General features: G+C 36.6%; 18 protein-coding genes, 3 long non-coding RNA genes, 3 other non-coding genes and 2 pseudogenes across 33 annotated transcripts; 15 read left to right on the plus strand and 11 right to left on the minus strand.

Annotated features, from left to right (window-relative positions):
* Positions 1 to 1,267: 1,267 nt before the first annotated feature.
* On the plus strand, positions 1,268 to 2,480 carry LOC147547853 (mini zinc finger protein 2-like). Its single transcript, XM_086669567.1, has one exon. It carries the CDS (start codon positions 1,397 to 1,399, stop codon positions 1,685 to 1,687), a length of 291 nt encoding a protein of 96 aa, XP_086525693.1. The 5' UTR covers positions 1,268 to 1,396; the 3' UTR covers positions 1,688 to 2,480.
* Positions 2,481 to 22,209: 19,729 nt separating this feature from the next.
* Positions 22,210 to 23,463, minus strand: LOC147547854 (uncharacterized). The gene has a single exon (XM_086667960.1). It carries the CDS (start codon positions 23,461 to 23,463, stop codon positions 22,210 to 22,212), a length of 1,254 nt encoding a protein of 417 aa, XP_086524086.1.
* Positions 23,464 to 31,606: 8,143 nt separating this feature from the next.
* On the plus strand, positions 31,607 to 33,300 carry LOC147547855 (gibberellin-regulated protein 6-like). The gene is made up of 4 exons (XM_086670344.1): positions 31,607 to 32,064; positions 32,301 to 32,339; positions 32,455 to 32,488; positions 32,674 to 33,300. Exons 1-4 carry the CDS (start codon positions 32,002 to 32,004, stop codon positions 32,853 to 32,855), a joined length of 318 nt encoding a protein of 105 aa, XP_086526470.1. The 5' UTR covers positions 31,607 to 32,001; the 3' UTR covers positions 32,856 to 33,300.
* Positions 33,301 to 39,292: 5,992 nt separating this feature from the next.
* On the plus strand, positions 39,293 to 41,642 carry LOC147547856 (uncharacterized). The gene has a single exon (XM_086669080.1). It carries the CDS (start codon positions 39,946 to 39,948, stop codon positions 41,275 to 41,277), a length of 1,332 nt encoding a protein of 443 aa, XP_086525206.1. The 5' UTR covers positions 39,293 to 39,945; the 3' UTR covers positions 41,278 to 41,642.
* Positions 41,643 to 42,554: 912 nt separating this feature from the next.
* Positions 42,555 to 46,412, minus strand: LOC147547857 (uncharacterized). Of its 2 annotated transcripts, XM_086669081.1 has the most exons (8): positions 46,267 to 46,412; positions 45,581 to 45,925; positions 44,270 to 44,341; positions 43,926 to 43,996; positions 43,608 to 43,764; positions 43,389 to 43,472; positions 43,193 to 43,282; positions 42,555 to 42,889 (listed from the first exon to the last, which is right to left on the minus strand). In XM_086669081.1, exons 2-8 carry the CDS (start codon positions 45,860 to 45,862, stop codon positions 42,767 to 42,769), a joined length of 879 nt encoding a protein of 292 aa, XP_086525207.1. In that variant the 5' UTR covers positions 45,863 to 45,925; positions 46,267 to 46,412; the 3' UTR covers positions 42,555 to 42,766. The 2 variants fall into 2 exon arrangements, with proteins under 2 accessions (XP_086525207.1, XP_086525208.1); XM_086669082.1 differs by lacking the exon at positions 46,267 to 46,412 and having other exon boundaries at positions 45,581 to 45,982.
* A 959-nt stretch (positions 46,413 to 47,371) lies between these two features.
* Positions 47,372 to 52,172, minus strand: LOC147547858 (putative apyrase 6). 2 transcript variants are annotated; one of them, XR_015237105.1, is made up of 8 exons: positions 51,421 to 52,162; positions 50,808 to 50,920; positions 50,148 to 50,255; positions 49,460 to 49,514; positions 49,140 to 49,331; positions 48,952 to 49,056; positions 48,644 to 48,840; positions 47,372 to 47,913 (listed from the first exon to the last, which is right to left on the minus strand). XR_015237105.1 is itself a non-coding variant. In XM_086666820.1 (8 exons), the coding sequence occupies exons 1-8, from the start codon at positions 52,061 to 52,063 to the stop codon at positions 47,646 to 47,648; spliced, it is 1,674 nt and encodes a 557-aa protein (XP_086522946.1). In that variant the 5' UTR covers positions 52,064 to 52,172; the 3' UTR covers positions 47,372 to 47,645. The 2 variants fall into 2 exon arrangements, 1 of the variants encoding a protein (XP_086522946.1); XM_086666820.1 differs by having other exon boundaries at positions 48,959 to 49,056; positions 51,421 to 52,172.
* Positions 52,173 to 95,869: 43,697 nt separating this feature from the next.
* On the plus strand, positions 95,870 to 99,706 carry LOC147547859 (amino acid transporter AVT1I-like). The gene is made up of 3 exons (XM_086669455.1): positions 95,870 to 96,567; positions 98,051 to 98,658; positions 99,059 to 99,706. Exons 1-3 carry the CDS (start codon positions 96,333 to 96,335, stop codon positions 99,587 to 99,589), a joined length of 1,374 nt encoding a protein of 457 aa, XP_086525581.1. The 5' UTR covers positions 95,870 to 96,332; the 3' UTR covers positions 99,590 to 99,706.
* On the plus strand, positions 99,706 to 102,417 carry LOC147547860 (pentatricopeptide repeat-containing protein At2g02980, chloroplastic-like). Its single transcript, XM_086669453.1, has one exon. The coding sequence runs from the start codon at positions 100,233 to 100,235 to the stop codon at positions 102,030 to 102,032; it is 1,800 nt and encodes a 599-aa protein (XP_086525579.1). The 5' UTR covers positions 99,706 to 100,232; the 3' UTR covers positions 102,033 to 102,417.
* Positions 102,418 to 102,524: 107 nt separating this feature from the next.
* On the minus strand, positions 102,525 to 111,173 carry LOC147547861 ((R)-mandelonitrile lyase-like). Its single transcript, XM_086669454.1, has 4 exons — positions 110,780 to 111,173; positions 109,815 to 110,462; positions 108,361 to 109,279; positions 102,525 to 102,582 (listed from the first exon to the last, which is right to left on the minus strand). Exons 1-3 carry the CDS (start codon positions 110,871 to 110,873, stop codon positions 108,390 to 108,392), a joined length of 1,632 nt encoding a protein of 543 aa, XP_086525580.1. The 5' UTR covers positions 110,874 to 111,173; the 3' UTR covers positions 102,525 to 102,582; positions 108,361 to 108,389.
* A 6,467-nt stretch (positions 111,174 to 117,640) lies between these two features.
* Positions 117,641 to 118,225, plus strand: LOC147547862 (uncharacterized). Its single transcript, XR_015238847.1, has 3 exons — positions 117,641 to 117,746; positions 117,822 to 117,877; positions 117,991 to 118,225. It is a non-coding gene; the product is annotated as an uncharacterized LOC147547862 (long non-coding RNA).
* Positions 118,226 to 122,031: 3,806 nt separating this feature from the next.
* Positions 122,032 to 125,260, plus strand: LOC147547863 (violaxanthin de-epoxidase, chloroplastic-like). Of its 2 annotated transcripts, none has more exons than XM_086670001.1 (6): positions 122,032 to 122,155; positions 122,842 to 123,168; positions 123,254 to 123,423; positions 123,790 to 123,886; positions 123,969 to 124,360; positions 124,450 to 125,260. In XM_086670001.1, the coding sequence occupies exons 2-6, from the start codon at positions 123,121 to 123,123 to the stop codon at positions 124,949 to 124,951; spliced, it is 1,209 nt and encodes a 402-aa protein (XP_086526127.1). In that variant the 5' UTR covers positions 122,032 to 122,155; positions 122,842 to 123,120; the 3' UTR covers positions 124,952 to 125,260. The 2 variants fall into 2 exon arrangements, with proteins under 2 accessions (XP_086526127.1, XP_086526126.1); XM_086670000.1 differs by having other exon boundaries at positions 122,842 to 123,158.
* Positions 125,261 to 125,955: 695 nt separating this feature from the next.
* On the plus strand, positions 125,956 to 133,568 carry LOC147547864 (KH domain-containing protein At4g18375-like). 5 transcript variants are annotated; one of them, XM_086665155.1, is made up of 10 exons: positions 125,966 to 126,107; positions 127,191 to 127,828; positions 128,536 to 128,922; positions 129,010 to 129,264; positions 129,354 to 129,596; positions 130,101 to 130,165; positions 130,370 to 130,446; positions 130,611 to 130,728; positions 132,031 to 132,985; positions 133,323 to 133,568. In XM_086665155.1, exons 2-7 carry the CDS (start codon positions 127,256 to 127,258, stop codon positions 130,416 to 130,418), a joined length of 1,572 nt encoding a protein of 523 aa, XP_086521281.1. In that variant the 5' UTR covers positions 125,966 to 126,107; positions 127,191 to 127,255; the 3' UTR covers positions 130,419 to 130,446; positions 130,611 to 130,728; positions 132,031 to 132,985; positions 133,323 to 133,568. The 5 variants fall into 5 exon arrangements, with proteins under 5 accessions (XP_086521280.1, XP_086521281.1, XP_086521282.1 ...); XM_086665156.1 differs by having other exon boundaries at positions 125,979 to 126,107; positions 130,101 to 130,146; XM_086665154.1 differs by having other exon boundaries at positions 125,956 to 126,107; positions 132,031 to 133,568.
* Positions 133,569 to 138,698: 5,130 nt separating this feature from the next.
* LOC147547865 (uncharacterized) lies at positions 138,699 to 171,286 on the minus strand. Of its 2 annotated transcripts, XM_086669956.1 has the most exons (11): positions 171,041 to 171,286; positions 170,849 to 170,904; positions 169,898 to 169,965; positions 168,904 to 168,975; positions 150,114 to 150,571; positions 149,931 to 150,020; positions 149,747 to 149,869; positions 149,405 to 149,665; positions 141,204 to 141,233; positions 141,049 to 141,129; positions 138,699 to 138,955 (listed from the first exon to the last, which is right to left on the minus strand). In XM_086669956.1, exons 5-10 carry the CDS (start codon positions 150,564 to 150,566, stop codon positions 141,055 to 141,057), a joined length of 1,032 nt encoding a protein of 343 aa, XP_086526082.1. In that variant the 5' UTR covers positions 150,567 to 150,571; positions 168,904 to 168,975; positions 169,898 to 169,965; positions 170,849 to 170,904; positions 171,041 to 171,286; the 3' UTR covers positions 138,699 to 138,955; positions 141,049 to 141,054. The 2 variants fall into 2 exon arrangements, with proteins under 2 accessions (XP_086526082.1, XP_086526083.1); XM_086669957.1 differs by lacking the exons at positions 169,898 to 169,965; positions 170,849 to 170,904; positions 171,041 to 171,286 and having other exon boundaries at positions 150,114 to 151,496; positions 168,934 to 168,975.
* A 7,302-nt stretch (positions 171,287 to 178,588) lies between these two features.
* On the plus strand, positions 178,589 to 178,677 carry LOC147547866 (small nucleolar RNA R44/J54/Z268 family). The gene has a single exon (XR_015239080.1). It is a non-coding gene; the product is annotated as a small nucleolar RNA R44/J54/Z268 family (small nucleolar RNA).
* Positions 178,678 to 178,792: 115 nt separating this feature from the next.
* LOC147547867 (small nucleolar RNA R44/J54/Z268 family) lies at positions 178,793 to 178,882 on the plus strand. The gene has a single exon (XR_015239081.1). It is a non-coding gene; the product is annotated as a small nucleolar RNA R44/J54/Z268 family (small nucleolar RNA).
* A 76-nt stretch (positions 178,883 to 178,958) lies between these two features.
* On the plus strand, positions 178,959 to 179,029 carry LOC147547868 (small nucleolar RNA Z267). Its single transcript, XR_015239063.1, has one exon. It is a non-coding gene; the product is annotated as a small nucleolar RNA Z267 (small nucleolar RNA).
* Positions 179,030 to 188,623: 9,594 nt separating this feature from the next.
* Positions 188,624 to 189,851, minus strand: LOC147547869 (uncharacterized). Its single transcript, XR_015237749.1, has 2 exons — positions 188,965 to 189,851; positions 188,624 to 188,844 (listed from the first exon to the last, which is right to left on the minus strand). It is a non-coding gene; the product is annotated as an uncharacterized LOC147547869 (long non-coding RNA).
* A 485-nt stretch (positions 189,852 to 190,336) lies between these two features.
* Positions 190,337 to 190,903, plus strand: LOC147547870 (abscisic acid receptor PYL4 pseudogene; annotated as a pseudogene).
* Positions 190,904 to 192,742: 1,839 nt separating this feature from the next.
* On the minus strand, positions 192,743 to 194,695 carry PNSB4 (NDH dependent flow 6). The gene is made up of 6 exons (XM_086670300.1): positions 194,261 to 194,695; positions 194,110 to 194,160; positions 193,833 to 193,989; positions 193,650 to 193,705; positions 193,463 to 193,534; positions 192,743 to 193,043 (listed from the first exon to the last, which is right to left on the minus strand). Exons 1-6 carry the CDS (start codon positions 194,360 to 194,362, stop codon positions 192,912 to 192,914), a joined length of 570 nt encoding a protein of 189 aa, XP_086526426.1. The 5' UTR covers positions 194,363 to 194,695; the 3' UTR covers positions 192,743 to 192,911.
* A 602-nt stretch (positions 194,696 to 195,297) lies between these two features.
* PNSL2 (PsbQ-like 2) lies at positions 195,298 to 197,082 on the minus strand. Its single transcript, XM_086671321.1, has 2 exons — positions 196,492 to 197,082; positions 195,298 to 195,600 (listed from the first exon to the last, which is right to left on the minus strand). Exons 1-2 carry the CDS (start codon positions 196,963 to 196,965, stop codon positions 195,502 to 195,504), a joined length of 573 nt encoding a protein of 190 aa, XP_086527447.1. The 5' UTR covers positions 196,966 to 197,082; the 3' UTR covers positions 195,298 to 195,501.
* A 12,886-nt stretch (positions 197,083 to 209,968) lies between these two features.
* LOC147547873 (ER membrane protein, putative (DUF962)) lies at positions 209,969 to 212,962 on the plus strand. Its single transcript, XM_086670070.1, has 4 exons — positions 209,969 to 210,529; positions 212,396 to 212,458; positions 212,540 to 212,611; positions 212,691 to 212,962. Exons 1-4 carry the CDS (start codon positions 210,164 to 210,166, stop codon positions 212,805 to 212,807), a joined length of 618 nt encoding a protein of 205 aa, XP_086526196.1. The 5' UTR covers positions 209,969 to 210,163; the 3' UTR covers positions 212,808 to 212,962.
* A 4,553-nt stretch (positions 212,963 to 217,515) lies between these two features.
* Positions 217,516 to 219,014, plus strand: LOC147547874 (putative F-box/LRR-repeat protein At3g18150). The gene is made up of 4 exons (XM_086667961.1): positions 217,516 to 217,567; positions 217,655 to 218,028; positions 218,422 to 218,589; positions 218,688 to 219,014. Exons 1-4 carry the CDS (start codon positions 217,516 to 217,518, stop codon positions 219,012 to 219,014), a joined length of 921 nt encoding a protein of 306 aa, XP_086524087.1.
* A 5,095-nt stretch (positions 219,015 to 224,109) lies between these two features.
* LOC147547875 (ABC transporter G family member 6-like) lies at positions 224,110 to 226,757 on the minus strand. The gene has a single exon (XM_086670292.1). The coding sequence runs from the start codon at positions 226,599 to 226,601 to the stop codon at positions 224,361 to 224,363; it is 2,241 nt and encodes a 746-aa protein (XP_086526418.1). The 5' UTR covers positions 226,602 to 226,757; the 3' UTR covers positions 224,110 to 224,360.
* A 1,767-nt stretch (positions 226,758 to 228,524) lies between these two features.
* On the plus strand, positions 228,525 to 230,767 carry LOC147547876 (uncharacterized). Its single transcript, XR_015238987.1, has 2 exons — positions 228,525 to 228,868; positions 230,357 to 230,767. It is a non-coding gene; the product is annotated as an uncharacterized LOC147547876 (long non-coding RNA).
* A 5,661-nt stretch (positions 230,768 to 236,428) lies between these two features.
* LOC147547877 (secreted RxLR effector protein 161 pseudogene) lies at positions 236,429 to 237,190 on the minus strand (annotated as a pseudogene).
* Positions 237,191 to 245,572: 8,382 nt separating this feature from the next.
* RDR1 (RNA-dependent RNA polymerase 1) lies at positions 245,573 to 252,478 on the minus strand. Of its 2 annotated transcripts, none has more exons than XM_086672639.1 (6): positions 252,026 to 252,478; positions 250,752 to 250,818; positions 250,060 to 250,616; positions 247,268 to 249,162; positions 246,806 to 246,956; positions 245,573 to 246,644 (listed from the first exon to the last, which is right to left on the minus strand). In XM_086672639.1, exons 3-6 carry the CDS (start codon positions 250,585 to 250,587, stop codon positions 245,796 to 245,798), a joined length of 3,423 nt encoding a protein of 1,140 aa, XP_086528765.1. In that variant the 5' UTR covers positions 250,588 to 250,616; positions 250,752 to 250,818; positions 252,026 to 252,478; the 3' UTR covers positions 245,573 to 245,795. The 2 variants fall into 2 exon arrangements, with proteins under 2 accessions (XP_086528765.1, XP_086528766.1); XM_086672640.1 differs by having other exon boundaries at positions 250,752 to 250,832; positions 252,026 to 252,384.
* Between the last annotated feature and the right edge of the window lie 353 nt (positions 252,479 to 252,831).

Consider the following 252,831-nt stretch of genomic DNA (forward strand, 5'->3'; position numbering starts at 1 on the left):
TCTCTTTACTAAATAAGGAAGAAGGCAATCGAACAATTAAACCTAATTGACAAAACTGATAAGACACTTATACCAACATTAATTATTATAAGCAACATCTCTAAAATTGATGAGACAGCAATCCATTCGATAGTTTCTACCAATGTTGTAAATATCATTATTAAGAGATGATCCGTCTATAGACTAATAATTTTTTGTGCAGATGTCAATCGAAGTATTGAACTTTTTTAAATCCTATATCATCTTTAAGCTCAACTAAACATTAGACTATTAGAGTGTTACCTATACATACATGAAAAAGTTGTAAAACGTTATGAATACACATATGATATATATGAGGTTGATTAAAGATGACAATGTGTCGTCACATAAGCGTATTGCAAGAGAAAGTGAAGTCATTACTTTGCTCTAGTTTTTGTCGATTACTAATGTGGGTAGAAGTTACAATGCTATAGGATTTGTAATTAGAATATAATTCCTCAAGCATGTCCTACCCTTTCGAAGCCCCATCTCAAGAGATTAGTTCTTTTACTCAAATTATATTCTTGCATGTAAGTAAATGACGAAATGGTGGAAATGTAATGCTACAGAGACTCGACCCTAAGAGGCAGAGAATTCCCGAATTAATAAGTACCCAACGTCGATAGTGATGAAAAAAGGACGGATATTGCACTCCTTAGCTCTGAACATCATCCGTTACATTATTCATAGAAAAATGAGGTACGTAGTCATACACATTCTGATTTTGTTTCTTGTCTATGTAAGGCTCTGGATTGCTTTCTCAACAAATTATTTCTTCGTATTTACTGAATGAAACTATTTTTTCTTTCTAAAAAAAATGTTATCCACGACGATGAACAGTGGTGGCCCTCTCTTCCCACTTATATATGGTCGGGGTACTTGTCGTCGAATTACGTAAGAAAATGGGACGTCATCAATCGAAGCAAATATAGTTTGGCCCTACTTCATTTATATCTATAGCTGTGAGCCTGTGAGTGTTCTTAAGGAAAAAAAATTATTGAAAGTCAAAACTACAAGACCAAAAAACCAAACATGCCAGATACAAACGAGTATACATTTGCATTGTCTAGTAGAAACTTTCAAGACCTAGCTAGTGAACTAATAGACACCCATCACATTATAAGAAATAAATATTTTAGGGCACATCACATATTCGCCTAACTGTTTATCTCAATTTTATCATCTTTTTATTTAGATATTCTCTAATAAGTGGTAACTATAAAAGCTTAATGCTGTATAGCTCTATATAGCTACATGAGTACTAACGAACTTGACCTAACTTTATCTTTTAAAACCTAACTAGGGTTTTCTCTTTCTTTTTTCTTTCCTCTCAGATCAAGGGTTTGTGAAGGGTGAATTAAGGTTTGTGAACATCATGAAGAAGAGACAAGGAAGATCAAAGAGAGAAGATAGAGATGGGGAAAATAATTCAAATACAACTTCTTCATGTACTATAAGGAATGTTAGATATGGAGAATGTCAAAAAAATCATGCAGCTAATATGGGAGGATATGCAGTTGATGGTTGCAGAGAATTCATGGCAGATGGGGAGGAAGGAACCGCCGGCGAATTTCGGTGTGCCGCTTGTGGTTGTCATCGTGATTTTCATAGAAGAGAAGTTGATTATGAGGAGGTCTGTGAACATAATTCATCTTCTTCTAATTAAAGTTATATACTAATACAAAAAGATTACTAATTAAGCACTAATTGCTGAAATTTGACTGCCAATTTTTTTGTGTTTGTGATTGTTGTAAAATTTCCTTGTTTTGATCTTTCTTTCTGTGTGTTATTCTGGCTATTTGGAGATCATTATATATATAGGTTTGATGTGTTATATATTGAAGAAGATAAATTTGTGACTTTTTTAAACAACAAGATTGGAACACTTGTTGGATTTGGAACAAATGTATTCCTTCGAAAGTCTCTTTTCTTCTTTGGGCTATCATCCATAAAGCTGCTCCGGCCATAGACAAGATTATACGAAGAGGCTTCATAGCTCCAAACAGATGCTCTCTGTGTAAGTCCAGTTGTGAATCATCTGATCACTTGTTCCTTAATTGCCCCTTCACTTCTAACATTTGGCAAGCTTTAATCCCCTCTAATCATACAAACAATAGCACACAATCAATCTCTAACCTCTTGATCGAATGGAAATCAAAGAAAGTTACAGTTAGAAAGTCATTCCTCCAGCACCCCTCCGGCAATCATAGGGGTCATATGGTTAGAGCGAAATAATAGAGTTATGGAGATACAAAATGATATAGAAGCTACCCAGGATAATATCATCATTCAAGCAAAGAGCCTAATTCACTCTTAGCCAATCAATCAACTATGAAGCAAGTGGACCCCTTTTAGCCAATACATCAGGAATTATGACGCTTTATCTAGGCTATAAGCCTCATGTAACTGATTTTTCATGTCTTTTGTCTTGGTAATGGATGGATAGTTATCTAGGCTTCTACCATTGCGTGGTTTTATTTTTTCATCAATGATACTATTTTATCTTATCCAAAAAAGAAGATTGTAACACTGGTAGCTAACTGATGTGATTAGATTTGATTGGGAGGATAAGTAGTTGATTAAGGGACATTCTTAATTTGTATACTTTGGAGAAGGTAGGTAGGAAAATAGTTCAAAGCATAGAATGTAGTTTCACCAGGATGACTATAATATAACTGTGACAATGTAAAAAATTGTTTAGAAGTGACTCCACAAAGGAAGGAATATATTCATAAAAATGACTAGGGTTTAAGAGGACCTCTATCTACATGTCTTTTCTTTGCTTAGCATTCTGCCTATTTACTTTCTCAAAAATTCACAGCCTAAGTTATGTTTTTGTGTCCTTTTAGGCGCGTTTGGCACTCAAGAAAGGAATGGTTACAAAAAAATAGTAACTCCCTAATGTGATTCCCAGTAATTAAATGTATTGTTTGGTTGGGTTAGGAATATGATTAGTAGAGATAGATTTTTAAACTAAAAATTCCAAAAGTTAGTGAATCGTGAACCTACACTCCTCTCTAGGTTTGGGATTTGAGAAGGATAACATTGCCAATATAATTTTTGATGTATCTCCATGCACCAAACACCATTATCAGACGTATTTCTTGATAATTGTATTTCAATCCTCTAAACAAAACATAGTTTTACAGTATAGGTGAAACTATATCTACAGGGGAGTTCTACAACTTCTTTGCGAATACATATGTACTATGTTTATTAAGAAGTTACAAAAAGAAAATATTATAGGTCAAAATACAAAAGGTGATGCGCAAATATTAGGTCAAAATACAAAAAGAATTTTTGAGATATTTATTTTCCTACTTCTGATAAAACTAAAACTTTATCCATAAGAGCATCTCGAATTAAATAAGACACACAACACAAACTCTTAGAATATTAGGTGTCCAGTGTCAATCAGGATTTTTCTTTCTAAGTGACAAATAGAGATCTTTTAAAGTTTCTGTGTGTAAGAGTCAATCTTAAATTTAATAAGGGAAAAAGTAGTTATAAAATAAGATTTCTTATTAGTATTTTTAAAGTTAAATAAGGTGACACTTAAATACACTCAAGAGGACCCTCTAATCAATGAATGTCTAACACAATGTCCATTGAAAATAAATTTTAGTAAAAACTCTAAAATTCTATGTGACGCACTATAAGTTCTGAGTTTGAATGTTCCATTGAAGATACTCTAAGACTTTTAGAATTTATTTTATTGCGTTGGAGTTCCTCTGACCATACCGATCACTTCCTCTAAAATATGCTACGAAACTATTATCAATTAAGTTAATCTAGCTAGCTAAATATTTTCTCTTAAAAGAACTTTCTGCCTTCATTTGGAGCTCTATTTTGTGGAAATTCTAAAGTATGTTTTAAGGGTGTGTTTGATATCTCCTATGAGAGAATGGATGAAAGATCCAAAATTGGGCCCAAAATAAGAGCCCAACCCAAACTCGGACAAAATTGTAAAGCAGGTCCAATGCGTCAGACCAAGAGATGAAATATCCGGAAAGTCCTTATTCTTTTCGAAATTTACGAAATTGCCATCAAAAAGTTTTCCAGAAAAACGAAAATTTCTGAAAAACTAGCTGACACACTAGGCTGTCAGACAGTGTACTTTCCACATATTTACAACATTGCCACCGAAAAATTTCCGGAAAACACGAAATTTTTTGAAAAATAGTCTGACGTACTGACATCAAACCTTGTACTTTCTCACAAAATTACAGAATTACCATTACAAAATTACCCACTTGCCATTTTCGTTTTTTTTTTCAGATTTATTTCTTTTTTTATTTTCTCCCACACATATTTCTCTCTCTAATCTCAACAAATTTCTCTCTCCAATCTCAACAAATTTCCTTCTTTTTTCCAGATTTATTTCTTATCTCTTTAAAATTAAATTTTTCTCATTTTTGATAGTTTTCCATTGATTTATTTTCATATATTCTGTGTACTGGGAATTTGGTTATGTACTAGACATTTTTGTACTGAGAAATTTTCTTGTTTTCTGGAAATTGTCTTGTGTACCGGGTATTGTTCTGTGTACTCGGAATTTGGTTATCCACTAGACATTTTTGTACAGGGGAATTTTCTTGTTTTCTGGAAATTGTCTTGTGTACTGGAAATTGTTTTGTTTACTGGAAATTTGGTTATGTACTAGACAATTTTGTAGTGGAAATTTTCTTGTGTACCGAGAATTGTTCTGTGTACTAGTCAACTTTAAACCAATTTCTTTTTTTTGTAACCAAATCTTTCTAAAATGTGAAACAAAATAAGAATGTGAAACAAATCTTTCCAAAATGTGAAACAAAATAAGATAGATGATGAAGATCTTGGATTTACTGGTCAACTTTAAACCAAATATTTCTAAAATGTGAAACAAAATAAGAATGATGAAGAAGATCTTGGATGTATAAATCTGGAAAGATCTGGAAACAAAATAAATTAAAAAATAGATAGAGATGAAGAAATAAATAAATCGATTGAAAGAGATGAAGAAGATAAATAAGAACATAAAACTTAAAGAGAGAAAGAACTGAAAACTTTGATGTTTTTAGAGATTGAAAGTGATGAAGAAATAAATAAATCGATTGAAAGAGATGAAGTAGATATATATGAACATAAAACTTTTAGAGAGAGAAAGAACTGGAAACTTTGATATTTTTAGAGATTGAAAAAGATGGAGAAGATAAAATGTGAAGCAAAATAAGAACGATGAAGAAGATATTTGGATGTATAAATAGGAACAAAGAAGGAATTGAAACAGAATACAATGGGCGGGATCCAAAAAAATGGCCGAAATTTCGTCAAAAATGGCGCCATTTTTGAAATTTCAAAAAATCTGAATGTCTTTCTGTTGTGACGTCATGTACGGGAAACTAATTAATTCGCTGTCTCGCGTCAGAGTGTCAGAAAATGGGAAATATCCCGTCCAAGGGCAAGAAGGGGAGGAAAAAAAATAAAACCAGGAAAAAGTATTGTTTTCTCACATTTGGACCTGCTTCACATTTTTTGCCGAAAATGGATTAGGTTCTCATTTACCCCCCCAAAATTTGGATCTCTCACTCATTTTTTGATCTCCTATTTCCATGGAAATAAAGAATTAGGTATTTCCACCGTTTGATACGTAGTATAATTCCATGGCTTTAATTCCCTAGGGAATCTATTTCCATGAAATAACCCACTTTTAATTCCTTGCTCTACCCTAGGAATTAGTTTCCGTGGAAAGTAAAAAATCAAATAAAAATATTTTAATATATTCGGATTTTTTTTTTTTGTTAAACATATATTCGGATACTTGAAACCTAATATTTATCGCCATATATGTTGTAAATGACATTTTACCCATAAAATTTAGCAAAATAAACTTTTATTTATACATTGGGCAAATGACATTTTTGCCCTTCTTAATGACATGTTTTACAAAGTTAATAAATTGACATTTTGACTTTATATAGCTAAAATTACATTTTTACCGTTTTATAATATCAAATTGACATCTGACCCTTATGGTAAAATGACATTTTTACCCTCGTATAAATTAAAGTGACATTTTTGCCCTTATGTGGTCTGAATGACATTCTTACCTTTATCTTGTAAAAATGGCATGTCTGCACTTTCACATTGAAATGGCACAAAGTTAAATAATTTTACAACATAGGTGCAAAAGTATAATTATGAAAAGATAAGGGTAAAAATGTAATTTAGACAGCATAAGGACGAAAATGTAATTGTAACATAAAAGAAAAAATGACATTTTGACTATATAAGGAGTAACTAGAAACTCTTAATTGAATATTATATTCGTAGAAGTTAGTTGTCAACCAAATAACAGAGTTCGTAATTCCACGAAAAAATAAATGACTATTAAACGAAAGAATTCTTATTTTCACGGAATAAATTCCGTGGAAGACTTTCCATGGAACTCTTTTATTTTCATGGAATTATTTTCCTTGTATCAAACACAACCTAAGTGTAACTCGTATCTTTCCTTCGGAAATATATAAATGTTATTCAAAACCAATTTATTAATGAAGATTTGGTGGAATAAATTCATTTCTTCTGTTCAAAAATTTTAGTTATGCTATCTCCTTCACCTTCTTTTAATGACTATCACTAATCGCTCATTATTCCCTAACTAATGTAGTATAATTCACTAGTGGTGAGTGGGAAGGAATAATTAGTATCACATATATCTTAACCATAGTTAGTTAAGAAGGATTATCAACATTAGTGGACTATTAGTACAATTAAGGTCCCAAATATATTATTATGTGTTCTTTTCTAATAATGAAAGAATCTCATCCTTAAAAAGTAACTACTTTAAGTGGGTTATAGAAATAAATAAGCAAAAACAGATTATACCTTTAGAATATGGTCAAAAGGAAATGATTAGTGGAGCGAAACAAAGATAGGATATTATTTTATAACCTAAAGAAGATTAAAGAGCAAATGAAATCTTTAGTGTAGACATATGGAAAATTAAGAACTAAACTTTTTCTCTAGATTGGCTGTTGTATATTTCCACTGAGCCACTTCAACCGTGGAGCTCCACATGCTCGTCCAAGTTGGAATCTATTTTAAATTTGGGGCCCACTTTAGGAGTTCCACTCCAACGGTAAAACACTATTCGCCCCTGTTATGTCAATCGGGATTTAATGTGATCAATAAGAATAATCCAAGACAAGCAATAGGAATAGTAAAGAACAATCAAGAACAGAACACAGAGATTTACGTGGTTCGGTTGGTGAGACCTACTCCACGGCGACAACGGCGCGATGATTTCCGCTATGATAAGCAAACAAGTTTACACAAGAGATTCGTGAGATTGTGCCTTCTGATATCTCCTTAGGGTTTAGTTTATATAGCCACTAAACCCTAATCCATCCGCCTCACCGACTCTCTACAACCGACTCTCTCTACAGCTGACATTATACACGGATAACTCTAATCACCGACGTAAGTCTAGCTTCTGCATTCCAGCTCTGTCTCGGAGTCCAGCTCTGCCTCACAGCCCTACTTCGCATACCAGCTCTGTCTCAGTAATCAGCTCAGCTAATGGGTCTAAAATTCGGCGCCGAGTTGGCGGGTCGTAAACCGGGTTCGATACCAATCCATATTCGAGTCACTTCTAACAATTCTCCACCTTGACTTGAATATGCTCATCTTGACTTAAATCTGGCACCATCATAGCCCAGCGCCTCTGAGCCATCGTCGCTTCAGCCCTGGTAGGGCTAATATCTGGAAATCTCAATCAAGTTTAAGCAATGCTTAAGCTTAAAAGTTGTAACTGCTTGGTCAGCATATCCGCTGGATTCTCTGTCGCAGAAACCTTCTTCATCGTGATCTTTCCTTGTTCAATCACGTCCTTGATAAAGTGATACCTGACGTCAATGTGTTTAGTTCTCCCGTGATACATTTGATTTTTGGTCAAATGAATAGCACTCTGGTTTTCGCAGTAGACCTTTGTCACCTCCTGCTTCAGGCCCAAATCCCGAACTAAACTACTCATCCATATTGCCTCCTTCACCGCCTCTGTTGCTGCCATGTACTCTGCTTCCGTTGTAGAAAGCGCTACCACCGACTGCAGCACTGCTCTCCAACTAATGGCACTCCCACAGAGTGTGAACGTATAGCCCGTCAGCGACCTCTTTCTATCAAGATCCCCCGAAAAATCCGAATCTACAAATCCAACTAACGAATCAGAAGTGTCAGCCCTTCTTTCGTAAACCAGACCAAGCTTCGCAATTCCTCCCAGATACCGCAGTATCCATTTCACAGCCTGCCAATGACCTCTCCTAGGTTCATGTATCTGCTTACTACACTAACAGCATGTAGCGCCCCAAATCCCAAATCTCAAGCCGCCTTGAAATCGAAGATTTGAGACCTTCAAACTGGATCCACGAGCGACGCCTACCATGAGTGCACAATCAATACCTGAAAAAACGAAATAGCTGGGTTAAAACCCAACTGCAGTAGATTTCCTCAAACCTAAGTCTCGGGTAGGCAAGCTCAATCCCCAATCAAGGAAGTATTTCATTCATATTCATTATTGGCGTTATCTACAATTTAACGTGACAACTAACATAATACCACGAGATTTACCACACGCATGTAGAAATTAGTAATTTATGTTCTTGGTTATTAGGCTTTCAACGTCCTCGTATTCTAATCCAATATTAACTCTCGTGATAATAATCTTTCTCTTTTTCAATAGGTATAAAAAGATCACACTATTCACCAAGATAGACCTTTATAGAACCCTAACTTGACGATTAAGTCAACAAAACATTATGCCAAAGACACAATCATCCAACTCTCGTCGAATGATATGACAAGTTGGTGTCTTCGTTGTATGAGAGTGTGGTCCACAAGGTCATCCATTGTGTTAGCGCCGACCCCATACGCTCCATACCTAGATCACATCCGGTAGAGGGGGCCGAACCAACCACATAAACTCATACAACCCTCCATCAACTCCATCATCACACACATAATAGCATCATACAACAAACATAAGTTGAATAAACCACAAGGTCATCCATTGTGTTAGCGCCGACCCCATACGCTCCATACCTACATCACCTTCGGTAGAGAGGGTCGAACCAACCACATAAACTCATACAACCTTCCATCACATCACACACATAATAACATCATACAACAAACATAAGTCGAATGAGAGTGTGGCCCACAAGGTCATCCATTGTGTTAGCGCCGACCCCATACGCTCCATACCTACATCACCTTCGGTAGAGAGGGTCGAACCAACCACATAAACTCATACAACCTTCCATCACATCACACACATAATAACATCATACAACAAACATAAGTCTAATGAGAGTGTGGCCCACAAGGTCATCCATTGTGTTAGCGCCGACCCCATACGCTCCATTCCTACATCACCTTCGGTAGAGAGGGTCGAACCAACCACATAAACTCATTCAACCCTCCATCACATCCATCGCATCACACACATAATAGCATCATAATAGCATAACACCACAAACATTGGCTCTAATAAAGAATTACAAACAAGTTTTCCAAACCATTCAAGCCAACAACACATGGCAAGTCAAAATGGATGATGCTCATAATAGATCCTCACGTGGATCACAACCTCAAACAAACAAATAACAATAATAGTTAACGAATATAGACTCACCAATATAAGGTATCATATACCTAGGAAATACATTGCTTACAGAATAGAAACCATGTGACTTATCTCAATCAATTAGCTCATTGGAGATTGTATCGACACCTAGTACAAAAACTATTATAACTTCTCACTCGGAACTTCAATTAACTCACCGTTTGAACCACTAGAAAGTAGACAAATAGACATTTCCAACCATATAAGATACACACCGAGATTCATTACCAATCAATACCAGATCTAATTTTAATCTACACCGAAATACAGTAGGGACTGCTGTGACACCTCGTACGAAAACTATTATAACTCCTCTTGGAACTCCAATTAACTAACTGTTCGAACCACTAGAAAGTAGACAAACAGACCTTTCCAACCATATAAGATACACACCGAGATTCATTATCAATCAATACCAGATTTACTTTTAATCTAGACAGAAATACAGTAGGGACTGCTCTGACACCTCGTACGAAAACAATTGTAACTCCTCGCTCGGAACTCCAATTAACTCACCGTTTGAACCATTAGAAAGTAGACAAACAGACCTTTCCAACCATATAAGATAGAAACCTAGATTCGTTACCAATAAATCCAGATCTAATTTTGAAGTTAGATCAAAACATTGTCCTATATAGATATTTTATGGAATTCAAGATAGAACTAATATCTAAATCATTCAATCATCCTTTTTAGAACTTTATGTGATTAACAATACTAAACCTATCATGGAATCAATTGAAAAAGCCTACAAAAGAATTAGGAGATAAGAAATCTACCTCTTTTGCCTTAGATGACATCAAGACCACAATCATGCCCCTTTCTCTCTTTAGAGAACTCCATCTCTACCCCTTTTCTTCTTTATCCATTCTTCATTCACTAAGAGTGGTTTGTTGAGGATTAAGAAGATATACTAACCACAACATAAACAATACATAGATTTCTTCAACTTATTCATCAAAATCTTCTCCAAAGAATACCATTTCTCTTTCTCTCTCTAAGTTTTGTTCTAGATCTACAAAAAGAGCTCTAGACCCCTTTTTATGTAATTAACTCAAGCAACCCTAGTTTTCCTTCTAACCCACTTCTATTTTATGATGCTCAAGCCCACACTAACTTACTCTTCATATTAGGCCCAACCCCAAATTGACCAAGAGTTAGGTTATTTTCACCTAATGTGATATATATAGAAAATAGGGGTGTTACACAGCATGTGAAATATCAGGCCTTGTGCACACCATAGCATACATAATGCTACTTACTGCATTTGCTTAAGGCATCCGAGAGATGTACTCCGTCTCGTCATCAGTTGTTGGTGACAGTTCACCCGAAAGCTTGAAGTGTGCTGTCAATGGAGTACCAACAGGTTTTGCCTCAGTCATACCAAAACGTTCCAACACCTTCTCGATGTACGTTTTCTGAGACAAGAACAATTTTCCAGTAGATTTGTCTCTCCGTATCTCCATACCCAATATCTTTCTTGAGGCACCCAAGTCTTTCATCTCAAACTCACCCTTTAACTGATCCTTTGACATGTGGATTTCCGACATATCCTTGCAAGCTATCAGCATGTCATCCACATACAGGAGTATATACACATAAGAACCTCTGATAGTTTCCTGTGGTACACACAACTATCACATCTGCTTCTGTCATAGCCGTTTTTGACCATAAACGTGTCAAAACGCTTATACCACTGGCTAGGAGACTGTTTCAGTCCATACAAAGACTTTTTCAGCAAACAGACCTGGTCTTCTTTCTCGAGAATTTCAAACCCCTCTGGCTGACGCATATAAATTTTTCTTCCAACTCTCCATGTAAGAACGCAGTCTTAACATCAAGTTGCTCCAATTCCATATCATACAAAGCAACCATAGCAAGTATCACTCTAATAGAGCTATGTTTAACAACAAGAGAAAATACCTGATTGAAGTCTATCCCTTCTCGCTATGTAAACCTCTTAGCTACTAACCGTGTTTTGTATCGTGCATCTTCCACCCCTCGGATTCCTTCCTTCTTCTTGAAAACCCATTTTCTACCAACAATCTTCTGACCCTTAGGCTGCTCGGCTAACTCCCAGACCTGGTTCTTCCGAAGAGACTCAATCTCCTCATTTATGGCAAGAGACCACTGCCGTGATTCATCACTCCCCATAGCTTCTTCGTAGGTGCATGGCTCACCTCCATCTATGCTTTCCCCCACACTAAGTGCAAATGCAACCATATCTGTCATCCCATACCTTTCTGGTGCCCGAATGTTTCTCCTTCCCCTGTTCCTCGCAACACTGTAATGAACCAGCTCTGGTTCATCTTCCTCAGCTTGCTCATCTACCTGAGGTTGAACCTCTTTCGGAGTGTCTATCTCAAACTCCACTTGCTCCTTATGATCTTCTTGCTCCACCTGTTTACCAACACCCTCCTGAACATCTACAGGCGTTACCTTCTGAGTTACCATGGTTAACTCATCAAAAGTAACATCTCTACTTATGAGAAACTTCTTCGATTTTCCATCTAGATTCCACAACCGATAACCCTTAACTCCAGGCTCATACCCAAGAAATACACATTTCTTAGCCCTCTGATCAAGTTTACCTTCTTGAACATGTGCATAAGCCGGACAACCAAAGATCCTCGAGTTCTCATAATTACCAGGATAACCAGACCATACCTCATTATGAGTTTTACATTCAATAGATATACAGGGTGAAATATTTACCAAATACGCTGCCGTGTTCACTGCTTCAGCCCAGAACACCTCCGGCCCCTGCATTCGAAAGCATACAACGAGCTTGTTCCAATAGAGTTTTGTTTATACGTTCCGCCACCCCATTCTTCTGTGGGGTCTTTCTGACCGTATGGTGTCTCATTATCCCTTCGTCTACACAGAACCTATTAAACTCATTTTCGTAAAATTTCATGCCATTGTCAGTCCTCAAGCATTTGATCGATTTTCCAGTCTGCTTCTCGATCAAGGTCTTCCACTGATTGAACTTGACGAATGCCTCATCTTTGCGTTTCAGTACGTAGACCCATACTTTCCTGGAAAAATCATATATCAAGGTCAACATGTATCTACCCCCACTAGGGCTGGGAAAACGGTCCGAGACCCCGGGGTCCGGCCCGTTCGGCCCGGACTGTTAGAGACCGCTGCCCGTAGCCAACCCGAGCCGGGCTAACCCGGCCCGATGAATCGGGCTTATAGGGTCGGGATTCAGACATAACCTCAAATCCGAGTCCCGGCCCGTTATACCCGTCCGATATACCCGCCCGAGTTCCGATGCCCGAAACCCGCCCGATATACCCGCCCGAGTTGTGATGCCCGAGACCCGTCCGATCAAACATATAAAGATTATGTTTTAAACTGATCCAAGGGGTAAAATCTTTTGGCCATCAAAGAGCCTTGCTCCCATATCTTTGATCCAATAGTGAGGGACTTAAGAGATGGAACTTACATAAATTTTGGCCTTGAAGAGGCTTGTATTGTAGAGTGTTTAAGAGGTTATATATAACCATTCCCTTTTCTCCTTCATCTTCACCCCCAACAATGTGGGAGTAAATAGGTTTAACTTGCTTGCAATCCAAGAAGTGTGGTTTGATTCATATAATCACAACCCCATATGAATTCTTCTCTAGATGTTCAATGTGGGACTAAGTCTCCAAAGAGAACAACAAAAATCTCTTAACTTTATTAGTCCCACATCACCTATTTACAGTTAGAACATGTATTTGAGACTCTTATTAAATAGGAAATAAGGTTCACTCAAAACATCAAGTCTATTTTATTTATTAGTCTTACATCACCTATTGAGACTTAAGTGGAAGTGAAGTGAATCTCTTATTTTAAATGAAAGAAGAAAATTATTATGAATAAATGCAATGAAGAATTAATCGGGTCTAATGTCATAAGATAGAATAAAGATAAATTTGTACAACTTTTAAAAAGAAAAAACCCAAACATGACCATTTATACATTTTATTATATGATTATTGAAAGTATCTAATGAGTTAATGATTTTAGCCTTTAAAAGCCTTTTGAGAAAGGCAAATGAAGGAGTTATTTATAACCTTTATTCTTGCATCTCTACCTATAAGACCATCAATGTGGTACTAAAGATTGAAAACTTTAGGATTGAACATCAAAGAGGGAGAACTTGTAACCTCTCCCCTTTGCTTCTTTTATCTCTAACTCAAAGGTGTGGGACTAACATTATGAAGTTTGGTTAAAGTTTGTTGTGTGATGGTGGCCTTCTTGTGACCTTCACTAACTATGGGGCATGGTCAATAGTAATTGACTATATCAAATGGTCTCTATGACCATGTTTTTTTCTCCTAACTTTGATGTGTTTTATTTTTCAACGCAAAAATATTTGGATAGATATTTCGAATGTTTGACACTTCTTATGATATAGATTCTTCCTCTTTGTTCCCTAAGAACTCCCCCAAGCTCTCTTGTACTCTTTCTCTTCGATCCTCCCATTGTTGAGTACTTGAGTTGTTCATCATTTTCATATTTCTTTGTTTGTCGAGTAGTGGTAATAACACAAATTATAAGACTATTTCTTGTTTGTGTTTGTAATGGTTTTTCGTTCAATGGTGAGTGTTTGTGTTGAATTATGAAGAATAAAGAAGAGTTGGGGTCTTCTTATAGAGGTGGGGAGTGGTCCATGTTCACAAAAATGTCACATTAGGGAATGAGCATATAATTCTTTTGTCACATAGATTGTTATATATAGTTAGGCACCCAAATACTTTAGGCATGAGCCTTCTTTTTCACCACTGTCAGACCATATTCACATTTGGGAACTATAGTTCATGGAGATGGTCTAAGTCACTAAGTGGGGAAAAAACTACGACCAAATAATTGGTGAAATTGATCAAGACCAAAATATGAAGAATATGGACCAGAGCACTTTTTCTTGATCATTTTTGAAAACTTCATTAGAACATAGAGATATGGCACCTTGTGATTAAAATGCATCACAAAGATATGGAAAATCCGATGGCACCTTGTGATTAAAATGCATCATAGTAGTACTAATACTAGTTTGGGTATTGATGAGAAGAGTAAGAATATAGATTTGACTTGGTTGGATGAAAAATTGAAAGTGATTGAAGATTTATAGAAAAATAAGAAAGATAAAACTTGGCAAGATGATGATGGTGGTGAGAGTGATTCAAGTCCTAATATGTTGGAACAATGAAATAGAGAGGTGTGGGAATAAATAAATGAAAAGATGAGAGAATATGAGAGGTGTGGGACTAAATAGATGAATGGAGGCAAAAAAAAGTGATCTCAATTCTCGTTTTGTGATGGATCATGTTTTAGTCCCACACCTTTGGGACAAGAGAAAAAGTACTTGGAGAAGAGTTATTTATATTCATCTTCTCAAATATCTCAAGTATCTCTTTCACTTTCCTCACACAAAGTGGTTGGGTATTGAGTAACTGTTTGTTTTTATATAAAATTTTATTTATATAAAATAAATATATATATAAGATAAATTTATTTTTTTGAATATAATAAAATAACCCGAGCCCGTTGGAACCCGCTCGGGCAGCCGGGCTCGGACGGGCTACGGGCACCAATATGGTGTTTTTGGTCCGGCCCGATCCGCCCGACTCCCTACCGCGGGCTCGGCTTATCCGAGCCCGATCCGCCCGAGTCTGGCTCATTGTTGCCCGAGCCCGGCTCATTGTTGCCCGAGCCCGTCCGCGCCCGCCTGATTCCCACCCCTAACCCCCACTATGTGAGCTGACCCGAGAGGGACCCCAAAGACGCACTGTTCACAGAATTCCAGTTTTCCAACCTTCTGCCCACAGAGTTCCTTTGGTATTATGAACTGCTTGCTCAGTATAGCCATCCCCCTTTCACTGATATGCCCTAACCGCATATGCCATAGCTTGGTAGTCTTAACTTCCTTGTCTGATGATGATACCTCTACAGATCCGGTAACTGTGTTACCCTGTAGCACATATAGACCATTCTTTTTCAACTCCTTCATAACTGTAAAACTCCTCGTAGAAATTCGAAGAACACCACCTTCACCAACATATTTGCAACCATTATCATCCAGAGTTCCCAAAGAGATTAGATTCCTCTTCAAATCTGGAACATGTCTTATGTCTGTTATAGTCCTCACAATACCATCGTGCATCTTGATCTGAATAGTACCAATTCCAACCACCTTACAAGGAGCGTTGTTTCCCATTAACACCTTACTGCCATTAAGTGGAAAATCATTCCCTATGAGGACATACATGGAATGTACAACCAGTATCCAAAATCCACCTATCTTCTACGAAGCAGGCATTGATCGCCAGAACCATAACTTCGTCACATTCTTCAATGATTGCCAACACACTACCATCATCTTCTTCGATGACTGCTGCCTCTGTTGGGTTCTTCCTAAGATCAGGACAATTCCTTTTGAAGTGCCCCTCCTTTTTATAGTTAAAGCATCTGTACTTCTTAGGTTTCGATTTAGACCGTGAACGGCCCTTTCCATCGACCACATGCTGCGACCTTCCCCTTACAACCAAACCATCTCCTGAGTTGCTTTCTTCCATTGACCTCCGTCTCAACTCCTTCGAGTTCAATGCTGCTTTAACATCCTCAAAGGTTGTAGTTGTTTTACCAGACATAAAAGAATCAACAAAGCTCTATGATGGTGGCAGGGATGCAAGCGATAGTACTGCCTTATCTTCTTCTTCGAACTTGACATCTATATTTGTCAAATCTAAGAATACTCGGTTGACTTCATCCATATGGTCTTTCAACGATTCCCCTTCTAACATATGTAAACTAAATAATTTCTTCTTTAGATACAAACGATTAGTTAGAGATTTCGTCATATACCTTGTCTCCAGCTTACTCCATAGCCCATCGGTCGTAGTTTCCGTCGCTACTTCCCGCAAGACCTCATTGCTCAAACAGAGTAGAATTTGACCATGAGCTCTCTCCATGAGATCTTTCTTCTCTGCTTCTGAAAGTGATTCAGCGAGTGCAGCCTTCTCATTCAACGTCTTCAGCAGACCCTGTTGAACTGATACTGCTCGCATCTTAATCTTCCAAAGATTAAAATCATTACTTCCATCGAACTTCTCTATCTCGTATTTCGCCATCACCGAAACCTCAAAACCAGTGCTCTCACACCAGTTTGTTGTGTCCATCGAGGTTTAATGTGATCAATACGAGTAATCCAAGACAAGCAATAGGAATAGTAAAGAACAATCAAGAACAGAACACAGAGATTTACGTGGTTCGGTTGGTGAGACCTACTCCACGGCGACAACAGCGCGATGATTTTCACTATGATAAGCAAACAAGTTTACGCAAGAGATTCGTGAGATTGTGCCTTCTGATATCTCCTTAGGGTTTAGTTTATATAGTCACTAAACTCTAATCCCTCCGCCTCACTGACTCTCTCTACAACCGACATTATACACGGATAACACTAATCATCGACATAAGTCTAGCTTCCGCATTCCAGCTCTGTCTCGGAGTTCAGCTCTGCCTCACAGCCCTGCTTCGCATACCAGCTCTGTCTCAGTAATCAGCTCCGTTAATGAGTCCAAAATTCGGCGCCGAGTTGGCGGGTCGTATACCGGGGTCGATATCAATCCATATTCGAGTCACTTCTCACAGCCCCTCCAAACCACTTTAACTCGTTATTTTAACGTTATAATTTAACAAAAACTCATTACAACTCTTAATAATTATATTAAAATTACAAATATATTTAATTACAAAAACATTACATTTACAAAAAGTATATATTACATTAAAAAATATTAAAATATACTTTTTATTAATAAAAATATAAATGTAGAACTTGAAATAAGATGTCAACACTTCGTTGCCCAAGTGGTTTAAAGTGTTGACATAAACTCCAAAATCCTAGAGGTCCACGTTCGATGTCAGAGAATAGGTGGAATTTGTGGTTTATTGAACTTGAGTTATTAAAGGTATAAATAATGTAGTTAGATGAGCTTATGGCAATTTCATTTCGATGGCCTTTAGACCAGTAGTTTAATTGGGTTTTAGGCTCTTTTGTTTTAAGGTATAATTTGGTGGTTATGTACTTATCACATCTTTGATGTAATAAATGTTATTGTAATGACTTTCACAGTCACTTTCCAAAAAAAATTGAAATAAAACATTTTATCTATCTAGAAAATAAAATTTAAGGACTTAAAGTTAATTACATATTAGATTAGGGACTTGAAATAACAAAATAAGAACAAAAGTAATAGACTTGGAATAAGAAAATAATTAAAAGAAAAAGGGGCCAAAAAAAGAGATCCCCCAATTTGGAGGGGCACTGTCTATGGGAGTTGCCTTGCAGCTATATGCCTCCAAAAAATTGTACTTTTTTTTTGAGTTAAACCGGATTTTTTATTCATATGTAGGAATTCAATCCAGTACATTACATGGTTTTGAGACTTTTGACTCCTTTGAGTACAACATGAGATTTACAAAAGTAAATTACAACACAAAACTTATAAAAGTGAAGTGCAACATGAAGGTAAAAGAGTACAACTCTATAATAACAAAATGAAAAGATCTTAAAGATCACAAAATGAGAAGATCCTAAAGATCACAGATGAGAATACCCTAGGGTATCAAATTTTATTATACTAAAATATATGAAGGAACTATGAACCAAGTAGAGGTTGTTGATTGAATCAGATGTTGTCCTCTTGATTTGTTAGTACGCTTCATTGGTGGTACTTCCCAAATTCATTCCCGAGATCTCAAGATAACTGGCCTTTTTCTTGAAAATCTCATTGTTTGCATGGTTGTTTAGTCTCCATCTTACTACTTCATGAAAGCCACAACCCATCTTTATGTCGTATTAGATGAGGAAAAGCAATATGCAGACCTTCGCTTAATCGATTTGAATTCATAAACAATAATGATTGATTTGGAAAAACTGTGAATTATCATTGTTGGAACAGGTGGAAGTTACGTCCAGAAATCACATAGATCATTAAAAATTACACAATAACAATTAGCAAGGTGAAAATGATGATGATTTATCAAGAAGGGAGATTGATCTTCCTCCCATACCAACTTTCTCCCCCTTTTCCCTACATCTCTACTTTTTCTGTACTCCAAAAAAACTGATGGTAGATGTAAATCTACGCAAAGAGAACGAATACGATGAACTTCTATTTGGAGGATAAAAGGGATTCCGGCTAAGGGAGGATCCTTCGCAGGAAAAATGATCTCCTGAGAACTCTCCCCTTATTTTTAAAACTTGTACTTTTTAAAAACGGTTATGCCGCAACCAGTTAATATGTTTTCAAAATTTGTAGTTTTTGGAGGCATAGAACTCCCCTTGGAGAAGCTCTCACAAATTTCTTTATGTTTGTTATGTTAACCTTAGTTAAATATTGTATATCCGTACGTTTTGTTTGGCAGTCCACTTTTCATCACATGATTTTGGATTAGTCTACAAGATTAATTGTGAAATCCCTACTATTTTTTTTCGAGAACAATTGTCTAGGTCACACAAAAGATAATAATTTATATCGATCAAGAAAAATGTTAGAAATACAGAAAATCTACAATGGGAAACAAAAATAATTATCGCTGATGCAGAAACACCAGAAAGATATAGCCACCGAGAAAGAGACTTATTTATAAGATTAAAAAAACTATGGATTCTTAGATTATGGAAGTATGATATTAGTAGAATTATGGTATTATTAGCCTTTGATAAAGATTGAGCATTTGAGCCTAGCAAGATGCCTTTTGGCATTTAAAGTCTCATAATTGATCAAAACTTTTGAACAGGATTTTGTTAAAGCCTTTGAAGATGAGGTTTTGAGAACCACTCATTTAGATTTTACAACAAAATAGATTGGTTAAAGAAAGACAAACTGCTCTGTACATTTTAAGTTGGACCCTGTGATTTTGGGAAAGATAAGATTCTGTATGCCCCAATTGTCTATTTAATACATGTCCCTTTATTGTCAACTTTTCAAGTGAGATCTCCTATGTTGTACGTATGAATATTAGATAAATTGATGATTCTAAAGCTCAGATAATCTATCAAATACAAGTAAAGACTTTTAATTTTACGATAGGGTAAATTTGATGTTGTAATAAACTTCAATACTTTTTTTTTTTTTTTTGAAACCATTGAAACCCTTTTCATTCATAAGTGAATAAATCACTGATTTACATGGCAAATTGTAATTCCTCTCTGTTCAGCGACATGAGAGTTACATAAGTAAATTCTAAGAACTTCGAATGTAAAGTACCTCATGAGGTGAGAGAACTTGGACTAGACTCTGACGAAAAAGATAGAAAAAAGATGAAAGGATCCTAAAGATCACGAATAAAAGGACCCTAAAGGTCAACAAAATATTAAATAATACAAAATAAGAAAATAAACTTCAATACTGTGACACCTTTAATACCGTCGAAAGGTTGAACTTGGGTTGTATAACGATGTTGACCTAGATTGATAGGGCTAGCTTGCAACAACAATAAAAAGGAAATCGATGGGGCTAGAAAATGAATACCTCTTATGTTTTGCTTATGTAAATCAAAAGAACATATAAGGTTGGAGGACGATTTAGCATTTTCAAATCTGATCCATTCTACTGGGAAACTCTATTAAGGTTGACTAGGTCTGAACTATGCAACTATGCAGTCTAGTTTTGTAGAGACTAATCAAAATGACCTCACTTTAACAAAAAAAAAAAAATCAAAATGACCTCAACGACACCCATGTCTGGTATTTATGTATAGACTATTAGACTGTTTTCATTTGCTCCCTAACTTTTCAAAAATTGTCTTACACATGATAGAGTTTTCCGAGGAGAGGGACCTACACAAATACGAGTTCCAGACGAGCTAGGACTCATAGGGCAAAGGTGTTGGTTCGTCTCATTCGTATGACTTCCCCTTTGTATCCTGGGCCATAAACTTGACCAGTTATAGGGATGAGGTGCCAGCGATTTGCTATAGGCATCCGCATGGAAAAGAGAATCTCTCAGCCGCGAAATGGTCTAGCCCGAGCTTGACCTAGATCTGCATGAAGCTCGGCTTTAAAGCTTAGGTGCCTCTAAAGGCGCCCCTCCTTTTTTACTCAGTCTCGCCTTCACTTGTGGCACTTTTCGTGGGTCTTAGACTGAGGCTCAGTGTTGTTCAGGCCTAGTATGGATTAGGCCCATTCCAATGCCCTCGGTTTTTCCTAGTCCGTGGGGTGCGAAAAGAGAAGGCGAAACTGACTAAAAAATGAGGGGCGCATATAGACGCTTCCGTAAAGCTTTTCACATGATACTGCAAGGATGGGAAGCTCCAAAGGCACCCCAATTATTTCTAAAGGAATCTCCCTCCACATGAACCCCAACTTAGCTGTAGAGGACTAGAGGCTACAGCAAGAACAAGGGGTGCATGCCGAACTCCCCTGCAAAGATTTGTTTTCAGACTATTAAAAAGAGGGAAATTTTAAATGCATTCACCAGTTTTGTTATATAGACTCACGTCAAATGTATTTCTTGTTCACCATCAAAGTACATGTGAATGCATATAACAAAATGGATGAGTGCATTTAACAATTCCATTAAAAAGAAGAGGAAATTCTAAAAGCCTCTCCTCTTTTTTTGTCGAAGCTCCATTTCACTTGACATTCACTGGGGTTACACTCTACAAGCAGCTTCTAATTTATCAGCGGTGATAGGGGGACCAACGCTTTTGGCTTGAATCGCCATCCAACGGATTGGATTCACGCTGATTTCATCAAGAGAGAGAAAATGGTGTGAATCCAAGGGTTGGTTGCAAGTCACGCCACTTTCACGCCAAGAATTTCGGTCCCTCTGTCTTTTTCCCTAATTTATAACCACTTTGGTGCAGAGACAACTTCACAAATTCTTTATCAACTCATAGTTGATGATAGTTTCAACAAAAAAAAAATTCATAGTTGATAAATTTTAAGGGAGCCCACCATATTTGCTAAAGGCGCCCGCCCTCTTCCCCCTCATACAATATGCCCAAACTTTAGGCCTTGCTCAACTTGACGAGGACACCTATTAAACTTTGGGGTTTTACCAGAGCAGGCACCATAGTTGCATTTTGAGGAAATTCTTATATACACTCACATCTAAAGTACTTTTTATTCAAGTCGAAGGAGATGTGAGTTTGGCAGGTAGAAATGGCAAGTGTATATGAAATTTCCTTGTATTTCATTTTTTGGACAGTAATATTCGAAACCCGATCTTTCTTGTTGAGAGATATGCCTGTGACTACTCAACCAGTGTATTTGACAACTTCATAATTGTACAATCCTTCAGAAAAGGATAAAACAAATATGAAAATCGAGATGGAATACAAAAATATTGTACTCCATAACTCAAATGATAGGAATCCTCCCCTTAGCGAGATAATGCCTTGATCCAAACGGATCGCCCATCTTCTAACAATGAATAAGGGGTTTCCCTTTTTTTTGGTTATCTTTTTTTTTTTTTGATGAAGTAACATTGCATTAAAACAAAGAGTCTTACAAGCAAACACAACTAAAGTAAATGCGAAATAAAAGACGGTACATTAATCCATTCTTTTTGAATAATATTCTTCCTTCCCCATTTCGCTAGTGCATCCGCCGGAGCGTTTCCTTCCCTGGGGATATAAGTGAATATGATTTCATCAAAGTTGTTCCTGAGTGATTGGATCTGCCGAATTATCTTTGAGGTTTGCCATTGAAGAACATTACTATGACCATTGATGTGTTTTATCAACGCCTGGTTATCACTTTCAATATGTGCATGGGTGATATGAAGATGTACAGCCCATTGTATGCCTATAAGTATTGCCAATCCTTCACCTTCTTCTGCATTCTGGCATCGCACTGACGACGCTGCCGCTTTAATGAATAGTGATTTCTCATCTCTGATGATGCATCCAATTCCTGCTGGGTCTGTAGCCTTGATAAACGAGGCGTCTACATTTAGCTTTAAATATGGTGTCGATGGAGGGCTCCATTTTTGTTTCTTAGTTGTCTTTCTACAATTGTTAATATTCTCCATCTTAATCTTTAGTGGAGTAATAGTCACATTATTGATTCGTTCTATAATTTGTTGCGGATTCTGTTTGTTAGTATTGAAACAATTTTCGCATCTAGCTTTCCAGATGAACCATATTATCTTGGCGTATTGATTAGTAGTAGCCTCATCCAGAGTTTTCCATTGCTTTATCCATTGATTTGTCGAGCTAATGTTGTTAGTTCTCACCCCATAATTGAACCATATTGCTTTAGCATAGGTACAGTGAAGCATAACATGGTCTATTGTTTCATATTCATCACAGTTAGTACATTGGAATTGACCACCAATGAATTTTCCAATTTTCTCTTTTACCGGTAGGCTATTGGTACAGCATTTCCATAGGAATAATTTAACCCTTGGAATAGTGTTTAAATTCCAAATAAATCCCCACTCAATTTGTTCCTGCATGATATTCATATTTTCCGTTCTTAAATGGTAATACATTGATTTAATCGAAAAGTTACCTGATTTGGTTAATGACCATCTGGGAGTATCTTCCTGGTTTCTTTGGAGATTGATGCTTAGGATTGCATTGCATATTTCATCATTAAAGTTTTGTTGTAGCATCTGCATATTCCATGTATTGTCAGTAATAAGTTGGGCCACCCATTGAATGTTGACCCCAGTGTGGTTGATTATGGGTGGTGGATGATTTGGAATCCAAAAGTCGCTCCAAATGTTAACTGTTGTACCTGTATTAACATCCCAAAAGATAAGACCTGCCATATTGTTATAGTGTTTGGTAATAGATTTCCAAGGCCAAGAGTGAGTGGGCTTCGAGGGTTTGGGTCTATGGGTATCCGAGAAATATTTATTTTTGAGCACACGCACCCACATCGCATTTGGATTCTGAATAATGCGCCAAATAATTTTATTAAGAAAGGCCTGGTTATCAAGGTGAGGAAGACGAAGCCCAAGCCCACCTAGCTTCTTAGGTTTACAGATAGTCGACCATTTGCAAGTGTGGAAAGTTTTAGATTTTCCCCACCAGAACGTCCTTTGAATGGACTCAATGCTGTTACTAATTCCTTTCGGAATCGCAAAGCATTGCATCTGGTATCGGGGAACGGCCGCTGCGATTGTTGAAATTACAACCGAGCGACCAGCTTGCGAGAGCAGATTCGATTGCCATTTGGCAAGTTTGTTTTTGATTTGGTTTAGGAGGGGGAGGAAGATCGCTTTTTTGTTATTCCCGATGAAGAGATTGGTGCCAAGATATTTATCACCACTCGAGGATTGGTGAACCTTAAGCTCACGGATAATCATGCGTTTAAATTTCGGGTGAGAGTTCTTGGAAAAGAATATGTTAGATTTCGTATAGTTTATCATCTGGCCTGAGGCCTCACTGAATTCTCTGAGAATCATCTTGAGATTATGAATATTCTCCAGAGAGTTTTGGCCAAAAATGATACAGTCGTCAGCGAAGAGGAGGTGATTAATAATGAGGTTTGAGTTGCCTATCGGGAAGCCAATGAATTTAGATTGACCTTGACGACTGTCCAGCATCCGGCTGAGGCCTTCCATCGCAATAGCGAAGAGGAACGGCGAGAGCGGGTCACCCTGGCGAATATAGGACTTGTTTAACAAAAACTTGGTCCAAATGGGATTGGGCTAGGTAAAAGTAGGGATCTACTTATGATAAATTATTTAGAGGTTGATCTCCGATTATTTAGCGATATTAGGACTATACCTCTAAAATGAAAATATGTATGAAGTTGACCTATTTTTTCGATTTCTCCATCAAAGATCAGTTAAGTGGTTCACGTGTTGACCACATGCGTGGGTTTTGACAAAAATACCTTTCACAAATTATTTACGTTCATATAAAATTAACTTCCAGTTATTTAGCAATATTAGGACTACACTCACAAAATGAAAATATGTATGAGATTGACTCTCATTTTCAAGTTTGCGTCAAATATCGGTTAAGTGGGTCTCGTACCAACCACATGCATGAATTTTGTATATTATAAGTAACAAATGTAAAAGTAACTAGGACAGGACTTTAATGGAATTTAATGATTAAATATCTGGGACCATCTCTAATCTCTCTAATCAACCAGACCTCTTGGACGGGACATATGTTGGGTAAGCCTTTTTTTTATATATTTTCTATCGGTAGTCTCTTAATCTAGCTAGATGGGTCGAACCTGTCTCGCACTTCGGTAGCTTATTTTCTTTATCTTTTTTGATCGGGCTCTCACACTAACTTCAAGTTTATGGACCAATCACGTTCTCTGTAAATTATGCAATTTGATATCTTAGATTTTTATGCTGTCAGATTAGGATGAATTTTTCATTATAAAAACCTATAAAAATATGTGGAAGATGAATTCAAACAATGAGAAAAAAAATATCATCTTAGTTATGTGAATACGCACTTGGAAGTGTTTTTCACTTGAAATTGTATTCAATTAGTTTAGTTGGGACACAAACTACTTAATTGGTATTTGACAATAAAATCGAGAATAAAGGTCAACAGTAAACCTATTTGTTTTTTTGAGGATGTAATCATAATATTGGTAAATAGTTAGGAGTCAATGTCTAAATAACTTAACGGTGGATTTTTTTACTCACACATGTGGTTGATACGCGAACCAATTAATTGATACTAGACGGAAAAATTAAAAATGAGGTCAACCCCAAACATATTTTCATTATTAGGTTAAAAATGAGGTCAGCCCCAAACATATTTTCATTATTAGAGTGTAAGTTTTGATGTCGCTAAATAGTGGAGAGTCAATATCTGAATAACCCACTTACTAAGGATTGGATCTTAAACAAGATTGATGTACTTGTTCATGTGGATATCGTCGAGATAATAATTTCATCAATATGTGAACATATAGATCCAAATTTCCACATCTCTCTCATTTTTACAATTATTGGGAACACCTCATGTTAAACTAACATGGTTTCTTTTGGTTTTTTCTCAAATGGGCTCTCTTTTTCTTCTTTCCTTCTGTTTCAAAACAAACATCATATCTTCTAGATAAGGACTTTCACTCACAGTCCCATATATAGAAATGATAGACTAAATTTATGTGATGAAATTCAACTGAATGACCAAATATCATGGAAGTAATTGATTAAGACAAACTGGAAAAAAATCTATAATAAGTGATTTTGTTTTAGGTCATGAATTCATTGCTTAGATTGTAAACAAAAATCTATTTGAGAGGCAAAGATCAAGCAACAATTTGAGGGCACCCGCGATTTAATCCTGAAATTGGGTGTTTTTGTGTATATTAATACATTCATTATGTAATTTACTTAACATTTTATTGTATTTGAGTGTTTCAACTTTCAATGAAAATTATAAGAACTAGTTGGTTACAAATTAGAGGTCAAACACAGAATTAGTACTAAAAAGAACACGAGGAAGCCACATTTGTTCGCTGGATCTTTATGATAAAACAATAAGAAAAAATTGTGACAAAACTAACTGCAGAAACTTGAGAAGGGGATTCCGAAAACTTGCACAACAATAAAATAGGGTTGTTTGATAAAAAGAAGAAAATTATCCGATTCATCACCTCAGTAAACTTCAAATTACTAGATCCATTTTGGTTTAAGCAACACTATTAAATCACGTATCACTACACTACAATCAGATCTAACAACAATGAAATAATCGATCAAATTCAATTAATTAAATAATATGTTTTATGTAGATTCATCATCTTCTTTTGAAAAAATCGATTTTAGCTCTGTTTACAACTAAAAAGTTTGATTTGTTAGAATATTAAAATGAAAGACGGTGACATAGAGATTTCTTTTACAAAATCAAGGGACCCACCTCATGTTCTATGTCTTTATAAGGTTTAGATAATGGGATTAAGCTATTGAAATGGTCCTACAAGAATGAGAAAAATGGATAAAAAGAGATTATAGTAGTGGTGTTTGAAAGACAATAAAAACCCTAGTTTTTAGTGGGAGAGGGATGATTTCGATTGGTTAATACTCGATCGACAAAAAAAAGATGGGGGAAGGTGGGAGATTAGAGGTATACAGCGCACCCCGCGCACTTTTAATTCTTAGGCGCACTTTAGGGTAACGTGCTTCTCTCAGGCGCTGCACATGCATTGATAATGACTATCCTTTGTTCCCTTTTCACTCCTTTGTTCACTCCCTATGTGACCGAATATTACCATCTCATCTCTCATTTGTTTTCCGTCATTCATCAAATATGAGTTACAAATCTCGAGAAATGTTCAGAATTGGGTTAGTTCTATTTTGGATTTTCAAATATGATCAACTTTAGTACCTAGGTTTTCAATAGAGTACTAGGAGGTTCTATAGGCGTCCCACTTTATCGTTACATATGCCCGTTTTACCCAGAAACCCTCCTAATCTTTCTTTTGTAAGAGGACGTTGAACGCAGTAAACTGGAACGTCTTCTGAACTCCCCTAGACTAGTGTGTCATTCAAGCTAATAATTCTATTAATTAAGTTTAACTGTATTTATGCTCTATTTTTACTCTTCATCTTAAATAGTTTTCCTATTCTTTATAATCTCTAGTCTGATTTTAATTAGATGAAGAAAACCTTCTTTAGTGGGTTAAAATGCAGAGGATTGGTAACTCATGTGTATCTCTTTTAAAATTAGGAAAGAAATGTCGGACAAAGTTCGAAAAGAAAAACGATGTTTGCTTTTAATTAGACAAAACTGTTAGCAAAGAGTACAAAATAACATTTTTGACATTCTATAGGACTAAAATGGGAAGTTATTAGGGGCCAAAATTGAATTTTAAATAAAGCTTTCGCGGTTAAATTAGGAGTAACAGAGGGGGTTTGTTTGGCTTTTTTATTTGTTTTCATTTCCCATGTCAGTAGTCTTTGGTTAAAAGTCTTCCGGTATTTCTTTTCTCTCTCTTGTATCGGGCCCCACCCCTCGTTAACTATAAAAGTCTATAGCTCAACTACCACAACTGCCCCTTTATATTTAAATTACTATTTTACCCTTATTGGTTCCAAATCTGGTTATTTAGAACCGGATCAAGAATTGGGAAATGAATTGAGTGATTCCTGTCTGGAACAATAATGGTGTATTTGAATGTGGTTTTCCAAATACTGGCACCACAAATTTGTTCTCACTATGTTATTTAGCATCACTTATGTTAATATGACCTACATTTCTATGGGTCATCAAGTATGAGGATGAATAGTTCAAACTGATTCTGGTTGTGCTATTTAAAAAAGCCAAACAAAGTGGAAGAGTGATAAAAGAATAGTTCCAACGAATTGTCTTAGTTGTTGGTACTAAAGATAGGGGTGGGAAAAAGATCCGGAAGACCGCTATCCGACCCGTTCGATCGAGATAAAAAGTGTCCATGGACACCCGATGGTCATAACGGTCAGTGTCCGACCGGGCCGAAAGAATTGGTGGACGGTCACGGTCAAAATTTTATGTCGAAGGACCGACCGCTGACCGACCGGTACGAGTGACCGAATAGGTTGATCGACTAAACTGTCCTCATTTTTAGAAGTTGACCGTTGAATTTTATAGACATATAAATATATGATGTTCGTTGGCTATAGTCATATAGTCCTCTGGAAGACCAAACATTAGTGAATGGCTTAATTATATCTTGTCGAATGATGATCAACTGTGTTTTTTCTTTTTTATATTTACTTTTGATTTCTTGGCTAAACATCTTCATTTGTAAGTAATTTTGTTTGTGGTAATAAAAATAAAGTTCTGAATTAAGTAAATTTATTGGAAAGTCCGGACCGAGACCGTCCGGTGTCCGACTGGACCGGTAAAATAAACGGTCTTGGATGGTCAATGGACAAAGAATTCTTGAGAGTGACCGTCCGAGTCCGCCCGAGTAAATAGGTGGTCACCAACAGTTTATGTCCGAATCGACCGGTTCGATGAAGTTAGAGTCCGATACCGACCGGTCCGGACCGATTCCCACCCCTAACTAAAGAGTAGGATTTTTGGTTGTTTTTAGACTAATACGGTATGTTGGGAACTCGGATCATTATGTGCCTCTTCAGAATTACAACGAATGATGTTGGTGTTGTTTTAGTTCTTGCATTAGAAAAATGTTGGTGAGTCAACGACCATTTAACTTTAAATTATTTAGCATTAATAAAGAAGGTCTAAATATTATGTCATTGGTTATGGTAGTACCATTTGTCTATGTAGAACTATTTTCGCATGTCCATTCACTTAATGGACTCATGTGGCGCCCAACAAGTTTTCTTCTTTCTTTCTTTTTTGAATGTTTCAAGTCAATCTTTTAAAACTAATCTTTAGCAGAATTTTAGATTCATAATTGTTACAGACAATAGTTTCTCTCCATTTATTGTTTAAGGTTTAGTTGTTTATTTTTTTCTAAATTCGAATGTGGACTTTACAAAAGAGAACGTATAGACTCTTGATTAATAATTTTTCCTCCCAAAATGATTTTAAGGATTTGTTGTTTGTCTCTCTAAACCATTATACTTTGCAGCAAAAAAAAAGAACTTTTGCGAAACCTGGATAATTCATAGTTGTTAAGATGTGATTTAAATTCTGAATTTTACTTGAACCAATTCCAGATCTCATGTCGATCAAATCATCCGCAGCTCCCAGTACATCTCGCAGTAAAAAAATATATTATTCTGAGGTGTATCGAGATTCGCTTCAGTTCATATTTTGTTGACCAATCCTTCCTCATTCACATCTTTGTTGGAAAATATTTCCTTTTGTAATTCCTTAAATAAGGACTCGGACACATTGACAGAGTTGTATAATGTGACGTCTTTAGAAATTGTGAAACGAAATTGGTGAAGAATTGAGACCGGGATTTATTGTTTATGCTATTTAGCATATCAGTCATGTGATTTTAGAGGTAATGATGAATCTATAAACTTACAAAATCGTAGTAATTTCACTAATTGATAAAGCTAATGACGAAAGTGAACGACAAAATTCATGAAAATGTTTTAGAAAATGCTCCTAGAAATGCGGGACATACATATCCTACATATTGAAAATACATTGTTTATTTTTGCTAACTAAGTGAGAAAGATGAGCGAAGAAGTCGGGGATTCATAATGTTTCTTCTTGTCACTATCAAGCAGCCCTGAAAAATATTCAACAAAAGACATAAACAAATCCAGATGAATCGCTCAAGGAAAAATGACTATCTTGCGGTTTGTTAATGATGGATATTTTATTAAAGAACATGTTTTTGATGTTTTTGCATGTGAAGGTTACCTACGTTCATTCTAACACAAACTATCTCAGATGTCTTTCTTCGTCACAATCTTCATAATGAAATTGTGCGAGGTTAAGGGTATGATAAAGCTAGAGATATGTAGAGAGTTTTACTAATTACGGGCATTGATTCTTGAAGACTGAGCATATGTATTATTATATGCACTGCTTTGTCCACAAACTACAACTAGCATTGGTTGAAGCATCTAAAGAAGTAGGTGATATTTGACAATTTTTCTCAATTGAAATATAATTTTTGATTTGTTTTAATTGCTCTCTAAGGCAAGAGGTATTGAAATCTTAACAACTAAATGAAGTTGCTAGAACGTTAACTAATGGTGAGATTGAGGCAGACATCTAGACTAACAAAACAGGAAATTTGCAATGACCTCAAGCTACTTGGTGGGCTTCTCCTGTTCATGCAGTTAGAAGCTTGGTTGATATGTTTGGTGCAATATGCACCGTTATTGGAGATATTATGGGAATCACACCTTTTGACTTCGTGTTTATCTTACACTTAATGAGTAAGAATATAGAAGTCACAAACAGGGACGGATCTACATGCAGGCCAAAGGGGGCCATGGCCCCCCTTGACTTGTCGTAAATTGTTTTAGAAATGCTGATTGCTCTCTGGTTTTTCGTATAAATAAAGTTCGAGTCATACTCATTACATATATGTAGCGTGGGTGAGATGGTTGAGGTCTGAGTTTCACATGTGAGACACCTAGGTTCGAGCACTGGTAGACTTAGATTTTTCACTTTTTTTTTTTGTTCGGCCCCCCTTGACTACTACTCCTAGTTCCGTCCCTGGTCACAAATATGACAAGTCAAACACTTCTATACGAATGACAAAGTTAGTGTTTTAAAGCTAGTAATAACTAGAAAATCACTTCTTCGAAAATTGAGAGAAGATGGACGAGACTCTTTAATCTTTGGATCTTCAATGGTGGAGTTGAATACATGATTTATATGATTTCTTATTTTTAGTTTGTATTTGGATCATTAGGAGGATGAGTATAAGTCGTTTAAGATTGATATTTTTTTTACAGTTTTGCTGAAAAAATTGATCCAAGATTTTAATAACCAAGAGATAATTGTTTTCAAATGTCAGTTGCTACTGCGAGCTTGATGTTCTTAAGCAATATCCCGACTTTCAGGAGTTGTCTACTATTCCAGAGTTATGCAGGCCTTCTTTATAAATTGCAAACTTCTTATTGAAGCAATCGTTAACTGAACTTTTAATAAATTTTTATAACACACGGTGCACGTATGCATTTCAAGAGTCAAACCATTCCTATGATCACAACGGGACCTTCACAAACATGTTGTTGGTACGGGTAATTTGTGTGAAGCCTCCTCGGTTTATAGTGCACTAACTCTGTTGGGCTACGAGTTGGGTGTTTTCCGATCATTGAACCTGAGTGGTCTAGATAGAGTTCGGACATAATTCGAAGCCCTAGATGGTGTGGATCATGTGTGATTGTTTCGTCTATGATCATTGTTGGTCTAAATACGATATTAATGTAATTTGTAGTCATTCACCTCAAGATAAATTAAATTCTGATCGGTCATTGGGACAAGATTATTTTTGTTTCCAACTGTATTATTTGTACATTAGGAAATATTCTAAAAACCTTTACTCTTTTTTCAAGTCCTCTCAATTCTAGGCAATCAAAGACCACCTTCTTACATCCCCCATTTGCCCCAGTTGGGAAATCATAATGGAGTGTTGAATTTGCTGACATGTTTACAGTTTTAGCACCCAGCTTTTATGATAGGGGCATGGCCATACCAAGTAGATACCATCACCAATCAATAATGTAAAACGGTGAGAAGGGCATTTTAGGTATTTGTAAATAAAACAAGTAGATATTTTATGTGGTTTAATACCCCCCAACATCAACTATTTATAGCCCACCATCCATCCATAGAAACTCAAAATCAAAACACACAACACTATCTACTTACTACTACATTTTCTCTCTCTAACTCCTTCTCCCATTAGATCTTCTTACTTTCTCTCTCTATCTCCAAGTCTTTTTTGTTTTATAGCCATGGCAACAAAGCTTGTCATTTTCATGGTTCTTGCCATCCTTGCTACCATCTCCATGATCCAGGTGAGTTGTTACTCATTTTATTATTTTTCCACCCCACATCATTCTTACCCTCTTTAATACTACTAATCCACTTCTACCATGGATTACTGGACCACCATTTTTCCACCCCATCTTCTTGTACATACCCATGGCTTAAATTACTGAAAAACCCATGATTCTTCCAATTACTTCTGAAAAAAATATAAATTACTAAATCCACCCCACATTAATGATTTTTTCTTTTTTTTTCCTTTTAGGTCTTGGCTGATAACAATGCTGCTTACCATTTGGACTCTGTAAGTTCTACATTTTAATTTATTTTATTTTTCAATTTTCTCCATTTTAAGGGTATTTTTCTTAGTTTATTTTTTTTATTAATATATATTTGTTTGATTTTGGTGAAATTTGCAGAGTCGTTATGGACAAGGAAGCTTAAAACCATATCGTAAGTGTTAATTTATTTTTATTTTCATATTTTATTTTAGGAAAAGAAAAAAAAAGAGAGAGAAAAAGAGGGTTGACTGCTGGTCAAAGAGTAGAATTAATGTTTTTCCTCGAGATTTGTGCTAGAGGTAAAGAGTAACTAAGATCGGTTCCGAAAATTAACTGGTTCTGAAATTGGTGAAACAGAATGCAACCCACAATGTGATAGGAGATGCAAAAATACACAATACAAGAAACCATGCCTATTCTTCTGCAAGAAATGTTGTGCCACGTGTCTGTGCGTGCCCCCAGGTTTTTATGGAAACAAAGGTGTCTGCCCTTGTTACAACAACTGGAAGACTAAGGAAGGTGGTCCTAAATGCCCTTAATTTCATTCCACCACCACTACCCACCGCCGCCGTCGACACCACCACCACCACGGACAACCCAAGACATTGATTCTCCATCTATTAATTTTACTATCCTTAATTAAATACTATTATTAGTACTACTAATTATGTTATTAATTATATGAGTAGTATGTATTTGTTTATGGTGGAGAGAAAAGAGAGAGGAGGAGAGAGAAAGAGAGTTTATCTCTCTAATCTTTGTTGTTTTGAGGGGATTAACGATTATTATTATTATTAATTTGGAGAAATGTAATTGTTGTTGTGGGGTTATTTCCGTCATTCCTTCTGGTCTTTATGTGATGATAATTGTTGTTGTTGTCACATGGGGTTTGGAATGAGAGTGGCATGAAGTTGAGTCCATGTTTGTTTTTACCTTTTTTATTAATAAATTTGCACCATAGTTTTTGGTTGTGTGCATTAATTATATTGTTACTATCCAAACAAGCCCTGGCTTCCGATTTTAATAATCTAGTAAATGCTACTGTCTATTTGTGCTTTGTTGTATCAAAAAAGGGCCAGACAAAATGGGTCGATGACAATTGGAATGTTGATACAATCAGTCCACCAAGGGGTCTGAGTACACTTCGAATGTTGATATAATCCGTGCAGACTCCGGTGGGTCAAGACGAGCCAAACGTAACCTCTTGGAGAGACTCCAGTAAACACCAATGTTTTTTCTGAACAAAATATTCCACCTTGTGAAAATTGGTAAGGAATTAGCTCAAACTCATTGAATCATCATAAATTTATTTGGCAAGGGGAATTTGACCATTCAAAGGTTGTGCCATTGAGGCCCTGTCAGACCGCATAAGCAACCACTTCCCATATGCATAGATACCATCAAATTTTTTGCAGGGATAAGATCTGATTTCACATTTGACCATTGAGACAAAGGCTATATGCTCAAACACAGAAGTTTCTTAGGTCACATCTTGATGACGTTTCAATGCTATGTCATGACTAACGTAGATCGTAATCGATATAAAAAAAAAAGATACCTTGTTAAAGATAAAGTTGGCCCGAGCTAAATTTTATGGGCAACCCTAAATTGAAAGGCCTAAGTAGCTTACTTACTAAGAGACATGCTAAAGTTTGATGGGTTCGGCTTGGTAGTTCTTTGGATGCTTGCAAAATCTGCAATGTGTGGATTGGTCTTAACAAAAAATAAGTAGTGCCTATAAAGAACTTCTCTATAATTTGTGAACACATTCTCTATTTGTTGGCTTTCAGGACTTCCTCAATTGTGGAGTACCAACATCTCTTCTTTCTCATTATTATCCTCAAGTTTGGGTGTGCTTGTGAGAGCCTATGTCAAGAACAAAACCCGACAACATTTACATGTTACTTCGGGTGGGCTTCAGAGAGCCCACCTGAAGAACAAAACTGCAAGCAACGCGATCGTGGCTAGTGAAGGACAATATCGACAGGTCGGGCACAAAAATGATTTATATGGACGAAAAACTCTTTGTTTTAAAGAAAGAATAGTAGAAAAAAAAAATACTCAATATTAATTGGTTTTGGTGAGCTAGATTCATCTTCCTTGCAGTGCTTTTGCCTCTGTGCCACTGGTCAAGACCTACATCATTTTATACAATATAGAGATGAAGCTGGCTCACCAAAAAGGCTATTCATCCTTTTACTATTTACATTTCTCTCTTTCTATCTATAATACCAAATCTACTAAAACATAGAAAACATTGACCAATCCCACCATTAAAAAGAATTACAAAATGATCACTAATCTTATATTTTCTCTCTCAATTATCAAACATAATGAGAGAAAAAAAGCAAAAAAGAAGCCATCTCTTTTGTATGTAAATCTAACTTCCTTGAGTAATTACAATACTCAAACATGTAAACACTTATTGTGAATTGGATTCCACCCTCTTCGAACTCTTCTTTCGCTAGACTGGTTTGGGTCGGAACCCTGTGACATTGGTGTTGGTGCTGATGAGTTCTTCTTGGGTTTTAAATCCTGTGAGACTACATTTACTTCCTCAAGAGCTCGTTGATTCTTCGATACTAAACCGTGTTCTTCTTTCTCTAATCGAAGTACATGATCTATACTTGTCATGGAAGAAACTTTTTGAGGTTGAAATACAAAAACAATAAAACCAATGCAGACAAGAAGGATAAGAACCTTATAAGAATGACAAACCATGATTATTTAAACACTAAAAAACAAGAGAATTTGAAGGTTTGAAAGAATGGAAGTAACCCCTTGTGTTCTTTTGGCCCATTCCTGTTGTGGGTTTATTCTCTTATTGAGATTTGAAGGGTTTTAAAAGCACAAAAGATAAAGCAAAGAAGAAGGACCCATTAACACTTGAGAGAAGTTCTTTTAAGATTCACTTCTCTCAATCATAAGCAAATCAAGGCTGTTTTAGAAGACTCTTGACAGTTTATGAATAAAGAAATTGGAATAAAACCCTTGAGAAGCTAAGTGTCATTTTTTTTTTCTTTATTAAATTCCTTACATCTCTATCATTTTGCCCTGCTTTTGTCTGGTAAAAGGCAAATATTAGGCCAACAATTTTTTTGACTGTTTAATCTGTCATGACTGTTGAATTGCTTCTTTGTGATGTCTACATGTATCTGATATATATCGATGATGTCGGAAAGTGGTTTTCTGGATATCAACCTGGAAGATGATTATCTCAATCTCACCATTGAATTAATTCTTTGTTATGTCATTTTCTAAGAGAAATCTCTTTAACTTTGGCTAACTTTAGAATCCCAAGCTCATTTCTTCTCACCAAATACTAAACAACAGTATTCCTTGGTTTCTTATTCTGTATATGTTTCTTTATGCTTTTGTTGCCCCATTTTTTGGATTTCTAAGCTCCAATCCCACCATTCCAAGCTTATAAACAAGCCACATCTCTCTCTCCCTCCAAAATTCCTAATGTTTTCATTTTCTTGTTGTAAACCACTTTTCCTTTTCTCTATTCTCACACATTATAAAAGCACGTTTAAAAGTGAAACATGACATCTTATCCACAAATATATGAACTTCACCTAGGGTCTTGCCTCAGTAGTAGTGCATCACTCTGAAACCCTAGAGGTCTCAAGATCGAAATTTGATGGTTTAAATAAAAGTAGAGAAAGCCTGGAAGTCTCATGATCGAAACTTGTTGTTTTAAATAAAAGGAGAATGAATTTGCCTAGCATGATCTTTAGCAGAGTTTGCCTTTGCAGATTATGAGTTTTTTTTAGGATGATTTCATGGCAGTTATGAACATATTCTATCTTTATGTTGGACCCAAGATATTTGATATGTTCATAACTGCCATGAAATCATCCTAAAAAAACTCATAATCCGCAAATTTATTATCTTTATGATGGACCCAAAGATATTTGATATATGTTTTTTATTTGTAATCCTGTATTTTTCGAAAAAATAACAACAAATGCTAGAAACTTCATTCGAAAAATGGAAGTAATCTATACAACTACTACTTTTAATTCCAATGGCTCCTTCAATGATAAAAGCCTCTCTACATGGAAGATAGAAAAAGGAAAATGGAAAAGTGAGGTCCTCCCATATCCATTGCCATTGTTAGCTTCAGTATTGAGAGTGGGGACCTTGTCTACATGAATACGGTAGATGTACTTTTAAGAGATTTGTACTTGATGCCAGAGATGAGATACTTCCTTCCATCTCAAGTGATCAAGTCTTCTTGGTTTTGGTTGGTAATTTAGAAAGAGAACATCTATAGCTCTAAAAACTCTCTCTCTCTCTCTCTCTCTCTCTAGGTGATGAAGTGGGGGCCATTTTTCTATCTTTGAACAGTGACTAAAAGCCAAACTAAGTTTGCTTTTATGGATCAAAAACAAGAAACTTACTAAGGTTCTATACTGTAAGTTGTTATTCCTGACCTACTTTTTCAACTATCCCCAGTTCATAGTTTCTTATTAATGCCTCATACAAATTTCCCCTTTTTAATCAAACAACAGATAGATATCTAAAACAGCTTCATTCATTAATGAAATCTGAGCTTTATGTACACAAGATTCAAAGGACAACAACACAATACAACATTAAAAATGTATGTAACAGACACCCTTCCCTTTGAACTAGGACTTGTCGAGAGCAAGCCCCAATCGGAAATTAATATTTTTAACCTTATGAAAATTATTTAAATTTCTGCCATTGAAAGACTTATAAGAGATGTTATTGGGGTGGCTCCTGGTGCGGAGCTGCTGTTCCAGGTGGTGCTATAGTGAATTGCAGACCTCTATGTTGACCTGACTGCCACCATAAAAGTAACCTATGATGCTGCTAGCGCGGCCGCTTCCTGAAATTTTGCCGAAATACCCATTATCAAAACGAAGGAAAACTCCATTCAACTATTCTGCTTTTCTTCTTGGAATCAAAATCTACCAGAAGATGACGCGACAAAATACCAGCTAATTCTATTTTTACTAGGTTCTTCACAGATTTAAGAAAATGCATGACAAAACTAAACCGTGTTCGGATAGTTCAATCTGATGTGATAAATTTTATAGACATCGAAAACTAGCATATAGAGTATTGACTAACCTGTCTTTCTTTTCGTTTTTGAAGGATACTGAAGGCCCATGCCATAACGTAAACAGGGAGAAGAAAACCGGCAGCATGTACCAAAAAAGCTGCCAAGATTGAGAAGTCACGAGTATACTACTGACACCCATATCATGTCAAATAATAATGGATCAGATCATAACTCATAAGAAATAGTATTACATTTTTTCTGCCGGAGAAGCTAACGTAGCTGATTATAAAAACTTCAAAAAACAATATTCACTTCATTGACTTGGATGGTGGCAATTCAGCCTCACATGTCATTTCAGTTGCAAAATCAATTTTTGTTAGATCTCTCATAGATAAAACGTCTGCCATGTATGAAATGAAATTTGTAGAGGAAATAATACAATCTACATATCATGTATGAACTATGAAGTGAATGGTCGCTGTAAGGAATAACTCTACTCTTAGCAAAGGGCAGTGCATCAAGTGAATTTCTTCATGACGCCATTGAGGGTGCTCAGGAAAGAGAAGAGAAAAATCAAGTTAGGCTCACTGACACCCTTCTGCCTACTAGGTACTCTAAAGTATAGTGGTAGTTCACGTTAGAGAAACAAGAATTTTCTTTATTGGAGGTCTAGCACAATAAAATGACCACGAGATATAACGAAAGCAATACACATAAGAAAATAATATTTAAGAGTAGAGTCTTCTGGGAAGTAGACCCAAAAGATGTGGCCAAATAGATCAGAAGAACCCAGGTGAAGGAAGGAATTCTTCCTAGAAGTGGCTACCATCCTACCACCCAAGCATCAGTGTGATAAAACGAAAGCTCGGAAAGTAACTGATGAAAGTAAAAAAGAAAAGGGACATTCCAACCAAAGGCCATTTTTATAATCAGATTCAGGCCAACCAACTAATACATGATGAAGCTTCTAACCAGGCTGACCAACAATTTAATCTCGTTGGCTCACTTTTATTTGAGTTTGCACGTGCAAACAAAAACGTAAGCTGAATGTTCCCTTTAAGTATTCTCTGTCATGTTGAATACTCATGTAAAACACTTATACACTCTTTCTGGACACCAACTTCAACGGGTTTAACGTGACATTCTGTACTTGGATCAAAATCATGATAGGACCATAAGTGACATTCTGTACTTGGTTCATTACAAATAACAAAATAAACTAATTAAGTACACTAACAAATGACCAAATAGCTAAGACAAGGAAACACTGTATTTGACACCTCGTGCCGGCGAGAACACAAATATTCATATCGATGTCCGTCTCTCATATGCAAAACCCTAAAAAGATAAAATCTATAAACCAAAAGAAACAATACAGGAATTTCAATAAGCAAAAAACACGAACCTGGGCAAGAATAAAACCACATAGAGCAAAAGTGGAGAAGGCGTCGGTATAGATTTCATTCTCATCCAAATGTCCGATATTAAGCTGAACTAAAGCATGATCCATTTAGGTTATCAACCTGTTTGTTGTCCAACTGTAAAATCGAAAAGATAAACAACACTTAGCCATTCTAGGGTAAATATAATACATACAAAATGAGATACACAGATAAAGAACAAGTTTTTTATAGTTCTAATTAACCAAAAAAAGGAAGTCTTTTTCTTTCTCTTTACCATTTCCTTGGGATATAAAGATCCATCTTTTGCCCTAATTTAAACTGACTGCTATTGATAACCCTAATTTCATCTAACAGGTTAGAGGGTTTGACTATAAATTAGTCTAGGAAAGGATTAGATGTAAAGATAACCCTAATTTTCATGAAATGGGTTAGGGTTGTTTATCTATTAATCTGAAAAAAGCAATGTACAGAAACGCAAAATAAGAACACTAAATTAGTACCTAACAAGAATCGAGAGGGGAGTGGGTTTACCAAAGAAAAACCGATGAAACTTGCAATTGCGAGAGAGAGAGAAGAAATGCCCTAAAAATGGGAACAAGAATAGTAGAAGCAAAACCTGGAGGTTTATCTCCCGCGGAAACCCTAAAAATGGGAACAATTATAATAGACGAATATACCCCCAAAAGTTGAATGTAAAAATTAGGGCAAAAAATGGGCGTTGCCCGGAGTCCAACTGGTGACTCCAACATTAACTATCTTCTTCCCAAACTACTAATTGACGCGGATAACAACGGTACTATCAAAATTCAATTTTCAAATTCCACCACCTCCCCTCCACAACGGTTACTTTCCCTCCAAATATCCACCACCGCTTCTTCCATTCCAACGGCTAATTTCCACCATTACTGATGACAACGGTAACATTACCATTCGAATTTCAAATTTCCACCACCATCCTGGTTTGTAACGGTTACTTTCCCGCGTGCAACGTCTACTTTCCCGCGTCCAACGGCTACTTTGCCTCTCTAACCCAGATCTTTAATATCTCTCTAGTCTTCTCACTTTTGATTCACAGAAAGAAATTTCTTCAACAAAACTCCAATTTTCTCAGATCTTTTATATTCATACTCCCTCTCTCTCTCTCTAGTCTTCTCACTTCTGATTTGATTGATTGATTCATACTGAAAAATCATGAGTAAGAGAAAGAGGGATTCTTCTACTACTACTACTGGTGATGATGAAGAGAAATCTGCTCGTATGATGAAGAAAAGCATGAAGATTCATAAATCAAGAACAGATTGTTTGAAAAAGAAAACTTATGAATTGTCTGTACTTTGTGGGGTCGATGTTGCCTTTTTAAGTTTTGCTCCTGATGGATCTATAAGTACTTGGCCTGAAAATCAAACTGAAATTGTGCCTCTGATTCAAAGATATAAACATACTGATTTCAATCACCGGAAGAAAACTAGGTCTGGGTTATCTGATTTAAAACCCAATAAGAAAAAGTTAGGGTTTTCAAATAATACTGTGACAGATTTTGGAAAAAGTTTTGATTTTTCTTTAAACCCTGAAACTACAAATGATCAGGTGGATGTTTATGGTGAAGAAGTTTGTGCTTTGCTATCACAATATCAATTCTTGGAATCTAGGGAGAAAGAAGTTGAGACCCTAAGACAGAGATGTTCGATGAATTTGATAAATCAGGGTTTTAGTGGTAGTGATGATCAAGACAGGGATTTAATTTCTTATTTCGTTGATGATGGTGATCAAGGCAATCAAAAAGAGATTATTACTGATAAATTTCAAATGGGTAACTGTGATTTCTTGCACTCTAGCCCTAATACTAATATTGAGGATGTTGATTCTTATTTTGATAATCTTGTTTCAAGCTTGTTTGAAGAAGAAGAAGAAAAAGAAAGTGTTCATAATATTGAGGATGTTGATTCTTATTTTGATAATCTTGTTTCAAGCTTGTTTGAAGAAGAAGAAGAAAACGAAAGTGTTCATAATATTGAGGATGTTGATTCTTATATTGATAATCTTGTTTCAATCTTGTTTGAAGAAGAAGAAGAAAATGTTCATAACATTGAAGATGTTGAATCTTATACTGATAATCTTGTTTCAATCTTGTTTGAAGAAGAAGAAGAAAATGTTCATAACATTGAAGATGTTGAATCTTATTTTGATAATCTTGTTTCAAGCTTGTTTGAAGAAGAAGAAGAAAACGAAAGTGTTCATAATATTGAGGATGTTGATTCTTATATTGATAATCTTGTTTCAATCTTGTTTGAAGAAGAAGAAGAAAATGTTCATAACATTGAAGATGTTGAATCTTATACTGATAATCTTGTTTCAATCTTGTTTGAAGAAGAAGAAGAAAATGTTCATAACATTGAAGATGTTGAATCTTATACTGATAATCTTGTTTCAATCTTGTTTGAAGAAGAAGAAGAAAATGTTCATAACATTGAAGATGTTGAATCTTATTTTGATAATCTTGTTTCAATCTTGTCTGATTCTTGAAATTCTTCTTCTTCTTCTTCTTCTTCTTCTTCTTCTTCTTCTTCTTCTTCTACTACTACTTCTCTAAATTGGGGCAATCAGCAAATTGATTTGAATACTCTTGTTGCATTATTGTTTGAAGAAGATGAATTTTTGATGAAGTTCATGTTGGAGTACATGGAGATGCAGACAAACAAGAAGATTTCATAAGTTCATGCAGGCCTTGTCTACTTTCTCTCTCTCTCTCTCTCTCTCTTTGTAGTTTTCTCTCTCTCTCTCTCTACAATTGTTAATTCTGCTCTATCTTCATATAATACTACTTACTATACAATGTACTCTTTTCTCCCTTGTGAAATGAAACAATAAAGTAGTCATTCCTACTTCCTTAATAAGTTTCTTATCCAAATGGTTTGAGGGGATCTTAGAGTTTTATATTTGACTTGGTTAATGGACTATGACTAGTTTTCTCTGTCTAACTTGGTCAATAGATTAGTGAAAAGAGAAAAGAGAAAAGAGAAAAGAGAAAAGAAAGTGTCACATGTGTAGAAAGATATATGAAAGAAAGAGATTGAGTAGTTTTTGTTGTTTCTCCTTGTGATAAGTTAAATTGTTCGACTTAAATTGACCTAAAGTTAACCTCAACCATCAACTTAGTTAGAGTAATTGTCAAGTCGGTTCCAACTATCTAGGTCAAGTGTATAAAAGACACGGAGCCATATGCTAACATTTTAAAAATAGTTAACGTGAATCGGTCACGTAGACATGACAAGTCAGACAAAATTAAAGATTCTAAAATCTAACTTGAGTCGATTACACCTCGGGTCATATTTTATGTGACTTGGGAAAAAACAAATCTACCTCGGAATAAGAACATGAGAGTTCCAAAAGGAAAAGAAGCAAAGTAGAAATATTTTTCAACCTTATTCGTGTGCGACAAGTCCTTACTATGGAAAAAGGTTGCGTGGATGATTTTACTAAAAAAATCATCTTGTGCTTTTGGAAAGTTCTTTCCCATGCTCTCGTAGCCAAAACCAAATTTGTCAGGTTTAATCGGAACACTCTAGTACTAACCGTACTAACCATTGAGGCGCCACACTTTTTGAGTTTTTTTTTCCAATTCTGTCTTTGAACAAGAAACTTACAAAGGTCTCTGTTTGCTTTTATGGATCAAAAACAAGAACTTACTATGGTCTCTATACTGTAAATTGATATTCCTGGCCTACTTTTTTAACTATCCTCAGTCAATTTTTCTTATTAATGCCTCACACAAATTTCCCCTTTTTAATCAACAAAAGATAGATATCGAAAACAGCTTCATTCATTAATGAAATCTGAACTTTATGTACACATAACTCAAAGGAAAACAACACAATACAACATTAAAATGTATGTAACAGACACCCTTCCCTTCGAACTAGCGCTTATCGAAAGCAAGCCCCAGAAGGAAATTTTAACCTTGTGCAAATGCAAATGATTTAACTTTCTGCCATCAAAGGACTCATAAGAGATGTTATTGGGGCAGCTCCTGGTGCGGAGCTGCTGTTCCAGGTGGTGCTATAGTGAATTGCAGACCTCTATGTTGACCTGACTGCACCATAAAAGCAACCTCTGATGCTGCCAGCGCGGCCGCTTCCTGAGATTTTACCGAAATACCCATTATCAAAACGAAGGAAAACTCCATTCAACAATTCTGCTTTTGTTTTTGGAATCGAAATCTACCAGAAGATGACGCGACAAAATACTAGCTAATTCTATTTTTACTAGGTTCTTCACAGATTTAAGAAAATGCATGACAAAACTAAACCGCATTCGGGTAGTTCAATCTGATTCATGATGGAAACTCCCGCATATATTTCTACAAATAGAGTTCGCGACAGCTATATAATGTGATAAATTTTATAGACATCGAAAACTAGCATGTAGAGTATTGACTAACCTGTCTTTCTTTTCGTTTTTGAAGGATACTGAAGGCCCATGCCATAATGTAACAAGGGAGAAGAAAACCGGCAGCACGTACCAAAAAAAGCTGCCCAGATTGAGAAGTCATTAGTATACTGAAACTGCAGGTAGATCGAAAAAGAACAAAGATTCATAACAAGAGATGAAATTGGGTATCCCACTATCAAACTTACTGAGAAAATGGTTGAAGCATCATCATCTTCACCGTCAGGATTAGTGATCGTCAAAGCATGCCTCAAGAGAAGAAGTGCCATCAGCTAATATGTATGAGATGATTAGAAGAAACCAAAGCAACACATGGATTATCAATGCATTAAGCACCACTTATACCGTTGTTGTTTTTGTCTTTTGCATTTTAATAGTCAAATAAGGGTTTGATCACAAAGACTTACTATCAGAGCGGCTGAGCGGCAAAAAGCAGCCCCACTAGCATTATTAGAAGAGTAATCGTCATATTCGGCTTCTAGAAAATGGCGTTCAGCTGCTGCCATCGCCAAGATCCGAGGGTCATGCAGATCTATAGGAGTACCAGAGATGGTCCAACCTCCACTGCAAGAAAGATAAAATAGTTACTACTGGGCATGCTTATAATTGAAATTTCCCAAACATACATGATCTTGTCATCATGGAGAGCAACCGAGCTCTAATGGAAATCTAACTCGAGTAGAAAGATGCAGTGATAAGCAAGTGTACAAGAAGAGCCAACTTGCCTGATGTCGATGGTGATCTCATCAGGGTGAGGTGGTGGTGGTGGTGGAGCAGTATAACCAGGCTGGTATGGCTGAACATATTAAACAGAGTTACTCCACATCAACTACAAAAAAGGAGAAATAAAAGCTAACGACTGTGGATGCAAGCATGCAATCAGTACCAATCTCACAACTTAAACTGATCGACAAAAAAATGTCGCTAAAGGCTGAAAGCTAATAGATATATATATATATATATATATCACATCCACATCAACAAGAAAACAAGAGAGAAATAAACTCATCGACTAAGTACTTTTTTCTTTTCAAACAAGGACAAGACTAAACATGAGCTCAGGAAATACCTGGTGGCAGATCTCACAAGTTATATCTCCTTTCTCATTGCACCATCGTTGGACACACTTCCTGTGAGCAAACTGATAAAGTATGAATGTTAAAACAGTATTCCATAAAATTATGAAGAGGGAAGGTATCGGATGGATGTTCCTACTTGGTTTTGCCTTGTACTTCATTTCAAATTAAAAATTTAACAACCACTTAAAATGTACTGCTAAAGCACATCAATTGATGTCAGGAAAATGATCTTAGCTTATTCTATGAACAGAAAATTAAATGTACAGATAACAACAATATATTTACCTTTCCCAGCCAAAAGAACATATATGCAAAGAAAACAACACACGCACGAGCTCATTAAATGGACAGTAAACACTTCTACAGGACATTTTATTATGGTAGTGATGACTAAAGGGTATGCATATTTCATCTGAACTGAAATAAGCACCATTTCAATGGTAAGATAAAGAACGAAGATCATGTGTCAATAAAAGATCAAACCCCATCATAACAATGGATTTGGAGCAAGCAGTGATAAAACATTCGCATGAAAAAGTACTAAAATGACAACAGGGAAAGACAGTATCAACTGCCCTGCTCATAAACTCCCCACTGCTTATAATTGTTATTGATCTCTTTTTAACATTTTAAGATTCTCATTTTCAACTTAGAGCATCTCCAATGCAAGACTCGAATTAAAAAAAATTCTAAGTGACAGTGTGACACCTTGGATTTTTTTAGTTTTTTACGAAAAACTATCTTTGATGCAAATCTAAATTTGGGTCTTGATGTGGCACCATTTAATTCTAAGATGTCTCCAGAAGAAACTCAATATCTGAGATTTCTACTTGGATCTCAATTGGCCACTCAATATTACATACAGAACTACCACATCTAAGAAATGACACCTAATTGATTTATAAGATTTTACAGTGTTGCATTGGAGATGTCTTTTGAATTGAAGATCTCAATAGTGACATCTAGGAAAGAGAATCTCAATTGAGAGTTGACACAAGACAATTTTGAGCTTTTTTTAGCTTTGCACTAGAGATGCTCTAATTATGAGTTTTATGAAAGTAATTAAACGTAATAAGAGTTTGTAAAATATTCAAAGCATTAGTTGGTTTGTATCAAGCAGATGCTTGCTAGAAATCCATCGTTTTACATTCGGTTTCAATTTAAGAGCAAGGAGTAAAATGCAGTGTACTCGCATACATATGTAAAGTTCTACCAAACAACCAGACATATATCGGATTAACGGAACATATGCCTTTATTCGCAAGGCAAATAAACGAATTGCATTGAGCAAAAAGAGATACCTTCAAACTGCCGCTGCAAGCGCAAGGATTCTCGAGGATCTTAATATCATCCTCCTCTTGGCAAATGCGGCATTCTGCATTTTGAAGAAGTGGTTCTTCTTCTCCAGATACATCACTTTCTTCCGGTATCCCTTCACCTTCGCTGGTAGAACCAAGTGAAACTTTCATCTGAGCACCAGACCCTTCTACAGATAGTTCTGGAGGCTCAACAACCCCTTGATTCGATTGTAAAGTCGCTGGTGTTATTAGGCGATCGACAAACAATGCCAGATGATCCCCCATTCCTCCACAAACCTCTCTCTCTCTCTACTAAACCGATTCTTCCTTTTTGAACACTATAAGTCCCTACAGATGACAAAATTGACAAAAGGGCAGCGAAATTCAATCAAAAAATCCGTCAATTTCAAAGACTATATACCTCAAAAGCAAGAATCAGTAACAACCCAACAAATGTCTTTGATCAAAACTTTAAATCATATGAATCGGATTAAGTATAATCAAAACTTAAACAAAACCCTCATTTCATTTTCAAACGAATACAATTCTGCAACTTATCTCAGCAAGAACAGTACAGAAATAGTTGAAAAAAAAACCCTAAAAAGCCTTAATCTTGCTGGACTTAAAACTAAATTTGAACCTAGACATAAAAGATAGCAAAATGAAATTGAAAAGAGTGAGAATTTTACCTGAAAATTGCTTGTTGAAATTTTAAGGGTTTGTCCGCGGATTTAGGGTCAAAATAACAAGGGCAAATTTCTTCTCCTATTGCATCCGTTATTTATGCGGTAATAATTAATAATTGAGAACTACGAGATTGACTTTTCTCGTGACTATTATTCAAATCAAACTAAATTAATTTTAATGAGGTAAGCGATTACGGTGGATTTGACCGTTGAAAATTTCACGCTCAGAAAATGAGTTGATTTTTGTTACCCACGTTATAACAGGGGGTTAACGTAATAAAATATCATGCCGAGTGAAGCGAGTGATTAAACGGTGGAAGTGAGTCCAAACGGCCGTTTTCTTGTTTGAATTTATTGGTTTAAAGTCCATTATATAATCCAAGCTTTTTTTTTTTTTTTTTTTTTTTTTTTTTTTAATTTTTAGGAGTTCGGAAGTTTTAGAGGGCCCTCCATTCTTGTTAAATGGACCCTCCTTGTGAATTCTGTGCGAATCCACCGAATTCACAAGAGACCATTCAGTGCGAACCCACCGAATTCACAAGAGCCCAAATTCACTCCAGTAGATTATTTTTGTGAGTTCGGTAGACTCGCACTGAATTTACAGGAGAGGTCCTTTTAACAAGAAAGACGGACCCTATAAAACTACTCTACGAGTTTTACGACAACAATTTCATATAGTTCGTGTGTCTGATGTGTTCAAACACATTGAGCAAATCCACTGTGAATGTGTTTGTCTGAATGTTCAGCCGAAGACGGTTGAGTCACACATGTCTACATTTATAAAGTCCTTCGAGATTATGAGATTTGTACATGTCTCACAAGTTTACCGGAGAATTAAATAAGAATCTCAAGATCGGATTAGACTAATTATGGATATCAGGTAAGTGATAACGGAAGGATAACACATTTGCTAATGCAAAAAAAAAAAAAAAAAGGATAACATATTTGCTTGGTAGAACGGATTGATCGGTTTAGAGTTTATGCAATTGATCTAGCTGAAACAAGAAGCTTCATAATGAACAACAGACATTCTGAAATCTGACTTAAGTCAAGTCAGACTCAAGTGATTTCAGATTTAACTTGGAAGACGACCTAGGAGATTACAATATGAAGAAACTGTGTTATCTCTTAACTTCATAAAATACAACATATAGGTACAACCTAGTGGAAGATCCAGCCTTCCTACACCTCTCTTTCTCTCTCTAACCTTGTTTTTCTCTATTTTTGTGAAACATCTACATAAATGTAAAGAAGATGCTTCTGAAAAACCCATGATTTAACTTCTAGAGAAATACAAGGAGACCCTGAAAGTAGACAAAGATAATGGTTACAAAGTTCTAAATTTACATCCTCTGGTGCTAACCGACCCTCTTCTTGGGTGTCTATCTACCAACACGAGTAACAATATAACGCCCTCTCTCAAGATCATATATCGTCTTCAACTGAGGCTTTCGCCACTTTGTTACTGACCATCCTGTAAATATCAATATAATGGACACCACGACGAAAGATAACAAAGCAAATGAGTCATCAGTGATCATAGTGATCCAACTATGATATCCAAATTCCGTGTCGCTCATGTTGTGCAAGATGAAAGCTCCCAACGCCCAGTCAATCGGGATGTCTCCTACCTGATTTGCATATTTGATCCTGTTCAAACAGTAAGAACATCAATTAATACAACTAACGCCGTCCATAGAAGCAATTCATGGAATATACCAAGGTGGGTCATGAAGTTGCAATATCTTGTTTTCAAATAATAATTGCTTCTTTTCGATGGTGATGGTCACAGAAAGCAGGGTTTATTTTTGTCTGCAAATTTAAATTTTCTTATATTATCGTCAAACCAAAACATTATACTGATCCTGTTGGGGTAAGTTCTACAGTCGTTGTGGGAGGGGGCAGTATTCACTTTATAAGTGTGAGAAAAAGTCTCACTTCTTGCGTTTGCTTTTGCAGTGCGAAAGGCGCAAGATTACTTGGGAGGCAAGGACTGCCCACGACCACACCCATCCCAGATTTACCGAAGTCTTTTAGGTCCCATTGTGGAGGGGACAGATTGTCTTCAAGATCCCAATGCGTGAAGAGAAAGATTGTTGGAGTTAGTCCCACATTGGGTCAGTGGACACTTCATAAGTCTCACCCCTTGAGCTAGCTTTTGGAGTGAGAGAGGCAAGAGACCACTTGGGGGCAAGAAAACACGCGACCATATCCACAAATAGTATCACAGACCAAATTTACCGAAGTCTATCAGGCCCAAGACCATACTCACACCAACGTTTTAAACCTTATGTGTCCCATTACGATAATGGAAAACATAAGCACTATCACTAACAATGATGGGAGGTGTTATGAATTTATAGTCACTAACTAACAATACCTTTCATCCTCCAAAGCAATCCCAAGACTGTCATGCAGGAGGGCAACAATGTATGCTGAAGAGAAGCAATACCGTTGCAAATCTTCGTTGTCCAACGTGGGGTATTTCCTTTTCAGCTCTGACCAATCTTCATTACAAAATTTTTCTCCAGCCAATATCAGATGAGGAAGAAATCTTGTTGATGGTAATTCAAAGAACTGATCGAACAGGAGGTACAAAGTTAAACAGCATCAGATAATCATATTGAAAAAAACAAATCTATAACTGAGTAAAAAGAGGAGTCTCAAGATTAAGAAAGTGAAATATACCGAGCACCTTTGATGTATAGAAGAAATTCTCAGTAGCCAAGAACTTTCCTTGAAGTTTAGGGATGTAAGCAGATCCTATGTTACAATGTTCATAGGAGCATTGATCTACAAAATAGTAGAAGAGTATAAAAATTTCTATTGAAAAGAAGAACTCTAATAAAGATGAAGATATCTGAGAGGCTATGTACCTTTTCCTTTTTGTAACACCATTAATGCTGCTGATCTACACTCAGAAAAGTTACCACTAGCATGAAGATTAGTAAGATATTTGTTCTTGTCATCCAAAGCTCCAGGGGAGAAGTTTGATGATTCCAAACTGTGCAAGTATCCTTTTGGGGTACAAGGGTCAAAAAAGGATGAATCATGAACAGACTTTGCTGCTGCAATAGTTGACGAGGGTCAAATTATCAGTTAAACTGCATTAATCAAGTACATATGGAAAAATTGCTCACAGACAACGTTACCAATCTATTCTAGAGGAGTCTGTATATTATGCATAATCACTTACAAAATTTGAGGTCTCTGGAAACTAGCAAGTCCCTTAAAGTGTCATGTGCGACATTCTGCGAAAGGATTGAACTTCAAATTAGGTATATTGAAGCAAAATGAGACAATAACATAGTAAAATAAAAATATTGAGAAACACAGTTTTACGTTACTTCTTAGACATCCCCCAAATTAATAAATATAGTACTCTAAGTGGTTCACTTACTCAGCTACCGAACTACTTGAAGTGAAACCAAGCCTATGGAAATTTCAACGATGATCTAAATCTCTGAATCAGAGACTTTCTTTCTATACTGGAACAGGTGAAAACTAGAATTGACATGAAGAGGTCTATTTTATGTGCTTTCACGAAAATGGGCATCTTCTAAACTGTTTCAACTTTGTAGACTAGTAAACCACCATGTTACTCCATTGTTGAACGGAAATACAGTGTTGAAAATTGAAACTAAGGCCCCCAACTTGCAAGTTTACAACTAATAACTCTTTGTAACTAAAAAATCTATTGTGGCTTGCTTGGATCAAGGTACTGTTTAGAAGTTTCCTAACAATTTTGAAAGACATGTTGCTCTCCAAGGTTCCAACAGCCTATGACTTTTTTATGATAATTATGGCTCTAGAGAAGGTACACAAGGCAATCAAAATGAAAATATAGTAGTGCAACTGTACGAACTCAATCAACCAAATATTACCTGACCAAAATCAAGCAAGCTGTGGCTATATAGATTGTATGTGAACTTCCCAAACTTTACTTTGCTGCTTAACTCAGCTGTAAGTGCCTCACTTGAAACAAATGTTACCTGAAATGAATATTCAACCCACTTACAACGAGGATTTCATCAATGATAAAAGGTGATAGTGATGGAGTAATGACGGTTGATAGTAATCGGATATTCAGATAGAATTTAATGCAATGACAGTGTTGGTGGTATTAATGTTTACACTAAAAAACCTAAACATGAACAAAATAATAAAGTTAACTTTTTTTTCCTTCAATAGTGAGGAGAACTTTTTTTTAACTTATCCTAACCATTTGTATGAGATTGGAGATTGCAAACTAATTTTGAGGTATAGGGGCAAAACAGCTACACTATCTTAACTAAGTGCACAGAGAATGTGTGATTTTCTTTTGCTTGACGCAGTACAGAAAATTTTAGGAACTACGGATCAATTCCTATGTACATACAAGAAGCCTTATGTCTACATGTTATATGACTAGTGCTTCCCTGTTACAAACAAAATATATCCCTTTGCGCGCAAGAATGTGTTAATTCTATCTTTACTTGAAGTAGCACAAACCTAAACTCGAGATAAAAGAATTAAAGAATTAAAAGAAAAGAACAAGAAAAAACCTGAGCAGATGCCCCACCAAGTTCAATTATGCCAGTTGTATGATCAGGATCACCTCCGAGAGTGCCAAGGGCATAATTTGCCGCGACCCAAGCATATTTCCCTTCATCAGAACCTATAACAACAATGTCGTCTGTATCAGGATTCAGGCAATCCAGCTATAGGTTGTAGCTCAGAAATCTACGTAAATGAAGGTAAGAAACTTGACCTCCTACTATTGTATTCCTTGCTCAAGTCGACAAGTAGTTTTTCACTAAATGTAGATAGGTAAAGGGCCATGTTTGGTGTGAGGGAATAGAGTGCGATTAACAGGAATTACATTCCAAAATAGTGTTTAATACGTGGGACTGAATCAAGAATCGCAGTCCGAGGAGGAGGACGACTATACCTCCAAACAGCATCACCCCAAACGAAGGGGTGGGTTTGCAATTCCTTCCCAATCAAATAATCTACGGACAAAATCGATCTCTACCCAACCTAATCCTGACCAAACCAAACAATAAAGTAAGGTAGTGCGACTACTAGGGTTTTCTATACTTGCTCTAAATTTTAGTGAAGCAAAATTTATTTGACAACAAAATAACATCTCAAATTCGAAGTTAAAAATTTCCTTACCAGTAATGACAGAAGCCCAATCATCTTGAAATTTGAAACCAGACAACCTCAATACTTTCCTACAAGACTCTAAAATTCTCTGAATAACTTCCCCATCAAGTCTCCTCAATCCAGCAGTCGCCATTAACCTAATTTCTGTCTCTTTCCAATAATCCTTTGGAATTTTCTTCTTACTAAAATCCAATAGCTCCATTAAAGTCCTACCCGCACCTTCTGGGTCCATCTCGAACGCTGATAAACCTGGATTAACTCTCATTGACGCCAATTCTTCCTTCCCAAATTGAAAAACTGTTTTCCCACCATTATTAATCGAGAATTCAAATACGTGAATTCGAGTTCCAGTACTTCCACCATCAATAACAATCGAAAATTTCGTCTTTGAAGAAGTTAAATTTCGAGAACCCTTTGCAAAATCTAAGAATAAGTAACCGAAAATCACAAGAGTAATAGAAATTGAAATGAAAATAGCGAGATTTTCTCTGAATTTTTTCCAATTTACAAAAGAGATTCGAGATGAGAGATTTGATTTGGAGGAGGAATTTGACCGAAATTGAAACTTAACTGAATCCATTTTTTGAGGGTTTTGTTGTTGTAGTTGATGATCTGGTGCCACCGGTGAACAAAGGGCACTAGATCTTCGCATTAAGCTTTATGATCTCTATAGAATTAGGGTTTGAAAGCGATCGGAGATGGAGAGGGCTGTGAATTTTTCCCCCTCTCTCTCTTCTCGCCATTCTGATCTGGGTATAATTAAAGATTTCTCGTTATAAGTGACTTTTGGCGGTCCGGTCTATTTTCGATCCGGTTCACTCACCCGGATGAGAATCCGTTCAAATATTATAAAGACGCGCTTCAAAGAATTTCCAAAGTTTATAAAGGCGCCCATTTCTATCATTGCATAGGTTTTCGGTATTCGGCAATATACGATGAGACAATGGCGTAGCTGAGGAATGGTGGATCTATAACCCACAAGTCCGACTATCGGAAATTATTTTTCCGACTCAGAATTTCACTCCTTAAGTTAATCCCCCATCACTTAAACGCGGGAAATCATCTATAAACGAAAGCCTAGAAACTTATGTCATGACCTTACTTATTCAGGCTCTGTTCTATCGCCTATCAGCAAATAAGTGTTTGAACTATGGAGGACTTCAAATTATAATCAAAGATTACTCAAAACTTTAATTATACTGGTCTATCTATTTCCACCATTTATCATGCATGCTCTAATAGATGAAGGTGGTATATTCCGCAATACTGGCATGACTGAGAATTTAGAGATTAAGAAAATTTGAGGCCTTTGGTTCGATCAAGTTAAAGCGTAATTATACCATGACTAATAGTTGTTGTTAGTATTAGCTCAAGATAATGACGATTGAGTTGAGAATATTGACCTTGTCCCCTCGTGTTTGTTGTACAGGAATTTTACCAACCAAGCTACATTTCATTTTCTTAATCATTTTACACTTTCAAATTATTATTTCTAACTCCGACTTTAGGAACTTTAAGAATTTTGAGAATTTTTTGTAGTGTGAGGGGGCCGATACGACCGTATAAGTCGCACCGGCTCTCAATATTTCGTCCAACTTTTGAATAAACATCATACTAAAATAGAAATGGTTCTCTATGTCAAATTTGGGTCTATGGGTTTTAGCCCAAAATAAAGTTCAAAAAGAGTTTAATGTCAAATCTTCCCAGAAAAAGATATTTTATTCCTTTTCCATTAAGGACCCTAATACCCTCTTTTAGATAAACCAATTCCATAAAGGCCCCTGAAAAATTCCCGCTCAATTTTGTAAAAGAAGCCGGACGAAATATTAAGCAACCCAAACCACCGTGATTTTGGGTTTTTAAAAAGGTAAAGAATATATTACTTTCTCTCTCTTACGTTCAGATTTGGAAACTTTTAAAATTCTTTCTCTCTCTTCCGAAGAATAAGAACAACGATTCCCTCGAAATCCTAGAAACCGAACAACCATAACTCTCTATTCAATCGTTCCTTCTTCTTCAACCGTATCACAAAAAGCTTAAGGTAAACAACATAAACAAGTTTCAACCGTTTCAATCTCGAACCATCATCAATCTCAGGTGAAAACTATTTATATTTCATCTTGCATGCTTATTTTTCGTTGTAATGAAGTTTGTTTCAGCATTTTGGTAAAATTTTTGGAAGATTTTAAAGTTATCTCTTGTTTATTTGTGGTTTTGGGGGTTTAGGGTTTAGAGTTTATGTTGGTCTATCGATTATGTGTTATTTGAAAGAAAATTATACGAGTTATGTATGATGAATAATACTTTTCGGGTTTTGTATGTAGGATTTCTGATTTGATTTTACATATAATGTTTGAAACAGTAATAGTTTATAAGAAATGGGTGCCTGTTTCACATTTGCTTCATTTTATTTACTGAAATACATATTAATTTATTAGAAAGCCACTAAAATTTCTTGATGTGCAGGGGATTTAGAATGACACCGAAATAAAAAAGTACAGTTAAATCGACAAAGGATTGTACTCCATAAAAGTAAAGTCCTATGAAGAGGAAAATCAATACTGAAGAGGATGTGCCTAAGAAGAAATCAAAAACAAAATCACCTTCAGTTAATGAGGTAATAGTTGTGTAAATTTTTAGTAATTTGTAATGAACATATACATTAGTATAAAAAAATATAAATAAATGATGTATCAGTATACATTATTTTTAGTAATGTATCAGTATACATTATTTAAACAGAACCAACTGTAGGTGCATTTGTTCAAAGAATACATCTCAGCCACCTCTCTGTAGAAAATATAAAGATGTTTCAACATTAATCATGATTTGCACAATAAAACTGTAGTTTGATATAAATGATGCATAATTATTGTGGTATTATGTTAAATGTACATAACTAACATCTATATAACAAAACAGAACTTGTTTTGTTGACTAGGACAAAATAAATGCACCTAGCTGCTGACTGGACATCCACGTAGATATATCAAATTGCATATGATTATTTGAATTCCCAAACAACTCATCCTTGAATCTCTAATGAATATCAAATTTAATATGATTCTTTGAATACCCAAACAACTCATCTCTTGGGATACTCTAATGAATTATGATTTTCTGAATTCCCAAACTGACTCATCCCTTGAAATTCCTTTTCATTAAGAGCTCTTGATCTCTCTTTAATAGAGAATTTTTATAAATGTGAAGATAACTCTAGATTTTTCTTCAAGAATTCTCCATCTTTCATATCTATCTCTCTTTACTCTAATCTATTGGAAAAAATGAAAATTTCTATATTTTACACAAATTTATTTGTGTAAAAATATTGAAAAATGAACATTTCCAATATTGGAAAAATTTATTTGTGTAAGTAATTGGAAAAATGGACATTTCCTTATGCAAATTTATTTGCAGCTTCCTCCTTTCCTTTCCTTATGCATTGCCTCATGGAGAAAGTCTTAGGGCACTTGTTTGGTTTGGATGAATGGCAATTATAGTGGGTTCATAAGTTTTAAGTGTGTACAATTTACTTGAATATTACTTTTTTATTTGGGTTATTTCCCTAATGGTCCCCTACTTTGTGACTAGCTTCCTGCCTAGCCCCCTACTTTACGAGAAATGCCCATATGGCCCCCTCCCGTTATAACACCGTTACTCTCTCTCTTCCATTTCTTTTCTCTCTCCTCCAACATGTTTTCTCTCTCCTCCAACATGTTTTCTCTCTCTGCCACCTCGTTAAAACCTGCCAACTCATCATCTTCTCCGGGAAGGTCGCCGGCCGGCGACCTTTAAACCTAAAAAAAAAAAAAAAATTTCATCTCTCCTCTCTCTAAACTCCGGCGAAGGGGGTTACCCTTCGCCGGAGGACCTTTAAGGTCTGCCCGAGCAGACCTTGATCTGCTCGAAAAATTTTTTTTTTTTAGAGAGAGAGAGAGGAGAGATGAATTTTTTTTTTTTTCTAGGTTTAAAGGTCGCCGGCCGAAAATTGGTCGGCCGGCGACCTTCCCGGAGAAGATGATGAGTTGGCAGGTTTTAACGAGGTGGTAGAGAGAGAAAACATGTTGGAGGAGAGAGAAAAGAAATGGAAGAGAGAGAGTAACGGTGTTATAACGGGAGGGGGCCATATGGGCATTTCTCGTAAAGTAGGGGGCTAGGCAGGAAGCTGGTCACAAAGTAGGGGGCCATTAGGGAAATAACCCTTTTTATTTTGTAATGTAATGTTAAATTTTGTATATTGTTAAGAACTATTGGAGATTAAAATTTGCAAGCTTTAGTTTGAACTTTCAAAGATTTGGAAGTGAAGCGTCGAACGTATAGTTGTGTGTATCTAATGTCACTTCCGACTTCTTGATCCTACGGAACAAGGATGGCGTTGTCTTTCGGGATGTTTTTCACTTGGTTCTTTGCAAATAAAGAGATGTGCATTCTTGTGGTGGGCCTCGATGCAGTAAGACCATTATGTAATACAAATTCAACTTGGGAGATACTGTGACCACAATTTCTTCTATTTGTATGCATTCTTTTACATACTTTCACTAGCAAATAAAAATAGTTAATTTCTTTAGGGAGTGGATATTATTGCAAGACAAATTTGTTGTTAGTAAGGTTATTAATGCAACCATACATCAATAGCCATTGTGTCTCATTTCTATAGATTGAAATTGAGTACCATGCTTATTGTTGTTTCCTGGTTGTCAGATAACTATTATATTTCTAACTCCATTTTCACCCGTTATTGGGCTAAAAAATATATATAGTGGTGATATTGACCATCCTAATCCGTTAATATCTTGGAATATGTTTTAGTCTACAAGTTACCTAAAATTTATTAGTCCCTTTTGGTTTCCTAAAGAATTATACGAGAACATAAGTTCTTTGTTATCTCTTCCAGAATCTATAATTTAACATTTTGATGAAAGTCTTTCAGAGTTTTAATCTACAAGTTACTTGTAATTGAATAGTCTTCTTTGTTTTTTTTTAATTATACGAGATCATAACCTCTTTGTTATGTCTTCCAGAATCTATAAAGGAACATCTTGATGGAAGTCTTTCATAATTCTATACATGAACATTTGGGTGTACAATTTTAAGTTAGTGTAATCTCCTTATCATAGGTCGTCATAAACTACTTATTGAGACGGTGGGACATAATTACTCCAATACATTTGGAGTAGTTGAATTTGGAGGTGGTTCTACTCAAATTGCTTACGCCATCTCAAAAAGTCTGCTGGAAAAACTCCAAAAGAATGGTTTGGTTCGGTAAGTGGTTTGGTTCGGTATAGTTGTGTGTATCTAATGTTGCTTCCAACTTCTTCATCTAACAAAATCTATAAATGAATATTTTGATGGCTTACGTCATCTCAAAAATAAATATAGTACCGAATCAAACTATGAAAGGTTTGGTAACGATTTGAGAAATCATTAACCAAACCATGGGCGGTTTGGTAACGGGTGATTCCAAAATACTGGATATCGAACCAATGAACGCCCCTTGAAATACATTATGTAAACGCGTAAAATATTTAAAGGAAGTAGTCGTGCCGAAGGCACGGGTTATGCCTAGTATAATTTACATAATAGGTTGGTGGAAGTTCTAAATCCAAGACAGTGAAGGGGAAACAGGGTGGTGGAAGAACTGTTGATATTATGGGCGAGCCAAAAGAATTTCTTGGCGAGGATTGGAAGGGCTTAGCACAACAAAAGAGGGCAGAGGTGACCTACTAGCTTCTGTATAACACAGGAGTTCAGTGGAGAAAGAATTTGCTATAGTTTCCTTTATTTTTCTGATATGGTTACAGTTTTGAAATTGAAATTTATGGACGATGATTTGAATGATTGACATTTCATGTTCAGTATAATATGTGTTTTTTAGTTATAACTGTCAGTTTTGTTATGAAAATTATGATATTTTGTTCAGGATAGGACATAATCATAGATTTGTTAGATTGTTTTCTATAATACATTAAGTGGTTTTGAGTCATAACTGTCAGTTATGCTACAAAAATTATGGTATTTTGTCGAAAAGAGGACATATTAATTTTTAAGATTATATTTGTATCTCTACTACATTATGTATTTTTACAACTAAATTATGTATAATGAATGTAAAAAAAACGTAACATTTATAAGAGAAAAGTTATTTTATTCAACAATAATGTGTTTTCTCGTAGGAAGGAAAAAACATAGTAGATACGGTAAATGAAAAACAAAGTCAAATATTGACCGTCCCAAAAAGGGTAACCCCGCAAGTGCACATGCGTCAGGTAGTAATAACCCGGCAAGACCAGAGTCAATCCGCAGAGACTAGTCAAACCTATTCTAAAACTTAGAAGCCTATTCTAAAACTTAGAAGTAGCACGTTTTCTTTGGAAATTGGTTTGAGTGATAAAATATTAAAATATAAAAATTCTAAAGCAAATAACGGAAATGTAACTCAAAAGGGGGGGAGGACCTAGGGCTTTAGAATCCACCTTAACACATCTTAATGACGACCTAAACACGCATATTTTTTTATCACTCAAGTTTCGGTAACCTATCATACTGAACCCCGAAAAATAATCTAGTTAAAGCCGAATCACTAAAGGTTAAACTCAAAGTTTCGAAATATCGAATTCCCAAGTATTAACTATCAATTTGTAAGCATGACTCATTAAAGATAGTATTCTAAACATGAATCATCAAACTATAAAGCATAGCTAATGAAGTGATCTTCATATATCAAGATCGAAAGTTCAATATTACTATGATTAAAACATTGTAAGATATTAACGCATGAAAACGATATCATCAAAATTATGTTAAAACTTCATCATAAACCCTAGTAAGAGAGTTTTAGCTATCCATGAAACAAGATTAAACTAGAAATACGAATAAGAGAGAAAAATGGAGGAAGAATTAGACTTTTCTCACTAATTTTCCTCTGACAGTCAAACGCTCCCTTGGAAAAAATAATTTTCCAGTAGAATTTTCAACCAAACGAGGTCTTCTTCTCCACTTTATCTCTCTCTACTGTTCTATTTTATTTCAATCCAGAGAATGAAAACTGTGACGATTCCCTCTGTGCAACTCTCTATCTCTCTATTGAATGAAGATTATATTAAAATGAAGAGTTATAAAGCAATCCTCTCCCTCTCTCTACAATTCACTCTCACTCCCTGTTTCTCTTTTTCTAAACAATAATCTTTCTGAAAATTCGGTCTCACTCTCTGTTTCTGGCTCACTTTCTCTCACTCTTTCTCTACAATTTCTCTCTTTTCACTCTTACAAGAAAAGAAGAAGATGAAGATAAGATGATGATTCAAGTTAATAACCCCATGTTTTCTTTTGCTACTTTCTCTGATTTTCTGTTCTAGTGAGCTAGAAAGAAGATTCCCCCCCCCCCCCCCCCCCCCACCCCCAAAAGATGAGATAATCTTCTCTGTTGATGAAGTTCTGTATTTATACACTAATGGCCGGATCTCCAATTGAAACCAATAGAGAGAAGAAAGGAAATAAGAATTCTCCAAATATCTCTTTCTCTTATAGCAATTATCTTCAATCTTCTCACTAAAGTATCTCCCTGTCCAATGTCCTATTTGATTTCTTTATATGTGAGAGAAGAGCAAAATCAGCCGACACCCTCTTTCTTTCAAATTCTATCTTCAGCTCCCTGCTATTAATGTTTGAAGAAAGTAACCAGATTTCTCTCTCTAAATGTTTCCTCCCTCAATGATCAAATCTCCATCTACAAATCAATTGATTCTCCCTCTAATAGTAAAGGAAATCTGTTATGTTTCCTTCACAGAATGCTCATGTCCACATTCAATAAAACCAGCCGAAAGTTCTCTCTAGAAAATATCTAAATAATTTGAGAAGAGAGAGAAAATATCTTTCCCTCTTTCAAAAATCTGGTGTATCCATAAATCACTCTATCGGTTCCCAGCTCACTGTGTTCTTACTATCTTTAAATTTCTTCATTCAATCGAATCCTTCTTTCTATCTCCGCCCACTCTTTCCATCTCTGGTTCGAATCCTCTTTGTTAATCAATTTATGTTTATTTCCAACCTAACTTTCTCTCTCTACTGTTAACAGTCAGACGATAGAGAGAAAAGAAGGGAGGGAAAATATATTTGTTTCCCAAATCTGGGATCCAATCGTGTACTGATTAGCTGGCTGTTGGAGAACGATTCGGTGTTTCGCAGAGTAGTAAAGGAACTAGAACACAGTTTAAGATGCAGCCACATGAATATACAAAAATCGTAGCCGTCAAAATCCGCCAGCTTCGCGTGGGGGTGTACCGAAGTTTGGTTGCTCGTGAGTACCCAATCACGTTTTTAGGAAAATCCCGAGCGACACCCCAACATGCCCGAATGTGTATCACGCGCACAACCGTTCATCTTCTGTTCTGTCAATCCGCCCCTTGTTGTTGAAAACTTTAAGTTGGTCGGCCAATTTTGACTTTAACAGAGACTTTGACCTTGTCTATTTTTCGTATTTATGAAACTACAAAAGAATAATGTAAATAATAGTCAACAATATGTAGCATTTATGAAAAACAACGATGTAAATGTGGTAAAGTATGTATAATGTGTAATACAATACTTCGTGTATTCGATAAAAAAAACTGTCTAGCATGAATTATACGCCTTTTGTAATGTAAAATAATATGCCTTTAATAAAATACACATAATGTTTGGTAAAAAAAATTTATAATTTAAAATATGTTACTATTGTAACGTACGGAACCTTCATCTGGTACAAAAATTTAAATCGAAAAAAATGAAAACAATGGTTCTATCTAAGGGTGGGAATCGGGCGGGTTCGGACGGGCTCGGGCAATACATAGCCGGACTCGGGCGGATCGGGCAAGAGCAAGCCTAGCCCGCGTGGAGTTAGCGGGCGGATCGGGCCGGACATAACTCTCCCTAACAGAGCCCGTAGCCTGTACGAGCCCGGCTGCCCGAGCGGGTTCCAACGGGGTCGGGTAATTTGATGAGTTAAAATCTATTTAAAAAAAACATATTTTTTCATATAAAAACAAATAATTACTTAAATAGCATTTTATATATGATTTTTTTTTTGAACAAAATTAACATTTGTTAAGAAAAGAATAAAAAAAATCACTATATCATCATCCATCTTACATTCTTACATCATGATTACACCTCATCAGATCAGATAAAATTTTCATTAATATTTCTGAAACAGATCACAAATCTGTTTGATCAGACATGTTGATTTCGATATGTCTGATCAAACAGATCTGACTCATAAATGAGTTCAGATTTGTTTCAGAAACTAACAATCAACCACAAAAATGAAAAATGAAAACATAATACATAACTTTTTTTTATTGTTTCTGAAACAGATCTGAAAGTTCTTTATCTATTTCAGAAACTACAAATCATATACAAAATAAAAACAAAATAAAACAGCAGCAACAATTAAATTGTAGAATCAAAATATAATAAAACTCATAGTTGATTTCGAACTTTGAAGGCTTAACCTGTACAGTTATACGAACATGATCGATTTTTGGTTGCTTCATGGATGATTTTTGGTTGCTCCATGGTTGATTTTTGGTCTTAAGGTCTTAAGGATTTAGGGTTAGTTCATGGTTGATTTTAGGTTGTTCTTTGAGTTAGAGAGAAAGAGCCGGAGAGAGAAAGAGAGCCGGAGAGAGAGGAAAATAGAGATGAGAGGGAAACGGAGAGAGAAGGGGGAGAGAGAGTCGAGAGAGAGGTGGTGAAAGATGAGAGGGAGGCGATAAAAGATGAGAGAGTGGCAGCGAGAGAGGCGGTGAAAGATGAGAGGGAGGCGGTGAAAGATGAGAGGGAGGCATGAAAGATGAGACGGAGGCGGTGAAAGATGAGAGTGAGGCAGTGAAAGATGAGAGGGCGGCGATAAAAGATGAGAGGGAGGCAGAGAGAGAGGCGGTGAAAGATGAGAGGGAGGCGGTGAAAGATGAGAGGGAGGCATGAAAGATGAGAGTGAGGCGGTGAAAGATGAGAGTGAGGCAGTGAAAGATGAGAGGGCGGCGGTGAGAGAGGAGGGATAGGATTTAGGTTTAGACTTTAGGATTAGGGTTTCTTCTGTAGGATGTGGACACTTATATAAGAGGTAAAAAAGGCCAGTGGCTTAGATCCAAGTATCCAACGGGCTCGGGCAATATCGGGCTCGGGGTATCGGGCGGGTTTATCGGGCCAGGACTCGGATTTAAGTCCCTGTCCGAGTCCCAGCCCTATAAGCTCGAGCCATCGGGCCGGGTAAGCTCGGCTCGGGTAGCACGCAGGTAGCGGGTCCAAACGGTCCGGGCGGATCGGGCCGGATCCCGGACCATTTTCCCACCCCTCGTTCTATCAATCAAAATCTAAAACATAAAACTAATGAAAAATAACATAATACATGGAGATAATGATAACATAATCGAAGATAATGAAATGTAACCACAGATTTAACCATGATGAATAAACAGGTGATGAATCTTAGAGAGAGAAAATTTATAACAATGGAATAATGAAGATGCTTATAGATGAAACCATTAAGAAGTTCAAACAAAGTAGATGAAACCGATTACAATGAAAATCATGAATATGTTTCAAGATGATGATGAAGAACAAAAAACAGAAAGATAAATCCTGAGATTAACCATTACAAGCAGTTGAAGTTCTTCTCATTAATACGAACTTGATTCTTTGATTGTGGAATTGCAAATAAAAATGGTGGTTTCCGTTGGTGAAATAGATTGGATGAAAATTCCGAACTTCAAAAATGGAGAATGAATAATGGTTTCTGAACTTATGAAGAAAGGTTTCGGTTTTAGAGAGAAAATAAAGGGTTTCTGTTATTGAGAGGAGATTGGAGAGAGAAAGTGGGAGATAAAAAAGGTAATTGAATATTTGGGGATTGATATTCAAAAGAGGATATTGTCTTATATAAGGTCATTATGGTATTATAATTTAATATGAAATCTAGAGATATGTGTTTTCTATAGAGATTGGCCCATTTGGACTAGATTTCCATTTACATTAATATTTTGGTTTAAAATTCCATATTAGGATTAAGGTGGACTAAAAGTGAGTTTAGGTGTAGTTTTTTTGGACCCCAAAGCCAAAATTTACAATTTTTTTATCATAATAACAAAAAAAGCCTATATCCTTTCCTATTAATTAGTAGAAGCTTACTTAAAAAAAAACTTCACTAATAATTTAGGTTTTGTATAATATTGATAACTATTGTTTAACAAAAAACAAAGTGTAAAAAACTCATTCTCACTAATTATGTTAGGTAGAAAACGTGTTTAATTTACCTAAAAATAAAGCCAATGCCTCATTTTCCCTAGACAAATTGAAGACAAGAACTATGTGACAAGATGTCATGATATCATATCAGACAATATGTTTGACATGAAATTGTTGATTCACATTTCTTTCCTCCTTTCTTTTTTTCCTTAAAAATGTAACCACAAATGTCCTAATATTGTAACCCAAACACATTTATCTTAACTAGGTCTCCTTTTTCAACTTTTATTGCTATTATTATTATAATTGATTACTCAAGTGATTATCATTTGAGTTTAATAAAACATGAGCATGCAACTTTTTTTTACAATATTGTAGTATAATACGAATGACTTGTCGCAAATGTAGGTTGTGTGGGGTTGAAATCACATGGTCAGACAATCAAAGGAGTCATACTTGTTTTACAGGCACTGACAACATTCTTATACTTATCCTACAAGGTGAAATGGAACAAATTTGAGCCCAAAGCCACACCCGGGTTGTGGAGGCCAAAGAGACTCTAATGATTGAATTAGTTACTTTAGACGAAGAATAACAATTTACACGAAATAAGGACGTACATATCTTTGCTATGAGGTCGTAGGAGTATGACGCGACTCATAGAGTGGTCGGAGTACGCTCTTTACGGTTATATTAATTGATATTGTTGGTTATGTTAGGCAACAAAGTCGTTTGACTAGGGTCAAGCAGGTTGACCACTTATGAGAGAAAGATAAGGTCACAGTACGTATGAGAGAGAAACAAAGTTAAGTAGTAGTGTAGTTACGTAATAGTATAGAAAAAAGAAAGTCGTCTATAGTACTTGTTAGGAGAGATAAATATACATGTCAAGAGAGAAAGAGTCTACCCGTCAAAAGAGCGAAAGTCTACTTGTCGGGAGAGAGAGAAGGTGTTTGTTGTTGATCTACTCGTACAGAGGCTTGCCCGTTTCTGTTGAAAAAAAGAGTGGTCCATCTGCTAGTAGAAAGGAGATTTACTTGTTCGCCTCAACACTTGTTCGTCTCTATTGAAATTGCTCGTTTGGAGAGAGAATGAATAGCTTGTCAGAAGACGCAAAAGTGGTTGGTCTGGTTGTAGGAGAGATAAAGAATGGCTGACATGAGAGGAAAAACAACAATCGAGATGAATTACCGGAAGGTTGCATTTATGTCGTGGCATTCACTTTTACCAGAATGGCAGTGGATAGGTGTGTAGATGTACGGTGATATTCTGGATCCAGTGTCCACATGTCTTGGACCTTAGAGCATCTCCAATGCAAAACTCAAAAAAAAAAACTCAAATTGTTCTATGTGTCAAGGGGTCAATTGAGTTTCTCTTTTATAGATGTTAATGTTGAGATCCTCAATTCAAAAGACATCTCCTATGCAACACTCTAAAAACTTAAAAACAATTTAGGTGTCATTTCCTAGATGTTAGATTTGCTTTTAGTATTGAGTGGTCAATTGAGATCTTCAAAAGAAAACTCAAATATTGAGTTTCTTTTTTGAATATCTCAACATTAAATGCAGCCACGTTATTTTGAATCCAAATTGAGTATTGCATTGGAGAGAGTTTTTTACAAGAAACTCCACAAATCCTAGGTGGCACTTTGAATTTTTCAATTTAAGTGTTGCATTAGAGACCCTCTTAAAATTATTTTAAATCCGAGGTGACACTCTAAATTTTTCAATTTGAGTGTTGCATTGGAGATGCTCTAAAAATTATTTTAGGTGTGCCCAAAGGTTTGCCAATTTGAGAGCTTGTTAATACCTATGTACACTTGTAGAGTTTTAAAGTCGCTCTCAATTGCTGATTTTGGTCCAACAGACGCAAAATCCAAGGATATACATGGCTCTATTGACTGATAATTACTTTTTTCATTCAGTCCTATTACTTTTATGGGTTTTCCCATTTTTTGGTTGGGTTTGGACAATGTAATTGGCCTCTATATATGTTTTGCTTTTCTCTAAAAAGAATAGCTCAATTTGGTCCATAAGCATGCCACAAATTTTCACCAAAGCAAATGAAATTCATTAATTATTTCCTCATATTATTTTATCATCACTTCTATTAATTTCACATCATGAATATTTCTAGCCACGGTAGAAATGTAATTCATGTCACCAAATAATGATGTCGCGTTTTGTTTTATTTTATTATATCATAATATGAAGACACTAAATAAAATCTTACCTTGCACTCTCTATCTCTCAGTCATGCCCCCCCCAGTGGTCATCTTTGTTAAGCATCACTTCAGATAATATATTATCACTTTCACTTTATGTCACTTTTCCCCCTGTTGGATATACACATACTATATATAAAAAGTAGTATTACTAAAGCGTAAGAGAAGAAAGTGATTGAGATTTTGTATTGAAATCATATACAATTTGATTACGGCAAATAATGTTGGATTTGTTTTGAATTGGTTTGCCATGGGTTTGTCAAGAAGAAGCATCTCTGTTGGTATCTTTAAGTTCTTGTACAAAAGTGATAGATGTTTTGGGAGAGAGGGAAGGTTTCGTCTTTTATATTTGAAGAGACGAATGATGGTTAGACTGAGTGACTCACAAAGTAAAATTTTTTGTTTAGTTTCAGTAGGATACGGCATTTTGGAAATTCGTTGAACATTATTGTTCTGGAGTTGATCTAGGTCTACCAAATTTTAAGATTTCAATGCCTATTGCCCAATTATAATTGTTTAAATAAGAAAATGGATTTAAAATTTTAAAATAAACGTAAGGTCCAAAAAACAAAGTTGAAAGTGATTTCCATAACCAGACCTCAAGACAAATATGAGCATATGGGTGGATAGCAGTCTGTACTTGCTCAAGTAAATTGTTCGTCTGATTAGTTAGGTATACACCGAAGCCAGCTAGCACGTACCTCGCGGACTAGGATGGACCCACTTGGATGAAATACTACCAACATATGTTTTAAGTGAGAAAAAATATTGAATCTTATGGTCACGGACTTCAAAAAAAAAATCTTATGGTCACGTGCCCATAATAATATCCATGAGGGAGATTTTATAGGGCCCCTCATTTTTGTTAAAAGGCCTCCCCTCAGTGATAATTTAGCAAGTAAAATGGTTCATGGGGAGGCCTTTTAACAAAATTGGAGAGGCCTTATAAAATTTCCCTATCCATGATTACCTATTAAAGACCAGACCTACCTAAATAATCTTGACCGAATATGTGCCCAATGTTGGGTTTATACAATGGTTGGGGCCATTTAGGTGATTCCATGATTGGGCCCATTACCATCTAATAATTAATTGAGAGTGAGCCTCACCCACTCACTACTAGTCAAGACTATTTGTCTTCTAGTTAGCACATGGGTGAGCTCCACCTCTAGAAGGAAGATGGCATTCAAAGCTTTCTTTCTCTAGACAATTAATGTCCCACATCTCTCAACTAGTGAAACTAAAGGTTGAAGGATATGGTGCCTAAAGTCTGAAGGAATGGTATCCTTCCGAAGGAGTGTCCTTCGACCAAGGATGCAATGCGTGCAATTTGGCTATTAGGATCTTAATGAGCTTATTCGGAAGATCATTAGTCCGGTCCAATTAGGGGTCGTAATGCTTAGCTAGAAGCCAACTACGATCGTCGAATCAAGAGTTGATTCGCGGCTAACATAGACCGGATCCTACAAGGGTTACACAACAGAATAATGATTTGAACGGAGAGAATTGACTGGATGGATGAAGGCAAATAAGTGGATTGGATCCGTTATTGGTAAGTCCTGAAAGATTCGGAGAAGTCCGAAAGAGATAAACATGTCCGGGCCCAAAAGGGAGGCCCGGAATGGCTTTAGGAAAGCCGGCCATGTGATGGCCGGCCAAGGCAATAGGGCCGGCCATGTGATGGCCGGCTAGGCCCTAAGTGGGCCGGCCAAGGAAGCCCATAAAGGGCTATGTTGGCCGGCCACACTTAAGTGACCCAATGGAGGGTATTTTGGGTGTTGCCTAATAATTAGGTTTATGGAATCCTAGTTTGAGTCTAATACCTCTTCTAGGGATTTCTATATATACCTAATTATACAACCTAAAGAAGGGGGGAGATTGAATTCTCAACAACTGAGAGGGTTAACTGAAAGAGTTTCAGAATATACATCTCAGAGAGAGAGAGAGAAAAGGAGTTTTCTCAAGTATCTAGTCAAGAAGAAGGAGTTCTTCATCTCAACCTTCAAGAAGGTCCTAGCTGACTGAAAGGAGGGAGTTCAAGTCATTATTCGGTGTCTCAAGTAGAGGAGCTACACTTGGAGCTCTTATCTTCCGAATACTGATCGGAATTTAGTTCGTGGGAAAGCGATTAAGAGGTAATCATCTTTCCAATCTAGTTCATTGGTATGTTCATGTATAGATCCTGGAATTAGTGTTAAACATATGATGTTTGAGATTCCGCTACCAACACTAATAGACAATTAGGTGTATGAGATACACTAGGTTATTCCCCATCAGTGGCATCACGAGCCGTTTGCATGAACTATCTTTGACTAGGTGAATTAAATTCATACTTGAACAACTAGATATTAGTGTTTTAATGTTTGAATAGAGATTTAAACATAAGTTTGATGAGATCAAATTAGGGTTTTGGATGAGATTCATAACCTAGAAACACTAGAAACATAGTTTTTTGAAAAGAGTTTTCATAAACAAGTGTTAGGGTTTTAGAATTTTGATAAAAATCATCAAAACCATGAAGATTGGTTGATGAATTGATCAAAAACAGTACCTAACAGCAGCTGGAACAGAAAGAAAGAAAAGAAAAAGAAGTTGGAACGGCAGGATTTTCCAAAAATTTGGAAACCCTACTGGCCGGACCGGCCAGGACGCGTCCAGGACGCGTCCGGGCCGGACCAGCACGTCTCGGACAGACAGTCCGAGACAGATAGGGACACGGACTGGAAATCCCAGTCCGTGAAGGACCGGGAATCCTAGTCCGAGCTGGACTAGGAGTCCGAGACTCTCGGGTCTCGGACATCCCAGAGCGTCTAGGACGCGTCTGGGAATCCCAGTCCAACACGGACTAGGAGTCCGAGACTCTCGGGTCTCGGACGTCCCAACGCGTGGGACGCGTCTGGGACATCCCAGTCCGAGACGGAATAGGATTCCGAGACAGGAGCGTCTCGGATATCCCTGACGCGTCTGGGACGCGCTCGAGGGAACCTATTTAGAGTCTCGGTCTAGGACCGAGACACTGGACGAGCGTCCGGATGCATCCAGGATGCGTCTGGAGCAACCAGAAGCATCTCGGATGCAACTGGAAGCTTCCGGCCGCAACTCGGATGCAACCGGAGCATCCAGAAGCGTCTAGGACGCGTCTGGACGCGTCCAGAAGGCATCCCAGATGGGATGGCCTAGCCGTCTGTGCACAGAAGCGTTTGGGACGCGACTGTGGTGCACGGGTGCATCCCGGACCAAAAATCCGAGATGGCACGTGTGCGGTCCCGAGACCAGACACGTCGGGGACGCGTCTGGGAGTTCCAACAACTCTCGGACTAAGCGTCCGAGAGGCATATTCAGCGACCGGATGGCCTGGACGCGTCTGGGACGCGACCAGGACGCATCCTAGACATCTCACCCGAGATGTCTATGGTCTGTCCTAGGACAGAAGCGTCTAGCTGGGCTAGGACGCGTCTGCCCGAGAGACATAGCACGGCAGGAAGGTGCTGTCTCTAGGACCGGACCTTGACCAGGCTGAGTCAAGAGTTGACCAGAGACCAGTCAAGGGGCTTTGACCAGGGTTGACTTAGATCTTTTTGAGTGAGACTCAAGGGCCTTTTGGGCCATGATCTGAAAGGGAGTTTTTCAGACTTTTCTCCCGGTTCCGAGCATAATTTTTCCGACTTAGACCCGGGTTAGAGGAGTACCCGAACGGAGTTTTTCCTTATTTTGGTTTTGGAAACAATTAAGGAAGAAACGTAATGTTCTAGTTTGAGTATTGAGAATACGAAACTTTAGAAACATTAGACATAGAGATGTCACAAATTCCCACGAATAGCTATGCGATAGCAAAACCTAGAAACGAATCTAGGATACATACTTTATTTATTATGATTGTCATATTTTTGTATGTATGGATATATGTGATTGCGTAGAATAGTATACCTTTAGATAGGATTATCGTTTCTTGTTCTAAGCGCAAGGAGTTGTGCCCGAATAATACTTAGAGTATAGGGTCTTAGAATCTATTGACGAACTGAATGATGAGATCATGGTTCAAGTGGGAGTAGTCAATAGAGGTTCTTGGATATGAATCCAATCGAACCATAGGCGAACAAGAAATAAACTTAAAAGATGGGATCTTTTAAGGGGTAATACTAAGATTTAACAAATCATTACGCAAACCCACATAAACTTTTACGTAATAAATCATGAATGGTTATGCAAGAGTTCACAGTAACGCAACTTGATAAATTACGTAATAAGTCCCAAAAAGAATTTTGAGTAAAGCCTACCCAGATTAAGACACCTGTTGAGCCCTTGTTCATCGATGGTGGGTCATGCCAAAGCAGGGTGCCATCTTTTACCTCGGGACAATACGGGTAGATCTATGAAGAGGTCTACATGTCTAAATGGTTATTCTCAAACGAGTCAGCAAAAGGGTTTTGGATTTCGAGGCTAAAGGACGATTTAATGTTTAAATCGTTAACCAAGAGTCATATGAGATATGATCAGTAAGGAGTTACTCACCCAGGAGGGTGAAGTTAAGGGCAGTGCCAAAGTACGCTTAGCTTCACAGGAATGGGATCTTGGAATTATATTATTCTAAGGGGACAACAAAAGTAAAATAATATAGGCAAATTAGGAGAATTGCCAGGATAACAAGTTTAATCACTTTCGCATTTCTTACATGTAGTTTAATTATGACAACAAAAGACTCAAGCAGCATTCGCTGGCTTCTGGAAAAAGAAAAGTTGAATGGTGACAACTTTATGGTATGGGAAAGGAACTTAGGACTTGTCCTAAGATCCGAACATAAGGCAAACGTGTTAGACACACCTATTCCTGTTCTCAATGAAGATTCGACTGAACAAGAAAGGGAGCAAGAAAGGAACATTCGGAAGAGGTCCGAACCCATAACATGCCTCATGTTGGCAACCATGGAACCTAATCTTCAGGATAAGTTCATAGAGATGGATGCCTACACCATGATTCGACAACTTAGGAATTTGTTCCAAAAGAAGTCAAGAATGGAGAGGTATGAGATTTTAAGGACGATATTGGATATGCGTCTTGAAAAGGGAAAGCCTGTAGGGCCACATGTTTTCAAAATGATTAGTCTTTTTGAAAAACTGAATCGGCTGGGAGTCGATAATGGCCGAGATTTTGCCACTGATATTATTTTGCATTCACTTCATAGTGGGTTTAATCAATTTAGAATGCACTATAATATGAATGGCTGGGACAAATCTCTAGAAGAACTACACGCTATGCTCCAAACAGCCGAAGAGAACATTGTAATAGCTGAACCTAAGAAAGAAGTTCTAATGGTTCATAAAGAAAAGGGATTTAAGAAGGACGGGAAGCAGAAATTCAAAAGGAAGAAAACGGGTAGAGTGAAAGGTAAAGAAGTTGCCATGAACAAGAGTACCCATTCTGATTCCAAGTGTTTCTATTGCGATGGCACGGGCCATTGGAAAAGAAACTGTCCAAAATTCCTGGAAGACAGAAAGAGCGGAGCTGGGAGTTCCGGTCAAGGTAAAAATTGTTAAAAGTTATTCAATTAAATACACATTCCTCAAGGTATGCGATACCTAAGACTCTTATCATTGTGAATGACAGGAGCAAGAGGGAGCTAAGTATTTATTGAAGAGGAGATGAACCTGTCAAAAGCTGAGAAGGCAAGAGTTGCTGGAAAAGCTCAAGAAGGATCATAGACTCGATAGGCAATACTTTAAAGTAGTTTTAGTATTTCTTTTTCTTTTTAGAACATTGACTCTGTAATGAGATTATGGGAGTGAATAAAATATGAGATATTTTATGATGTTCTTAAAAGAGCCTATCTAACTTTTAAGTAAATTTTAACGAACGATCCGACTTAGTCATTCTAAATCTTGTAAGAGTACAAGAGTTCAGTTAATCGTAGAAAACAATGTTGGACATGAAAGTCTGCGATTAGTATGATTAGAATGGACGTAAGACTTGGTTGAGGAGGAGTTTTAGAAACAAATCCAAAATCGAGAAGTGGGTCTGGATGACTAAAGAATATGATGAGATCATGAGTTCGATAGTCATCGGTCTTCCAAAACACAAAGTCTAATACGTATCTGCCAAACCACTAAAAACCTAAAAGCTATAGTGAATAATTGAGTCCATCCGGATATGGATATTATTTTAGAAGGAGTTCTAAAATTATCAATTATTCTAATGTCTAAAGAGTGCTAGACATAAGTTCTTCAAGAAGAAGAACGGGGTTTTCTCGCCAAACATCGGAACACAATGAGATTGTTGCTCTCGATGGTGTCTTCATTAAAAGGAGGGTCCTTCTAAGAAGACAAGTGGGAGGAAAAATCGAATGGGATTCGGTAAAGAGCAACAAGAGGAAGTAAGGAGTTACTTGCCTTAAAACGAAAGAGAGTAAGAGTTACTCGTCTTACGTGACAAGGCATGTCGACTTGAATGGTTCAAGGGACGATCGCCTGGAAACTTCTTAAGGAGTTAAGAAGGTTGCTCAAAAACCCCAATGAGTCTTGAGAAGATTCAAAAGAACTATAGCAGAAACCACTCTGAAATTGGATCGGAAATCCAAAGAGATAAGAGTAAGAATGGTTGAATCTTGTGAGACAAGAAGGTAAGTGGGAGTGAAACAAGAGTTGTTTCAGGTCCTGTATGTGGGAGACATACAAGAAAGGACAAGAAGACGAGGGTGAATTAACCATGGGCATCAAAAGTCTATGGAGATAGACCTGAGATGATAAAGACTCGTTCAAAAGGAGTTTTGGAGAGGTCTGAATAAGAAGTTCTCTTAGAGAGAAATTCTACCCAACTCCCGTGATAAACACAGGAGAGACACTTATGTTAGAAAACATAAGAACGATCATGAGATGATTGTTGTTTACCCGTACATCTAAAAAGCACTTGGAGTACGAAAAGATGTCGTCGCCCATACAAGTCAGAAGATTGAAGAAAGTCATAAAAATAATCTTCCGAAAATAAAGGTAGGAATCTTTTAGGAAGGGCTAACAGATGGGAAAGAGTTTTCCATGCTGGGAGTCGTTGCTTAACTCTACTAGATAAGAAAGTAAAATTAGAACTTGGGAAGTACTAATTTCAGTGGGAGAAAACTGATAATATCATAACAGCTTACGAAGAGTTCGAAAGCAAGATAATTACAGAGCGAAGTGAAAAGGAAACTAAACTGTCACCTTAGAACGATCATGAGATGCTCGGGTCTAGGGAATTAGGATCTAGGAGGAGAATCCTAAAAGGACTTGTAAAATTGAGAACGTGAAGGAGTTCACGCGGGTGCTCAAGTTTTACAAACTCTTGTTATCCGAAATAAACTGGGTTTATTTCGTCATCTAAATTGTGGTTTAGAATTTAGACGACAGTCCAAAAGGATGGAGTGTTCCAGGTAGGTTTATTAGATACGTGATCTAATGAAAGAAACCCTACTAAGTGAACATGGAAGCACATCATCCTACTATCCCTAGTCCAGGTCATTAGTTGGACAATAATGACTTATGAAGACTAGCATGAGTGATTGACAAGATAGCGCTGTTTCTTGGGCTATGGGAATAGGAGTATTCAAAGGTCAACTTCATGGGTGTATAGTTGATACACTGGAAACCCGCCGAATGAGAGTACTTCAAGAGTTGAAGTTATAAGGTGTCATAACTCTCATTTAAGCAAATTGGAGAGATTCCTCAAAACATGAGTACTCACTCAGTTTATGGAAGGAATGTCGAACTTTGGTACCGTCAAACGCCATCCGTAAAAAGTGGTTATAAAAGCGGCATACTGGGGGAGACAGGATAGACATGAAATTGAGTGGGAGTACAAGAATGGATTATGTTTTCCTGAGTAAAATCAGGATAAAGTATCTCCGGGCCACTTGATGAGAAACAACTGAAAAATGCATGGCCGTGCTCAAACGGATTAAGAGTTAATCGTTTGGATTGGAAGTTGTTCTCGGGATCAAGAGAGTCTGATAAATATGACATATCAGATGAGATACGAAAAAACATGGGAATCGAGCATTGCACTTGTTCTAAGTACAAGTGGGAGACTGAAGGATATGGTGCCTAAAGTCTGAAGGAATGGTATCCTTCCGAAGGAGTGTCCTTCGACCAAGGATGCAATGCGTGCAATTTGGCTATTAGGATCTTAATGAGCTTATTCGGAAGATCATTAGTCCGGTCCAATTAGGGGTCGTAATGCTTAGCTAGAAGCCAACTACGATCGTCGAATCAAGAGTTGATTCGCGGCTAACATAGACCGGATCCTACAAGGGTTACACAACAGAATAATGATTTGAACGGAGAGAATTGACTGGATGGATGAAGGCAAATAAGTGGATTGGATCCGTTATTGGTAAGTCCTGAAAGATTCGGAGAAGTCCGAAAGAGATAAACATGTCCGGGCCCAAAAGGGAGGCCCGGAATGGCTTTAGGAAAGCCGGCCATGTGATGGCCGGCCAAAGCAATAGGACCGGCCATGTGATGGCCGGCTAGGCCCTAAGTGGGCCGGCCAAGGAAGCCCATAAAGGGCTATGTTGGCCGGCCACACTTAAGTGACCCAATGGAGGGTATTTTGGGTGTTGCCTAATAATTAGGTTTATGGAATCCTAGTTTGAGTCTAATACCTCTTCTAGGGATTTCTATATATACCTAATTATACAACAAAGACAGGTCAAAAACTAATAAGAAGAAGAAGAAGTCTAGAAAGAGTAAGACTGGAGGAGTCAAGTCCAACTCGAAGATCCAGAAATCGAAAGGTCTCTGCTATGTCTGTGGAAAATCAGGACACAAGGCATACCAGTGCAACCAGAGGAAGGACCAACGCTCAAACGTTGCTGTACTGAATATCGCTGAACCTGAAGAAATCATTGCTGCAGTAGCCGAGACTTGTTTGGTGAAAAGCAAACATGAATCGGTGCTAGACACAGGAGCTTCCAGACATATGTGTGCAAACAGAGAGATGTTTCAGACCTTCGAGGAGATGAACGATGGATCCAGCGTCTACATGGGCAGCTCTGCAAAAGCTGGAATCATGGGCAAAGGAAAGGTTCTTCTGAAACTCACCTCTGGAAAGAATCTGTCTCTGAACGATGTTCTCTACGTGCCCACCCTAAGGAGGAATCTGATCTCGGGATCTCTTCTCAACAAAGCTGGTTTAAAATTAGTTTTTGAGTCTAATAAAATTGTAATTTCTAAAAATGGGGTCTTTGTTGGGAAGGGATATCTGAGTGGGGGCCTTTTTGTAGTGAACGTCGATTCAGAAATTAATAATACTTCTAGTTCTGCTTATATCGTTGAGTCTTCTAATTTATGGCATGGTAGACTAGGACACGTTAATTACGCTTCTATTAAGAAACTTAAAGAGAATGGAATCATCAGTGCAGACGATCTTGATGATCACACTAGATGTCCCATATGTGTAGAAGCTAAACATGCGAAACTGTCCTTTAAGAATGTCACAATTAGAACGACAGAACTTTTAGAACTAGTACACTCAGACTTAGCTGACTTCAGAAACCTAGCTAGCAGAGCAGGAAAGAGATACTACATTACCTTCATAGATGACTACTCAAGGTACACGAAAGTTTACCTCCTGAGGTCTAAGGATGAAGCTGAAGAAGCTTTTCTGAATTATAAGGCTGAAGTAGAAAACCAACTAGACAGAAAAATAAAGAGGTTTAGGTCTGACAGGGGAAGAGAGTATAACTCTAACACCCTTAAATCCTTCTGTGAAAAAAATGGAATCATCCATGAATTTAGTGCTCCTTATACGTCACAACAGAATGGTGTTGCGGAGAGGAAAAATAGGACACTCAAAAACATGATGAATGCCATACTTCTAAGCTCAGGATTACCCGATGAACTGTGGGGGGTGGCGATCTTATCTGCATGCCACATACTCAACAGAGTACCTCACAAAGGGCTAGACAAAACACCTTATGAATTATGGAAAGGTTATGCTGAAGGATATAATGCCTAAGTCTGAAGGAATGGTATCCTTCCGAAGGAGTGTCCTTCGACCAAGGATGCAATGCGTACAATTTGGCGAATAGGATCTTAATGACCTTACTCGGAAGATCATTAGTCCGGTCCAATTAGGGGTCGTAATGCTTAGCTAGAAGCCAACTACGATCGTCGAATCAAGAGTTGATTCGCGGCTAACATAGACCGGATCCTACAAGGGTTACACATCAGAGTAGTGATTTGAACGGAGAGAATTGACTAGATGGATAATGGCAAATAAGTGGATTGGATCCATTATTGGTAAGTCCTGAAAGATTCGGAGAAGTCCGAAGAGATAAACATGTCCGGGACCAAAAGGGAGGCCCGGAAAGGCTTTAGGAAGGCCGGCCATGTGACGGCCGACCTAGGCAATAGGCCCGGCCATGTGATGGCCGGCTAGGCCCTAAGTGGGCCGGCCAAGGAAGCCCATAAAGGGCTATGTTGGCCGGCCACTTTAAGTGACCCAAAGGAGGGTATTTTGGGTGTTGCCTAATAATTAGGTTTATGGAATCCTAGTTTGAGTCTAATACCTCTTCTAGGGATTTCTATATATACCTAATTATACAACCTAAAGAGGGAGGCAATTCTAAGCCAAGTTTTGCTAGCTTCTCTGAGTGTCTGAAAAAGTTTCAGAATATACATCTCATAGAGAGAGAGAGAGAAAAAGAGTTTTCTCAAGTATCTAGTCAAGAAGAAGGAGTTCTTCATCTCAACCTTCAAGAAGGTCCTAGCTGACTAAAAGGACGGAGTTCAAGTCATTACTCGGTGTCTCAAGTAGAGGAGCTACACTTGGAGCTCTTATCTTCCGAATACTGGTCGGGATTTAGTTCGTGGGAAAGCGATTAAGAGGTAACCATCTTTCCAATCTAGTTCATTAGTATGTTCATGTATAGATCCTGGAAACTAGTGTTAAACATAGAGATGTTTGAGATTCCGCTACCAACACTAGACAATTAGGTGTATGAGATACCCTAGTACAATCCCCTTCAGTGGCATCACGAGCCGTTTGCATGAACTATCTTTGACTAGACGAATTAGATTCACACTTAAACAACTAGATACTAGTGTTTATGATGTTTGAATAGAGATTCAAGCATAGTTTGATGAGATCAAATTAGGGTTTTGAATGAGATTCTTGACCCAGAAACACTAAAAACATAGTTTTATGAAAAGAGTTTTCATAAACAAGCTTTAGGGTATTAGAATTTTGATAAAAATCATCAAAACCATGAAGATTGGTTGATGAATTTATCAAAAACAGTACCTAACAGCAGCTAGAACAAAGAAAAACAAAAGAAAATCAGTTGGAACGGTTGGATTTCCAAAGAGTTTGGAAACCCAGCTGGCCGGACCGGACAGGACGCGTCCAGGACGCGTCCGGGCCGGACCAGCACGTCTCGGACAGACAGTCCGAGACAGACAGGGACTGGAAATCCCAGTCCGTGAAGGACCGGGAATCCTAGTCCAAGCCGGACTAGGAGTCCGAGACTCTCGGGTCTCGGACGTCCCAGAGCGTCTAGGACGCGTCTGGGATATCCCAGTCCGACACGGACTAGGAGTCCGAGAATCTCGGGTCTCGGACGTCCCAACGCATGGAAGACGCGTCTGGGATATCCCAGTCCGAGATGGAATAGGATTCCGAGACAGGAGCGTCTCAGACATCCCAGACGCGGCTTGGACGCGCTCGAGGGAACCTATTAAAGTCTCGGTCTAGGACCGAGACACTGGACGGGTGTCCGGACGCATTCAGAATGCGTCTGGAGCAACCAGACGCATCTTAGATGCGACTGGAAGCTTCCAGACGCGACTGGGATGCGACCGGAGCATCCAGAAGCGTCTAGGACGCGTCTGGACGCGTCCAGAAGGCATCCCAGGTTGGATGGCCTTGCCGTCTGTGCACAGAAGCGTTTGGGACGCGACTGTGGAGCACGATTGCATCTCGGACCGAACATCCGAGATGGCACATGTGCTGTCCCAGGTCAAGACACGTAAGGGACGCGTCTGGAAGTTCCAACACCTCTCGGATTGAATACCCGAGAAGGATGAAAGGTGACCGGATGGTCTGGACGCGTCTGGGACGCGACCAGGACGCATCCTAGACATCTCACCCGAGATGTCTATGGTCTGTCCTAGGACAGAAGCGTCTAGCTGGGTTAGGACGCGTCTGCCCGAGAGACTGAGCACGACAGGAAGGTGCTGTCTCATGGTCCGGACCTTGACCAGGTTAAGTCAAGGGTTGACCAGAGACCAGTCAAGGGACTTTGACCAGGGTTGACTTAGGTCTTTTTGAGTGTGACTCAAGGGATTTTAGGCCATGACCTGAGGGGGAGTTTTTCAGACTTTTTCTTCCGGTTCCGAGCATAATTTTTCCGACATAGACCCGGGTTAGAGAAGAGCCCGAACGGAGTTTTTCCTTATATTGATTTAGGAAACAATTAAGGAAGAAACGTAATGTGCTTCTAGTTTAAGTATTGTGAATACGAAACTTTAAAGCCCATTAGACATAGAGATGTCACAAATTCCCACGAATAGCTATACGAGACATAGCAAAACCTAGAAACGAATCTAGGATACATACTTTGTTTATTATGATTGTCATATTATTGTATGAATGGATATATGTGATTGCGTTGAATAGTATACCTTTAGATAAGATTATCTTTTCTTGTTCTAAGCGCAAGGAGTTGTGCCCGAATAATACTTAAGAGTATAGGGTCTTAGAATCTATTGACGAACTGAATGATGAGATCATGGTTCAAGTGGGAGTAGTCAATAGAGGTTCTTGGATATGGATCCAAACGAACCATAGGCGAACCAGAAATAAACTTAAAAGATGAGATCTTTTAAGGGGTAATACTAAGATTTAACAAATCATTACGCAAACCCACATAAACTTTTACGTAATAAATCATGAATGGTTATGCAAGAGTTCACAGTAACGCAACTTGATAAATTACGTAATAAGTTCCAAAAAGAATTTTGAGTAAAGTCTACCCAGATTAAGACACCTGTTGAGCCCTTGTTCATCGATGGTGGGTCATGCCAAAGCAGGGTGCCATCTTTTACCTCGGGACAATACGGGTAGATCTATGAAGAGGTCTACATGTCTTAATGGTTATTCTCAGCGAGTCAGCAAAAGGGTTTTGGATTTCGAGGCTAAAGGACGATTTAATGTTTAAATCGTTAACCAAGAGTCATAGAAGTATGATCAGTAAGGAGTTACTCACCCAGGACGACGAATTAAGGGCAGTGCCAAAGTACGCTTAATTTCGAAGGAATGGGATCTTGGAATTATATTATTCTAAGGGGATGACAAAAGTAGAATAATATAGGCAAATTAAGAAAATTGCCAGGATAACAAGTTTAATCACTTTCGCATTTCTTACAGGTAGTTTAATTATGACAAAGAACATCTTCAACCTCTATACCATACTTGAGAAATTGAACGATACCAACTTCGTTCAATGGGAGAGGAACTCGAGAAAGGTTCTAGGAGAAAGCGCAGAAGTATTGGACATTCCGATCCCCGTGCTTTCAGAAACCTCTTCTGATGAAGAACGTAAGCAAGTAGACGATATTCGAAGGAAGTCAGCGCCAGTAACCGGTTTAATGCTAATGGCCATGGAAAGAACATATATAGATATGTTCATTGACATGGAAGCATACACCATCATTCGACGACTAAGAGAAGTGTTTGGAACACAATGTCGAATGGAAAGATTTAGAATCACAATGGTGACACTGGGAATGCGACTGGAGAAAGGGAAATCCGTTCGTTATCATGTTTTGGAGATGATTGATCACTTCAAAGACATGGAATGGATGGGGTCTCCCATGCCAGTCGACATGGCGGTTGACATCATCCTGAATTCATTAGATGAAAGGTTCCAGGATGTAGTAACGAACTTTGAAGATAAGTTTGGCCGAGTTTCCTTCGAAAGTCTGCTAGCGATTCTGGAAGTTGCTGAAAGTATGTTCAACACCCCTGAAACTCTAGAAGAAATTCTAGGTGTTCAGGAGATTGTAAATACGGGAACGGAAGACGTTAGGAGAAGGAAGCCATCTGGCAAGAGAATGGGCAAGAAAGCACCGAAACCCAGAACTATCCTTCCTAACAAGAGATGTCTTGTGTGCGGTAGTACATCTCATATTCGATTAAGAGATTGCCCGCGATTTTTGGAAGAATTAAACGACGGAACTGGGAGTTCTGGTCAAGGTAAAAATTATTAAAAGTTATTCAATTAAATACAAATTCCTCAAGTATGTGATACCTAAAAGACTCTTATCATTATGAATGACAGAAGCAAGGGGGAGCTGAGTATTTATTGAAGAGGAGATGAACCTGTCAAAAGCTAAGAAGGCAAGAGTTGCTGGAAAAGCTCAAGAAGGATCATAGACTCGATAGGCAATACTTTAAAGCAGTTTTAGTATTTCTTTTTCTTTTCAGAACATTGACTCTGTAATGAGATTATGGGAGTGAATAAAATATGAGATATTTTATGATGTTCTTAAAAGAGCCTATTTAACTTTTAAGTAATTTTACCAAATGATCCGACTTAGTCATTCTAATCTTGTAAGAGTACAAGAGTTCAGTTAATCGTAGAAAACAATGTTAGACATAAAAGTCTACGATTAATGTCATTAGAATGGACGTAAGACTTGATTTTGGAGAAGTTTTGGAAACAAATCCTAAATCGAGAAGTGGGCCTGGGTGACAAATGAATATGATGAGATCATAAGTTCAATAGTCATCGCTCTTCCGAAAACACAAAAGTCTAATACGTATCTGCCAACCCACTAAAAACCTAGAAAAGCTGTAGTGAATAATTAAGTCCATATGGATATGGATATTATTTTAGAAGGAGTTCTAAAATTTGTCAATTATTCTAATGTCTAAAGCATGTTAGACATAAGTTCTTCAAGAAGAAGAACGGGGTTTTCTCACAAATCGTCGAAACACAATGAGATTGTTGCTCTCGATGGTGTCTTTATTAAAAGGAAGGTCCTTCAAAGAAGACAAGTGGGAGGAAAAATCTAATAGGATTCGATAAAGAGCAACAAAAGGAAGTCAGGAGTTACTTGCCTTAAAACAAAAGGGAGTAAGAGTTACTCGGCTTACGTGAAGAGGGATGTCGCCTTGAACGGTTCAAGGGACAATCGCCTAGAAACTTCTTAAGGAGTTAAGAAGGTTGCTAAAAAACCCCAATGAGTCTTGAGAAGATTCAAAAGAACTATAGCAGAAACCACTCTGAAATTGGATTGGAAATCCAAAGAGATAAGAGTAAGAATGGTTAAATCTTGTGTGACAAGAAGGTAAGTGGGAGTGAAACAAGCGAGTTTCATGTCCTGTATGTAGGAGACATACACGAGAGGACAGAAGACGAGGGTAAATTAACCACGGGCATCAAAGTCTATGGAGATAGACCAAAGGATGATAAAGACTCGTTCAAAAGTAGTTTTGAAGAAGTCTAAATAAGAAGATCTCTTGGAGAGAAATTCTACCCAGCTCCCGTGATAAACATGGGAGAGACACTTATGTTTGAAAACATAAGAACGATCATGAGATGATTGTTGTTTACCCGAACATCTGAGAAGTACTTGAAGTACGAAAAGATGTCGTCACCCATACAAGTCAGAAGATTGAAGAAAGTCATAAAAGTAATCTTCCGAAAATAAAGATAGGAATCTTTTAGGAAGGGCTAACAGGTGGAAAAGAGTTTTTCATGCTGGGAGTCGTTACTAACTCTACTAGATAAGAAAGTAAAATTAGAACTTGGGAAGTACTAATTTCAGTGGGAGAAACTGATATTATCATAAAAGCTTACGAAGAGTTCGAAAGCAAGATAATAACAAAGCGAAGTGAAAAGGAAACTAAACTGTCACCTTAGAACGATCATGAGATGCTCGAATCTAAGAAATTAGGATCAAGGAAGGAGAATCCTAAGATGACTTGTAAAATTGAGAACGTGAAGGAGTTCACGCGGGTGCTCAAATTTTACAGACTCTTGTTATCCGAAATAAACTGGGTTTATTTCGTCATCTAAATTGTGGTTTAGAATTTAGACGACAGTCCAAAAGGATGGAGTGTTCCAGGTAGGTTTATTAGATACGTGATCTAATAAAAGAAACCCTACTAAGTGAACATGGAAGCACACCATCTTACTATCCCTAGTCCAGGTCATTAATTGGACAATAATGACTTAAGAAGACTAGCATGAGTGATTGACAAGATAGCGCTGTTTCTTGGGCTATGGGAATAGGAGTATTCAAAGGTCAACTTCATGGGCGTATAGTTGATACACTGAAACCCGCCAAATGAGAGTACTTCAAGAGTTGAAGTTATAAGATGTCATAACTCTCATTTAAGCAAATTGGAGAGATTCCTCAAAACATGAGTACTCACTCAGTTTATAGAAGGAATGTCGAACTTTGGTACCGTCAAACGCCATCCGTAAAAAGTGGTTATAAAAGCGGGATACTGAGGGAGACAGGATAGACATGAAATTGAGTGGGAGTACAAGAATGGATTATGTTTTCTTGAGTAAAATCAGGATAAAGTATCTTTGGACCACTTGATGAGAAACAACTGAAAAATGCATAGTCGTGCTCAAACGGATTAAGAGTTAATCGTTTGTATTGGAAGTTGTTCTCGGGATCAAGAGAGTCTGATGAATATGACATATCAGATGAGATACGAAAAAACATGCGAATCGAGCATTGCACTTGTTCTAAGTACAAGTGGGAGACAGAAGGATATAATGCCTAAGTCTGAAGGAATGGTATCCTTCCAAAGGAGTGTCCTTCGACCAAGGATGCAATGCGTACAATTTGGCGAATAGGATCTTAATGACCTTACTCGGAAGATCATTAGTCCGGTCCAATTAGGGGTCGTAATGCTTAGCTAGAAGCCAACTACGATCGTCGAATCAAGAGTTGATTCGCGGCTAACATAGACCGGATCCTACAAGGGTTACACATCAGAGTAGTGATTTGAACGGAGAGAATTGACTAGATGGATAATGGCAAATAAGTGGATTGGATCCATTATTGGTAAGTCCTGAAAGATTCAGAGAAGTCCGAAGAGATAAACATGTCCGGGCCCAAAAGGGAGGCCCGAAAAGGCTTTAGGAAGGCCGGCCATGTGACGGCCGACCTAGGCAATAGGCCCGGCCATGTGATGGCCGGCTAGGCCCTAAGTGGGCCGGCCAAGGAAGCCCATAAAGGGCTATGTTAGCCGGCCACTTTAAGTGACCCAAAGGAGGGTATTTTGGGTGTTGCCTAATAATTAGGTTTATGGAATCCTAGTTTGAGTCTAATACCTCTTCTAGGGATTTCTATATATACCTAATTATACAACCTAAAGAGGGAGGCAATTCTAAGCCAAGTTTTGCTAGCTTCTCTGAGTGTCTGAAAGAGTTTCAGAATATACATCTCAGAGAGAGAGAGAGAGAGAGAGAGAGAGAAAAAAAGAGTTTTCTCAAGTATCTAGTCAAGAAGAAGGAGTTCTTCATCTCAAACTTCAAGAAGGTCCTAGCTGACTGAAAGGAGGGAGTTCAAGTCATTACTCGTTGTCTCAAGTAGAGGAGCTACACTTGGAGCTCTTATCTTCCGAATACTGGTCGGGATTTAGTTCGTGGGAAAGCGATTAAGAGGTAATCATCTTTCCAATCTAGTTCATTAGTATGTTCATGTATAGATCCTGGAAACTAGTGTTAAACATAGAGATGTTTGAGATTCCGCTACCAACACTAGACAATTAGGTGTATGAGATACCCTAGTACAATCCCCTTCATATGCACCTAATCTGAAATTTCTAAGAGTGTGGGGGTGTCTGGCCAAAGTGGGTATACCTGACTTTAGGAAAGTCAGTGTCGGACCAAAGACTCTTGATTCTGTATTTATTGGTTATGCTCAAAACAGTGCAGCATATAGATTCATGTTATTGGAAGATGAAACCATAACAGAATCTAGAGATGCTGAATTCTTTGAACATGAGTTTCCTTTGAAACTACCTGTTGAAAATATTTCCATGAATGATTCGTCGCTTACTAACTTACCCACACATGAAGAAGTGCCTAACACTATGCTTCCATCTAGCTCTTCCACTGATGATGTAGAAGATGGAACAAAACTTAGAAAAAGTAAGAGATGTAGGATAGAGAAAACTTTTGGTCCCGATTTCATTACTGGTTTTCTGTCTGAAGGTGTAGACTGGCTTAACGATCAATTTGTATCTAGTTTCTTAATTGAGACTGATCCAAAGACTTATCATGAAGCCATAACTTCAGTAGATGCAAGCTTATGGAAAGAGGCCATAAAAAGTGAGTTAGACTCTATCCTAGTCAATCATACGTGGGAGCTGGTTGACTTACCTAAAGGGTGTAAACCCATTAGCAGTAAGTGGATCTTTAAGAAAAAGATTAGGCCAGATGGGAGCATAGATAAGTATAAAGCCAGACTGGTGATCAGAGGCTTTACACAGAGAGAGGGACTTGACTACTTTGACACCTACTCCCCAGTGACTAAAATCACCACAATTAGGTCTCTTATCGCGTTGGCTGCCATGCATGACCTGGTAATACATCAAATGGATGTTAAAACGGCCTTCCTGAATGGAGATCTAGATGAGGAGATTTATATGTCTCAACCAGAGGGATTTGTAATCTCTGGTCAGGAGAGCAAGGTATGTAGACTGAAGAAGTCTCTCTATGGTCTAAAACAGGCACCCAAGAAATGGTATGAGAAATTCGATGATACCATGTTGAGCAATGACTTCACTGTGAATAACTCAGACTCATGTGTATATTCTAAACAGTGTACGTCTGGATATGTCATCATATGTCTGTATGTTGATGACATGCTCATCTTTGGTGCCAATGAAGATGATGTGAATGAGGTAAAAACCTTTCTGTCATCTAAGTTTGAGATGAAGGACTTAGGAGAGGCAGATGTCATACTAGGGGTCAAAATCAAGAGAACCCGAGATGGCATCTCTCTAAGTCAACCTCATTATGTTGAACAGATACTGAGAAAGTTCAACTCCTATGATGTGAATCCTGTGAGAACCCCCTATAACCCTAGCACAACTCTGGTGAAGAATGGAGGACCAGGTGTCTCACAATCTGAGTATGCTAAGATCATAGGAAGTGTAATGTTTCTGATGAATCACACCAGACCTGACATTACGTTCGCAGTAAATAGACTCAGTAGATACACACATAACCCTAGTGAGGAACACTGGAGAGCACTTCATCGCCTGCTTAAGTATTTAAGAGGCACAATTGATCTAGGCCTGCATTATGGAAAGTTTCCAGCAGTGCTGGAAGGCTACTGTGATGCTAACTGGGTCACTGACAATGACGAAGTCAGTTCAACCAGTGGTTATGTTTTTGTGTTAGGTGGAGGTGTTGTATCATGGAAGTCTTCCAAACAGACATGCATAGCACGTTCCACTATGGAGTCTGAGTTTATCGCTCTTGAACTGGCAAGTCAGGAAGCAGAGTGGTTGAGGAGTCTCTTGGGAGACATACCACAATGGGGAAGGGAAACTACACCAATTTCCCTTCATTGTGACTCACAGGCTGCCATTGCAGTTGCAAAGAACAATGTGTTCAATGGCAAGAAGAGACACATCAGGATAAGGCATGCTGCAGTTAAGCATATGCTGAAAAATGGTGTAATAGCCTTGGATTATGTGAGGTCAGAACAGAATCTGGCAGACCCACTTACTAAAGGCTTAACGAGGAGACTAGTTCTCGAGACGTCTAAGGGAATGGGGTTGAAGCCTCTGTGCTGATTTTCCATTCTTGTGACGTGGAGCGGAGTCAGCTAGAATAAAACTAGTAGAGCTCCATTGAGGGGTCAGAGTTTGACCTAAGGATGAGCCTAAGGCTCTTAATGTATTCATATCCCTTTGTGGTGGTTCTAATGAGACGGACTTGATGAATACACCGATAGCTAATATATCCATTACCGTAATGGTGGTCCTTTTGAGACGGACTATATGGTGTTTAGCTGCTGATGATGATGAGGATGAACTTCCCAAAGTTCTTAATGATTTCAGACCCGAGTAAGGGGTCAGAGCCTACGATGAGGTAGACTCACCGAGATCACCTACGTGAGCCCGAGGGTGTAAGGCCGCCCTCTATGGAAGACAGACAGCAGTCTTCTTAAAACCTCACCAGTCCCAAGGTATGTTCAGAGCCTACTTAATGAACATGAGCGAATCGCGGGGAACGCAGAACTCACCGGGTATCGTATGTGTTGTGGGGGTCTCAGCCAAAAATCTCCAAGTTCAAGAGTAATTTAACTTAGTTGCTTTATTTTTGGTTGTTGCCTCACTCCACTATGTGTCAATTCAAATAGAAAGATATTGAACACTTAAGTACATGTCCCACTTCCAGCTTAGCAGTCAGAAGTCTTTGATAGCCATCTTATGGGGGATTGTTGGGTTTATACAATGGTTGGGCCCATTTGGGTGATTCCATGATTGGGCCCATTACCATCTAATAATTAATTGAGAGTGAGCCTCACCCACTCACTACTAGTCAAGACTATTTGTCTTCTAGTTAGCACATGGGTGAGCTCCACCTCTAGAAGGAAGATGGCATTCAAAGCTTTCTTTCTCTAGACAATTAATGTCCCACATCTCTCAACTAGTGAAACTAAAGGTGTCTTATAATAAGTTGCTTGACAACTCATTGTAAAGCACATGGTGGTGTAGAGAAGGCTCCCACACGCGCGCGCACACATGTGAGGCATTTGGGCTTTTAACCAATTTGGACTCTTTGGCTATTTGGGCTATTTAGGCAATTTGGGCAATTTGGGCTAATTGGGCTAATTGGGCTAATTGGGATAATTGGGCTTATGGGCTTATGGGCTTATGGGCCTTTGGGTCGTGGCCCGTGAGCCCGTGAGCCTGCATGCCCGTGTGCCCGGGTGCTCGGGTGCTTGGGAGCTTGGGAGCTTATAGTGAAAAGATCTTTTGCCACGAAGAGTAGTTTTACTCAAACTCGGATTTTGACTAAGTCGGCGGGATTAACCTAATCAGTATTTGAGTATATCTCTAACTGATTTCGTAGGGTTAATCAGTTTCCGAGTTTATCTCCCACTTCCTTAACTTCTCTACCACGTTTCCTAGGCGGTTAGGGTTTTCTCAGAGGCTATATATACCGGCCGAAATCAAGAGAGACAACTCAACTCATTATCGGCTATCTTCCTCTTTCTGATTGTTCAAGTTTTCGAGTTCTGTTATCTCCATTACTGTCTCTGTTAGTGCAGACAGAGGAAGTAAGCTGTGGTCAATCCTTGGGGAGTGATCGGAATCAAGTAATTAGCACCCAGGTTACTCCGAAATCACTTTCAAGGCAGTGGCCTCCATACCACGACACAGTGAATAAGTTCTTTTCTACCCGACAGTTCCATTGATCTACCCCATATTTCCAACACCCAAGACACGGGTTAAAATCACCTAATTTCCTAAATGTCCTTAGTTTATGGGGTCGTCGATCTATTTTCTTTGGATCTCTCTCGTTTCAAAACTCTGAAGTACAAAACAACAACTACCCAAGTCACCAAGTGAAACACGAATTGAACAATTTCAGATGGAATATAAATAGAGTTAATTCCTATATGGCCCTCTACTTTGTGACCAGCTTCAAATATGGCCCCCAAATTTCTGTAAATTCAAATATGGCCCCCTATTTTCACACAAATGCCATAACTACCCCTCCTATTAATGTATTTTCAAAATAAAAAACCTAAATTCCACCTCACTTCCCTCTCCACCACTCATCTCTCTCCACGTTACCTCTCTCTCCAACTCACCTTTCTCTTCTCCGACGAAGGTCGCCGGCCGGAAAATTTTCCGGTCGGCGAGCTTCAAACTTAAAAAAAAATCACTCATCTCTCTCTCTCTAAAAATTCCAGCGAAGGGGTTTCGCCGGAATTTTTAGAGAGAGAGAGAGAGATGAGTGAAAAAAAAAAATTTAAGTTCGAAGATCGCCGGCCGGAAAGTTTTTCTGCCGACAACCTTCATCGGAGAAGAGAGTGCTGACTTGGAGAGAGAGAGGTGACGTGGAGAGAGATGAGTGGTGGAGAGGGAAGTGAGGTGGAATTTAGGTTTTTGTTTTTAATTTTATTTTGAAAACATATTAATGGAAAGGGTAGTTATGACATTTCCATGAAAATAGGGGGCCATATTTGAATTTACAGAATTTTAGGGGTCATAAAGGAAGTTGGTCACAAAGTAAGGGGCCATATAGGAATTAACTCATATAAATAAGATGATAATTGAAGAGAAAAATATGAAGAAGATTATAAAGGAAAAAGATAGAAAGAGGCATGGAATTGAAATAAGGGAGCAAAATAATAAAAGCGATAAAAAACCAAATTTAGGGGGGATTGGGGTGCGGGGTTGTGATACCTAGACCTGATCATAAACTTAGAGGTCATTTAAGGAACAACTCCAACATGACTTTATACATGTGAGGTTTATCATCTATGGAGTATAAATAATTTTTAGTAACAAAAAATTGGTGTGAAGATTTAATTTTAAATTTTTTGAAGTTTGTTAGTCAAGTCCAAGTTTGTGTCTCTCGAAAAAAAATCAGTCATCGTAGAACGGTCAACCTAAATGAAAATGTATATGGAATGAGAGACTATAAGGACGAGCCATAAGAACGGTTGAGGATCTGATGTAGATTGTTGTGAAAGCGTTAAAGTAATGGAATCCACCATTAAAACAATGAAAAAATAACTAAATAAACTGAAAAATAACGAATAAAATGATAAACTTGATTAACAATAAACTCAATTGATAATATTCCCCGATCTAAATAATAATAGATTAGACTCCTTTTATAGAGTTTTATGACTTCTAGATAAACATAAACTAGGAAAGAGATAACTAAACTCTTAGCTTCCTATTCTCACGAACTAGGAAAGAACAAAATACCTAAACTTTGGAAATAACTAAACACCTAAATTAGACTTACTAAAATAAAGAAACTCCTCTTTAAACATGGACTTGGAAGAGTGGCTCAGTAACCTTGGGCGTGAGGCCCATCTACCGTGGATGGTCTCCATCATACTCTCCGTCCTAGAACGAACTTGCCCTCAAGTGAGACTCAACAATGCGATCCTTAATTCCCACTTCGAGCAAACGGTGCATTGGGTTCAAATGACACCCAACTAAATCACTAGCTTCAATCCCATATTGCAAAGAATCTTGTAAAAGCAATTGTAGGAAAGAGACTTCCAACAAATTGCGGCATCTCCCGCGTCTTTTATTTTGACGAAGAAGACCACAAACACCACATAATACTCTATGAAAAAATCAATCTTCAATTTCTGCATCTAATTCCATCATTTCTTTCAAAAATAACTTTAAATATCATCCCACATTCATCGTCGTGAAGCTTATAAACCAAAACTTCATCATAAATTGTCAAGTTTTGAGCTATCTTAGCCGATAAATCACACAAAATCAGTATTGTACTGGAAGTATTTTGGGTAGCAAAAACTAGTGTCCTATTGACTTCTTCCTTGAATGGAAACAATTGAGTAGGTGAAAACCCTTTAAGAGACATTATATCGAATATGCGATGGGCGTCTTCCAATTGGTTCCATGAATAAAACCAAAAACTTGTAATTAGTTCATGATTATGAGAAGAAATCCTTGTGATTCGAAACGAAGATTTTTTCTCCCAGAATTGCATATAAATCAAATATTTCATCCGGACATGGTTTCCGCAAATGATGCAGCGGAATCGAAAAGAATTAGATCTTCGTCTAAAACTTATAGAACCCAGAAAAAGCCTTAGATCTTCGTCTAAAGACTATAGAACCGAAACTACTAAGATATAAACTAAAATTACTGAACTTTATTGAATTATCTGAATGCATTAAACAACTATTGAATCCCCTTTACATAGCATTAGGGGTTTCCTAAACCTAAACAGACTCTACTTAACAATTTCTACTAAATAAAATACTAGTTTCATAACCCTAATCAAATACTGTTGATGTCAAAAAATGGGACATTTTATGCATCATCAAATACTAATAACAATTCTAAATAAATAAAATACTGGAATCTAAAACCCAGAAGATTTCCTAAAAATTCAAAACTACTAAAAATAATAAATCTCTACTAAAAAGTAAAAACAAATAGGAAACTAATAAAATAACTTGATTTAATAATATCCAAAATTTTGGAAGATCATCTGAAAAACTCCCTGCACCAGTCTCCTCCACTTATCAAAGAAACTCGTCTCGAGTTTACTAATTGATTTGAAGGTTATCTGGAATGGTACACCCTTGAGATAACTTCTTCGCGAATTGTGCATGGGGATCACCAAACTTTCAGATTGGACTGAAGACTTTATTAGGCCACAAAAAAATTTCTGACTATAATTGTAGTGTGACTCAATCTCCCTTTTCACCCCAGAAATAAACTTATACATATCCTGAGTATAGTGATTGAAAATTACGAACTTTGATGAAGACTTTCCAATAAAACTACTAATCAATCCATGTGAAACAATTTGTGATTCGCAAAATTCTGAGAACGGGTCTTCGTATGAATAAAATTCAAATTGACTAAAGTCTAACTTGCGAAGTTTCTTATCTTCTTTTGAATCAACTTTCTTTGACTCAATTTTCTCAACCACTTCAAATTCCCGAACCTTCTCAATTTCCTGAACGACTTCTTTTAACTCAATTTTCTTAACAATTATCTTTGACTCAACTTCTTGAACAACTTCTTTTATCTCAATTTCTTGAACCAATCCTTCAGAAACAATTTCCTCATTGTGTAAATTGATATCAGGAGACTTATCCTTGAACACAATAACGTCGGATTTTGCTTCATTAATAATATTGTTTGAATCGTCTATGGTGACAATTCGTGGTGGTTCAACACTCTCTAAGGGAGTTGTTTTTACCTTCTTTATAGTTAAGCGAGATTGTTCTTCCCTTCGAAATCCAAATTTCCCATATTTCTGTTCTTGAGCTTCAATTTTTAGGGCTAAGTTGTACGCAGCTTGAATAGTCCATACTGTAACTATCCCCACCTTTTCTCGCAGACTAAATTTTAATCCGCTTAGAAATCGATTTGCTACAACATCTTCATATTCTGTAATGTTTTCCTTATTGTTTCTTTGAGCCAATCTTGAAAACTCCTCATAGTACTCACTCACTGAGCGCAATCCTTGTCTACAATTCTGGTATATCTTGAACAAGTGTTGTTGATAATTAGGTTGTAAGAACCACTCCATCAAGTTCTCTTTCATAGGCAACCAACTTTGGATTGAAGCCTTTCCTTGTCTCATCCTTAGAAGTTGTAGTTGATCCCACCAATAATTTTAACTATCTGATCATTGAGAATAGTAGTCGACATATTGATTTGTCGTTCGACCTTATCTAGCCAATGTAAGAACTCTTCTATAGTTAAATACCCATCGAAAATTGGTATCTCTTTGTTGATCTTGTACTCATTTATACTCTTTACGTGGGTGCACTTGAACTGAAAAACTGTTACCATGATAATATTTCTCCATCTGATTTTGATTGATAACGAAATATGAAAAATAATAATAACTGTATAATTTTTTTTAAACCAACTTTAGATGCATCTTTTGGCAAGTCCATCGATGTGTTCTAAAGTGATCTTCGTGTAGATGATATCGAACCAGGCAAATCCTTGCTCTTGATGCCAACTGACGCAGCGGAAAATTCCGGAAAGAATTACATATTCGTCTGAAACTTATAGAACCCAGAAAAAGCCTTAGATCTTTGTCTAAAGACTATAGAACCGAAACTAATAAGATATAAACTAAAATTACTGAACTTTATTGAATTATCTGAATGCATTAAACAACTATTGAATCCCCTTTATATAGCATTAGGGGTTTCCTAAACCTAAATAGACTCTGATTAACAATTTCCACTAAATAAAATACTAGTTTCCTAAACCTAATCAATACTAATAACAATTATAAATAAATAAAATACTGGAATCTAAAACCCAGAAGATTTCCTAAAAATATAAAACTACTAAAAATAATAAATCTCTACTAAAAACAAATAGGAAACTAATAAAATAAGAGTTAATTCCTATATGGCCCCCTACTTTGTGACCAACTTCCTTTATGGCCCATTTTTTTCGTAAATTCAAATATGGCCCCCTATTTTCAAGTAAATGTCATTACTACCCTTCTTAATTCTAAATTTAAAACATTAAAAAAAGTTATTTCCACCGCACCCCTCTCTCTCTCTCCACCTCATCTCTCCCTACACCTCACCCCTCTCTCTCTAATTCACCTCTCTCTCTCTCCAACTCACTTCTCTCTCTCCAACTCACCTCTTTCTTCTCCGGCAAGGTCTCTCTCTCCTCTCTCTCTAAATTTTTTTTTTGAAAAATCTCTCCACTCTCTCTCTCCCTCTAAAAACTCCGGCGAAGGGAAACCCCCTTCGCCGGAGTTTTTAGAGAGAGAGAGTGGAGAGATTTTTCAAAAAAAAAAAATTTTAGAGAAAGAGAGAGAGGGGAGAGATGAGGTGGAGAGAGAGGGGTGAGGTGGAAATAACTTTTTTTTAATGTTTTAAATTTAGAATTAAGAAGGGTAGTAATGACATTTACTTGAAAATAGGGGGTCATATTTGAATTTACGAAAAAAAAAGGGCCATAAAGGAAACTGGTCACAAAGTAGGGGGCCATATAGGAATTAACTTATAAAATAACTTGATTTAATAATATCAAGAATTTCGGAAGATCATCTGAAACTCTCCCTGCATCATCAAAGCAGGACTAGCGTTTGTGTCCAATGAAGGAAAAGTACTTCCTTTTTCTTCCTCCGCCATTGAAAGAATTTTGTTCCTTTTGTCAAGAACTTTTCCTTCAATATCATCGATCATAGTGGTCGAAGTAACTTTGGAGAACTGTCCTCTCGAGTTAATCTTTGTTTCATCATATGAAAAATATTCATCCAAAAGAAAAAAAAACATACCTGAAGATACTTTTCAATGTAATCCAATCATCATAAATTTTTTCACTTGATCAACGAGTCTCCATTAAAACTTCCTTAAAATAAATGTCGATGCATCTTATACAAACAACCAGTCGGTTGCTGGACTAAGTCTTATAGTCCACAACTCAGAATCGAAGTTTATAGCAGCTCACACATTTACTTCTAGATGTAGATCTAGTGAAGAAAGCGAAATGGTAGCTATCCTTAATGCCCTCTTATGGGCTGAATCTCAAAATTTTCAGAATATCATTATCGAAAGTGACAATATAAATGTGATAAAAACATCTCAGACAAAACTCATGAAATACAGTGGCTAACTAAAATACATATACAGAAAATAAATGAAATGAAACACGGGTTTGAAACAGTTCTTTTCCAATACACCAACAGGAAATTCAACACTCAAGCCGACAAGTTAGCAAATGGGCAAGAAAAAAGAATATTTCCAAGACCTGGCAGAATGTTCCTTACTTTCTTGTTAAAATGTACTGTAATAAGTTTTTAATCCCTTGTAATGACTCTTAATTTTAATATATACTCAATTCAACAAAAAAAAAACAAGTCTCCATTGCATTGCAAAAATTTATATGAAATTGACCCTCGAAGAATAAAATTTTAGAAACTTTATGAATTTTTCTTTCATCTTATCGATCAATATAGAATTGAGATGCATCTCGTATAGGAAACGTGGACAAATTTTTCAACAATCAAGATGAGGATGCATCCATTAAAAATAATTCATTTTAGTTCCGAGTCTTCAAGCTCTGAATACGAGCTGATGTAGATTGTTGCGGAAACGTTAAAGTAATGAAATCCACCACTAAAACAATGTTAAAATAACTAATGGTGTGTTTGGATGACAGAATCATGAATCCGCGGATTCATGAATCCAAGTAATATATTTTGGTTTGTTTGGCAACCAATAAGAACCCAATGATTTATTTTTATTCGAGTCTTTTTAAATACGTCTTTAAAAAAATATTGAAGAAACCTTATTCTCGAAACTCGTTTTTTCAAATATTGTATCATTCAAGAACTCTCCGTTTTCTTAATAATTTTTTTTCGAGAACCATTTTTCCAAATTTTTTCGTAAACCTTAATAATTTTTTTTTTCCAAAAATAGTTTTCTCTGAAAGTCGTTTTTACCTCGAAAACCCTTTTTCCCGATTTTTTTTTCGGTAACCGAGATTTCATGAACTTTCTTTTTGGTTTGTTTGGCAACTAATAAGAATCCTATGATTTATTATTATTTGAGTACTTTTAAATACGTCTTTAAAAAAAAAATTGAAAAAACCTTATTCTCGAAACTCGTTTTTTCAAATATCGTTTCATTCGAGAACCCTCCGTTTTCTTCATAATTTTTCTTTTGAGAACCATTTTTCTAAAAAAAATTTCAAAAATAGTTTTCCCCGAAAGTCGTTTTTACCTCGAAAACCCTTTTTCCCGAAATGATTTTTTTTGGTAACCGAGATTTCATGAACTTTCTTTTTCACGATAATCATTTTTTTTCCATGAAAAACCGAATTTTTTTCCAAAAACCGTTTTTTTCCTTGAAAATTTTTTTTTCGGGAAAAACGGTCTTCATGAAGTAAAAAAGTTCTCAAAAAATTTCAGTTATCTAAACAGCGGTTTTCGAGAAAAAAAAAACGATTTTTCGGTAAAAAACCGGGTTTGGAGAAACAAAAATTCAAGGAAAAATATATGTTTCGGGAAAAAATAAAATAAAATTAAGGAAAAAATTTATTTGAAGAAGAATCGATTTTCGGAAAATCAGTTGCCCCAAAAATAGGATTTGGGAAAAAACACTTTTCGGAAAAAAGGTACGATTTTTTAAGGAAAAAAGTATTTTTTGGAAAATAAACTTAAAAAAAAAAAATTTAAAAATTATTTTGTAGAAGAAATTTTTTTTATTTTAAGTTTGAAATCTAGGTTTATTAATCCAAAATCCTAGCAAATCCTAGGAGGTAGGGTGAGATTTTAGTCCAATACAAATTTTTGAATTAGGAACCCTTAGGATTTAAGAGTCTTAGGATTCTTGGTAGCCAAATAAACCAAGGATTCTTGAATCCTACCAAATCTCACTTTTAATACGAATTCTACTTAGGAATCTTGCAACCTAACACACCATAAATAAATTGATAAAATACCAAATAAAACGATAAACTTGATTAATAATAAACTCAATTGATAATATTCTCAAACCTAAATAACAAAGATTAGACTCCTTTTATAGAGTTTTATGACTTCTAGATAAACATAAACTAGGAAAAAGAACTTCTAAATAACTAAACTCTTAGTTTCCTATTCTCACGAACTAAGAAAAAAAAATACCTAAACTCTGGAAATAAATAAACACTTAAATTAGACTTCTAAAATAAAGAAACTCCTCTTTAAACGTGAACTTGGACGAGCGACCCATTAACCTTGGGCATGAGGGGCACCTAGCCGTGAATGGTCTCAATCAGGGTCCTTGCAACGAATGATTTCTTCCAGTTGTTTGTTCCTTGGTCAAAACGTCGTGCACCGTCTCATTAAACAACAAAAGTTTTCTGTAGGATATATTTGGTTGCACCGAAACTACTCTACTTTTTGGAAAAAGATAAGTAATATTTGTTTGGTTAAGAAATTAACATTTGTATTTTGTTTGGTTAAAAACTCAATATTTGTGTATGTTTAGTTTAAAATCCATATTTTTTTGCAAGTTGTTGCAACCCTCTTGCAAGTTGTGTGCATACCTCTTGTAAATTACGATAATACCTAGAAAGTTGAATACTACATTAAATTGAGTGTTCATTTTTACCAAAATAAAAAATTTATAGGAAGTTTTGACAAAATTTCTCATTTATTATTACTATTGATATTCCCATATAAATGAACTAATTTCAAATTTCATTATATATTTGTAGAAACACCTGTATAGAAAAAGGTCATACTATTGAAAAATAGTAAAATGCCAATTTATCACACTAAGCCAACAACTGGTAGCCCAGTTGGTAAGTGCATATATTTCGCAATGCGGAGGTTCCAGGTTCGATCTCATGGAAGTGCAAATTCAGGAATATTGAACTTGAGTATAAATAAAATAGTTTATGTGGCCTTTAGGCCATTTAAATCGTTGGGCTTTAAGACATTTAATTTCGCCAGACTTTAGACTAGTAGTAATTCGATAGTTATGGTGCTTATCACATCGTATCGATATATCAGTATGCCTTTGTGACTATCGTAGTCAATATTATTAAAAAACATACCACTCTAGGAATCATTGATCTATTACCATATGTTATATTTATATACATGTATAGCTACATTATATAATTGGATAAAATGTTAAGTCATATAAATTTTCTACCCTCTCAACAAAAAAAAAAATTCTACTTTTAACATGTTAAAATTTATCTATTTATCATTGTGATAGAATTCATAATTTAGAAGAGAAAAAAACATTATTTCTTCACATATGCCCTTGGAACACATATTAGCAGGGGCGTGGCCACATAGGGGCACGTGCCCCCACATCCCCTGTGGAATTTCTCTTTATGATACGCAGCAAACCAATGGATATATTGTTGATGGACCCTCCTAGAATCAAATCTTGTCTCTAGCCAAGTTGGTAGAAGAGAAGAACTTACTAGCTGTGCAACACTAGGTCATGGGTTCTAAACCTTAAAAGCTACAACTTTTTTCTTTTGTAACTAAGGTTAACTTAAATTGATAAGATCATGGGTTCCAAACCTGAAGCCTCAACTTTTTTTCTTTTGTAATTCTGGAGTTAAAATGATACAATAAGGTGTTTTAGTTCTTACTCTATTATTGTGGATATAAAAAAAGTCAGATAACATTTACTACTCGTTTATAAATAATTATTTTACTTAATTATGTTAAGACGTACAACAAAAATATTTTGCGTTAATACCTATTTCAATGTTTCTTCCGTACCAATTCTTTTGTTTAAATATCTTTGTGTCGGTCGTCTTTCTTTCAAATTTAATTTGCACTTCAGCTACTTTGATTAGTTATAAATAAAAGTGTTTTTTTTTTTGCTCTAGGTATTTCATATTTATAAATCACAGATCCAACATTATATTCAAGTATGAATTTGTGCCCCCACTGGTATAAATTTCTGGCTTCGCCACTGCATATTAGTATATATAGTGTGTGTGGGTGGAGGGGTTGAGAGCAGACAAAGAAGACTGCAAAAAGAATAATAGCTAGGAAGAGAAGGTGGTTTAGACAAGTAGAGAGAAGATTGGATCATCAAGTGGAGATGTAAAACCCAAAGAAATGACAAAAAATCAAAACTGTATTGCAGTAATATGATGATAACTACAAATCATTTCTAGCCCTGTCTCTTTCTTTATACAAATATATATACTTTACTAGAATTTTTATCATCACAAACCTCATCTTCTTCTTCTTCTTCTTCTTCTTCTTCTTCTTGGCAAAATGGGAGTAATCCAGCCGAATAATACTATCTCATCATCATCTTCTTCATCATCATTAGCAATTCCATTATTGTTAGGTCAATCACAAGAAGAAGATTATAATAAGCAGAAAGAACATGAAGAAATTTCAGTAATGGGGAACTGCTGCTATAAAAACAACAACCCAAACAACAAGGAAATAGCAGGAACTTCTACCTTCTTCAAAACCTGTTTCAATGGTATCAATGCTTTATCAGGTTCTCCCCTTTCCTTTCCTTTCCTTTATTTCTTTTACCTTCTAATCTTCTCTTTTAATTGATTTTTTTTTTAGTTTTTCTAAAAAAAATCCTCAACATTCATTCATGTCATTTTAGATTAAAAATGATTCAGAAAAGAAAAAAAAAAATTTTAATCTGACGTGAACGGCTGAATTTAACCATTGTTTCTCTCTTTGTCTGGTTGAGGGAAATTCGACCCAAAATCATATTTTGGTTTCGACCTACTCTTTGTCAGGCAAATTATAACAGTTGATTTGGAGATATATTGTTTTAGATTATTCCAAAATTATGACGAGAAAATCAAAGAAAAAATAAACCTATATGATGAATATTCCTAGTTTTTTGTAATTATCTGACTATCTGAATAAGGTCCAAGAGAGCTTCAGAGCCGGACCATATTCACATGTTGACCCATTCTACTCATTTATCAGTAAAGATGCCTGACTTGTTTACTTGGGGATAGGTAACCCTAATAAAGTTGGGTCAATACACTCAGGGGCCAGGGCTGCCAATTAATGAGGGTTTAGGGTCTCTAAACATAAGATACTTAATTACTATCCCTCTTTTTAAGCTCACCTGGAGTGAAGATATATAGATTCTTTTTAGACTTGCATTAACAGAGGTCATCCCATTCGAGAGGCAAAATTTCAACAGAAAAAGAATCCTAGGCTCAAAAGAGAGAGATGATAATAATGTTAGAAAGGCAAATTCGGAAGAAAGAATGTGGCTTAATGAGTTCGCTTGTAGTAGTAGATTGTTTAGGATATCAAATATTCTAGTGATAAGCCTTCAGAGGACGAAATGCATTCTAGTAATAAAATAGAAGGCCATTCAAGAATTTGTCGATAGACTTGAGGAAAAAGAATTTGGTTAGGGACACCCAAATTTGGATAGTTTTATCGGGAGATGCTAGAGTGCCTAGTAAAATGCTCAAAAGGGTGACATAATGACGTGGAATTTACTAAAAGACAAGGTTTTTTCAAAGTTTGACTAAGGTGAGGACCGCTTTTGTTTCTAAATGAGGAAATTTGGGCATTTTACTGGTCACCCTTACTGGGCACTCTATCATTTCCCAGTTTTAAAAGCGCTCCCGCAAAGTGTTGTCATGGCGAAAATGTAGGCCAACCCTTTCTCAAATCAACAATGCTACTTGACCTGACAATGCATGACCTGAAATGGTCGAAAAAGACAAATTTCAAATGACATCAACAAATTTGCCTTCTTGGACTATCCCGGTCATTTATTTTCGAGCCAAATAGCATTTTTCCTTCTCAGATTTGAGACAGAGGACAATGACAATCTAAAACAAGATTTGGTCTCTGCTTTGCTTTTCTGTTTTGAAGCGACACACATGTTACTACACACCTAAATTGGGCTTCACCATATTTTTTTTTCCATTAGGAGTACGCAAAAAGAATTTAGGCTAGAAACTCATTAATCAAACTCTACTTTGGTTTCACAGGAATTGGAATTCTCTCAGTACCATATGCACTAGCCTCGGGAGGGTGGTTAAGTTTGCTACTTCTTTTCGTTGTTGCATCTGCAACTTTCTACACTGGTTTATTAATGCGACGATGTATGGACGTAAATTCATTGATAAGAACATACCCGGACATAGGCGAATATGCATTCGGCCCAAAAGGAAGAATGATAGTATCCATTTTCATGTACTTAGAACTCTATGTAGTCGCCACTGGTTTTTTGATACTAGAAGGAGATAACTTGAGCAATCTTTTCCCAAATACCGACTTCGAATTTGGCATTGTTAGGATTCATGGTCAACAAGGGTTCATTACAATAGTAGCTCTCGTAATTCTACTTACAATGTTCTTAACTGATTTAAGCAAAGTTTCGTACATATCGGCGAGTGGAGTATTAGCTTCTGTTATTATTATTTGTTCTGTGTTTTGGGTTGGAACTGTGAACGGAACAGGATTTCATGAGAAAGGAAGGCTTTTGAACTTGAATGGAATCCCAACTTGTGTTAGTTTATATGCTTTTTGTTATTGTGCTCATCCAGTGTTTCCTACTCTTTATACTTCAATGAAGGATAAGAGCCAATTCTCAAAGGTATAATCAAGAAACTTTTTCATTTTAAGTCTAGAATCATCGCCATGGATCCATTATCTCAAGCTAGTCCCCTTAAACAACAAGATTAGATACCTCAGTTTGAGATGGTGAGCAATGCCTACAACTTCACGTCTCAAAACATAGACCGGATGTTTCTCTGTTCACCATGTCTTGAAAAATAATAGGTTGGGTCAGAACCATAATCTTGGTGAACAGTCCGTGTTAGAAGCGTGCAATTATAGGTGTTGTTCACGCATTTAGTTATGAATCCCTAATCTTGGATTCAAGGCGACTAGCTTGAGATTCTGGATTCAGGGCGTTACAAAAACTCAACATTATTTGTTTAAATGTCACTGAAACGGCGAGAGAACAATTACTAACTTTTCTTTTTCGGGTGCAGGTATTACTAGTCTGCTTTGTTATATGTACTATTAGCTACTCAGCTATGGCAGTTTTGGGGTACTTAATGTATGGAGAAAATGTGAAATCTCAAGTGACATTGAACTTGCCAACACAAGAAGTGAGTTCAAAGATTGCAATTTACACAACTCTGGTTACTCCCATTGCAAAATATGCATTAATGGTGACACCAATTGTGACTGCACTTGAAAATTCTACTAAATCTTGTTACCGAAATAGTAGGGTTTTAAGTATTTTGATTAGGACAATGCTTCTGATTAGCTCGGTTATCGTCGCTTTAGCTATTCCATTTTTCGGGTATTTGATGTCTCTTGTTGGAGCATTTTTAAGTGCCACAGCTTCGATTATATTGCCTTCGTTATGTTACGTAAAGATTACAGGAGCTTATCGAAGATGGGGATGCGAGTTAGTGATTATAATTGGTATTGTGTTAATGGGAATTTCAGTTGCAATTATAGGCACTTTAAGATCTTTGGAACAAATTGTAGGTGAGTTTCATGGAAAAGTTTGAACTTACCTTTGATTACTTTTTAATATTTAGTTCACTTTTGAGCAACTCTATTGAGAAAGATTTGAAGTTAAAGTGTCATTTTAATGTTATCCTTGTTGCCCAATGGCCCCATTCAAATTTTGTTTTTCATGTGTTTGATTACAACAAAGAAGAGTTAAAATTTCACTAGTGGGAAATGAGGACATGATTTTCTCCATTACAACCAAATACAGTCTTAGAGGCTATATCTAGGACAAAACATTCTCTACCCATACTTATCTCATAAATGATGTGTCCCTCTCTGGCTCTTAAGAATGAATATAATTTTTTCTATGTTTTCTTACTAAGTTCGGTACATAAATCTAAATTAACTCAGATCAGATTTCAAAATATTTATTTTCTGCCCGACTAGTCTGAATAGCTAGTTGGGTTGGTTTAAGATCCATTTGAGTTAGTCTGAGTATTCCGAACAAATTAACTACCTTCTTAAATTACCTGGGGACTGGGTGCCCTAAAATCTACTCAAATGCCAATGAGGACAAAACAATTGGCTAGTGGCTAGGGCTGACAATTTTTTCCCTAATGGAGGGAAAATATCTTCTTATCTTACCCTTCAAACAAACACGCACAAACCAGAACCTCTCAGAGCTTGAAACAACCAATAATGGCAACCTCAACTCCTTCAATTATTCCTCTCTCTTCTTCAAAATCGAAATCAAACAGCCAAAAAGAAACAAACCCATCTCCCCTTTCTCTCTTACGCAAATGTAAATCCCTCAGAGAATTCAAACAAATTCAAGCCATTACTATAAAATCCAACCTTCAAAATGACATCTCTGTCATGACCAAGCTCATCAACTTCTGTACACTTAATCCTTCTTCTAGAATGGATCATGCACAGAACTTGTTCGACCAAATTTCTGAACCAGATATTGTTCTTTTCAATACAATGGTTCGTGGGTATGCTCTAACAAATACTCCTATCCGAGCCATGACCCTTTTCTCTCGAATTCTCAAGTTGGGCCTTTACCCTGATGATTACACTTTCCCATCTCTTCTCAAAGCTTGTGCTAATTCTAAAGCTCTGAAAGAAGGTAAACAAGTTCATAATCTTGTTATCAAACTTGGGTTGCATCACAATATCTATGTTCAACCAACTCTTATAAATATGTACACTGAATGTGGTGATATTTCTGCTTCTCGAAAAGTTTTCGATAAAATTGTTAGCCCTTGTATTGTTACTTGTAATGCTATGCTTACTGGTTATAGTAAGGGTAGTCAGCCGAATGAGGCTTTGGCATTGTTTAGAGAATTGCAAGCTAGTAATCTTAGTCCTACTGATGTTACAATGCTTAGTGTTTTATCATCTTGTGCTTTGTTGGGTGCATTAGAATTAGGGAAATGGATTCATGAATACATTAAGAAAAATGGGTTTGATGAATATGTGAAAGTTAATACAGCTTTAATAGACATGTATGCTAAATGTGGAAGCTTGGAAGACGCAGTTTCTGTTTTCGAGAGTATGAGATTTAAGGACACGCAGGCTTGGTCGGCAATGATCATTGCTTATGCAATTCATGGACATGGTTATAAGGCTATATCTATGTTTGAGGATATGAAAAGGGCAAGAGTTAGACCGGATGAAATTACATTTCTTGGTGTTTTATATGCTTGTAGTCATACGGGAATGGTGGTTAAAGGTTGTCAATATTTTGAGAGTATGAGTCAGCGATATGGAATTGTTCCTGGGATAAAGCATTATGGGTGTGTGGTTGATTTGCTAGGTCGAGCTGGGCGTATAAATGAAGCTTATAAGTTCATCGAAGAATTGCCATTAAAGCCCACACCTATTCTTTGGCGAACCTTGCTTTCTGGTTGTAGTAGCCATAATAATGTGGAAATGGGAAAGAAAGTCTTCGAGAGAATCATTGAGTTGGATAATTCACATGGTGGAGATTACGTGATTTTATCAAATATGTTGGCAAGAGCAGGGGAATGGGAAGATGTAAATTCTATAAGAAAATTGATGAAAGAAAGAGGGGTAGTTAAGGTACCCGGATGTAGCTCGGTTGAGGTAGACAATGTGGTGCATGAATTTTTTTCTGGGGACGGAACCCATTCTGAATCTCGAGCATTGCACAGAGTGCTTGATGAGTTAGTTCAGAAATTAAAATCAATTGGGTATGTCCCAGATACCTCTTTAGTTTTTCATGCAGATATGGGAGAGGACGAGAGAGAAACTACACTTAGATATCATAGTGAGAAGTTGGCTATTGCATTTGGACTTATAAATACTCGTCCTGGTACAACAATCCGGGTTGTGAAGAACCTCCGAGTTTGCGGCGATTGTCACTCTGCAGCGAAATTTATTTCTACAATATCTAACAGACAAATTATTCTTAGAGACATTCAACGTTTTCATCATTTCAAGGATGGAGTATGCTCCTGCGGGGATTACTGGTAAAAAGTATAGAATTTTTTATTAATGTATATGTATATGAGTTAGATCTTATGGACAAGTTCTCCAGTTTAAATGTCAAAAAGTTGGTCAATCGTTTCAAGTTCTTGCGTTTCAGTAATGATCTGGGCGAAGTTTCTAAGATCTGAAAAGGCTATTGATTCTGTTAAAAAGACGTGTACATGACTTGAAAAACAGTTCAAACTTCAAAGCACTCCATGTATAATGGAGGTAAGAGAAATACTAGCTCCATTGATTTCGATATAGTAGCAAGTTGAAATAAGATTTGTTCAGAATGCTTTCCTTCAAATGTAGGTATGTTCCTGTTATTTTAACGTCCTTATCTCTCTGTATATTACATTCTTATACGAGGAATGATACAACTTTGACATAGTTTCTTGGCGGATTAAAAACTAGTGCATTAACATATATATATATATATATATATATATATATATATATATATATATATATATATATATAATACATCACTTCAACATAGAAGCTAAATATCTCGGTTGCTACTATTTCTAAAATATTAATAATATCAGAGACACTGATACGTAGTGTTGGCAAGTTGAACCATTGCCTTGGTTCAACCATTGCCTTGGTTGAATTAAAATTAAAAGAGACACATCCCTAGGATCATGTCTTTCCATATAGATGTCTCTCCATATAGTCACAATCATCTCTATATATACATAATCAGATTTCATTTTACATATAGAAAAATCAATTAGTTTTTGAGTTTAGAGTTTGCATTAGAAGTCAAAGAAGTTAAGAGAGTTCTCTACGTATTTGGTTCGAAGTTTCTTGAAGAACGAAGTGCTGCGCTTCAAGAAGGTAAGACTGTTTTATCCTGGGAGACGATTCGTATATACAACCCGGCTTAGCACCATTGCGGGACGAATAACGTCTTAAGGAGAGAGTATCCAATACTCGACTCGGTCATAAAACTTATACTTTATATTGTTATTAATTTCGTAACATAACTTGTCGAACGGAATCATTATCGAATTGTGTATTCGAGAAGGACAATTAAACTAATTAGTCCAACAATCTTAAGACGTTATTCGGTGTGTCAGATTTCGCTCGTCAAGTAGTTTATTTAATCCAAGTTCTTGTTTTCTTTTAGTTAGTGTTCAATAACAGAGTCAGACCTTATTAATTATCTCTCTTTGTGGTACTCGGTTAAAACGAGAGCAAACCTTTATAAACGCTCTGTCCACTTTTGCCTTTGCATTGGAATTAATTGTGCACCTTCTTTGCATGAGAATTAATGTGTCTGGGTTAGTTTATTTATTTATCAGTCAGTAGAAATTTGTTGGCCATTGGAAGATTTGGGATATTTTAGAGAATAGAGTGGCCAGTTTTAATATAGATATCTCTGAGTTGTGACGGTCTGGTTAATTCGGTTCTCTTATGACAATTTTTATCAAGTGAGATTTGCCTGGTCATGATCAAATTGTTCCTTAGGTAAATAAGGTTTAATTTTGTTATTCTATTTGTCTTTGTTGGAACTAATATATATGTTTGATTCTCATAAGACTGGGATAACACAAAGCATGATTAACTGACCTTCTGGAAACTTGAATAAGGTTTTAAATCTTCTTAATCTTGTGGCTATAATCTATTCTGGATTGTTAGATTAAGTTATATTCCTATATTAAATTATATAGGATAGATTGAATGGAAACAATATCTTGCTTATGTTAAACTCATAATCTATCCTGGAACATAAAACATCTTGTTGTTTTTCGAATCATTTAAGTATTGTTCTTGGTATACGTATTACATTAATTTGGTTTCTGCTAATGTTTGTGACTGCCTTCGAGTTTTCTATTAATTATCATCAAAACGGTATACAATCAAGAAAGGTATACAGTTTATTACCATATGCTTATTAGTCTTTGAATTGTGTATTCAAGAAGACAAATGGCAAGCAATATTGGAAACAACATTTCTGTCCCTCCAACTCACGGAGAAAAACTTGAGAAGTTTCGTGGAGGAAAAGAAAAATATCAAGGGAACTCTAAGAAGTTCAAAGGGACTTGTTATACGTGTAACAAGAAAGGGCATCATGTTAAAAATTGTCGCTCCAAAACTTGGAAGAAAGTTTTCAAGAAGAAAAAGACAAAAGACAAAGTGAGTGATAACTTGTCTGATGATATTAAGGTGATCGATTTATGTGCCGTTATTTCTGAAGCAAACTTGGTAAATAATCCAAGAGAATGGTGGGTAGACACTGGTGCTACTCGTCATATTTGTTCAGATAAAGGAGTATTCTCATCTTATAAAAAGGTGGAAAATGCTGAACCTTTACTAATGGGAAATTCAGCAACTTCAAAGATTGAAGGGAACGGGACAGTCATTCTGAAATTCACATCTGGCAAGGAAGTAACTCTGAAAAATGTGCTTCATGTACCCGACATCCGACAGAACTTAGTTTCTGGTTCTTTATTAAGTAAGAATGGCTTTAAGCTTGTATTTGAATCTGATAATTTTATTCTTACTAAGAATGGGATGTACGTGGGAAAGGGATATTTAAGTGAAGGTCTATTCAAGATGAATGTAATGACTGTTATTCCTAAGATCAATAAAATTAATAATTCTGCTTATATTATTGATTCTTGTATTAAGTGGCATGAGAGGTTAGGACATGTTAATAATGATTCTTTAAGAAGATTAATTAACATGGACCTTATACCTAAATTTGATTTAAATACCAATCATAAATGTGAAGTTTGTGTCGAATCAAAAATGACTAAGTCGTCTTTCCATTCAGTTGAAAGAGACACAGAACCGTTAGAACTAATACATAGTGATATATGTGACTTAAAAACGGTTCAGACAAGAGGTGGGAAAAAATACTTCATCACATTTATAGATGATAGTACCAGATATTGTCATGTTTACTTATTAAGAAGTAAAGATGAAGCCGTAGAAAAATTTAAAATATATAAAAGTGAAGTTGAGAATCAACTCGATAAAAAGATTAAAACTTTACGAAGTGATAGAGGTGGTGAATATGAATCGCCATTTGCTGATATTTGTGCTGAAAGTGGTATTATCCATCAAACAACGGCTCCTTATTCGCCTCAGCAAAATGGAGTCGCTGAAAGAAAAAATCGAACTTTAAAAGAAATGATGAACGCATTACTTATAAGTTCAGGATTACCCCAAAATTTGTGGGGGGAAGCTTTGCTTTCAGCAAACTATATTTTGAACAAATTGCCTCATAAGAAAAAGGATAAAACTCCTTATGAGTTATGGAAAGGAAAAAAGCCTTCTTATAAATACCTCAAAGTGTGGGGGTGTTTAGCAAAAGTGGCGATTCCTACACCAAAGAAGGTCAAAATTGGACCAAAAACTATCGATTGTATTTTCATAGGATATGCACATAATAGTAGTGCATACAGATTTCTCATACATAAATCTGAAATTCAAGACTTGCATGTTAATACGGTAATCGAGTCAAGAAATGCTACATTTTTTGAGGACATATTTCCATGTAAATTAGACGATGAGAAAAGTTCTCAAAAGAGGAAATTTGAGAATATTAGTAACAATGAAAATACAAATCAAAATGATAAAGAGAATATGGTTCAAGAACCACAAGCAGGAGAAAATAAAGAGGAACTCCGAAGAGGCAAGAGACAAAAAATTGCCAAAACATACGGTCCGGATTTCCTCACATATTTGTTAGAACAAGAACCGCAAACATACAAAGAAGCAATGTCTTCTCCTGAATCTCAATTTTGGAAAGAGGCCGTAAATAACGAAATTGAGTCTATCCTTCAGAACCATACATGGGAGTTAGTAGATCTTCCACCGGGGTGTAAACCATTGGGTTATAAATGGATTTTCAAGAGGAAATTAAAAACGGATGGTTCTATAGACAAGTACAAAGCGAGACTTGTCGCAAAAGGATTTAAACAAAAGGAAGGATTAGACTATTTTGATACATATTCTCCTGTTACGAGAATAACATCAATTCGGGTATTAATTGCTATAGCATCTCTATATAATTTAGAGATACATCAAATGGATGTTAAAACTGCTTTCTTGAATGGTGAATTAGAAGAAGAGATCTATATGGAACAACCGGAAGGGTTTATAGTACCCGGTCAAGAAAAGAAAGTTTGTAAATTAGTGAGGTCACTGTATGGGCTGAAACAAGCACCAAAACAGTGGCATGAGAAATTCGACAAAGCCATGTTGTCAAATGGTTTTAGTATTAACGAGTGTGATAAATGTGTCTACACTAAATCTACTACCAACGGAGTTATAATTCTATGCTTGTATGTAGACGACATGTTAATAATGGGTAGCAATTTAGATATGATCAAATCTACGAAGAAAATGCTATCAAAAGTATTTGATATGAAAGATTTAGGTCAAGCAGACTTAATTCTTGGAATCAAGATATGTCGAACTTCTAATGGAATAGTTTTATCTCAATCACATTATATTGAGAAAATTTTAGAGAAATTCAACAAAAATGATAATCAAGTTGTAAAAACTCCAGTAGACCTTAGTCTACATCTAACTAAGAATACGGGTCATAGTACTAACCAATTAGAATATTCTCGGATAATTGGTAGTTTGATGTATCTAATGAATTGTACACGACCTGATATTGCATACTCAGTAAGTAAATTGAGTAGGTTTACGAGCAATCCAAATACAAGTCATTGGAGTGCTCTGATAAGAGTTCTTAGATATTTAAGATATACTAAGGAGTATGGGTTACATTTTACCAAATACCCTGCAGTTCTTGAAGGGTATACTGATGCAAATTGGATTTCAGATACAAACGATTCTAAATCCACAAGCGGTTATGTTTTTACTATAGGTGGTGCATCAGTTTCTTGGAAGTCCTCAAAACAAACTTGCATAGCAAGATCAACCATGGAGTCAGAGTTTATTGCTTTAGACAAAGCTGGAGAAGAAGCTGAATGGCTTCGTAATTTTCTAGAGGATATTCCAATTTGGCCAAAACCGGTGTCTGCTATTAAAATACATTGCGATAGTAAATCGGCAATTGGCAAGGCACATAATAAAATGTATAACGGAAAATCTCGACACATACGTCGAAGACACAATACCGTTAAACATTTGCTCTCTAGTGGAATTATAACAATTGACTATATAAAATCAAAGGATAACCTAGCGGATCCGTTTACAAAGGGGTTATCGAAAGAGCAAATGTACAAACTATCAAGGGGAATGGGCTTAAAGCCTAAAGTAAATGAGTAGATCGCAATAGAAACCCAACCTAGTTGACTGGAGATCCCAAGATCTAGGTTCAAAAGGGACAACATAAATGTGAAATACTCGCCAGTAACACTGAAAGAGTCATTCTCTTACCCATTCCTAAGTATCAGTGTTGCCTGTCAGGTGATAGGATAAGCGATGCTTTTAATGATGCCTATATTCTTGTGTAAACAAGTGGGGTACGTCAGGGTACTCTTCATAGGACATCACCTATGTGAGTGTAGAACTGATGCCGGTTCTATGAGAATGTCTTAAGGCGGAATTCTCTAAAACACTCATGAATCCAGGAGCTGTCCAGGGCCGAAAAGGACACAACCAAAGAATCAAATATGTACGGAAGAAGTTGTGTGTTGGCTATTGTATCGACTTACTGCGAAAATTGAATAGTTCAAGACATCATGTTCACTAATCAATTAGTAAGTCCGGTAGTCATACACTAAGGAAGGTTCAAAGCCAAAAGCCACCTCTCCTGATGCAACAACTTCCATATGAACTCTCTTAGTTTGTATGCATTGTCAGTTTGCATAGTCTTCGTATAGAATAAATTTTAATTCATGTGGGGGATTGTTGGCAAGTTGAACCATTGCCTTGGTTCAACCATTGTCTTGGTTGAATTAAAATTAAAAGAGACACATCCCTAGGATCATGTCTTTCCATATAGATGTCTCTCCATATAGTCACAATCATCTCTATATATACATAATCAGATTTCATTTTACATATAGAAAAATCAATTAGTTTTTGAGTTTAGAGTTTGCATTAGAAGTCAAAGAAGTTAAGAGAGTTCTCTACGTATTTGGTTCGAAGTTTCTTGAAGAACGAAGTGCTGCGCTTCAAGAAGGTAAGACTGTTTTATCCTGGGAGACGATTCGTATATACAACCCGGCTTAGCACCATTGCGGGACGAATAACGTCTTAAGGAGAGAGTATCCAATACTCGACTCGGTCATAAAACTTATACTTTATATTGTTATTAATTTCGTAACATAACTTGTCGAACGGAATCATTATCGAATTGTGTATTCGAGAAGGACAATTAAACTAATTAGTCCAACACGTAGGCCCAACCGCCTTAGCGCCCGTCAGCTACATCCGATATTGATCATTATATTCTGGCAAACAATTTATTATGTCTTCATCTCTCTCTTTGAGTATCTTCGTTCCTTGATACCTTCCTAGCATCAAGAGAGTTGCCATTGGATTAGTACCTGGACAATCTGGCAAGGTAGACCCATCAACAACTCTCAATCCTTTTACTCCATACACTTTATAATCTTCATCAACAACTGACCTAATTTTGCATCCTCCATGATAATGATAATACGTTCTCACATTCTTCTTGCAGAATTCTTCCATCTCTTCTGAACTAGATTTCTTCATATATTCACTATGCTGAAGCTTTAGGAATGATTTGATTGAATCCGAGAAAGCAACTTTTTCGAGCAAATGACCCATCTTTACACACTGATCCAGATCTCTTTTCTCAACTAAATAGTTGAATCTCACTGAAGGATTTTGCCTTGGATCTGTGTTCTTTAGCTCTAGCTTCCCTTTGGATATTGGATATATAGATTTAGCTCTAAACAATATTTGGTTTTCGTTCTGTTTTACATATCGATTAAGAGACTGAATTATGGTTTGAAAATCTTCTGTTATTCCAACTATTTGAGGTATGTCTGGTTCTAAACTTTCTGGTGAATCCATCATGATAGAAAGGCTAGGGTTATCTTTAACATCTGTACCCACATTTTTCGCATCGACGAGAGTTGAAATGTTGAATTGTTTTAGGTGTTCCTTGGGACCAATTCCACTTAACATAAGGATTTGAGGACTACTCAATGTACCTGCTGACAATATAACATCACCCATCGATTTTGAATGCTTGGGTTTGTTGAGATAAGCTTCATATGTTGTTTCATCACTTCCATCACTCTTGATGAATCTTATGCCATGAGCCCTAGGAGTACCTCCATCACCTGCATGATTTTATATGTTCATTTAATGAGAGATACTTTTCTACTTTCAAGACAAATGGGTATAGAAATAAAAAGGTTTCTTAACATGAGAAACCTAGTAACAAGATAAAGAAGATGAAGATTCAGAGTAAGCTGTTTTTTCTTTGTTGAATTCAAATATGAAGTTACTCTAGATCTATACTAGCTCGAGTCAGATTTCAAAATGTTTGTTTTGGGATTTCTGACCATGCGTCTGACTTAACTAACTTGTCTAACCGACTATTAGGCCCAAGTCAGACTTAAGGGAGTCAGATTCAGATAAGTCAAACTCAGATGACTCAAATCCATGTTTAAGACTCAGATGGGCCAGATTCATATACACACTCTCAAATTTCAGTATGCTTGTTTTTTGCCTGAGTCGTCTAAATGACTGATTTGAATTGATTTTGGGTCAATTTGAGTCTGACGATTTAGATAAAAACGAGTCAGATTAAGACGAGACAAAAAAACAAACACCACCTCAGTACTCTGGTAAAACAAGTAGCATAGTTATTACCATTAGCATGGAAAATGACATTCTTGACAGTAGCATTCAAAAGAACAGTAATTCTCTCTAAATTTCCAGCACTTAACAAATCAGCAGAAGTATGTCTCTTCCCATCATCATTAAATATACTACCACTAATTTTTGTTCCTGAAATATGTTCCAAACTAAACCCATTGAAGCTCAGATTTCCAGTTTCAACAAAACTTTCTTTCGCAACAGATTGCCATAAACTTAACTCCTCTGGTTTAAATATCAATTTAGATTCAACCCATTTATAAGAATCCTTCACTAAACTCTTATCCCACCCGATTTTCTCGACGAAATCATCACTAGCTCTGCTATAAAATCCACTATTGATAGCTGTTGATCCACCTAAAACTCTTCCTCTGTGATTTTCAATTCCTTCTTCTGAAACAAAACTCTGAGCAATTGATGTGAATTCATTAGTTTGCATCATAGCTAGTCCATTGTTGTTACTCTTTGTTATAATTGGATTATTGTATGGTGATCCACCTCTTTCTATTAAGAGAACTGAGAATTTTTCTGACAGGGTAGCGACTAATGGACAACCACTTGCTCCTCCTCCGACAACAATGTAGTCGAAATACTTCCCTGAGATTTCTTCTATTTCTCCTGTCATATAGGGTAGTTTGGGCTCTGCAATTTCAGCATCAAAAGATCAACAAAGTTAGTTTTTGAGTGCTAGGTAGTGTTTTCTTTTTTCAAGCCAGGTCAGAAATCTGACTCTATGTCTGAATTAACTCAGAGTCTGATTTCAAAACTGTTTATTTTTTTTCTGACTCGTCTAAATGGGTGATTTTGGATGTATTTGATTCAGACGATTCAAATTTAGATGAGTCAGATTCAAACAATGAAAAAAAACAAACACCACCCGTAGTTTGATCTTGAGTGGACTGATTTCCGAAAAAATTGGAGACTAGGAAGATGATGAGAATTGAAGTTGTAATACTTACTTTGGGACATGGAAGGAGAAATAGATAAAGTGAAGTCCAGAAGCAAGAAGAAAATTGCTGTAAAGATGCCATTAAAGATAATTTGAAGCTTCATTCTTGTTGTTGATTGTGGTTTGATTTGAATTATGAAGTGGAGAGGTTGAAGCTATGAATCTTGAAAGTTCAGAGTTAAGATTATTTGGGGGGGGGGGGAAGTTATGTGCTTTTAGTGAAGACCACACAGTTTTGATTATAAAGAGAGGGAGTTCCTATCCTCATAGGGATGACAACATACCCCCGTCACCAAAATTTTGATGGAGATTGAGATATTTTGGAATAACTCAAGACTCCTTAGCTCAATAGTTGTGCAACTCTCTGATAAAATTGTCATCCAAAAAAAATGTCAAATAAATTCACTTGTTAGATGGTGTGGATCTGTTCCACTCATTCCTAGCAACCTCTTAAGCAGAAGACTTTACTAATGTTGGATTTTTAGGTGCCTTCCAAAGGCACCTCATATTTTCTGTTATTGGGCCGCCTCTTTCTTAGTTTGAAGGTCGTCAGAAAAAGTGGCTGGTCTGCGAACTTTATCGAAGAAGATCATGAGGTGGCGAGAGAGTGAGATGAAATAAAAGAGAGAGGTGATGAAATGGGGGAGACATGGAGAGATGAGGTGAATTTATTTTTAAGTTTTTTGAGAATTAATTCACTTTTTGCCCCTAAAGGTACTTCTTGAAAGAGTTGATTTCTTTTTTTTTTGGGATTTAAAATAAACTGTCGGATCGGATACTTATGAAGGTCAAAAAGGTGAGTTGTTACAAATTGGGGGCTCAAAGAATTAACCCCAAGAAAAAAACCAAAATAAAACACATAGATTAAAGATCATCACTTGGAAAATCCCATGGTGATGATGACAACGACGACAGTGATGACATAGGCACAAGGTGTCAATATATACTTAGATTTTTTTGTCAGACAAACATAACATCTATTCAATAAGATTTAGGTAGTTACACTGATGTTACGATGAGAAGAGTTGCAGTTGGGAAAACATTCAGAGATACTAGTATTGTTTTTCCTAGAGTTTGCAACAAGGTGATTAGCTTTACTGTTAAATTTTCTATTTACATGCACAAAAGATAACGTCCAAAAGATAGAGATAATTTCTTGATTGCTTTCAAGACGTGTTTGGCGGTCCAGTGGACCAAGTGCTTCCTGTGATTCAAAAAGTTACTGATGTTCACATTGTCACCTTCCAAGATGACCTTCTGGACTCCATGATTCCTTGCCCAAACTGTTAAAAAAAAAAAACAACTTTGCTTTCACCTTCATCTACTGTCCTGCTGGAGGAGATGACTGATTTTCTTGCAAGTTCTGTACCTGTGGAATCATGAACCACTATAGCGAAGTAGTAGCCAGAGAGGATTTAACAAAAAAAACATTGAAATTGATCTTCATTAACCCTGTGGGAGGAGGACCCCATGATGTAGCTCCGACAGTGTGGGGAAGTTGATAGGTCTTGAGAGACATAGTCTGGGTATGTAGATAGCTAGATATGGTTAAGTTTAGATTGTTTAAGCTGAGATGTTTTTCCTGGAATATTTTCTCACACCTGTGCTTCCATAAGTGCCAAAGGGCACGTGGGAGTGCTCATACAATCAGAACCTTCGTCTAGATGATATAAGTGATGAAACCATTCTTTGAAATTTACTGTTTGTATTTTGTGAAGTTGTGTGGGGAAGAAGTGCTACACCACAGCTTTAGTGATTTTACGGTTTTGGAAGAAATGAATAGTGGTCTCTTCAGCTTCATTACATAAAGGACAGATTGGAGATATGCCATCTAGATAGCCAGAGAGGAATTTGTTTAGGGGTAAGATCTCTCGGGCAAGTTTTTAAAGGAACAATTGTATTCTAAGGTGAATTCTCAGTTTCCATAGATGTTTCCACATAGTATAATTGGTGGGATTGTTGGTAGTGGAGCTATAAATTAGGTGCTTGTATAAAGAAGAAACTGGGAATTCACCAGATTGAGAGTTGCCATTTCTGAGAGTCCTCGTGAGAGGTTAAAGGGATAGTTTGTATTTTTGTTGGATATCTGTGGGAAAGAGGAGTGATAAGAGCTATTGGTTCCAGGAGTGGCCAGGAGAAATGAGTTGGGAGACCTGATTGTATCCTTGTGTATTTGGGGGCAGATTAGTTGGTTTTACACCTGGAATCCATGAGTGAGTCCAAATATCAACAGAGGTTCCCGTGCCAATGTCCCAAAATATGAAGTTATCCACTAAGTTTTGGTTTTTTGTGATGGACTTCCACAGCCAAGAGGAGTTGAATGGACATCTGAGATGTCTCTCAACAGGGGAGGAGTACTTAGCTTCCATGAACTTTACCCAGGGAGTGTTTGGTTGGGTTCTAATAACCCAAATGAGGTTACTTCTCAGGGCAGTGTTGTCATGGTTGATGTTTCTAAAGCCAAGGCCACCAAGAGTTTCTGGTTTGCTGATTGAATTCCTATTCTTGAAGTATAATTTGCTACTGTTAGGTTTGGTTCCCCACCAGAAATCTCTCTGAAGAGAAGTAATGGTCTTTTTAATTTTCTTTGGGATATAAAAAATTGCCATCTGGTATCTAGGGGCAGCTGATAAAGATGATTTGATCAATTCACTTTTACCAGCCTGAGAGAGAAGGTTTCTTTTCCAAGTACTGAGCTTCTGAATGAGTCTGTCCAATATAGGTTGGAATGGAGCAATTTTGGATCTTCCAATGAAAATGTAGGTACCTAAGTAAGGTTCTCTGTCGTTGATGCTTCTTACTCTTAAGATTTTGGGAACTAGTTTACAGTGTTTGTGGTGGGCATTTGAGTTGAAGAAAATCACACTTTTCTGGAAATTTATCAATTGTCTAGAGGTAGCTCCAAAAACTTTGAGGACATCTAACAAATGGTGAACAGATGGAAGGTCCCTTTTGATGAATATACTTGGATCCAAAACATGAAAACATGTATTTTGTTGTTTGACCTTCACAAGCTACAAGGTTCAAACCCAACTATCTACACCAATGTCCAAGACACATCAAAGTACCGATCTCCATCAAAAGTAATTCATGAAGATCCATTAGTGTTGGAGTTTGAATGTGAACCAATAATGAAAATCAAGTCTTCATATATGAAAATATAATTTGTACCGGTTTAAATTCAAATTTTGACGAATTAGACAATTAGAGATATCTCAAAAGTATTTTATTTTTATTTAACTACCATAAAATTATCTTGGAAATCCAAATTAAATTTTGTATTAGAAAGAGTTTTTAGGTAAAAATTAAGGGTGAGAAAAAAACCGAACCAATCATCCGATCCAAACCAAGTCGAACCGGACTGACCGGTTTTTGGGCCGAACCGATCACTGTTCGACTCGGTTCGGTCTGAAAACCGAGCAACTTAAATCGGTTTGGTTTCGCTTCGGCTTCGATTTCTAGAAACCGCCCAAGCCGAACCGACCGAACCCTAAAGTATTTATCATACTAAAATATTAGGGAGATTTTGACATTGACCCCCACTTTTATATTAATATCAGGAATACACCCCTATTTTTTTTGAAACTTTTGATTTACACCCACGTGGACGAAAAACGTTAACTTCTAGTTAAATATCAGTTTAGGACAAATATGCCCTTATGTATAATTTTGACATTGACCCCCCACTTTTATATCGATATTAGGACTACACCCCTGTTTTTTGATTACTTTTGATTTATACCCGTAAGTGGATGGAAAACATTAGTTTCTAGTTTAATTCAGTTGTGCGAATCACACATGTGAATCAGGACAAAAATACTTTTATTTACATTAAATTTCCTTCTCAATACCTTCTTCTTTTTTATTATATTAATCAACTTCATTAACCACAGACAACCGTTCTCTTTCATTGACTCCCAACATCCCTACACAACCACCAGCACAATCTTTATCTTCACAAGCCACCATCACAACCATCATCACCCTTAAGAGATTTAGTCAGTGATCAAAGCTGTATGCCTTCTTTGGTGGATTAGAGCTAATTGAGGTACAGGTTAGCTAATACAAGAAATCAAATTTAAGGGTTGATTAAGAAGATGATGATGATAGTGGTGGTGGTGGCAATAGTCGAAGATCGCCATGATTTCAAGACAAGTTCATTCTGGTCCATGTGTTTTTAAAGAGGTGACTCCATTTTGGGATGTACAAGTTGTTCATACTTTGGTCTGTGTTTTTGAATTGTGACTCCATTTTTGGATGTATAAGTTGTTGATACCTCTTTTCACAAAATTTCGCAAAATCGTTGTCTGGGTAGTGCTGGTAATGATGGACTTGGAGATGATGAAGATTGTAAGATTCATTATCAAGAAAATTAGTTCAAGCAGTTTGTGAAGATTAAGATTGTGGCGTAGGTCGGAGAAGATGACGATGATAGTGGATGATGATGATAGTGGTGGCAGTCGATGAAGGGAATAGTTATCTGTAGTTGATCAAGTTGATTAATGGAAGAAAAAAGAAGACGGTATTGAGATGGAAATTAAAATGTAAATAAGCACATAGTGTCCTGATTCACATGTGTGATTCCCACGACTGACATTTAAAAATTAACATTTTTCGTCCACGTAGGGGTGTAAATCAAAAGTTTTAAAAAATGGGGGATGTAGTCCTAATATCGATATAAAAGTGGAGGTCAATGTCAAAATCATACATAAGGGTATTTTTGTCCTGATTCACATGTGTGATTCACACAATTGACATTTAACTAGAAATTAACGTTTTCCGTCCATGTGGGGGTGTAAATCAAAAGTTCAAAAAGAAAACGGGGGTGTAGTCTTAATATGGATATAAAAGTGGGGGTCAATGTCAAAATCTCCCAAAATATTATATATATATATATATATATATATATATAAGTAGACAGTAAAAATACTAAAGTTTAATAAGTTCAGAATTGTCTTTATTATCTTAAGTTAATAATAATTTAATAAAATTTAAAACTATTAAACTGAAAAAGAAAAGAAATTAAAAGAACCCTAATCAAGAATAAAATATTTATTTTTTATGCAATGAAATGAAATGAACTTTTGCTTGGTTAAACCGATCAACCGAGCTCAACTAAGTTGAACCAAACCGGGTCAAACCATGTCGGTCGGCCGAATAATTGGCTCGGCTTCGGCCTAATCTTTATCTTCTCTATTATCTTCACCACCAAAACTTCCGACCACCACCATTCCGGAAACCATTGCCACCTCTTCTCTCTCATCTCTCACTCACTCACTCACTCACTCACTGTTAGCCTCTTTCTCCTTCTCTGTCTCTCACTTTTTTTTTTCTCTCTATCTCTCACTGTTTATCCTATTTCTCTATTCTTGTCTCTCTTTTTCTTGCTTCATCTCTCTCTATCTCTCATTGTTTCTCTCTCTCGATCTCTTTCTCTCTTACTGATTTTATCTCACTCGACATTTCTCTCTCACAGTGTTTCGCCGAAGGGAAGTGTCCTCCTCTAGGGTTCTGTGGTTGGTCGACCAACCACGAAACTGTTGAGGAGCCCCCTTGAGGTCTGGTTCTGGCGAAGGGAACATTTCTCTTCACACGGAGTTGTGTCTGTGTGAGAGGGTGAGATTGAGAGAGAAACATTGAGAGACTGAGGGAGAAACAATGACAGATTGGGAGAGAGTAATAGAACGAGAAAGAGAAAAACAGTGAGAGAGAAACAGTGAGCAATCAAGAGAGAGATAGTAAGAGAGTGAGAGACAATGGAGGAGAGAGTAGCAAGAGAGAGAGGAATAGAGAGAATATGAAGATTAAGTGGCAAAGTTTGATCAAGCAAATGTTTGAGCTAACAACAATATATCCCCTAAGTCTTTATGCTAGGGGTGGCAACGGGTACCCATTTACTCGCAACCAAACCGGAACCATAACTATTTATGCCAGTTCTGGATCCTTATTTTGATATCCGATAAGAATTTAATACCCGACGGGTATTACCCGATTGGAACTGATAAGATTTCAATACTTATTGGGTATATCCGACGGGTACCCGATACCCGACTTTAATACGTAAATAGTTGATCTTTTCACAAATTTTAAGGTCCTAATTTCTTATTCTATGATAAATATTTTCTAATCGTGTCGTTGAGTTTCTCACTTAACATAACATTCTTAATTGGTAATCAAATTATATTCAATAACAAATTTTATTGCAACTTATAATATACAATAATGAGATTTGTTATAAAATTTTAATAACTCATTCGTGTATCTTTTATTAAATAGGTTTTACAAAAATATCTGAGTTTTTGAATGAAGTATAACCTTCTTAATTAGTGTTAAAAGTGATTAAATTAGAAGTCATAAAAAAGAACCGATAAATATCCGATACCCGACAGATACCCGAAATTTTTATAGGTTCCGGTTCTGGATCCTTAAATTATGAAACCGGATCCAGAACTGCTAGGATCCGGAACTGTAATTTTTAATAGGTTCCGGTTCTGGGTAGTGAGATACCCGAACTGGAACCGACCCGTTGACACCCCCTACTTTATGCTCGTTGTAACAAAAAAAAAGAAAAAAATCTTTATGCCCAGAATTTTTCTTTATGTCTCGACCAAGCAGCTGGCAAAATCAAATGTGACACTTGCTATATAAATCTGACAAATAAGATCAAACCCTTCCTACACCATCAAGATTTGGAGTTGAAAAGGAAATTCAGTTGCTATATAAATCTGACAGATCCTATTAAAAAAAAATATAAATCTCACAAAATATATTTTATATAACATCACATTTCAATAAAGGAAAATATCTCTATACTCCAATTTGAATACTGTTAATGCTATAAATTCAAGATCATGGGAAGAATCACAAATCCAATAACAACCCATTTCTTAGTAACCAAAGACGAAAAATGAGTCGATTTTACATTTTCAAAATTCTTTTTATTTCAGCTCTTATCCTGTTTCTCTCTTTCTCTCAAGGTAGTTCCCTTTTTCATATCCACTATAATTTTCTATAGTTTTTAACCTCAGCTTCTGAACTATTTCTTTTTTCAGGATATGGGAGAGAATTAAAATTTTCAAGAAATGAAGTTTCTGTTGATGTAGTAAAGGTGATTTACCTGTTTATGTTTCTCTTGCAATTATTTATGAAAGATAATGAAAACATGATTGAGTCGTCCGCTTTCGTAATGCTTTTTTTTTTTACTTTGGTTTTGTCTTGAAGGGTTCGGAAAATGCTAGAGAGATGACGGACTACGAAGATCCAGGGGCAAACGGTAGACATACCCCTCCCCCTGGAAAAGTTCAAGTATAAATTGATTCAAGGGTTCTTTTCTTGATGTTAATATTTATGAAGTAATAGACAATAAGAAATAAGTAGAAGAGGTGCCCCTTCAACAAAAAAAAAAAAGTAGAAGAGGTGCCACTTATTTGTTTGATGAAATAAAAGTTTCTGTAGATGAAAGTGCATTTTCAGTGACCCTTCAAGACAAAACCAAGAAGTGTCGCAGTAAGTGATACAAAAGCGTAGTTAAACTAATAAAGTGTGGTTTAAGCCTATCAAAAAACTTTTGGTTAAAGTAATCCAATGGCGTTGCTTAAATTCACCAACCGATCGCTAAAATTGACACATAAAACCTCATAACGAGTAACCTCAAAGGGTCCGGCTAAAAGTCCTAGCCAAATTGCTATTCGCACCTGGGAGAAGAGAATGACCTTAGCCAATCCCAAATCCATCGGTCTATTAATTAAGGGTTTTTGTGAGCTTATCCCTCATCACTAATTGGTAATTGAGTTTAACCCCCTCAATAATGAGCAATTGAGTTTACCTCCTTAGATTTACTATTTTTGACAAAAACACAAAAGTTATGTTTGGCGTACGTGAAATAAATATGACTACCAAGAACAGTTATCCTTCAATATGATTCCTCGTAGTTATTCCACCTTACCTCACCAAGAGACGCTCAAAGTTCCACCACCAACAACAACAACCTCAACATAGTTAAAAATCTCTCATTTTCTTCTTCTTTATCAAAATCATCTTCAACCCAGATGATGAGTTTTCCGTTGTCATTGCCGAGAAGTTTGTCTCGGAGATTGAGAAGAAGTTTCGGGATGAAGAATGTCAATAAAGTAGAGAGAGAAATTAAAGTTGCTGTTAGAGTTAAAGATATAATGAGATGGATGGGAACGACTTCTTGATTTAGTTGAAGATAATCTTAATAATACTAAATCATTATATTGTTCTTCAGTTTCTAAAATTCATCAAACTAGTAGTAAACCTAGTACCATTAGTTGGTCAGATTCAGATTTCACTACTGAATCTTTAAATTCTTCAACCGGCAGTAGTAAACTAGTAATAGTAGTTCCGAATCATCATCATCTGCTGGTGAAATTGATGAAGTTAATGCTTGTTCTAACAAAGATTTACTAGTTGAAGAAAACAATAAGATAGATACTGTTCATCAAATCAAGATATTGAAGAAGTTTCTAATTCTATGGAGAACGTATGGTTTCATATTGACCTAATTTTTTAGGATTTTTTTTGTCTGTTGATGTTAGTTGATTTTGATTCGATTCTTTTGTTCATCTTGGAGATTTGATTGTGGTGGTGAATGTGATAGAGAAGATGAAAATTATGGGCAATGTTTCATCAAGTGGATTTTTTGATTATAATAAAATATGCCTCTGAAAATATACAAAAAAACATAGATTTCATAGAGAATTTATTCTCTGGAGATTATTCTTTATGCCTCAAAGTCCCGGTCTTCCAAAACTTAGAGTTTTGTATCACAATTTTTTTTTATAAAACTATGAGAATGTCTGGTAGGGTTCTACCAAGTTGGGTTTCTATAACCATTAGGCACACTAGTATTTCCAGGATCATCGTGCATAAGCTAATAATCAACTAAGAGTTAGAGATTTCCTTAATTACTAGTTTTCTCTCAAACCTTTCCTATCAGCAATTGAGAAAACCAAGAGCTTCAATTGTAGCTCCTCTACTTGGGACACTGAGTGGTCTACTTAATCTCCCACATTGTATGTTAGTTAGAACAACAACGATAGTTTGATAACAAGAAGAACTCCTTCTTCTTTAATTGATTAGTTGATAGCTTTTGGGATTTAACTCTCTTTCTCTTCTATACTTGATGTGGCAGAGTAAGAAAGCTCTTAGAGAATTTCCACATCTTATTCAATACCCTTGGGGTCTTTATATAAAGTTCTAAGTTAGAGTCCAACCCTAATTAGATTTCCAGAAGACCCTTATGAATAAGATTAAGGAAATAGTGGAAAATAGAAGTTGTATCTATTTTCCCTTTATTTCCTTGTTTTGGCTGCCCCCTTCTAGGGTTCCCAACCTGATCTGGCCGAGCCCTTAAGGGCAGCCACATCCATAAGGTCGGCCACTCTCATGGGCTCGAATCATCTCTTTTGAGTCCCGACCTAAAATCCCTTCTTTTGGGTTTTTTCGTACTATCTTTGCCTAAACTTCTTTAGGCCTATGGACATATCTCTATGGGTATTATCCATGTATATATGTCCACTCCCACTAGTCATATGATCTGATTAAATAACCACTCTTATGTGTAACCCGATATAGGATCTGGTCGAAGTTAGCCGCGAATTACTTCGTAATTCGACGATCATAGTTGGTTTCTAGCTAACCATTACGATCTCTAAATCAACCGGACTTGATGATCTTCTTCATCAATTGTTTTATCCGACAAATTACTCGCATTGCATTCTTGGTCAAAGGACATCTCCTTTAAGGACATCTCCTTTAAGGACATCTCCTTGACAAAGGTATGTCCTTCAAGTTGTTCACAATGTAAATGACCGCTGGATGGTGGAGCAACTAGGTAAATAGTTGAGGGTTCAATAAAGGTAAATAGATGAGGGGCTAAAGTGAAAATTGTAATTTTGGTTCAAAAAAGGGAGATTTTGACACAGACCCCTAGTATTATATCATTATTTAGACTATACCCCCATTTTTGGAAACTTTTGATTTTACAACCCCACGTGAACGGAAATTGTCAACTCGGAACTAACTAAGTTAGAAGGGAAGTCGTTGATTTGATTAGAAATGTGGGTTCTAAGCTTTGGATTTTGATATTTATGAGTATTTGATTCTTAATTGGTTCATTTATTTGCTTAAGTGGGTATTTTGTTTAGTGTTAATTCACATGATCTGCATCTTTCTATGTCTGCTTCAATGATGTTTGTGTAATTCACATAACCCTCTTTCCCATCCATCTCTCTCTACCTCTCTTAGTATCTCTTTCTCTTGTCTTTACAAAGGATTTCAGCTTCATGAAGATGACGGTGGCTGTGAGAATAGTCTCACAAGGGAAAATGGGTACCTAACAATCAAAAATATAAGGTCTAGGTCCTCTCCACTCATTGCCAAACGGTTTTGAGTTGGATGACCACAAACTTAACATGGTAGCAGAGCTAAGCCCACAAGTGATAGGCTTAAAAGTCACACCTGCTCCACGTCGCCCAAAGAAATACATGTGTTAGGCTCAAAGAACTCCACACGTGAGGGAGCGTGTGAGAATAGTCCCACATGGGAGAATGGGTATCTAGCAACCAAGAATATAAGGTCTAGGTCCTCTCCACTCATTGACAATTGTTTTGAGTTGGATGACCACAAACTTAACAGTGACGATGGTCGGTGAAAGTGGAATTGGCCCATTAGTGTTATCTTCAACCATCTATGTCTAAAAGAATTACTCTTCAAATTTCCAGATTCCTTTGCTTTCGATTTTGATTACGGACCTTTACTCTCTCAAAGTTCTACTCCTCTTATCTTAAAGGTTCCATTCCTCATAAGGAAATTTTCCTTCCAGACAATAAAATCTAGGGATTTTGTTCAAAAAGCAGAAGTCATCTTCGTTACAGATGAAGCCCTTATTATGTAGTGATGGTGTTCGGTGAAGATGAAGATGTCAGTAGTGGTCGGAGAAGATGAAGATGATGGTGGTGGTGGGTCGGTGAAAGTGGTCTGGCCACAATAGTGGTCGATGAAGATGGTTGTGGTGATGGAGGTGATTAGGGATGATTAAAAAAAAGACGGGTTTCAGTCGAATTGAAATTTAATGGGGTATTTTTATCTGTATTCACATGTACAATTCGCACACTTGAAACTTAACTCCGACTCATGTAGGGGTGTAGATCAAAAGTTAAAAGAATGGAGGTGTAGTCCTAATATTTGATATAAGAGTTGGGGCTATGTCAAAATCTCCCTTCAAAAAACTCAAGCCAGCTGAGCTATTTGACCCAACCATTTTGTACATTGCTCTCTTATCTTCATTGGAGCTGAATAAAGCAGTTTACTTCTCTCTTTCTCTCTCTTCTTGACTGTTAGGCTTTTCTTGAAGCTCTGAAAGGTATGACAACCCTATCTTCTCCTTGTATTTGTTGTGCAAGTAGACATCTTCTAGTTTAAAAATTGAACATAGATTTGATAGAAATGTAATGTTTCTTTAGTTATTGTCGATGAGTTTCTGTTAATTTTGGATATCTGTTGACGCCATTATTAAAAGTCTTCCCCTTCTCTTTGTCTTCATCTAGTAAGACTGTGAACCCTTTCTCATAGTTTCAAGAACAATATTATAATATGAAAACTCTTTGTGTACATGAACTAGAATTCACCAAGGGTTGCTAGAGCCCACTGGGTGGGATTCTCCTTGAGGAAAGGATTTCTCTACTTTGCAAATTTCAATGCCTAGGCGATGTGGGATAATACTAATACCTCACCTCAAAGTCGAGCGAGCCTGGACTCACTCGGCACTACCCTCCACGTAGGGCTAAGATTATCAAGTCCTGGCCCATCCTGAGACACTAGTTGTGATACCATGGTTGGACCTGTTGGGCCTAACTCTCCTTGAAAACCAGATTTCAAGAGGATTGTCCAAGACTTATCTACTTTGTCAATTTTGATGCCCAGGCAATGTGGGATAATTATTGTAGGGCTTATAGAGATTTCTTTATTTTGATATTCTAGAGACGGTTCAAAGAAACCCTCATTTCGATGATATTTATTATATTTTTACACTTCGTAATAATTTTTCAGGTGATATGTGGAAGTTAACGAGTTATAATATGGTTTCTTCGGCAAGTTTGACTTCGTTATCCTACGATAATAACATCATTTCATATACTGACACGCTAACTAAGAGAAACGAAAGGTTTCTCCGAAAAGCTACCGGTAAGAAGCGAGGTTTATTGACGATGAAATTATTATTCAACGGTGGAGAATCTAGAATCTACAAATTGACAAGAAGATTTAACAAAACTTATTCAGAACTGAAGTCTACAAATTCTCATCTCGGATTAAGTGGAAAAGATAGTGATGCTTCAGAGAGTTGCTACAATGTTAACTCTTCTGAGGTTTGTGAAGGCAATGTTTCTTTTTTTCTCTCAACTCAAATTGCATAGTTGTTTGAAATTAAAATCATGTTTTCAGTTTGGTTTTGCTTACACAGGTGGAGGAAGTCGATTATGTGAATATAATGATGTTGCATTTAACGAGACGGTGGAAGCAAATGCAAATCATGATGGTAGCTGGTGCACTTGCGTGCATATTGTCTGTTGTTCCATCTGCTGATGCTGTTGATGCACTTAAAACATGTACTTGTTTATTGAAGGAGTGCAGGTATTTCTTCAAAACCATTAGATTAGTTGAAGAGTCGAAAGGTTGTTTCGGAAACCATGTCACATTGCAGCACTAATACTATCGGCTCTAATAGAGATGTGTTGACCAATTTCACGTGTCATCTACTCATGTGTATGCTTCAATCACAAAAAAGAATTCTTCTATCTCCTCCCTTCTTTACATTTAGTAGCTGAAAAACGTAACCTATATTTATGAAAATATTTTCTGTGGGACGAGTTTTTTGGGGGGCCAATCTTGCCATTGTATATGGAAATGTTGTGTAGATCGTGGTTATTGTGTTGAAAGCAAAAGTTGCTTCATTTCACGCTTTCATGGAACCGTCTTCTTATTATAATTTTTCTTCAGGGTTGAATTAGCGAAGTGTATCGCTAACCCATCTTGTGCAGCCAATGTTGCATGTTTGCAGACCTGCAACAACCGTCCAGACGAAACCGAATGCCAGGTTACTTATAGGCTTTTAATCTGTATAAGATTTTTCATATATCAATCAATCTTTTGATCCTCATCAACTGTTCTATTTGCAGATTAAATGTGGAGATCTTTTTGAGAACAGTGTTGTAGATGAATTCAATGAATGCGCCGTTTCACGCAAGAAATGTGTTCCAAGAAAGTCAGATGTTGGCGAGTTTCCAGTACCAGATTCTTCAGCACTTGTAAAAAGCTTCAACATTGGAGATTTCACTGGGAAATGGTATATTTCAAGTGGCTTAAACCCCACTTTCGATACTTTTGATTGCCAGTTGCACGACTTTCATACAGAGTCCAACAAACTCGTTGGGAATTTATCATGGAGGATAAAAACACCTGATAGTGGTTTTTTCACTCGATCAGCTACTCAGAAGTTTGTGCAAGATCCTCAGCAACCCGGAATTCTTTACAATCATGATAACGAGTTTCTTCATTACCAAGACGATTGGTTTGTTCTTGTTCTTCGTACTCCCTTAAGTTTACACTCATATGCAGCATATTACATGACAAGAACTAATAATATCTGATATTTTGCAGGTACATTTTGTCATCTAAGATAGAAAATAATCCAGACGATTACGTATTTGTATATTATCGTGGTAGAAATGATGCATGGGACGGATATGGAGGTGCTTTCCTTTACACGAGAAGCCCAACTGTACCGGATAGCATAGTTCCGGAGCTAGAAAGAGCGGCAAAGAGTGTAGGACGAGATTTTAACACATTTATTAGAACTGATAATACTTGTGGGCCTGAACCTCCTTTAGCTGAAAGAATAGAGAAAACCGTGGAAGCAGGAGAGAGGACGATTATAAAAGAAGTAGAAGAGATAGAAAGCGAAGTCGAGAAAGTGGAAAGGACCGAAATTACATTGTTCCAACGTTTACTTGAAGGATTAAAGGAGCTTCAACGAGATGAAGAAAACTTTGTAAAAGAGCTAAGTAAGGAAGAGATGGAAATCTTAGGCGATTTGAAGATGGAAGCACAAGAGGTAGAAAAACTCTTTGGACAGGCTTTGCCCTTAAGGAAGTTAAGGTAGATGATGAAACATTGATTTTTGTTCTCATTCCGGATTTGATATCTTATAAGCAGAAGACGACTAGTCGAAAGAGTTCACATTTTGCATTTCTCCAATCTTGTTATTGCAATATGTGCTTGTGAAGTAGGAAATCAATTTAATACATTATACATATGTAAGGAAGTTCGAAATTTTATATCTTTTTTCCTTTTCTTTGATTATAATTCTTTGTGAAATAGGGGACAGAATGAAAAATCTTCAAATGTGAAATTATATGAGGAATGTACTTAAACTATAAACTTTAATATGTTATAAATTGTTTTAATTTTATTTGTTTATTAATTTAGTTACGACCGTAAACTTACGAGGAATGTACTTCCACTATATATTGTGCATGCATTCCCGAGTTAGTCCTTGAAATGTTTTTTACGCTGCACTTAACATATCTGATTCCAATCAATACTTTTATTTGTTTCCGTAAATATGGTCCTAGTTATGTAATTGTATTCGATTAATGCTTGAAATAATGAAAAGTACGTGTGAGGCTAGATATTGGGATTGTGGGATGACATTTCACGTCATATACCTTTAAAAGCAACCACACGTTAATAAGGAATTCTGTATATTTTTCTTCCAATTTCATTCCATTATGCAAACTACTGCGGTTCATTATTTTTAGAAAAATTTAATTAGGTTCATTCTCATGTGTGAACTAAACACTTAACACATAACGAAACGTGGTTGAGTTTTGCACGCAAGATATACCTTTTTAAACACAAAAAACTGGTTGTTTACGAATCAGTAGACTTCCTTATCAACTCATAACTCTCAGTAGTAAGTCGTAACTGACTAGTTAGATGGAGGAATATGTATCCTTAACTGTATAACCAAACGTCAAGAAACAACCTTCTCGATTCCTTGTTAGTGCTATGTGTTCCGTCACATGTTAACGTCAGTTCGTGGGCTTTTACTTATTTACGACTTACGATAAGGACTATTATGTAAGTTAGAGAACTCCAAACCCTAGAACCAAATAACGTGCTTACTTACAATATACATTGTCTTATTACATTCTTATATCTTTTTTCGTAATAGCGGACTAGGCGGATACTTCTCTCTCTAGACTTCTCTTCTCTCTCTCTACTGGTTTGGTTGGCTGTTCTCGGATCGCTGAAAGGTATGCCGATTCAGTGTTCTACTTGTATTTAATCTGCAAATCGGCATGATCTTGTTTGAAAATTGAACATTGATTGAATTATGGTTGCTTCGACGTTAAGATTGTCTGATCATTTTCATTTCGCCGTTTTTTCTTTATCATTCTTAGGATTTGAAGGTTGATCTATCTTCAATTTGAGATTTAATTGAATTAGAATGTTTCTTTTGTTATTATAGATCAGTTTCTGTTGATTTGAATATCTTTTTGACGCCATTTTTTAAGAGTTTTCGCGTTATCTTTACTTTCATTGAGTAAGACAGTGAACCGATTCTCATAGTTTCAAAAAAAAATTATATTAGAATCGGATAATTCTGTATGTAGAAGTAGAGAATTTACCCAGGGTTTGGAGGGGTTTCTTTATATTAGCATCTCTTGCTAGGAGGATTCCACAGGAATCCTTTTATATATAATTACTGCTTTTCAAATATCATGGGATTATATGCTTTATTGATTGCTGATTGTTTCTGTAGTCTTAACTCTTTAAGTTCTGTCAAGTTTTATGTTCATTGTAGACAGATAGTAAAACTCGCCACCCCTTGTCGAAACCCTATTTTTAGGGCTGGTACAGTGGTATGGAACTGCTACTTAGACAAGATGGAGTTCCAAAATTTGTGTTGTAGATTTTGGCTGTTTTGTAATCTTAGACTGCTTTTGACGCTTAATTTCGTGGAGTTCCTTTTTTAAGTACCGTTTGATATGTTTCTGTTCTTAGGGGTTTGCTTATGATATCATTAGAAGGAATGATTTTAAATGCTACTCGTACTTGGTCATTTGAAGGCGAATATTAGTCAATTTTAGTTGTTTTTATCGAGTCAGTCTTATAGATAGAGTAGCGAGTTAAAGTTTAATACTTATTGATTACTGGTATAAGAATGCTCATGTTTTTGTGTTAAACCCCTAGATTTACAGATTAAATGTCAGTAGATTGTATAATTAACGTTTATCACCTGCATGTCTCTCTCCTCTCGCGACATGTATACCTACTAGATTTTTAGAAGATTGTGTTTTTTGTAGCTTTAACGTTATTTTTCTATAACTGTGCAGGTATTGCATTTGACACATTAAGCAGATAGTTAAGTGAGACTTAAATACTCATCAGGGTTAAGGCTATGGGTAGTCCAAGCAATAGCATTGCTAAGCGTCCTTACGCTAACGATTACCCCGATAGTGGAGGAAGTAAGAAGAGAACCCCTAGTAGTGGCAGAGAGCAGTATGGTCCAGGCTCTTACGACACTGTTTATCGTTATCTATGTCCTGGAAGAAGGGTTGGAAGTGTAATAGGTAGGGGAGGTGAAAGCATTAAGCAATTGAGGGCGGATACTCGATCAAGGATCATAATTGGTGACTCAGAACCAGGTTGTGAAGAGCGGGTTATCACTATTTTTAGTTCAAGTCGCGTACGCAGTGAATTTGAAGATAATGTTAATTATGTTTGCTCCGCGCAAGATGCACTTTTCAGGGTACACAATCGAATTATTGCTGAGTCACAGGACAATGAAGATTCTGAGGAGGCTCGACAAATCGTTGTTCGTCTACTTGTACCATCTGATCAGGTTGGTTGTATTATTGGAAAGGGTGGTCGAACCATACAAGGAATAAGAATTGAGACTGGTTCTCAAATTCGAATTGTGAAGAATGAAACTCTCCCTCTCTGTGCTATGATTTCTGATGAGCTTGTCCAGGTAATGTTTTTTTTCCTGAATATATTTACCTTATATCGGGTTTTATTCATGTTTTCAAATTATCATGTTTTCATGACTCTATTTTCTATTTCTTGTATGTAATTATTGACAAGCAACAGAGAGTAGATATAATCCTCACTATCATGTGAAAGTTATATTTGCCTGTTCGAATTTCGAACCTGCCTCACTGTTTCAATTTGTGTTACTTGGTATGCCTCCGATTTTGAGAATAGTTTAATGATGTTTTAGATTTCTTAAAAGAGAAGTTTGTAGCATCTCATATCCTCGTATATATGGAAAACGGTATTCTCTTACATCTCTTTTATCTTGTACAATCTGCCTTTGGGCCCTTCCCTAAGTAAGTATTAATTAATACTCCCTCCACAAAGAAGTTGGTATGCACTCTCCATTATTGTTAAAAGAAAAAAGAGTAGGCCGTTACATGGCAACATGTACTTTTGTGAGTAACTGATCTGTAAGGATTCAAGTATATGCACGATCTCTTTAGTTTCTGCATATCTGTATCTCCTAAGCATAATTTCTGCTTGTTCTCACTGAGTTGCGTGGACTCAGAACTTAATTGTCATCGCACTCGATGCCTGCTAATTATTGTGTTTTCTATTGTCTAACCTATGAGGAAGCTGTGTATAATAATTAACTTGGTGCCATCAGCCAATCATAACCTAATCAAGTTTCTTTTACACCAGATAACTGGGGAAGTCTCAGTTGTTAAGAGGGCTCTTTTCCAAGTTTCTTGTCTACTTCATGACAATCCATGTCGATCCCAGCCTTTGCTCACATCTTCGACTCCAAACATGTATCAACATGCTGATCCCTATATGAATCCACTTATGGGGACCTATGGGGGATTTGAAGGTAACATAGAAGGTGACTGGTCACTAAATTGTTTGGATGATGTCTCTTCAAGAATATTCACTCTTCGCATTATTTGTCTCCCCAAAAATGTTGGAAGTGTGATTGGAAAGGGTGGTTGTATCATCAAGCAAATCAGACAGGAATCTGGGGCACTTATCAAAATTGATAACTCAACTGCTGAAGGAGATGATTGCCTAATAACAATCTCCTCAAGAGAGGTACTATCTTAAATCTTTTTTGTCTCTATAATCTGTACAAGTACTCCAATGTAGATTAATTGATAAGTCTCATATCTGCTTCTCTAGTACTGGGAAGAACAATTTTCCCGGACTATCGATGCTGCCGTGCTATTGCATCCAAGATGTAGCGAGAAAAGTGACAAAGAATCTGGTAAATTTTATTCTACCCGTCTACTTGTGCCGAAATCTTCCATCGGATGTCTCATTGGTAATGGTGGGGCTATTATCACTGAATTGAGGAGATCAACGAAAGCAAATATCCGCATATTGTCGAAGGAAAAACTTCCGAGAAATGCATCTGGAGGCGATGAGATGGTTCAGGTGACTGGATATTCATTAGCATCTCTTTTATATTCCTAATTTGGCGTAGACTAAAAGTACTTTATCTATTTTATGATTTTGCCTTCCAGATCAGTGGTGCACCTGAACGAGTTCTGGATGCTCTTATGGAAGTAACTACAAGGTTGAGAAGTAATATCTTTGGCAAGGATTGTCCATTAACATGGTCGCCTGTTCCACCTACTGTTCCACATATTCCCTTGTCAAGGGACAGTAGATCTCATGGACATCGATACTCTTCTTATTCTGGCGGATATGGCGGCTCAAGTGATTTGTCCCCTAGTTATAATTATGGAAGTTATCGTGGTTCAGAGGTAAGTACCGTGGAATACCCACATACATTTTTCTTTTTTTTTTTTGAAAATGGACTACCATCTATGGTAGTCATTAGATGACGTTGATACATCATGAAGATGTGATAAGCACGATAACCGCCTAAGTTAAACTACTAATGAAAGTGGCCTAAAGCCCAATAACATACTAAAGAGCCTAAAGCCCAACAAATTTATTATTTATACCTTTTTAATAACCCAAATTCAATAACCACGGATTCCACCTCCTCTGGAGTCGAACCTGGGACCTCCAGGGTTTTGGAGTTTATGTCAACACTATCAACCACTTGGGCAACCAAGTGTTGACAATACCCATATACATTGTAACCTCGCTGTTCTCAGTTTTTGTCATCCTATCAAATCGGTCCATTCTTTATCCTTTTTGGCATCCACCAATGTCAAGTTGGTCCCTAAGACTTCCCTGATGGTCTTTTCTGATTCCATCTTACTGATATGTTTCGAATATTTTCCTTTTTTTAATCTCAGGGAGGAGTTGGTGGTGCCCAAAGAGCCTATGGTGGCTACTTTTCAGGTTGTTCTGGTAGTGCAGGGTGAGGTTTATTGTTATTTTAATTTTTTTCCTACGAGTATGCTTTATATCTTAATCTTTTATGCTTAGTTCAAAAATCTTGTCACTCTTTTGGCAATATAATTACTGTTACAGTTCCTGTTTCTGTTTCTACGTCGATATCATGCCAATCTTTCTACATTTCTACATCTGCCTCTGGACCCTGATTTTTAGCTTTTGTCGCCAGGTTATCTGGTCAAACCCCTGTATCCTTCAATGGAAAACATCGTCGTTAATAGGGTTCCTGCTGATTAGGGCTTCCAGGTAGTAGATCATTGTCCCTAAATTTGCCGTTGACTACCAAGTTGCTTTCGTATTACCAGCTGCATTTTATTTATCGCAATTTCCTATTTTTCCCTAGCCGAACCCTCATTTAGATTCTGATATTCATATTTTACCTTTATTGCCTCCCATTCCCACGAAAACAGTTGAGAACTTGAGAGCTATGAAGCCTGAAGTCAATCTACAGCCTCCTTTGATGATGTCTCCAGCCTAGAGCCGAGGACCAGATGAACAGGGTTTGAGAAACTTGTGCCCACCTTGAAGGTTTGTTTAGGAGGACAATCGTGACATGACGATGTTTTTTACTATTCAATTTTTTTCGTGGACTTCGATACCATATCTTACCGTGTTCCAGTGACCTTTTTAACCAGAACATATGACATGGAGATCTTCATCCAGCTTGTTTTATCTTTGAACTTTTGAGATCATCTTTGTTTTGTTTTGGCAGCTTTATTAGAAACTTGACTATTTGGTTTAAGACTATATTGAACTCTTTGTTTGCGTTACTTGAATTGGCTTTGTTAGTAGATGAATAACTTCTGGTTTAATGGTCTAGAGTTGGATGATGTGAAATCATCGCCAAAATATGATGCTTAATGTGGCGTCCTGTTTGGATATTTGGTATCTAAAAACTTGACTATGACTTAATCAGACTAAGTTGGGTGGAGTCAGATTAGACTGACGTTGTTAAGTAATAGATTTATTGTTTAACTAGTTAAGATTTTAAGTTAATAGAGATGAAATGACTGAGAGTGGGTGAATCTATTGTATATGCATCATAGGAAGTATTTACTGTCTAGAAAAATAGCCAAAACTTACCGGACCCTGCAATAGAGAACAAATTAGGTATACCCATAGCGTATCGATACCCGTACCACGTATCAGACCGATTGGGTACCACGTATCATATATGTGCCACCCAATTCAGTTCAAGGGTTATCATGGCTTCGCCATTTTGTATTTAGAGCCCTACCTCTTTCATTTTTCGGCTTCTTGATTGGGCGTTATAAAATTTTGGTATTGAACTTTTGGTCATCAAAATAATGTATTATGTACAATGATATTCAATAGCCGTATTTGATATGAGAATATACAACATAACCGTATACATCTATATAATGTGGCACACGCCTTCCATCAACCCACTCATTTACATTATGTCGCTTCCTTATGCTTTATGTACCTGTCAACCACCTGACTCGGAAAAATTACTCTATTCTCGTGAAAGTGCTGAAACAAAAAAGTTAAGTGGGGCTAGGATGATTTTACACGCCTCTTCCTTTTATGGATTTTTCTCGTAATGGACTTCCCATGTTGATGTTTTTACGTGTATACAACAACACAACATATAGTGTTTTTCATGTCTATAAAATTACATCAAGTTTACTTGCATGGGCCGGTTTCGGCTTGTTTTTTTTAGCGTAGTGAGAAGAACGACCTTATTAATTTTTCGTCCTATTTGGGTTTGATTTTATTCTCTTTATTTGGTAATTACATATGGAAACTGAATTATAAATTGCAAAGTTGTTTAAGGGCATGTATATTTTGGACTATGTCTATGTTCAGGATTCTCTTGGGGTGTTAAGAGTTCGATAGCAGAGAAGCATAGCGAATGATCGATCAGCTTTAGATAACCTAAAAGGTAGCTCAAGTCATGTTCATAACTCCGACCGTTAACTTAATCGTGTAGGAGATATCTTCCGATGAGGTAACGTACAATACAATTCAAGGTTTGTTAGGATTTATTTCCTGGGTCCTTTTGTTATCCGTCGATTTCATATCATCAAACAGGTAAATTCCGCACAATTATCATCCCGTCTCCTTTTGTGGTAACACTTTTCATTCAGCAATACTTTCCTAATTGGTTCCGCAATTCTTTCCTAATTGGTTCCGTTATGCTTTCCTAATTGGTTCTGCATTCTTTCCTAATTGGTTCGGCATTCTTTCCTAATTGGTTCCGCATTCTTTCCTAATTGGTTCCGCATTCTTTCCTAATTGGTTCCGCATTCTTTCCTAATTGGTTCAGTTATGCTTTCCTAATTGGTTGCTATGCAGGCAGGGCAATACTTTCCTAATTGGTTCTTATGCAGGCACCGATCCTCACTGGTTGTGAGGTGATTCTAATGGTTATGATTTCCGTCATAGTTTTTTGCAGGAGCTTCAATATATCTTACTAGCCTGCTGGTTTTGTTCTTGAACTTGTTTATCGGAAGATGTAGCAGATTCAGATTCCTTGTGGAAGATGTGTTTTGGTCGTCCCGCTTTAGTACTGACAGAAAAGAAGTAATGTGAAATCGTTTTATCATTGTATTTTGGGAAATGGTCACCTAGCTGTGATACTGAGGAAAAGTTGGTGATAACAGTTATGTTGTTGTTTGGTATTGCTTTGTTGAGTGTTCAGTGTTTCAGACTGATATGAGGCACTTTTAGAATGTACCTTAGGGGAACTTAATTAAACACAGGATGACTCAGTATGCAGAGATGACTGGTCTGGTTCAAACTTCAAACAATATACGAAATGGTAATGTAGTCATAACTCATTAGAGCAACTCCAAGAGAGAGATCAAAATGGGCTTCCAACAAGGGACTCCCAACTCGAATGCAATTTTCTTTTTTTGCATGTGTGATTGCAACTACTAACTAAATACGAATAACTTCACTAATTTTTTGATGATTTGGCTTGTTATCTCTTGCCATTACAAATAATTCATATTGTTTTCCATCTAATTCTCTTGTGCTTTTACTTATTTAAGTCTAATCCTTGTCATTTTTTCGATGTTTTAAGTTTGACTGTTGTATAAATAGTGTTTTCTGAAGCAGTAACTTTTCTCCTGGTTGTCTTCTTTCTTCTCCTACAGGTGTGGCAAATCAGAGGATGAAGAACTCTGTCCAGTTTGGCCTATCTCTCTCAAGTCCTTGTTTGTTTTTAACTTGAGTAGTCTTTGTTTAATTGTTATTTTTTAAGCCCAAGTAGTCTTCGTGGAATACTTGTAAATCGTGTTACATCGTCAGGATTACAAGATCTTTCTTTGTTGCAGATTGTGATACTTTTGATATCTATGTTTGGTGCTCTCTCAAATATTATAACAAAGACCGAATTTAAATGCGTTGTTGTCATTGACTTGGATTAAAAGGGCCTATCTTTTTATCCTTGTAGGCACGAAATAAAGTTTGGAAATTTACTTGAATGACAATGTTAAAAGTACCCTTATTTTTAGTGTTGGAATTGTCTTTTGTTTAACCAATAATTTGCAAAAAAAACTATGTCTTTGAATCTTAACGAGTTCAGAGAGGCAAAGGGGAAGTGGGAACCGCGAGCTGAATCAAAGGGTAAGGGTTTTCGTCGATCTTTTTCTATAAATTTATTTTAGATTTAGTTGTTTGAACTATGTATTGGTTGTTTGAAGTTGATTTTGATGGTTTTCGGGAAAGAATTTTAAAGAGAGAAAGTACGAATTTCTCACTGTTCAACTTTGCCAGGATTTACATATAGTAAGACTACCTAAACTGCCCATTTGAACAGCCCAAGAGAGAAACCCTTGTTTCTTTCTCCTCTCACGTGTGTCGTCATGTGGAGAGAGAAACAAGGGTTTCTTTCTTGGGCGGTTCAAATGGGGGGTTTGAGTAGAGTTTTTCATTTACATATAGTTTTCTTCATAATTAGACTCGTAGACAATAATGGAAGGAGAATCTACTAATTTTTCGAAGTATAATCTTACTTCGTAGTTACTTATCTTGCTAAGGTTTATGTTGAGTTTGCAAAGCTTTTGCAACTGGTTTGCACTGCTTTGCAATCTTGTTTGCCTTGCAAAGCTTTGTAATGACTTTGCAGATCTTTGCGATATGGTTTGCAGAGCTTTGCGATTTGGTTTGTAGAACTCTGCAATCCCGTTTGAATCCTATTTGTGCTACTTTGCAATCTAGTTTGCCTTGCAATGGTTTTGCAAAGCTTTGCACACACTTTGCAATTTGTTTTGCAGAGCTTTGCACACTAGTTTGCCTTGCAAAGCTTTACAATCTCGTTTCCACTGCTTTGCAATCTGGTTTGCAGAGCTTTGTAAACTGGTCTATACTACTTTGCAATTTGATTTGCACTACTTAGCAATCTGGTTTGCACTACTTTACAATGACGTTGCAATCTGGTTTACTTTGCTTTGCAATAAGGTCAGTTTTGTCTTTTTTCCTATATTAGATAATTTACAAAAATGTCACAGGGAGTTGAAGCCGATAAAAAGTTGATAAATATTTTTTAACCAAAGGCCAAATTTTTTAGGAGTTTTGGCCAAATTTCCTTTAAACCATTCACTTGTTGTATTTAAGTGCAAAATCATATACAAAAAGTTAATTATGATTCCCTTAAAAATTAAAGACACAAATACCTTGTTAAATTATTTAATAATAACTCAGTCGTAGGGGCGGATCCATGGGGGTGTGAGGGGGCCGCACCCCCCTCGATCCTCCCGAAAAGAAAATGTAGTAGTAGTAATAATTTTTTTTTTATATGTAGGTATATGTAGACATTTATATAATGATGTGTGCGGATGACATGAAGAAGGCTTAGGCGTAATGGTCAAAACACGGGTTTCAAATCAACTTGATCTCAACGTCATTATATCGAACCCCACCTTAAGCATTTAATTTTTTTGTTTTTTGAAATGCATGTGCCTTTAAGTGTATATTTAAATGAGCGTGTCAAGTTAACAAAACTAGAGAGTGGCTTGATGGTAGAAACGGATTGTCCTCTGGACAGGGTACCTAAATGGCACGGGTTCGAACCCAGATGATCTCGTGATGGTCCCTTCTCTATTTTGATTGATGAAGCACGAGATATTTCTATAAAGGATCAAATGGCTATTGTGATTCATTATGTGAACATGGAAGGGCATATTATTGAGAGATTTTTAAGGTTGAGCATGTGACAGATACTTGTGTTAAAAGTTTGAAAATGGCATTAGATTCATTTTTAGGGGTTGAGCATGTGACAAACCTGTATCACTATCAAGTGGAGATTTTCAATACCGTTATTGATATGCAACTTCAAGAATTAAATGCTCGTTTCACTGAGAAGAATATCGAGTTGCTCCGTTGTATGGCATGTTTGAGTCCATCTAGAGATTTTGCCCTTTTTGACAAAAGTAAGTTGATGCGTCTTGCTGAATTTTATCCGTCAAGACTATGCTACTAAGTTCTCAGCTTGACAATTACATTTACGATATGAGGCAAAATGATGATTTCTCAAATTTAGATGGAATTAGAGCTCTTGCTAAACATTGGTGGAAACTAAGAGGGATAAAACATATCATTTAGTTTATTTGCTTATCACTTTAGCACTAACTTTGCCGGTTGCAACTGTCTTTGTTGAAAAAGCTTTTTCAGCTATGAAGCTAGTTAAAACACGCTTAAGAGACATAATGAGTGATGTGTGGCTAAATGATAGTTTAGTAGTCCTTATTGAAAAAGAAATTTTTAGTGAAATTGATAATGAGTCGATTATGCGAACAAGTCAAAGTATGAACTCCCGCAGAGGTCAATTGTGTTTGTAATCGTTGACATATCAATATAATTAATAATTTTTGGGCTTATGGTCCAAAAATCTACCCTTAAACACACTTTAATCCTCTCTAATCCTAAAATGGGTTTATAAACCAAAATATTAACATAAATGAAAATCTAGTCATTTTGTATCCATCTCTAGAGAAAACACAAATCCCTAGAATTCATATTAAATCATAATACCTAAACTAACCTTCAATATAAACAAAAACTTCTTTTCCTTCAAAATCCTCAAATATCTGTTTTTCATTTTTATCTCCCACTTTCTCTCTCCAATCAGGATCCTATTAATAGAAACCACTACCTTCATTCTTATCCAAAAACAGAAACCAATACTTTTCTCTCTCTAAAACCGAATCCTCTATTCATCCTCCATTTTTTATTCTCAAAAATATGCTTCATCTTCATTAGACCAGCTGAAATCTTCATTGTTTTTTTCGATTTCCATCATCAAAGGACTCAGTTCGTACCATTGTTAAGATTAACAGTTGCTTCCGAGGTTAATGACAAGCTTAATCTTTCTTTTAATGTTTTTCATAATCATCTTTGAAGATATTTATGATTTTCATTATTATCGGTTTCATTCCTGTATCATCTTTTCAAATATTCATCATATTCATGATTTTCTCTCTCTAAGATCTTCATAACCGAGTTACGATATTAATGTTAAATCCTTGTTTACTAATTCATTATCTTCGATTATGTTATGTTTGTCTTCATGTATTAATTTATTTTTCATTGGATTTAAGTTTCAGATGTTGATTTTTAATACATTTCTTGATATCAGATCCCGGTAACCGTACCATTTCTGAACTAGAGAAGATTCTATACGTTTTTTTTGTAACAGAATGTAAACGATAGATTAGTCAAGGATTTTGTTAAGAAAATTTCTGAACCATTTCTGAACTAGAGAAGATTTCTGAACCAATTTGTCTCCAAGACGCGTCCAGATGCTTCCATCGCAGCTGGTGGTCGCGTCCTAGACGCGACCTGGACACGCGTCCTAGACGCATCCAGTGGCAATCTGGTTGCAGCTGCTGGACGCGTCTCAGCAGCTGGTCTGGACGCGTCTCAGCAGCTGGTCTGGACGCGTCTCAGCAGCTGGTCTGGACGCCTCTCTTGGACCCTAGTTTCCCAAAAAAAAAATTATTTTGTGTTTTGCAAATCTCTATTTGCTATTTTCCAAATTTTAAACTCTTTCTAAATTTTGAAATCCCTTTTAAAATTTCCAAACTTTGTTTTTGGGAGTTTCTTAAAACTCAAAAACAATACTTTTTTGAATACTTCTAAAATTCCAAATTTTTGTTTTTTGGGAGTTTCCTAAAACTCAAAAACAATTCTTTTGATCAACCAATTTTGGATCAAAATTCTAGGTTTTTGAAATTTTTTCAAGAACAATTTTGAAAACCAATTCAAAATCAATGAAATTCAATGTTGTGAAACACTTTCAATCATCAATTTTGATTTCTTAATTTGATAAACTAGTTGAATCATATTCATTGTAATCAAATTATGAGTTTGAAGTACTTTTAAAATACTTTTATAAACTCAATCTATCAAACTATCAAGCATATCAAATATCAATTAGTTCGATTCTTAGCAAAAACAAGTTAATTGCAAGAGGCTCTGACGCCACTGTAGGGAATTATACCCTTATACTAGTGTTTATAGCGGATAGCGACATCTAATGTCTAACACTAGTATCCCCAAGATCATCATGCAAAACTAGTAATTAACTAATAGGAAGATAGTAGATTACCTTAATCGTTATTTCCCTCGAGTTAGTTGAATAGATTAAAGAAGACCAAGAGGTTTAAACGTATTTCCTCTACTTGGGACACCGAACGGTGTATTTAATCTCCCTCCCTGAAAGCTCGCTAGCACTCCAATGGTGGTTTGATAATAAGAAGACCTTCTTCTTGCTTGACTAGAAGATAGCTTGGGAATTAGCTCACTTTCTCCTCTCTACTTGATGTGGTAGAGTAAGAAAGCTTAGAGAGAAATTACGCACCTTATTCTCTACCCTAAGAGTGTTTATATAGAACCCTAATGAGAATACACACCTCCTCAAAGGTTTCCTAAAACACCCTTTAGAATAAGATTTAGGGAAATAGTCACTACAAAAAAAAAGGCCATTAGGGACGGCCAAAAACCGTCCCAAACATAGAAAAACCGTCCCTAATAGAGTATTGGGGACGGATTTCATCTGTCTCCAAAAGCGGCGTCCCAAATACTATTTGGGACAGATATGGGGACGGATAGCATCTGTCCCAAAGTTATTTTTGGGACTGTTTGTATCTGTCCCTATATCAACGATTATTAGGGACGACATATTTCTGTCCCTAAAAATTTGGCGGGAATTTCCTCTCGTTAGCATTTGGGACAATTAATATCTGTCCCTAAAAATTTGGCGGGAATTTTATCTCGCTAGCATTTGGGACAATTAATATCTGTCCCTAAAGTTTGGCAGAAATTTCTCTCATTAGCATTTGGGACAACTAATATCTGTCCCCAAAGTTCGGCGGGAATTTCTTCTTTGTTAGCATTTGGGACAAATAATAATCGTCCCTATAAGATCGGAGGTGATTTTCTACTACCTATACCTGATACAGTTAATATTGGTCCCTACAAATTGGGTTAAGAGTTCTGCACACAATTGTTAGCATACAGAGAAGAGAAAATTTTCCTCAAAAAAATTTAAGAATCACATATTCACATTAACAAGTTTTAATAAGTCCCCCGAAAAAACACACAAGCCTAGACGAAAAAAAAGGTCAAACTAAAATAAGATAATAGACTAATAACCCTTCCAAATGTTAAACTTATATTAAAAATAAACTACTCTAACTTCATCCTCACATCTTGTTTCTCATGTTGTAGTGGAAAACTTAAAACCACCATTAGCATATCATCATCTGAGCAGAGCTCCATCCTATCCCTGTGTCATGGTGACAAAAAACAGAAGACAACGAAAACAATCAGTTTATTACCTTTTTCGAATTTAGGACACGACAAATATACAAACATGTAAAACTTCTATAAAATTGTTAAAGAGCAAACATTCACACACAAAATCTTCTTAAAAGCGGTAGCTTCATAATAAGTTCGTGTTTACTATTCTAGTAATCTAACGAGCATACTCTCACGGGATTGCGTTACATTTAGAAGAGAATACATAATAACATCTCATATAGTCCAGGTCACTGTATTACTGCATTAGCTCTAGAAACAATGGTTAATTTTAGTAAAAAAAACACCAATCATACTGCGACGAAGTAGCAGCTGCAACCCCTTGGCTGTTGCGACGCAGCAGCAGCTGTAGCCAATTGGCATGCTGCGACGCAGCAGCAGCTGTAGCCCCTTGGCATGCTACGACGCAGCAGCAGTTGCTGCCGCCCCCTTGGGTTGCTGCGATGCGCGAAGTAACATCCTCTTGTCTGTTGCATAAGATTAAAATTGTTGTGATTATAAAGTTGTTATAAAGTGGAACATGAAATTGTGACATGAATAACATTATCAGTCAAAGTCACTAGAACAAGTTATGTGCGCAATGTCATTGTCTAACCAGATATAGAATGGAACCCCACGCTTAAATCACATGGTGAGGTTATGTTTCATGCCTCATATGTTTTGGTCTCTCAACACAATCATATATTTATGATTATAATGATAGATATCAAACATAACGACATATACAAAATAAAAGTTTTGTTTCAGTCGTACAAGTAGACCCTGTTTTTTGGAAATGGTTCGATCATATGCCAATTGTAGTTACACACATGACTGCTTGTTTTGAAATAGTTACTAGTGTCTCAATATATTCTGCTAACAAGAAAAATAATATCTCTATTAAAAGATAACTATGCAATAGCAAGAGTTAAGCTAAAGAAAAACCAAAACCTTCATAGCCGCATAAATCTCATTGTAGGTATTAGGTCCTTCATTTCATTATGTTTCTTTACTTTGGAACAAACCACTGTTATGTGCATAAATGTCAACCTAAGTGGTATTCTAATGTATTAACATGGTTGTGTACAATTTCACACAAGATGGGCGTACGAATCTCAATTATACACATTGAAGTGACTGGAATATCGATATAGTATAAAAAGTACTGAAAATGAGTATCCATATAGTAGAGGTTACTGCATATTAACCAAGTTATAGATCTGAGTTTGAAACAGGCTCTGGTCTCCAACAAACAATGGATAATTGATGTGTCTAATTTGTACTCTTCCTGTGTTTAAGTTTGTTTTGAGAAGCTGACTTCTTCGACTATATTTACTGCTATAGTTTAAGAATTTCAGTGGTTCTTTACACTTTCATGACCCTGAATATGTTAGAATTGCTAAATTAAGTAAACTCTGTTATTTTAGGCAATTGATGCCGCAGGGATTAAGGGAGGCTAGCCGGAAAGAATTGGGCAACCTGAATGTGAGGTATCCATTATTTTCCTTTTACAAGGGACTCGTAAATGTACAACCATAGATAGTTCATGTCGATTGCTATTTAATAAAGGAAATATCATAATCTGCCTTAGATTCTGTATTTGCTTTTTGGAGTAACCTATCCTTTTACAATGCCTTGATGTGCTTTGTGATATACTTGGAGCTATTTAATTTTAGTTTTCCTTTTCTTTGTTGGTCAATTTTTATTGTTGGGTCCAAGTGATTTCCAGCTTCGTAATCAAAGAGATAACATCATAGTTTTATAAAATATTTTAGGCTATCCACTCCGACCGGTTTGTCATTGAGTTTCAATCCGGCATTAACTATTCAACAGTACTACATATAACAAAGATGACAAAGTTTTAATATACGACTGTAACACTCCCGCATTACTAGGTCACCGATTCGCTAAAAGCATGACATTCAGGCAATTTCCGTATTCACTTTTTTCCCTATCTTTTAAAGCATTTATTTGAATAATTCAAGGCTTGTATAATAATAATACATCAAGATTACCATATGTTAGTAAGGTAGTGTGACTATTTGTGTGATAGATATTATACTACTAAGGAGAGAAGGTTACCTCATGCTAATCAGAATGTGAGGATGACCTTGGGTCGTTACGAGAACTTTCAAAAGAGAAGCTAGGCGTAGAGACGTGTAGCTGTAAAATGATTACATAGGTCATTAATTGAAATAATAACTACATACTGAATCATAATTCTATTAAGAATTTACCTCCCCATCGCGAAGCCGTCTAAAATAAGCCTGAAAGAGTTGAAGGAGATGTCCTTCGACCAAGATGGCAATGCGAGCAATATGTCGACTAGGAAAATTGATGAAGAAGATCATCAAGTCCGATTGATTTAGGGGTCGTAGCGTTTAGCTAGAAACCAACTACGATCGTCGAATTACGAAGTAATTCGCAGCTAACTTCGATCGGATCCTACATCGGGTTACACATAAGAATGGGTATTTAATCGGATGATATGACTAGTGGGAGTGTCATATAACATTGGGAATGTCCCATAAACATATCTCACAGGCCTAAATAGAAGTTGGGCAAAAGATAGCAAAAAGGCCCGAAATAAGGGTTTTGGGTCTAGGCCGATTCGGGCACTTTTAGGGCTCGGATTGGGCTGATTTTTGGAGGGACGTTTCCTTATGTTATGAAAATTAAATCTGCCAATTTTGGCTGGGTTTGGACGTCATCTCCTTAGGGAATTGAGAAAATATCAACTAGTTGCTATTTTCGACTATTTCCCTAAATCTTATTCTAAAGGGTGTTTTAGGAAACCTAAAAGGAGGTGGATTCTTATTAGGGTTCTATATAAACACTCTTAGGGCAGAGAATAAGGGGTGGAATTTCTCTCTAAGCTTTCTTACTCTACCACATCAAGTAGAGAGGAGAAAGTGAGTTAATTCCCAAATTATCTTCTAGTCAAGCAAGAAGAAGGTCTTCTTATTATCAAACCACCATTGGAGTGCTAGCGAGCTTTCAAGGAGGGAGATTAAATACACTATTCGGTGTCCCAAGTAGAGGAGCTACGTTTGAAGCTCTTGGTCTTCTTTAATCAATTCAACTAGTTCGAGGGAAAAGCGATTAAGGTAATCTACTATCTTCATTAGTTTAATTACTAGTTTTGCATGATGATCTTGGGGATACTAGTGTTAGACATTAGATGTCGTTATCCGCTATAAACACTAGTATAAGGGTTTAATTCCCTACAGTGGCGTCAGAGCCTCTTGCAATTAACTAGTTTTTGCTAAGAATCGAACTAATTCATATTTGATATACTTGATAGTTTGAAAATTGAGTTTATAAAACTATTTTAAAAGTATTTTAAACTCATAATTTGATATTATTAAATGGGATTCAATAAAATTTTCAAATTGAGAATCAAATTGATGATTGAAAGTGTTTTAAAAACTCAATTTGATTGAATTTCGAACTAATCCATGCTTGATTAAGTTGATAGTTATGTTTAAAAGAGTTTTAAGCATAAGAATTTGATTGATTTTGATTGATTTTGAATGGGATTCAAGAATTTTTCAAATAGATTTCAAAATTTGTTCTTGAAAAGTTTCAAAAACCTAGATTTTGATCCAAAATTGGTTTGATTAAGAGTTGTTTTTAAGTTTTGGAAACTTTTGAAAAACAAAAATTTGGAATTTTAGAAGTGTTTAAAAAGGAGTTGTTTTGAGTTTAGGAAACTCCCAAAACAAATTTGGAAAATTTTAAAAGTTTCTAAAAGTTTTAAAAGAATTTTAGAAGTGTTCTAAAAGGAATTTCAAAATTTTAGAAAAGTTTTAAAATTGGAAAATAGCAACTTAGAGTTGCGAAATTTTTTTTTGGAAACTATGGTTTTGAAAAACCTTAGTGTCCGGCCAGGAAGCTTCCTGACCGGACCGGAAGCTCCTGGAGGCGTCCAGAGCAGCTGCAACCAGAAGCTCTTGGACGCGTCTTCTGGACGCGTCTAGAGCAGCTACTGGGGACGCGTCTAAGATGCGATCAGCAGCTGCAAGGGAGCTTCCTGGACGCGTCTGAGACGCGTCCAGAGCTCTCAACCAGACGCGTCTTGGAGATGCGTCTGGGAGGTTCTGGGTGTGTCTCGGACTAGGTCCGAGACACCTAGTGCTGGTCCGGTCCAGCACCAGACACGTCTAGGACGCGTCTGGTACATGGACTAGCGTCCTGGCTCCGGCCAGGACGAGACCAGGCCTTGATAGGCCTCGGCCAGGACATGCCGGCCCTATGGGCCGTGCTATGTCCGGACCTTGTCCGAGCCCTTTTGTGGGCTTGGGCCGGGACTTGTCAAGGACTTGTCCCGGGCTTTTTCGAGGCTTTTCGGACCACGAAAAGGGACCATCATTCGAGTGGGAGTTTTTGCCAAAATTTCTTCCGATTCCAACCAAATAATTCCAAAATCAATCCGGGCCATCCAGAAGGCCAAAACGGATTTCTCTTTAAATTGATTTATGAAATCATTAAGAATCGAACCAATATTTTTTCGAAATTGACCCGGGCTTTCAGAATCCGAAACGGAGTTTTTTCTTAAAGATGATTTTAGAAATCATAAAAGATAAAACCGGAACGCACAATTAGTTGAATTCTTCGAATTTAGACTTAAGGTTCGTAATGTGACATGTGATGTCAACAAAAGTATCTCCTAAGATAATCATGCATATATAATTCTTAGCCTTGATATATTATATGATTGCATGTGATGTGAATGCGGGAAACTAGTATGGCCATAGATTTATTTCTTTATTCTTGTTTTAAGCACGGATGGGTGCATGCTTTGTAATTAATTTTAATTTCAAGTTTATACGATCTGCGAATCGTTAGAGTCTTGTAATTAGAGTTTAGGGTCTATGAGTCCATTGAAGAAACTCGAGGATGAAATCCAAAGGCGAGTGGGAGAAATCAATGAAGGTTCAAAAATGGCGATCTAAGACGAACCAAAAGGCGAAACAAGAAGAAAACCAAAGGAGATTAGATCTTCTAGGTTAGGGGCCATACTAGGATCCATGTTTGCTTGATTTACATTCTCGCGCGCATTTACTTACTTATTTACGCTTTATGTCGTGGATGTTAGTTAGGCTAAATAGTTCACTATAACAAACGTCAGACTAGCGTAAAAGTCCCCAAAACGTAATCTTGAGTAATCGCCTATCTAGATTAAGACACTCGTTGCGCCCTTGTTCGAGGAAGGTGGGTCGGCCTTCGCAGAGTACCTCCTCTACCTTGGGACAATGCGGGTAGGTCTATAGAAGAGGCCTACACGTCTAAATGGTTCTACTCAACGAGATCAGCAAGAGAGTCTTGGATACTGGAGGCAAAAGGATAGATTAGTCATTCATTAATGAAATCTATCAACCAAGAGTCATAAGGTATGATCAGTGAAGTAGTTCACTCACCCGGAACGACGGAGTCAAAGGGTAGGGCCTTCGTTCGCTTTACTCCGAAGAACTGAGATCTTGGAATCACTTATTCAATCGGGGACGATTTTTATTGAATAATGTGGGAAAACTAATGTTTTTCAAAAACGATAACGAGTTTTAAAACTTTTGCCATTTCTTTATGTAGTTTTAAAGATGACACTAGGAAACGATTTCAACTTTAAATCACACCTAAGGGAGGTGTTGATCCACTTCCTAGAATGGAAGAATGAATCCGAGAATAGTTCTCAGATTCAAAAGGAAAGTTTACTAGAATACCCAATCCCAATGTTGACTCATACCGAAGAAGGTCAAAAGCTATTTGCAAGCAATCTTATAACATTCTCTTTGGAAGAGTAATGGATGCTAGCATAACCATTAAGACAAACTGAGGAAGAATTTCCCACAGAAGTCATAAATGGAGAGGTACCAGACCTCCAAGGCAATCTGAAAGTCATCCTAACGGAAGACAACAGAATACATCTATCACCCAATTCAATATCGATTGAACAAAGATAGATAAAACCTTGAATGAGTCACTCAGGTTGTTACGAACAAACTGAGCAGAACATACGGGAATATCCAATCTAAGAAAGGTTCTTGAGATTTGGTACAAAAATCTAAGAAAGAGCTCTTAAGATTCAAAAGGGCAAAGGGTCAGTCAAGTGAGACAAACATTTGATCGAAGAAAAGGCAAACAGTTACCGAGTACATGATCAAGAGTATTTCTCATTACTGTGAATGTTTCCAAACAATGGCTAGACCATTCAAGAGGAAACTACCCCTAGCACCTGGAGGACATAAGGAATGGAATTACGAATTCCGATTCCAACATCCTTGTTAACAAAGTTAAAAACAAGTATTGTAAAATTTCTTCATCAGGTAATTTATACCGGATGTACGGCTCGGTAAAGCTCAAGGAAATCACATACTTGACTAAAAGAAGTAAAGATCCAAGAGGGAGCAGAAGCAGTAATGCTAAGGATGCTGAAAGGGATCAAAGTCTTCTTTTAGACACTGATCTAGCTTAGAACTTAATAGTGATTATTTTGTTCTTCTAGAAACGTCTGATGTTTTAAACCAATGGTAAAATTAACTGAAGGTTAACATTGATAATGGCTAAAATCAAGAGATTCAAACTCATTAAACTTCAGCATTGTCAATTAGGTCTTAAGGACTAAATTGACAAAGTCACCCTTTTCAAAAGGCATAGAGACTAGTAATCTATTAGGACTCATACAGTGTTATGCAGACCTATAAGTTTACTTGCAGAAGCTAACGAGAGCTATTCCAATATGTACGCTGATAACTTCATGAAGTATGGAAACGTACAAATCATAAAGTATAAGTCAGAATGTTTGAAAGGTTCAAACAAAGTACAAACCGAAGTAAAGAATCACTTTGACAAGAGAGTTTAAGCCGTCCGATTAGATTAGAGTGGTGAAAAATTGAGTCAAACATTTGATAACCATCAAAGGAGTTGAGAAGCCGATTCCCAACTCGCTCCATGGAACACATCTATGGGATGGTGGATTCAGTGGGAGTAATCGAACATTGCTATGCATGATTCGATCAAAGATGGGTTTAAGTCAGTCTTCCGAATATTTTGGGATATAGTCTAGACACGATTGTTTTCACACTTAACCTATTCCTCCTAAAGCTAAAACTTGTAAAAATGTTACAAAACTAGCTAATATCTAACGCAATTTCTTTTAGAAGAAATTTGGGCTTCTTCCACAACCAATCAAGAGAACAAAGTTTTTGTTGCTCATGATAGTATTCTTCTAATAATTAGCACACCTAGTGGTCTGGGAGAAAAGTACTAATTATTACAAGAATAAGTGGGAGAAAAGTACAAGTCGATTTAATTCGATCATGAGAAAAATCATGGAGGGTCATGAAGAACAATCATGAAACTTGTACAAGACAATTAAGTTCGACCAAGAGCAACAAACTGCGGTTCCTCGGAAAAGGAAAGGTTAAAGATATGATCTTGTAAACCCACCGCACAAAAGCGAATGTCATTCGCAGGAGAACTCTCAAAGCGAGTGAAAGTGTCTCTAAAGGAATATCTCAAAGTAGTTGAGAAAATTCCAAATTGTTGTTCAAAAGCCCTGAAAGGTCAAAATAAAATCTTAAAGACTTAGAAAATAAAGGTTATTTCTGAAGAGATAAAAGACCTGCGCAGAAACGGAAACTGACTCTAGATTTTGGCTAGAAGCCAAAATCATCGTGGAATCCATATCTCGTCAAGACATGAAGCTTGATAATTTAAGTCAACAGAAGACCTAAATTGGTTTTCCAAAGTAGAAAACTGAGAAGGATGGAAACATTCATGTTTCTCGAAACTAGACAAGAAGAATAAGATTCTTCCAATCAAGTTGTGTCCATAGGCATGCTTCAGAAATCTATCGAAGGATTAAAAGCACGCAAGAGTTAGAATCTTCGATTCAAAAAGGCAATCAAAGAAGTTTGATTCCTGAGGAATGAAGAAAATCTTGAATCACGAGTTTCAAGAAGGTAAGTGAGAGAAACAAACCTTCCGGGTCCGTATGCTGAGTACATACAGAAGATTGAGTACGACATAAGATGTTGTGTAACAGTGAACACACTGACTCAATAAAAGGACCACACACAAGGATGAAATGCCATTTTGGGCATCTGAAGATCTATAAGCATAGATCAAAAGGACGATAGGATTAGAGAAACTCAGTACGCTGAGATGCTTGAGATCCGAAACAGAAAATCTAAGACTCGGAAAGTCTAAATGAATTTCGACCCAAAACTCATGACTAAGAGCGTTGCTGAATCGGAGTTTGAAAAAACACCGATGTAGCAAACAAGCATGAGAGGGAGATTTATATTCGAATACATAAAGTCAATCATATTGGATATGATTAGCATTTGAATATCCAAATTCGGATTTGAAAACCGAAACACTACTTAGAAACATCCTAGAAGGCTAAAGGATGAAGTAGTACAAAAGTTGAACATGTCATCGTAGCAAACTTCCAGACATGGAAGGAAAGTAGGCTAAAAGTGTTTTAAGCCGGGAACTGTTGCAAATACTACATAAAGAATTAAAAGCCTTAACTCTAGTAAAAGTTACTAGAAATTATCAAGGTTAGCAAAGTTTAAACGGATTACATCCGTAGGCAAACTAAACTGTCACCTAAGACAAAGTATGAGAGTCATACACGAGTCTAAGGCATGAGGTGTAATTTTAAACCTCGACAAGTAAAACTGAGTGGGTAAAAAGAGTTTTACGGAAGAGGCTCGGATTTACAACTCTCGTTATCAGAAATAATAGAATTATTTCACCAGTCGTCTAAATTTGGTTTAGTGTTTAAACGACAGTCCATTGATGATAAAACATTCCGAATAGGTTTGTCAGATACGTGATCTGATGAATGAAACCCTATTAAGTGAACTTGGAATATTTATTATCAAATCCCTGGTCCAGGTCATTGCATGGACAACAATGACTCACGAAGACTAGCACGGGAGTCGATGGGATAACGCAGTTTCATGGGCTATAGGAATAGTATATTCTATTCGACTACGTGGGTGTGTAAAAGGTTTATACACTGGATAACCCTCAAATGAGAAGTACATCACTCGTGATGAACGTCAATACTTCTCATAAAGACAATTGGAGAGATTCCTCAAAACATGAGTGCTCCACTCATCTTATGAAAGGAATGTCCGACTTTGGTTCCGTCAAACGCCGCGCCGTAAAAGGAGGTTATAAAGACGGATACTGGGAAGGACAGGATAGACATGAACTTAAGTGGGAGTGCAAGAATGGATTGTGTCAACCTAATCACATTAGGTACAAAGTGTCTCAAGGCCACTTGATGAGTAGCAACTGAAAATGCGTGACCACGCTCAAACGGATTAGGAGTTAATCGTTTGTATTTTACAGTGGTACTCGGATATCAAGAAAGTCTGAATGACGTGACGTATCAGATGGGATACTAAATTGACACGGGAATCGAGGCATTGCACTTGTTCTAAGTCCAAGTGGGAGTCTGAAGGAGTTGAAGGAGATGTCCTTCGACCAAGATGGCAATGCGAGCAATATGTCGGCTAGGACAATTGATGAAGAAGATCATAAAGTCCGATTGATTTAGGGGTCGTAGCGTTTAGCTAGAAACCAACTACGATCGTCGAATTACGAAGTAATTCGCAGCTAACTTCGATCGGATCCTACATCGGGTTACACATAAGAATGGGTATTTAATCGGATGATATGACTAGTGGGAGTGTCATATAACATTGGGAATGTCCCATAAACATATCTCACAGGCCTAAATAGAAGTTGGGCAAAAGATAGCAAAAAGGCCCGAAATAAGGGTTTTGGGTCTAGGCCGATTCGGGCACTTTTAGGACTCGGATTGGGCTGATTTTTGGAGGGACGTTTCCTTATGTTATGAACATTAAATATACCAATTTTGGCTGGGTTTGGACGTCATCTCCTTAGGGAATTGAGAAAATATCAACTAGTTGCTATTTTCGACTATTTCCCTAAATCTTATTCTAAAGGGTGTTTTAGGAAACCTAAAAGGAGGTGGATTCTTATTAGGGTTCTATATAAACACTCTTAGGGCAGAGAATAAGGGGTGGAATTTCTCTCTAAGCTTTCTTACTCTACCACATCAAGTAGAGAGGAGAAAGTTAGTTAATTCCCAAATTATCTTCTAGTCAAGCAAGAAGAAGGTCTTCTTATTATCAAACCACCATTGGAGTGCTAGCGAGCTTTCAAGGAGGGAGATTAAATACACTATTCGGTGTCCCAAGTAGAGGAGCTACGTTTGAAGCTCTTGGTCTTCTTTAATCAATTCAACTAGTTCGAGGGAAAAGCGATTAAGGTAATCTACTATCTTCATTAGTTTAATTACTAGTTTTGCATGATGATCTTGGGGATACTAGTGTTAGACATTAGATGTCGTTATCCGCTATAAACACTAGTATAAGGGTTTAATTCCCTTCAAAGCCCTCATCTCGTCTAATTCCGCTTTTGTGCTATTATGTTCTTTTTTCATTTCTTTCTTCAAGTTTGAAGTCTCTTCATTGGTCTTACGAGATTCAACCTTGGATGATTCTCCCCAAACAGTTTTTGGGGTGCCTTTTCCATAACACCGAATAAAACCTCGACGCTCAGGTCCCATAACCTTAGCAAATATGCTATTTGATCCGTTTTCATATACAGGCAATCCTTCTGGAGTTGCTCTGGTCACTAAGTCTCTCATTTTTTCCTTCAAATATTGAAATTACTCTAAGGGTTATAGATTAGTTCAAATATAACAACCGGAAATATAAGTTAATTTTATCATTACCATATTTTCCCTTGCTTCTTCTGTGATTGGTGTACCTTCCTTCTTTGTGTAAGTTTTCATAAACACTTCCACTTGAGATGCTGGAGTGTTTGTTGGTGCCTCTCTTTGCGGATCTTCCTCTATCTATAAAATTCATCATGTTAATATGAAAATATATTAGAGAAGAATAAATAGTGATTCTCACCTCAATGGCGTGTTTTGCGAAGTTCTTTGATCCACCAGTATGACATGTTTTTAGTTTCTTCCTGTTCTCTTTATTTTTTTCTGCCTTAGCCTGTCATAAAAACAATAACGAAAACAATTCACTATCAACATTAACAATAGTAACAAAAATAATAAATCATTACAATTGTATCTCAAAACTTACTGCAACTTTTTCATCTGCCCAACGTTTTATCGCTTCCCTCCATGATTCCAAGGGAATTTCCTCCGGACAGTTCCTAAATCGTTCTCCGAATGTGGAGAATGGAGTAAAATATTTCCGCTTCATTTCATATTTTTCATCCCTCCAAGCTCCATCTAGCCTATCTTTCACCCATTCAATTCCATTGTCTGGAATGATAAAGTGCTTTTTGATGTTGTGGATTGCTTCTTCCTTGTTTTCTTTAGGCATCACTTTCCAACTAATCACATGAATGGGTAAAATATTGAAATCCCTACCAATTTTTCCAACGAACGATGATAATTTCTTTGAGTTTTCCTTAACCGGTTTCCCACGATACCAAGTAATTGGTAGTGGATCAGTTATTTTCCCCACCCAATCGAATTTTGTTGCGCCTCTTCCTTTCCTGTAAGTAGTTTGCTCTTCATGCTCTGCCATCTACACTGGAAAGGATAAAAATAAAAATTAGAAAGAAATAAAGTTACATATCCAATAAGAATCAACACAACATTATAACATAAAATATAACTATTATCAATCAATCAGTAACTTCAAGATAAGGAAAGAATCAAATATTAAGTATCACAAAATTAATTATTATTCCACGAATTAATAACAAAATAAACACGAAGTGCATTCAAGAATCAAAGTCATCATGATCATTTATATCTTCTTCATCTAAATCTTCGTTTTCATCTTCGTCTTTTTCCTGTTCAAGTTCGCCTCCAATGTCATATTCATTTTGTCGATTTACTAGAGGAGGAACACCCTCAATTGTTTCCCCCACCACATCCTCCCTAACCAAGTTCACATTTTTCTCCCACGAAACATCAACTCTATTTTGATTACCGAAGGGATCATAGTCAGAAGCTAGTAAGTCCTCATCTTCACCCATATCAAAGGTATCTCTAGGCTTATTCTTCACCACCACATGCCAATCCGACTCTACTGAATCGTTCACGTAAAAAACTTGTTGTACTTGAGAGGCCAACACATATGGTTCATCTTTTTGGGATGATAATGTATGAGTGAAATTGACCAGCGTGAATCCATGTTTGTCGACCTTTAACCCTCTACCTGTTACATCTACCCACTCACACTTGAAAAGAATGTACATACATCCGTGAGGATACGACACCTCTATTATATCGATCAAACGCCCATAATAAGTTATATCTGATTCGATGGGTTGCTGGTCCTTTGAACTTGCACTACTATAAACACTTGCAGTAACTGCAACGCCGCTGTTCTGTGTCTTGGAACCATACTCCCTCTGGACGGTTTTGAAATGAAGCCCACCAACTGTGTAACCAGTGTATCTTTTTGCTGAAATAAAAGGACCTTTAGCAAGTCCATCATGACCTTCTACTACGGGCAGATTTGCGTCCAAATAATCTTGTATATACTCTTTAAACCAAGCTGCAAATTCTTTTTTATGCTTCTTTTGGAGTTCATGTTCCTTCAATTTTGGATGTTTCATTCTAAGAAAATTGTTGTGTTCACTGCAAGAAAAGTGATGTTAATATTAAATAACTACAATATTTGCAACATTGAAAGTAAATTGCCCATGTTTAGTTTAAACCAACTTACTTTAATGCTGTAGAGATATTATCATCATTGAACAAGACATATTCATGTACTCGATCTCTTTCTTCTTGGCTAAGAATAAATCCTTCGACACTTCCAATATGACAGTCATCTACGTACCTAGATGGTCTGGTTAGTCGTGTCTCAACATCCTCTAAGTACCTTGTTACAAATGTCAAACATTCTTCTATCATGTATCCTTCTGCAATGGACCCTTCAGGTTGAGCCTTATTACGCACATACTTCTTTAGTGTACTTAAGAATCTACATTTATAACAAGAAACTTTTTTATAACATAACTATTGACATTATTTAAAGTATAAAAAGAATAAAATATTTAGTCTAAAATAAAATACCTTTCCATCGGATACATCCAACGACAATTAACTGGGCCACCTAATTTTGCCTCGGACGCCAAATGGATCGGTAGGTGCATCATAATGTCAAAAAATGTAGGAGGAAATATCCTCTCTAGTTTGCAAATAATGAGACTAATGCGTTCCTCCAATCTTGTAAAATCTTTTGGTTTACCTACCTTTGTGCATAACTCGCGAAAGAAGGCACTTAACTCTATAATGACCGAAGAAACTTTATCCGGCAAGATATTTCGAACAGCTAAAGGTAAGAATTGTTGCATAATTAGATGACAATCATGACTTTTTAAACCAATTATTTTGCCTTCCTTACTTTTATGCATCCCGAAAAGTTTGAACAGAACCCGTCTGGCACTTTCAAACTTTTCAATACCTTGCAAAATGTTTGTTTTTCACTTTTAGTCATTGTATAAAAAGCAGGGGGTATATACCATTTTTTCTTATCCTCAAGCCATTTTGCGTGAAGCTCAGGTTTGATCCCCAGTTGTTCCAAGTCATGTATCACTTTCAAATTATCTTGATAACGTTTCTTTTGGCCCAAAATAGTGCCTAAAATGCTATCACATATATTTTTCTCTATATGCATGACATCTAGGTTGTGTCTAAGAAGAATAAATGGAAAATACGGCAACTCATAAGTATGGGCAACTTCTTCCAATTATCTGGAAACCCAGATACTACTCGAGCTTTTTTTCTTTTAGGTCCATTACCTTCCTCATCTAAATTACTTTCAGAAGGAATTTTTCCAAATTGGTGTGGAATTCCTCTTAGTAGTTCTACTATTTCTATTCCTGTCAAAGGTACCGGGGATTTTCTCATTTCGGTATTTCCATCAAAATCATTCTTCAGTCGCCGAAAGTTATGATCCATAGGCAAAAATCTACGATGGCCCATGTAACATATTTTACCCCCATTTTTTAGATATTTACTGCTTGTATCTTTACCACATGTTATGCATGCTAAGTACCCTTTTGTACTCCAACCAGAAAGCATTGCCAAGCCTGGATAATCACTAATTGTGCAGACCACTGCTGCACGCATTTTAAACATTTCCTTCCTTGCTGCGTCATAAGTATCAACCCCATCTTCCCACAACTCTATCAGTTCATCAATGAGAGGTCTCATGAAAACATCAATATCATTTCCAGGACTCCTAGGACCAGGTATTAGCAAAGACAAAATCATATGAGGTTGCTTCATGCACAACCATGGTGGTAAATTATAGGGCATTAATACCACCGGAAATGGAACCACCAAAAACTTGATGGACCTAAAAAGTTACCTAAATAGGTTTCCACCCGCAAGTATACGGGTGTCAAGTAATAGTTCCGGTAAGACCGGTTCGTTCCTCAGAGACTAAGTTAAACTAAATTCTAACCTTAAAACTATTGAGATTTAAAATTGGTTTGATGGTGATAAAATAAAAATATAACATAAAACTCAAGAAAAATAAATAAACAAAGAAATAAGTCGGTATTCAGAAAAATGGAACCTGGGGTTTTCGAATCCGCCTTCCTAACAATTCTAAGGACAAATTAATTTTGGTCTAATTGGATAGTTCTTTATATAACTCAGGTTTTCAGTCCATGAACGGTCTAAAAACCCGGAAGATATTATCGTTAAAATAGTAAAAACTGTAATAAATTTATCGTTAGAATAATTATTATAACTTCATCTAAAACCCTAGATATAAAAGACTTAGCTACTCATGCTAAAAACGATAAATATTTAAAGTAATAGAAGAAAAAGAAGAAAGAAACTTACTTTTCTGCGCTTTTCCCACCAAACAGACCCTTAAGGAATTGATTTCCTTCTGTTTTTCCCGGAAATCTGCCAAACGCACCCTCTGGGAAAACGATTTTCTCGTCTTCCCGGAAACGGATTCCTTCTGGGAAAATTATTTTCTCATCTTCTCCAACTCTCTTTCTTTCTGTTTCTCTCTCTAATCTTTACTATCACTTGCTGTAATCTCTCTCTTCTTATGTATTCTATCTCTCTCTCACCAAGAAAACAGAAAACAATAAAAGATTAAGGAAAACAGATTGGATTAAAATAAACTGATTCTTTCTCTCTCTACAATCTCTTTCTCTTTCTCTGTTATCTCTCTCTCTCTCACTAAGAAAAAGAAACAGGAAGGTTCTATTTCTCTGAATATCTCTCTCTCTTTCTCACTAAGAACAGAGTTAAACAAAGAAAAAAACGAAAATCAAAAGTTAAGGTAGCTCTCGGTTCTCTCTCTCTCTCTATTGTTCTTCTTTACTTCCCAACCGTGGTGATCCTTCTCACTCTCTCTCTGATTTCTCTTTGTAGTTGAGCTCGAGAGGAGGATGATCCCCCAGCCGAGAGATATCTCTACCTCCTGTTCAACCTCTCTTTTTATAGAAGACTTCCCTCTTTTGATTCTGAAAATATATTCATCTCTATCTTTCTCTCTCTAATCTTCTAAACCAGCCGATTTTCTTCATCAACCCCGATCTTTCTCTCTCCTGGATCAAAACAAATTAACTCCTTCAATCCCTCTCTCTCGGTTTCTAGTTTAACCAACAGAATCCTCTTCACTCTCTCTCTCTCTCGGGTCTCTCTGTTTTATCGGAGAGAAAAATCTCTCTTGGGTTTAATGTTTATCAGTAGAGATAAGAGAGAGAGAGAGAGAATATAATTCAAAAACAGTTGCCGTTAATTTCCATGAGGGGTTGATGGCGTATGCTGCGGGACATCAAAGGATGATGAGATGCATTCCCAGATGATGCCACGTGCACGGGTAGAACCGAGGCCGTTTGATCAAATAAATTCGCTCGGGGGCACAGCAATATCTTGCTATCGGTTGTACTGAATCTTGAACGCCCAAAGCTTCCTGAAATACCAACACATTTGACCGAAAAGAGCCCACTCCGAATCCCAGTCGCCAAATCTGTCTCCCTAACGCTTAGATGAGCGCCAAGTGTCACTAAATCATCCATGTTGACTTGGTCTTAATCCAAACTTTGACTAGCTATAAGTCTCTCATCCGAACTCCGATTTGACTTCCGTTTTTGCCTACGGGCTCGTCTTGGACTCTACTTTCCATCCGAACACTAATATTGACCAAGAAGTCAGAATCAACAAATGACCAAAATGCCCCTAGTCTGTATTCTTTCCAATTTTATCCGTTTTGCATGCATAACTCTGTAAAAAGGTACCTGAACATAAAAGAGAGTAATTCGTGAGAGTAACTGCTCTAGAGAGACTAACTCGTCTAAATTAAGAGACTCAGATGGGACATTTCCATGTCTCATCAAACATCCCCAAACTTAGATTTTGCTAGTCCTCGAGCAAAACAGAAAAATAAAACTAAACCCATTTCACCACTTTCGTAGGGACCCACGATTGCACTTAGCACGTGCAACAAGCCGTTAAACCTCTAGGTTACCCAAGAGGACGAGTTTTGTCTCGTGAGGGTTTGCAGTGAATATACCCACAAAATTCAAAGATCAAAGATGCAAAAGGGTCTAAATATGATGTGGACTAAAAATGTTCATCCGGTAGGTTTTCGAAAGTTAATAGACATGAAATCTAAGTCGACCAAACCATACAAATGCTAAAAATCCCTTCACTAGTAATCAAGACTCGAAGTGCACGTGACCAGCCAATATGAGTATCATTTCGGTTCTGAAAAGACAAGACCTCGATTACCATCTCGATACATTTCGCCTAGACTACTGCCTCACGGTCATACACTCAAAAATCAAAGTCACTCAAGAATGGTTCACTCTATGTGTTGGTATGAATATGAAGGAAAACTCAACACGCGAAAAAGATGGACAATAATTTTGTGGACGACTGATCTCAAAGAAGGAAACAACCACTAATATGGAATGGGGAAGCTAACCAACTCTTCTCACCTGATCTACTATCTAACAATGCTTCCTAGAGGTCGATAGACACTAATGATGATGTGACTAGAACTCCTGAGAACTCGACGTCTTCAAATCTTCAAGAACTACTTCAAGGGATAAACACTTTTTTTTTTCTTCCATTTTCCATTTTTTCATTTTTTTTTTTTTTTTTTTTTTTTTTTTTTTTTGCAACTGACTCTGGTAATAAAACTCAAGATACATAACATACTTTCTTCACATTATTCTTTCCTTGGGTAAAATTCTATTCACTTTGCTTCATGCCTTATTCTCAGGGTTCTAAATGATGAAGTTCCTATCTTCCTATAGTTGACACTGTTTTCAAGTTTCTCAGACTACAAGAAAAGGTTTGCATTCCTGATGACATCCCTAGTGGTTGTAAAATTTGAACTCAAGAGATCAACTGAGTTCTAATGAATACTGCGAGGTTGAGTAGCTCTTCATTCTACTCAGAATTAGCTCAGAAGAGATCACTCAAAACAAAAAGAAAGGCTCAGAATCTCACATGGGTTAAGTCTCCACTAATGATCGATTAAGTTCTCTTAGAAAAGTCTACTCTTCACCTATCTAATACTCACATGGCTAGTGCACAGACAACTTCAAGACTCAAAATTCGTGGAAAAACCCTTAGCAAAAGCATAGTACAACCAAGACTCTATAACTATTAACAAGCAAAAACAACTAGACTCGCGTTTTTAATCTATAAAAATTTTGAACCCTTTTGAATTTTTGAAATAAGGACTAAAAATTCAATCCCCATCCCCAAACTTAAACCGAACATTGTCCTCAATGTTCTGAAGACTATGCAAAAATAACAGGGTGAAGGGAGAAATATTACCCGATTCAGCGTCCTCTGCATGGGTTGCCTCCCAGAAAGCGCTAAGTTTAACGTCTTCAGCCAGACGAAACAGATGACTCGAACGAATAGAAAGAATTAACCTACTGGATTACAGATATGTGACTAACTGTAAACCAATAATCGAAACATCAGCGGGTCCACCCAAAACACAAAGTTTTCAGTGAACGATAGTCTCACATTTTTGTAACTTGGTGATAGTGTAAGTGAGACTATCAAGAAAGAAGGGCAATCCCCAAACTTAGATGACAATAAGGTCGTTAAGTTTGGCACCGCACTAGAGAGAGTACAGACCGGATAGAGTGGGTCTTCATATGGATGATCGACAGAGGGAGTGAGAGTTTCAAAATCTACACATGGTTTTGAGGGACAAAATACAAAGCAATCTAGAGGACTATCAATGACACCCGGACTTAAACTAGGGTTCTCTAAAACAGGTACTTCGGGTTCCTTCAATGGAGAAACCCTACTATCAGACTCACAATCCCTAGAAGTCGAGTTAGATAGTCCTTCTATAATTTCTTTTATCATGTTATCATCTGTGTCCCTAAAGAATTCTAAATCTTCGCCTAAATCAGGCGAGTCAATCCTCTCATTTAGCAAATTGGTCAACCATGATTCATCATCCTCAGTTGAGTCAAACGACTTCAAATCATCTTCAACTCTAGTGAACTCTTCATTATGGTCTGAAGGGATTTCAAGTTCGATATAATGAGAGGATATCTCAATATCGGGCTCCATCGTTTTTGAGATTTTAGTCTCAATAACGATGTTGTCGGGAGAACTATACTCCTCTAAAATTGTATCCTCGTCATCATAGTACACAGGATATTGTGGACCGTACTCTACATTCTCATGGTGATCTTCTTCTATAATACTAGTTGTTACTTCTTTTAGAGTTCTATAGGTATTGTCATTCTTTTCTTCTAAAGTCTGACAAAACTCGAAAGTACTCTTTTGAAGATCACTAATAGTTTCGGCCAACGAAGATGATCCTAAAGATGGAGAGTCAATAGTTTCACCGTTATCCCACTGAGGTTGAGACACGTGTGGAGCAGAAAATTCTCCATTAATCCTCCTTAGCGCACTCATAGACTCTTCATGAACCTTCTTTAACATACTCATTTCTTCGGCCAACGAAGATGATCCTAAAGATGGAGAGTCAACCTTTTCACCGTTATCCCACTGAGGTTGAGACACGTGTGGAGCATAAGACTCTCCATTAATCCTCCTTAGCGCACTCATTGACTCTTCATGAACCTTCTTTAACATACTCATTTCTTCGGCCAACGAAGGTGATGCTGGAGATGAAGGATCAATAGTTTCACCGTTATCCCATTGAGGTTGAGATACGTGTGAAGCATAAAATTCTTCGTTATAATGCATGTAAGAGTCATTAGTTTCAATGTTTTCCCATTGAGGTTGGGACACATTTGGAGCATAAGACTCTCTACTATAATGCATGTAAGATGATCTGTCAGGATATCTATAATATGGTTCATAACCTTCTTGAGGTTGATAATAATCCCTAGGACCATCATTATGCACATTGTATCTAGGATGACTAACACTATTCTGACCATTTGCTAAATACCACCATGGTAGATTTGAAGAACTCTCGTCCCTTCTGCCATTATGTTGGGACCACGATCTATCCATTTCTCATCAATTTTTTTTTTTTTTTTTTTTTTTTTGTTAAATCGAAAACCGGGGAAGCCCTACGAAGATCTTATAGGAAAGCAAACACAATCAGGCTGACTCCACCAAGCAACCTAAACAAAATCTAGACAATAGACAGGTTTGTCAGATTCACCCTACAAATCTAGACAGCTCCTACTTCTCCACAACACTTGAACTTTGACTGTTTATAAAGGTTACTCGACCAGAGTAGTCGGTAGACAATTCTCCAGGAAGACAACCAACGATGAACGTTGTGATAGCCGTCTTCCTTCGGCAAACGTTTCCTCTTCTCGAGGCGGCCTTTTTGACAAGAATTGTTTACAAACTTTCCTCTGAGAATGCCTAGATAAAAGTCAATTTCCCGAGTTGTTTTTGAAGGGTCTTATGAGCTCGATACCTTAGGGGCTGATGTCTAAATAATATTTTAGCTTTTAAGTGAAGTTTGGGTTCGTGAATGTTGTTACCTATGTGGGCAAGAAAACGGTGATGAAATCCGTTTCTTATCTTGTAACTGGGTTAGTGCCCTTACTAGAATGATTACACTAAACAGTCCGATCAAAGCAATTAGGCACACGAATTCACACCAAAAACCCACTGACAGGAGATTCGTGGGTGTTCAAGAAATTTACCTCCCGTTCAAGACGGGCGATGACCTTTGTAGATGACCCGCGAGTGTTCCGAGACTTCTTTTTGGTTTTTTTTTTTCGGTTACAATTTAGCCCTTTAAATTAGGGTCAAAACTTAAAAAAAATAAAAAAAAATAAAACTAGAAAGTCTAAAAGGTCTCTCTCTCACCAAAATAAAATAAAATAAAATAAAATAAAAAATAACAAAAAATGTAAATTCTTCTTTTTTGAGCTCCTCTCCTTGTTGCGCCTTCTCCTTTGCTCCTTAGTGTTTTTCTACACCAAAAACGGAAAAGCAAGTAAAAGTGTCCAAAAATATAAACTTACTAAAAAAATAGAAATAAAATTAGATTAAATTTAAACTAAGTCCCCGGCAGCGGCGCCAAAAACTTGATGGACCTAAAAAGTTACCTAAATAGGTTTCCACCCGCAAGTATACGGGTGTCAAGTAATAGTTCCGGTAAGACCGGTTCGTTCCTCAGAGACTAAGTTAAACTAAATTCTAACCTTAAAACTATTGAGATTTAAAATTGGTTTGATGGTGATAAAATAAAAATATAACATAAAACTCAAGAAAAATAAATAAACAAAGAAATAAGTCGGTATTCAGAAAAATGGAACCTGGGGTTTTCGAATCCGCCTTCCTAACAATTCTAAGGACAAATTAATTTTGGTCTAATTGGATAGTTCTTTATATAACTCAGGTTTTCAGTCCATGAACGGTCTAAAAACCCGGAAGATATTATCGTTAAAATAGTAAAAACTGTAATAAATTTATCGTTAGAATAATTATTATAACTTCATCTAAAACCCTAGATATAAAAGACTTAGCTACTCATGCTAAAAACGATAAATATTTAAAGTAATAGAAGAAAAAGAAGAAAGAAACTTACTTTTCTGCGCTTTTCCCACCAAACAGACCCTTAAGGAATTGATTTCCTTCTGTTTTTCCCGGAAATCTGCCAAACGCACCCTCTGGGAAAACGATTTTCTCGTCTTCCCGGAAACGGATTCCTTCTGGGAAAATTATTTTCTCATCTTCTCCAACTCTCTTTCTTTCTGTTTCTCTCTCTAATCTTTACTATCACTTGCTGTAATCTCTCTCTTCTTATGTATTCTATCTCTCTCTCACCAAGAAAACAGAAAACAATAAAAGATTAAGGAAAACAGATTGGATTAAAATAAACTGATTCTTTCTCTCTCTACAATCTCTTTCTCTTTCTCTGTTATCTCTCTCTCTCTCACTAAGAAAAAGAAACAGGAAGGTTCTATTTCTCTGAATATCTCTCTCTCTTTCTCACTAAGAACAGAGTTAAACAAAGAAAAAAACGAAAATCAAAAGTTAAGGTAGCTCTCGGTTCTCTCTCTCTCTCTATTGTTCTTCTTTACTTCCCAACCGTGGTGATCCTTCTCACTCTCTCTCTGATTTCTCTTTGTAGTTGAGCTCGAGAGGAGGATGATCCCCCAGCCGAGAGATATCTCTACCTCCTGTTCAACCTCTCTTTTTATAGAAGACTTCCCTCTTTTGATTCTGAAAATATATTCATCTCTATCTTTCTCTCTCTAATCTTCTAAACCAGCCGATTTTCTTCATCAACCCCGATCTTTCTCTCTCCTGGATCAAAACAAATTAACTCCTTCAATCCCTCTCTCTCGGTTTCTAGTTTAACCAACAGAATCCTCTTCACTCTCTCTCTCTCTCGGGTCTCTCTGTTTTATCGGAGAGAAAAATCTCTCTTGGGTTTAATGTTTATCAGTAGAGATAAGAGAGAGAGAGAGAGAATATAATTCAAAAACAGTTGCCGTTAATTTCCATGAGGGGTTGATGGCGTATGCTGCGGGACATCAAAGGATGATGAGATGCATTCCCAGATGATGCCACGTGCACGGGTAGAACCGAGGCCGTTTGATCAAATAAATTCGCTCGGGGGCACAGCAATATCTTGCTATCGGTTGTACTGAATCTTGAACGCCCAAAGCTTCCTGAAATACCAACACATTTGACCGAAAAGAGCCCACTCCGAATCCTAGTCGCCAAATCTGTCTCCCTAACGCTTAGATGAGCGCCAAGTGTCACTAAATCATCCATGTTGACTTGGTCTTAATCCAAACTTTGACTAGCTATAAGTCTCTCATCCGAACTCCGATTTGACTTCCGTTTTTGCCTACGGGCTCGTCTTGGACTCTACTTTCCATCCGAACACTAATATTGACCAAGAAGTCAGAATCAACAAATGACCAAAATGCCCCTAGTCTGTATTCTTTCCAATTTTATCCGTTTTGCATGCATAACTCTGTAAAAAGGTACCTGAACATAAAAGAGAGTAATTCGTGAGAGTAACTGCTCTAGAGAGACTAACTCGTCTAAATTAAGAGACTCAGATGGGACATTTCCATGTCTCATCAAACATCCCCAAACTTAGATTTTGCTAGTCCTCGAGCAAAACAGAAAAATAAAACTAAACCCATTTCACCACTTTCGTAGGGACCCACGATTGCACTTAGCACGTGCAACAAGCCGTTAAACCTCTAGGTTACCCAAGAGGACGAGTTTTGTCTCGTGAGGGTTTGCAGTGAATATACCCACAAAATTCAAAGATCAAAGATGCAAAAGGGTCTAAATATGATGTGGACTAAAAATGTTCATCCGGTAGGTTTTCGAAAGTTAATAGACATGAAATCTAAGTCGACCAAACCATACAAATGCTAAAAATCCCTTCACTAGTAATCAAGACTCGAAGTGCACGTGACCAGCCAATATGAGTATCATTTCGGTTCTGAAAAGACAAGACCTCGATTACCATCTCGATACATTTCGCCTAGACTACTGCCTCACGGTCATACACTCAAAAATCAAAGTCACTCAAGAATGGTTCACTCTATGTGTTGGTATGAATATGAAGGAAAACTCAACACGCGAAAAAGATGGACAATAATTTTGTGGACGACTGATCTCAAAGAAGGAAACAACCACTAATATGGAATGGGGAAGCTAACCAACTCTTCTCACCTGATCTACTATCTAACAATGCTTCCTAGAGGTCGATAGACACTAATGATGATGTGACTAGAACTCCTGAGAACTCGACGTCTTCAAATCTTCAAGAACTACTTCAAGGGATAAACACTTTTTTTTTTCTTCCATTTTTCATTTTTTCATTTTTTTTTTTTTTTTTTTTTTTTTTTTTTTTTTTGCAACTGACTCTGGTAATAAAACTCAAGATACATAACATACTTTCTTCACATTATTCTTTCCTTGGGTAAAATTCTATTCACTTTGCTTCATGCCTTATTCTCAGGGTTCTAAATGATGAAGTTCCTATCTTCCTATAGTTGACACTGTTTTCAAGTTTCTCAGACTACAAGAAAAGGTTTGCATTCCTGATGACATCCCTAGTGGTTGTAAAATTTGAACTCAAGAGATCAACTGAGTTCTAATGAATACTGCGAGGTTGAGTAGCTCTTCATTCTACTCAGAATTAGCTCAGAAGAGATCACTCAAAACAAAAAGAAAGGCTCAGAATCTCACATGGGTTAAGTCTCCACTAATGATCGATTAAGTTCTCTTAGAAAAGTCTACTCTTCACCTATCTAATACTCACATGGCTAGTGCACAGACAACAACAAGACTCAAAATTCGTGGAAAAACCCTTAGCAAAAGCATAGTACAACCAAGACTCTATAACTATTAACAAGCAAAAACAACTAGACTCGCGTTTTTAATCTATAAAAATTTTGAACCCTTTTGAATTTTTGAAATAAGGACTAAAAATTCAATCCCCATCCCCAAACTTAAACCGAACATTGTCCTCAATGTTCTGAAGACTATGCAAAAATAACAGGGTGAAGGGAGAAATATTACCCGATTCAGCGTCCTCTGCATGGGTTGCCTCCCAGAAAGCGCTAAGTTTAACGTCTTCAGCCAGACGAAACAGATGACTCGAACGAATAGAAAGAATTAACCTACTGGATTACAGATATGTGACTAACTGTAAACCAATAATCGAAACATCAGCGGGTCCACCCAAAACACAAAGTTTTCAGTGAACGATAGTCTCACATTTTTGTAACTTGGTGATAGTGTAAGTGAGACTATCAAGAAAGAAGGGCAATCCCCAAACTTAGATGACAATAAGGTCGTTAAGTTTGGCACCGCACTAGAGAGAGTACAGACCGGATAGAGTGGGTCTTCATATGGATGATCGACAGAGGGAGTGAGAGTTTCAAAATCTACACATGGTTTTGAGGGACAAAATACAAAGCAATCTAGAGGACTATCAATGACACCCGGACTTAAACTAGGGTTCTCTAAAACAGGTACTTCGGGTTCCTTCAATGGAGAAACCCTACTATCAGACTCACAATCCCTAGAAGTCGAGTTAGATAGTCCTTCTATAATTTCTTTTATCATGTTATCATCTGTGTCCCTAAAGAATTCTAAATCTTCGCCTAAATCAGGCGAGTCAATCCTCTCATTTAGCAAATTGGTCAACCATGATTCATCATCCTCAGTTGAGTCAAACGACTTCAAATCATCTTCAACTCTAGTGAACTCTTCATTATGGTCTGAAGGGATTTCAAGTTCGATATAATGAGAGGATATCTCAATATCGGGCTCCATCGTTTTTGAGATTTTAGTCTCAATAACGATGTTGTCGGGAGAACTATACTCCTCTAAAATTGTATCCTCGTCATCATAGTACACAGGATATTGTGGACCGTACTCTACATTCTCATGGTGATCTTCTTCTATAATACTAGTTGTTACTTCTTTTAGAGTTCTATAGGTATTGTCATTCTTTTCTTCTAAAGTCTGACAAAACTCGAAAGTACTCTTTTGAAGATCACTAACAGTTTCGGCCAACGAAGATGATCCTAAAGATGGAGAGTCAATAGTTTCACCGTTATCCCACTGAGGTTGAGACACGTGTGGAGCAGAAAATTCTCCATTAATCCTCCTTAGCGCACTCATAGACTCTTCATGAACCTTCTTTAACATACTCATTTCTTCGGCCAACGAAGATGATCCTAAAGATGGAGAGTCAACCTTTTCACCGTTATCCCACTGAGGTTGAGACACGTGTGGAGCATAAGACTCTCCATTAATCCTCCTTAGCGCACTCATTGACTCTTCATGAACCTTCTTTAACATACTCATTTCTTCGGCCAACGAAGGTGATGCTGGAGATGAAGGATCAATAGTTTCACCGTTATCCCATTGAGGTTGAGATACGTGTGAAGCATAAAATTCTTCGTTATAATGCATGTAAGAGTCATTAGTTTCAATGTTTTCCCATTGAGGTTGGGACACATTTGGAGCATAAGACTCTCTACTATAATGCATGTAAGATGATCTGTCAGGATATCTATAATATGGTTCATAACCTTCTTGAGGTTGATAATAATCCCTAGGACCATCATTATGCACATTGTATCTAGGATGACTAACACTATTCTGACCATTTGCTAAATACCACCATGGTAGATTTGAAGAACTCTCGTCCCTTCTGCCATTATGTTGGGACCACGATCTATCCATTTCTCATCAATTTTTTTTTTTTTTTTTTTTTTTTTGTTAAATCGAAAACCGGGGAAGCCCTACGAAGATCTTATAGGAAAGCAAACACAATCAGGCTGACTCCACCAAGCAACCTAAACAAAATCTAGACAATAGACAGGTTTGTCAGATTCACCCTACAAATCTAGACAGCTCCTACTTCTCCACAACACTTGAACTTTGACTGTTTATAAAGGTTACTCGACCAGAGTAGTCGGTAGACAATTCTCCAGGAAGACAACCAACGATGAACGTTGTGATAGCCGTCTTCCTTCGGCAAACGTTTCCTCTTCTCGAGGCGGCCTTTTTGACAAGAATTGTTTACAAACTTTCCTCTGAGAATGCCTAGATAAAAGTCAATTTCCCGAGTTGTTTTTGAAGGGTCTTATGAGCTCGATACCTTAGGGGCTGATGTCTAAATAATATTTTAGCTTTTAAGTGAAGTTTGGGTTCGTGAATGTTGTTACCTATGTGGGCAAGAAAACGGTGATGAAATCCGTTTCTTATCTTGTAACTGGGTTAGTGCCCTTACTAGAATGATTACACTAAACAGTCCGATCAAAGCAATTAGGCACACGAATTCACACCAAAAACCCACTGACAGGAGATTCGTGGGTGTTCAAGAAATTTACCTCCCGTTCAAGACGGGCGATGACCTTTGTAGATGACCCGCGAGTGTTCCGAGACTTCTTTTTGGTTTTTTTTTTTCGGTTACAATTTAGCCCTTTAAATTAGGGTCAAAACTTAAAAAAAATAAAAAAAAATAAAACTAGAAAGTCTAAAAGGTCTCTCTCTCACCAAAATAAAATAAAATAAAATAAAATAAAAAATAACAAAAAATGTAAATTCTTCTTTTTTGAGCTCCTCTCCTTGTTGCGCCTTCTCCTTTGCTCCTTAGTGTTTTTCTACACCAAAAACGGAAAAGCAAGTAAAAGTGTCCAAAAATATAAACTTACTAAAAAAATAGAAATAAAATTAGATTAAATTTAAACTAAGTCCCCGGCAGCGGCGCCAAAAACTTGATGGACCTAAAAAGTTACCTAAATAGGTTTCCACCCGCAAGTATACGGGTGTCAAGTAATAGTTCCGGTAAGACCGGTTCGTTCCTCAGAGACTAAGTTAAACTAAATTCTAACCTTAAAACTATTGAGATTTAAAATTGGTTTGATGGTGATAAAATAAAAATATAACATAAAACTCAAGAAAAATAAATAAACAAAGAAATAAGTCGGTATTCAGAAAAATGGAACCTGGGGTTTTCGAATCCGCCTTCCTAACAATTCTAAGGACAAATTAATTTTGGTCTAATTGGATAGTTCTTTATATAACTCAGGTTTTCAGTCCATGAACGGTCTAAAAACCCGGAAGATATTATCGTTAAAATAGTAAAAACTGTAATAAATTTATCGTTAGAATAATTATTATAACTTCATCTAAAACCCTAGATATAAAAGACTTAGCTACTCATGCTAAAAACGATAAATATTTAAAGTAATAGAAGAAAAAGAAGAAAGAAACTTACTTTTCTGCGCTTTTCCCACCAAACAGACCCTTAAGGAATTGATTTCCTTCTGTTTTTCCCGGAAATCTGCCAAACGCACCCTCTGGGAAAACGATTTTCTCGTCTTCCCGGAAACGGATTCCTTCTGGGAAAATTATTTTCTCATCTTCTCCAACTCTCTTTCTTTCTGTTTCTCTCTCTAATCTTTACTATCACTTGCTGTAATCTCTCTCTTCTTATGTATTCTATCTCTCTCTCACCAAGAAAACAGAAAACAATAAAAGATTAAGGAAAACAGATTGGATTAAAATAAACTGATTCTTTCTCTCTCTACAATCTCTTTCTCTTTCTCTGTTATCTCTCTCTCTCTCACTAAGAAAAAGAAACAGGAAGGTTCTATTTCTCTGAATATCTCTCTCTCTTTCTCACTAAGAACAGAGTTAAACAAAGAAAAAAACGAAAATCAAAAGTTAAGGTAGCTCTCGGTTCTCTCTCTCTCTCTATTGTTCTTCTTTACTTCCCAACCGTGGTGATCCTTCTCACTCTCTCTCTGATTTCTCTTTGTAGTTGAGCTCGAGAGGAGGATGATCCCCCAGCCGAGAGATATCTCTACCTCCTGTTCAACCTCTCTTTTTATAGAAGACTTCCCTCTTTTGATTCTGAAAATATATTCATCTCTATCTTTCTCTCTCTAATCTTCTAAACCAGCCGATTTTCTTCATCAACCCCGATCTTTCTCTCTCCTGGATCAAAACAAATTAACTCCTTCAATCCCTCTCTCTCGGTTTCTAGTTTAACCAACAGAATCCTCTTCACTCTCTCTCTCTCTCGGGTCTCTCTGTTTTATCGGAGAGAAAAATCTCTCTTGGGTTTAATGTTTATCAGTAGAGATAAGAGAGAGAGAGAGAGAATATAATTCAAAAACAGTTGCCGTTAATTTCCATGAGGGGTTGATGGCGTATGCTGCGGGACATCAAAGGATGATGAGATGCATTCCCAGATGATGCCACGTGCACGGGTAGAACCGAGGCCGTTTGATCAAATAAATTCGCTCGGGGGCACAGCAATATCTTGCTATCGGTTGTACTGAATCTTGAACGCCCAAAGCTTCCTGAAATACCAACACATTTGACCGAAAAGAGCCCACTCCGAATCCCAGTCGCCAAATCTGTCTCCCTAACGCTTAGATGAGCGCCAAGTGTCACTAAATCATCCATGTTGACTTGGTCTTAATCCAAACTTTGACTAGCTATAAGTCTCTCATCCGAACTCCGATTTGACTTCCGTTTTTGCCTACGGGCTCGTCTTGGACTCTACTTTCCATCCGAACACTAATATTGACCAAGAAGTCAGAATCAACAAATGACCAAAATGCCCCTAGTCTGTATTCTTTCCAATTTTATCCGTTTTGCATGCATAACTCTGTAAAAAGGTACCTGAACATAAAAGAGAGTAATTCGTGAGAGTAACTGCTCTAGAGAGACTAACTCGTCTAAATTAAGAGACTCAGATGGGACATTTCCATGTCTCATCAATGTGCTATGTACAGAACTCATATTTCCAAACGGATTGAATCCGTCTGTTGCTAATGCTAGTCTAACGTTCCTGGGATCAGCAGCGAAACTCGGATATACTTGGTCAAAGTGTTTCCATGCTTCCCCATCTGCCGGATGTCTGAGCACCCCATCTTTTGTGCGGCCTTCCTCATGCCATCTCATGTCTACTGCAACTTTAGATGTCATATACAAGCGTTTCAACCTAGGTTTTAACGGAAAGTGACGCAGAATCTTTGCAGGTGTTTTTTTATGTGTAATACCGCTCTCCTTTACATATCGAGAAGCATTACACACAGTGCAATTTTCTAGATCTGAATTTTCCTTCCAAAATAACATACAATCATCTGGGCATGCATCAATCTTCTTATAATCTAAAGCCATATCCGTAACAAGTTTTTTGGCTTGACTGAAAGTCTCTGGCAATGTACACCCTTCGGGAAATGCCTTCTTTAGCAATACAAGTATGTCTGTGAAAATTTTATTGCTAATTCCTCCAAGACATTTGAGTTGCCATAACCTAAAAAGAAATGACAACTTTGTGTAGTTTTTACAACCCGGATACAACTCAGTTTTAGTTTCCGCTAACAAACTATAAAACTGGGCGGCATCACCATCAATATGTATATTATCGGTTTCTTCTGCATCACCATCTATATCATTGCCCACATTTTGAAACCCAAATGCATCGTGCAACATACCTTCTATGTCGTCACCTCCCTCCCCATTGTTCTCATTATTATGAGTCAACACTTCGGCTTATAAAGTAGGTGTCTGATCAGAGTTCTCACCGTGAAAATCCCACACCTTATAATTGCTCATAATTCCACGACAAATTAGATGCTCGTAAAGTAAATTTCTATCGACGTAATCTACATTAGCACAATCTATGCATGGACATTTTACAACTCTTCCATGTGTAAAGGCATGTTCGATGAATGCCTTTACACCATCACGATATTCATTACTCGTCCTACGTTTTTGCATCCAACTCTTATTCATTTCTGAAAAAATTAACGGTTGAACACAACCACTGCTTTATCAAACAAAGAGAAATAGCGGTGCACAAAGATGAAGAAGAAATCCCTATACATAAACAATTATATTATTTCAGAAAATACGTTAAAGAGGATGATGTGAATTTTTACCTAATTAATTCCAAAAAACACGATTAAAACTCCTACGGCGAAACTTTACAGCTTTGAGATCCGCAACAAGTACTGCATTTGAAATCATAATATTTAAATAATTTTTAATCAAAAAAAATGAAGCTGGTGAAGAAAAAATCAGTGTGAAGAAAGAAGAATCCTATATTGTAATCAAGTGTAACAAATAAACTTGAATCATTGTCTCATGCACTGTGATTCGTCTCAATGGTTGATCAAAGTCTCAAACTGATTTTAGTCCATTGAAGCCATACTACATACATGGAAAGTTGGTTTTTGATTATGAAGTTCTAAACTTCATTAAACGACACATTGAAAAAACTCAAAACTGAAGAACAAATAACATATATCAGATTTCAGAAGAACAAATAAAATTTCAATTCAATCACTAACCAAATTACAAAAAAGTGCATGAAATACTTCTCTTTAAACTCTTCTACTTCATTACCATGTACTAACACCCTGCTAATATAGATGAACCCAAATAAGAAAAAATCAACAACAAAAATTTAGACATAGATGAACCCTACTGAACTTAATCAAGTTTCATTCATAAATAAACAACTGATGTTCGGTATGTAGTGATGGTTAAATCAGAGTTATAACCATGAATTTTTATCGATTTCTTAGTTTGAAGTTAACAAAACAACATGAATATAACAAAAACCAGGAAGATAACAAATCTATTATATTAAAATAATAGTAAAACCAAGAACTTTCTATCGATTTCTTGATCAATTCAGTTTTAACATCTATTGATAGCAGTACAACATGAAGATAACAAATATACTTTGATTTCACCTAACTATAAACTTTTGATTTCTAATTTTGAAGAAGAAGAAGAAGAAGAAGAAGTAACCTGGAAAAATCAAATTGAATAAAATTTATGCAAAATTGAATCAGGAATTATATCATAACTAGTTAGTTGCTTACTTTGAAGAAGAAGAAGAAAACGAATATGAAAAAGAAAGGCAACCTGATCGTGGTTTTTCAAGAGTCGTGGAACTATCTGACCTGGTTATACACTGGAACTGAATTCCTTTTCTGCAAAAACGAATTAGGGCTTCATGTTAAACCAAAATATTAACTGATTTATTTGAAGAAGAAGAAGAAAAACAAGAGGATGAACATTATTCTAACATTGAAGTCTCGAACTGATTATGGGTCTATTGAGTCAAACATACACAGACTAGTTGGTTTTCGATTATGAAGTTCTAAACTTCATTAAGCAACATATTGAAAAAGCTCAAAACTGAATTGGAAATAACATATATCAGATTTCATAAAAATAAATAAATTTCAATTCAATCATCAACCAAATTACAAAGAAGAGCATACAATGATTCTCTTTAAACTCATCTACTTCATTACCCTGTACTAATACCCTACTGATATAGATGAACCCAAATAAGAAGAAATCAACAACAACAAAAATTTAGTTATAGAAGAACCTTACTGAACTTGATCAAGTTTGATTCATTATTAAACGATTGATGTCTGGTATGTAGTGATGGTTAAATCAGAGCTACAACCACAAATTTTTATCGATTTCTTAGTTTGAAGTTAACAAAACTACATGAAGATGATAAAAACCAAGAAGATAACAAAAAAATAGTAAAACCAGGAATTTTCTGTTGATTTCTTGATAAATTCAGTCTTAACATCTATTGATAGCAGTAGAACATGAAGATAACAAAAATCCTTTGATTTCACCCACCCATAAACTCTTGATTTCTAATATCGAACAATATGAAGAAGAACAACTAACATAGAACAGTCAAATTGAATGAAATTGATGGAAAATTGAATAAAACTGATGCAAAATCGAATTAAAATTGATGCAAAATTGAATCAGGAATTATTTCATAAATAGTTCAGAAGAAGAAGACAATATGAAGAAGAAGACAATATGAAGAAGAACAAGAACCTGGTCGTGGCAAGAGTTTGGAACAACCTGAGTTTGTTTATAACAACTTGGGTTTTCTGCAATAACAAATTGGATCAGGTATATGCATTGGCAGAACTGAAATTGCTTTCTACAATAACAAATTAGGGTTTCATCTTACTCCAAAATCTTTATTTGATTTCTTTGTGGAAGAAAAAGAGAATGAACACATACCGGAGGTGCAAACCCTAGAAGTAGAATGGAACCCGCGCCCAAGAGAGAAAGATTGAAGAATCGAACAAAGGAAGAACACACCTAACGTGTAGAAGAAGGAGGAGAAATTTCGTTCTCTTCGTTGAGAAGTGGTTCCTCTTCTCTGCAAGTTTTTTTGTTGAACCCTCTTCTCTGTACGTGCTAAAGAAAAGAAGAAAGAGAGAGAGAGAGAGAAAACAAAAGGAAAGAAAAGAAAAAGAATAAAAATCGAATTTTTTTAGGAAAAAAAACGAGGGAAATTGTTTTGCGTCATTTTTTTTATTTGCCCAAAATTTTGCGCCATATTTCTAGTTGTGTCTAATAATTTGTCCCTATTGTAATTTTATCGGGGACAAATAGTAAAAAATCTGTCCCTATCTTTAATATATTAGGGACAGACGTAAAAATGTTTGTCCCTATTGGCCCTTTTTTTTGTAGTGAGTCGAAAATAGCAATTAATGATATTTTCTCAATTCCCTAAGGAGGAAGTGTCCAAACACCACTAAATTTTGCGTGCATACTACTGGATATATCAGCAACTCACCCTCGAAATCTCAGCCCAATCCGAGTCCCAGAAGTACCCGAACCGACCTAGGCCCAAAACCTTTATTTCGGGCCTTTTTGCTATCTTTTGTCCAAATTCTATTTGGGCCTGTGAGATATGTTTATGGGACATTCCCAATGTTATATCACACTCCCACTACTCATATAATCATATTAAATACCCATTCTTATGTGTAACCCGATGTAGGATTCGATCGAAGTTAGCCGCGAATTACTTCGTAATTCGACGATCGTAGTTGGTTTCTAGCTAAACACTACGACCCCTAAACCAATCGGACTCGATGATCTTCTTCATCAATTTTCCTAGCCGACATATTTCTTGTGCCATCTTGGTCGAAGGACATCTCCTTCAACTCCTTCATCTTGGTTGATTAGTTTCACACTTGAGTGTCAAACTTAATCCTTTGCCTCGAAATCCAAAACCCTTTTGCTGACTCGTTGAGTAAACCCAGTTTAGACGCGTAGACCTCTTCATAGATCTACCCGTATTATCCCGAGGTAAAAGTTGGCACTCTGCGGAGCCAGACCCACCATCGATGAACAGAGGATCAACAGGTGTCTTATTTCTGGGTAGGCTTATACTCAAAATTGTTTTGGGGATTATTACGCATTTTATCAGGTTTGCGTTACTGTGAACTCTATCATAACCATTCGTGATTTTATACGTAAGTTTTTATGTGAATTCTCGTAAGATTTTCTGTAAAATCTTAATAGACCCTTCCTAAAAGATCTCATCTTTTAGTTTAGGGTTATTTCCCAAATGACCCCCAACTTTGTGACCAGCTTCCTGCCTAGCCCCCTAGATTAGCAAAAATACCCATATGGCCCCCTTTTTCAGATTCCGTTATAACACCGTCAACCAGTCATATTTTCTCTCTCCTCCATCTCATCTGTTCTCTTTGCCACTTCATCTTCTCGCCACCTCATCATCTTCTCCGGCGAATGTCCTCGGCCGACCAATTTTCCGACCGACGACCTTCAAACATAAAAAAAATTTAAATTAAATATTTTTTTCTCTCTCCTCTCTCTCTCTAAAAAAATTTCTTTTTTTTTTCTTTCCTCTCTCTCTCTCTAGAACAAATTTAGAGAGAGGTTTCACGAACAGATCTGGTTTGTTCTCCTCTCTCTAGATCTGTTCTAGAGAGAGAGAGGAAAGAAAAAAAAAATTTAGAGAAAGAAATTTTTTTAAATTTTTTCTATGTTTGAAGGTCGCCGACCGGCGACCTTCGCCGGAGAAGATGAGGTGGCGAGAAGATGAAGTGGCAGAGAGAACAAATGAGATGGAGGAGAGAGAAAATATGACTAGTTGACGGTGTTATAACGGAATCTGAAAAGAGGGTCATATGGGTATTTTTGCTAATCTAGGGGCTAGGCAGGAAGCTGGTCTTTGGGGTCCATATGGGAAATAACCCTTTAGTTTATTCTTGTTCGCCTAACGGTTCTTTGGGTTTTCATCCTTGAACCACCATTGATTACTACCACTCGAATCATGATCTCATCATTCGATTCATCAATAGCTTTTCTAGACCCTATACTCTAAGTATTATTCGGGCACATACTCGTTTGTGCTTAGAAACAAGAATCGTTTACTTAACTAAAGACAGTACTACACTACGCATTCACATATACATACAAATTATATGACAATCATAAATAAAGTATGTGGCCTAGATTCGTTTTTAGGTTTTGCTATGTTCCGTATAGCTAATCGTGGGATATTGTGACATATCTATGTCTAATGCGCTTCTAAGTTAATTTTCGTAAAATTCTGACTTATGACCCACTTAGTTTCTTCCTTCGTGATTTCTAAAATCAAACTCGAAAAAACTCCGTTTTGGACTCTCGGATAGTCCGGATCATGTTGGAAACAATGTGTTTTGGGATCGAAAGAAAAGACAAGAAAAAACTCCCTCTCGAGTCAAGGCCCAATGGGTCCAAGTCAAGCTCGGAAAGACTCAAGTGAAACTTAGTCAAAAAGTCCTTTGACTAGTCTCAGTCAAGCTAGTCAAAAGTCTGGACTTATAGGGATTGGTCCTAGACCATGTCGGTTGGCTCGGGCTAGTCGCGTCCTAGACGCGGTCTAGCTCGGCATGGCCCTAGACCATGCTCGGGCTAGTCGCGTCCTAGATGCGTCTGGATGCACGTCCCTGGTCTCGGTCCTAGACCGAGACCAACTGGGAATCCCAGACACGTCTAAGACGCGTCTGGGACGTCTGAGATGCGAACCTCTCGGACTGTCCTAGTCCAACTCGGACTGGGACTTCCCAGACGCGTCTGGGATGTCCGAGATGCGAACATCTCGGACTTCCAGTCTTTCCGGATTAGGAATCCCGGTCTTAGACGGACCGGGACTTCCTGTCCCGAGACCTGCTGGACCGTCCGGACGCGTCCTGGCCGGTACGACTAGAGATTTTTTTGGAGATTTCCAAAAATCTCTCTTCCAACCTTCTTCTTCCTTCTTTTTCCTGGTTTTAATGGTGTTTAGGTGCTGTTTTTGCACTATTCACCACCCAAAATCCATGATTTTGAAATCCATAATTTTGAAATCCGTCTTTCAAAATTTTTAGTCCGTTAGTTCCGTTTTCGAAAACCCTTTCCAAAAACATATAATTTTGACTATTTTATACATTGAAACTCTTTCAAGTACATGTTTGAAAGTGTTTTAAAACTTTTCAAACTAATCAAAATTTTGTCTGAATCTTTACTCAAACAATTCTATCTATCAATCTAAAGTTCGAATCTCATTCGTTCTAGCCAAAGATAGTTTCATGCAAACGGCTCGTGATGCCACTGTTGGGAATTATACGTATCTAATACATAACCTAATCATGTTACTAGTGTTGGTAGCGGAATCTCAATCATCTTATGATTAACACTAGGTTGTCCAGGATCTATACATGAACTAGAATGAAGAAGAATACCTGGATTCGCTTTCCCACAAACTAAATTTCGACCAGTATTCGGAAGATAAAGAGCTTCAAGTGGAGCTCCTCTACTTGAGACACCGAATTGTATAACTCGAACTCCCTTCTTTTGAGTCAGCTAGGACCTTCTTGAAGGTTGAGGTGAAAACTGCTTCACCTAGACTTGATAGAAAGAATGAGAACTTTTTCTCTAATATCTTCTTCTCTCTAAGATGTGTGAGAGAGGTGATCTTCTTCTGAAAAAATTCCACCCCTTTTCTGAACTCATTATGGGGCTTTATATAGGCATTACCTTAGTAGAGTCATACTCAATCCTAAAAGTCCCTTTAGAAAAGATAAGCACAAGTTAGTGTTTAAACTAACCGGGACTATTTAATATGGGGAAAACCCTAATTAGGGTTTCCCCATGGTATGGCCGTCCAGAGCAGCCCTTAATGGGCTTGCTCTGTCCGGCCCACCCCTTTATTTAGGCCGGTCAGGGATCTCCCCTTAAGGGAATCCCTGGTTACCCTTAAAAGTAGGTTTTTACCTTTTCAAACTTCTCTTTTGAGCCTGATTCTTTCTATCTTTTAGACTGGATCATAGCCATCTATTTACAAGTTTCCATCAGTCTATTCTCACTCTTTAAGTTACCAATTCTTATGTGTAACTCGTTGTAGGATCCGGTCTATGTTAGCCGCGGATAACCGAAGTGACCCGACAATCGTAAGCGGCTTCTAGCTAAGCATTACGACTCCTAATTAAACCGGATTGATTGAGCTTCTAATAAAGTCATCATTATCCTATGAGTCAGATCATTCGCATAGCCATCTTGGTCGAAGGACATTCCTTCAGAAGGATATACCTTCAGACTCTAAGGACATATATCCTTCAGTTACATTCTCCACTACTCTCTCATACTCCATTATTCTTCATTAATATCTTTAATTCTTTATTTTTTCTAGCCTCCTGTCTTTCTCTCCCCCGTATATTATTCTACATTAACCCCTCTCATGAAATGTGAATTGAATACCCTCTTCATCACCCCTCTCCTTTGGCCTTTGGATCCTACCATTTTCATCATTAATTATCCCCTCAAATTGAATACTAAAAGCAGATGCGTCTGTTTTTTTCCTTCTACCTTTCTATATCCCTCTCAATCATTACTTGACAATATAAACCTCTTCTCATCCTATGTTTTGTAATTAAATGCATCTTCTATCTTCCTACCAATTTCTCTCCTAATCATTTTTCATATACATTTGTTTCTTTTCTTCTCTTTAAAAACCAAATCATCTTCAAAATCCTCAAACTAAACATGGACAAAACCAAGGTGGAGATTGGAGGTAAGAACTTACAAATCTTTATACTAAATATTTGACGTGGAACAACTTAGTTTGATGTTTAGGTGTTTGCAGAAACGCCTAAAAGAAAAAAATGTGTGTTTTTTCAAATTGCAAGGGAAAGAACAAATTTTTTATTTCAGGAGTTTGTCGTCTTGTAAGTCTTCATCTCATTTTTCTTCTGAATTTAAGAGTTTTAGTTTTAATTCTATAGGATTCTGTTATCGATGGTGGTTCTACAAGAATATAGTTGTAGACAACAATAGGTCGTCGCAGACATCTGAATAATCACATATTGTGTACAAAATGTTTAAAGTAATTTGCATTTTATTTGGAATTTCATATTTGTAATTTCTTCGGTTAATTGATGTAATGTGTTGTTTAGGTTTTAGGCAAATTATCATAATGGATTCTTTCAAAGTTTGAGATAATGTTATACATGTGAATGCATTGTGTCAAAATTGGAAGGTTATTTTACATACTTCACCTCCCATTGTCATGGGGTTCATTTGATGATCTTATAATGTTTAGTGGTCTATTAAGTTGTTATTATTTCATAAAAAAAGGAGTTATTGTTCAGTATATTTATTCTCAAACCGTCTCGAAACTAATAACTTTGATCTTTTTTATGTTATCATCTTTAGTCGGGAATGAAGCCATTTAATCATAATTCTTAAGTAGACAATGAATAATAAACTGAGGTATCTTTCTTTTGACTATTTCTTTTATGTTTATTGTTATTCTTACGCGTAATTTTGTACGGTTAAATTATCTCATATAAGCATCAATTGAGATTTCAGCTACTTGCTTCAAATAAAACGAAATTTACATTCCGTATAAATATTCTACTACCTACCTTTTTTTCCAACTACATTTAGTTTTCATAGTCTATTTCTGTTAGTGGTAGAGATATTCATACTGCCAAAACGTTTTTTTAATGTACTTTTTCCATTACTTCGGTATATATGCAATTTTTTCTGTTCTTTTCCTAATTCCATTACCTCTCTACATCTAACTATATCGTCTTTCAAATAGAAAAAAGTTAAAAGATTACATTTTTTTTAATGTATTTTTTTTTGTATATTATTTATGTTGTCTTTGCCCCAGCACATGACAAAAGAGAACGAGGGGAAGTGGTTAAGAAAATAAAAGGAATACTTGCTACATTTGTTACTATGATGACTGTTGAAATTTTGTCTCTTGCTGCTACAAGAAATTCAAATGGGCTTTTTTGATGATCGAGTTTTTGGGTGCTCCGATAACCAACTCCCAGTTCTTGGATATTAAAAATATTATAAGAGAACAATGAAACTAAATTATAGTATTTGTTCTTCTTATTGTTTTATTTTGACTTGATGTAAGGCTTTACCAAAACAAGAAAATATTTTTGTGATTGCACCATGATTGATGTATTTCATTTGATTTTTCTAGAATTTTTATTTTTTCTTAATGATAAAATAAATTGTTACACTATTCTTGGTTATCATGTTACTAAATTCTTGTAATGGATACTTCATTTTTTGTATAGTTATATTCACGCAAAATTGTTTTTTCTTTGATTTCTTGAATAATTTCACCGAACTTGACCAAGGATAACTTGGATTTGATGTTCTCCGTACTGGAGGCACGGGTTATGCCTAGTTTAGGACAAAATCAAATTAATTTCATAAATTTCAGAACACTTATAACATATTAGGACAATTTCTCCCCAAATTCATCACGTTAGACATCTAGGCCACAATTTAGGCCAAAATCATATCAATTTCATAAATTCCAAGACACTTATAACATATAATTAGGGCAATTTCTCCCAAACTCATCACATTAGACATCTAGGACACAATTTAAGACAAAATCAGATTAATTTCATAAATTTCATAATAGTTAGAAGGTGATTTTGTGCCAAAACCAACCTTCAGACCTTCCCAAATTCGAGCTTCGGTATGTAGAGTGCGGGAGAGCTAAAATTAGACAGCAAAGAAAAAGAGGTACAAGAAATAGAAAGATGTCTAATCTTCGAACCTTACTCATTGTATAAAACGAAGCCCTGGTTGGTGACGATTTCTGGCCCAACCTTCCCAAAGAACACTTCTCATTGGTGTTTGAAATGAAGAACCCTAGCTTTTGGTCGAGATGTGTTCTGACCAAAAGCTAATTGGTTATCGGTTTTTGTAAATGGCATTATCTTAAAACGACCAAAGTTGGGTTGACTAAATCAGAATTCGTTTCAGAAAACATCCGTACCCCCTAACACTTCAGCAGCTATGCCCAGTTGGAGCCCCAGCTCACCCGACCATATTTGGCCAGGAATCCGGCGTAGCATCAGTTTTGTTATATTGTTGACTTATAAAGTCCTTCGCCAGGGTCAATTTATGTAACGGTCATCACAATAGTCCTTAAGTAGTTATTCAACGGTCAAGATCTCAAAGACTTAAGTGATCGTGAATTAGCCGTCCGATATAGCGCGGCGTGGGGTGTTCCTCCATTTGGTCGCCCTAATTTCACGAAACTCTCTATATAAACCGTGACAAACACCTTAAACCCTAAATCTCATTCTTTCTTCTTCTAATCATCCCAACTTCTTTCTGATTTTTTCCAAATCTAAGGTTTAGCTTCCTACTTGTTTTCTCTCAGTTTCTTTCTTCTTTGTTCTTAAATCATAAAAAAACCCTTATCATTGATTCAATGGATGATTTTTGAAAACCCTAAATTGAATTTCGTTTGCAAGTGATGATAAAAAGACAGGGACATCAGCAATCCTTATTGGAAAATGTTGACTCAAGTCTATTGGGAATCTCTCTGATGCACCAAAATTCAATAGTGAATCAAATTCTGATTTTTTACATATTTTTTGCTTACTTTTTTCTGCGTCTGTCAACTAAATTAGGGTTTTTTTGTTTTAAATGTAAGAAAACAAGAAAGTCTGAGCAAATGATGATAAAAAGACAGGGACATCAGTAATCCATTAATGGAGAATGTTGACTCAAGTCTATTGGGAATCTCTTTGATGCTTATTACTTATTTGATTTCTTTTAATTTTGAATGAATATGAATTGTTCTCATATTCATATTGCTTGATTGATTGATTAATGGGTGTCTGTGATGGTTTTAAATATACTATGAGTTTTCACTATGAACACAACTTAACTCTGAGGCACATAAATCAACCATTTTTTTTTTCTGATTTGATCTGTTTTTATAATGGGTAAAAGCCCTAAATTTTGAAATTTTCAATTTCATCCAAGTTGTGATTTGGGTATTTTAATTAGTAATGAGAAGAATCAGAAGATGCCAGTGATGCATAAAATGCACGTATTATCGGATTAATGATGACGATAAAATTTCTTAATTGTCACTACCGCTGAGGCATCCTCTTTTCTATTGATAGTCATGTTAGAGTTAGGTATCGTCATACATGAGATAAGATAATTTTTTTTTTTTTGAGAGAGAGAGAGAGGAGAGATGAAATAAAAAAATAAATTTTTTTTTTTTTTTTAGGTTTGAAGGTCGCCGGCCGGAAAATTGGTCGGCCGGCGACCTTCTCGGAGAAGATGATGAGTTGGCTGGTTTTAACGAGGTGGCAGAGAGAGAAAACATGTTGGAGGAGAGAGAAAAGAAATGGAAGAGAGAGAGTAACGGTGTTATAACGGAAGGGGGCCATATGGGTATTTTTCGTAAAGTAGGGGGCCAGGCGGGAAGCTGGTCACAAAGTAGGGGGCCATTAGGAAAATAACCCTTATAAATTAGATTGCAAAATTTGTCAACTCTTTTAGTAAATTCAAATTGTGTTCGTGGAATTTGCAAATGTATTTTTGGAATGTGAGGACATCCAAAGCTAACAAAAAAATCTTATCATGAACATATAAACTTAAAATGTCCCCAATGAAAATCATTGGAACCTGGTTTCTATGCTCACTAATAATATCAAAATGTAACTGCATCAAATGTAATTGACTTAATAGACCACTAGCTTGCTCGAGTATCATTTATTTCTATAGAGTTATCATTTATTTCTTTACTCCCCCGTTAGGGTTAAGGCCACGTAATATCACAATATGAACTTCCTTTCTTCGTCATTGGGCCAAGTTGGAGTGTTGGACAATGCTAGAGCCACCTGCATGACTTTGTCAAATTATGGTGGCTATGTGAGAATTAACCCCATAATTTTGTTGCATTATATATGATACACTTACGAAACCAATGTGAAATAAACAAATTTATGCAATGAACGGTTAGAATAATATATATAATAGTTAGTGGTTCTTTAGTAATTTGTCGTTTAAGGGTCTTTTTTGTCTTTTATATTTACTATATATTTGTTATCTTGTAAACCTAGTTCAGCTAATGAAATCCCTAGCTTCTATTAGAGTTACATTAGTTGAAATAGGTTTACAAGATAACAAATATATAGTAAAGATAAACGACTAAAAGGTTCTTAAAGAGAAAATTACTAAACACCTAATTGTTATATATATTACTATAACACCATCCCTCAAACTCATGGTGCGGTGTTGAAAAGCATCGAGAGTTTGCTAGATAAGAAACGAAAGCGTGGAACCGACTGTGACTTGGTGAACAAGTCAACAATCTGCATAGTAGATGAGACAAACGACAAACTGTTGGTGTCTTGATTGAAATGATGCCGAGTAAAGTGACAATCAATCTCAATGTGTTTGGTGCGTTCGTGAAAGACTGAATTATAAGCAATATTGATAACATTTGATTGTCACAATACATAAGAGTAGGCTCTAAGATGGAAACAATACATAAGAGTAGGCTCTAAGATGGAAACACACATATATGCAAGTAACTCACGTAACCAAACTATCTCGCTGTCGTAGATGCCATAGCACGGTACTCAGCTTCAGTGGATGATCTAGATACAACAATCCGTTTCTTGCTCCTCCAAGAAATAAGACAATCACCTAAGAATACATAATATAACCTGTAATAAACTTACGATCTGTGTCATCGCTCGCCTAGTCTGCATTTGAATATGCTTGCAAAGTCAAGGAAGAAGTCGATGAAAGGAGACTTTGAGAACAAGTACCTCGAAGATATCTCAAAATACAAAGAACAACTAGCAGCCCAATGAAATGTAGTAGGTGAACCAACAAACTGGCTAACAACATGCACAGAATATGCAATATCTGGACGAGTAATAGTGAGATAACCAAACCGCCAACGATAATGCAATATAATGTAGTATCTGCCAAAGGAGTACCATCCGTAGGAGAGTAACGAGCATTAAGACTCGATTGCAGAGTCGACTGTCCGAGCATCACTGATACATGCACATTTAAGAATATATGTAGTGTATTTGGACTGAGAGAGGAGATATAATTGTGGGGTAGAGGCTACTTCAATCCCTAGAAAATAACGGAGAGTACCTGAGCCCTTCATATCAAATTGACTAGCTAACTGCAACTTCAAAGATGCAATACCATCAACATCATCCCCAGTAATAATCATGTGATCAACACACAACGTCAAAAGGATGCGACCTGAAACACTACATTTGACGAAAATAGCTGAATCATGATTGCTACAAGCAAAGCCAAGAGATTTAACCTCATTTGCCCCCTACTTTGTGAACAACTTCCTTTATTGCCCCCTATTTTTCATAAATTCAAATTTGATTCCCTTTTGTTAACACCGTCAGTTAACTTTAGTGGTTAAGTTTTTTTGTTTCCATAATTGCCCTTGTTGTAAACGAAATTTCATAAAATCAAATTTGACTCGTTTTTGAATACGGGTTGCTTCCCAAAAATTTAAACTTATTTAGAACAAACTAGGGGGCCAAACTGGAATTTGTTATAAAAACATTAAAGACACTTCTCTCACCTCCATTTCATCACCGGTGAAGAAGATGAGGTGGTGAGAGATTGATGACGTGGGACAGAGAGGTGAAATTTTACATTGCCCACTTGCAAAAAATATTTGGTTTCACTTCAACATACTATCTGCTAACATCACATCTGTAACTGACTGGATTTTCTCTTGGCAAGATCCAACACAAAATAGCTCTACACGACAAACGAAATTCACTTTTTTACCATTCTATGGCATATATGGAAAACCCGTTGTGATCATTGTTTTCAACACACAATCAATTATACTTGTACATGGATAAATATGATTATGGCTTTCCCGAAAAACAACAGAATTCAAAAAAAAAACGGCTCCCAATGCATTGGAAAAATGGCAAGCTCCTTTATCTCCTTACTTGAAAATTAATGTAGATGCATCCTTTACCACCATTGACACTAACATTGGTACGAGTTTAATAGTTCACAATGCTGAATCAAAATTCATGGAAGCGAAAGTCATATCGACAAGAGCTCGAAATAGAGAAGAAAGTGAAGCAATTGCTATTCTCAATGACCTCTCTTGGGCAGAAGAAAACAACCACTGGACAATAATAGTAGAAAGTGATAATATCAACCTCATCCAGCATCTGAACAACCCAAGACACAAGATTCAATGGCAATCAATGATCCAAATCAGAAAAATCAAAGAAATCAGGAGTAGACTTGAAAGTGTCAAATTCAGCCATGCAAAAAAGAATCTCAATATCCAAGTATACCAATTAGCCAAATGGACTCGTAAGAAGAATAGATTTAAGTCTTGAAAAAATGTACCTTACTTTTTAGTGAATATTAATTGTAATAGTACTCTGGTTGCTTAATAATGTGTACTGTTCAAAAGAAAGAAAAGCCACACAAGTTGCACCGTATGAATCAATCAAGCTTTTGCTGAACTAATAAAAACCTTGTCACTTGAAATTACCTAGGTGTCCCGACTTTCACTACATGTCTACATCTAAAACCCTTACATTTTTCAGGGTTGACCAATAAAAAATTGGCCATGTGAAATTACTGAAGTGTCCCTACTTTAATGGGGAAAATGCAAAATTTAACCTTCAGTCTCGATTATACTTTGTCCATGTTCGTGGCATTATTTCAATTTGTTAAAAAAATTGTTCACCTCATCTATTTTCCTCTCCTACACATCACCTTCTCACTCACCATCACCAAACCCGCCACCTTTTTTTTCATTTCATGGTCGCCCGTAGAAAGTCATCGACAAGAAGTCGCTGACAGGGAGTTGCCACCGAAAACCTTTTCTGAAGAAAACCTTCTCCAACGACCTTAAAAAATTGTCTTCTTCTCCCACCACCACCAAGACTGCTACCACTCTCTCGTTGCCTCTTTACATTTTTCTCTCCATCTCTCGCTTTTTTTCTTTCTCTTTTTTCCAATATCCCTCTATGCATGAATCGTTTGGGTTGGTTGGATAGTCGAACCAAAGGTTAAATTTTACCAAGAACAAATTTTTGATTTTTATTTGCTTCAAAACCCCCTACAATTATACTTAAAATCCGTTAAAAATTAGTATTGTCTCACAAACTATTAAGTCTACATATACGTTATTAATCCGACATAGTTTATCAATATTCGACAAAGATAAATAACAATTGAATCTCCACCACCCATCATGCCTAATCATTTACTTTTATATATAATATCTAAGAGATAAAAATAAATTATTTGGTTCGGCTTTTTCGGTTATCCGTCAAGTAAATCCATACACCGAACGAAACTCTTCGATTTTGACCTTTTAGTTTCCGAACCAATACGGATAACCAATGGATCGGTCCCAAACCTCTCAAATCCGTTTGGATCAGATTAGTTTGGTCGGTTCAGATACCAAAAGTAGACCCCATTCTCCAAAAAGGTGGCCAACTGAAAGAAGATTCTTGGAACCCACCCATTGATGTTTTTTTTAACGAGAAATCGACTACGATCGACGATAGTCGGCACAAGGGATTGATACATCATGATGATGTGATAAACATGATAACCGCCTAAGTTAAGGGGGAATTTATAATTAGGGAGGTCTAAAGCCCAACAACATGAAAGAGGCCTAAAACCCGACATACTTATTACATTATTTATACCTTTAATAACTCAAGTTCAACGCGCCTAGAAGACCCGCCTATTTAGACCGTCTGTTGGACCGTCATGTCCACATGGCAAGACTCCAACAGACTTTACCCGTGAGTTGTCTTTTTTGAAAGAAAATTTGTGGAGAGAAAAACACTTTCAGTGAGAAGAGACATCTCTCGCTCTCTACTTAATTAATGACACCAATTGACACGAATTGACGGGACAGAGCCATTTGAAGTTCTATGAAACTTGATTTTAATCTCAGCCTTTGATTGATTTGATAACTCTTTACTCACATATTTTTAGGAACCTATCTCTGGTGGAACCAAATGACATTTTTTTTGTTGTAGGAACTATAAAATCTTAATTCCAATTCTCAATTTCCATTCGTTGAAATCCTTAGCCATATTTTTTTTTTTTTTGTTGAAACATTCTCATAGATTAAACCAAACAGTTATTACAGTATTAATTTTGTTTCTATTATATTTCGTCTTTCTTATTTTACTTGTATCCATTCTTCGTCATTTTAAGTTTCAAATGTAATATGACATTTTACTTTTGTACTTTTTAGTTATGTTGTGAACTCCTTCAATGTGTTTGTGGGTATTTGAAGAAGTTAATGTAAGTTATTTTAACAAGGGTTATTTCCCAAATGGCCCCTAACTTTGTGACCAGCTTCCTGCCTGGCTCCTTAGATTAGCAAAAATACCCGTATGATCCTCTTTTTTCGTTATCTTTAGCTGTCCGTTAATCTCGCTCCTCCACCTCATTTCCTCTCTCTACCAAGTCACTTAAAACGCCACATCATCATCTTCTCCGGCAGGGGTCGCCGGCCGGTCAAATTTCCGGTTGGCGACCTTCAAACATAAAAAAAAAATTAATTAATTTTTTTTCTCTCTCCTCTCTCTCTCTAATTTTTTTTCTTTTCCCTCTCTAGAGAGAGAGAGGAAGGATTCGTTCAAGGTCTGGCCGAGACCTTGAACAGTCTCGGCCAGACCTTGAACAGATCTGTTCAAGGTTTGGCCGGGACCTTGAACAGATCTGGTCAAGGTCTGGCCGGGACCTTGAACCGATCCGTTCAAGGTCACTTCAGACCTTGAAATAGATCCTTCCTCTCTCTTTCTTTCTAGATCTAGAGAAGGGAAAGAAAAAAAATTTAGAGAGAGAGGAGAGAGAAAAAAAATTAAAATTAAAATTAAATTTTTTTTATGTTTGAAGTTCGCCGGCCGGCGATCCCTGCCGGAGAAGATGATGATGTGGCGTACACTTGATAACTATGTATCTTTTTACAATATAATAATTCAATTAATCCATTTTGAAAAACTTTGAATTTGTTTGTGGTGTACACTTGTTAAGCCTGTTTCTCCATGGAAAATCTAGTTACACATGGTATCTTGTGAGCATATGACTTAAAATCCGCCTCCGCTTCTTTTTGGACTTTATCTCTTAATGCACGACCATATTGTTCAACAAATTGTTTTAGAGTTGTTTTAGAATGAACATAACCATCGGTAAAAACATTCACACTCTCACTTCGTTGTGTACTTGACATGCATTCCAAAAAACTATTGTTAAGGTAAATTGGAACCCAACGATGTCTATCTACGTATAATTTAGTCAACCATTTATATTGATGTAAAACATACATGTCAAGTATTTTTATCCAACCTTCTTCAAGCTCTCTAAGGTCTTGTGAATCATATATCCAATGGTGTAACATCGAACTTATCTGATCTTTTTGTTTATTGCTACCAAAATTTTGCAGGAAATTTCTTCAAAATATGCCATAGTGTTAAGAAAAACTATCTCAATAGCATTCTGCATTTCCTTACATTGGTCTGTAATTATTCCTTGAGGATGACAATTATCCATGGAATGAGCCATGCTTGAAACAACCAAACAAATGTGTCTGTGTCTTCATTTGAAATGAGACCGCACCTGAGTAAGATTGTATGACCGTGATGATTTACTCTGACAAATGGAGCAAATGGCATTTCGTATTTGTTAGTCAAGTAAGTTGTGTCAAATGCAATCACATCTCCAAATTCTTTATAAGATTTTCTACTCTTTCCATTGGCTAAAAATACATTTTCCAGTCTACCTTCTCCATCATGATCCATACAATTGAAAAAATTTGTTATTTTGTGATTGCATCTTCAAAAAATAACATTGAACTGCAACTACATCGCCTTCACCAAGATGCAATCGCCTAACTTTTGCTAGGTAATTTTGACAATCCTTTTTTGTTGCAGTTAAGTTGTCATAACCATGTGCATCCTCAACAATCGTGTCAAAATTCTTACATGCTCGAGTCCCTGCTCTATCATGCAATTGTAAAGCTCTTTTCACGGATGGCTTGATGTTTCTATTGCATTTATTAAATCTAGATCTGCTAGGACTGAGAGGATGGTTATGGTCAAGAAAGGACGACGTTATTTTTCATTTCCCATTTGATTCTAACGTTATTCTAATCTTGACTAAACAACCTGTCTTCGATGAGGGTTTCGGGTTTAAATAATTAGAGGAATTACTTCCAGGTTATCCTTCTCTAGCACATGAAAAAGTAACTCATCGTAGCAAACCACTACAATCTTTGTTGCTGGTTCTTTTCTTTGCAGGAAACTCCGACAAAATTGCATATTTCTTGAAAAGATTAAACACAAACTCAGGATTGTCGTGTATTGCTCCAATCTGTAGTGATCACCTAGTTCTAATTTACTATATTTTGAACGATCAAAATCCTTTTCAATTTCTACACATTCTTCTTCGGGTGCACAATCATCTTTAGGTTCACTATTATTCTCGGGTTCACTATGATCTTCTTCACCAAAATTCTCAATATCCTCATCGAAATCTACGTTATAGTCTATAGATGTTCTTTCCATATCTTGATGTAAATGTATAGAAAATAAAATATGTTATATAAAATTTCCTTTTAGTGAAAGTTATAGAAAAATATGAAACCAGAGTTCAAACTTTTGGACCTTCAGGCTCTTAGACCTTCAAGATTTTGGACAACAATTATATGATAGAGAAGTAGACTTGAAATAAACGAACCTCTATAATCAAAGAAGATAATGCATCAAAATCAAGTAAGATTGATGAAAGAAACTTGAAAAACTCACTGTTTCATCCATAATGGAACATGAAAATCAGGCTTCCAGCAAACTAGGGTTCTTCACTTCGTTCAATGTGAGCTTCCTGGTATAAAGAGATAAAGTGTGAATTTGTGAAAAGTGATTTTAGTCTCAGCCTTTAAAAATCAAAGGCTGAGATTAAATTCAAGCCTCTTAAGATATCACGTGCATTACGTCAAAAGTTTCGTCGTATCCGTCATTTAAGCTACAGAAAGAGAAGTCATTTATACAAAAACTTAAAAGTTTCCAGTATTTTTTCTTAAAAAATGGTACCAACCCACGTGGAAAGTAGGTTGGAGTTTTGTCCATGTGGACAAAATGGTCCAAGAGACCACCTCCATGAACGGGTTGTTTAGACTTTTCCTTAAGCTTTGTCCCTATTTGTAAGCCTGTCAATGGATATCCGAATATTAGACACCCGATCCGCATCCGCATTCGAATTTTAAAAAAATATCAGAAATTTCGGATTCGGAAACAGATTCGGATATTCCTTATCGGATATCTGCTTATCGGATATCGGATACGGATAAACTCATATTCAATCCGATAAATATCCGCATCTGATAAGGAATATACAAAATTAATAAAATTTTAAATTTATTCATAATAATATGTAAAATGTATGGTTGAGATTTAATATCAAGATCTAATGGTTAAAAATTTAAAGAAAAAAATTCGAAATTTTGTTAAAGTTTCGGATATCGGATATTATCCGATATCCGTTAATATTATTGGATTCGGATTCGGGTTCGGATATTGATTCTTAATATCCGTCGGATAATTACCGGATTCGGATATTCGGATAGCTTATCGGATTCGGATATACATATATCCGATCCGATAAGCTACCATTTACAGGCCTACCTATTTGTGGCGTTATCGTAATTTTTTATAACATTTGTTCACCTCATATATTAACAGTACCTTCTCACTCAACATCATCAAACCCGCCACTTTACTTTTTTTTTTCATTTCATGGTCGCCCGTAGAAGGTCATCGACAAGAAGTTGCGATTGAAAACCTTTTCTGAAGAAAACCTTCTCCAACGACCTTAAAAGAAAATTGTCTTCTTCTCCCACCACTACCAAGACTGCCACCACTCTCTCGCTCTCTGCCTCTTTATATTTTCCCCTCTATCTCTCGCTTTTTTTTCTTTCTCTTTTTCCCTCTATCCCTTTATGCATGAACGATTTGGTTCGGTTGGATAGCCGAACCAAAGATTAAATTTTACCATGAACAAATTTTTGAGTCTTTTTCCTTTAGAAACTCCCTACAATTATACTCAAAACCCGCTAAAAATTAGTATTGTCTCACAAACTATTAAGTCTACATATACGTAATCAGTCCGACATAGTTTATCAACATTCGATGAAGATAAATAACAATTGAATCTCCACCACCCATCATGCCTAATCATATATTTTTATGTATAATATATAATATATAAAAGATAATAATAAATTGTTTGGTTTGGTTTTTCGGTTATCCGTCAAGTAAATCCATACACCGAACCAAACTCTTCAATTTTGACCTTTTAGTGTCCGAACCAATACGGATAACCATTGGATCGATCCCAAACCGTCCAAATCTGTTTGGATCAGATTAGTTTGGTCGGTTCGGACACCAAAAGTACACCCCATTTTCCCAAAAGGTGGCCAACTGAAAAAAATTCTTGGAACCCACCCATGCATGGTTTTTTTTTTTTAATGAGAAATCGACTACAATCTACATTAGTCGTAACAAGGAATTGATACATTATGAAGACGTGATAAACATAAAAGTGGCCTAAAGCCCAACAACGTGAAAGAGGCCTACTTATTACATTATTTATACCTTTAATAACCCACGTTCAATAATCATAGATTCCTGCTCCCGTGGTAATAGTCGAACCTAAGACATCAAGATTTTTGGAGTTTGCGTCTAACACTTTGAACCACTTGGGCAACCAAGTGTTAACGGTATGGATGGGTTAATAACCATAGATTCCTGCTTCCGTGGTAATAGTCGAACCTAAGACATCAAAATTTTTGGAGTTTGTGTCTAACACTTTGGACCACTTGGGCAACCAAGTGTTGACGGTACGGATGGGTTAATAACACCCAAAATTGCAACTCCAACTACACAATTGAATCTCTCTCAAAAAAAAAAAAAAATACACAATTGAATTATTCATTCAACCCAAAATTTCATTAAAAATAAAATAAAATGAGCTGCAGGCAGATGTGTTTTTCCTCACCAAGAGAAATCTCTTCCATCTCCTCCTTCCCCATCTCAATGGGTCTGTCTCTTTCTCTCCTCCCTCTATCTTTGCCTCCCACCATTGATTCTATTTTTTGATTTGCAGTTCTCGTATTATTATTTTTGAGTAACATTATAGACACATACATAAACCCTTTTGTGACAAACCAAAACCGATATTATTAGATACAAAAAACAATCAATAACACAAGCACCAACAAAGCATAGAAAACTGTAGGAGGAAACCCTGAATTTCAAGAACAAGAAACACAGAGGTACAATAGGAAGAAACCTAATTAAACAAGCAATCAGAGGACTCTGTTTATTAAGGTTTACAAAAGAAGTAAATTAAAGAAGAAGAAGAAGAAGAGGAAGGTTAGATAGAGATAAAACCTTCCCTTACAAGTAAACCAAACATGAGAACAAGGAAGCCAACAAGGATGCAATGGGTATCTGAAATGAATGTTTGTGAATATGCTGTTAAGGTTATAATTGCACCTAACAATCCAATCCACAAACCCTTGTCCATTCTTCTTCTTCTTCTTTATAGCCCAAATTCTAGATGGAGCTCCCAAAAGGCAAAGGGTGGTATCTTCCTTAAGATTCAATGAAGAAAGCCAAAGCCTGTTCTCTTCTTATTTAGACCAGATTCCAGTTAATGCTGAAAAGTCAACCACCAAGAGGTAGAGATCCAAATAAAATAGAGTTATTTCTTTTTTGGTCCCCCAATTTGTGATCAGCTTCCATTTTGGCCACTTGTTTTTCGTGAAATCAAAACTGGCCCCTCTTTCTGAAACCGTCGGTTAATTTTAACTTTAAATTTTTTTATTTCCCTAACTAACCTTATTTTTGTCCTCTTCTCTTTCTTCTTCTATTTCTAACTTCTCTTTCTAACTTCTCTTTCTAACTTCTCTTTCTAACTTCTCTTTCTCTGTCTAAATCTTACATAGTTAGATTTAGTCTAAAATCAATAGTTGAAAAGAGATTTCCTCAATTCTCCAACTCAATTATCTCCTCAATCCCAAAACCAGAAATCCACATCAAAAGAAGAAGGAAAAAAAAAGCTATCATCACCAAAATCCTTAATCCTACTCCATATAATCAACGCAACTAACCCTACAACTATTTCCTGCCAACAACCCAAAACCTTACCCAACTCCATCATATCCCATTAATTTCTTCCCCTACACCCATACTTGAATAAGTCTCGGGCCTCCACACTCATTCAATCGTTTTAAATCAGTGTTGCTCTATTGTGATTCAACAAATCGCAACTCGTATCTCCGCCGCATGGTCCGTCGTTCACCGTTTCAACAACCAACAAGCTTAAAAACAAAGTCGTTACATACTTTTCGACGATGGAAATGCCAGAACATTGCGACAAGTTCATGTCGTATCCGGTTTATTGGCTGCTACAAGTACTGAACTGAACGATTTGAAATACTTGATGAAATTCATGTTGTTAGTTTAGTGTAGTAGGGAAATCAATCTTGATAATAATAGATATGTTACCACTCTTCATCAATCATCCAACGGTTTACAAACTGTTGTTGTTGAATCGTAGGTTGATGATATTCCGCCTGGTAATACTAAAGATGATACTTGCGGTTATGTTGACACCATTTTCCGGTGTAATCTTCGACCTTTGGCTCATATTGCTGAGAATTTAACCCGCGGTAACCAGTCATCTACTTCAACTGAAAATGGTTGAAATTGAAATTTATTTCACTACCTCAACCTCTAGAGTCCTAGACTAGCTGAAAATCAAACGACTATTAAATGAGATTTTAAATTTTTGTTTGATAAGATTTAATGTTTAATGCATGTTGATTGAGTTGATCTGCTTTGAAGTTATATGAATTGGCATTTTGCTGTTTGTTGGAGTTTCAGTGACGAAATTGACTCACGTTCTTGAGTATTTACAATTTATCCCCAATTTGTGTCAATCCCTCAAAGAGCTTATCTATATCAATTTATCCAGCTCAATTGCTATTTGATTATTTTTATGTCAGGAGAGCGTATGCCGAGAGAGAGAGAGAGGGTTCCCCGATTTCCCGCGTCAGAATTGAATTCCTGAATACCGCTTTATTTCATAAGGTTGTAACATTTGATTAACCAAAGATTTAGATTTAAGACTAAATCTAAAGTCTCAAAATCTAAATAGTTAGATTTTGGACTAAATCTAACTGTTCAAGATTTACAAAAGGAAAGAAAAGTTAGAGAGAGAAGGAAAAAGAAAAGGGTAATTAAGGAAACAAAAAAATTGAAGTCAAAGTTAACTGACAGTTTCTGAAAAATGGGGTTAATTTTGAATTTTCAAGAAATATGGAGTTAAAATTGAAGTTGATCATAAAATAGGGGCCAAAAAGGAAATTACTCAATAAAATATCTCAATCATGTCTAGAAGGGATGCTTTTGACTTTTAATATGATGAAAATACCTTATTGTCCTTGGTTTTTGTTAGTTCTTGCTTCCTGGTTCCCTACCATTAGCATATGGGAAGTTTTATAAGGCCTCCCCAATTTTGTTAAAAGGCCTCCCCATGAACCATTTTACTTGGTAAATTATCATTGAGGAGGGCCTTTTAACAAAAATGAGGGGGCCCTATAAAATCTCCCTTAGCATATATAGCCGTGATGCTATGCCGAGCATATCTCCCGGCTCGATTTCGGCAGGCTAAAGTGTCGGACATAGATCTAGAGAGAGAAAATTTTAAAGTTTTCTCTAGATTTATGCCAGACACGTCAGTCGACGGCGATTCAGTCCGAATTTTTTTAAATTTTCACTCTCCAAATCTATGCCAGACACGCCAGTCAGTCAGGATTCAGCCGAGCATAGTGTCATTTTCCTTAGCATATGAACTATGGAGGGATATTCAAGATCTTTGTCTACAAATTAGATCAAGTACTTAGCTCATTGTCTAGTGAGTCATCTACTCTATGTTCATAAAAATTTCCCAAATAGACCTTATAAATCTCTCCGTGAGAAAAATGCATTGTAAGAGCCTCTTACAGAGCTATTATCACAGGAGTCGATGAACAACTCTCTCCAAGGTGTTCAGTGTTCGATGGGAAAAAGATGGAGTGGATTGAAGTTGGTACTTCATGAAATAAATTCCAGACACATCATTAATCAACGGAACAAAAATTATAGCAACTGCCAACAACTCTTGGTTGGAGTGGTAAGAAGCATAATCTTCCACCTTAGAGGTTAAGGGTTCGAGGCACATGCTGAACAATTCAAAAAAAATAGTAAAAATATATAGCAACTCTAGTTAGACAACCAAGTTTTTGATAACAAAATCCTCCCCTTACCTACTTCTTTGGATAGTTTGAAATATATGTGTACTCCAGGATGAACAATCACACTTTTAATTGGAGCTCTAATCCTCTTTTTTTTAATTTGTCAGCAGGCGCGAAACTCTTGACCTCTAAAGTGGAAGACTAAACTTCTTATCACTGCAACCAAGGGTTGTTGGGTAGCTCTTTTCCTTCATTAAACTGTAATGATGTAATGCCTTTGTTTCTTTTGAATTATTAACGCAATTTAGTAAAGAAAAGTCTTCTCAGAAGATTACCCACTGGCCACTACAAGGGCTAGAAAGTATAAATTATATAATATACAAAAGGCACATATACGATGAATATGTTATTTCCAACATTAGCTATATTTGCAGATATTAGAGAGAGATGGGTAAGTATTAAATAGTAATAGTACTACTACTTGACAAGTTCTTCTTCCTTCTTGGCAGCTTCTTCCAATTCTCTAAGGCCACCAACCTTCTGCTCAATCTCCTCTATCAGCTCTTCTCTCCACAGTGCTGCTCTTGCTGACTCCTCGATGTCTTCTTGCTGCACATCATTAATGGCTTCTAGTGTTAATACTATTACCACCATCCCACATTGTCGGGGCACTAAAATTTGTTGAAGTATACAAGTATTAGCTAGTTATTTGTTTTGCAAGCCGGTTTTCTAGAAGAGTTATGCTCAATGAGCTATAATACCGCATTAGAGCTAGTTTTCTAGGGATGGCTCATGACTACCTAACTGTAACTCTACGGATGGGGGGTGCTGAGTGACTTTAGGCCTAGCATTGATGAGAGGTATAATCTTATCTCACATCGCCTGAGCACTATGTTGTGTAGTAGATAAGTCTTCGAAAAAAAAATTCTCCCTAGCCAGTTTTCGTGGAAAGTTGGGTCCAATGAGCTCTAACAAATGCAAGATACCGAGGAGTTTTGAGTGATGTGGTAAAGTTATTCGGTTCGTACCTTCTCGTAGACCCAATGTCCTGTGCCATCTCCACCTTCTTTTCTATAGTCTTCTCCATCATAATATGGATCCTAATACAAACCCAAACTCAAAACCACTTATCAATAATGAGAAGATGAAGAGCTAATTAGTACAAAATTTTGCAAATTAAAAAAGCAAATAATGGGTAGATGAATAGCTAATTACTTTCATGGATCCAAAAAAACAGCAACCCCAACAAGTGAACATAATGTACATGGTATCTGCACCACAAATCCAATACAAGTTAAGTGTAAGGATAAGAGAGAGAGAGAGAGAGAGAGAGAGAGAGAGAGAGAGAGAGAGAGAGAGAGAGAGAGAGAGAGAGAGAGAGAGAGAGAGAGCACATACAAACATTCTTCATGGCTTCATCATTTAAATGCCAAACTGATTTGTGGGTTATCATGTCTCTTTGGCCTTCCATGTGTTCAACCAGAACAGCCATGAGAGGCCAATCAGGGAAAGCTTTCACCTTGCATAAAGATCCTCTTTTGCTTCTTTCTTCTCTCTACAACATTAACTCATACCCAAAACCCATAACTTCAATACTCATTCAGTTCTAAATCAATTACAAAAACATGAATATGACTTCTCATAAATTCAACTTGAATTGATCAAATGAACTCACTTGACCAAAGCCATTAGTACTCAACTTACTAGAGCTTGAACAAATCCTATACTGCATAAACCAATAAAGTGAGATTCAATATTGTCAATCGAAATTATAACCGAATTCGAAAAGAAAACAGAGACAATCAAGAGAGAAACCCAAAATTTACCGATTTCGAAAATGGGTATATCTTCAATTTGGTGGTTGTTTGGAGAGAAGAGTTATGAATATGTGAATTGGTCATGGTGAATCCAAGGATAGCTTCAGCCATTTCTAGGAGTTGAGGAGAATATTAATTTGGCTGATGTTTTTGTGTTTGTAGATGAAGTGAAGAGGATAAGCAGACCAATTGTGAATGTGGTCTCTATGCCTTCTAGAGATAGATGTGTACACAATTAAACTTGGGTTTCAGAATGGGTATGACCAAAATTACATATTTCTGCGATTTTATTAAGGTGCTTTCGTTTCCTTGAGCAAAATTAAAGGAAAAATGCTACTCGTTTTCGTTTGCCACACGATTAGACTTGTGTTTGAAATTCATGTACTTGCTCGATCGATTCTTAGCTAGTATAGTCAATCGAACCAGACATAATTTGTACAGTATATAGGTGGGCTAAGCAATGCAAGGCCGAAACCTAAAGATTAATTTCGCAAGTGCTTTTACTAAATGCGCTCCCTTTCCATTTTCACCTCCACAAATGTTGGCTCGAGCGAGGTGTGGTGCCTTATAGAATTTTAGTCTGAAGATTTAAGTTAAAATGAACGATATCAAAGATAACTTTAGAAAAAAGTACGACACAAAAGCTATTTGTTTACTTGGCCATTATCGTGGCTGAGTCTTGACTCGAAAATGTGGTCGGACACGATTTAGAAAGAGAAACACAAACAAATTTCTTTCTAAATTCTACTGGGCCATATAGATTCAATCGGGACATTGGTTGGGCAGAATTTGATTAACCAAAGTTGATTTGTCTGAGTTTGAGTCTCAATTATTTTGATCCACAACACAATAATTACTTCAGGTTGTTCGAGACAATGCCACAATGGCCTCATAATTAAAACTTATTTATTGTTCGACTCAAGTGCAATCAAAGTCAACCCGAACCAATCACTCAAAACGAGTCAATCAGAGGAGTTGCGTAGAAAATAGCTCCAGACCTTCGGTTTCTGATTTTAATTTGAGAAAAAAAACCCAAACAAACACCATTTTAGTGCATTAAAATCTTATATATATATGAAATCAACCTCTGAAATTTAAGGAAAAATATTACATGGTTTAACAACTTTCAATGACTGGATCATCCTTCTCCTGTCAATATATACATAAACAAAAAAACATTCCTACTTTTTGGCATGAGAAGAATTCTGCAAACACAAAATCAATGGGGATGAATGAATCCTTCGATCTCCTTAGGCAAGAAGTGCAACGAGATCGTCCAGTGATTTCAACGTCTTCTCGTAGTAAATGTAGGACTCGTATACTTTCGGTGTCCGAACATAAGAGTCAAACTGGTACAAGTAAAATATCACATAAGAATTACCAAAAATTTATGGATCAAGGGAAACAGATAATAAACAAATTAAGAAGGAACTATTAAATTTATATGTATATTGTCACACTATTTTAACAACAATTTGTGAGTTTATATCATCATTCAATGTCATGACATGTTACAAATGATTAAACTTACCCTTTTCTTTGGTTGTAAATAATAATAAGTCATGTCAATAAAACTACAATATATTTTCATTTCGTATTAACTTTACTGGTTTACTATTGAGTTTGTTCTAAACAAGATTATAAGAACTTTTTTTTTTTTTTAAGAAATTGACTACGATCTACGATAGTGATTACATTGACATTGATACATTAAGTATGTGATTAACAAGAAACTGTCGAATTCAAACTCTTACAAAGAACGAGCTTATAGTCCAACTAAACTATACCTAAAGCCCAACAACATTTTTTATACCTTAATAATCCAAGATTGAAACCACCTCTTCTGGGCATGGAATATGGGACGTCTAGGATTTTGGATTTTATGTCGACACATTGGACCACTTGGGCAACCAATTGTTGACAAAATAATCCTAACAAAAACATTACATGATTAACTCCTATATTTTTCATTACAAGTTAAAATGGGTCGATATAAGAGTTATTGTGGAAAATGAAAAAGAAAAATTAAATATGAAAATAAGAGAAATTTTGTTTATCAATAATAAGAAAAATATATGAGTTAATCAACAATTGATCAATAAATTAAGAAAAAATCCTAATATTCAAATATATTTATTACTTTTCATGTTTTCTTAATTTCTTCGACTCAATTATCGCTAACAAAAAATAAATTAACCTTCAAATTAAACAGTAGATTAATCAATAATTAAGAAACATACCTCAGCCATATTGTCAACCAATTCATTAGCTTTATCAACATAAGATTTCCGACGATTCTCAGGCAACGTATTTAAAGCATTCTTCAAGTCTTGAGAAAGATAAGCCGATTTTAATCGAATATAGAAAATGACATACCTCCATGACATTGTATCTAACATTTCTCTCATACTATGAAGACCTTCAGCTGTCTGTTTTATTCTTGCAACTGCATCTTCGGGTGAAAGCCCCGGTTGAAAAAAACGTTCCAAGATAAATGACCTAGTTCCCCATGCTTCTGCTAAAGCAACTGGTTCTGTTGAATTTTGTAGTCCAGTACCAACTGCCATTATTGAAGTTGTTAAGATTGTTGTTACGATTTTTCGCCTATTTGAATATCGGTTTTCTTCTTTGACTGATTTAACAGTTTGGGTTGGTTTTTTCCGGTGGGAATTTTGGGTGTAACAGAGAACAATTGATTTGGCTAAACTAGCCATTCTGTTTAGAGAAGTTTCTTTTTTGAATAATGGTGGTTTTCTTTTCTGGTTAAGGATATGAACTGTTATTTTATCTGTATTTTTTTGTTGGTGGTTTGGGAGTTCTTCGGGCAGATTTGAGGTAGCTGACCGGGGTGCCCGATAAATTTAACAGAGGTCTATTTTCTTGACACGTGGCTCTTCTTATCTAGTTTTGAAAATGAGAAAGTTTGTGATGGAATGAAAGTGTGACGGAAATTGTTATGGGTACTGGAGATTTTTACTTTTTTTTTTGTTGGAAATACAGAAAAACCACCAACACTACATAACGTCATGAATAAACGAAGAAAGAGAATGCCACGTATTCTGCCTTTGATTCTTCCTCTCCCATTTGGCTAGCGCGTTCGCTTTTATGTTGCAGTCTCTGGGAATGTGGGAGAATCAGATGTTAGTAAACTTGCCCTTCAGATTCAGAATCTCTGCCAAGTGCTTTTTTGTCTGCCATTGAGTAGAGTGACTTTGGTCTTCTAAGTAGGAAATAACGTTAATGTTGTCACTTTCTATATGGACGTGGTTGATCTGAAGGCTTATCGCCCATAAAAGAGCAGCCTTAATGGCAATGCTTTCACATTCTTCCGCTTTTGACCTCTAACTGTGTCTGTGCGCGCTGAAACAAAATTAAAATCCGAGTCATGTATGATGCAACCTATTCCAGCAAGCTCTGATAATTCCGTGAAAGAAGTGTCCGTATTGATCTTGAGGAATGAGGTCCATTTATGTTGTTTTAGTTCTTTGCTTTTATTGGGCAGTTTAAGGGGTTCTGTCGACGAGGCTTTGGTTAACTGAATCGTTTGCATGGGTGATTGTTTGTTGGAGGAGAAGCAAGCTTCACACTTAGCTTTCTAGATAAACCATAAAATTTTGGCATATAAGTTCGTCAGTTCCTCATCTTGATCTTTCCAGAGAAGGATCCATTGTTTAACTGAAGAGTTATTTTCCGTTCTGACCTGGAAGTAAAACCAAATTGCTTTCGCATAGTGACAGTGCAAAAGAGCATGCTCAATAGTCTCAGTAGTTGCACAATTAATACAGGTAAAAACGTTCCCAATAAATTTACCGATTTTGTCCTTGACTGGTAGATTGTTGGTACAACATTTTTATAAGAAGAGTTTGATACGTGGTATAGTGTTTAAATTCCAAATATGTTTCCAATCAATGGTCTCATTGTGATTCTCTAACCTGTTAGTTAAAAGAAAGTTGTACATAGATTTGATGGTATAGTTACCTGATTTGCTGAGCGACCATTTGGTTGTATCCTCCGTATCAACCTGTAAATTGATACTCGTAATAGCTGTGATAATATCAGTAGTAAAACAATTATTAAGGATGCTCATATTCCAAGTATTATTAGAAATTAGTTGACTAACCCAGGTGATAATAATGTCTCTGATATTTATAATTAGAGGGGGGTGGTTGGGGATCCAATTATCAGTCCAAATATTAATATTATTATACCTTTGTTGATATCCCAAATAATAAGACTAGCCACTTGATCGTAGTGCTTGTAGATGGACTTCCACGACCAGGAATGATTGTTCTTTGGAGGATTAGATTTTTGGGTTTTAGGAACGTATTTTGCTTTGAATATGCGAGTATAGAGTTCATGGGGTTTGTGAATCATGCGCCAAACCAGTTTACTAAGAAAAGCTTGGTTGTCCAGATGCGGGGAACGAAAGCCTAGACCGCCCAACCGACGAGGTTTGTAGATGGCGGAATGGTGTGGATGGATTTGATTTTTTCCCCACCAGAAAGACAGTTGAATGGTCTCGATGCGATTGCTTATGCCTTTGGAAATAGCAAAACATTGCATTCGGTATCGGGAAACGACCGCTACAATGGAGGAAAGGACTACAGAGCGACCAGCTTGGTAGAGGAGATTAGTATGCCACTTGGACAACTTACTCTGGATTTGGTTGAGAAGAGGGGAGAACACTTAATTTTAATTTTTATTAATGAAGAGGTGGGTACCAACGTATTTGTCGAGAGAGGAGGATTAAGTGGGCTTTCAAACTGCGAATGAGCATCCGTTTAAACTTCGGATGGGAGTTTTTAGAGAAGAAAATGGTAGACTTAGCATAGTTGATCATCTGACCTGAGGCATTGCTGAAGTCAGTAAGGATTTGTTTAAGATTATGGACATTATCCAGAGTATTGCGACCGAAGATAATACAGTCATCCGCAAAAAGGAGATGTTTGATGCTAATATTGGAATTAGGAATAGGAAAGCCTTCGAACGGGTAAGGGTGTGTGGAACTTTCAAGCAAACGACTGAGACCTTCCATGGCAATGACGAAGAGGAAGGGAGAGAGAGGGTCGCCTTGACGAATGCCGCGGCTAACGTTAAAAGTAGGAGATTTGTACTTAGCAAACATAAAAAGTGGTACTCAACTAAATTCAGACTCTTCAACAATAAAAAAAACTATATTCAGACTCTTACAATCCACACTACTTCTACCCACAACATTTAAACAGACAAAAATAAAGGTTGGGTAAGGCTGGAAATTCAGCCCGTGGGCCCAAACCCGTCCACGGGCACCCGAACACGTCGCTGGCCATGGGCGTCTGAGGCTCGTCTAGGGTGTAACCCGAGCCGTGGGTAAAGGGGTGCCACCGGTGCGGTGGCACAGGGCCCACCTTTACCCAGGGCCCATTATATTAACCGGAGGTCAAACAAAGGAGTGCCTAACTCAGCCAGCTTCATACCATTGGGTAAAAAGAGAAAAAGAGGCTTTAATAAATTCAACTTTTCAAGTATGTAGCTGTACTTTTAAGTGTTGTAGTGTTGTAGGAGATTTGAAGTGACATTTGAAAATATCAAAACTTTGGGAATTACATGCCTTTTAAGTAGACTTTTTAGTTTTCTCTCTCTCTCTAAATCTCTCTCTTCACTCCAAGTTCGTCTCTAGAAATAATTTCTTTTAATTTCAATCATGAAATCTCAGACTTCTTCTATCTTTCACTTTTTCTTTGTTAATTACTTTTTTTTTCTTCTATTATACTACTACTTATTACAATGTATACCAATTATAAATTTGCAAAGTTCAATATGTACTATAAATTTGAAGAAGACACCATCTCTGATATTTGCAACCTTCCGGTAATGTTTTGAATTTATTTTCTTTTTCCTAAATTTTTGTAATTTATCATTTACTTATCTAAAATTATCTCAATTTCAACATATATTATGTTTTATTTGCAAACGAGTCATAATTTATAAATTACGTAGATTTAGTTGATGATTTTACTTCAGAAAACGCAAGGAGAAAAAATTTCAGGTGAAACTTGAGTCATAAAGTCACATAAAAGACAAAATTTGTAGTGTTTTTTTGTTTGTTTTATGTTAATTTTTGTTTTTTGATTCAATATATATTGAGTTTGAACAGATTATCAAGTTAATATCACGTTTTACGATTATTTAATGAAATTTTCTTAGTTTTCATTTATAGCAAAAGGGTCATCTTTGAAATCTGGCACAGGGCCCTCAAAATCTCAGCCACGCCCCTGGGTGTAACCTGCCCGACCCGAAGGAGTGTAGTGGACGGGTTTGGCTGAAAAAGTTTACCCCTGCTCCCGCCCACACCCGAGCCTGCATGCTAGCACCCGGCGAGTGCCTGCTGCAACTACTTAAAAGATTTAAATTACTTTATATGTTCAGTATCCTTATGGTCTTCAGAGGTTTAATCCCTATTCACGAACAGGTGCACATGAGACTTTCAAGTAAGAGTTTGACTTTTCTATTGATTAGTTTGACTACTTATAACCCTATCCCGACGTTTTCCTTAAAAATTTCTCAATTAATGTGAGACTAAAAGTCTTGAGAGGGTTGGAAGTCTCCTTTGAAAAAAGAGAGTTGGAAGTCTCTCCATAATTTGGTTAGTTCCATATCATTTGATTTGGACAAAAGGAGGCTATATTAAGTTTATAAAAAGATTTGGTGACAAGATCCAAGTCTCCGTACCAATAATCCCACGTCGACCCCTTTGAATTGAAAAAAGTCTCTGGAGTTCATAAAAGGGACTCCTTGGCTAAGGTTAACAATAGAAGTGCTCGAGTAGTTTACCCGATGCCCGTCTCACCCTAGTAACTAGATGGCCATGGGCGGGCTTTAAGTAAGGAAAACTTTAAGATTAGTCGAGTGCCCTAATAGCCACTTAGAGAATATGCCCGACCAGCCCGAGGCAGAATTACTTGTGGGCGCCCATACCTGTCCGATTTCCACCCCTAAGTTGGAGATTCCGTGCATCCTAGCAAACTACCATCGTCGACGATCCTTTATAACAAAATTATCTTCTTCGCCGATGAACCTTTGCAACAAAATTCTCTTCTTCTTAGGCAAAATCTTAAAATCTCCCTCAAGAATTGCGTGGTCGACCAACCACGAAATGTTCATGGATCAGTCTCGTGGCTGACCAGCCAAAAAACCCTCGATCTAGAGTTTCAAAACCCTCGAGATAGGATCTGACATTCTCGAGAAAGATTTAACTAGAAACCCATCCCGAGAGATTTAGCCTTTCCCTTTTAGCGATCCCATACGAAAAGGGTTCTGACGAAAGAATGTTTCTCTTTGCCGGAATAGTGAGAGGAAGAGAGGGAGGGAGACATAAAAGGACACACTACCAGTGCCAACGAGTTGTGCTCTAGTTTTTGTCATCTTTATACACGCACTGTTTAATATACAATTAACGAAGATATATATAAAAAAAATTAAATGCCTAGGAGGGACTTGAACCCATGACCTTACCATCGTGATGAATTGTAACCCATATCTTAACCACTAAGCGGGGGTCTTATTCAAGTCATTTGTATACATCAGTATTTTAAATTATACGGTTTATTCCGTTTAGACCCTCCATTTGTGTCAAACTCACCGTTTTAGCCCCGCTAAGTGTCGGGCAGTTCGATTTGGCCCCCAACTTCCTGTTTGGCCTCCAAATTTTTTCTAAACCTCTCAATTCTACCCTCATGACAATTCTGTAATTTGATTCATTTGTTTTTCTCTTTGTCCACCTCGCCTCAAATTTCCACATCACCTTCTCCACATAAGAATGTTTGTCTCAAATCACACCAAAATCACTTCTCCTCTACTACTACTTCTTCTCAAATAACACCAAAATCACTTCTCCTATACTACTACTTCTTCTTTTTGTCTTCTTCTTCTTATTCATCTAATCAAGTACTCAAGTTCGACTAGCAACAATGGAAAGATATTTAAAATAATTATCTTCGGGTTCATCAAATTCAACACCGGAAGTTCCAGACTCGACTCCAACGTTATTTTCCATTCCAACACCGATCCCGACACTGAAACCGACTCCGATATCGGTAAGTCTTCTCGAATTTAATTTATCATCTTTATCAATTGATCTGGGGCTTAGACTACCAATTTCAAGTTATGAATCCAAACATAGAGATGAAATTCGTAGACACTATTTATAACGTGGTCCATTTCAACCAAAGGACCATAATTTTCCTACAGACAATAATGAAAGGAGTTTCATTTCGTCTTGGTTTAATGATCATCAAGAGTGGTTAGAATAGTATTAAAAAAGATGCAAGGAGAGTATAATGGTCTAAAACCTCTTATCTTTGAGCAAAATCCATGTGCTTATTATGTCCACTGTTTTGCTCATCAACTGCAGCTATGATTGGTATCACTAGCGGATAATCATGTGAGTATGAACTTACTTTTCTATTTAGTCGGACAAATAATTAATGTTATTGGAAGATCATGCAAGCGGCAATATATGTTTAACATTATACAAAAGAAAAAAATAACAGAAGCAACCGAACTCGGAGACCTTACAACTGCACAAGGTTTAAATCAAGAAACAAGTCTTAGGCGATCTGGAGCTACCTTGCTCAACACTGATGTTTGATGACTTTTCCCCTGTTTCATTTTCATTTAAGGTTGGTTTTCACATACAAAAAATTGTAAAGTTAAGGATCACTGTTATTTTTTAGGGTTCGTGGATATATAGACCAAAATAATATTCAAAAAAGGTTTATGATCCAATCTTTCCAAAACATGGATATTTAGTCCTTTTACATTATGGACATAATAACCCATTTTTTATGAGACAACTAACGTCCATGTTCCTCCTACAAAAATCACGGGATTTTTAATTTTCCAGGGTGAATTTGGAATGTTTCTAATGTGGGCTTGATTTAGGGGATTTAAAGCAGCTAACGTATAAATCCGAAATTGATTTTTCTCTATCTTCTAACCGTTTTGGAAAGCTAATCTATTTCCAAATCAATTCAAAACAAAAATCGTAACCAAATCAATTTTCTCTCTCTTTACAGATTTGGAAACCAAATCAATTTTCTCTCTCTTACTATGTAAATTTTTTCCGATTCAAATCAATTTTCTCTCACTTAACTTTCAGATTTGAAAATAGTATATTTTCTAAGATCAATTTAACGTGATTTGGGGGTTAATATACAAAAGATATATATCACTTTCTCTCACTTAACTTTCAGATTTGGAAATAATATATTTTTCTGGGAACATTAAAGCAACATATGTTTTCGTTTTTACTCATACATAAATACACATAAAATACAAATTATGTAACAAATAGGTAAATTATGTATTATTTATGACGAGGAAACCATCATTTGTCAAGTATACAACATAACTTATCAAATGTATGTGGGTCTTTTTCAATAAATTACACATAATTTCTTTTACATTACACATAATTTCTTTTACATTACACATCCTTTACATTCTATTACAAAAAAAAAGTACAAAATCTTCTTTGGTTCAAAAATGGTGCTCATCCATGTACTCTCTCTTAGTTTCGTTGACTCACTTTGATTTGATGATTCTCTTTAAAATTTCATCTGGTATATCAAATTTACACACATAAATACACATACATTAAAGAAAAAAAAATCATATATTGTATTATAAACTACATGTACAGTTTCGTAAATTATGTATAATGTTTGTCAAATTTTGACAACATTTGAAGGTTTTGAGTAGTTTGGTAAACTTATCAAGACTACTGTTTTGGGTGAAAGTACACGTAATGGTAAATAAATAATACATAATTTATGTGCACTTATACGTAAATTATATACATAATGGTAAGAACATGAAGATATACGTAAATTATATATACTTTATTGCAAGGTACACGAGATTTGATAGTAAAGCGAAGTATTTCTACTAATGAAATGAGTACTGTTTTGGTGTTAAAGCACGGGTAATGTTCTATAAATTACCCATAATTTACTATAAATTGTGGTAATTTACGATAAAGTACATGTACTGTAAATTCTGTTATGAGTAACCGTACGAAAGAACAAATGTTTCATAAATCCGTACGGATTGAAAACCAGATCTGAAGAAAAAAATAAGAATATCATTAAGCTTAAACTACAAATCTAAAGATATCTGCTATGATGATTGATTGCAATAATGTCAAACTCGAGTTGAAGGATTAAACATCAAGATCAAAAACATAAATGAAATTTTAAGAGAGAGGAAGAAAATAAACATCAAACATTCGATTGATGATTGATAATCTGATCTCACGAAATATCAGAAACAACAGAAGATTAAACATAGATCTAAAGAAATATGATATTATCACTGGATGCAAACATAACATACTAACTTTGAAGGAATCATTGAATAAGGAATAAACATAAAGATCTTAAACAGTTATGAAAATTTTAGGGTTTTAGTTATGAATCATAGAATAAGGAATAAACATAAAGATCTTAAACAGTTATGAAAATTTTAGAGAGAGAAAATAAACGTCATACATTCGAAGTTAATGAATTAGTAAACAGATCTTATAGATATGTATCATAAATCTGATACGTTTTATAATAGAGCGAAATAATTAGGGTTTTAGTTATAAGAAGAAATATTAGATATTAACAATGGTGTTTATAAAGATTTCGAAAGTATTAAACCTGATAAATGATGAATTTGGACAACAATATAATGTAGAAGAAGATTTTTTGGGTTTAATGGAGGTTTGTCAACTGAATCGATTTTAGAGAGATCAAATAAAGAGTTTCCGTTACTGAAAATAATGAAGATATCCTTACTTTGAATAGAAACATGATTGGATAGAAATATGGGAGATAAATATGGAAAAAGATATGCATAGATTTCGAAGGTAAATCAGTTATAAAATATGGAAAGGTTAGATTAGGGATTATAAAATAATATTTATTCTAGAGATTTGTGTTTTCTCTCTAGGTGAGACCAAATGGACTAGATATCCATTTATATTATTTTTTGGTTTTAAAACCCTATATAGGATTAGATAGGATTATATCTACTATTAGGACCCGTTTTTTGGGCTATAAGTCTAAATTTTTTTTTTTTTATTCCCTTTGTTAAAATATTTTTTTTTTGTCAATTTATCTGTGGTTGTTTGATCTAAGTATTTTATTTTTTCTATCGATTATCATCATAATTTGTCTAATTTTTAATTAATTTCTATATTTTTATATTATATGATTTTAAATGAAATTGTAGTTCACTAGTTGACGATGTGTGTCATGCTCAGGTACTTGGACATTTAATCTCTCTAAATTTTTGTTTCCGCCTTTTAATCATAAATAAATATAATTCAATCACTTATAATTGTTTACATTTCTAATGCTTTGCTTGATATACTTTTTACTTTTTACCTGGATTCCAAGAGTCATTACATTCAATATGAATATTGATATATTGTAAATAATACACAACTATAGCATGATTTTCTTTTTTGAAATTCACTAAGATAGTCATTACAATAGCATTGTTACATTGATAAGATGTGATAAGCATGATAACCGTCAAAGTTTAAAATGTTACAAAACATATCACCTAAAGCTCAATTAAACATACTTATTCAAGTTATTTTGTGAAAGAGGCAAAAATATGTATAGGGTGATGATTTCGGGCCATAAATTAAGATGTTCTTTTTTAAGTTTGGGACATGAAAGTAACTCTGATAACTTCACTATCCAAAATAAACGTCTAACTAACTATAACTTTAATTAACTCTAGTAAAAAAACGTTAGATGACCGAAACACTATTTTTTTTTTGAACTTTTATGCCCCAAATACTAATTTCTTAAATTTATATCCCCTAACAATAATTTTGCAATTTTTTTTATTATAAGTCAAAACAAAGATGACAAATCTAGTTACAAAATTAAAATACATTTACATAAATCGGCGAAGGAATCCTTTTCGTATCAAGCGAGTGGAAAAGGATTCAAGCGAAAAATATCATAAATGGTATCGCTTGAAGCTCTAAAACCACAGAGTGTTCTAATACCCTTGATCGTGGTCTAAAACTCTCGAGGGGGATTACCTCACAAACCCTCCACAACTATCGCTCACTCTCTCCCGGTCATTATCTATCTTTCCTCTCACAGTTCCAATGAAGAAGATATTTCCCTTCGTCGAAACCCCTTCCATCTTAGGCGAAGAAAAATCATTTCGCTCGAAACTCTAAAACCATGAGGGTCTGAAACTCTTGAGAAGGGGTTCCCCCGAAATCTCTCCCCTACATCTTAGACGACGGGGATTTCAACAAAAGAGAACCATTCTCTTTGCAAGATTAATGAGCGGATAGAGTGAAAATAGTGGTAGGCATCCAAGATTTTCCCAACAAATACGTGATTATCCAAAACCCCGTCCTAAATTATCTTATTTTGATCTTTAAACAAAATTCCAAGACTAGTGTTAGGGGCATCTGAAGTTAAGAAATTTGTGTATGGGGTGTCAAAAGTTTAGAGAAATTATTATTTAAGACATCACAAATTTTGACTAACAAAAACTTCAGAACCCACGATCAAGGGTTTGAGAACCCTTTAGGTTTTAAAGCTTCAAGCGAAACTATTTATGAGATTTTTTACTTGAAACTTTTTCCACTGATTTGATTCAAAGAGGGGTTCATTCGCCAGTTTAAGTAAATATAATTTATTTTTGTAAATAAATTTTCATTTTTATTTTAAATATTTATGAAAAATAATTACAAAACTATTGTTAGGGGATCTAAATTTAAGAAATTAGTATTTGTGGCATAAAAGTTCAAAATTTTTAGTGTTGATCGCGACTTTGGGGAATAAAGAAAAATCTCTTGGGAATAAAATCTTAAGGATATATTTATTTTTTTGGTCCTAAAATTTACAAAGTTGTCTATTGCCTCCTAATCTTCATCATCACCTCACTTCACCTCTACTCAATCCCACAACTTCGGCCGCTGTCACCGCCGCCACCTTCTTCATCTCAGATTTCGCCCCCCCCCCCCCCACCACAACTCTAGGCAACCAACAATCCCAGCCATTTTCATCTTCATCCTTCACCTATTCTCTCTATTTTTTTCTTCTACCTCTCTTTCTCTCTCTAAATCTATCTTCTCAACTCATTTTCTGAGTCGAAGAAGAAGATAGAGGGAAAACAACCCCTTAATTACGGTTGCAGATGAGGGTGTTCTTGATGATTATATTGAGTATGAAGATGAAGATATTGATAAGATCTAGGGTTTTTCATCTCTTTGTCATTCTATTTCTTCTTTATTTTACTTTAATCGTATTATTGTATTTAGTTGCTTTTATTGTAGAAAAATAAGGTCAAACCTTATATGATAATCATTGTGTATTTTGGTTACATAGTTGAGGATTTACGAGGTTATGATTTTGTTATTGCTAAATATGGTGTTTGAATTAGGATTCTTCAATGGTACCCTCTTTGCTTTATGTTGCTTTTATAAGAATATAATGAAAACAACCATTGTTGATTGAAATACTGATATTTAATTTAGAGTAAATTGCTTATGCCAGGAGTTAATTTTAGGGTTTGGCTTTTTTCATGCTCTTGAAGATCCCAAACTTGGACTTTTGATGAAGAGATGATAAGTGAATAAATGCATAAGGGTTCTTATAGAGATATTACCAAGGCACTAGGTAGAAAAATCTGAGATGAAGGTGGCGATGGTGACAATGGCCAAAATGTTTAGTTGCCGGAAGTTTGGGATTGAGGTGAGGGGAGGTGAAGATGAAGATTAGGGGGCAAGAAGCGACTTAGTAAATTTTAGGGCCAAAAATAAATATTCTCCTACAACTTTATTCTCTGGAGATTTTTCTTTATTCCCCAAAGCCGCGGCCTTAGTGTTTGGGATATCTAACGGTTTTTTCACTAGAGTTAATTAACGTTAAGGTTTGTCGAAGTTTTTTTTTTATTGTAAAGTTAGTCAAAGTTAGTTCACGCCCCAAGCTCAAAACATAATATCTTCATGCTCCAAACTCATCACCCGGTACTTATGTTCCCCCATTTCGTAAAATAACTTTATTTATATATACATTTCCTAACCCAAGTTCAATAAACCATGGATTTTACCTCTGGTAAAATCGAACTCCGGGATCTCCAAGATTTTGGAGTAAATGAACTACCAAATGAGCTATTAGTTGCTAGAAAAACTATATCGTAAGGCCATTATGACTATGCTAGGAGCCTTAAAGCCCATTTTTACCTTTGTTTTATCTATCTACAATATAAAAATACTTTTTAAAACAAGTCAATAAATGATGAAAATCCACTCCCACCAGAATTAAATATATGTTACCTTTCAAATTTTAGTAGCAGATGCACAACCATCTGCCCAAGTAGTCGTTGGATGTTAGAGAGAAGTGTAAAGACCAATAAAAAAAATCATATTATGATGATTCTCGATATGGAAAGATAATTTAAAGTATTATTAATTTTAACCTTCTAAAATTTCACTTGACCTTCACAAACTAGAAATATAAATTTTTTCGACAATTAACATACACAGTTACACAACTATATCACAAAAAATTGCCTCCTCCAAAATTAGTCATATAAATCGATGTTTCTTACCGTTTACGCCTGACGTAAAATTCTGGCTTTGCCCTTAATGTCCATATATAATACTCTATACTATATCAGGGCGAGTCCACTTAGGCTCTAGCAATTACATACGATGGCACCAATTTTACAAATTCAAAATAAAAGTATCCGTTTTTTACTTCGTCAAAGTCCAATTCTTCATAAAATGTTTTTATTAAGCCCACAACAATTATGAGCGTAACCCTCTACCAACGGTATGACAATTATCAAGAGATAAAAAAAAGAGACTAAGATCAAGAGGGACGGATGATACGAACAAAACCCGTTGGTAAAGCCCTTTTGTCGCATAAGCAGTAAAAAAATTGAGAGATTCACTCTATCTCACTCTTCATATCTCTGTATCTCTCTATTGTTGCCAGAAAAAACTTACTTTGATTTTTCAAGATTCGAACCTGGTACCTCCGGGCTTTCTGGAGTTTATGTCAACACCTTGGAACCACTTGGGCTATCAATTGTTGAAGAAAACTTTTCTTTTGTCAATTATTGTATTTACCATCTTTTTTTGTTTGGGACATAATTTTGCTCCATGATATTCAAATCTTGGATCGGCACTATATCTATCAACAAGGCTACATAACTCGCCTCTTGAGACTCCCACTCAGAGGCGGAGCCAGAAATTGGCGCAGGCCCGGACTAAAAGGTTAACGTCGACAAAAAAATAAAGGAAAAAGAACCAAACAGGCCTTTATGTTGGTTGTTTGTAAAGGAAAAAACTACCTGTATAGTTGGTTGGTAAAAGAAAGACTTAAAAGAGTAGGTGTTGGGACTTGAACTTGTGCCAATGAGGTAGACATCTAACCATCGTACCAATGCATGCTCTTAAAAAGCTAAATGACTAACCGAGTTAAATATTTAGTAGGTTGACCCAGGCTGCAGCCCAAGTTACCCTACTAACAGCTCCACCCCTGCTCCCACTTGAACCGCCCGTGAGAAACAAGAGTTTCTCTTTTCACGTGACTCACTGAATATGTGAGAGGAGAGAGAAATTCTTGTTTCTCTCACAGGCGGTTCAAGTGAGAGTTCCTGAAGGCGGGTTGAGTATACTTTTTGCTATATCAATAGTGCCACGTATGCCAACGAGAGAAGTGTGAAGCCAAAGGGAAAGTAGAAATAACAAATTAACTTCCTCTACAAGGACGGCACGGCAGTAAGACACAAGAACCTCTCACTTCCGCCTAAATTCTTCAAGAAAAACTATCAAACCCAACCCTTTCTCAAACCCCAAAAACTTGTTTTTGAGATTCTGTGATTTTTGGGTCTTTTTTAATGGGGAAGAAAAGTGGGTTACTTGATCTTGAGAAACATTTTGCTTTTTATGGAGCTTATCACAACAACTCAATTAATATTTTGATTCATACTTTCTTAGTTTGGCCAATCTTCTTCACATCTCTTATCTTTCTTTACTTCATCCCTACTCCTTTTCCTTTTCATCTTCCTCACCTTGAAATTTCTGCATTTGGGTTCAACTTTAATTTGGTTTTAAATTTTGGGTTTCTTTTTTCATTAATCTATGCATTATATTATGTCTTATTGGATGTGAAAGCTGGTTCTCTTGCTGCCCTACTCTGTGTTTTCTGTTGGTTTGGAGCTAGTTCTCTTGCTATCAAACTTGGGTACTCTCTGGCTTGGAAGGTAAGCAATTTTCCATTCCTATTCATGAACTTGGTCTGGGTTTTGTTTATCTTAGGGTTTTCCCATGGATTATAGAAGGTTACAACTGATGCTCCCATTTTTGTTGTTTATTTTGTGGAAAAAGTTAAACATGGGCTTTTTGATTTTCTTCATTACTAATTAAAATAAGAAAAAGTTTGTTCTTCCTTGTTTATTTAACATTTTGATTTTGTTATATCTTCCTTTATTTAAGATAACCCATTATAGTGCAAATGTTTAAAAAAAAAATTGTTTCATAAGAGTTTGTAACTCAAAAAAATATGAAAAGAGATATTTTGATACTACTTGTGAATTAGTTAAACTGCAAAACTCAAGTATTTCTTTTTTTTATTAAGAGAAACTCAAGTGTTCTTGTTTTGCTGTCCTAATAAGGGAAGTGCTCTCAACAAAAAAAAAATAAAATAATAAAGGAAGTGGGTATATTTTCTTTTCACCTCTACTCTTGATTTTAATGTGGGCATAGTTAGTGGGGTTATCCTTTGCTTTCAATTGAGCTGAAATGTTGCTTTCTTCTTGTCTTTCTGTTTGAAGTTTTTATGAGTGAAGAAGATTTTTTTTTAGAAACTTAGTCAAGTGGAATTCTGCTTTCACACACACACACAAACACACATATATATGAATTTGAGTCTTGAAGCGGTGAAGTAAGGAATGTTACTTTTTTCGGAAAAGTTTTGATTATTTCTCCTCGTCCCTTTCAAACGAGAAGTAGGTAAATATTCATGTAAGAAATCCGATTATGGTTTTGTATTTTCAATACCGCAGGCAAAGATAGATCACTTTAAGCTTTGAGTAACTTGGTTATTTATAAGTGAAGTAAAAAAGAAAAAAAAAAAATTACCGTCTCTCTTGAATGGAAGATATATAGGTAGGTTTCTTTTGCACTTGTCTTCTCAAATCTAGATCCCATTTAGAACTTTTGTTGTTTTGAAGAGATGAATCTGTTTTTGATGAGATCAGTAACTTGATACTAGTATGAATGGAGTATGGGTTTAAGCTCTCGATAAGAGCAGATGACATGAACTAGCTAGAACTTGAACTTTGTTCGGAAGTTTGTGAGTCATCTCCTTGTCTGTATATTGACGCATGTCCTTTTCTTCTTCGAAATTCTTCTTTTCATCCATTTACTTTTAATGCTTACAGTATATCCTTGAGGAAATCATCGTCTTATGTTTTAATCTTTCTGATAGATGACGAATATTGTTTTCGTTTTACTTTCTCCGCTCAGATCACACTTGTGCTATGAACTACTTTTGATTATGCATGTTTCCTACACATGCTTAACTTTTGTGTTTTAGGATTAAAATATTGGGTTATCGCATTTTTGATTAATATATTTATTTATCTTCAAGTATGAAACTTTCTTTAATTTGAGGTGATCAAGGTCCTAGATTGAGTTAATAATTACTAAAAGTGTTAGCCTTTACCTATACATATTAGAATATCACTTTTAATGTTAGTCTTGTATGATCAATGATTGTTGTTTTCAGTGTTACATTCTTGAACCAGCCTCTTACATACTAGTAGCCCTTCTTGAAAATTATGATATTTTCATCGTTCGACTTCTCAATGCTTTGCCTTCTTTAAACCTTTTGAACTTCCTTAGGTAAAATAGACAGCAGAATAATTAAAAAAGTACAGGTAAAGCTTGACGATTTATAGTGAATTGGCTCTAGATCTTATCTACCTGTTCAATATTTTAATTGGGATGAATAAGTCGCTATTTTGGTGGTGCGAAAACAGCGAGGCTAACCTTCTAATAAGACTTGAGCCTTCAATTCAATCAGTCACTATTTTAATATGATATGACAGAAATAAACTTATGTGCAGGTAGTTCTGGCTGCTCAGGTTTTCTGTTGGGTTGGACAGTTCATCGGCCATGGAGTCTTTGAGGTAAACTAGCATCAATATCCTGTTCCGACGATGATTCTTCTATTCCAGTCAGATTTTGTTACAGTCGTTGTATTCTTTCAGAAACGAGCACCCGCACTATTTGACAACCTCGCTCAAGCATTTCTAATGGCCCCATTCTTTGTCTTACTCGAGGTAAATCATCTAAACATTTTTCCCATTTCTAATTAGATACAGAAGAGTTCAATTTAGAATATGGAAATTATTGTTTCAGGTACTTATGAATGTGTTGCGTTATGAACCATATCCTGGGTTTCATTCAAGCGTGCAAGCGAAGATAGATGCTCAAATCAAAGAATGGAAAGATAAGGAGAAAAAGAAAAGTTCTTAGTACACAATTATATACATGTAACTGATGTTCAAAATAGAGTACTGACGTATAACATTTTAGTTAGCAGTTTGGGAAAATACTAATTTGTTTCATCAGTGTAGGCGGGTTGAATCTGTCACTGAATTAATTTGTGATATCGTGCACCCTTCTTTCCTGGTTCTTCTCATTAATTGCATAAAAATGTGTAATATAGTTCTCCTACTTAGCCGTTGGTACCTCCGGCGAATACTAAGATTGGATGGAATGTCAGGTACCACTTCAGAACTTGCGCCTGGCCCGTTTATTTCATCAGTCTGGGTGGGTTGAACCTGTCACTGAATCAAGAACATTGTTGTAGGGAATAGCGGAACTCAACATCAAGTCGAGTTCCATCTATGTTTTACATCAAGCTGAAACTCTTTGGAGGCATCCCATTAGCCTCACACAAGACCCTCAATTGGGCATTTCTAGTATCACTATCCTTTATGAATTCAAGATTAGATTTCAGATGATCAAACATTTCCTGAAACTGTGGAACTTTCAAATCATCCTGAACAACAAGGTTAAGTATATGGCAACAACAACGAACATGAAATAAAGTTCCACCCAATCTTAAATTTGGTAACAACTGAATCAACTTGCCTATAGAGATAGTATTAGCACTTGTATTAACGGTCGAGAGTCAAAGAATTTTACTATAAATTTGCCAATCAACAAGCCTATCATTAAGAACATGTTCAATGTTATCTCCGGTATGAATCTTGTCTATTAAAGAGTGAGATAAATCTTCTTTTGAACAGGTCAGTCTTTGTTACTTAATAAAGTTAGGAGTAAGGGACAAGTAACTCAAACACTCATTCGAGGACCTCATTCGAGGACCTCATTCGAGGACCGCCAATCAGAAGTGAGACTAATCTTACCATGAGCATTTGCAAGAGTAAATTTAAGAGACTCCTTCTCTTCCTTCAATACTTCAACATATCATTTCGAGCAGTAGCCCTTGAAAATGATTTAAAGTCTGGATGGAATCCATCATTGATATAAAACTCAAAGTAAGAGTCCTCGACAAATTAAAAAGGCCGTTCTCTTAGCACAAATAACTTAATTGTATTATTTCTAGTCCTAATTTGGCTAAATCCAAAAGAAGCCACGTTCCCAAGTCTTGTTCACAACCACCTTCGACTGATTGAGATTAATTTTCAGCCTTTTGGCACAAGATTTAGAATGCCTCCTCAAAACTAGCAATACCACTGGTTGACTTGGGGTCTCTGATATCCTCACACATCTTGCATCGAGCCATGTTTTTGTTTGTCTAGCATTTTCAGTATCAGAGATATCTACGAAATCATCGTTAATCCAAACCTCAGAAGTTCTAACTCTTTTGTGGGACTTTTTGTCCTGTTCGAACCGCTTCAACTACAAGAACATTTGCATCACAAATAAGGGTTGAAGCGTCTCCAGGATCTGCAATCCCTGAGTTAGCAGGAACAACAACAGGTGCACTAAGGCATGGATATGTAACCCGAATCCAAACAATAAGAAATATTAGTTTGAAGGCGAAGTCCCACAGTCACAATAATTAGAGAGAAGATAAGTAACATTATTGGTAATTGGTTTAAGTTAACAGGTAAGGTTGATCGGTTCAAACAGAAGTTACAAGACTGAACGTTTCCTTCAACTTGTTTTAAGAAGACAAAGAATATGATGAAATCAAACAAGCCCACCTACTGATTTGTTAACAAACAAGGGGAGATTTGTTGTTTAGACTCTTTTTTTTATAATTGACTGGCTATTTGCACTTTTTTTTTTTCAGTGTTGCACTTTGGACTCCCTTTTTAAAAAAAAGTTAAATATAACCGTTTGAAAACACATGAGAGATGAAAATACTATGTTACCCTCTACTTAACCTAATCCAACCTAAGTAGTTAATCCACGAGTTAACTAACCCAAGTACTGACCCACGAGTTTACCCGATAGGTTTTAAACAGTAATCGAGCTTCTTCTTCCATACAATTGGAGTTTTTTTTTTTGCTGAATCGATTGATCCTAAATTCTTTTCCCCATCTAACCAAAACTTCCCAGGCCAAAGAATATTCATCTATCATTTCTCATTCCCAAATTCATGGCTTCATATTTGGATTCGTTTGAGTTAGCCATTGATTCTATCAATGAAAAACCTAATCCTATAGAAGTTGTAGATCAAGTATCATCTTTAAAATTGAAAAAACCTGTAAAAATGTCATAGTCAAAGACAAGGTAATTTCTTCTGATACAGTTACCATCCCTAATGGATTTGTTGAATCTAACCAAAATGTGAGATCAAAGTCGAATAAGAGCTTGTAAGTGGTTCTTTATTAAAGATGATCGAGAGATATGTTCTTCTAATTTGAGCAATTGTTGAGTAGAAAATTCAACTCATGAGCGTGAAATTGATGCCCAATTGAGTCCAAGTATGTTGGAGAAATGGGTAGTAGTGGAAATAGTTCTTCTAGAACTGAAGAGGTTAAAGAAATTTTAGCAAAACAAAAGAAGAGGTTAAAGAGGATAGAAATGTTGATAATGATTGAAGTTTTTTTTTTTCAGGTTAATTGGACTGATACTTTGACCCCTAATCTTCGTACAAGTGGCAACCATCATCTTGCTGGATTAATTAAATAAATTAGGGGGGCTAAATTGCAATGTTGATTATATAAGGGTCAAGTGAAAATTTTTTAAAGTATAACTTTAGAGACGGAATATTTCTGGGTGATTGCATTTCAGGGGGCAATTAAACCCAAAACATTTCACAATTATAATTTAGGTCAAAAAACATACCAAGACTAAAGTACCGTTTTGTCATTTGATGTAACTAATTCTTTTAATTTTGTAAAAACTTTAAATCTATATAACTTTTTCTTGAGATATCGGGTTTCTTTGAAATTTATATATTTAGAAAAGATTTTTCATTAACTTTCTAACTAGATCCATTTTTAATGTTTTTTTTTTAACTCAGAAAAACGTTGTTTTTTCAGTTTTTCTGCAAAGCGGGTTTGCAATCATTGCAAACAGGGATTTGAAAAATGTAGATTGCAAACAGGGTTCCCATGATGTAAAATATAAACTAGGGTTGCAAAATGTAAATTGTAAACTGGATTTGCAAGCTTTAAGACTGTAATTCAGACTCGGATTTTGCAAACTCGATTTGCAACACAATAACAAAAAATCGAAGTTTCTTCTTCAAATCTGAAAAATTTCATCATCATCATCATCATCATCATCATCATCATCATCATCATCATCATCATCATCATCATCATCATCGTCATCATATAAATTAGGGTTACATATATGGGATCCTAATCGACCTAGATTCAAAAACAAAGAATACTTCAATCAATATTTTTAATAAGCAAAATTCACCATTGCTTCGTGGATTTGCACTTTCTCTCTCTAGAAAAAGTGAATTAACCCTGGCCATCAAGATGTCTTCGTAGGGTTTGATGTTGATCCTTGATTTGGTATTGGAATTATTCATGGTAGTGATATAGTTTCGAAGTTCTGGTTGCTTCTTCATCTTCTTCTTCTTTTATTAATATCGAGTTGAAGATAGTTGCATCTCATGCAACAATCATGTTCTCTTTTATTTGAATAAACATCTGATTCGATCTTCTCAAATTACACTCGCAGTCTCTAATGTAGTAAACTTCTCGATCGTTGCCCTATCGTATTTAGACTACTCTTAATTTCTCAAATCCATAAGGATTTGTACCATGTAAGAAGAAGAGTTCATCCTCCATTAAAGAAGAGAAGAAAAAGAAGATACTGATATTTTTTAGAGAGGAAATGAGGGTATGGTTATTTTGGAAATGAGAAAAAAAGAAAAGAAAATGACCTTATTGATAATTACCAATATCATTTCAAACTTTACCTACTATTATTAGTGATGTTATAAAGGTCGGGCCGGTCCCGAGCCCACTTGACCCTACGGAAAACGGGTCAGACCAGCTCGGGTTCTATTCTGGGCCCGAGCTGGGCCTATGGTTCTATGCTGTAAGTAAACAGGCATGTCAAAGTCTGTTTTTTTTCCCTCCTTGTTTCTTTGAAATTCAACAGATAAATTGAAAAAAATTCCATTTCGAAAAGATCTGTCCAACAACACCATTCCTAAAAGATTCATATCCATAAAATCTTTTCAAAAATATTTCTGTTAAATTATTTGTGTAAATCATCTTTTATACAGTAGATTATTTCCAAACGTAATTTGTGTAAATCTTTCCAACAACAACAGTCCTCTATCAGTTCTCTACGAAAACCCTAAACCAAGCAATCATCTTCACATTTCCTTCTTTCTTACTTGTCTGAATTTGCGCGTTGGAGCTCGGTGATCTCAGAGATTCAGGTCTCTCTCTTATTTAGGTTTTTAGAGAAGGTACATAATCACTATCAGAACATATTTTTGGGCCTTTCAATTGATAGCATATTAGACATTGCAAGCCATGTTACCTACTAGTATTTAGCCTATTAGGGTTTATTTCGTTTCTTTCTATCAACTCCCATAATCTCTTACCAATCTGAATATATTATACTAGACAATGGCACCAAAAAATTCAAAGCAAAAAACAAAGAAGAAAAATTCACCCCTTTCTTATACTGAAGACAGAATCAGTCAGTTACCTGATACAGTCATTCATCATATTCTCTCATTTCTTGATACCAAATATGTTGTTCAAACCAGTGTTCTTTCAAAAAGATGGAGAACTCTCTGGACTTCAATCCCAACTCTAAACTTCAATTCTTATATGGTTTATCCTCCCAAACGAGGATCAGTCTCTGGGTTTAAACGATTTGTGGATACAGTATTGATTAATCTCTGTTACTCTGATATACAGAGGTTTCGTCTGAACTCTCAATCACTTTCAGGCGAAACTATAAGAACCCTTATAGTTATGTAGAAGATAGTGATATGAGTTTCAACATTTCTTGTCCTAATCTTTTGAGACTTGAAATAGACAACATTGATACTTCACACGAAAGTGGGGTCATAAATGTCAAGGTATATGCTCCAGAACTCTTACTCTTCATTTGGAGAGATTCAATAGCAATAGACTACGATCTAGGCAGCCTTGATGGCTTGAAAAGTGCTGAACTTGAAACATTAGACGAAACTTCGTTATCCGAAGATATTTGTGCTCAACGCATCAATAAATTTCTAAGAGTGGTTCACAACGTAAACGATCTTAAGTTAACAGCCTGCTTCCTTGAGGTAAATTTGCATCCTTGCCTTTTCTCTTAGTAAATACAGCTTTGTTGCTTGTATTCTTTCTTACGTGTCGTTTGTTCTTTTTAAGATCTGAAATTTTTTAGGTTGATAGAACTTTCCACTGCCATGCTGCTTTTTGAGAAAGCTCTTTGTTTCTAGCTGTTGCGAGATTTATGACCTTCTACCGGACTTGATAGCTGGCTATATATAGTGGAAGCTTTTGACATGTCAAAAGACTTGTTTCTCTCTTAGCTTCTACAGCTTTAGACGTGCTGTTTCTAAAATATTTGAAGATGTGAAGTTGCTTTTCTGTGGATTATTAAAACGTATAAACCTCGTGGTAGTTGATTTTCTTAAACTTGTAAGTATCTCTTAGTTTGTATTTTATGTTCTCAGGGTATGGTGGGAAATCCGGAAATTATGGAGAAGCCTCCCATTCAGTTCTGTAAATTGCAACGCTTGGTGCTGGAAACATTTCTCTCAGATGATTCCTTTCATGCAATAACGTACTTGCTTAAGATTTCTCCGAACATCAAATCTCTTTCGATGTCTGTAGTAGATTGGGTAATAATACAATTCTTAGTCATTTGTTACATTAATTTTGTTTCATATTGAGCTCTCAAATTTAGTTTGTGTTGTAACACAAAGTTATGTTTATTCAGGCAGAAGAGCCTGAAGGGCCCCAATCTCCCTATGTTGATGAGGTAACATATGATTCAGGCAGCAACATAGACTATAGGGAAGCAGGGTTTGCAATGCCATGTATGCTCCATCACCTCAAGGTTGTTGAGATTACTGAATTATGGGGATGCATCAATGAGCTTAAACTAGTAGAGATTTTGTTGAAGAATTCTGTTGTCTTGGAGAAAGTTATTATCTCTCGTCGGAATAGTTTCCCAGAGAAATGTATGAAGCAATTTAGTGAGATACTACCAACCTTTTCGAGACCTTCTGGGGCCGCAACTACAATGATCTTGTTCAAACCATAATATGAAAAGGTGATTGTTTTTGTCACTTTTTTTTTACAGATAACCTGTAGAATTATCTTGCAAACTTGTGTTGTCGTGATTTACGTCCTTCGCGGACTTGTATCCTCACTTCCTTAGAAACAGATTGGCTTATTCCTGTGCTTTTGTTTGATATGAATAGATACTTACTCCAAATTAAGTTTTATTTTTGGATACAAGGAATGAACAAAGGAAAGAAAACTTAGTTGATGTATATATTTTATGAATGTGAACTCCCTCCATTTTATGAACGTAAACTCCCTCCATTTTTGTTTGATAAAATAACAAATTTATTTGTAACTTTTTTAAGTTCTATAAACACATCTACTTGTTCCGAAAATATACAGAACCTGCTTCATATGCCTAGTTATTCTTTTTCAGAGTGAAATTTCAAATTTTGCAGGTAGCTTGGTGGGATTTTGTTGGTGGAAATGATTTGCAATCAGTGATGACCCATCTTGCATCAAGTTTGGTGTTTTGTCAATGAGTAGAAAGAAGAGGTCAGAATCACCTCAAGGAAGAAAACTCTGCTCCAGATGGTATCGATTAACTTGCTCCATATCACAGTCCTTCATTTTCCAGTCCTATTACTGTTTTAGACAACTTAATCACTTGCTGCACTGTTAGTTCTCCCCTGCAGCTCCATCTATATTCTTCCACTGGAAACATGTTCGAATTTCATTTTTTGACGTGACTTCACTCCATCTGTTAGATTATGGAATGGGAGAACAAAAGAAGGAAGTAACATTTTCGAGCTCGATCCATTACTTAATGTCTAGTTCCTGTAAGAGAAATTCCACACACATATATATACATACACACACACACACCCCAAACGAAGAGGGTAATGGCCAAAGACCCGAAAGGAGGAACAACCAAATTTTGTACAATACATATGGTGATATGGTCTAGAATTTTTCTAATGAAAGATTAGGCATAGTATCCAACAACCTTTGGTGGAGTAGTAAGAGATTGTCTTCCACCTTAGAAATCTAAGTGTTCGAGGTACGTTGACAATTCAAAAAAGAAAACGATTAGGCATAGTAGATTAATATCTCATTCTCTATAAAGGAATATGATACAATTTGGGTACTCAACAATCAATAGATAAGTTGAGAGAAGAACCTGTATCATGAATATTGTGAAGAGGGTTGAACCTCTTGATAATAGAAGAGATGGTGAGACCAAGAGATTGAGAGATACAGAGGTGAACATAAAGTAAAGACACAATATTTAACGAGGTTCGGTCGGAGGATCACGACCTACATCCTCGGAGAAAGCCAGAACGGCTACATACTTTATTATCCACAATTGTGGTGATTCGTTTTACAACGATTGATTAGTAATCGAATACTTAAAACTCCTAGAACCCATCTCTTATTTGTAGGGTGTAGGGTTTCCTAGTTTCTCCTAACTAAACTAGGAAATAATATAATCTCTACTCAATATTACTATTAAATAGTTACAAGAGATATCCTAAATATATCTTCGATATCTTTCATATCTTCCAATATCTTGGACTCATCTTGGTCGTCGGATCTCTTGATGTCGATCCGTCTCATCTTCATATATCTTGGACGGTTGATTTTGGATATCTTCGGATCTCGATCCTTATACTCTAACACTCCCCCTCAAGTTGGAATGTGGAACATGTGAAGTATCCAACTTGAAGATTGAACTTGAAAATGAAGAACGTTGCTCGCATACAAACGGATTTTGCTTTCATACGATCGGATTCAAAGCTTGAACTTGGAACTTGAACTTGAACATTTGGCAGCTTGGTGATATGAATAAGCAGCTTGGTCATTTGGATAGGCTTGAAGACTTGAAATTCTTCAACTGAAGGAATCTTGGCACATCGTTGGGAAAGATGTTTGGAAATTGCGAAAGTTTGAATGGGAATAAAAATCACAACCAAATAGAGAACTCAACCGACATTGAGCGAGAGAAAAAACGAAGTTTGTTGATTCATCACCCAACTGAAGGAAAGTCAGTGGTGGTTTAGTAGATATTGTTCAGAACAATGGGAACAATTGATTGGTGAAAGCGAAGACCGGAAAAATCAATCGGCAGAAAAAAAAGAAAAAAAAGGTAAAGTTGTCTTGGAGACGAAAAATCGACAAAACATGCCCAAGTGTTTTTATAAGTAGGCTCCCCCTGAATGGGAGAAGTTATTGGTGCCTCCCAGAATTAAGTGGACAATTGCCATGCTCGGTAGTTGTGAAGAGTTTTAAAAGAAATTCAATGCACGGGAATGATGCTTGAATCACGTGGACAATTAACAAGGAACTAATGATACAAAGACGCATACAAAAGGGTCAGGAACCAATCTTGATGTTATTATGTTCTCTGTCATTCCATAATGGACAGAAAATGTTTGAATGGAATATGTAATTTCAGTTTCTTGATACGAAAGAATGGAAAAACGTTGGAATTGGCGGAAACTTGAATGATGAATGATTAACCTGCTCGGAAAATTGCGGAAGAAGATGACGAAAGTGATCACACGTGGATATGAAATCGTCACAAAGTGATTACAAAGATGCGGAATCGGATAGAGGATTCGAAGGAAGTGTATCAAAGTTCTTTGATGAATCGGTTGACGGAACCGTAGGAGATGATGTTGATGAAGCAGGAGCCCTAATTCTTTGAATTGGAATAGGAAGACGATTGAAGGAAAAAAAGATGATTGAAGTAAGAGAGAGAGCTTACTTGATTACTTGAGTGAACCGGATAACACTTTGATGTTAAGAAGATTATTTCAGATTAGGGTTTTCGAGAAGAAGGGTTTTGGAAGTCATTACTACTTCCCAAAAAAAATTGACCAAGTGGTGGATTGATACTAGAATCACAACGGTTAGAGAAAAAAACATCGGAAGAGTGCGGAATAAACAATCCAGAAACTTTGTTTTTGAATTGGATTGATGAAAGCCAAGAGAGAAGAGACGGGTGAGAGAGAGAAAAGATTTTATGAAAATCATGCTTCTCTTTGATTTGAGTATAGTGCAAGCCTCGGCTAGATTGATGGAAGCATGAGAAGGAAAAAAGGATTATTATTATGTCTAAATAACCCAATCTACCACAATCAATGCTATTCTCTTGGATAAAATTTCTTCTTGAAAATCCAAAAGAAGATGACCCAAAAAATCTTGGATATTTGAAAATAATCGGCTAAGAGATTGAATCGTTATTAATTACAACGATAAAAAAAATGTGGAATGCGGAAGCAAAATATGAAACAAGACTGAAATTGAAACCTGCTCAGGTACCATGTGAAAGTTCATGTTAATTGGTATATTAGAAGACATAAACTGAAATAAGTAACACAATAGTTTATGTGGTTCGGTCGGAGGATCACGACCTACATCCTCGGAGAAAGCCAGAACAGCTACATACTTTATTATCCACAATTGTGGTGATTCGTTTTACAACGATTGATTAGTAATCGAATACTTAAAACTCCTAGAACCCATCTCTTATTTATAGGGTGTAGGGTTTCCTAGTTTCTCCTAACTAAACTAGGAAACAATATAATCTCTACTCAATATTACTATTAAATAGTTACATGAGATATCCTAAATATATCTTCGATATCTTTCATATCTTCCAATATCTTGGACTCATCTTGGTCGTCGGATCTCTTGATGTCGATCCGTCTCATCTTCATATATCTTGGACGGTTGATCTTGGATATCTTCGGATCTCGATCCTTATACTCTAACAAATATGACTAATGTGTTCGAGGTGTGTGAATTGTGATCGTCTCACATAACTTAAGAGGTCATTGAGAAACATTAACTGGGCTACAACTAACTCAAAACGTAGTAAATGTAGAGACTTTTCAAGTGGGCTCACATAAACGTCCTTCGCCATGAGCCCATGAGTCATGAACAAGACCTCGTTCTCTCATTAACGATACTGGTTAAGCATCAGACGACCTCTAATAAACCACAAATAAGATAAAGAAAAATAATACAATTACATCAAAATGAAGGATTGTAAGATTATGGATTAAAGTTTTAAACTATAAGAAGTTATTTACCCTAGGAATTTTACTTACAAAATTTATGGCCTATGCTATAGGAAAGTACTCATTTACTATACTGTTTTTTAATAGAAAACGAAAATGTTATGTGGAGACATTTTTTTTTTTGTTAAGAGAATGTTATGTGGAGACATGGAATACACTTCTTTATTTTTGGGAAGAAATACTCATGGAACTAGTGAAAATAAATTATGTATCCAAAAGTCATTCCTAACTTCTCTCTACCTTCTTTGATTACAAATATAATTGTTTGTTATAATTTGATTTTGTGATTTTAGAATTGAAGTTTGTTCATCTAAATGTTGGAGGATCTTCTACCTAAGATTTTCAACATGAACTCCAATCAAAACTCAACAGTGAAGTTGTAGCAAATCAACTAGTCTTTGCCCTTTTGTTGTTATTTCTATCTTCTTATCAAATTAGCTAAACATATCAATCATGAACAGAAGAAACATTTATTAGTTTCAAGTTTGTTTTGAACCTTATGCAGAATTATATTGCAAGTAACCAATTTTGTCAAACATTTTAATTAATTTAGTGTTTACACGAAAAATTAAACAACCCCAACAATATGAGTAGATGGTTTTCAATACTTCAACGAACCGGCATAAATTATGCCGGTGAGTTCGATAGTGTAGCGAATGGGATGCGTGTGTGAAATTCGAAGTTGCATAATTAAAAGAACAACGTAATAAATTGTCCCTTGTTGTATTCAAGGCAATGCACAAAGGTGTACTCAAGAGTGTTCTTGTGTCTTTCTCAGTGGCACATGCCGTCGAAAATGCTTCTTGTACCACTATTTTCGAAATTACGTGAGATACATGCAGTAAAAAATGCAATACTCAACGGCATCTTTCTGTCCGAAAAGGTATTTCGTACATCACTATAACAGTCGGATCTCATTTCATTTTTTCGTGTTTTGTTCCATAGAAAAAAAAAACTTTTTGGGCTGGTTTTCTACTATTTTCGATGGAATTTTGCTTCGAAAATACTCTTCATTTTTGTAATGAGATACTAGGACTAGCAACCTTGTGACTCTAAAACAAACTTCCACAAACATATTATAACCCAAATTACAATGTTATCAAATTCACATCAATTACTAGATCCCCACACCCATAGTCATGCACCCACCACAACCCACCACCCCAATCTTTTTTTTTTGGTACAAGTAGAAGAAACTAATTGACATAATTTTAAGAAGAAAAAAATGGAAAAGAAAATCAAACAATGAAAAGATTTTGGGTTGTTCATCTTCTACCAACCCATCAACAAACTTTGACCTACTTCCTTTTGTTCTTGCTCCCCACCAATAAACAAAAATAGAAAAGAATCCTAAAGAAGAAACCCCAAGCAATAGTGATCCACAGGCAGCTCCATTTACTTAAATCAGTCACACCTTGTTCTCTCAAAATATCGACTCCGGTCGTTACGCAAGTAGTCGGTGTAATACTAATCCCCAATGACTTACTTAATGTCTTTAATAAGTTAACTTTCATCGAATGGGGAACCACCTTTAATGGCGTATTATCGAACATCTGAACACCTCTAATGAAACACTTATTTGGATCATTGAACTCATTTTGTAGAACACCCTCAAATGGGTATTTCACTAATGACATATAATGGAACCAAATCCAATACGGTGGAATTCGATCTTGGTTAATAAAGAAACCACTGAATAGAAGGAAATAAGCAAGTAAAGCGACGACAACCGTATAACCCAGCATGACATGAGATAGTATACCAGATAAGAATGTCACAAATGAACTTCCTGCCCAAAACGCAGACAAGATTGTACCAAAGTAGAAGAAGAACCCATTAATACCACCTGCTAAACCTACTGCCCAGAATGTTGTTGCTGCAAAAGCAATTGAGAGAAAGATTAATGAAGGTAGAGCTACGAGTGAATGGGAGAGAACGTAAGACGAACGTCTATATGCGTTATAAGCTGTTTCTCTCATAAAGATATAACGTTCTTGGAGAAAAACAGGAAGAGCATCAGCACAAGTATAGAAAGTAGTAGACATGGCGAAAGCGAAGAACCCTAATCGTTCTTGAACACCTCTTGGTGAATTGTCTAGTTGCCAAAACATCGTTGCTAAGATAAAACCCGTAACCATAACAGCTCCTAATCGCATACCGAACAATTCAGGCATTCGTCTTGAATTCTTCATCGATCTTTTCGATAGTACAAGGATTTCAACCCAAAATGGATTAGCAAAAGTTGAAACTGTAGATGTAGGACCACTAGAATCATTGTTAGTAGTACCAGAAACTAGTTTTCCTCTTGAAATACTAGCACTTATAGCATCATTTAGCGACAACCCTAATTGATTTGAATCTGTAGAATTACTAGGGTTTTTCATGTTCTGCCAGGACTTGTTGAATTCAACTAGGTCCTTTGTTCCACCAGAAGAAACTTCAAGCTCACGGATCAAATCGAGAGCAAACTCCGTCCGGTTTTCATTTTCAGGTATTGGACGACCAAATTCAGAGAAGAATAAAGGAAGATTTGTTGGTGAACCACTGTAAACTGTTTGTCCGCGTGAAAGAAAGATCAAACGATCAAGAAGACCAAGAATTCGATAACTAGGTTGATGAACAGACATAATAACTATACTTCCACTCTGAGCAATTCTTTGTAAAACTTTCACCACCATATAAGCACTAGTTGAATCCAACCCAGACGTTGGTTCGTCGAGAAACAATATAATCGGGTCATGAATTATGTCAATACCTATTGAAACACGACGACGTTCACCACCTGAAACACCTCGATGACCTTCGTCTCCTATCACTGTCTTGGCAGCATTTCGTAACCCTAATTGATCAATAAGTGCTTGAACTCTTGCTTTCTTCTTTGTTTTCGATAAAGAACGAGGTAATCGAAACTCAGCTGAGAACATTAATGTCTCTTCCACTGTTAACATAGGGAAAAGAAGATCATCTTGCATCACATAAGCTGAAATAACTTTCAAAAGCCGAGATTCAAGAACTTCGCCGTTTAGAGTTACCGATCCTTTTAAGCTTCCTTTTGCTATTCTATTAGCTAAGGCATCGATTAATGTCGATTTTCCCGATCCACTAGCACCAAGAACAGCTAAAATTTCACCTTCTCTACCTTCACCAGAGATATCATTCAATAAAACTTTTGTTCTAGATAATTTATGATTCTGAGTTGTCATTGGATGATCTTCTACTACTCCAAGTGTTTCTTTCCGGCGAAAACAAGTCGGAAACCTAAACTTTCGACTCGTTTTCACATTGTAAGTGAGATTATTGAATTGAAGAACAAAAGGAACAGATCTTGGTACCATTTCAATAACTTGATGTATTGGAGTAGGAGTTTCATGAGTACTTTCTGATGAGTTCTGTGCGTCTTCGACCCACTTTAGGAGCTCGCCGAGTGAAGGCGAAACCCTAGTAGTGGTTCCGGTGGGTTGGAGTTCCATAGGTTGTTGTTGTTTCTGGTTTGGAAACCCTAATTTTGTAAAACCTTTTTCTGAGAATAAATGAGACATTTGTGTGTTGTGTTTAGCTCTCCTACTTTTTTGTGTCTGTTGATGAAAAGCTATACCTTTATAGAGAAAGTGGATTAGGGAGAAAAAGAGTTAACGGTAACGGTCTTTCTTAAGAGGAGTTAACTTATTTTGGAGGGAAATATTTAACAGCCAGTAGTCTCTAATCAGGAGGACAATTTAACGGCGTTTAATAGCCGTTAAAGCAGGGTGTTTAGGTAGGACAAAATTGTTGGGAACTTGGGTGTGTTGTATATGGTTGCAACAACATTGACAATGTAGTCCACATGAAAGTCATATGAGGCCGACTTTCTAGATCTTTGTGAGCTTCCCAAAATTTTTTGAATTGTTTCAAATTGAGTTTAGATGTTTTATTTCGATCCGATTCATCTGAATTTTTATTTTTCTTTCGATCTTATTCATCTGAATTGGTATGTCTAAGGGAAACAGACTAAAAAACAATTTAAATTAGTCGTTTAAACAAGTTAGACATTATAAATGAAATAATACACAATCTAAAATCTAACTTGAGTTAATGTAGACTTCGACATAGATATCAGATCTAAGTTATAGCAAAAAGCGAAAGAGCACTGCCTAAAATCGTTTTATAAACTCTCCAGACATTTTTCTACATGAGCTCTCTGATTGCGAAAAATTGAAAAATACATGCTTAGTTGCCACAACCGAAACTCGATTACTTTTCAGTGTTTGAGATTATTTTTTATTTCCACGCAGTACGCAGACTTTAATCAGCTTACCAGTGGAGAGTTTTTATCAATAATTTATGTTCTAATCGGTCCTTAGATTTCCCACTAGTACAATACAAGTTACCATTGTTTAAGATGTAGACAGAATGAGGGAGAGATAGATGAAGACCCAATTTTGATTATGGTGGTGACCTAAAATTCCTAATCTCTTTTCTACACGTTTTCTATATAAATCAAAAAGTCTATGTCAAAAGTGATGGAGATAGTAGTCATATTAATATGTTTGGTCACATGGAGGAAGGAGTAAATGAGATTAGGTATGGGCGTTGTTTATCTACTATAGACCTGGACTCTCATATGATACAACTGACATCATAGGATCATCTATTTACTCTTCCTACTATTATCACCTCTCACATGAAGAGTCACAAGTATTTTTACTTCATTCTCACATCAGAGTAGCTAGTAGGCCTCTGATGGCACGCGGTTTGCAGTCAAATCCATGAGTCGTCTCATAAGAGAATTTTGTACGTATCAAAAAATCATTCGCCTGTATTCTCACATCAGAGTAGCTAGTAGGCCTCTGATGGCATGCATATGCACATAGATGGTAGATGGATCGACTACAACTATGAAATTTAAATCTATGAAAGTAACCTGGATAATATGAATAGGATAGCTTGGAGCTTAGGATAGAGGTGGAGTTAGCGTGGTCTTAGATCTATCTTCGTCCTAGCAATATTGGATAAAAGTTTCTCATATTGGATGAGTGTGGCAAATTTTATCTAGCTCGTGAATCTGAACTTGCAAATTTGCCATAGCCTCTCTTTGGCGCTTGAATTTTTCTCTCGACCAGGGTTTAAGCTTATCCTTGAGGGCTTTAAGTTTACACCATAATGGACTCATCTCATCCATGTATTCCCACCATCCCTTAACCAAAGGAAAGAAGTCCTTATCCATCAGCCATATCTCCTCCAATCTAAAAGGAGGGTTGTGTTTGACAGGAGACTCCACTTTTAATAGCACCGGAGCATGATCCGAAACAGGGCGAGGCAAAATAATTAGAATATGATTATTTAGGTAGTAAAAAAATTCATAATAACTAAAAAAGCAAGTATGTTTCTTTATTAACCAAAAATTGTCAAAATATTATGACTAATCATACACCAAGTTTAAAATAATTTGAATAATTAGTACTCAGGTCACTTTTTAATCTTTTGCTTCCCAAAATACCCTTATATATTAAAAACCACTTTCTCTCTCTATAAGCTGTAGAGTTTCTTCTCTTCTTTCTCCAATCACTCGTCTTCTGCGATTCTCTCAGCAATGGAAGCAAATCACTCTAAAATTATCAAATTCCTTCATAAACTAAGCAGATCTACTAAAGATTCCGACGATTATTGTTAGTATCATCTGATGTTCGAATTTCGGTTCAAGTTCTACAGTTTTATAGAACATCTTAGATCCGAGAGAAGAAGATTTGGTTCAGCATGAGAGAATGAACTCAATCGTCGGTTTCCTTATTCAATGGATTAAACTGACTGTCGAATGGTTCAAATCAAGGTAATAAGTCTTCGAATTCGAATATCTTGGTTTCAAATTTCTTTTCTTTAATACTTATTGCATATAAGTTAATTCTTTCTGGCCAGAAATTTAGGGTTTCATATTAGATGTTTTCTGTTGAAATTAAATTTCTTTATTAGGGTTTACAACTTTAGGTAGCTTAAATTAATTGTTCAGAGTTTGATATTAGGATTTATGAATTACGAGCAGAACTAGGTCCACGGAATTGGTTTCTATGCTAATTGATTTCTATGCTAAATGATGAATATGAACTGTTTTTTTACTCTAAAAACTGTGACAACACGAAAATTCTGATCGTTTTAAGACTAGTCAAGAACTTCAAGAATTTGAAAATGTTGCAATTTGTTTATTTTTTTTTATTATACTTCTGATTGAGGTCTGCTTTTGTAATTCCTGGTGTTTCTTTTAATAGTTCAGAAAAACAATGAACATTAATTGGTAAGTTAGATCAAACTCGACGATGTCAATCTTGTCGGGCCTTATATTCTACTAGTGGCAATTGCTTCTTCAATGGATGTCGAGCCTTAGATAAAACTCCTTCTGATTGAGGTAGGAGTTGGTATACTCTTCCTTCTCCACCATTATATGAACATGTAAGAAGACGTGTGCTAACAACGCGTCTAATTTCTATAGAATGAAGTATCTAGTACTAGCTCTTTAGTGTTGTAGTTTGTGGATTAGATCCAATTGATTAGGTTATTTCCTCATCCAGTCCTGTGTTTCTAAGACAAGGTTACTTGAGACTCATGTACAAAGTCTTTAGTGATTGATCCACTCATCTTCAATCAAACTTGTTAAGTAATAGTAAAAGGATTCTAGATAAAAATGGTGGGTTCGAACTCCACATGCAATGGTTATTTGCCGGGAGTAGAGGTATAATGTAATAACAATCTATTTTTAAATAAGTTTACCATACAAGGGGAGTAGAAGTATGCATCCATTGGCTATTTTATTTGATGAGGCAGTAGTATAAAAGCGGACGAGTAGAATTATGCGTAGCCGTGGGCTGGATTGACCATCTAGGGTTCAATCGTCTTGAAACTTTGATTGGTTCAGTTCCCTCTATTCTAAGTATTTGATCAGTTGGTTCATTGAACTTTCTACAAGTAAAAATATATACTAAACTTTAACATGGTAGTAGACCATGTAAACATGACAAGACAACATGCTTCAAGCTTCTCTTTCATAGAAGTTGTTTTGGTAGCAAATTGGAGCTTTCTTCCATCTTCTTCTTCTTATTAGTTCTATCTGAAAATAAATTAGTTGGGTTGTTGTCTTGTTGTTGCATGAGAAGTAGTCACAGCTAACACTGTAAGAAGGAGATGTTTTTGATGGATTCTTAAATTCGATTACTTTCTGTTGGGTTAAGAAAGAAGGGGAAAAGAATTAGGTGTAATGGAGTACTTAGGCTTTAGTGTAATACTTAAATTGCGGCGAATGTTTGTTAATTCTTTCTTCTTGGTGCAGGGGAGAATGGTGTCGGGAAGAACGAAAAGTCTCTTCACTATAAGTGTAGTAAGCATTTATGGATTAGAAAAATCGTTGGATTTGTTTCCGGAGACTTCAAGCTAGCTTGATCTTTGGTGGTACTTGAAGCCTAATTCCATTTCACAATGCCACTGGCTTTGAGTTTGAAGATTGGACATGACGAGAGAAGCCGTCAAAACACAACGATATAGTTTAGAAGCAAAGACAGTGGCTAAGGTTTTTCGCTTTTGGATGGGTAATTATTTTTCTTTCGAGATGGAAGTTTCTCGGTTATGGCGAACGCTATATGGTTTTTTTTGTTAAGGTACCACGAAGATTATCATGTATTATCTCTACTGTTATGTAATCTTAAGTTATATCAAAGATCTATAGAACTTCTTATTTTCTTCATTTCATCTCTCAATTATTATATAACATCAAGAGTTCCTCTCTCTCTCCACTAAAATTTATTTTCTCTCATAATGTAAACACATGTTTGCAGATCAGATTGTTGCAAAAACGTTTGCAGAACAGATTCTTCCAAACACGTTTGCATAACAGACTGTTGCAAAACGTTTGCAGATCAGACTGTTGCAAACACGTTTGCATAACAGACTGTTGCAAACACGTTTGCATAACAGACTGTTGCAAACACGTTTGCATAACAGACTGTTGCAAACACGTTTGCATAACAGACTGTTGCAAACACGTTTGCATATCAGACTGTTGCAAACACGTTTGCATAACAGACTGTTGCAAACACGTTTGCAGAAAAACGTAAAGGAAAAAAACGCCGTTTTTTATGGGGTTTTTTTTTGAAAAAAAATATTGAAAGTGGATCTTATTAGAAAGCTAATGAAAAATCATTTCTAAATATATATTTTTTTATAGAAATCCCACATCTCAAACAAAAGATATATCGATTTAAAGTTTTAAAAAAAATAAAAGAATTCAGTTACACAAAATGACAAAAAGGGTATTTTAGTATTTGCACACTTTTTGACCTGAATAATAATTTTCAAATGTTTGGTGCTTTTCTACTCATTTTCAATATTATTTTGACCTTTCTAGAAATTACCCCCAAAATAATTTGAGAGCCAACGGATATTTCTCCTCCCAATCCTTATTAATCAGAAATCTATCTAGCAAGATCATGTTAGGGGAAGCTTAATTGTTGGTCCAGGTATAGGACATCCCAAAACTTGGGAGATCTATAAGCGAGTTGCGTTGCACCCAACTGTCGAAACGTTTCATTTTGCTGCTAATAGGAGCATAGTTCCTTTTCTCATGAACAAATCGAGTAACGTTAAACCCCCCCCCCCCAATGCACCAAGGCAAGTTCCAACTATCATTAATCCGATCTACTTCCTCCCAAAACAATTCCCTAAGATTAGAAACACAAGGACCATAAACAGAAGAGACCATCCATTCAAATCCGATCATAAACATGATCCCTAAGGCTATTCTTTGGGCAATATGGAATTCTAGGAATTCAATAATTTTCTCCGACAAGACAGGGACTGTGGAAGATATAACTTTTTCAGCTAAATGTTTTGAGTTTCATTGGAGCCGAAACATTCCAAGGGCTAAATATAGATCGTTTTCGGACATAGTGGGGAATTGGGGGCGTTTATTTCATTGATGTAATCTCGCTATTGTCGGGTCTTGTTTCTTGTTTTTTGTTTTTTTCTATTGGTGTGTCGGCTTGTGGGCTTTGTCTCCCCTGTCGTCGTTTTCGCCTTTTAGGCTTGTACATTCCTTTCCCTTTTCCTCTTAATTCAATCATCTTATTAAAAAAAAAAATGAGTGCCAAATTATGGTTCACCTCAAGGTACTTGCTCATTTCTATATATAAGAATGGCATTTTTGGGAAAGTTTTGTAAGCCCCCTATTCAAAAATATTTCTTTTGAGAAATCAACATGAAAGAAGCTAAAGCCCGACACACTTATTACATTATTTATATCTTTAATAACCCAAGTTCAATAACCATGGATCCCACCTCTTGAGGGAATCGAACCTAAGCCTCCAGGTTTTTGGAAATTATATTCAACACTTCGAACCACTCGAACAACCAAGTGTGAACTGTTTAAAAGTTTTAAGGACCATAGTTTTCATTAAACGTTAGTGACACGCAGACCTATTTTTAAGGAGAAATAATACCGCCCCATAACTACCACCACGGAGGAACCATCTAACCTCCATTGTAGTGGAGCTCTTAAACCAACCTTACCATGAGATTCTCCTATCTTCATCCTCGTCTCTTGGAGCAACCCTAATGTAGGGGTTGAGGTAGGGCTTAGGAAAAAATTCGAAAACCCAAAATATGACATGGATATCCGAGTCCTTTAGAGTCCAGGGGTACCCGAACTTGAATTTTGGAGCGCTAACTATCATCCCGTCGTCTGAGCTTGTTCCGTTAATATTGCGCAACATAACCTGATAATACCTATGTACGTTGTGTGTATGTATACCATATATATACATACTCATATATACGTAATAATATACTTCATTGGGTGTATGTAAACCATATATATACATACATATATACGTAATAATAGGGGGATGTGGGGACCGTGGATGTGACGGTTGTATGGTGGTGATGAAGTGAAAATATAGTGGTAAGCTGGTGAAAAAATGTATAAAATAGAGTAAAAAAATCTTACATATTAAATATACTCTAATATTTAGTAAATATTTTAAATATATATATTGGTGTCCGAGGTGTCATTTTCTTGAATAATGAAACTCAATGAATGAAATCTCGGCAGACATAGAAATTATAATTTTTCGTTCATTTTGACTAAAATATTGCGATATTTATTTCCTGGACAAAACATTGTTAAGAAAAATTTAGTTAAATTTCGGTTTTGATGGAAATTTCAGTAGGCATGGAAATAGAAATATTTCGGTCATTTCGACCGAAATATTATTACTTGGTCAAATTCCGATACCCGAGAACCCCGAATGGTTTGATGGACTTGGACAGATTTGGACACTAGCATTTTCGAAATACCTGTTTGATAGCCTCAATGGGTAGAAAGTTTCAAAGCCCGATCAGGCTGACTAAATGAATGATATAAGCCCGACCGACCCGAACCGGTGAATGATACGAGCCCAACCGGTTTGGCCCAGACTGATTCCCGCCCCTAAACTCCGAAAATACAAATTTTGGAGCCTCAGCTTATGGAGCTCCAATTGAGGAACCCAGGGACTGGCTCCCCGAGGTGTTGAGAGCCTAGAGGGAGGGGGTCCACCTCATTTTATTATATATTTAAGGATTATTTCCCTAGTAACCTCCAACTTTGTGACCAGTTTCCTGCCTAGCCCCATACTTCATCAAATATACTTTGATGGCCATTTTTTTCAGATTCCGTTATAACACCGTTAACTAGTCATCACCTTTCTCTCGTCCAACCATCGCCTCTCTCTGCCACCTCATCATCTTCACCGAACGAAGGCTGGCGGCTGGCCAATTTTCCGGTCGGCGACCTTCAAACATTAAAAAAAAAATTTAATGTCTCCTCTCTCTCTAAAAAAAAGTTTTTTTTAACTCTCTCTCTAAATTTTCTATCTTTCCTTTATTTCTCTCTCACTAAATTTTCTATCTTTCCTCTATCTCTAAAAAAAAAAAATTTCTCTCTCTCTAAATACTCCAGCGAAGGGGCTCCTTTGCCGGAGTATATATATATATATATATATATATATATAGAGAGAGAGAGAGAGAGAAAATAAAAAAAGAGAGAGAGAGGAAGGGAGAAATTCTTTTATTTTTTTAATAATTGAAGGTCGCCGGCCGAAAAATTAGTAGGTCGGCGACCGTCGCCGGTGAAGACGATGAGGTGGCGAGAAGGTGAGGTGCCAGAGAGAGGTGATGAGATGGAAGAGAGAAGGTGATGACTAGTTAATGGTGTTATAACAGTAACTCAAGTAGGGGGACATCTGGATATTTTTGACAAAGTAGGGGGCTAGGCAGGAAACTGGTCAAAAGTTGGGGGTTATTTGGGAAATAACCCTATATTTAAATTGTTTTTATTAATATTTTTTGAATCTTTTTATTGTTTAAATCTTTTTTTAAAGTTCTCTGAAAAAATTTAAACTTTATTTGTCGATCTATTTAAATTCTCTCTTTGTATAATTATATCAAATTTAAATTTTACATTTCGAACTAATAATTCGTAGATGAAACTGAAATTAAAATCTCATATACGTACATCACACTACAGAATGTACATAATTTGGGTGGAGATCCGGATATTGAAATGGAATAATTCAAGATCTCCCACAATTGGAAGCCCAACCCATATACAAGCCCAAAGGACAAAGGTAGTAACTAGGGATTTATAAGGTTTTATTTATTTAATCTAATTATAGGACAATTATTAAGTTGGTTTCCACCTTTCAAATCTCAAGTTCGAGAGTCGAGACACGAAGTCATAATCCTTAATGTATGCACGAAAAAAAAAACTCACTCATTTTATGCACCCTCAAAATTTGATTTAACATCTAGAAAGGAGAAGATATATATATATATAACAAATGAAGATTTACAAAAAGACTATGAAATGTAACCTAGGTAGTGTTTATTTTGTTTTCCTAAGTCTCGATTTTAAATAGAAGTCTAGGGTGACCCGAGCCAGATTTCAAAATGTTTATTCTATGACTAGCTCGTAACTTATGATTTTTTGAGTGACTGACTTGCGTTAATTTTAGGTCCATTTAAACAAGACTATTTAAATTCAGACTTGAACTATAAAAAACATAAGTTGTACTTCTAACCACATTTCAACTAAAAATCTAAATCAAACACCACTTACTATGTTTGTTTGCTATTTTTAGCTTAACTAACACTTAACCAACTTACTATCTACCATACCTATCATTAACAAATAATAAGATCATCATCAAATCAATACTTCCTCCCTAGTAGAGAAGAGTCATCATTTTCCAAAACCAATAAGAAATATTGGAACCTAAAAATGGCTGTAAATGGTACAACCAACTCAAATTTATTGATTTCAGAAATGTCAATTGTGGAAATGAATAGTATCAAGGCATAGTGTGTTTGTTTCCTATCTCTATCTTCTCTCCACTTCCCTTGATGACTTTTCTTTCTAAAAGGTACATTTGTTTACAAATTTCAAATACTCTTTCACCCTCTCATTTATGTTTTGAATTCTTCATTTTCACTAGATTGGATATAAGAGCACAAAAGAGATAAAGGAACTTAAATTGCAACTTTTTTTGTCCCACGTGAGCCCATGTTATAGTTTCTTTTACAAGAGAGTCATCGAGAAATATCTCTTCAAACGTGATAAAAGAACTCTGAGGGTAACCACCACGTCTACGTGTCGAATAAGACAAGGGACATTTTGGTTTATTTTTTAGGTGAAAAAGACTAAGTGTCTTGATTGTCGTGGTAGAGAACTCGCCTTTTAAACTTCACTTTGGACTTTCCAAGGAGCTCTAACTTCATTGACTCGGGACCAGTAAAGCTTACAACTCATGCTTGCGAATTGATTTGGACCAGCGCACGCCCGGCTTACCCCATAAGTTGTCCAAAATCCATGACAATTAAGATATGAAAGCAATTCCCACTCGGTAGGAGATGAAGTGTGGTGTCCCTTACAAGAGTTTAAACACCTTTTGTTTAGTGATGCATTTTAGAGTCACGAGACACTGAAATGCCCAAGCGAAAAAATCGCTAGCCGAGTGGAACTCTAGTCCGTGTGATCTTATAACACGTTATCAACGTTATGTTATAATTGTCACAAATTAACAGAGAGTGTTTGTACTAGAAGAGAGATTAGAGAAAGTAATTTATTTCTCAACAAAGATAAGAAACAACTGAGTCTGATGTGTTTCTCAGTTCAGATTACATTCTCTATTTATAATAAAAAGAAGCTCAAAATAAAACTGACTCCACTTAGTCCACTAACCCACATACTTCGTAATAGACTCCACTAACAAACTAACAGCATAACAGACTCCACTAACTCCTAAATAAGCTGAAGACTAATAACTAAAGACTCATTCAACTAATCCTGAAAAATAGCAAAGAATAAGTCGCACTAACTTGTAACACTCCCCCTTAGTGCGGACTTTGGGTTGACAATACCAAGAGCAGTTCGGAAGGCTTCAAATTTAGCTTTATCGAGGGCTTTTGTAAAGATGTCAGCGACTTGATCTTCACTTCGTACTTTCTGCAACTCGATGTCTCGAGTTAATACCTTCTCTCGAACAAAATGGTAGTGTGTTTCGATGTGTTTTGTACGTGCATGAAACACTGGATTTTCAGCAAGCTTTTTTGCACTTTCATTGTCACATCGAATGGGGATTGGATAGTCCATACCTGAATTGATTTCTTGGATGAGTCTTTTCAGCCAAATACACTCTTGAGTGGCCATAGTTGATGCAACATATTCAGCTTCACAACTTGAAAGAGCAACAGTAGCTTGCTTTTTACTGCACCACGATATTGCAGCTGAGCCTGTGTTGAAGCAATAACCAGTTGTCGAATGTCTATCATTCACGTCTCCTGCCCAATCTGCATCTACATACCCACCTAGGGAGAACGATACATGTTGCTTGTACATTAAACCGAAATTGTGAGTCCCTTTTATGTAGCGGAGAATCCTCTTTGCTGCAATTAAATGACCCGTGCATGGTTTGTCCATAAATTGAGATATTACTCCAACTGAATATGCTATATCGGGTCTTGTGATAGTTAAATAAAATAAACTACCGACTAGTTGTCGATAAATTGTTGCATCTTCCAATAGTTCCCCTTCCTTCTTAATTAATTTCAAACTAGGTTCCATAGGAGTGGTCATTATTTTTGACTCCTCCATTTGAAATCGATTCAATAAACTTAATGCATACCTTTTTTTGAGAGAGAAAGTACCCATCTGATTTTTCAACTTCCAAGCCTAGGAAACAGCTAGCTTCATCCAGACTCTTCATTTCAAAGCGAACTGATAAAGCATCTCGAAGACGGCTTATTTAAAGTTCGTTTTCTCCGGTAATGATCATATCGTCCACATAGAGAAGGAGAATTGTATACATGGTTGATGTGTTCCTAATAAATAGGCTGGGATCTGCATTTGAAGATTTAAAGCCACAAAAGTCAAGGTATTGAGAAATCTTACCATACCAAGCACGAGGAGCCTGCTTTAGGCCATATAGTGCCTTCTTTAATCGGCACACATAGTTTGGGAATTCCTTTGATATAAAGCCATGTGGTTGCTCCATAAAAATGTCCCGATCTAGTTCTCCATAGAGAAACGCATTCTTCACGTCAAGCTGCCACAATTTCCAGCCTTTGTAGGCAGCCAATGAAATAGTCGTTCGAATAGTTACCATTTTAGCTACAGGGCTAAAGGTCTCTTCATAATCAATACCATATTGTTGAGAAAAACCACGTGCAACCAGGCGAGCTTTATACCTATCAATGGTGCCATTAACATTCCTCTTTAACTTGTAGACCCATTTGCAAGTGACTGGTTCAACATCCTTAGGTTTTGGAACAAGTTCCCATGTGGTATTCTTGTGTAAAGCTGATATTTCATCTCGCATTGCTTCCTCCCATTCTGGAAAACCTTTTGCTTCATTGTAACACTTAGGTTCTGATTCTGAAAAATCTCCCATAAGAAAGCATGACACAATACTACAATTGTTTACTTGATAGTCAATTAAATAATCAGGTTGTCTTCGCTGCCTAGATGACCTCCGAATTGCATTCTCATCTTGTTGAACAGTTTCTTCTAGTGGAGAATCATTTTCTTCTCTTTCTTCTAATGTAGTATCACTAAAAAGAGGTGCTCGATCAGTTTTGTTTATTCCAATATCTGAACCAGATTGATATAATGATACTTCATCAAAAACCACATCACGAGAGACAGTAACTCTCTTTGTTTCTAGATCCATGCATCTCCATCCTTTCCTGTGAGTGTCATAACCAACAAAGATACATCTACTTGCCTTTGGGTCAAGTTTAGTACGATTATTTTTCGGTATATGAACGTAACAAATAGAGCCAAATATGCGAAAATAACTTACATTAGGCTTGATTTGATATAGAGCTTCAAAAGGAGATAATTCTGTCCCTATGTCACGTGCATATTGTTGAGCATGCATATGACGTGACGAGTGCTAGGAGCACGTACGAGCATATAGGCCGTAGGGCCGAATACGAGGTCGAGATAGGGCAAGAGTGCCAAGCAAGCTTCCTTAGGCCATGCACGGGACGCCCGTGGCATTCAAGACTTTGTCAAGGATACGAAGGGTCATTTGGACGAGAGTATGCCTGGTTAAAAGGATTGATGTTTCCTTGTGGAAATAGGCAAAACAAGAAGTTTGCACCTTAGGAGGGGGTGGTCTCTCTTCCTCATATGCATCCAGCATATGTCAAGACCTCGTGGATGGGAGCTCGCCCATCCTTAGCATGGTATGCACGAAAGTGAGCATCCTCGTGGCGCAACCCATGAGGCCGGCCTAGCGTATGCGAGAGAAGCATATTGCACGGGTTCCCTTGTCATAGGAAATGGCTCGGGACAGTACCTGGAGATAGGTTACTGCGGGTTCCTTTGGAAAAGGTGTTGCATGTTCTCATGCCATGGCGAGGCGTGCGTCGTGCTAGCATATTCCATAAGGAGGATTGAGCTATTCAAGGGGACAAGCCTTGATGTGCTATGTTGGGCATGAGGTAGCTTATTAGAGATGGATGCTCCTATGCCCAATGTCCGGATGGTAAGCCGAGATGATAAGGTGCCGGATGCTTGAGACTAGATGGCAAGATCCGCATATGCGGCTTGGTGTGCTCCGCACATATGTTGGTATCCTTTATAGTGGGCGAGAGTCTATGACTCAAGGAAGCGTTATACGGGACGGCTCGAGCTATGCTCGTAGGGTTGGGACACGTTGGTGTCATGCCGCATTATTGGTTGGGAACCAAGATGACTTGATAGTCGAGATGCTCCGAATATGTTCGGGAAGGCTGGCTATGTGTTAGGAGGGAATGCATAGCGCCGCACGGTACGTTAGGATTTGATATTCCGCACTATCGACCCGTGTCTTTGAGCATAATATGCCGGGTCGACCTAACGTGATAAAAAGGCCGTGACAATTGGTATCAGAGCCTAGATGAGAGGCTAAAGAGATATATTACCCTCTGATACCTATTTGACAATTGGTATCAGAGCTTGAAGAGCAAGCTAATGGATTGTGTTCTGATCCCATATGAGAGTTGTGATCAGAGCCTGGGTGACAGGCAAGAGTATTGCGCTCTGATCCTAGATGAGAAATGGATGTCAGAGCCTGAGCAGCAGGATGGAGATGCACGAGCGAAGATGTATTGCATCCTGATAACCATTTAACAATCGGTATAATAGCCTAGTGGATAGGCCAAAGAGTATATCGCTCTGGTCCTAGTGATTGGTGGACTTAAAGCTCGATAGCTTACAAGGTATGTTCCAAGAGCCTAGTGATTGTGGCGAATGGATGTGTTTTGGGAGCTTGAGAGAACAAGCACGAAGATATGCCTAAGAACATGTGGTATGTTTGGAAGCATACTTCCAGAGCCTGGACGGCAGGTTCAAAGAGATGGTATCTATGCTCGAAGAGTTGACGAAGAGCTTAGTGATTCTCCCACTATGGTATGAGGTATACTGGAGTGTGTATGAAGAGCTGCGTTGAGAGCATGATTCCAAGAGATGGCTTTCAGAGTGAGATGCATTCAAGATGATAGGGTCTCTGAAGCTGTGATACAGGATGGGACCTTTGTCGAGGGATGCATGGTGCATAAGGCGACGAGAGTTCCGATGGAAGGAATAGGCCGTGTGCACGGATGCTACGGTGATAGCTATACTTGGGTCTATGTTCCTTTGAGATGAAGGACATATGCTAGATATGAGATGGAACCGTATTGACACAAGAAGTCATGTGCAAGCTGTAAGAGTTCAGTGTGACTTGGTTGGCAAGAAGGTACCATATATACTTGAGTCCTTTAGAGGTAAGGACAAGTGCAGAGATGAGATGGACCGAGGATGGCACGGTGAGTCGTGTGCGAGCTTAGTGCAGTAATGCTCAGTACGATTTGGTGCGCATTGGGTACATCATATGTTAGAGTCCTTTGAAGTGGACAACAAGCTTGGTATGAAGTGTACCAAGATGGCAAGTAGAGTCAGGCTGAGAGCTTGTGGTAAGCTAGTCTGAGTAAGCTTGTTGGATTGGCATCCGAGAGTGGAGCTATGTTGATCCGAGTGATACTTGAGCGTTAGAGCAGGGTATGGCAACAAGGTGTTGAAGGATACTCTCTTATGCTTAAGTCGAAGGTAGCATCGAGTGACTTGTGATGTTGTGAGTTCAAGCTACTTACAGAAGACAGGGGTCGAGAGTAAGATAGATGGACAGAGTACATCGTTGGGCAAGTTGGTGCTAGATCAAGGTGCTTATGTGGTATAAGTGCATTTGAGTTCCCAAAGAGAACGGACTCACTTGAGATGAGACATGGATATGCTAACACAGTTGTGTGAGGTATGTCGCATGAGTGCTATAAGCCGAAACCAACATTGAAGCTTATGGACATATTGGTGTGAAGTCTAGATGACAGATTCACGAGACCAAGTGAAGTACTGATGGTAGTTGGAACCGAGTTCAAGCCGTCAAGTAATATGAGGGTCGTTGTATCTGAAGTAGATCGGCCCATGTTTGAGTTATGCATTGGAGGTAAGTTGGAACCGAGTTCAAGCCTACAGTGTGCAATGAGTACGTGGTGACTGAGAAGAGATCAGCTCACGTTTGGGATTTCAGGATGGTGTGTCGTGGTGACATTAAGCATCGTCCAATTCTGGTGATAGTTGGAACCAAGTTCAGATCGTCAGAGATATATGACAACGTCGAGTGTGACAGTTGAGTAGTAAGCCGTATGGTGCTGCATAAGATGTGTTGGAACTTATGCGGTGGTACGTTCGGATGTGTTCAAGAGGGACACGAGCCCACCAAGATGCTCGGGTTAAGGAGCATCGCCAATGATTAAATGGCAAGTGTGTGTCTAGATGTAGTCAGAGAGGACGTTCCCAAGAGTATGCCAGTAGTGGATGGTTTGGTACCATGTAGTTCTCGTGGAGAGAAGCTACCTTGCTCGTTTCAGTGGACATCGAAGGCAACACGACAATTTCCCGAGGAAGGGATGGCACGGATGATGCCGAGCGCAAGTGGCGCAAGCGCGGAGGCGCACAAGCAGAGGCTTGTTTGAGTTGCACAGAGGTGCAGGTGCAGAGGCACAGTCGAGGCAAGGGTCGTCGAGAGAGGGGCGACATTGCGAAGAGTTCAAGTGGTATACACTCAAGGGTACAAGTAGTGATGCTTAGGTACTAGAGTGCACTTGATGTTGAGAAGCCGGAGGGCGTAATGAGGGTCTCAATGAACAAGCAAACCAAGGAGTCAGAACGTGGAGTACATGGGTACGTTGGGTCTGATCCAGAGGTGAGTGACATTGAAGACGAGTTGCTTCGCGATGGTAACATTGCGAGCACATGGCAAGACGCAGTGGCGTCGAGATGCTAACTCGGGTGAAGGCAACGGTTGCTGAGGTACCAGGGTGACGAGTTGTGTCGCAGTTCACTGCGATACGCATGGCAAGATTGGTCACGAAAGCAGAGATGGAAGGTGACAATCGAGATGCCAACTCGAGGTGAAGCCGAGGAGGTGAGGTACCTGAGTTCGAGGAGCGGCGGAGGCTGCACGAGAGAAGCGACATTGAGCATGGATGAATGGTAGAGAAGACCATTATCCTAACGCATCGGAGGATGCATTGCCGAAGATTGAGTTAACCCGGAGGGGGAACCTGCGCGACGAGACTGCGTAGTTGAGTTCACACGGAGGTGTGGTCTGCCGAAGACATGAAGGTGCAGTGGTAGCATCGGAATGGGGGCAGAAGATTGAAGTACTCCAAACTTAGTCGACGAGGACGTCGACATTACAAGTGGGGGAGTATGTCACGTGCATATTGTTGAGCATGCATATGACGTGACGAGTGCTAGGAGCACGTACGAGCATATAGGCCGTAGGGCCGAATACGAGGTCGAGATAGGGCAAGAGTGCCAAGCAAGCTTCCTTAGGCCATGCACGGGACGCCCGTGGCATTCAAGACTTTGTCAAGGATACGAAGGGTCATTTGGACGAGAGTATGCCTGGTTAAAAGGATTGATGTTTCCTTGTGGAAATAGGCAAAACAAGAAGTTTGCACCTTAGGAGGGGGTGGTCTCTCTTCCTCATATGCATCCAGCATATGTCAAGACCTCGTGGATGGGAGCTCGCCCATCCTTAGCATGGTATGCACGAAAGTGAGCATCCTCGTGGCGCAACCCATGAGGCCGGCCTAGCGTATGCGAGAGAAGCATATTGCACGGGTTCCCTTGTCATAGGAAATGGCTCGGGACAGTACCTGGAGATAGGTTACTGCGGGTTCCTTTGGAAAAGGTGTTGCATGTTCTCATGCCATGGCGAGGCGTGCGTCGTGCTAGCATATTCCATAAGGAGGATTGAGCTATTCAAGGGGACAAGCCTTGATGTGCTATGTTGGGCATGAGGTAGCTTATTAGAGATGGATGCTCCTATGCCCAATGTCCGGATGGTAAGCCGAGATGATAAGGTGCCGGATGCTTGAGACTAGATGGCAAGATCCGCATATGCGGCTTGGTGTGCTCCGCACATATGTTGGTATCCTTTATAGTGGGCGAGAGTCTATGACTCAAGGAAGCGTTATACGGGACGGCTCGAGCTATGCTCGTAGGGTTGGGACACGTTGGTGTCATGCCGCATTATTGGTTGGGAACCAAGATGACTTGATAGTCGAGATGCTCCGAATATGTTCGGGAAGGCTGGCTATGTGTTAGGAGGGAATGCATAGCGCCGCACGGTACGTTAGGATTTGATATTCCGCACTATCGACCCGTGTCTTTGAGCATAATATGCCGGGTCGACCTAACGTGATAAAAAGGCCGTGACACCTGGCCACGGGGGTAGGCGGTTGATGACATGACATGCTGTAGTTATAGCTGCTGCCCACAATTCTCTTGGGAGGTTCTTAGCATGCAACCATGATAAGCTTGTGTTTGTAAGATGTGCCAACTTGCGTTCGGCAACCCCATTTTGTTGTGGGGTTTGTGGACAAGTCATTTGACGTCGAATACCGTATTCATTGCAATATCGAAAGAAGTGGTCAGACATAAATTCTCCCTCATTATCTGTGCGCAGACACTTAATTGATGATGCAAATTCTTTTTCCACAAGCTGTTTGAACTGGATAAACTTAGAGAGAGCTTCACTTTTATGTTTCATAAAGTATACCCAAGTAAATCGAGAAAAATCGTCCACAACAACCATCACATAATGAAGTCCCGTATAGCTAGGTGTTCTTGTTGGTCCCATAAGGTCTGAATGAACCAGCTGAAATGGAATAGAAGATCTATTTTTCGAATCTGGAAAGGGGAGACGATGCGATTTTCCATATTGGCAACCAGCACACACTACTTCATGCTGAATTTTCTTAAACAATGGAACACCTCCAAGAAGTTTCATTGTGGAAATCTGCTGCAATAGTTGATAGCCAATATAACCCAAACGAGCATGCCAAAGTGTTGCACTTTCATTTTGGCACGTCTTTTCAACATAGACTTCACTTGCTGACAATACATATAATGATTCTTTTCTTTTGCCAGTAAATAAAATATCAGCTTCAATATGTTTTAGATTTGAAAGAATTTTAACACTATCTGGACAAAACAAAACATACCTTCCAGAATCTGTTATTTGAGAGACTGAAGCCAGATTCTTCTTTAGCCCTGGGACATGATAAACATCTTGGAGGGAAAGACCTCTCCCATTTGAGTTATCCACCATTACAGATCCTTCTTTCATTACGGGATGTAATGAATTATCAGCGGTTAAGATGGCCTTTTTCCCGCAATGTTCACGGACATTAGTAAGCAATGAAACATCTCCCGTAGCATGATGAGAGCAACCTGAGTCCATGATCCATTCTTTGTTGTAGTCTATGGAGTTCAAAGAGCTGGTAGGTGCATTGCTGTGATGCGATTGATCAATGGCTTCAATTGAAAAACATTGCTCCCATTCTGGATTTTTGGATTCATTACTTTCATGTGCAGCATTTGCATCTGAACCAATGAATTTGACACGACAGTTTTGTTTGATGTGGCCTGATTTCCCACACCGATTGCATATAATTCTTACCCGACAGTTCTGCTTTATGTGCCCTAGTTTTCCACATCTGTAACAGCTTCTTAGATACTTTTAGATTGTCCTTCTGTATAGAACTGTTTGCCATCACATGGAGAAGTCTTCGAGGAAATGTTTTCGTGATCTTTGGTATAAAGAACATCATCCGCCTGAGAGAGACCTTTGTTATTGTTGGACATTTGTTTCATTAACTCTTCTTGATTAGTTAGTAGATTCTCTAGCTCAATGATTGATGGTTGATTTGCCCATCCTTGTACCGAAGAAATAAACGGCATAAAATCTTTTCTCAACCCACGAATAAGGTAGCGGCGTAATCACGCTTCACTAATAGGTTCTTCAGAATCCAGTTCTGAAATTTCAGCACACACATTCTTAATTTTCAAAAAATATTCTGGAATAGACATATTACTTTGCACCATTCCAGCCAGTTCATTTTCCAAATATTGCAGCCGCATCGTGTTCTTTTGAGTAAACAATCTTTCAAGTGTATCCCATACTTGTTTCGGTGATTTTACATCACGAACATGCTCAATGTACTCTTTGCTAATCGATGTTCGCAGAGCAAACAAAGCTTTACCACACTTAATCTTCCATTTTCGCCGTAACTCGGCATTTTGGGGTGTATCATCTGGAATTACCATTTCATCACCAGATATTAAGTCCCATAAATCCTGCCCTTGTAGATAAGCTTCCATACATAACTTCCAGTAACTATAATTGTTACCAACAAGTTTGTCTATAGAGATATTAGAAACACCATTCATCTTTAAGAAAACAGCTACAAAAACTCAAAGTTCTCCAAATTTCACAGACTCAAGGAACACAACTTCACTCAGTAATAAACTCAAACACTTGATAGATAGGCGCCAATACTAGGGGATAGCGCCTTTAAAACAATCCATTAAAAAACTTGAAAGAAACATCTTGGGAAAGGAAGACTGACTTAATGGCGGCAGTTTGGGGAAAACGAAAAAAATTAACAAAGTAATATGTTATAAACTCCTACATTCCCTAATTATCCATTCACATACTACCCAACATCCTCTTATTAAAATTCAGCAATCCGTCCGTTGATCCACATCCTAAAACAACTATACAACTTCTCTTCGAATCTCTGCTCAAAGGAGTTAGCCAAAAGGGATGATTTAGGAACCACTGTACATAGAATATCTGGGTTCCCTATCTCAACCTCATACCTATGAATTGCTGATCCAAAGACGACCAGTCTAGCTTCCTTCTGATACTTTTCTTCTTGATGACAATCAGTTTGTCGTAGACACACCATGGAAAACTAAGGAAATGGGCCCTCTTCATGTCCTCGTTGTAGCGGCCCCAGTAATTCGGATGATAAGTTACATAATACCAAGCTGAAGCCTTTGCATATATATTATCATCTTCTTCTTCATCTTCTTCTCCATCAAAACCTGAATTAATACTCTTCTCATCGAACCATGTTCTTGCTTCCTTCCTTAAAGCTCTAACTGCCACACCTATTGCGTCTGCATCTCTCCTCATATTGAATGATCTTGACATTTTCATTATACTTCCACTGAGGATCTCTCCCTCAGTTTTTATCCCATAATAGTCCATCAAGTTCCCCAACTTGGAATCATATTCTTCCTTATAGTAACAAGCATCATCGAGATAATCCTCAAACCCATCAACTTCCATATCAGGATCATAGGAATCTTTTGCCACCTCCCAAGTGAATGATTTCACATAGTTTTCTTTCGGTGCTATATCCTTGACCTCCCTGAACAATTTTCCGATCACCCGCTTCGATTCATAAGTGGGTTTATCAAGTTTATCCATGAAGTCCGGATATTCTTTGACACGTAGATGGGAAGGGATTTCTGCGGGTATACCAGTTTTAGGAAAATCGACGGCAATTGAGAATAGTTTAGCAAGCTCTACGCATTGAGGGCTCTCTGCATTGAGCGGCTCTTTGTCAGCAAAGGCAGTATGGGTATTTGCAATGACTCCTAAGCTGTCATTTATCATGTAATTTGCAAAGTACTCCTCAACTTCCTGTACCACATGAACAAAAACCAAATATAACTAAGGAGGGTTGAATTAAGAAAACGGAACTCGTTTCATTAGTTTCAAAGTCACGAGATTTAGTATCAACACATTGAAGGGATACCGAAATAATACAACTCAACAAAGATCCAAAAAGAGAAAATACATACCTCAATCCTAACATCATGATCCAGAAGCATACTAGGTGCTGCATCATAGTCCATCGGATTGACTTGACGGGGTGGGATGAGATCTCCGTCCCAACTGACAAAGTATATATCACCGTCCAAATCGCTCCCCGAACACTCATTTGGATGAGGCCTAAAGCAATTTCAACTAATATTAGTAAGAAAGAAGCAAACTCAGAGTGCTGAAACAGTTTAAGAATGTGATCCTACTTCCTAGCGCCTTTTATACCAACAAAACCAGCCAACTAAGTTAAAGAAGGGAATTAAGGATTTAAGACTGAAATGATGTTTTTATCTATTGCATGGGTCTTCGTAGTTTAACAATGTTCTATAAAGAATAATGTATTGGAGGCCACAAAATAAAGATCATTTCTTGGTTTACAGTCTGATGATTTTGATCGAGGGTAAAACGTTTAAAGTATACAGAACGTAAGGTAATCTCACCTGTTCCCTTTCTGTGGAAAAACAACACAATCTACCATATGGTGAAGAGCTGGCACATCAACAGCCCACAAGACTCGCATATCACCAGGATGAAGGCATGGATTTTTAGCAACAACTACCTTTCCAACCACAACGAATGCCTTATTGTTTGGTACATTCATAGAGAGCGAGTCCACACTATATTGTTTCTCTCCAGCATACGAAGCTTGAACAAATACCTGCCCATATTCCAAGGTCCTTGTTTCATCTAGGCATCCCATCATAGATCTTCCCTTTGGAACAAATATCCTTGTTCTAGTCCGCAACTCCAACAACTTCGATGCTCGAAATGTTTGAAGCATCATGGAAAGAAATGGTTCTTTATCAGGCTTGTAACCACACAAAAGCATTTCTTTGAGAATATTTATGTTTTCTCCATGGGCAATCATATCAAGTAACTCAAGTGCCCTATGTGGATCTTTTAACATCAAGTCTAGTTGATCAACAGCTTCTTTTTGCTTCTTCTCAAATATGTGATCCCTAACACCAAGGGTCGACAAAAGAGTGATTACTTGACGATTCAGGAAACAAGGCTGGAACTTGCTCCATGACAAAACATCTAATTTCGTATTCAGCGACTCAAACTTGCTCATGCTTTTCCTCAAGGATAACTTCATCACTGATTTTGGGTCAATAGCAACAACACCTTTGTAGCCACCATATCTAATTTGAAAAGCAGATGGAGGGGAACCTTGGATACCACACTTCTTTGCCACTTTATGTGCAAATTGAGCAGATATTTTTCCAATTCCATCAGAAAAGACATATTTTACTCCATTGGTTTTGACCTCTACATCAGGAATAATCTCAACTTCATGACTATAAACATTTAGAGTTTCAGTTGACGACCCAAAAGATTGACCTAGTCGGGCTGCGTATTTGGCCACATTTCTTATCTGACTAAAATCACCCATCCACTCCCTGATACTAGCTGCTGTTAGTGTACCACTTGAAGCAAACATCCATGCAGAGTTATCACGTAGTTGACTTGATGAAAAGGCAAGAAACTCAAACTTCTTATCACCAATAACAATGCCGTTCATCAAAACAGAAATTATTCTTTTGTAAAGACTGGTAAACCTTTTATCTTCATTTGTACTTGATCGTGTAGATAAATCCATTGATCGGATTTTTTCCCACTCCTCGTCAACAAAAGAAATGCGGATAAAATTATCAATATCTTCTTGATACTGACGTAAAACTCTATTAGAAACATTGATCTCGGGACCCATAAAATATACTTTTGAAGGTGTTACTTGAACCCTGCGAACATACACTAGCCCAGGGGACAAGGCAATAGCAGGTGATCTAAGGGAAATTTTCGACGTGCTATACTTCGCGTACTGCTCCCGGAGCCACTTGACAGGTTCATAACAGCAGTCTTTCAGGTGATACAATTTTTCCAGGGCACATTCTATGTAGCCGACAGGTTTATAGAGAGGATTAACCAAATCATAAAAAACTTTATCAAGTGTTGGCCCAGCAAGGCACCCATTTTGAACCAACGAATTAATCTTAAACAAAATATGAAATGGCAACTGAACTCCTTGAGGAGGCTTAACAACGGGTACTAGATCCAAACTCTGAGAATAAGTAGAACCATTCTGCAACATGAAACATCCTTTGTCCACCTTGTAATAGGGAAAATGTCTATGGAAATCTGGAAGGTCACAACCGTGTGGAAGTTCCAAGCACATTGCAGAGGACTGCCCAATCGAAGATGAAGGACTGAAATAATCAGTTGTTCTTACCCATTGATCATCCAATGTATCTTTGAAGTATTGTAGAATAGGATCCCTGAATACATTGTCAGTAGAGAAATGAGGTTTCTCATATATCCTTGGAGCACCAAGCATCTGCAAAAGTCAAGGAATATCAAGACAAATCTTATTTAGTAAACAAGAAAGCAATAGATAAACACATAAGATAAATAAGCAAACCTCAATGATTCTTGACCCGGGTGCATAAAATAGAACAATAAGATGGAGTTACAAAATTCTAACTACCTACTGCAGGCTAACAACAATACCACATCTCTTTCAGTTGGAATCCTAGTTTTGTTAGGAAACATAGACACCTATACTAACTTGGAAATCTTCGTAAAATAAAAATTTGTGACTAAACAAGGACTCGAAAAGCAATTAGTATTACTTTTACTAACATTAACGAGGAAAATAATGGGAACTAAAATTCAATTGTGGCCCAGATGGTTAATTAGCAGTGGGAAGCCCAGGACAGGCCATCTCCCTAAGATCCCTATATTGAGACGTCTTTAGTACTCATGTATATTTTCCAAATATTTTTCATAGAGAACTACAGTTTATTCAACCAAAACCCAAATTCTCCATCATAAGTGAGAAAAAGGAAGCTGGAGGCTCTGGACTTTTTAGAACAACAAACAAGCTCTTATTTCATTAGTATTTTATCTAAAGAAATATTTAAGGTAATTAAATACCAAAAACAAATAAATTTTATTAATTATCAAAAAGAAGTTGAAGGTTACTACTATATCTTTTATCAACGCCCTTCATGGTTATGGTAATAGAAGGGGCAACAATAACAAGGAAGTGGATTTGCTCGTGTCCGTGGCTGCAGACACAGAATTGGAATCATTTTGACGCTCGGATGTTTATCTCATTATAAGTTACCATGTTGGAGTATATGAGCCTTCATAAGAACCATACTAAAATAATGTGGATAATATAAGTTCAAGTAAAATCCTTGCACTGTAAGCTTATTTCTGGACGTCAAACCTGAATTAGGAGGAACTTTCTGTCTGGAGCACGTAGCTGTATTTGCCAAATATTCTCGTAAGAAAGTTCAATCTTATATTCCACTGACACCCCTCGACCATAAGAATAGACGAAGGATAATTTACGGAACCCAAATCCGAAATCTACTGAAACATCCCTGACCTTCCAAATAACAAAGAAGTCATTTTTTGAAACCTGGCATCCGAAGTGTAGAGTTGGAACCTTCACATTGAACAATGAACGCCTAGGGTTTGGTATGATATCACGCTCCTTAGTGCGAGCTTTTAAATAAGAATTTCCATAATATAGACGTTGGGGTTGATTAATCAAAGTATATATAAGTTCAGCATCTTGAGCTCTTGTGAATTGAACATCTGCAAATACTCTTGGATTTGGCCCCTTATTTTTGGGTATTGTAATCTCTAGCGCATACACAGTTCCTTTGCCTGTACGGATTTCCAGGAACTCTTTCACTTGTTCTGCAGTCACATAAGAAGGGAAGCCGTAAACATGCACTGTCTTGCCCATATCTTCAGTATGAACCTAATGGTAGTCACCTGTTGTATAAACAAACAAAATAGTCACCTGTTGTAGTTAACTTACCTCGAAACTAAGATAAACATGCTTTTAAACTTGTAAGATTCAATAAGAAAAGAATAAAGAAAAAGAGGACGAAAAGATAAATATATTACCTGGTACTAAAGATCCTTGATGTCCTTTTCAACCAATTCAAGAAGAAGTCAGCATTCTTTAGGAAACCTGAACAAAATAATCTTTAAATCATTGCCACAGGATATATTACAGTTGACTGATCCATACCGCATCTTCTCTTTGTATAAAAACAATAGAAAGGTACCCATCAAACATATAGAAATGAATGGAAGAAGCAATTAAACAACAAAAGATAACAAGTTTCACTAAGAAAATCAAGATATGGCAGTGTTCTAGCAGATACCATGAGCAATTGTTTAATTCAAAAAACCCACGAACAGGACACAGGAAAACTTACATATTTGAATTCAAAATTACTTGCTCAATAGGATGCGTTTACAATCGTCATTACTAACTCGGTCGCATTGTAACTTAGGGCACATTTAAAATTAGTACTAACAAATAACAAGCATATATTGGTTATCTAGTCTTAGCAGAGGGTTTCGCCATTGATTTTCTTTCCTTTGGTCATTAATAAGGAATCTAACCCTCTACGCAAATAAAATATGGATATGAAAAAGGTATGGAAATGCTTCACCAACAACAGAATACCAATAGATGCCTGAAACTTCCATCTTGACATGCTATTGATCGTCAATTAAGTATTACACGTTATGGACATTCCCATCATTCAACGATTGGCTTTCTATGTTGGAAATTCCGATTTTTGTTGGGTTTTTCTCTATTAGGACAACACTTATTTAGAAAGAAGTTTCAAGATGGTTGGCAAACTATTCCTATGGCCTCTAAGGTTTCCGTCCATGGTAGTTTACGTCCTTAAACGTGTCTATGTCATTTGACGTAAACCCGTACATATGATGCAATGATCCTTCAGAGACCACAAGAAACAGTGGTAAACCAATTCTTGTTTCGGATCAAAACTCGCAACAATCAAGAACAGATAATGTATCTTGCATTTCCTAGACTATTACCAGCTAATATCTTGCATTATGATTGACAAGAAAACTTACCCACAAAATGAAAAAGCAGATTACTGTTCACTAAACTTTTATCAAAAGGAAATCTTGATTATTCCCTAATTACAAGTAATTCTTGAGAAAACAGAGCCCCAAGATTATGATTTTCAAAGGGATCAAATCTAAAAACAAGAAAATTCTAAAGATTAAAAGCAAGAATCAAGTAAAACAAGAAAAGTAAATAAGTTTCAGTCAGTCAAGTTGCTCTTTGCTCTAAATAACTTCATAAGATATCAATAGAGGGTTAGAGAGAGGGAGATGAAGAGAGAAGATCTTACAGAAAAGTTGAACCTTGCTCCAACATTACTGAAGAGACAGAGATGATGACATAAATAACGACGAGGAGAGGGGTTTGTTTTGGATTCCGTCTTTAGTCTTTACAAGTCAATTCTAAGTCAACAATGGGTATATAAAGAGATTCTTAAAGTTGCTCTGAACACAATATAAATAACACTAGAATCAATACTTTAGGTATTTTAATGGTTTTGATGTCTATGTAATTTTGACTACTCCAACCCAATCAGTCTTCTAACTCTTCAACTACCCAAAGGCCATCTCCAATGGAAAATAATGGAGTTTATTATTTTCTCATACCCCTTTATAAAAAAAAAAAAAAAAATATTCTCATCAAGGTTGTAGATGGTTAGTGGGTCGGCTTCGTATAAACAAAAATTTTCACACCCACTTCTCCAAACAGCTTGCAAATACTAGAAGAATAAAAGACACAAAACAACTAAAAATTATGTCAACTACAGGCTGAAAGCCGACGTGGGTGTTTTTCATTGGACGAGCCGTGTTGAGAGAGAAATTACTCGTCCGGTGGGAGTCGGCACGTTGGCTTTCCACGAGTGGCCGACCTATTTTTTGAGTCTTTTAGTACGGTTGTTAGAAGAACTACCTAGTTGTTAGTGACGTGGCTGGAAGTTTAGGGGTCCGGTGCAAAATTTCTAGTGAGGCCTCTTATTCTAAATAGTTTTTGTGCGAAAGAAAATAAATTTCTGACGGAGACCGTGTCAGAAAAACAATCAATACTCTCAATGATAAGTGAACTAAGATTTTAAAAGAGTGAAGTACAAATAATAAA

The sequence above is a fragment of the Eschscholzia californica genome, unplaced genomic scaffold, assembly GCF_041429995.1.
Source record: "Eschscholzia californica isolate CP2 unplaced genomic scaffold, dmEscCali1.0.p SCAF_3, whole genome shotgun sequence".
NCBI lineage: Eukaryota > Viridiplantae > Streptophyta > Magnoliopsida > Ranunculales > Papaveraceae > Eschscholzia > Eschscholzia californica.

Excerpts from the sequence above, each read along its gene's own strand:
- LOC147547857 (XM_086669081.1), bottom strand. The coding sequence starts at position 45,862 with ATGGGGGATCATCTGGCATTGTTTGTCGATCGCCTAATAACACCAGCG. Across the intron at positions 43,765-43,925 it reads GAGATCACCATCGACATCAG|TGGAGGTTGGACCATCTCTG; the intron begins GCAAGTTGGCTC and ends TCTTTCTTGCAG. Across the intron at positions 43,283-43,388 it reads ATGCTTCAACCATTTTCTCA|CTTTTTTTGGTACGTGCTGC; the intron begins GTAAGTTTGATA and ends CAATCTGGGCAG.
- LOC147547853 (XM_086669567.1), top strand. The coding sequence starts at position 1,397 with ATGAAGAAGAGACAAGGAAGATCAAAGAGAGAAGATAGAGATGGGGAA.
- LOC147547863 (XM_086670000.1), top strand. The coding sequence starts at position 122,847 with ATGTGGAAGTTAACGAGTTATAATATGGTTTCTTCGGCAAGTTTGACT. Across the intron at positions 123,159-123,253 it reads ACAATGTTAACTCTTCTGAG|GTGGAGGAAGTCGATTATGT; the intron begins GTTTGTGAAGGC and ends TTGCTTACACAG. Across the intron at positions 124,361-124,449 it reads CTTCATTACCAAGACGATTG|GTACATTTTGTCATCTAAGA; the intron begins GTTTGTTCTTGT and ends GATATTTTGCAG.
- LOC147547874 (XM_086667961.1), top strand. The coding sequence starts at position 217,516 with ATGGAGAACTCTCTGGACTTCAATCCCAACTCTAAACTTCAATTCTTA. Across the intron at positions 217,568-217,654 it reads TAAACTTCAATTCTTATATG|AGGTTTCGTCTGAACTCTCA; the intron begins GTTTATCCTCCC and ends TCTGATATACAG. Across the intron at positions 218,590-218,687 it reads CGATGTCTGTAGTAGATTGG|GCAGAAGAGCCTGAAGGGCC; the intron begins GTAATAATACAA and ends ATGTTTATTCAG.
- LOC147547855 (XM_086670344.1), top strand. The coding sequence starts at position 32,002 with ATGGCAACAAAGCTTGTCATTTTCATGGTTCTTGCCATCCTTGCTACC. Across the intron at positions 32,065-32,300 it reads CTACCATCTCCATGATCCAG|GTCTTGGCTGATAACAATGC; the intron begins GTGAGTTGTTAC and ends TTTTCCTTTTAG. Across the intron at positions 32,489-32,673 it reads AGGAAGCTTAAAACCATATC|AATGCAACCCACAATGTGAT; the intron begins GTAAGTGTTAAT and ends TTGGTGAAACAG.
- LOC147547864 (XM_086665154.1), top strand. The coding sequence starts at position 127,256 with ATGGGTAGTCCAAGCAATAGCATTGCTAAGCGTCCTTACGCTAACGAT. Across the intron at positions 127,829-128,535 it reads TTTCTGATGAGCTTGTCCAG|ATAACTGGGGAAGTCTCAGT; the intron begins GTAATGTTTTTT and ends CTTTTACACCAG. Across the intron at positions 129,597-130,100 it reads GAAGTTATCGTGGTTCAGAG|GGAGGAGTTGGTGGTGCCCA; the intron begins GTAAGTACCGTG and ends TTTTAATCTCAG.
- LOC147547856 (XM_086669080.1), top strand. The coding sequence starts at position 39,946 with ATGAGTAAGAGAAAGAGGGATTCTTCTACTACTACTACTGGTGATGAT.
- LOC147547865 (XM_086669956.1), bottom strand. The coding sequence starts at position 150,566 with ATGGCAGAGCATGAAGAGCAAACTACTTACAGGAAAGGAAGAGGCGCA. Across the intron at positions 149,870-149,930 it reads TCGCAAAACACGCCATTGAG|ATAGAGGAAGATCCGCAAAG; the intron begins GTGAGAATCACT and ends TGAATTTTATAG. Across the intron at positions 141,130-141,203 it reads GACGGCTTCGCGATGGGGAG|CTACACGTCTCTACGCCTAG; the intron begins GTAAATTCTTAA and ends ATCATTTTACAG.
- PNSL2 (XM_086671321.1), bottom strand. The coding sequence starts at position 196,965 with ATGGCTAGTTTAGCCAAATCAATTGTTCTCTGTTACACCCAAAATTCC. Across the intron at positions 195,601-196,491 it reads TGGTTGACAATATGGCTGAG|TTTGACTCTTATGTTCGGAC; the intron begins GTATGTTTCTTA and ends TACTTGTACCAG.
- LOC147547873 (XM_086670070.1), top strand. The coding sequence starts at position 210,164 with ATGGGGAAGAAAAGTGGGTTACTTGATCTTGAGAAACATTTTGCTTTT. Across the intron at positions 210,530-212,395 it reads GGTACTCTCTGGCTTGGAAG|GTAGTTCTGGCTGCTCAGGT; the intron begins GTAAGCAATTTT and ends ACTTATGTGCAG. Across the intron at positions 212,612-212,690 it reads CATTCTTTGTCTTACTCGAG|GTACTTATGAATGTGTTGCG; the intron begins GTAAATCATCTA and ends TTATTGTTTCAG.
- LOC147547860 (XM_086669453.1), top strand. The coding sequence starts at position 100,233 with ATGGCAACCTCAACTCCTTCAATTATTCCTCTCTCTTCTTCAAAATCG.
- PNSB4 (XM_086670300.1), bottom strand. The coding sequence starts at position 194,362 with ATGGCTGAAGCTATCCTTGGATTCACCATGACCAATTCACATATTCAT. Across the intron at positions 193,990-194,109 it reads GTACTAATGGCTTTGGTCAA|AGAGAAGAAAGAAGCAAAAG; the intron begins GTGAGTTCATTT and ends TTAATGTTGTAG. Across the intron at positions 193,706-193,832 it reads TGAAGCCATGAAGAATGTTT|ATACCATGTACATTATGTTC; the intron begins GTATGTGCTCTC and ends TTTGTGGTGCAG.
- LOC147547861 (XM_086669454.1), bottom strand. The coding sequence starts at position 110,873 with ATGAAGCTTCAAATTATCTTTAATGGCATCTTTACAGCAATTTTCTTC. Across the intron at positions 110,463-110,779 it reads TTCTCCTTCCATGTCCCAAA|AGCCCAAACTACCCTATATG; the intron begins GTAAGTATTACA and ends CTGAAATTGCAG. Across the intron at positions 109,280-109,814 it reads TGTCATTTTCCATGCTAATG|GTGATGGAGGTACTCCTAGG; the intron begins GTAATAACTATG and ends AAAATCATGCAG.
- RDR1 (XM_086672639.1), bottom strand. The coding sequence starts at position 250,587 with ATGGGCAAGACAGTGCATGTTTACGGCTTCCCTTCTTATGTGACTGCA. Across the intron at positions 249,163-250,059 it reads GAAAGTTCCTCCTAATTCAG|ATGCTTGGTGCTCCAAGGAT; the intron begins GTTTGACGTCCA and ends TGACTTTTGCAG. Across the intron at positions 246,645-246,805 it reads ATCATGATGTTAGGATTGAG|GAAGTTGAGGAGTACTTTGC; the intron begins GTATGTATTTTC and ends CATGTGGTACAG.
- LOC147547859 (XM_086669455.1), top strand. The coding sequence starts at position 96,333 with ATGGGAGTAATCCAGCCGAATAATACTATCTCATCATCATCTTCTTCA. Across the intron at positions 96,568-98,050 it reads TGGTATCAATGCTTTATCAG|GAATTGGAATTCTCTCAGTA; the intron begins GTTCTCCCCTTT and ends TTGGTTTCACAG. Across the intron at positions 98,659-99,058 it reads ATAAGAGCCAATTCTCAAAG|GTATTACTAGTCTGCTTTGT; the intron begins GTATAATCAAGA and ends TTTCGGGTGCAG.
- LOC147547875 (XM_086670292.1), bottom strand. The coding sequence starts at position 226,601 with ATGTCTCATTTATTCTCAGAAAAAGGTTTTACAAAATTAGGGTTTCCA.
- LOC147547858 (XM_086666820.1), bottom strand. The coding sequence starts at position 52,063 with ATGCGAAGATCTAGTGCCCTTTGTTCACCGGTGGCACCAGATCATCAA. Across the intron at positions 50,256-50,807 it reads TTGGTGGGGCATCTGCTCAG|GTAACATTTGTTTCAAGTGA; the intron begins GTTTTTTCTTGT and ends TATTCATTTCAG. Across the intron at positions 47,914-48,643 it reads ATTGCTTTGGAGGATGAAAG|GATCAAATATGCAAATCAGG; the intron begins GTATTGTTAGTT and ends CTGTTTGAACAG.
- LOC147547854 (XM_086667960.1), bottom strand. The coding sequence starts at position 23,463 with ATGGCAGGTCTTATCTTTTGGGATGTTAATACAGGTACAACAGTTAAC.